Here is a 250,250-nt window from a genome sequence, read left to right as displayed (position 1 = left end):
TCAAGTCAAGTAAATTGGCTCGCAACAACGTTTTTCATGTGTAGCAACGGACTAAAAACTGTCTCTTATACACATCTAGATGTGTATAAGAGACAGTGTGCGTTCCTGTGGATTTAACTGATGATTAATCTGATAGTGTCCTGTGCAACAGGATTTATTTTCTTTTCTTTAGTATTAAGTTCTCTTATGCGTAATTTTTTCTTCATGCACCTAGTGGCAACACTCTAGGAACCATTCATTAGCCGCTACGTCTCGCACGTCAGTTGTTCCTTATCTACACACACGCGACGACTAGGTTATTTGGTGTTATGTCATTTCTAAATATTTGAATTATACTTCTATGAAATATTACTTGAGAAATATCATGACTTGATTATATGTACATTTATGTTCCTTTATTTCTGTCATTCGTTTAGCACGCAGATATCATTCAATGTGTTAGTAAAACTTTCCCGCGTAGATCGTATTAGGAACTGGAAATTCAATATTATTGTGGAAAATCTTCTATTCAGGATTCAGCCAATAGGGCCAAGCACATACGTAAGTCAATTTCGTGATGAATATTTAAGTTCTTCCTTAATGCCATATATGTCATTATGATCATATTTGGTATATTATTTAATTTTCAATCAGATTTAGCTAGTTTTGATTCCTTTGTATTATCATTATTTTCAGATCCACTGCATTTTGAGGTGCGATTAAAGCATAAAACCAAATGCGTCTTAATCCCTCCGCTGGCTAAGCCAAATAAAGTTTGTGCCAGCGTTAGATAGTGATGATTAATTTGATACTGGTGATTAATTTGATACTGGTGATTAATTTGATACTGGTGATTAATTTGATACTGGTGATTAATTTGATACTGGTGAATAATCTGTTACTGGCGATTAATTTAATACTAGTGATTAATTATTAACTGGTGATTATCTGATATTCATTCGAGGTATGCATGCCAGTTTTTCCTGTTTGAATTTATTGTTCTGTGTTATTGTGCAGATTTTCTCAATAATCGCAACTTGTTCCTTCACTCATAAACCTGATGATGCGAGCCCAGTGTTAAATTATTGAAAAACTTCATCCACTTAAAGCTCAGCATGCTGGGAGGTTGGGAATTATGCTGAATTGTTCTGAGCGAAGAGCTATCTGAGGCAGCCGCTACAGAGATCATATAGAAGCTGTTACATTTTATGCATGCTAACAAAACAGAAGCAATAAGGAGTTGTATGCTCTATTTTCATTTGTACCATTCGACCAAAATAATTTTCTCCAAACTCGTTCCTCTTAAACAACATTCTCGTTAGTAAGTAAATCTGTGCAGCGTCCGATGTCATGTTGGAGCGTAAGGCTGCTTCTTTATCACGACGTTGATTAATAATCCGAGGAATTTTCTTATCGAAGTCTTAAACGACGTTTACTTCGTAGATATAATAATTTCTGTCTAATAGATAATGAAAGACGGATATCGATGGTCAATGAAAATTCCTTTGATGACTTTCAAACCAAAATCTACCGATAATTCCGAGTAGGCAATAACAATACACAGATGCGCTTTGCAAGTACATCGTTTGCCTATATTCAGCTTCACAATTTTACTGCAACGCAAGAACCGCTCGTTAAATGTTATTGACAGCCACTGCCTTGTGTCACGCAGCGGCCAAAATAAAATGACCGTGAAAAACTTCGAGTCTTTGATTAGGCCGAAACTCGTGCAGAAAAGGATCAGCAATCTACAGGGAACGATGGCGTGGACTTTGCCATGCGTATTTTCCAGCCTATAATGACACTACGACAGCGCCGATCATAACTCAGAGTTGTACAAGAGTAGCACAAGACGTGCAGCGATTATGTATTTGCTTTAGTAGACCGCATTTTCATTCAAATAAAGATCATAGCAAATTGCAGCAGCGGGGCACCGCGCCGAAAGCAGCATCATAAAAAAGTGTTTGATTTCTTATATTTTCAGTATATTTTTATTGATTTTCTGTATTTATTATCATAGTGAGAAAAACTCAACCAGGCCGAAGAAAAATTATAAAAAAATTGGGACTCCTGAACAGTTTCCGTATTTTGACATCTATATGCCACTATCTATCTTTCATAATTCGATCCAATCCCTCAAATTGGATTGAATTTACGAGAAGACACAATGAGATGCCGTAGTATATGTTATGTGATATGAATATTTATCCAAGTGATGGGGATACTATTGTTTATTCCGTTCCACTCCTTCCTATTTTCCATTCGAACAACAATAATAAAAACCGTAGTGTGATACGGTTGTCGAGTATAGCGACCGTATACCTATTCTAATTATGACCGCCCTTATAGGATACTATTACTATTAAATGCTACCGTATACCTATTTTAATTATGGCCGCTCTTATAGAATACTATTACTATTAGATGCGACCGTATACCTATCCTAATTATGGCCGCCCTTATAGGATACTATTACTATTAGATGCGCCCGTATACCTGTCCTAATTGTGGCAGTCCTTATATTATAGGATACTATTACTATTAAATACGCCCGTATACCTATCCTAATTATGGCAGTCCTTATAGGATACTATTACTATTAGATGCGACCGTATACCTGTCCTAATTGTGGCAGTCCTTATAGGCAGAGCTGGGCAGCGCTACTTGAAAATGTAGCGGTGCTACCGCTACCGCTACATGCTCTAAATGTAGCGGGCGCTACCGCTACCGCTACACCCACTAGATTGTAACGGGCGCTACCGCTACCGCTACAGTAAAATGTAGCGCGCTACATTAGCCGCTACAATGACCAAACTTATTGGAAATCTCTAAATATTTATTGTTCTGCTATTGGGATTTATTCATTAACATTTAATGATAATAAAACATTTTTAAAACATATCAATGCAACTTTATTGCAATTACCTCCCTGCTGCCAGAAACTGCATGATGTTGCTCCAGGTTTGGCACCTCCCTGCTGCCAGAAACTGCATGATGTAGCTGTAGGTTCGGTACCTCCCTATAGCTGCTGTTGTACCCTGTAAATATGGTGTAAATGATGTATCTTCCATAACCGCCGTATGTCTTATCGCTTGTCGGCGGTCTCACGACTGGGTCTAATAACATTTATATATAATCTGTGTTGTAATTATTATTTTTCAAATAAAGATTTTGTTTCTAAAATATTTTTAAAGCTCTAGGGTATAACATGTACTAGTCTGAGCCATTGCGTACCTAACCTTAGGATTGTTTTATTTCAATCTGTACAAATAGAACGAAATGTTCATCAGCATCCTAATTTGAGTTTTAAAATAGACAACATTTGAAAACGATAACAGTGCAATTATACAACCCTACATAAATATTGATAAGTCCATGCCATTTTTCCTCATAGACTCTTACGTTTTGTTCAGGATTCGCAGCTTCATCAGAGACTCGAAGTTTCTCGCGTGGAGATGATAGTGAGAATAAATTATGTTGGAAAAGCTACGTCAATTGACTTTGATGCTGCAACAGTCCACGATATGTAGAATGAATAATTCATCGCCAAAACTTATATCGTAATGGAAATGAGGTTACTTGTCCATTTAAAAGTAATCTATACAGTTTACGGTTGAAAATTTTAATTATATAACTATTAGGTTTGTTAGTTATATTTTTCACTGCAGCTAAATTTGATTACTATACTTATATTATTATCATGTTAATTGATTGGGGCTAACGCTTCAGTTGGTAGGATTTGAAGAAAATAAATAAAAAACAAGTTATGGAATAGAGCGATACCTAGCCAATCCATCTGCATCACAATTTCCTTCTTATCGTTTCCATTTACTGTGGGGGGCGACACGATTTTATAACTCTGGGACATATACGTAATTTTTGCCTCATCAATTTATAGTTAAAGCTGTTGATGCTTTCTTCTTAAGCAAGGTGAGAAATTCTCTGCTCTCTGCGCCGCAGATGTTCCAATAAGTATAACACCCTGATGGTGTCATGGCCGAATCGGTCATTGTCGGACGAGTTTGTTCTAATGGAAGGCAAGTTTTTGGTTTCATTGATTGCAAAAAACTTCGTTGTTTCATCATTTTAATTCATGGTGAAATATGAATAAGGTTTGGTTTTAATTTTGCTTAGCAGGGATGAATTCCCTCCAGAATTTACACAAAGATGTTTCAAATTACTGCATGCGAGCACTCTTCGATCATTAAGCTAAAGTTTAATGTAGCACATTACATTAAAGAATTTCGTGTTGAAATAATGCCAGGAGAACGCCATGAAATATTTGGCTATGAAACTAAGAGATGATTCTGATTGGTGTATATTTTTGCGGTTGCTATTGTTTGATTGCTACTAGATTATTCCAGTTAAAGATTTGACTAGACTGAACAGCTAAATGGGATGCACGGACGTCTTTTAACCCACAGGCTGATTGATAATGACGTGACATCTTGGTAGTCATTGGGAGTTGCTGCATGGTGAGAATATCGGATGAAAACGTAGTACTGGAGCTGGTAAAGTGGGAGGGTTGCGTGCAGTGCATTTTGCGGAAGTCTCTCAGAGTATTTTTCAGGTTTCACTGAGTTTTTGCTTTGTTTTCATTCACTTCGAGCCAAGACGTGCGAGAAGTTTTTTGTCAAGCCAAGAAACTAAAGACGAACAATAAGTCAACAGCCGCGTTTGGCTCAGGCGCGAGTTTTAGAGTGGATGCCATTCGGTTATTATTTTTGAACAGAAATAACAGAATTGTGAAGAACAAATTACGCTACTCTGCGACCGTGACCATGGTTGCCAGCTGGCCTAAAAACGGCAAGTCCGAGGACAAAAAAGGCCAATAAAGTCCATTTACTCAAGATATACTGAAATATTTGTAAGTTCCGGTGTAAAAATTACACTGTTATTTCACACTTTAATAAAGTAAGTAAAATATTATTTTATACTTTATTTTTATACTGTATATTATACTATATAAAGTATATATATTATGCTATATTTTTAATAAAGTAAAATTTAATAAGGAAGTACTGCCATCATAAGTTTTAGACGGCCAACGCAGTTAAAAAAATTAAATCGCGGAATTTTCCAGGAAAAAAATGACCATCTGGCGACCCTGGGCGTGACACCTGAGGACAGAAAATCAGCTATCATTAGCAAAATTTTTAATTGGTCTCAAACTCATTAGGAAAAAACGTTAATTAACAACCTGGATATTTTATCATAGTGATAAAATCAATCATGATCATAAAATCAGTCTTAGTGATAAAATCAACCATGGTCATAAAATCAATCATAGTGAAAAATCTATTAATTTATCATTTTATCGTAGTGATAAAATCTATAATTGATGATCTTGATATTCAAATGATAATTCATTCGATCTGATTCAATTGGCTGCAGCTGAAATTTAAGCGTGAAATACTCGTAAGCCATGAAAATACACGTAAAATGGAGAATGATTTTAATGCGAACAAATGGCATGATAAAAGACACCAAAGTCATGAGAATTTGATTTTTTGGACGGCCAAAAATTCCCAAGAAGTGTTAAATCGTTTACACATTAGAAGAAACTGAGAGAAAATATTTAAAGTTAGTTGTATGTGAGGTTTTAGCAATACAAATCCGTTCAGTAACCGTAATTCTAGCTAACCAAAAATGCCCACAACTGTTAATAACGTGCCGAAGTAAATACTGGTAATTACTACCAAAATCATGACGTTTCCACGCACTCATGAGGCAAAAATGACACGACTCAGCACCTCCGGACGTTTTCTCGCATACATAACAAGGACTCGCCGCACAGCAGCACAAGCGTTTACATCCACTGCGGATTCAATCTTGGTCTGGGGATTGAGTGTGAAGCTGGTCATGATTATTTGGTCCTGTACAACGGATTGGTTAAGTATCAAGATGGGTGAATTATGAATTATTTTATAGTCTATATATCTTGAAACATGTCAATTGTTAAATTCAGCCACAGCTATATAAATTCAGACACTTTATGAGTCATTTGGCAATTGTGAATTATAACCTTACAATAATTAGTGTATACGAGCATGTTAACTGTCGTGGTAGTTTCTATAACTGCAGTGTACTGTATCGATCTTGAGAGTATAGGTTTAAAATCGAAACAACTGATGACTTTTGAATTGAAAATAAAATAAAACTTTGATATATATCGAAGTTTCGAAGTACATCAACATATTTGTGTTCTTAGAATGAAATGAGGTTTCGTATTATTGTTCAGTAAAAATTGTACATTTTGTTTATTGTTTCAGGGATGGGCTTTTATGATTGTTTAGAGTCCCCAAATTTTTAATAATGAACTTTCGGATAACTTTTACACAAATACTGGACATTATATATAGCGTCCGAGACTTTTTTTATAATAACGGAATGTTTCGTCAGAGCGCATTCTCAGGTGCTCGTCAATAGACTCCTGTGTCTCGGAATAATTTTCTCGAAATAAACCGGGACAACCGGGACGAGACGAAAAATTTCCGGGAAAAAATAACGGAATAGAAGCAAAAAGTGGCCCAGAATAAAGGTATAAAACGGGACAATACATGTGTCCCAGTAATTATGAAACGATACAAGACAGATACGTAAACATAAAACGAGACGCAACGTAACGAGACGCAACGTAACGAGACGCGACTAGTCTTGAATATTCTATAAGAAACAAGATATTCCTTACTTTTCTCAAACAAAACGAAACATTCCGAACGCGTGGCCTCGGAATATCGAGCTTACTCTGTGTGTTCATGGCTAATTGCCAGTCATGGGCGGATTCGGCGACATTTAGCTGCTAAAGTAATTTAGCAGTTAAATTAGTGGGCAGACTTGGCGATGTATGGCTGAATATTCAGTGAATGATGTTGCTAATAAGCTTTTAATCGCACCTGACGAGAACCGTGCGAGTTCAGTACCCGCAATTGCGTCATCGTGAACTTCGAGTCGGTTACGCTGTGTCGTTCGGTCAGCCGCTTACCTGGGCGTGGAAAGACTTTTTCAGACCCTACAAGATGATCCAAATCAAAAGGGATATCTGGGAACTTTCTAAGGAGCAATGAACCGACGAGAACCATGATGACCGAGGTATGAACGAGGGCAATAGCCGTGGGCATAACATAAAGCCGCGACCAAACAAAGAATCTGATGTGGAATATCGAACTTGAGAACATCTGCAATGAAGATGAACCTTCACAGAATTTTTATAGCCGAGATCCACATGAAAATGGTAGATATATACGTCGTAAGTTATGATGTTGGTTAACCAAAGTTTACACCCCAGTGAAGCATTGAAGTCTCTTGTGTCATCACCTCATTAGATCTGGCTTGCCACACATGAGAGTGATTGGTCCTAACCGAGTATAGCGAACGCAGCACCTTCTGCTCTCTGAACTTTTTCGTTTGACCTCTCGGTAATCCAGTTTTAAACCAAAGATTGCTTAAAAAATATGTACAATTGTTTCCCTGGCAGATGTCTGTTTCGTAAAAACGTGTTGGCTGGAAGTAGACTATAGCTACTGGCTGCTACTCGTTAACCCGTTAACAGACAAAATGTTGATCAGAGAATATCCAAAGCAATTTATTATTTAAATTCAATATCAAGGATTAACTAGTACGTCTCGTTAAAAAAGATGAAAATTTCGGGAAATTTTAGAACTCATATTTTAATCGGAACCTCTTGTCTCGATATTTTTCCGGAATTCCCACAGAGAGCTGAAAATTGTCCCGGATTTTATCGCTAGACGGAACAAACCCTGTTGTCTCGCCTCATCTCTAATGGAAAAAATAACCAAACGCAGTCTACCCGCCTATCCGAATCTCGATTGCTTCAGGCGTTGCTTCTTGATCTGTGCGGACTTGCATGAAATGTTTACGTCAGTGCCTGCAATTTTAATGGATGAGTGTGACGTCCTAAATATTCAAAATTACATATTTCTATCTGCTATAAATTACTTTATGTCAGTGTCTTTACCGTGTATCATAAATATTCGACGAGACTATTTTTTTATACTTTTTAGACTTGAGGTGATTTTAGACGATTTAGACTTTTACGGTGCAAGCGCATAGGAGATAACACTGAATTAAATGTTTTACAAATACAAAATTTACTGTGGTAAAGAGAGGGCATAGAAAAGCGTCTACATTACAGCCTTTTGTTTATAATATGATTAAAAATTTCTGAAAAAAATATTTCCCGATTAAATGCAAAAAAACAGTGAATAACCGTGAAACATTTACGGAATTCGATAGCTTAACTTGACGATTTAGATATTTACATAAAAATTGCTACGATAATACACGTAATAGATAGCTCAATGATAAAATTTTCAAATAACACATTTATTTTCGTATAGCAATCATAAGATTCAGGGAAAAACAAATCCGATATTCGTAATTTACGAATAAAAAAACTGGTGAGTTTTCCCTCACAGAAATAAGTATTTCAGGTGGACGAGAGCCTGAGACCAAGAAGGTGCGCGAACGTTCGCCATCAATTTTTTCTCTCCTATATATATATATAGTAGCGTGGCGTTAGTTTCTCCGCGGGTAGCGATTATTAATTTCTGATTGCTTTTCGATTAGAATACGAGTTTCCGAACGATTTCCCGTTTACTACACGGCCACTGTAACGCTTGTCGGACCCTTATTTTTACATCGGTTTTCAACAGGGCATTTGTTATTAAGTCCTTATTTTGCGGGTTATAAACGAAGATATGTAAAGAAAAGTATACTATTAGGAAATGTATCGATAAAATTTTTCTCGTTAGGAGCGTAATTTCATGTAAGAAAGACAATAAAAATGTTTAGGGATAAAAATTCATAATTTCATCATTTACCCTACACATAATGATTTTTTCCAGAGAGATTAAATCATATTATCTTGTTCAATTACTACACTAAGCTCTGAATGTCCGTAATGAATTCGATACACTGTCTAAACATTCATACATGTTCTTTAATGGAATTGCTGGCAGCTCTCAGCTGACCGAATCTTCTCGACGCTTATATTCCTGAAGGTTCCGATGGCATTTCTGATGTGTAATTGAAGACATCGCTGAATTAATAGACCAGGCACATATCCTACTTATAAAAGTACATGGGATTATGCGGATTAGGCGTACAAAAATATGAAGGCAGTATTCCTAAGAAGACGTAAAATAGTGCAATTGTTCACATGTACGAATTCCGTATTATAGATTGCGCAAATTTCTAATCCTCTCTAAACGCGTTCGCGAAGATTGTTTAAGTGCAGGTAACCGCACCGAGATTATCCTGGTTATAGTCCATTGTGATTCGAGGTGTTTTAGCCAATAACGTGATTTTAATAGTTTGAAATAATAAGGATTGCAATCATTGAAATAAATTTGTTGCTTATTTGGTTTCGGCAAATATTTATTGGAGAAAATTTTTTTAATATTCCGTTTACTATAAGAAGGATGGATCTAAAATAACAGTAATAAATATGGTACGAAAAATCAATGGTTCTTGTGACTAACCACTTATTCTGAAAATCAATTCAATAAAATCTAGTTTGCACATATAATGGAATAAATAGTCCATTAGATATTTACTCAAAAAGGGAAAATAAAAACAAGTGAGAGTACAAAATTTATTTTTTGATTCCATTAAATCAAGTTGCTACGCCGTGTCATTCAACTCATTTCAACAATATGTCTGATGTTTATTCTGGTGGAATAGGTTCAAACTAACAAAACAATCGGCTAAAAAATTCGTCTTTCGATGACTAGGAATAAGAGATTCGGTTGAATAGTTCTAGCACCATAGCAATGATTTTACAAAGATACGATTGTGTGCTATTAAAAGTTTCACGCAGTTTCGAAAACGGCGCGAAACTGGGCGAAAGCATGAATTGTGAACCTGAACCGTCCTGCATGGTTAGCTAAGACTGGTCATGAGAACCAACAGACAATAATAGAATAGTAATTGAAGTCGCTTATGGAAGCTAATTTAATCATGTATAAGTGAGCTACATCCTCCCGAAGCGAATCATGAGCACACATTAAAAAAAATAATGCATATATATTTTTTCCAGACAAGTGCGCAGTCGTTATTAACACGTGCGCAGGTCGATTAATCAATCAGAGCGTGACGCAGATAGAAAAATCGGATGGTCCGATTTTAATTCCACGTGTATTTCAAGCGGGCTTCCGATTTTATCTGACTAATGAAAAGTAATTAATGATAAAATAATATTATATCAATTTAAATTGACAGGGAGCATCTGTTCTGGCAGCGTTATAAATTGAAAATAATTAAAGTGCAATGAAAAATAGAGCAGTCAAAAACTCATTTTTTCTTGCTGACCTCAATTTGGCTGATTTATCTGATTTTATGACGCTGGTGAGAAGTGATTAATCATGAAATAATATTCATATTAATTTAAATTGACCGGGAGCAGCTGTTCTGTCAACGTAATAAATTGAAATTAGTCGAATTGCGATGAAAAATAGAGCAGTAAAAATCTCATTAATTTTTGACTTCATTTACTAGCATAGCTATTAAAGTCATTTGAAAAATTTTACAGAAAAATTTTCCTAACTAATGAACACATACTGACGAACACTATTTGCAATAAAACTCAAGCAATACGCACGCATTACAAGTGGCTTCGAAAATAAATAGAACTCAAGCAATACGCACGCATTACAAGTGGCTTCGAAAAATAAATAGAACTCAAGCAATACGCACGCATTACAAGTGGCTTCGAAAATAAATAGAACTCAAGCAATACGCACGCATTTAAAGTGGCTTCGAATTTCACACAACCCTCGCAACAGCCAACGACAGCCTGACTGCCGAATCGAACTCTTTTTCAAAACACTCCGTGCTAGATTTGGCCAAACAGTTACTGCCTATAAGACGTTTTCTCGCGGAAATTTTTAGTAGAAAACGCTCATCTGTAGCGTAATCAATTTAATCAGCACATTTTACCAGCAGTTCTTCATACTTGTAGCTAGAAACTTATACCACGCGTCCGTTGCTTACAAATATGAACATTCGATCAACTTGACTTAACTGCTTCCGTCGGGCGGCGTCCAAGCCGCACGATGAGACACCTGCATTTCAGCACATCACGCGGTATTATTAGGTTCACTATTAAAGAAGCCTACGTAAAAAGATCGCCCCGACTGGCGTTATAATGGTCGGGTACTGAACGGAAATTAGGACTGAAAAACTAAATTTCACTCGGACTGCAATCAGCAGAAGCTAGCTGCATTAGCGGATAACGGACAGCCTACGCTCAGAGGACATGTATATTGTATAATAAGCTTCTTTTTAAAACCTGGACAATCCTCTGGCGGCCTTGGGGATGTCGTGAGGCGCGCGAATAAGACATCTGATGACTTCCACGGAGGGCGCGGCCGAGCCTGAGGAACGGTTAAGAACGTCCTGCCACCCCCCATATAGGGAGTGAGTGAAGATAAGATTGGTAAAGGGCATCAATGATACAAAATAGAGTAGGGAGTAAATAAAAGAAAAAGCAAGCCACTGCACGATTATATACTTGGCGATGAAACGAACAAAGCACCGTATACTTCTCTAACTCGACAAGAATTTACACCTGCGATATTTGTGGTAGCTTTAATTTTCTTTAGCATATTTCTTCCATCTATTTGCTTCATAATCAACTGCATTATACGTGTAAGGTTACTAATGTACCAGTTCAACACTACGCGATACTCTCTCATATCCTCAATACATGTCATGTCGTTCTCCCACGTCGCCATTACTAAGCATTCTTCCAAAACAATACTACTAAACATTCTCGCACGTCAATGGTACTAAACATTTTCTCGCGTCACCAGTATTAGTCGTTTCCCATGCTACCAGCATTAGACATTAGCCCTCCTCTCATAAGCCACATCCTCATTGATGCCACCTTCTTTTCTGTCCGCACAAAATATCGTGGAACCGCACAACGAAATATCGAACCGCACAACGAAATATCGTGGCAACTGCAGCTCATCTCCGACGGTGTAAAGAAGTGACCAATGATCAGCTTTTTAATTTTTAAAAAATTCTTTATTTTAAAATTATATATTCTGTTAATTGAGTCATGCATGCATTGTCTTCAACTTAATGCAAGTGTGAAAGTGTAAAATTTTAGATCAGTTGGACAGGTAGAAGTGTGTTAAATATTGATTTTAAGATTTGTAGCAGACAGACAAACAAACAGACAAGAAGTGAAGTTAAAGAGAAGTGTTGTAATAGAAATGCTAAATTAGGGAAGACCAGATATATTAAACATTTGATTCGAGTTTGGACTAAAACACGTTTCCATTACTGTGTTTATTTGAAATCAACAGCGCTTGGAACTGCTTAGAACTATCACAGTAGGCAACGATTTTTCGCTTGCTGCAAATGTTAATACGAACAGGTAAAAAAATGTCAATTTTTGGACAAAATCGTTGACTCAAGGTAGAAATAAGTATCACAATCGTACACTTCACACTGCACAAAAACCTTAAAAATATCAGCGACAAAATTATCTTTGCTACAAACCCCTGTACAACATAATTCATCAATCGGGAAAAATTATTACTGACAACAAGCATCAGCCTTTTGACCGACAATGACGCATCGAATTCAACCGACTCAGACTCACAGTTAATTAATGAGGTCCTGCCATTATCCTTAAACTTGACTATTTGGGAGAAACCAAGTGCTTGATGGTGCTTCACTTACCGCAGATCTCGAAACCAATCGTTACAAAACATGACCAATTGAGCATGCCGGTCATATGCTCTCTCTATAGACACATTTCATCTCTTATGTGTTCTAAGCCCATGTAGATCAGCAGCACCTTTTTTTCAGGCATTCTTCCACGAATGGGTTAGCAGGTTGTTTTCCTCTTTACGGCCATCAAAGTTCTGATCTTTACCTCTTTGTAGTCTAAAGATACTTGAAGATGTTTTTTATCCCTCCCACTGATGTGCACTGCCTGTATTTCCACGGTACGAGGAATATCGAACCCGGTGGAAGTCTAGTAGCTACTTGAAACTATCGTCAGTCATGAAAAGATCCGGTCAAATGAAACGATATTAGATCTTCTGTGAACAAGGCACGAAAAGGAAAAGAATCTGCGACAGGCCACATCAGGCCTACACATGCAGCGCCGAGTTCAATATGTTATGTTATGTTATATCATTATAAAGTTCATTCGCCTTTTCCGCAAAATTTTTCATTTAAACGATCAGGATTCCTAATTGTCTCAACTTTTCCCCAGCAGTGGTCACAAAGGAAGAGTCGATGATTGATTGGACAAAATTCCTTTGCAGGCTTAAAATTTACAATAGATTCTTGCACAGCACAATCGAGTAGTTCTACCAAGGGCAACATCAATGGGTCCGCAAAGTTCACCTCGCATCCACTAGGGACACTTGGATCATTCCTGAAGGCAGCACAACATCGCCCGTTTTTGGATCCCCAAGGTAAAAGGACGCCACAAACGTCACGTCGGAGATCCCGAGCGCACTGCCTCCGCAGCTCGTTCAATGTAACATCTATAAGGTCTGCTGTTCAGCCCACAGAGCTGGGCAGCGCTACTTGGAAATGTAGCGGCGCTACCGCTACCGCTACATGCTCTAAATGTAGCGGGCGCTACCGCTACCGCTACACCTATATAGATCATTACTCTCGTTAATTACAAAGTGTTTGCACTCGTTTGAAAGCTACAAACGAGACGCGTTCAACAAAGCAACTACCATAGATGTACATGCAATACTTTTTTGTGTAATGCAGTCTTAAACTTTTATAAAATGATCATTTTATATAATTAATTACAAATAAATGGTATTTATATGTCATTATTTAGATTAATTGCAAAGTGTTTGCACTCGTTTGAAAGCTACAAACAAGACGCGTTTAACAAAGCTCCTACCATGGATGTTCATGCAATAGTTTTTGCGTAATGCAGTTGTAAAGTTATGTAAAATGACTATTTTATATATATATTTATATATAAAAAGTCCCATTTATAGCCTATTATTCACGTTGAATTGAACATAAATAAGTCTAAAGACGCGTGCTGGTACCTTGAATGCAAATAATTGGCAATGGGAAAGCTTGGGCTGCAATATCAAGGCTTTTTGGGCATATTCTTCTGTTTTCATTGAATTTTACTTCATTTGGCTCCCCTGAACAATTTAAAAATCCAAAAACGCCATCTTAAAAAAATTATAACTCCAACAGTTTTCAAGCTACGGCAATGAGAGACATACCATTCGATTTGTAAAAACAATACCTAGCGACTCTAGAAGCTTTTTTTTTAATATGAGCATGGTTTGACTTATATATGGGAGGGGGAGGAAGGTGGGGGAGTAAAAATGTGAAAAAATGGGAAGAACGCGAAAAAAAAGATGAGGAAAATCAAAAATCGGGGCTCTACGGTCGCTAGATATTGTTGTTACAAATCGAATGATATGTGCCTCGCCATTGTAGCATAAGATTTGCAAAAGTTATAAACTTTTTTAGAGTACCCCTTATTTGCCGTTTTCTATTAATTCCACGTTTTCTTTCATTTTTTTAAATTTACATGAACAAAAAGGTCTTAGATTTCTATTTTACATATGTGTACCAAGTTTCAAAACGATCCGTCTGTAAACAAAAAAGTTTTGTTGGAGGGTAGCCGGTCCCCTTAAGGAAAATCTAAAGGCTTTATCTATAAATGTAGCGGTAGCGCTGTAGCGGCAAAAACCTCGTATCGCTACTTAAATATGTAGCGGGCGCTACCGCTACCGCTACATTGCCTTAAATGTAGAGCCGCTACCGCTACCGAAAATGTAGCGGCCGCTACATGTAGCGCGCTACTGCCCACGTCTGTCAACCCACTCGTCGAAGTCGTACGTTACTTTCGATTTCATAGATATAAAATTTCAAGTTTGTGCAGCATTGACATTATTAGAGTGTATAGCAAATATTATTTTAATTATCCTGTCAAGATTCTGTGTATTGGCCGCGACCCCGTTTGACGACTTTGTCATTCTACCAACGCCCGGAGATAATATAACTTTCCGTGTCGCTTGTCATCACTGTGAGCTATATGGAAGCAGGTGATCAGTCTTCCACCAGATTGCATGAGCGAATTTTTTTTACAGTGGACTCACGCAAATGATGAGTATGCAGTGTGATGTTGCCACATGCCATTTCCTGCATTTATAGAAAAGCTCATGCTTGTTCCGGGCGTTCAGGTCCGGTAGAAAACAAATTAGAGCGCATTAAACTGTGACTTAGTCAACACAAACCAAGACGAAGGCAAAATGGAGTGTGGAGCAGTAAACACTTAAAACTAAAAATTACATAGGTATAAAAAAATTGATTAGATATTCCCGGCCTCCATAGGCAATGATAGACAATCTTTACATATTTCCTGAGACAATCCTCAGTAGTTCCTCAGTCAAAATTCTGATAACATTTTTGGATAACAGTCTTGGAAAAAGTTCATCAGATTGCTCTGAAAATTTCTGGAGCTTGTTTGTAGCTCCAGCACTCTGAAGGAGTTTTTTTCGATAGCCGAGGGCTCCTGCACTTTTGCCTCGGTTTACTTCAGTCGAAAGCAAGAGAACTTCTTAGGAACAGTCATTTCTTAAATAGAAATGATAGGAACGGTTATTTCTGGCCTTTGGAACGAATATTCATGGAACTCGCACATGTCTGCAATGCCAACAACATCTAAAGGCAGTTAAGGAAAAAAAGTTATATAATGAAACGCTTCTTGGTAATAGTTTATTCGAATGTAAAAATTGGGTAGAAATAATCTTAAAGCTATTGAGATCCATGAGTAAGCCGTGTTGAATGACCTCGAGAAAATGAATGCTTTTCTACCAATTCCCCAGGTGACTGTGTAATGTTATCAAACAATATCTGACGAAAAAAAGTTATGCTTGATAAAATAATTCTTCAAAATATTATTATAATCCTTTGTCTAATTCCATCATGAAGTGTTTTATGCAAATATCTCATTATTAAATAATATAGATGAGAACATAAAGCTGCTTTGCAACAAGGATTCTCGGCGAAGCGACGATCGCGGTCTCTCCTCCATGGAAGGAAGGAAGGCGAGACCTGACTTGTCGGCGACGGGGTTGTGCGTGGGTGAAAGGAGGCCCAATTTATCGAAGACAAGAGGCTCTGCCCGATTTATCGGATAAAAAGGACTCATCCGGACTTGTCGGCGATGGGGTTGGCGTGGATGGTGACGGAGTTGAGGCGGGTGGGGCGCGTAGGGCGGTAGGTCTTAGCATCCACAGGCAGCTTCTCGAGTTCATCCAGAGTATCGAAGCCGTCTATGACTCTGCAACAAACAATACTTGAATCTACGCTCATGTTTTTAACATTTTTCAAATTATTTACAGATGATAGAAATTTATAATTAGAATTCTGTATAATGGTTAAATCGTCAATTGGAATTAGCTCAAGTTGATAGTTACAGCCCAGTAAGTGCGAGCATTAGAGGATTCGACCGGGGGGGGGGGGCTAATCTCAAGTGTATACAAAAATAAGATCGAAAATTAAACAGCAAAATGGAGAAGAAACACAAATTGAAATCCTGTCACCCATGATTTTCTCGATCAGATTTAAAACAAAGAAATACAGCAGAGACGCCCGTGGATCGCTCCGACCAGCGCGAGCGCCCCTCCAACTGCCATGCATTTTTGCACATACAAATTTACGTCCACGTTCTGCGGCACAATTACGCAACGTCTTCACAAGTAACTATCTTTATTTTACAAGTATCACTAATTTCAGAAATCATGATAAAAGTTCCACAGCAGACAATGCATCAACCTCGAAAGCAGAAAACTGAACTTCCATGCGGCAAAAAGCATCTGGATGGCCCGCAGTTAGCGACCTCAAGTTTTTTATGCTATCCTGAATGTTGTTCTCTGGCGGTTGGAAGAATATTCCGAATGAGAATTCGGATCTTTGAATGCGCATATCTCTAAGAAGTTATGAATTGACTGCTTGTCATGCATCAATTATTCTCTCGACCTATTCATGTCATCACAGTTCCAAGCTACGGTGTTCCTAGTGTTGTTCATGGCTCACTGCATAAAATCATTCCCACTGAGTAATATCAACACAAAATGGCGAAAAAGCTACTCGAAGTAACGGGAAGCAACCTTCAATGATGTTAAGCAGCCTGCGATAATCTGCAAGTTGTTCTCGGTCCATGGCAAATAATCACAGATTTATAATTCTTCTTCTATGAAGAATCAGAGTTTGGGGCTTACGATCTCGAAGTTAAGAGTTAATTTATTAGGAGAAATAATGGAAAAAGTTGACTGAAGTTATAATAGATGTTCATAATCAATGCTATTAGGAGAGAAAAGAAATACGTTTCTTAATGGAACTTTCGATTGTCAGATTTGTCCTTCAATGGTCTGGACTCAGCTGCAACACCATGAATAACGTTCTCTGCATTGAAATTCTACTTTCATACTACGATATATTTTGAACTTAGAGAGATATAGCTGATAAATATAAGAGAACTTGATAAAAACCATAAGACAGAAAGACAAACTGATTCGGGTCACATCACACGGAGAAGAAGAGAAGTGGGTCCAGTGTTGACTAAAAGTCATGAGATCTAAGGCATCCAAGTCATTATTAATGGTACTTAAGAATAAATAATTCAGAAACATATCAATTTTTACAACTGACTTGCCGAAGACAGTGTACTTGAGGTCGAGATGAGGCTGCATGCTGTACGTGATGAAGAACTGCGATCCGTTGGTGTCAGGACCGTTGCTGGCCATGCTTACCTGCACAACACTCGGTCAAGTCAATTTCAAGCTATGAATACATATGAATAGCTTCGGGAATATTACAACTATTGCAATACACGTAAACAATGTGCGGGAGGAGCGTTGAAACGAGTCTTACTTTTGCAACAACCAAGTGAGGAAATATTAGATAATTGATTAATACTACCGCACGTTGTTCATAATTACTTTAAAATTATAATCTATTTGTATATTCAAACGAATTGATATCTGGAAAATCTCATAAATTAATACAAAAATATGTATTTCGGTAACACATACACTTGTTTTCTAGCTTCTGAAAACCTTTTCAGAAGTACGTTAAAAGTTTAACCCTCAGACTGTAACGCTAATTAACAGGCCATGAAACTCGCAAACCATTACCGATGGCTACTGCATTCGTAGAGAAACGGTCAAATGTGGAATTTAAAGCAGAGCTTATAATGTAGTCATAGTAAGGAGCTCACAATGCCTCTGGAGTTGTGTTTGAGGTCGTCTCGGACTTCGTCTTCAAACTTGCTGCCCCAAATAGAAGAGCCTCCTTTGCCGGTGCCGGTTGGGTCCCCGGTCTGGACCATGAAGCCCTGGAATACGGTCACACATCACCACCACAACTCAATTATATCAATCCCTAACATAATTATATTGTTTGGAGCGAAAAATAATATTAAATAGGCCTGAGCATATAAGGACCTATTTGTTAAATCCTGTACAACACTTCTCGCCAGATGATGCCTCGATCAGTGCATTTTCTTACATTCTTGATGGTTGTAAAAAAGCCCACGATTACCTATTACTCTAACACATAATTACGCTCTTTTATAGACGCACGCCCGCGAAACCGGAATCTCATTATTTTTCCATGCACTTGCGATTCTCTCAAATTCATCGTCAAGGTAAACAACGCGCGACATTTTTATTAGAAATGCATGCCTCATTTCTCTTGACTCCAAGCTGGAATGGCGTATCTAAGTTTCTCCCACACCTCACATAAATAGAAGAAGACGTACTTTGCTAATTCAGCGTGACGTGGGAACCGACATAACCCATCTAAAATATCTTGTGTGCAGTAAACACTTTGGTATGGGGCTTTCATGAGGCTACGACACACCTATCAGTCCTGGTCTCCTGCCATTAAAATGACTGTCCAAACATGTCCTCATGCACTGATTGCCGTCGAATATTAATTGTGTCAACAGGTACGTAATAAAAATTTAGATTTGGCACAACATAAATACGACTCTATTACTCGTACAAACATTGACAAGAAAATTCATCCTAGGCTTTTTCCACCCTTTTCGCGCTCAATTCGTGAGAAGATAAATCGTATTCACGCAAAGTGAACACGGTTCAGCACGCGAAGAGCCTGGAAGGAAACGTATTGTGACACCCATTCATCTTCATTAGAGTTGGCGGCCAAAATGAAGATCGAGATGCCAACAACGCAATAAATGTAGAGGATCGTTCCTTGTACGAGGGTATCCATATAAAAAAATTTATAAACTTAATTGATAGTATGTATGAGCGCTAGTGTTTGTTGAGATGGTAAACAATGTATGATTGGGATCAACGACATACTGTGAGAGCAAGTTTTTATAGCGGCCATTTAAGGGAAGCGTATTTCAAGCTGTTGCAAAGGGCGAGGTGTCTTCTATGCTGGCTTGAGTGTGCGGCGTCGTTGGGCTTAAAGGCAATTAAATTCTACTGAAGGCTCTGTAGCACAAACACAGTTTGCAGGTTTGCAGACGGAGCTGATGTCAGGGCCAAGTAACGGACGCAAGAAACTGATACTTACAACTCAGTAATTCATTTTTCTCAGGGACTCCCATAATATCTATCAAAGATGGCGAAAATTTACAAGAAAGCCGTGAACTCGAGAAACAGCAAACATAAGGCAGTTATGGAATCGACTATCAAGTCATTCAAAAAACGAGCACTGTGCAAAAACTGTTGTCCATGAGTACGGTCACAGCCCTCGGCAGCAATGACACGGGCCCAAGCTAGAAACAACGTCATCCAATGGCAAATACGGCACCAACGTTACGAACCCTGACCGCCAATAACTGGACACACCCTGCAGTCGTGGGGTACATTAAGAAGCGGGACGAGACGACTGCGAGACTTGCAGTGTCACGGGGATAACGCAGTTCGACCACTTGGGCCAACACCGCTGTCATTATTTCAGAGGATGTATAGAATGCATATGTTCGCGGTAAGGCAATCGTAACACTTAGCGTGATCGCACTTCGGATCGAATATTCTGGATCACAAGTAATATTGATGAAAAATTTTATTGGACACCTCTGATTGTGAAGAAATATTAAGCATTATTTGTTTTATGAGGAAAATAGTAAAATTTTATGTATTTTTAACACAGAATCTACTTGGACGCTCATGGTCTCCTCAAATACCTAATTTGGATCATATTAAAAAGTGCATTTTTCTCATGCACAAATTTATACGTAAGTAATGGTTCATGGCAACCCTGTCTTTATAGGTACTATTTTTTGCACAGTCTTATGACTGGTCATAAGAATACTTTAACAAAGAAAGCCTCTGACGTTACAAAACCACAGTACCTTGCCAATCAAGACATCAATCCCAATAATATAAATCAAAAAGTTATTCTTGAACATTTTATTCAGGATCAGCATTCAAATTTCTAGCTGATGATTGGCATCAAATATATTGAATATGCAATGTCCAAAATTTAAATGATCTATTTTTCACTAGGTAGGTATATCAATTAAATGACGCAATTCAGTCAAAACACCTACAGACAAATCATTCAGCTTCTATCAATGATGCCTGTAAAATTGTTTTAATATTTAATGAAAGTTTAAACTTTCATTTTTTACCATCTTGATTCCTGAATCATATCTCGTGTAACCAAGTGTCAACAGCCATGATTTAACATCAAAACTTTCTCAAATTAGATATTTTCTAACTTATATCAACTGTGAAAAGAAGTAATCAATGAGTGACAAGCAACTACCACTGTGATATTAAACTCCTCTAATACTCTGACAATTATTACACTTCAAGTAAAGTCAACCCATAGAATGGTAAACAAAATACTCAACGAAGCATCAGAGATATTCTCAGAATTAGCTAAAGTTCTAGCAAAATTTAACACAAAAAAAATTTCAACATTGGATAAATATTCACTAAGTTGATATAATGATACTCATATTCTGCTTAGGGATAGAAATGTCTAACCTTGATGTTCCTGTGGAATAAGCAGCCATCATAATAGCCAGAGGCACATAAGGCTAGGAAATTGTGGCAGGCCTTTGGACAGGGATCAATGAACAGCTCTATCTTCAGGTCTCCAACATCCGTGTGGAGTGTGACACTCTGCAAGCAGAACTATCGTAATAGCTTCCGCTATATTCATATACCTATGCACAGTAGCACAGCAAAGCATAACACTTTATAATCAAATAAAACTATATATATAATATGTTTTAGTGAAAAATCTATCTGCCAAGATGCTGACAAATATTGCTGATAGCATATAAAGAATAAAAATTTTACACATTTTGTGAAATCTTGGTCACAAATTGCTATGCAATAACTTAATGTTAGAGCTGTACTGTACACTAGAATAGTTAGAAGGATTCTGAGAATAAATATGATTACATGCATTTATTTCAGTTTAAATAAGTGAAACTTAGTAAAAAATATTAAAAAACTTGATAAGTAAAAATTAAATCAGGTAGGTGATCTGAGATTTGGCAAAGTCATACACACTTTTGTTCTTGACCATTAAGTAAATTCTTATAAATTATGAATAATAGCTGTAAATTCAAAGGGGCTGCATAGCAATTAAATAATTTGTTTCTATATTTACATATAAGTTATAGTTATACCAGTCTGTTTTAGTATTTTCTGTTGGTACACTTAGTCACTTACCATTATATTTTCTTGTGTGATTTGAATAATTCAATTTTTTCTTTAGGGAGATGAAATTTGAATATTTTAGAAATATCTACTCAACTAAAATTAATATATACACAAACTAAAACACTAATACCTTGAAATTATTCAAGAAATTATAAATAATAGGCCATATTGATATTTGATAAATGATCATTAGCTAAATAAATTGGATTTGGATTTGGGGCATGGTGACTCTGAAGGGAAGAATGACATTTCAGAGTCAGGCCTTTGCAACGGCCATCAGCCACGCATCACATTTTCATTTGTTAGTAGAAAGGAGGAAGAAAGGGAAACTATAAACAGCAAGGAGGGCGTGAGGGTTCGTGCTAGGGGTAAGATGAGAGCTAGGTGAAAGGGAATCATGAGGAAATTCATATGGTTTATTATTGCTATATCTCAGTTTTTGCCCTATGTAACTTTACATTTACATTAGTTATGTGGCCTCTAACGCCCTAAGTGACTATCTGTGTTATATTGAATTATTATGGTTTGGTTATTCTATCTTTATTATACTGCTGCTCTCTACTGTCCCCCGGCCTCCACTCTTGCCAGCCTCCTCCTTTCCCTCACTCTTCATGCACTCTCCAGAAAACGCTTTCCACTCTCAGTCATAGCGGCTGTCACCCCAGTTGACAAGCCCACTATCATTGCCATCCATTCGTCTCGTGTTCTCTCATATACCACTCCGTCACCCTCACCTCTTTCATCCAGTATCACTCTCATCATTTCCAGACTCTCCCGCTCATATGCATCACACTCCATCATCAGGTGCTCCACAGTTTCCCTCTCACCTCTGTCACACATGAAACAAATATCCTCTCTTCTCTCATTCCACCAGTACGTCCCAGCATTCACACTCAAAGCATTTGCTCTCACACAGTACATTAGATCTCTACCTCTACTTCTATCATATATGTACTCATACCTTGGCACCTCTTTTATCCTGTACAACTTCAGGCTGTCCTTTCTTTCTTATTGAAATTGTTGTAGGACTATTTTTATCCTTCTACCAGCCACGTTTTGGGCCTGAGGGTGTTTGCTGCAAGGGTGTCAAGAAAACAAGGAATTGGTGATGGTCTCCACCTCCCCTACAACCATCCCAAACCACCTTTTCATTAGAATTTTCCTTGTGTTTATTTAACAATTTATTGAACAATACAACAAGAAGAACCAGGTATATACAGTGAACAGAGAAGAAAAGAACAAGGGCAAAACCGAGGCACAGGGGTCTATAACCTCAAATAATGGCATTTTCAAGTTTGCCTGCTTTAACCAGTTTAAAAAAAAATTAACATGATAAACCTAAGGAGTGCACTAATCCATAAAAAATATGAGTTACTTTAACTTTACATGATTAAGTTAGTGATGCATATCAAATAGTGAGCAAGCGTCTACTAAGATGTCAACACTGAAATTGATACATACTTTGCTTTAATTTTATACTTTAATTTCACATTATATTGCATCTCACTGGAGAGGGGGGTATGCAGGACCCCTACTCCCCTAGTAGGGGAAATCCTACTTCCTTGCAGCATCACTGAAATAAGCTTCCCACAACAAAATTATTGAACAAAAATTTCCAGAAAATGTTTTGATTAGTCAGTCTAGTCATAAAAAAGGAATACCATTAACATAAGAGTCATAAAACTAACTGACTAAATACAATGTAATGTTACCATCTGGCTTAATCTGTAGCCAAATAAAAACCATATCTTCTGTTAGTTAGACTGTTACAGTAGAACACTAAATATCAGTTCTGATATTCACAGTTAGATAGCCATAGCCTACCTACAATTATGATGAATTAGGGTAAACGCGGTATATTCCGACATCGTAGGTAATTCCGTCACTTCTCTAGTTTTTCCTTTATATTAAGCTTTGTTTTAGTTCCATGCGTTCATTGATGGTTGAAATGATGACGTCATACATTTGCGTGTCGAAATACTTTTCAATATTTGTTAGTGTTCTAATTCAAAGCCGTGTTGTATCCCAATACAGCTCACACAGCGAACGGAATTCGAATACGTTGATGTCGGCATTACGTATCAGTTAAATTTGAAGCGCTGACGCAATACGACTCACCATGTGTCGAATATTGCCACACACAGTGACGGAATATAGGGATTTGGTAGGTTTCCATTCTAAAGGCTTTTTAATAAATATGGCAACATTTTTGTGACGTTTCATTGTTGCTGACGCGTAGTGAAGTGTTTTGAGAGTCACATGAAGGCAACAGAACTTACATAACGCATACGGTTTTTTTATAGTTTTTTATTTCTCGATGCGTCCTTAATGTGTCGGAATATACCGCGTTTACCCCATCTTACTGAGAACACCACATGAGTGACATGACTGATGACACCGCAATCATCATTAAGTGAAGTTAGTGAACACCAAGCAATTTACACCCAGTTGCTCACAATGCTCAGTTTTACATTGCCATTTCAATGAAAAAAGGCTATCAGTATCAATGTACTCTAAAATTTAACCCATGCAGTATGCAACTCAATAAATCACGCTGTCTGCACTCTGCACAGCAGACAGCAGCACAAATCGTAATGCGTAACCTCAGAACCTGCCTTCCCAATGCCCTAATTTTCAATTCAAGATAGCTTCAGCATTCTTGAGCATTGCAAAATGCACCTCATTTTATCTTTATTATTATAAGAAGCTGTAAATTTATCGATAATCGAGGTGCAACTAGATCCGAAAACTGTCGTGTTTCTTCTTCTTCTTCTTCTTCTTGTTTGATGATTACTGGAGCTTTGGAGACCCGTCCATGTAGCTCCACGTCTGCAGGGGGATTCAGTTGTTACATAGGGAGTTATATGTCAATATCATGTTCAGGGAAATATTTTGCAGCAGGTAGATCAAGGGACATGTTTCAAAATAAAACATCATTCAATATTATCAGGAGATGTTAGTGACTAGTTCATACTAAACAGAAGATGCCATTAAATTACCGTAGCTAGGCCAAATTACCCAAGTTAGTAACTAGAGGATGCCCTACCTTGTGCCACATACGAGAAACCAGACTCTAGGTGAGGGTCCAGCCTGGGTGGCACAACCTGGAGCCTCTTTCAGCCAAATGTGGCTAGTGCAAACCAGGGATGGCAATGATTAAATCAAAATGATTAAATCATGTGATTAAATCACTTGATTTTTTTATAAAAAAATCATGATTTTTTTTATTTTTTTTTATTTTTTTGATTTATTTGATTTTTTCATATATTTAAATATATTGAGTGGCAATCTTTAATTTATATTGAGGTATTGTTATTTATGGTTTAGCATAAATGTACTATGAATGACACCATGGTATATAAACTTGTTGCCTTTAGTGTGTATTAGGTTCAAATAAATTGAATGTTTTTGGTATGGAGGCATCATGTGTGCAGTACATTGTACGTAGCTAGCAGCTTAGCTAATTCTTATAAGGCTATAAGTAGTCTTTAACTATTTGACTATTTGTTATATATTGATTACAATATACAATTTAAATGAGTTAGCTAGCTTATACAGGGTGGGGCAGAACTGATTGAACAGTTTTGGGGTGCAAAATAAAAGAGTAATGGAGATACATAAAGAAAAAAGTTTATTTTCCTCAACATTAGCATAACATACCATTCAAAATACTTATGTTTTGAAAACAATATCAGGAAAATGGCGTTTGTTAGCTGCATCACACAGTTGGAGTCGTTTTCGGGAGTTTTCTACAGCGCGTTCACACATATGGCGAGGTATGGCCATTAAATTAGCATTAGTGCGTTAACAATGTGTGCATTTGGGGCGGTCCATTCTAGCTTTCTAACGCTGTTTGGATTACAGTGGCAGTGACGTTGCACACGTTCTGATGGTAATTGGATTCTTACGACTGGCGTTGCACACGTTCTAGCAATGATTGGATTCATTTGACTGTGACGTTGGACGCGTTCAAGCATTGATTGGATTCTTTTGAGTGTTACGTTGGACGCGTTCCATGGTCAGGAAGATGTGCCAGGTGTGCGGGAATTTATTTTGTCATTTTAACGACCTGCGTGGTGCGCCGTACTACGTTGGTAAAAAAATGCGCCGTGCGCCGTACTTTAGAAAGCTAAAATCTAAGTTAATTGGACCTACAAAACAAACTAAGAGATATTATATCAAAATTTCTATTTCAAGAGAGCCTTCAGATAGGTTACTCACCGATTTTCAAAGTGTCACAGCTCTTACCAACGTCCGTCGTCGACCGCAGCTCGAACCGGAATCCCGTGGAGACACTTCGCTATCAACGACTCCGAATCGTCCGTCCTCCCGCGTGTTGACAAAATTCTTCAACTGTCGTGTTTCGAATCGCAAAACAGTACATCGGATTGTCGATGTCGGTCCGCAAAAACTGAAAACATGATAATGAATTTCGGTAAATGCTTATTTTGCTGGATAACTGAACAAGTTGTCTCCATAAGTTGTCTCCATAGACAACTGAACTAGTTGTCTCATAAGTGCATGAGACAATTACGGGGAGAAACTTATTCATTGCGTTGATAACTTTGCCTTGAATGCACTAATTTTTTGTTTATTTTCAGCTCGGGCATTTACTTTGAAATGGACTGGTTATATGCAGTCCTAAATGTCTAAATTTGTACTTGAAGTTCTACGAAGTGAAAATACTGACGTATATGTTAATCTAGCGCATGGGTGATACAACGGCATGCAATGTTACATAATACAACATCGCTTTGATGATTTCGGTAAGAAAAATCTGTGTAGAAAAACACCGGCTGGAATAAATACTACAATAGTTCAGATTGAGTGATGCGACAGAAATATACCAAGAAAAACTGCAAAATGAAGTTTAAATAATATTCGCTTTGTATGATATACCGCAAGCCGATCCTGGCATTGCCTGTATGATTGTGATAGCAGAATCCATGCTCAGGTGATTCGTATGTTAGGGTTTTAGAATCACTGAATACTTTCAAACTGAAACAGTTTCTCAGTCTCTCTTTAAACCGAAACCGTTTATTACTTACGTTACAAACTTTATCGAGTTTTTTTTTTTCATTTAACTGCTGACTGTACTTGAATTTTCTTCAAGCGCACATTGGGAATCTTGTTTGAGAATGTATCGAACATGAAAACATTACATTAGGTCACAACTGACATCCAAGCTCTACACAAGACACGTGAAGGTGCTTTGGATTCACCGTGAACTAAAAAGAACTTTCATTAAAGAGATTTTTCAAAATGTATTAGGCAATAGTTTTGTTGATCGTGCGCATAAAATTTGACTCATCCCGAGGTTAACACTGCAAGCAAATTAAGGTAAAAGGCCGTAGTTGAAAACTACGTTGTTAAGTGTTTAAGTTGGCACATACTGGAGTCTTTGTCAACAATGTCCGATTGACTGACATGTCAAGATGAGAAACGTCTAAAAATTAAATAAAGGAAGCTCTACACGTAAAATTAGAAAAGCTCGTGGATAAGTCTCTTGACATTGCAGAAAATGTAATAGGTTCTGAGCTAAGCTTAATATACCATATATCTAAGCTTAAACAACACACTAGCGTTGTCAAAAACCACTCAAGAAATCGTCCGGAGATTTTCTATTCTATATGAATATGAATACCGTAACAAAACCCTTGCAGAATTCCTAGAAACAAAAGTAACTCTAATTCTTTGGCGAAATAAATCGTTGAAGAACCCAGCAGTACAAATGAAACAATGAAAAAAACAAATATTATGTGACATTAGCTTACAAATCCAAAAATGGCGAACATTTGAACTCGTAATAAATTTAATTGTTCCCGAAGTTGCTTGATCTTCAGTTCTTTGACGCTGACGTCGGTGAACTGCCAGAGCAAACTTGGAAATCTACTTTCACTCACAGAAAAACTATGCAGGAATAAATGAAAATTTGATGTACAAACAACTTTCCGGCTATTGGTGTGAGGCGCTTAATAAAAGCAGTGGTGCAAGAAAAATGTATTCATCAAATAAGTATCCATCAAAATAGGTGATATGGTACATGTTTAAAAAAAAATCTCTGTCAATACAGGCATGACAAACTGGGCATTGATGAACAAGAGGAATTTTTACCGAACAGTAAAAAATATACAAGCGCGCAAAATGTGCTCAAGTCTGTAATGTAAAAGTTGACAATTATTTCGTTTCCTTTAATAAATCTTATATAATAAAACCTCAAGTAACAAAAAGAGGAATACTAAAAGCCTTCTCAACGATCACTGGTGAATGATGAACTCCTTTGACCAACGATATTTCTCAGCGTTTGCTGCTCGCTATCATTAATACTGATAATAATAGCCAGGCTACTGCACGGTCAGAAGCCCGTTCACGGTTAACAGTAATTAAGTGTTATTATTTATGAGGGCATTTGTTAACAGCCTTTTTAAATTCGGAAGCGAGCTACCCAACACGCCTGTGTAGATTATCAAACATTTTTTAATGTGGCAAGAAACGGATATTAAGGTTTAGCGTTATAAAACAAGAACAGTATCATTCAATCCTTTCAATTAAACAACGAACAGGATGTACACGAGTAAAAACGTACATTCCTCTGCATGAAACTAAAAATCACAAGGATATGACGCAGGCGCGTGAAACGTTAGCAAATTTTTCCAGTTATGCCATCTATTAATAACGTTAATAATGCAGTTGTAATTCAATCGTCATGATGCAGCATTTAAAGGCAGACCTAAGTCCTAACAATGAACAAATTCACCATAGTTTTTTTTAGTTGCCCACGCATGTCTAGCGCAAGCAGTTCGGCATACGGCGACGGCTGCGGCCAGTCGTCTGCTGCCGCACTCCACTTGTTCCAGTTAGGCCGTTTCAGCTGATGAGGTATTAAATTAAGCCCCACTCGTGATGAAACATTATTTCCGTAAGAAACAGCAATGCTTTGGTAGTTGAAGGTTGTAGGAAAAAAAACGTTCATTGAACGGGTACAAAAATTCTCACAACGATCAAAAAAATTCCATATTTCTATTGACGAAAGTGTCGAGATATTTTCCTCTCGAAGCCGAATCTTCAGCAAAAAAAATCCGCTGCAGCCCCCAAAATATAGCATTCCGCTAGAGCATTAAAAGTGAAAGTGGTGATAATAATCGTGCCCAATTGCGACATCGAATGCTCATGCTTATTAAAGATAAGAATCTAAACGTCATTAGAACTGAATACAGCGTAGAAAATTACCAACAAACATAACATCAAATCTATTTGACTGCAATGAAGTAATCGGACCAACTCCCTGAGTGCACGAGTTTTGCACAAGAGAGAACTAAGCCTAAGAAAATGGGAACATTAAAAAAAACGATCACAGGTTAGGTTTCATAGCGCAGACAAAAAAAAAGTAATCCACCATATCACTGACGACGAACTATAAATTAAACTCATCATAAAAACCAAGACTACCGCACTACCTAACTGTAGGCACAGCATTTCGAAAAGATGAGTAACATACCATAAATTGAAAGGAAACCTAAAGTGACACCTGTTTAAGGACAGTACAACATTATATTTTCTGCATCAACTTTTTCTGATTGGGTGAATAGCGCTGGTGTATGCTTTTATTAGCCAATAAAATGAGCGTGAAATGAGCTTATTTGCATATTATACGAAATTTAATCAAACACAGATTATTGAACGAGCTGCTTTTGTCCGCACCAATTAAGGCAAAAGCTGACTGGTCTTGTTTCCAACGGGTCAGAAATTCGAAGGTGTAAAAACAATGATTTATGGTAATAAACAATGATTTTTATGGTAATTAAGAAATTATGTAAGCAATTATTTATTCTGGTCTTTTCTTATCATCTATTCTATCGATGGATAGACTATATATTTTGCTCCAAAAAATGAGGGATCGATTGAATATTTTACTGAGAATTGAAGGTTTGGTAATTTTTCTTTTGAAGCGAATCTTCTGCTAACAATAAACACGGTTTTGGGTGCAACTGGACATTAAGAGCAATATTTATATTTTTTGGGTTCCCGTGCACTCATTCCGCGACTGGCCTTAGCGCTAGCAAGCCTGAATAAACATTAAATATGACAGGAATTCGATCCACTATTGGACACCAGCTGAGGCCAGCGTCGCGATGTCTACACGAAGGCGACGTGGTGTGGATACTTGGAGCGCAGAGCATCAAGCCGGTGCTTGGCAGCCTTCAGGAGCTCGTTGATGTCCACAGCAGGGCTCTGCTTCAGGAAGTTCTTGGCTTTGATGACCAGCAAGCCCCACTCAGCAGCTCGGTCGCTGAAATACTCCTGCAGCAGCACGACCACCAGCGCCGTCATTAGGTTGGCCGGCTGAAAAAAAAAAAATGTGACCTTCGATTTCGAAAATGGAATCAGAATCGAGGAATTTACTTGCCAATAATTTATGAAGAAATAACAGATATCGCCGATTTTATGACTAAATTTGAATTAAAATGGCACAAGCCATGACTACTCATGACGAAGTTAAAATTGAGAGCAGAACCTAGCCTCGAAAAAGACTTCCTGGATTCCGCTAGATCTATTTCACTTCCGGATAACGGGGGGTAACACTTGCATCATTCCTCGTAAAAAAGACTCACTTGAGCGTCACCTTGCAGCAGATCTCCTGCAGCAGTCTGGAGAATAGACGCAATGTCATCGGCCAGCCAGGACCCATCAAACTTTTGTTGAGCAATTATTTGACAATATATGTTCTCCTTCGGCGTTCCAGAGGGACAAAATTTGTCTACTTCGTTCGTTGCATCATCAACCAGCACTTTTTCACACATCTCCATTTCAATTGCCCGCTGTGATTCAAAGCGACTTGGTGACGATGACCGGGGCGGCCCTCCTCCAACCATTGGAAACCGTACTGGTACACAGGCGACGAGACGCGCTTTCATGTAGCCCTCGCCGTGCATACCGCCGCAGGGCTGCGCTTCCTTCGGATGCGCGGCTCGCTGCTCGTCGGTCTCGCCGACCTGCTGGTCCACAGCCACGAAGGCCGTGTGGCGAGAGAGAACTCCTGAGGCGCAGCTCAGCTCTACCACAGTCTTACGTGCGTCTGCTGAATTGAAAAGTGAAAAAATCTATTCAAAAACAGAAAGAAATATCCCTAATATTTAGTGCACATGAAAATATTTGAAAATCTAATTTAAATTTACTTGTAACATTTATGTCGTTCTACAATTTAAATTTGATTTTAATCCTCATATGAAATTCCAGATGGTTTTTTGTCAATAGACGAAGTTGCGCTTAAGTGGAAGATACCAGGAACTAGAGGAGTCTGAGTCAAAAGTGCCTATCCGAACACTTCAATTGATGGTTGAATGAAATTTTCGGTATCATGATTCTCGTACATTTTTCCCAATTTTAGTGCAGTTCCTGACAGGTTACCAAAGAACGACGACGAGCCAGAAAATTGGTTAATAGGCTCCTGACTGATTGTCAGCGAGCGACGATGACCAAAAAAATTATTGTTGAGCTTCTGCCTGGTATCCAAGAGCGATGATGTCCTATAAGACAGCGATCGAGTTGCAGTATGTGAACTAGGAAGCGACGAAGATACAAAGCAATAAACGAATATTTTCATTATTTTGTGTTGTGTAATTCAACAACAGAACGACTCTAATAAATATTTGAATGAGTTCCGAATTATGAACGTCTCTTAACGTCTAGATCCATGGCAACGAGGTCAGTGAAGCGAGATAGAACACCAGAGGCAATGCTAAGTCGAACAATATCTGCAAGGTAAAGATATCAAATACTCGTCGTAAGCTGGCTAAAAAACTTCTTTCACAGAAAAATTTTATGCAATTGACATCCAATCAGAGAAATAACGCTTATCGCTATAACACCAACTAATTTCGTTAGAGCACAAAGTATCTTACAAAAATCAAAAGCGGAGAGATTCGCGTAAATCCGATTAGCAAATATTAGGACAACGAGATAGTGACTGCAAGCGTAACGGATGGCAGCTTGACGAGATTTTATCGACATCGACCATGGACTTGGACATGACAAGCCAATAATAATAATAATGGCAAGATGAAATGGTTCGAATGCGAGGTATTAATATACTCCGTATCACCGTATGGTTCAATGATGAGGTATCACTCTACATTGTAAGTTATCCGATACGTAGCGTAATCACTTGAAAAGAAAGCGAGGCCAAAAAATTCGGCCCAGTAGTGCCAAGCCATGAGGAAGTTCCTTTCACATTCAAGATTCCTTAATAACAAAACGTAGACAACAAGAAGCCAGAAACGGGAGATGCATACAGTAGCAATAAACAAAAAATATAACTCAGTACTCACTGCAGTGAGTGACAGAGAGCGCATTTTCTCATCGACGAAAACGTGTAGTCACGGACGGACAGACGGACATGGCGAGCACAATAGTGCATTTTTTTCATAAATGAGAAAATGAGATAAAAAGAAGTGCAGGCACTAGGCATGCCTAAGCTTCATCTCTCACCCTTGTTCTTCAGGCACAGGTCCAGGATTGAAGCGCGGGCGGCGAGACGATGAAGGGTGAGACGTTCGTCGTGCACAGTGACCATCTGGCGTTCCGTCACGCTGCACTGCCACTCGTCACCGTCCACCGTCCCCTTCAGCGTGATGCTCTTCAGCTGCGCACGTCACTATCATTAGCACAAGCCACATTATTCGCCCTCATGCTGCAGTGCCACTCAGCGGTGCGTTACCAACACTTCCAAATGAAGCTCCTCAGCAAAAAATAATATCCTCGGCAATAAATCCAATATGAGCTCATCAATAAATCCAGAATAAGCTCCTCGGCAATGCATCTAAAATTCTAAATGAAGCTCCTCAGCAATAAATCCAAAATATCAAAGCCAGATTAAGACAAAAGTCTGACGCTCCTCTCCCATCCTCTGACCTGGGCACCAGGAGGCATCCTAGCGTAGGTGACGAGGTGCTGACCGCCGAAGATGACGGGCGGTTCAGAGGGCACAAGTGAGAGCCTCGAGGGCGCATCGAACTCGCAGGAGACGGTCACGCCCCGCACGCTCGCCTGCAGCATGCTGGCCACCAGACCCATCACCTGCACCCGCAAACGCCACGTGGAAAATTACCACAGAACAGAAATAACCTGAACTAGAATTGGTTTTGAAATGGAGACGTTTTTGGTGATGAAAATCTAAGAACTTCTATCAAGCATGGCCAATTGCTATAGATTAATAGAGCACAAACAAGTTATGATTATAAGAGACATTTCGGCACGCACGAGTGTCCGTCAATTTCATATCAGTTTACCAATGACAATCAATAAATGTACTTATCAAGCATAATTTCATGATGAAAGTGTAACGAAAATCCGTGAATGATCACTAAGCCCATTTTATTTGCAACTTTAAATGAGACGAATTTGAGGTGATGGCAATGAACCTTAGTCTGCATGCGGTCCGTCGCAGTGACGAGCTCAGCGCGCCCTCGTCCTGCCCTGGCGAGGCCCTTGACGAGCGCCGTCGAGGCGCCCTCGCCGATGCCGACGGTGAAGACGCGCGTGGACGACGCGTGGCGAGCGGCAAGCTCCGTCACCTCGTCGGTGTTCCACACGTCACCGTCGGTAAGCAGCAACACCTGCAGGGGTCAGGTGTGGAGTGGGGGTCAATGGGTGAGGTAGGAATAATTTCAGGAATATCTACCGAGAAAAGCCCGTAACTGGAGCTCAAATTATACGCACCGCCGTGAGAAATCGTCAACTGGATAGTGTGCCTTTCTGGAGATCACAGGGACAACAGAATGGCTAGGTACTGTACGTGTCTAGAGAACGAAGGGTCCACCGGCTGGCTGTAGATCGCCTTCAGGGGCGCCAGCACCTCCGTGCCGCCCATGTTGGCCTTCATGGAGGCGTGCAGCTCACACGCCATCGCTAGCGTCGCCTCCGAGTACGTGCGGCTTCCTCTGCGCTCATTACAAAAAATAATGCACATGAAGCCTAATGCATCCGTATATAAATATATAATTAAACTTTCAATGAAATAAAAACTCAGAATCTAACATGATATTATACCCGGTTAATGATTTTAATATTACACATAGAGATATGAGTGGGACTTCGTTCAAATAGCGATGGCCTTGCGTCATCCCGACCCAGTTTGGCACTACAAAAGGGCGTATCAGTACCACGTACAAAAAGTGTACAAGTATTTAGACAATATGCCCGGTTCATTTTTCTGATTGTATAACAGAAATGGTAGTAGCGACGCACTCCTTGAAGAGGAAGGAATGCGTTGATCCGAAGGAGACGATATTGAAGCGACAGCCCGGCGGGAGACTCTTGAGGAAGAGCAGCAGCACGGCGCGGGCGCTCTGCATGTTGTGGCCATGCATGCTTCCTGTCAGCAGTTAATAAACTAAATTATTAAACATAAAATAGAACAGTGATCAGTTTAGATCTATGTGAAATCCTTCAATTGAGGTAAAAATCGTCTTGGATGTGCATCAAACTAACGCTCTGGCAACACCATGTCATTGCTCCCGTGTTAATCTCAAATTAAACCATATTCAGCGTACGAAAGTGTTTTGCAGATAAATACTTTAGTCCCACACAGCTGTTCTATTGAAAAAAGCAATTGGGGAGGCCGATTGTAAGAAATTGTCGTAATTACGGCTGCCATTTGGAGGTAGGGTTACTGGTGGTTGAAATTCTAATCGAAATCGGCAAGGGTGAATAAGAATCGGCTTAGTCCAACATAACCTTATTAAAGCTGACACTAGCATAAAATTATCTATTTTAAATGTATAATCGAACGACACTGGGGAATATTCTCAAGGTCACTAAAAAGAACAGAAACTTCTCACGATCCAACGCCTGACAGCGCCTGTCGCTCTAACCTGAACGGTCGACGACGAAGATGATCTCGTTGAAGCGGGAATATGAAGCCTCGGGGAGCTGCGGGAACATGTTGATCATGAGCACCTGGTCCATCATGAGGCCCGTGGCCGTCACGTCCCCGGTCTCGATGATGGCCTGCGGCTGGTACGGGTTGTTGTAGTGCACCACGAAGCCCCACTCGTGGTCGCTCGTGTAGCCGCCATCTTGCTTGATCTGCTACACAAGTAGAATAGAATAGAAGTGTTGGCACTGAAGAAATAGGCCCATGGCCTGTTGCCGATTCTTGAATTTTTCGTGACTTGATTCACAAGGGATCCTTGTGAAAGTAGAAATATGAAGCTTGACATTACATGGATGAATACAGGTATTAAGATCACTGTATTGCTTACATCGCAAGTTTATCAAGATTCATGTTCCCTCGAAGTTGTAAATAGATAGATTTGTCTGTGCAAATATTTACTTCATTCTTATTTGTTTTCATTTGACGATTTATGTTTAAGGTTAAAGATCTTCAATGTAAATTTAGTTTACTAATTGTTTATACATGTGTTTTAGGTTTGACGATGGAGCTGGACTCCGAAACGTTTTCATTGACATGAAATGATGAATTTTTTGTCCGTTTTATTTGATTTTAAATTCTTGACATTGAGGTATATGCTGACCAATGAACAACACAAATTTCAAGCCACAACAGAAACAACATCTTACCCGGCAGGAACTTCTATATACTGCTGCTCTTACTCCTACTCTACTAGTATTTATACTTCCTATCCTATTTTTACTTCCTATCCTATTTTTACTTCCTATCCTATTTATACTTCCTCCTATTTCTGATTATACTATCAACACTGCAACTCATGCCAATACTCGTTTGTTTTATTTTGGCAGATCGTCAAATCTTTTAAGAGTTTGCATTACGATAGAAAACTCAAAAATAATCGAAAGAAAATGCATTTTTCACACAAAAAACATTTGATGAAATCGTTCTTATAGGAACTCTTCTCTTCAGGGTCACGACTCGTCACACTTCCATGAACATTGTAATCAACCATAAATTTTGTTAGGGAACATAGGTATATACTTTGATAAGGCAGTACGATGGATATATCATGATGACAACCGTCACGTATCAGCCTTTGAAAAACCGTAAAACCAGCCTTTGTAATACCGAGCTATGTCGTCACAAGACACAATCATGACGAGCTCCAATGATCGCGAACGCATTTAGAGCGACGAATCGTATAGTAGAAAATTCGATAATGATAATCAATATAAGAAGGCTTTTAACGGTAGCTTAATTATCATTGGTATTTACGCAAGGAACCGTACGTAATGCCTAAAGTTTTAGTCTATATACAATATTAAATGAATTGAAATATTACCAGTTCGTACATCAATAGTTTGCTTAAAACGAAGGTTAACCAAAATGTAAAGACAACCAAAACGCAAAGTAAATAAAACATATATGAATCGAAAACGTTCTCGATGAGGATACGATGAATTTACTTGGCGTTTCCTTGCTTTTTAAATATTATAATGAATACTAGATTAAATTATACGGGCAAGAATTAGACATATCCTAAGCAGAATTAACTAAATATGAAAGCCTCGACGTTAAACATTGAAAGTTTTTTCACAAAAGGATTATGAAGTCTAGGGAAGATTATGAAGTCTAGGGATGATTATGAAGTCTAATTATGATTATGAAGTCAAGGGATGATTATGACAAGGTCCCTGAAGGGTTACTAGAATTTGAAACAAGAACCAACACCAGGGGCCACGGCTATAAGCTAAAAAAATTGCGCTGCAACTTCTCCACGCGACAAAATTTCTTCTCGCTTCGAATCACCGACATGTGGAACAGCCTCCCCGTTGATTATGAAGTATAAGGATGATTATGAAGTCTAGGAATGATTATGAAGTCTAAGGATGATTATGAAGTCTAAGGATGATTATGAAGTCTAGGGAAGATTATGAAGTCCAAAGATAATTACGAAGTCTAGATAAAGAAACGAGTGACTGGATACGAAACTGACCGAGGCTTTCTTGTAGTCGTCGTGGATGGTGACGCTGATGGCGTCTGAGTGGCGATGATGTGATAGGATGCAGGCGATGTCCAGGGCACCGCTCACCGTCGCCCTCACGTCCATAGTGTACGGCGTCTGGGCCACCGCCACGGCGCTCAGGTCTCCAGTACACAAAGGTTAGGAGGATAGTTAATGCCATGGGTAAACCATTGGTGAATCCATCAAGAGGGACGGTCAAGACAAAGGTTAGGAGGATAGTTAATGCCATGGGTAAAACATTGGTGAATCCATCAAGAGGGACGGTCAAAGATGTGGGAAAACCGTTCATGAAAGTATATATGGGGATGGTTAAACCGTGTGAATCCATCAAGAGGGACGGTCAAGACAAAGGTTAGGAGGATAGTTAATGCCATGGGTAAAACATTGGTGAATCCATCAAGAGGGACGGTCAAAGATGTGGGAAAACCGTTCATGAAAGTATATATGGGGATGGTTAAACCGTGGGTAAACAATTGTTTGTTACGACCAGCCATGCTGAGGGATGGTAAGTGGCATGGATAAACCATTGGTGAATCCATCAAGAGGGACGGTCAAAGATGTGGGAAAACCGTTGATAAAATTATACATGGGGATAGTTAAAGCGTGGCATGACTTCATAAATAATTGTTTGTTAAGACCAGCCATGCTGAGGTATGGTAAGTGCCATGGTTAAACCATAAGTAAAACAATTCAATAGATGAACAACTGGGTTGGTAAAGCATTGGTGTCCCTAGCCATATCATGTGACTGGTTAGTGGTATGGATGAACTTGGGTGAATAAAAAATCGAAGAAACAGATATAGTTTTTGAAAACAAAAAACACTTGCTAGGAATTTAATTGATCAGTAAACAATAAAAGAATGAATAGACCGTTGATACGGCATGCTATGCATTGAATAAAACATTCACACTCCCTGCACCTACGGCATGATCTGCTTCATTTGAATGACGCACGAAGAAGTGTAGCCTAGCAATCCATATTCAGAACCTCGAAAATAATTCAAAGATAGTCGCATGAACAACTCTCCAAAGGACCCAGAACAAACTTTATACTGTATATGATATATTCTATATGGTATATGAATGCAGTTATAAGGTTGTCTTTAATTTATTGGTCTAATCATGCTGGTAAAACTTGGCGACCCTAAATCATGACGTAAGCGGCAGTTTTTAATGTCCTGGAAGAACAGTGAGTTTTTAATGTCTTTTTCAAGATGATACTCTCCTAACCACCATCTGACCCAGTCAGATGTTGCGAGAGACGCTCAGAGAATCTCGACTGTAGCTGGCAGAGCACCACAGAAATATTCTAATGCAACGCCTACACGAAGATAAGTTAAAACTGACATGAAATTTGATGCTCAAGCTGTGGCTTATGGAAAATGACATCTAAGCTGATGGCTAATTAGGGAATAAGTGACTCAAAGTTAGAAACATTCATGAGAATTCGGCATATATAATCAACGAATGAGTGATACCTGCGAGCAGTTTTGAATCAAAAAGACCAATGAAAATGCGAATCAAGTATTCTGAAATAATGAGTATGAGTGAAATAATAGAACGAGTCTTGATGTGTTTCCTACCCAACCCGACGGGGGCAACAGGTCCGGCGCAGGACGCAGGCTGGTAGCGCGGGTTGAGCACTGTAGGCAGACGGAACTCCACGCCCCCGTCTGTAGCAACCCTCAGCTCGCATACCAGCGACAGCGTCACCTCGCACGAGCTCTCTGTACATAAACGTCCTCAATGTGCTCTCAGCACAACCAACAAACGTCCTCAACGTACGTGCTCTCAGCACAACCAACAAACGTCCTCAACGTACGTGCTCTCAGCACAACCAACAAACGTCCTCAACGTACGTAATGGACGCCCGTCTGAGACATCTTGGCCAAGCCATTAATAGACCTTGCTAGAATAAAACATAAATGTTTAAATATTCTATTTTCTATTACAAGTTCTATTACAATTATTCGATAATTTTAGGCTAAGTATATGAACAAAAAACTCGATGAAATTATAAAATCTTCCAAAGATAAGAGTCTTAAAATAAGTTAGACGACACAACTCTATATATAATGAGCCACCTAAGAATATGCAAATTTTAGCAAGTTCCATTGCTATTAAGAGATGGTTTCTCTCGAATCGCAAGCGACAAGGAAAATCGCCAGCAAAAGAAATTGAATACATTATCCAACAATACTTGATAATTTTCGCTTTTATGAAGGATTAGGATTATGTACATATGCACGTATGATGTATGGTAGTAGTGACATAGTAGTTATGTGCGTGCACCCAAGCCTGGCCGCGCCGGTGAGCAAGCTAGCTAGCTGTTCGGCAGTTTGTTTACGCGGGAAACGCTGACACGGCGCGCTCGAGAGGCCCGCTGAGTCAGCGATCTCGACATAAACCTGCCACGGTGCATCGAGATTCCTATGGGGGGTCTGGGGACTCGAGGCATCAGTCAAGTGTTAATTATGATAGTTTATAGAACCAGAAGTCAGTCAAGTTATAAGAACTAAATAATCCGTGAGGGACAAACAGCATGGAATCCGAACGCTTTCGTGTGGTTATTTTGCCATATCTACCTTCCCGATTTTATGGTTATGATATAAAAATGATTAAACTATTGATTCGGTGCAAATTTATGTCATTTGATTTAGAAAATGATGAAACTATTGAGTCGATATAAAATTATATAATTTTATCTACGACAATTTTTAGACCTGGAGGGAGGTTGCCAAGGGCCAGGTTGAAGATGTCAGTCACTTTTGGCTCCTCGCGCACCAGCAGCGCAGTCTTTCCAGCCCTTAGGGCGTCTTCGTAGATCTTCGCCGCCTGAAGCCCAAATTAAATAAAAATTTCAGCGTAAATAAATGTCATTGCATGCACGAAAATAAGGTAACGTATCAAGCAATCAAGCGGTCTTTCAGCAAGCGGCTTTAGTGTAATTTTCTCAGCTCAGGTCAACAGAACCATCTTTTCACGTGTCCGGTGTCAGAAACTCTCCGAGCACGGATATAGAAAATTTACAGCGGAGACTCTAGTAACCAATATTATATAAAATATCCAGCAATCGCTCACCTTCTTAACCTCGAGGCACTTGGCGACGATGTTGCGATCCTGTATCTTCGCCTCGACGTGATACAGAGCGCTGCTCTCGTCCTTGGGCGTCCTGAAATACACCTACGCAACAACACCTTCGTCAGGGAAGATTGTACTCAACCAACTCCGCCTTATAAATCATTCGATTATGTTACATAATGGTCCTTTAGACCAAGATTTGATAAATTAGTGCTACAAGCATGAGCGACGCTCAACAACGGCATAGGAGTCCTACCATTGAAGGCATGTATATAAAAACGTAATGATCCCATTCTGGTATATAAAACCAACTGGTATAGAAAACCTGCTTTTAGTACATAAAGTTTGGCTGTGTTTACCTGGACTGCTTGATGGTCACACAAATTTGTCATGGATTGGCAGATCAGATTTAATTTAGAATGAGCTCAAATGGAGCTTAGACGTGGCACCATGTAAAGGGAGATCACCTGGAGGGGCTGGTTCCTAGGGTTGCGGTAGCGGAGTGTGGATTTTACATGAGCCACGTAGCCATGCACACTCACGCTAGAGCTCACGCTCTCAAGAGGCACGTTGAAGGAATCGTAATATCCTGGTATAGGCAAGAGTTTTAGGATCAAGCAGGAAATGAAAACAAGGAAAAAAAATTCAAATCAAGCAGGAAATGAAAAAATAATATGAAAACATTAGTTGCGTCTTGTTTGAAGAACATACTGACTCCAGTACATCTAGGCACGGTCGTTTCGAATTGGAATTTTAAGCATGGCTCCGCACGAAAGTAAAGTTGGATGCAAAACTGGGCAAATGTCAATTGTCACGAGGAACTCGAGTGTTTGTCGGGATTTGAAGTATGGCAAGTTAAGCAGCGAAATGATAGTGTAGCAGTTCACAATATAATAGCGGTTTCAGAGTTCATTAGGCCGTAGCCCTGTCGCCGATTCTTAACATCGTAGAATAGTCGCAGCTTGTTGCGGTCTCGAACGCGCAACTAACTGCTTCAATTTTGCTTTGCTGAACTTTAAATAGGAGTGAAATGAAAACGAAATCGAAATATGGCTCAAATTACGTCATATTTTGTTTGGAGATTTGTAAGATATCCAAAAAGTTCAGCCTAGGACTGATCCGTTGTTCTGAAAAGTTTAGGCCGGCTTTGGAAGAATTATCTTAAAATTTTTGTCCGTAGCCATTGATCACTCACCATACTCAACATAGCCGATGAGGCCGTAGATGCACCAATCAGACCGCATGGCTGTTGCAGTGTTGCAGGTAAATTATCTTTGGATTTTTAACCTGCAAAAGTTTCGCTCACAAACGGCAACGCCGAATGCTCCGTAAATAGTTTGTATACGTGATACCTGTTTAAAAGAATTACATTATGTATTTATGTGCAGAAAAATCACTTAAGATAGTCAAGACCGATAAAGGCTTCTATAATCTCCGACGGCGCTTAATTAACCAAATTATTACAAAAATAAGAGGTCATTTCTTAAGTATATCACAATTGATTGGCTAATTTTCATCAAACTGTGAGTTAATCAAGATTAAATCACTGCTCAGGAGCAGTTAGAGTGGAGCTAAGTCCCGCAGTATCGTTGGCGCGAGCCAAAAGTTTAAACTTTAAAGAGTCAAAATCCTACAAACATGTCGTCGGCGTTCCGAAAATTACCTTACTACGTCGAAAATAATCCTTAATAATTTTTTTAATCCATTCAATGCTCACTGTTCAGTACTGAAACAGCCAATAAATTCACGAGTTTATTCCCCTGCCCCGTAGAATTGCGTTCAAGCAGAGAAAATCCTTGAAACATACTGGCTGTTCCAACAGACGATTGCAAAATCTGGTACGGTATGTGACCGTATGTCCTCAGAATGCTTTTACTAGATAAATATCGGATTTTTAACATAATGCATGTTATGGAGAGTATTCAGTCGAATGACGTTATTTAAAAAAAATAAGTGCTCTCACTTGCAGCTCAACGAACCTAAGTTAGAGTTTGGGAATCATTTTATGCATGGGTCGCTATTTGTTTCTCTTGGATTATTTGAGAACACAGACCACTTGATCTAAGCACATATTTTCCTTCGCTGACTACCAGTTTTTAATGAAAGACGCCAGCAAACCACAAGCAGTCTTGCACCAACAAAGCCTTTCAGCCAGATTCAAATATCTTTATTCGTGATCGTCATCATTGTAGGTTATCGGTAAAAAATCATGAGCTCAGCCGTAAACCCCATCACCCATCCCTCAAGAACGTAACACCGTAACACCCAATCACCCATCAGCCGTGATAGTAACGCGTAACGCCTAACATCTTCTCGAAAGACCGCCATTCATTTAAATAATGTGAGCTTCACACCACCAAATACGGAGCGAATATCCTGGCGTGTACGAGTCCACATATAAACGTTTAGCCTAGTCCACAAGTCAAATTTATCGTCAATCTTGCATGTCATGCCAAAGTTTAACATACAAGATGGAAAACTGACAGGCGTCCACACTGTTCAAACTTTGGTTCAGTTTTGTGACAGTGGAGAAATTAGTATTGCTCGCTGCAGTGATCGTATTTTATGCAAGCAAGATTAGATTGAAGAGATGCAGACGTAACCAGTAGTTCGGACAATGGTTATTGAGGAGACGAAAATTCTCTCATGTGAATTTTGTGAATGTCTAATGCTAACTACTATGTGAACACTCAGATTGGCGTAACTACTTACGTACGGACACTGGAATCTTTGGTGAATTGCTGGATCTTATAATACCACACATCCAAAAAACTAGGTAGGTACACGGTACACCAAATTGAGGACTTCGATCAGTCCAAGCGAACGACTCTCGGATAGCCTACTCTTAGATTTTTAGAGGGAAAATGTCTTGCATGTCAAACTTTGGTATGACATGCTAATGATGCTAGACTGGGAATAAGTTTGATTGACTGTGTTGACAGTGGACGGGGATTTCCATAATCCTACCAGCGCTCGAACTGCAACAAGCGCACGACGTGAAGCGGCTTATCAGCTTAGTTCTAATATCATATAATCATAGTCTTGGATTTGTATTGAAAGGTTGCGCAATATATTGTGATTTGTGGGAACAGCCGCTTGCTAGAATTTCAAGCAATCTATTTTTTAGCAAAAATGAACCATGTTCGGTAATAAAAGTTAAGATAAATAAGCACATAGTATGATAGTGAGAAATGATCCTAGCATTGGTTCTAGCAGGGAAATGTTTACTCACGAAAAATTATAAAAATAAACTAAGAGTAGGTACTTCTTGATCAGTAATTAGTACTGCTCCACCTTTTCCAACGATTAGTATAATCTTCAATTTAATTAACCCTGTATTACAATTTAACACTACATAAAGCTGGGTGTCGTTTCCACGATAAAGCTCAATGAAGGCCAGAAGTTGCCGCCATGATGATAGGTGACGTGACCGACACTACCACTCCTAACCACCGCTAGCGCTAGGGACTTACTGAGGAGGCAGGCTGTCAGCGTCAGGCTGAGCGGGCCGAGCCTCACTGACCTGACGCTCTGAGCCACTAAAATCAAAACAGCAAACACTGATGCCACTGAAACTGAACGAGTATTCATTATTGCAGTGCGCAGAGGCCTCTAAACGGCACAATATCTTCCCAATTGCGGATATTTTCTTAAGATTTTGATATCACTCAATATGATGTGCAAACCGCCAATTTGGGTCATAGACGCTCAATGATATTGCGCAATAATATTAACATCCTAGGAGCGGCATGAAACCTGTCAAGCACCACCAGACCGCGGACTGAATATGACTTCCGTAGCATCGTTAAATTTACAGGCGACTGAGTGAACTAAGCCATGGTTGAATTAATACAGTATTAATTCAACCATGAACTAAGCAACGTCTAATGTGATGCATTGCCGTTGCCGACAGCCATGTGGCGTACTTAAGTAAGTCTAGTTTATGAAGTTGCTAGGGGTAAAGCGCAATCGAGTAGAGAATTATTTATGAAAATCACAATTTAATTGTTTGAAGTTGTAAGCAAGTCCTCTATTCCGTCATAAGTGGAAAGAGCCGTGGTGCAGGTATGCAGCTGACAGCAGCCTGAGCCCGATGTCAGCGGGAGCCTTTCGTGTAATTCGCTTCGGGATTGAGAAGTACGATATATATACGAATCTGATCTTGACCGTATTAACAGTGAATTAATTTAATTCCAATAAGTATGCGAGTGATTTCAGTTTTTTCCGCTTCGTTTTTATTTAGAGCGCGGTTAACTTTCAGCACCCGTCACACACACACACCTAACTTGGCTTTTAGCGCACTACAATGACTACATGAAAACAGAGCGGACAAAAGTACATCTGATGACGCTCGCAGGAGTGCATAGCGGATAAATAGCTTTGTTCTTAATAATGCCAGGATCGGTTTCAATTTGGAAAATAAGGCCTGGAAGATTGCAAAAACTTATAACGTTCAGTGTTTTTTTTTTTAATACAATCGTTTAATTCCAAAAATACAATCGTTCCCAAGATGAATCTTACAAAAATACAAAAATATTTGTGGTGGATTTTAGATGTGAACGGATAATGTCCTAGAATGGCCAAATAATCAGTTGAATTATCAATGAAAGGTCCAAGAATTTCATTGACAAACTTAACTTTATAGATTTGCTTTAAATTGTAACGATGAATTTAAGCGTACATTTTCTTTCATTTTATAACGTGCAACAAATGTATTATCCAACCCTCGGGAAATTGTTTCTGTTACAATTTAAGAAAATTGGTTAGTTAGGTATTTGTTACAAAGGAAAGAAGTTTTAGTTTCACTGCAAACACCTCTCACTGAGCACAATTATCACGTATTGGCCATAGCAAATACGAGCATATAAATAGCGGCAAGCTAAGAAGCGTTTTATGAATAACATGAGCTTCGAGCTACGGCCCGTCATTCACGCACTAAATTAGCTGTTTATCGGTAAGCAAAGATGTTTTAGAGAAATTCTTATTTTTCCAAAATAGTAAAGCAAAAGACGCCAAAGAGTTTAATTATTCATTATTTTCATTGATCATTTAGCACGGGTATAACAACAATATGAATTTAAAGCAAATGAAAACTGAAAATACGCAGCTTTTACAATAATAGAACAACAAATACAACTTCTTCAATACCGAACGCATTCTGCGTCGGTCAGATGCTTTATGAATTTCTTAACAGACAGGAAATAAACTGAAATCAATTATGATCTATCCTGCCTAAGTAATCTTGCTCGGTGTATCATTACACGCGAATAAAATATTCTGAATGTGCAAGTAAATCTCACAGTTTTAAATTTAAAATTTCGTGAAAAAAGTCGATACGCACTGTGAATGTTTTTTCTGTTTCAATCATCATAGGAAGATAATGCAACACTTGAGCATTGCCCAGATTCCGGAACAGAATTTATCCGTCCGCAAAGCGCGAATAATAGCGCAAATTACTCTGCATTCTCATTTCACATATAGTCGAAATGTTCCGCGCTGTTAAAGAATGAAAAAAAGCCTTAATTGTCCCATGAATAATATAGTGGTTATCAATCTTAACATTCAGATAGCATCCTCAGTAAGTCATGATTACACTGTATTAAAAAATATTTGCAACCTGCCCGGGATGCGCGAAAATTTACGGGCTAAGGAACGATTCAGGCAGTTATTCTTTACTTCATGAAAATGTTTACTTGCTAACACAGAATATATCTGGCAACGATTTACAACTGTTTCCACAGACCGCCCACCATGTTTCGGCAGCCGACCGTTGAAATGAAACTTTAAATTTACTCAGTATATTAACGCATTGATTAACGTAAACGTAAAGTACCTTTAACGCTACACGTTAGCGAATAATATACTGGATTGTGGAACGCGGAAGGCAACTATTGGTTCACGGGACTGTACAGAACCGCCAAGATGTATCATTCACACAAAGTTCGGTTCAGGAAATAACGCATATGAATGAATGATGATCAATGATCAACATCACAACTAACTAAGCAGCTCATGTTTTTGCAATGTAGTAATTCTCGAAGAACGACGAATCTCGATTTCAAAGTGGTTATGTAATCACAGTTACCTCATAAGCTAGTTGAGAGTGAGGATTTGTTCAATTGTTACAAATAGTGAAATTACACAATCGAAATACACTTCTCATGAATTCCAGGCAGTATGTTATCACAAGTTCACTCAATTGAACTGCGCTTAAGTTCATGTTGAACCTCCGTGAATGTTGGGAGGGTCAATTCTTCAGTTCAAATTCTGGCTTGCCGAAGCCTGCTTCCTCGATGAGCTGCGCGGTCCACTTGCCGAAGTCGACGACGTACGACTGGAGGCACCACAGGATGAACTTGTCCCCCTTAGAGCACTCCTTCAGCACCACCTTCATGTCCCGTTTGTTTTCGCTACGTCGAGTGATGAGGGCATCCAAGCGACCAGGCCTGGAGAAATTTATCGTGTATTGCAAGCATACGAACAACAACCTATGAGCAAAAGTAGCTCCTGAAATTAGTTGCTTGCTTTTAAAAATACTGGACAATGTGTAGTAGTAAAAATAAACCAGGGAACACTGTGGCTACTGTTGAGCATTTCGCTGCAGGTCACTTGTGGCAATAATCTGCGTTCATGATTTAGAACCGGAGACTTGAAAATACGAAACTAAATAATTAAAAAAATCACATGTTGTAAGTATTTTTACCGTTTGACGACCAATTAAGGAAATAGAAACGAGTAATTAACCGATGCAGTTCGAACTTCGACAGTGCAGACCGAGGCATGCAGGAAAGCGATTTCGTAGTACATGGTTAAAAAAGCGGCCAGCAGGAGGCGGCTTCATGCAGGCAATAAGTCCAGCAGCTACGTATATCTCAAACAATCGTCTGTAATGGAAAGATCGGGTTCCAATGGCCGGATCCCTTGTGAATTAAGTCACGAAAAGTACAAGAATCGTCAACAGGCAATGGGATTATTTCTTAGTACCGACACTTCTATTCTATTCTATGAAATTTTGCTCATCGGCTAACACTCACACGAGGAGGAGGAAGAAGTGATAGAGGAGGGCGGCGCACGTGAAGGCGCACAGCAAGATATACGTCAGCCACAGCACCACGTAGGTTTTCTCGTTGACTATGTTCAGAGGTAGCACACAAATGGCATCCATGCTGACGATGCTGCCAGATGGACCATATTTATACCACGTGCATTTGCCAATCTGCAGAAGAGAAATTTATGATCAATCGCAAGGAAGTGGGGTTTCACTTTGTCGAACCTAACCTATTAGTAAAAAGTTACCACTGACCGAAATGGTACTGACTCGACTGGTACTGCGTATAGTTCACAGCCATGAAGATTCAATTAGTGTGATTAAATTAGATTCCTATGAAATCTTACTTATTATTGTTTTTTTTTTTTTGCGAAAAGGTCTAACGGGCTGATTTCTGCGAAATAAAAAAAATGCGCAAAAAATTTAAAGCTTGCACTAGGTACTTGAAGTGAAAATTTAACTAGCTGAACTTTATATGCATTTTTGACTTATTTAAACAAGGTAGGAAAAACAAATTTTGGGGTTTTTGGGATTGAATTACTTCTACCAGCAAGCTAAGAGCTAAAACTGTAGAAGTTATATTTACCCAAGCATTTCACTGACCTTAGGGAAGACAATGTTGAGTGGGTTATTGGGATCAGTGACACTCCCTGTAAGGTAGCTCAACGCCCCCTTCCCGAAATCGAAGAACTGTCCCCCGAGGAAGGCGTCCGTCAAAAAAAGGTTCCCGATTGTGAAACCACAGCCCAAGATTTCACACATGATGAACCACGCCAGGTATTTTCCGTTACTAAAATTCCGTGAGTGATTGAATACGTTGACACTTTGGCTCCTCTGAAGGAGTCAAAACAAAGGCCGATGTCACGTTTGCTCATAATTCAGAATTCATATATACATATATATAATTCAACTTCTCACCCCCTAGAGGGGGTGAGAAGTTGAATTATTTCCTAGAGGTTTCCAACTTTCATCTAAAGCAAAAAGAAAAATTATTTTATTGATCAGTGTTTATCGAACTGTTTTTGTCGAACTGTTAAATTGTTCAATTTGATTAAAGGAAAGGAGAATAATTTATCAAAAAAATTATGCACACCTTTGCATGAGCTAGTTCTTTATTGACATGGACTTTGTGCGTGTCGCAGAGAAGATATTCTAGGTGGCCATCCTCTTTACTCTGCCATATCTTGGTAGGCAGGAAGAGCAGAACACTCTGCAGCGCAATCATGAAAGGAACCCATTGATAATACGCGTGGAACGTCACGCCTTCATCTTCCTCCACCACAGAATCAACCCCGATGCCTGGTGGGAAGACTTCTCTGTGGGGCACCGGGCCCAGTCCGGGGTGCGGAGACTGTACACAAAAAAATGGTTTTAAATATTTACTCATTATTGATATAAAGAATTATGGAGCTTTTGGTTTATTCAAAATTCTACTTTCAAATTCTAAAGCATTACCTGGCGTCATTTTTTTTAAAACCCTAATAGGTGCTTCATGTTTAATAAATGTAATCATTCTAGTTCATGATTTGCATTAAAAATCTCAGCTTCTTACAGCGGCCGGAAGTGTGAAGTTGGACAATGTGAAAGTAGAAGTAATGAAGCAATAGCTGGTGATGGCTTTGGTCTCCTCTTCTTTTACAGCAGCACCAGCCGTGCAGTCGATGTTGTCACCTATAATAAGGAAGGATATCGTGAAAACTTCGACTCCCGTGAAACGTTGTGACAAGGACAATGACGTTGTAGATATGGCGATCTTCTCTGAAGGACATGCGTCTATTGACGTAGCAATCGTCTTGCTTCCATGCAATAAAGATTCGGCAAACTGTTAGCGGGAACATTAATAAACTATTTAGAGTACAATCACTACTAAGGGGATACTCGAATTGGTTGTAAGAGGCTTGGACGGTGTTCTGGGATTTGATTCCGCCCTGACCGCGATTTGGATTTCAGCGTTTCAGATTCTGATTATGACAATAAGACTACTCAGCCAAACCTCCCTAGCTTTGATCAGATTTAGTCATGCCGATCTTTCAACGTCTGTAACACTTGATCTTTGTCTGTTGTCGAAGATAGGATCAAGAAGCGCCCTTCCATCAACTCGTGCATCAATGAAAACGCCAATAAATAATTGTCCCTTGGAATAAATTCACTCATAGATCTGGGAATGAGAGAATCTTGTACTCCTTGCGAGCAGATACGTCCTTACACATCGATCTCATACGGACACGCTGGTCCCTATATAGGTCATCGTCCTAACGGAGACAAAATTTTTTGTCCTGTTTTTCATTTTCGTTTTCCTCTTTAATGGTCACAAGTGTTGCGGCGACTGACTTCCAAGGTTAAGATGCCATATTTTACTTCATCTAAATTGTACTGTGCCTTTTAGCTCGGTTATAAAACTTAACAATGCATCTGGAAAAGTGCCATGGTATATTAAAACTCGATGTGAAAACATCAATGAAAGCATAAAAAATATGAGTTTAAATTAATGTGCTTCGAGAGCATCTTTCGAAGCTTGGTACATTCAAGTACATCGCGAGGAAATGAAATTATTAGTTATGTACAATATAATCAGATCATACAATTCCCAGGAAGAACTTGAACCTGCTAATTCAATTAAATTCGAATTCCAATTCCGTTAAAATCTATGGCCCCATTTTATATTTCCCATTTCTGTTTTGCAATACTGTAATACTGTTTTGCAATACTGTACTGTTTCCATTAATCCTTTCGTCCAATTTTTTACTACTCCTAATTAAAAATGATTCCTCTGAATAAAATTCTTAAAATGGAACTTGTGTGCCTAAAGAGTTTAATATGTTATGCTCTAATTAAACAATCCCGTGACAACATTAGATGTACCGCAGGCGTTGCATTGGAATATTAGCATGTAGTACGTGAGATTTTCGAGCCCACTGACGCTAAATCCAAATTACGATGTAGTAACGTATATAATATACATTTGTAAGTGGCCTAGTGCTGCACATAAGTGAAGTTATCAACACTTTACGTGCCTTTAAATCAAGCTGTTAAATCTTACCAATAAAGAAGTCGGGCACTCACGTTACCTGTGAGTACTAAGAAAAACATTGTTATCATGAAAAAATTTAGTTACTAAATCATTTCGTAGTAAACCTAATCATTCCATGAGTCATAGTTTCAGGCAGAATATACTTTATTTATCGCAAGAGACTCGATTAAATCAATCGTTTGAACCCGCAGCGTTATCTTTATAAAAGACTGAACGAACGGCAGATAAGCACGACACAGTCTGCGAGTCTCAGCTCTCGCTCACGGCAATTACACTAGCGGCGGTGTGTGTCCTCCTTGGGTATACCTGTCGTATCGACATCCTCATGTTCTTTAATGCTCCAGCGACTGCCATGTTTAAGTCTAGACCTTAATTTATTTCTTATTTTCTCATATAATAAAGTTAAAACGAGAAAATTATATTTTATAATACAATTTAGTAATATACATATAAAAGTATCAAGGTGCAAGACAAACTAAGAACAGGACCAGAGAGTAAACATATGTAGGACGCGTCACGTTGCGCGTAAAGTATACTGCGATTTGCGTATTTTAAGTATTCACGTAAGTATTTATTTAAATCCTTAAGATTTCAGGGTATTTCTTGCACTGATGGCAGTGATGGTTGAATTTCATGCCCATAATGTCAACAGAGTGCAAAGAGACACAATATAGCCTGCATATATAGGACACAATCACGCACTGAGATTCGATATCGTCTACACGATACACAGAGATATTGCATTCTAAAAATTTTTCAATTTCGATAGCCTTACCCATTAATATCTCACTGCTCATTTAAATAGAAATTTTTTTTCAATCCAATACGATATTTTTACAGTGTAATCTAAAATTATGCAATTAGATTTTAAACAATAAATTAATATCATAAATAATATTTTGAATAAAAATATTTGATATTTTTTGATAATTGATGCATTCACAGTAAGCAGCTCATGTTCCGCACGCATTCAAGCAATTAATCATGTTGAAGCGAACGAATTTCTTTTTGCGTGCGCAAAATGAAGCAAATGGTTTGATTTTGAATTTAAAATTTCAATTTAAATGCTCTAGCAGTTACATATAGGCTACTTAATTGGAGATGAATAAACAGCCTTACCGGTTACATATATACAATTAGCCGCTCTATGAATATCATTGAGAGTTATGTAAACAAAATGATCAGATAATGAGCAGTTTTATGAACGGAATAACAGTTACTTTAGTATCAAATTTTACTTTACTAACATCAAATTTTAATAAATAATATAAGAATAATACCTTCAACAATTATATTATTTCTATAAAATTTCGTGCTGTCACAACAAAAAACCTGAATTCATTGAATTCACGTCTTTTGAATTTCACACACCCAATGAATTCATTTCATTACACACGCAACATACGCACGTGACGAATTCATTGCACGCGTTATGGCACGTTGCTAATTCATTCCTTTAAATATTTAGATTTTTTATATTTTCTAAGTCTAAAATTGCACTGCTCGTGCCTAATTAAGCCAGTAAAATTATTAAGTATCTAAAACTTAATTTCTGAAACGAACAATTTATCATTTGTTTAACGATTAGACATAACCATAAAAAATTATCCTGAAATATCTTCGATTAGTACTTAAATCACATTCAGAAGTTCGCCTAAATTGTGGAAACTAAAATTTAACAGCGATTAAAAGACAGCATATTACATTGCGGTAACATTTAAGTTACGGTACCGACAATTCTCCCATCAAATAGTGACACCGAATATTTTAATTGATTTATTTATGAAGCATGGTTTATGTCGTCGTATTCAGCGGAAAAGTAAAGCGTTCGTGATGCCAGCCATGTTAAAATTAGTATTTAGAATTTTAGATTAATGTCAACCCTGCAGTCAAAATGCCATGTAATAATAACCCTAGCGAGTTGTTAATGTTTGTTTTGCGATTGAAGCTAATTTTTATTAAATGTTTTGATAAATTTCTTTATTAATTTATTATGATAGCAAAGCTTAAATTGCCTAAGGAGTGAGTTCTAAAATTTATTAAAAACAATACTGGTTTGAATACTCTACTCTAAAATTTAACTCTAATACTCTAAAATTTAACATCACTTTTGCAGAAAAGTGATTTTTTATCATCATAGGTTCCAAAATTATGGATTCAAAATTGGTTTTACATTATAATTAGGGAAGAAGCTTACGAACTTCCTCGAGTTTGAATGCAAGTTCTCACCTATGTAGGTTCGGGCCGTGACCAAGACGAACGCCATGCCCGTGAAGGCCGCCGCCAGCTTCATAGACTTGAAAAGCGCGGAGTCCACATTTGGCTTCACATTTCTGCCAAAAGATAAAGTCTTTACGCTTACTGTAAATTCAGAGTAAAGTGTTAAGAAATTCCACCCTTACATTGCAGTTGGACTTCTGAATTATACGGAATTCTTTGCCGATTAACACAATAAGCATGCCCACATCTGTACATGAAACAAACAAATGTTCTCTAATTCACGACTATTATCGCGTATCACTCCCTAAATATATATGCTGAAGAACGTCACTTACGCTGTGAGTTGTTTACCAACAGCTGATTTTATTCCGTCAAACAAATTCAGAATCATCTCGCCGATATCGATTGCAAATATACAAAATTTATGGAATCCCCCTTGATCCTGTTGTATAACAAGCAGTACGGGCGTCGAAGTTTATTCACACTGAATCATCGAAGCTTCGTATATGAGATGCGACATCAGATAAGATAACACAGACCGTAACATGTGCCCCCAATGAAGACTCTCAACTCTGAGCAAACTAATGTCTTAGAGGTACAACTGAAAGATAAATCTATAACTTCTGTTTGTTGAATCAGAAAGAAGCATCCAATTTTAAAAATTATTCACAATTAGACCACCCATCGAAGCCTTGAAATGAAGCCATACGCTCTTAATCGCGAGTTTCATCCCTTTAATTATAGCAGGAACACAGAATGGTGCCGTTTTCTTTCATTATGAGTTAGGGTTGTAACATTTAAACTACATCAAGGAAACTTGTTTCAATAATTGTGGCATTGCGACCCTCTGCATAAAATAAGTTTTAACTATAACAAGTTCATGCTCGGCTCGGCTAAGAATATTTATTAATTCATAATCAAACAAATGGATGATTTTTACATGAACTTTGTTACCTGTGTTAAAAAAATTCTACGCATCCAATACACCGTTTCTTTGTGACAATGAGTGACGTCATAGAGGTAATGCCAGTGATCGGGGATAATTTGTAGATCATCGAGAATGATCTACGAAATTATGCAGAAAGCAAGGCGTGACCGTGACATCACATGATGTCCTAAATAATACAAGAAGCTATGTGCATCAGCGATGTGATGAAGCGCACTGTTGGCCGATAAGCTAAAAATGATATGATGCCTTTAAAGGTGTTATGTCAGCACTAACGTAATTCATCATTTTCGAATTTATCCAAGCCATTATAGCTAATCGCGAAAATTGAATTTGATTGCCCGACGTTTAGATGTACACGATGGCAAAATAGCTCACTCACCCAGGGCCAAGTAGAGGCAGAGAGCGGAGACCCAGCAGTAGAAGGATGCTTGACACGAAACTGATGTGGTCACTCCCGGCCTCCGCCAACTGCTTACAGGCTTTGCATTTACAGCTGGAAGAAGCGTGGTCAGATTATTGGTTTATGTAGTCTGATCCTATCTTTGAAGTGTGCCAAATTACGAGTTTACATCTTATTATTTTTAGCGCATTTTCTCATTTATGGAAAAAAATTCACTATTGTGCTCGCCATGTCCGTCTGTCTGTCTGTCTGTCCATCTGTCTGTCCGTCTGTCGTCAAGTTTTCGTCGACGAGAAAATGCGCTCTCTGTCACTCACTGCAGTGAGTACTGAGTTATATTTTTTAGTTTTGTATTCTATTTAGGCTGAGCCTGACTAGAGGTTGCCGTTCTCTAGTTGCCAATATTATTTGTTCATTAATTATACTTTATAATATCAGAATTTTGAGAATGTTGCAATTATTCTTCAATAAAATTTATCTGATACAGTCTATCTAATTTGATCAATCTTTAAACATAGGAGATAAGCTTGGGATTCACATGATACCTCATCCTACGGCAAGCATGGACTGGCACCCTCTCCTGCACTCACGCGTGCCATGTTAAACTCTGATCCTACCCTCTCCTGCACTCACGCGTGCCATGTTAAACTCTTATCCTACCCTCTCCTGCACTCACGCGTGCCATGTTAAACTCTGATCCTACCCTCTCCTGCACTCACGCGTGCCATGTTGTACTCTGATCCTACCCTCTCCTGCACTCACGCGTGCCATGTTGTACTCTGATCCTACCCTCTCCTGCACTCACGCGTGCCATGTTGTACTCTGATCCTACCCTCTCCTGCACTCACGCGTGCCATGTTGTACTCTGATCCTACCCTCTCCTGCACTCACGCGTGCCATGTTGTTCTCTTATCAAGATCATCACAGTAAATAATACTAAAAATAATACTAAAACAACTACTAACAATATTGCCAATTAATTACTGACGACACCGTGTCTGCTTGAAATATTAGACTGAATATTCTCTTCCTTTACGCTGGGCCATACCACGGTTCTGGAACAATATTTGTATATATGTCATTGTTCCAAAAAAATTCGGAACAATGATTTATATTATATAGAAATTTGCTCTATATGCTGAGAAATAATATTTCGTTTACATGTTCATAGCCTATGACATTGTCTCTGTTGATGTCTTTACTTACTTGGTCTTGACGTGCACCATGATTACCGGTCCACTTGCTTATATATCTTTCCGCACGCTACTCTCAGATTTAAATGTTTAGTCTGGGTACAAGAATTGAAATGAATGAAAATTCATCGGCTTTTATAATTTATTATAAATGCGCAAATGAATTTTGTAAATGGTATAGGTACATTTATTCAAGTTATTCAATGCGAAAAATTTTTTCTTGTCCAAACAATCTTGATGCTTAAAAGCCTTATTCATAAACAGTCAAATCGCCCTTTACTATTGACTTTTTCTTTACTATCATTTTCGACGTTTTTTAGTGTTTTATATGAGGTCCAAATTAATTCACACGGATTATATTGTTAAAACGCTTTCGTTTCTCCTCAGAAACGATATGTTTACTTCAAAAAACGTCACTGACAGCCTAGATGGAACATGTTTGTTGCTGTGCTGTATTCAGCATATTCTTAAATACTTTGATAACCTTTCCCCAGTTTGCACAGTCATACAAACGTTATTATTGGATTTGAGTTCATTCGAGAACGTTTATTCATTGCACTTTACAACGTTATCTCTGAGCTAGTACGTATTTCATCCGCTTCAGGCTAAGTAACTAACTTCTCGGGCATTATTTCTATTTGGACTTCACTCGATGAAACTGTGCACACTGTGGATTGATTGATAGAACAATAATAAACCTGCTTGTAATCGATTAAACTTATTATTGTGTTTGATTTGAACCTTTCCGACAGCACCCGCGGAGCTGAAGTGAACGCTTCACCCTGTTACGTGATGGCACCAAATGAAGCGTTTATAGAGTTTAGACAGATACGGTAGAGCCAAACTCTAATCTATGGACTCCTAATCTTTCTTGCTGTGAATTTCAGAGAATTTTACAATCGTAGATTACTGCACAAGATTGATTAAAACGGGGATTAACAAAATGTGTTAAATGATATTATGTCGCTGATATGAGCGTGTTCGATAATACCTGCGAAAGCTACGGCGTCATCGACAGAGGTTAACCATGTGGATAGTGTCTTGTTGGTGGCTGGTGTGATCGAGCGTTGTGCTTTCGTTGTTGATTCTTCCCACTGTCATCAAGATGAGAATTGATCTTTCGCCATCCAATTTCTTTTCCTTCACGATTTATTTTTCATGGAGTTGCTTAATTTGGTCACGTTAATTTATCGTCGAGCAATAATTACTCTTCTCCATCTTTTTATTGACTTGAATGAACTGAACCTCAAATGATGAATTTAGTTTCGTCACATGGTGCAACAACTCTGTCTCCATAAATCCGTGACTTGTTGATCGTTATTTATCCCCAGCGCTCATTTGGTTTCACTGAATGTTTTCAAGAAGTCTACTATTTTCTTTATTGCAAAGAAAATGACATTGGTTTCTGCATGGTAGGAGTCCGGTTCCTACATAGATTATTAGCTCTTGATTTTATTTTTATTTTAGTAGATCAATAGTTTGATTCGGTCACTTGATTCGGCGTGCTTCTGGCGTAATTTTGCACGACTGAAAGGGATCGTTAATTTGGTTTTAGTAGAAGATGATCATTAGGCTTCCGTTTGGTGCTGATTCGATCATTATCAGCTCTGTTTTGGAGCGCTCAATAATTTAACTCATTGTTTCTACTCATTGTTTACCGAAATTTGTTTGCAGTTCGGTTTTTAAGTCACTAGCGGTTGCACAGATAACCCAGGTTGAATGAGGAATCGTACATTTGGTGCTCGAAAGAATTTCATTAACATACCCTAGCTCATAATACGGTATTTACATCTCTATAAAAAATACTGCATGTAAATACTGTATCTCTATCAAAAGCTTACTACTCTGTCAATATCAAAAACTTGATATTTATACATTAAACTTATTACTGTACCCATATTTAAAAGGTAATACTACTATTATGAACTCAACCTGCAGTTCCTGCATGGCTTGTCTGGTGCCGCTTGACATATTCGCCATCCGAAGCTCGCCGCTTATATTCCTGTGGGTACAGCCGCCACAAAAATTATGGGTTTAACCCTTTCGTGACGGCTATGTCTTTTACAACTTTTTATTTGATTTTTTCTGTAGAATCACATTAAATTAGGACTAAATAATGCATTTCTGTAAAAAAATTATTAAAAATATGTTAATTGTAAAAATTCTATAAGCGGGACTAGAGAGTCCCGGTAGTATATGGTTGCAACTGTAGTGACAGATATTGCGACATTGGGCTGCAGCACTGTAGCGACCTTTCTTTAGCTGTTATTTGTTGAAATGTATCTTACATTCAATGCTTGGCCCTACAGGCAAATTTGGAGTTAGGGATCATAGAAATGCATCGTTATCACCAATACATTTATTGTGAAAAATTATTATTTTGCGAAAAAAATATTAACCTAGTATATATACGTTAGTATTTGGATATTACAAAATTCCTTTGGCAAACGTGTGTACTATCATGTAATGACATACCCTATCACAATAAACAGATGAAAATAATTAACCTATCATAATAACCAGGTACCGTATAAACAAATTCCTTTGGAGTTGAAATAGATAGCAATTACTTAAGTAGCAGTTTCTTCACTACAATTTATGGTCCCTTTATCGATGTACTACAAGCAAGCAAAAATGCAATCAGTCATTATTATCAATGGAGAAAGTTTATCGCTGATGAAACTCTCTGAAGCAGTTTCTTGCGGAGTTGCAGCAGAGATGCACTTTGCAGTGTTCACATTCTACGGCAGGTCTTGCTTCTTCTCCCTTCTTTGAGCACACTTGGCACCTGCCCCTGGACACATTGAACTGAGGCCAATGTACTCCTACATTGGACAATCTCACTGAAGCTGGAGTCGAGAAGTCACTCTTTCTACGTCTCTTGCAGCTTGCTGTTGGCTTTGTTGAAAATGTCAGGANACGCAGTTCTTCGTATTGGCAGAGAAATCCAATGAGCAAAAAACAAACGTAGCATATCCCACAGTCACTCGATGCTCAATGCTGTTTGTTGCGGTGCGAACCACGAAAGATGCCAGATGTCGCTATATTTTGGTGAAAAATGTTTCTTATATGTCCCTGTAGTTAGCTGCGCCTCAAATATTGCGCTGTATGCAAGTTATGTGGTAAAATATTGAGCGGGACACCACAGTCCCGTCAGTCACGAAAGGGTTAAATATTTAATCTAGCAATCCTTTTCAATAAAAACTATATTTCACGCCATTTTTATTCCTCGCCATACTTAATCGAAGCCCGTTCTGATTTTGGTTATCATATGTCCCTGTAATGTAGACATCGTAAACTTGGTTGCCAGTATCATCACTTGCAGCACGAGTGCTACAGTTATAATGGGCCGGCACCTTAGTTCTGTTTTATCATTATACAATGTGCCATTTGAAAAGTACGCCTATATCATATTTTCAGATAGTTTATACTGTATATCAGTTTTGGTATTGTAATCTTGTACAGTAGTTTGCTTATTCTTTGAAGAGCTATAACAAGAAAAATACATACTATCAATGTCTATTGGATGAAATACATTTGCATGTAAATATTTAAATATAATTAAAAACGATGTGAAATAATTTTGAAAAGTTTATTAACAATCATTTGATATCACCTACCAAAACTGTGTTACTGAATCTGGCTGACAACCACTGGTCCCCAGATTACATTACCCAAATAATAACCGCATGACACTCAATGCAATTCCAAAAGTAGAAAAATAAATTAAAACTGACTCTTTTTAAAATAACACAATATGAAAATGTCTAATAATACCAATGTAATAACCACATTTATCGTTGAGGTCCCTCAGTCGTCTCCAAACACTATCTCTCTGTTCAATATTAAGGTCGTCAATGAACTTATTCTTTCGGTTATTTGGCGCTCATGCAAAACATACGGTTTCGTTGGGTTTTTTAGGGTTATAATTTTTTCACTCATGTTTGTTGCTGTTTTTTTAGCTGTGATCGTACCTCCATTGTATGTTGTTGATCCTGTATATGGTCCATTTGATTGCCATCATCATTAACAGACTAGACAATGCTATGCGGGAGCATATGTTCAGTCATGAACTGCCCAGCACCTTACGGGCTAGCTCGAACAAACGTCTGTTTTGCAAAGATCACTCAACCTGACACTCTCCGACGCATATCCTATGCTCTTCAATCTCTGAGTGGCGATTAAATTGTATCGTGGATATACTGAAACATTTCGTGAAAGGTAATTGCATTGCAATGCATGGTCTTGGTGGTCTCGACCCCGTTTGATTTTATGCTCCTTATATTCGCTCGCAGTGGAAGAGGCCTGCTCGCGTAAGCATATCTATACCGTCAACAGTCATGCAGCAGTTGGCAAAACTTTACCTGGAGTTAATTGCTAGTTGGCGTGGTACAACACCCACAACTATATACCTTCTCTCATCTATATACCATGCTACTAAACGTTACCTCTCCCTAGATATACGATCTATACAAAATCTTTAATAGAGGCAAAAATGGGAAAAACCACAATGGACCGAGCTGCTGAAGCTACATTATCAGACTCTATAGGTGCTTAGCCGTGGTTAATTAATATGTGCAACATTGCCCAGTTTTAAGAAAAGAACGTTCATAGTATAGCCAGATACTGGAAAAGTCCCGTCAACATTATAGAGACATGAGAGCAATAAGCTTTTACAATGAAAGATGATCGCGGCAGTGAGAAAAAAGGCCCAACGGAAAACAGTGACAACAGTGACTGCTCAGCATTCATCAATCAACATTCATCGTTGTTGCTCTGAGATACAGGGGCGGGCTACAGCGCTACCCCTCAGGGGGGACTTCTGACGGGTGTCTGTGCTCGTCAGAAGTCCTATGCGATTTCGCGCTCCGATCGAGGGGGATTGTTCCTGAGCGCCCCACCGCTGAGCTCGCGGTGTCTGACTGTAGGTCTCAGTTGTGGGGTTAAGTTATTATGTAGGCAGGATTCCTTACATTTCCCTTCTCTGTCTCTCTCGTGCGGGCGGCCGACGTCCCGTGTAAGCGACCTCTTGTTCGAGTGTCTTCGTTTCTGTTGCTTTTCACCTGTCCCTCAGGATTTAGGAGTTAACATCGACAATGAGTTGAAATTTTCTAAGCATATTGAAGGTCAAGTTAATAAAGCCAATAAACGACTTGGACTGATCAGACGCTCTTTCGAGTTCCTAGATGCAGGAACGAAGAAGCAGTTGTTTGTTGCTGTCGTGCGCCCGAACCTAGAGTTTGGAAACGTCGTATGGTCACCGAAATTTGAAAAGGACAGAAATTTAGTAGAGAGTGTTCAAAGACGCGCAACAAGAATAGTTCCGGGCTTGAAAGGCAAGTCCTATGAGGAAAGATTAAAGATTATGAAGCTTCCAAGCCTCAGTTATCGACGTCTGCGTGGGGACCTCATTGAAGTATACAAGTATACTCATGACTTATACAAGGTCCCAGAAGGATTACTAGAATTTGAAACAAGAACCAACACCAGGGGCCACGGCTATAAACTAAAAAAAACAGCGTTGGAACACATCCATGCGACAACATTTCTTCTCGCTTCGAGTCACCGACATGTGGAACAGCCTACCTGATAGCATCGTTGACGCTCCGAGTATGAACATCTTCAAAAACAGACTAGACGAAGCTATGCAGGAGCATATGTTCAGTCTTAAAATGCCTAGCAAATTACGGACCAGGCAATAAGTCAAGCAGCTATCTCAATCAATCGTCAGCTATGGAAAGATCGGGTTCCAAAGGCCGGATCCCTTGTGAATCAAGTCACGAAAAGTTCAAGAATCGGCAACAGGCCATGGGCCTATTTCTTCAGCGCCGACACTTCTATTCTATTCTATTCTTGTCACTTCGTCTCTTTTGAGATGCTAACGCTGCTTCTTTCGAGCCAGCTTCAGCGGGCTGGACATCTGAGACCTTCCGCCCCTTGTGGGTGATGAATAATTGAGACCTTCCACCTCTATGGTGATGTTCATCTTGACTTTCGGTGCGAGATAGCTAAATAGCTGAAGCGCTAGTAAACATTTGGCCACTAAACTAAACTAAACTGCAGCGCTAGGCTTGTGGTTCCATTTCTACGAAATATTGCCACAGTAATAAGATACCTTACACCAGACTGTCAGTGGACGTCAATAACATTTTATTTGCGGTTACTTGACAAAGTGCATCGCAAACTTATTTTTGTTACCGTTCGTAATTATTTTTGTTACCGTTCGTTTTTGTTACCGTTCGTAATGTTCAGAGAGCAGAGGTTGCAGCCATTCGCTGCTGTATGGGGTTAGGCGCGTGATGTTCGATAAAATGAGCAGTTCGCCTCCGACAATAATATGATTCATTTGCTTCTGCCCCCGAAACGTTCTCGATCTCCGTCTTGAGTGTCGGCTTTATAAGAGGATGTTAGTGCATCAGAATATCGGCATAGGTGTTATCATATTTGCGGAAAAAATACTAGCTGTCCCTACTGATGACTTTAAAGTCCGGCATAGATGTCATGATAACGTTATTTCATAAAAATCTCAATGCCCTCCTTGCACTAGCGAAGTGATTTTACTACCATAGTAACAAGAATTTAAGAGACATAAGGAACAATTCTGAAATGTAAAAGTTGATATTCTATATTTATTCTCCAGGTTTAGTCTCTGAAGGAAACTTTATAATTTTTACATAATCAAGTATCTGAATCAAACATGAATAGACACGAAACTGAGGTGAAGTAGTGCGCTTTTAGGTTAGGATTCGTCAGGTATATCACTGGATTAATTAAGTTAAAAACTTATTACGAAAACGTATTTGCCAGCTGGACTATCAACAATTGACAGGACCAATAATTTCAACTCAATGGTAAAAAGGCGTACAATACAATTTTGTTGAATCCATTCCCACTAATCAAGATCCAATGAAAGTTTTACACCCGTTTCCGCCGAAAAGCGATGGTCACTGGAAAATATAAGTGATTAGTTTTGGACAGATTCTGTGTTCTATTGAGCTCTTAACGAGTCATTATCAGTTCCTTGTGCTGGCATAGTTTATGTAGTTAGAAGTTTTCTATCATTCACTCTCGTTTTCTAATTCAATTCGTTAGTTTTCTACAGCATTTTCTAGTACATTGCCTTGTCCAAAATCTTGGAGCAAGCCACTATTCATTGTTTCCCATAGTTTTACTGCACGCTTCTGTTTTCAATTCATCACTCCGTCGTTTTATAACATTTTTTTATCGATTCTCCTACATAAAATCTGTTAAGAACATAATTTCAAATCTAGGCACTCGATTGTTCCTTAAACTATTGCTTCATCTTGTACTATAAATTCATTTTTTATACTTTTTTTAAGCAGGGTTGCCAGACGGTCATTTTTCCGGACAAATTCCGTGATTTAGTTTTTCTCAATCGAGTTGGCCGGCTAAAATTTATGATAGGGGTACCTCCTAATTAAATTCTAAATACTGTAAATAGAAAATAAATGGAATTTTTATAGCGGAACCCACAAATAAACTAGTATACATTGAATTATCGGCTTTTTTTGCCTTTTTTTCTCGGATTTGGCCGATTTAAAGCAACCTGAAATATGTACCACTACCTCCTGGAGAAATATGTACATTTCGTGGTACGCATATGTACCAATACGTAGTCAACTTGTTAATTTGTTGCTGCGTGTCCTATATGTTAACGTTCGATTGTTTCTCAGTCCTGCATTATCCTACCAGACAACTAAGTTAAATAGATGAAAACAAAGTTGCAACATCAAAATGAAGTTTTATTTCATGCGATGCCAAGTAAACGTATTAATAATTCGCGTACTCTGTTTTAACTCCATCTGAAGCTGCATGAAACGCACTGTAAATGCTACGGTTTAACTAAGGTGTAGCAGCCGTTTTTCATGTTCACTGGAATTTGCTGCAATAGAATTAGCCTACTAAGCGCAGTTATTTGCAAATGCGCCACAGCATCTATTGCTTGACCCTAGATGCCTGTATAGTACTTGATGAACCAAGCTATTCGGTTAGTTAGATTTATTGTTGTATTACTATAAATGATATTTCGTGTAATTGTTATTGATTTATAACTAAAATGGAAGCAAGATCGTCGCCTATAGTTCACCGCTATCATAGTATGTTCATTCATAACCTATTTGTTTTAAAAGTTTCCATATAAATTTTTATCTATGCTCGTTAGTGGATGCTTTCAGCCAATATAAAATGAAAGCCCAGTTGTGCCATTGAATGTAATTCTGGGCAACTATGAGATTTTAATAGCAACGTTAAAATTCTTTAAAAATCTGGAATTGGTTTGACATGGAACATTGTGTGAGAATCTCAAAATGTGATCGTATCGAAAAATTAATTAAGACATTGAAGACACTTGTGTCTCGGATGATTTCGATCGTAAACCCTAATGCCTCTTAATTAATTTAGGATCCTCTTAAAAACTATAAATTATTAGGTTATACTGTGAATTGGAGGAGCAGCTCCTATATATTATTCAATTGGCATTTAAACTAATTTTATCGGCTGTACACTAGCGTAATTTTTGCATGTTTGAAGAAAGGTATTTCATAGTTTCGAGAACCTGTTTGAATTTTCGTTTGATTCTATATACATAAATTTAGTGCATTTACAACGCATTTACGAACGTATTCTTTCCTGTGAACTTCTCCAAGATTTAATCTAGATTCGTTTGAATTTATTAATTTTGTATAAAAAACCGAAAAAGTATAAAAAAGTGAAAAGTATAAGTGAATTTGAATCAGAGGCCTGCTGAACGAGATGAAGAACTAGTTTTTTCTGACACTCAGGGACGACACCGACGCGCGACCGCCATTGGCTGTTGTATGTGGGGGGTGCACGTGACGGCTCGTGACGTCACGCGGCACCGGTATCTGCAGCTCGTTTCAAGGCTACAGAAACAGCAGCTACACTTCCGAGCTTAGCACCAAATGCACTCCATTACGCCGACGACGGGAATTTTATTCATGCTTTCTTGATCACGCAATAAAGTTACTTGAGTGAGACATTCCCTCAATCCGTGTTAAACGTTGTTTATAGATCCCCTCAGTGTTGAAGAAAATGTGGTGATGGAACGAAGATTTTCCTGTAATTTATAAAGGCACCGATCTAGTCCAGCATCTGCTGCTGCATGCAAGTGTGCATACTGTTGACATTGACAGCTACAATACCTCGTTGTGCGTTGCGACGATTTATTTGGTTAAAACTGCATCATATATATTTCACATGGATAGGAAACCTTCTTGAAGACACATGTTCAGTGTATGTCATTACAATATACATGTGAACTTTTCAACAAAAGAAAAAAGTGCGAGTTGATTGTCGGACCACAGTCAAAATTTTCCTAATAACAGTTTCCTACATTTTGTTATAGGAAGTGCAACTTGCCGGAGTAGAAGACAACTCTCCAAAATCCTGCCCAAACTATTCGATGTACACTCAATAAATGTATTCCTCAATTCCTTCCATCTCATGACCAGCCGAAAGAACAAGTCACTTAGGCCTAACACCAAAGAGTTTTCTGGTGAAACCATGAACCTGGGAAAAACTTGGGCTCGTGACGCACATGTATTGCCGCACCAACATGGAATATTGGTAGCCCTGACATGAATATTAAAATATTGGTGGCCCTGACATGAATATTAAAATATTGGTGGCCCTGACATGAATATTAGAATTTTGGTAGCCCTGACATGAATATTAAAATATTGGTAGCCCTAACTTATAGCGGTTTCAGCGTTTAGTAGGCCGTAGGCCTGTCGCCGATTCTTAGCATCACAGAATATTCACAGCATTTTGCGGTCTCGAACTTGCAACTCACTGCTACAATTCTGCTCTCGCCGATTCTGACCAGAAACTTGCGCACAAAGCTGGGATCTAACCCGCGCCTCTCTGCACCAATCCTGGTATTACTTTAACCACTGGGCTATATTTTAGACCTCAGCTCTGGCGACATCACGGGGCAGGTCAGGGGTGCTGAGTTGAGAAAACTCCGACGTGTTCCGAATATCTCCGCATCCAATTGAAGACCCAAGACTCTTTGGTCTTCAAGAGTTGAATTTATTAACAATTCGTGCGTCTGTTGTTGTAATTTCATTCAAGAACGACTTGCATTCAGAACTAAAAATATATTTGTATTCAGTTATCGAATAGTGAAAGTGAATTTAGCTAACTTGATGGCCCACTCTAATCTCTGTGTGATTGTGCTATGTAATTGTACACATGCTGGGCCGATATATGTATAATAGATTATATAGTAAATAATGTATAGAGAGATGCATTTTCCGTTAGAAACGATCAGAAACGCCGTTCATTTGCTCTCTGAAAACTACGATCGAATTCCAGGAAATTTGATTTAAATTGCAGTGACAAAGAAAGGCTTGTTGAATTTATTCATTTATTTATATTTATTATAAATTTATCTGTGATAAAATAAGCAATTTTATCGTGAACAATATCTATCTTCTGTGATGTGAAACGAAGCCATCGTCGAAGTGATTTAACGTGAGAATTTCGTAATGTTTTGTTCGAATAATACAGGATATTTTTTTAAACGAATTTACCAGAAAATTTCGTCACGAAAAATTTATATCTACGTTTCGAACAATACCCATAGACGTTATCGAACTATGCTTATATATGTTGCGAATTAGGCATAGCCATAATATAAAAAATACATAACTATACTTACTGAATAATGATATTCACGGTCCAAACAATACATATTCACGGTGCAAACAATACATATCCACGGTCCAAACAATACATATCCATGGTCCAAACAATGCATATCCACGGTCCAAACAATACATATCCACGGTCCAAACAATACATATCCACGGTCCAAACAATACATATCCACGGTCCAAACAATACATATTCACGGTCCAAACAATACGTATCCATGGCACAAACAATACGTATTCACGGTCCAAACAATACGCATTCACGGTCCAAATAATACGTATTCATGATCCAAAAAATACATATCCACGGTCCAAACAATACGTATTAACTTTCCAAACAATACATATTCATGGTCCAAACAATGCATATCCACGGTCCAAACAATACATATCCACAGTCCAAACGATACACATTCACGTTCGTAATTCATATCAATTGTACGAAAAATACATATTCACGCATCGAATGCACATTCACTCGCCGAAAATTCAAATCCACGTTCAAAGCAACGTGTATTTTTATATGCTCATTACTTGTTGCTCTGTATTTCCTATATGCGTATACGCCCTTGACACATAACATACCGTAACTAATATAGAAATTAACGCATGTGCAGGCTAACAATTTCATGAGATAGGATGGGGCCTTGTGATTAGATTGTCTTTAAGAATGGCGTCACATTTAGCCTAATGGCACCGCCATGAGCCAGAGTTACGATGATTTAACATTTCGGTGCAAACTACCGGTAGCTGTTATAATTTGTTATGAGTGATTAAACATGAATGTATCTCAGTATCTGCATAAACCAGCGTAAATTAATATTATCATTCGTTAACTGTGGTATAAATAAAATCAATAAACGAACAAGGGGAAAAATGCAGACTTCTGAATGCGAAGTTGAATTGGGCACAATCAGTAGAGACTAACGTAGAAGAAACTCTACCTATTTACATTAGTAATGGACGATGTGTGAGGACGCATTATGAGTTCGAGTACCCAATCTGAAACTCGTGCTCCCTGCTCAGCATTATCAAGCCAACACGCGCTGCCAACTCTAGGCCGGCCAAGGTCTTGCCAAGCTATGGTCTAATATTAGTCTTGAACTTCTGCTATTCCGTCAATTTAAACGATTTAAAGTACCTATACCACGTTGAAAGCTACATATACAGACCCAAATCAACTGAATGTGAAAGTTCTCTTGTGCAGAAAAAGGAAAATTTGACATTCAAGACATAACAAAATCCAGGCAATGTCCCGAAGCTACAGATACGGAATGGCTCATCATATGACCGAATCCTCGAATGCTGTAAGTCATTTAGACAAATTTGATTCATTCTATAATGATTTCGAAAGGGATTGTTTTGCTTAAAAATACTTCACCAGATGTTACATAGGTCATATTTCACATTTCAGGTTAAGGTTCTATCATTATGATAAATCGTCGAAATATATTCTAAGAAATAAATTCAAGAATTCTAGTAAATGCATTTCTTGGAAACCTGTCTATAATATGCCAGAGCTTCAAATAAATCAAGTTTCCTTGACCCAGATCTCGCCGGCAAATCACTTGTCTGCTGACATAAAAAACTTAACTGCAGATACATGGTTTCCTACTCGATTCTAGTAATTTATCTGTCTGTTATTTGCTTCAATCTTGATTAAATATTAAAATTCATTCGCCTCTGGAAATAGTAAATGGCATAGACTGGTCTGTGGCATAATATTTTCATTTAATGACATCAGAGAAACATTCTTTTACCATTGGCTAGAAGGATGACGACTTTACACATGATTGGTTAAAATATACGTCACGGTTTTCCCCCCTCCTGATTGGTAGCTGGGCCACGGACGAGATCGTAGTAGCCGGCGACTGCGCCTTCGCCTCTTTCTCTTCGCAGTGATCAGTTGGACGTACACGCGTGTTCCTCCCTCCATTCAAGATGTCCAAAGCATTCGATCCCGTGTCCTTCGCCAAGGATTTCTTGGCCGGCGGTATTGCCGCTGCCATCTCTAAAACAGCTGTGGCCCCTATTGAGCGTGTTAAATTGTTGTTGCAAGTCCAACATACCAGCAAACAGATCGCCAAGGACCAACAGTACAAGGGTAAGTCGAGTTGACACTGTAAGGAAGGGGTATCTTCTATCAAATTATCATGCATTTGTGTTTTTTAACGCAAGTTACCTACACGTATGAAATAATTTTAGAGATCATTTCATCATTTAGACTAGTTCTTGAAGGATTTTTGTCGCCAAAAATCCGTTTGTGAGCCAATTTCTTTCTGATAGCCGGTTTGCGATCAGCTGTAATCAGCCGGCTACGGCCGCCATCTTGGATTATTCTTAGAAGTTCAATTGAAAATAAATTCCCTCCATTGTCAATTATAATAAAATCCCTCGCATTATGGTAGCCCTGTAAATATACTTCAAAGTAACCGAATCGTATTTGTTGTATACCTTTTTTCAAAATCGTCTTTCAATCCGACAATTTTCTTCGCTGCTCCAGCATGCATTCAGTTGTGCATGACCTTAAAAGTTGAAGGCTTAACGTTAACATGTCTCATCAGATACGCTATCAGGAACTCTTATCTGAATCTTATCTATACTGGTTTATTTCTGAAGAAACATACTATGATGTGAAAGAAAGTAGCTATTTTCATGATGATTATAATTTTTTAAACACAATTAAAGTTCTGATTTTATCTATATAAAAAATGGAAATATCCTCAAGACTGAAATTTCATGGCTTCATAGTGAAATTAGTGCTAACTTTGAAATAGTACCTATTATTGAATCTTGATTATGCATTTCAGTCAACATTTTATTAGGGTAAACGCGGTATATTCCGACACATTAAGGAAGCATCGAGAAATGAAAAACTATAAAAAATAACCGTATGCGTTACTCGAGTTCTGTTTGCTTTACGTGACTTTCAAAACACCGTACTACGCGCCAGCAACAATGAAACGTCACAAAATGTTGCCATATTTATTTAATAGCCTTTAGAATGCAAACCTACCAAATCCCTATATTCCAATACTGTGTGTCATAGTGACAAAGCAGAGAATTTTTTAGACTCTCCCTCAAGTTCATTTTTGAGTCCTATAAGTAGACCAGTAAAGTATCATGGATACCAGCATTATCATACTTAAGAAATTGGTTTAAATCTTGAGTTTTTGAGGAAATTAAAAATGAACTGATTCCAAAAAAGCTCTGGTTTGCCAATTGCCACTATGCTGTGTGTGACTATATTCGGTATGTGGTGAGACGTTTTCCGACCGCGCTTCAAATTGTACTAATACGTTATTCCGACATCCTCGTGTTTGAATTCCGATTGCTGTGTGAGCTGTATTGGAATACGACACGGCTTTGAATTAGAACACTATTGAATATTGAGCACTACTTAATTAGGCTTTTAATTAACAGTTAAGCTTTTAATTAAGAAAATTTTAATTTTTGTACTCAGCTTGGAACGAGCTGTGTGTGTCCAATTCAAGTTGTGTCAGAATTAGTTTTTATGTCTAAATCTGTTTCTCAACTTAATCATCTATTAATTTATTTACCACTTGAAATCAGCAAATACAAGTATACTTAAAGGATTCCTAATATATTCGCAGACGTATTTAAAAGTCTCAAACCATGATATTCTTTCTACACACAGTTTATCACTATTTGGTAGAGCAAGGTCAACTGTCAACTTTGACACATTTTTCGATGATCTCATTGGGTGGCATGCACCGTCTCTCTTTGGATCTCAACATTTCCCCGCTAGATGGCCCAAACCTAGTGTTTTGGCAGTAGTTTGACGTGCAAATGTATGACGTCACTATTTCAACCGTCAACAAACGCATGGAACTAAAAAAAAGCTTAATATGAAGGAAAAACTAGAGAGGTGTTGGAATTACCCATGATGTTGGAATATACCACGTTTACCCTAACAATTCAATAGAATGAATAGATTTTAATATCTACAAGAAATCTAATTCTCAAGGCTTCTAAAAATGGTGAGAAGGCTTCAATTGTGGCTTGAGAAGCAAACCTTTTCATTGTCTGAAATATTGAAAACTTATATTTGTCATCTAATATTGAAATAGAATGGATAATTTAGTTGCTATTATAGCTAATGGTAATAAAATTTTTGTATTGCATAAATTTGAATGGATGTGAGTCATGTGACAACAGCAGTGATATGACTGGCTAGTTACACAGGGTGCATACCAGTTGTAGAAAACCTGGAAAGTCATGGAATTGGATTTTTTATTTTCCTGGCCTGGAAAGTCATGGGATTTTATTTCAGGTTATGGGAAGTCATGGAATTTGCAAATAAATGAACAAAAATGAAGTGTTTTCTGTGCTGCATGTGTTAACCCATTAATGCTGAGTGGTTTCATTTGGAATCAGCGGAGAAAAATGGATTCATAATAAAATTGTAAGATCAAATAAATATACAAGTGGATATGTAAGTTTGATACACATTTTGTACATCTTCTGGCAAAGTTTGGTTCTACTGCGCCAACTAATCTCTTTTCAGCCAACATTCAAAGATTGCTAGAACCAGGTCATGGAAAAATTTATGGAATTTTTTTTTTCTAAATACCGGTATTCACCCTGGTTACAACACTTCTCTTTAACTTCACTTCTTGTTGTTTGTTTGCTACAAATCTTATAATCAATATTTAACACACTTCTACTTGTCCAATCAATCTGAAATTCCGAACACTTGCGTAAAGTTGGAGACCATGAATGAATCAATTGACAGAAAAAATAATGTTGATAATTTAGATTATATAAAAGAATTATTTAAAATCAATTTTTAATATTTGAATATGAAATTAGAAATTTGTGTGTTGAATTAGAAATTAGAAATCCACTTCTGAAGAACTGAATTCTTTAGAAGTGTTATCTTTAAAAAGTGATTTTTGAGTGCATTTTATTTTATCTTCAAGTGCTCACAAGTGGTGCTGTGGGCCTAGGAGTTTCTCAAGGAATATCTCCAATATTGTATCAAAAAATATTTTCTAATGTCAATGTATAGTAATTTTTTTACCAAAATTTGCATGTCATGTGCTTCAAAAGCAAATAAAAATATTGAGTATATTCTTTTTTGCCTATGTGTTCCCCAAATGGGATGGATGCACATGTCTGGAGAGTGGAGCCTAGTGAGGAAAATATCTACTCTCTGAACCGCAACTGAAATTTTTGAGCCGTATTTTTATGGATTTGCTAGCAATTATTCCATTTCTCAACTCCATGAATTCCATATCTTGGCCATAGTTATTTACGAGCCACAAACTCATTTACAAAGTCCTCTGCACGTGTAACCCCAAATCTCTAATTTTATCCTAGAATCAGCAACCCTAAATCTCTAGTTTTACTCTAGAAACAGCAAAACTTGCATTTGGCTTTATGTTAGTGGCAACTGATCACGTGATAATGCAGTCTGATTGCTCTGACATGGCTGCAACTATGCAATCTTCAACAAAACATTTTGGGTTAACTCGCTATCATGATGTTTAGTAGGATATTTTGGCAGGAGCACTGAAGTACTGCAGAAGTAGAAAATTTTATGCTATGACATGTTTGCAAAGTGCAAACTGTGATTTTTTTCAATCAAATAAAATACATGACATTAGAGCCGTGTGATTTCTTACTTACTGAAATTGTATGATATTAGAGCTGCAATATATCAGAAGAAAAGAAGCACTTTTCCCAACTAGTATGGAGCTTGGGCTGGCAATCATTTTTACCTTTCAAACCTGCCTTTCATACTTGTATTAATATTTAATAACATCCTGCATGCACAAATCCTTAGTCAGAAAAATATTGAACTATTATTAATGTTCTTATGGTTAAAAGCAGAAAAAAATTTGGAAAATACAATAAAATGTATGTTTTATATACTCTTCAATGTTTGAAGATGGCTATTCAGAGAATGAGGCAGTTTTTGATAATAGTTGTTATGAGTAATATACAATAAAACGTATGTTTTATATACTCTTCAATGTTTGAAGATGGCTATTGAGAGAATGAGGCAGTTTTTAATAATAGTTGTTATGAGTAATAAGTATAAAATCTAATATTTATGATATTAATAATGAAATTTCTGGAAAAAAAGCATCTGATCATGAATATCTAAAACCAACATTGCTAGAATTCCTCCTTGTTTGGCCTCCCTTGAATTTTGTATTCAGTTGTATACAAGGAAGTGCACTTTATTTGCCAATTTCTGGTTCTGTTGGTACAAAAAAATTGTTTGATAAGTGTGCTACTTGACAAGATAAGAGCCAACTTATATTATTGTCACTACAACAGAATTATTATTGCTATGTTTATCTTGTGTGCAATGCTTTGATTAAGAGTGAAATGTGACACTCGAAGAAAGTGTCAATAATGGCCCACCCTCTAAGACACTAGTCACTACTTGAGGGGACCAGCTACCCTCCAGAAAAATTTCTACATTTATCATCCGATCTTGCTGAAATTTTATACACATATGTAAATTGTAGGATAAAAAACAATTTGCTCGTATAAATTTTTTGAAAAAAGTGAAAGAAAATGTGAAATTGATAGAATCTCCTCCTACAAATATTGTGCTACAACATCGAGACGCATATCATTTGATTTCTAAAGACAATATCTAGCGCTCAGTGAGCCATTTTTTCATTTTTTTTTGGTTCTCTTGTTATGATGATTTTCCTGAAATTTCTAATTTTCGAAATCCCCCGCCCTCCCATTTTGCAATATATAATCCCAACTAAAATGAAATCGAAAAAAAAATGCTACGCTCATCGCTAGATCTTTCCTTTTCAAATCGAATGGTATTTGTCTCATTGCTGTAGCTTCAAAACTCCAAGAGGAGACAGGTTTGCCCTGAGGGAGGTTTTCAGGTTTCACAACTTCTCAGTAGAGGCGATAAACTGATGCGCGCTATGTGAAGGCATGTAACGTAGCTTAGATACTGAAGGGAAGCGTTATCTTGCTTGAAAGTCAGTCAGCAATGCATAGAACGGCTGCATGAACACCTTTCCACAAGATAGCTGGGAGGCAACTGAGCTGCAGGTCCACTGAGAGCACATTTATAATGCCAGGCCGGAATTAATTCCCATAGTTTTGTTGAGGGACTCCACCTCCCTCCTCCCTTTCAGAATCTGTCAAGAACGCATAAATCAAAATACAGAGATGGTTCTAGTACCGTTCGATGCAGCAGAAAGTAAGCTGTAAAATGAGCATAAAAAGCGGAAAAGCCAAAAATTTCGATTTTTAGGGTAGCTGGTCCCCTTAACATTTGCATTTGATTAGGTGTTTTGATAAGTCTGGTAATACTAGCCCAAGTAGTTTTGTGGGATTGGGCAAAGAAACATGACTGCACTGTTGCAGTCTTAACTGCAAGGGCATTGACTTATAATCCTCTTGAATTTTGCAGTGGAAGCTGAAGTAGTCCAATAATGGTGTTAGTGAAAGGTTAAACTAAAAATTGAGGTTTATTATGATTTTAAATAGAACTGATGAGCCAATAAATGCTAGTAGATAAACAATATTTAATACAGTGTTCTGGGACTCTTGTGGTTTACACATGTTTAGTAACTAGTGAGAGGGAGTAGGGAGCACATGACAGACAATGGCTCACAAGGTTCTTACACAGCTGAAAGATGTCAATAAATAAAACAAATATAAAACTTTTAAAAACCCCGTTTTCTTAACAGACGAAAAAGATAAACATACTCTCACAAAACATTACAGTTTTGTAGAATGTTATGCAATGTTATGTAAGAGTTAATGTATTTCTTTTTTGTTCATTAAGAAAAAATAGTTTTTAAAAGTTTTTTGTTTCATTTCATTGTTTTTAGTTTTGTAACTACCAGAAAAACGTGGCTAAACTTGGTTTTTAAAAATGTTTTTTATATTTTTTTCTACTTTTTAGTTTAGCAATTTTAGCAATTCAAATTATTTTCCAGGGTTGGCAACTCTGTATGTTAGACAAAAAAAAACTTGATTTCCAACTGTGAATTTTTATGGTTTTTTAATAAAAAAAATTGTTTAATTATTACTCCTGATGATCAAATCTTGAATTGCTAGGCAGCATAAGCCTGCATGCCAAATTTCAAGTTTCTAGGATCATCAGAAGTGCTCTGAATTAAGGTTTGAATTTTTGATGACAGACAGAGACGAAACGAAACTAAGAAAAACGTGGTAAAATGTTAAGGAAAACTACATTGGGCAATGGCAATGACCTTGATGCCAAGCTTGGATCATAATAAATTGTTCTAAAACTTCTAAAGGTAGCTTGAAACATTCATGTTGAAGAATAAACAATATTCCTCAACATGATTCAAAGTTGTCAAATTAATAAATAACAGTTAAAAAGCTTAAGAATTTTAGAAAATTAGCAACAGGTGAGCACATAAAGAACAACATTGATGGTGAAATTGGAATAATATTCATAACCCTATAACTGCAAAAACGAAAAGAACAAACTCTCGGCAAAGTAAACTTGTACAAACGATATAGAGTGTAATTATATAATACAAACCAGTAATGCAAATGGAAAATAGAGCTGGTGATGGTAATGAAATTAACTAGTATCTCCTCTCCATAAAATGGCAGGAAGAGCTTCATTCAGCTAACGGTGTTGCAGAGGGGAACTTGGATAGGTACTGGTTGCTTCATCTTGGTAGTACTGTAATAATTGACTTGGCTTGAATGGAATTTTACTTTTAAATCTGTTAGAGAATGATATGGAACATGATGCATTAAGTATGAAAATTGAATTAATACACCAATGGTTTGAGTGGCAAAACAGCAAAAATGCCTTCCAGTAATGGCACCTTGTCGAAACTTGGCAAGTTCCATGAACTGATCGGATTATTAAATAATGAGCGAATAGGAAATTACTACATAATGATACACGAATTCCATTACACTATGAATCTCAAATTCTGCAGTGAAATGGATGATGAATCATTGCTGCTGAAAATTGTAAAGGGTTCTATATATATAGCTTCCTTTCAGAATGTATAAGTGGGGAAAATGAGTCATGGTTGCTGTTCTGGACAAGTTTTGTTAGCAGGAATGGTTGACTTTTTGTCATTTCCTGTAGTTTGCTTGCACCCTCAAAGTATGATGAAAATCAGAATACCATCATAAATATGCTGTCAGGTTTAAAGTATTCATATTTTATTTGAATAATTGAGAAATTTAGACTACCAGATGAAATTATCTGAAATGGCTGAGGTATCAGTGGAGGAGATTGAAATGTGATTTCATAATTTACTTGTAAAATCTAAATGTTGGTTGTTGAATAAATAATATTCATGCAGGCTGCCAATGCAGAATGTATATAATACAACACGTTGAGCAAGGCTTGAGGCATTCTGGTATACGGTATTGCTCTGGCTGTCTATTTCTACTGTTATCAGCACTAATCAGATAACAATTTTATTGATAGCTACATGCTGTGCAAAGCCCAGAACGTGTTGAGGAATTTCCAAAGCATATTTTTATCTATTTTAGAAAATCATCATGACAGTAACCAATCTGTTTTAATGCTGAGTGTCTATCATGATTAGAGATAATTATAGTAAGAATAGAATTACCTTTTTTTTAATATTCCTGTAATATATTTTTAGAGCACATGAGCAAGTAAGCTAAAGCTGGCAGTGAAAGACATGAATGGCTGCTCAAGTTAACTGAAATTTAGTTCTAGTTGTCTAAATGTGTATATTTAAGTTCAATTCATGTTTCTCAACAATAACGGGCAGCTTTGAATTTTCGGACGTCATCTCGTCATTATTTCTTGCTCTTAGGGAAACTGTGAAATGATACGAAGGATTTGATATATGAATTATTTTTGCAGGTATGGTGGATTGCTTTGTTCGCATCCCCCGTGAGCAAGGCTTCCTGGCGTTCTGGCGTGGCAACTTGGCCAACGTCATCCGTTACTTCCCCACACAGGCCCTCAACTTTGCCTTCAAGGACAAGTACAAGCAGGTGAGATATTATTATAGTCACTCTCACTAATGCAGGTACAGTCTGCTCTTATGGCTACAGGTACAAGCAGATGCGCTATTATTGCAGTTACTAATGCAGGTACAGTCTACTCTTATGGCTACAGGTACAAGCAGGTGCGCTATTATTGCAGTTACTAATGCAGGTACAGTCTGCTCTTATGGCTACAGGTACAAGCAGGTGCGCTATTATTGCAGTTACTAATGCAGGTACAGTCTGCTCTTATGGCTACAGGTATAAGCAGATGCGCTATTATTGCAGTTACTAATGCAGGTAGTCTGCTTGTATGGCTTCAGGTACAAGCAGGTGCGCTATTATTGCAGTTACTAATGCAGATAAATTTTGCTCTAAATCGTCCATGATATACATAGGTTGAGATTTTTCTGTAATGTTCATTGACTGACACTCCTTCCTAGAGTCGCGAATTGCCTCTTGGGACTAACGTCGATGGTTGAGTCCATTAAAATGCATGCTTTACACTTGACTGCGATCAAAAGTTTACCTGCACAGAATTTGTTGAATTTTGAGTATAATGAATACTTTTTAATCATTATAAAACTAATTTATACGACTGATTAGTCCTGCTCCACCAGGCAAGTATATTACTAATTGATTTCACCGAAGTGATATTTAATCGACTTTGATTCCACGTTGAAGCCCTGGATGATGAAAGCATTGCTCTTGGTTAACTAGTCATTGTGTCGCCTGTTTCTTGTTAATTACTCTACTTGCTGACCTCGGAATATTTTTGTATATAGAAACAGCCATAGAATGTTTTTGATTTGTTTTAGATGGTTATTTTTGTAAACCTTCCTATTGTGATTCTGATGATTTTTCTTGCCAGATCTTCTTGGGTGGCGTTGACAAGAACAAGCAGTTCTGGAGATTCTTCGCTGGCAACTTGGCGTCTGGTGGTGCTGCTGGTGCCACTTCGCTCTGCTTCGTCTACCCTCTTGACTTCGCCCGAACAAGGTATATAGTGGCCAACACACTCGGCACCTGTGAATTTGGTTAATTTGTGATTTTAGCCTTGAAATGGTCCTGAATAAAAGTTTGATTTAAGTAGTTCCTGAGAATATGCATGCATAAAAACGCTGTGTTGTGCGACCGACTGTTGCGGAATGGTGTGTGACAGCCGTTATTGCCCTCTATTTTCTAACTGGCTGCGTGGTATCTTGTCTCTTGCAATGTTATTAATTTTCTATTGCGTTTATTTCCTAAGCGGTTTTTGCGCCGTGCGACATTTTTAATTGTTGTTGAATAAGATGCTCGTATAATTTTTAGTGTAGCTGTTTTGCTCGCTTCTCAGTCTCATCCTCTTTTTGCCTCTCCTGTCAATCATTAATGATAATTGTGCCACGTGTTCCTCTAATAATCGCATTATGAAAATATTTCAAATTTCAATGCTATTTCTTGATTCCCCTCTGACTTTTCTATCTACACGCAAAGTATGAAGTCACCTAGCGTCAATAGTCAGTGGTTTTTGTGTAAAATACTCTCGCTAATCGATTACTTGGATGCTTTTTAGCTACTTTTCTTGAAGTCCTATATCAAGTTAGAATGCGTAACTCTAACCTGCTCTGGAGTTGGTGTGAATACATTTCTCGAGTAATTCTCGGAGCAGTTGTAACTGCCTGGTACTGGTTGGTAGAAAAACGCTTAGGTTATGTTAGGAATAAACAGAGCCCTTACTGTTTAATTAAAAAGTTTAAATTCGGTTTACCTACGGTTTAATTAAATTGAATTTTCATCATTCAGTTAACGTTCATTGTAGTTTCAATTGTCACTACGTGCTGCAGTGCAATGTTCCTGCTGCTGCGCTGAGTTCTGGCATCAAGATGCCTGTTCGTTCTGCCGCAGCTCTCTTTGGTTGCTACTCTTTGTTGTGAGGCAGAGTAGTTACATGGGAAGTACAAGTGCAGAGAAAAAACCTGCCGTCCGACTGTAATGACGGAACCTTTCCTCCCGATAGGCTGGCCGCTGATGTCGGTAAGGGACCCGAAGCCCGTGAATTCAAGGGTCTTGGCGACTGCTTGGTGAAGATCTTCAAGGCCGATGGCTTGGGTGGCCTGTACCGTGGCTTCTTCGTGTCCGTGCAGGGCATCATCATCTACCGCGCTGCCTTCTTCGGTCTCTACGATACCGCTAAGGGCATGACTGGCAAGACCAACATCCTGATCTCCTGGGCGATTGCTCAGTGCGTCACAACCGTGTCCGGCATCATCAGTTATCCCTTCGACACTGTCAGGTGAGAGATATTCACTTATATTATCGCTCCGATACTTCAGTTATTGCTTTACTTTATTTGAATAACAGGGAACCATTATTGCTAGATTACGTTGTCTACTGTAAAGGGATTAATTTGGGAGACGCTTAGAATCTTATTTTCAGTAAGATGTCTAAATTCTTGCATCACACTCCAGAATTATATCTTGTGAATCGGGCAACGTCAAATTATGAATGTGCTGTTGGTTTTGCTTCAGGCGATTCACCGATGCCATCGAGAGCCGAGTTGTAGTTTTTCTAATAATTCAAGGTTTTGTTGTCGTTTCTCTGATTTATTTTGGTTCAAGAAATAGAAACCATATATATAAATATTCAGGATATCGAACTGAAATAAATGACAAGTTGATACTTGGCTCAAAAAGGAAGATCGTTTGTATAGAAACGGGCATTGGCGCAAATGGGTTGAAAATGAGGACCCAAGGCAACTGTTCATGCGAATTAAGTCAAACCATGCTTGTCAAGATGTTAGGTCACGACGGTCTCGTTCCCAGGAGCCTCGCGTGACTGTAATGGTTGTTTTACAGGCGACGCATGATGATGCAGTCTGGCCGTAAGGGTGGCGACATCATGTACAAGAGCACCGTCGACTGCTGGAGGAAAGTTGCGAGCCAGGAGGGCGCATCTGCCTTCTTCAAGGGAGCCTTCTCGAACATCCTTCGTGGCACAGGTAAGCTGATAGTTACAGGCTCGTATTGTTGACTCAAAATTGTAATGCGGATGCTTCAATGAATTTTGGTCGACTCTCCAAAGAAAATATTTATTAGTCATTTCGTCCAGTTCCTGGCGTTTTACTAAAAAAAATAATCCTATTATGTAAACATCTTGATTTCTCTTGCATGGTAAATTTTTATATAAAATTCAACAGATAAGAACAAATAATTCTGCGGCACGGATGTTGCAGCACATTATTATTTTGTGCTTTCATTCGTGCCAGAAGAACTTGTCCTCACGACTGCTTGTCCATCCAGGTGTTCAAGCTTTAGGAGTACATACAGAACTTTAGCTTATATGAGATTGAAGCTTAAGCGATCTATACTTAGGCTGATGTGTTTTGCGGGTTTAAAATTTATATGAATACTACTTCATGCTAGAGTACATTAGGCTTTCGAAGTATCGAATCAGGAGGTTCAGCAACCAATAATGTGATTATTTGTTAGAGCCTGTAAATTCAGTGATCAAGTCTCTTTCATCTCCATGTTCTTTAGGGTGTGACAAGTCCTTGCAGTTGATTGCAACTTTATTTTCATTCGGCTTATTGTTGGATCTTTCCCGGCAAGTATAATTGCAAGGAACTTTTCTTGCAGGCGGCGCTCTGGTGCTGGTCATGTACGACGAGATTCAGATCCTCTTGTTCGGTGCCAAGATCGGCGGTATGGGCGGCGAATAAACGAGACATTATCTCTCGTGCTCCGTGTCTCAATGAGTATTTCACTTTATAAAAAGAATAAAAACTTATTTAATCTTCCAACCCCGTGAAAGTTATTTATTAGCGTGTACAGGGATTCGCTATCTTTCTTAGTTTGGATGTTTGCATGCAATAATGACGGGATGAGTCGATGGAGGGATGCCTCACGACTCATTCCTCCCGCTGCTCGTCTTGCCGCCCAACAAAGAAACCTTAGGGAGGATGTAGGGTTGTACAGTGCTATGAAAGCGTCATTACTTGTTTCATCTTTTCAATGGCAAACCATTCCCATAAATTATAATCGAATAAACAGTGGAAAAAATTTGCCTGTTTATTCACCTCTTACGAATAAAAAACGCGAACGGGTAGTTATTAGAATGAAGAGTTAGACTTTGGATAAATAGCATGAAATATCCTTTCGGTTGTCTTTGATTCAACCGACTGAGGGTTATTCACTACATTTGTTCATTCAGATTTTAGTCAGCTACAGTGAATAGTTATTCTGACATTACAGGGTAAATTAAACTCTGAACTGGAAGATAGTTTACTTGGAACATCGCCACAGTGAAAGTTTTCTTGATCAACCTCCGTTGCTTACTTAGATGCCGAGTCTTGCCACAAAGACAAACTTCCAGTGGCATTTAGGTCTCCAGGCAAGTTGCGTAAACAGATACGGAGCGGCAATAGCACATGTGATATGGCATCATATACACTGATATGAAGGAGCGATAACGTCTTCGCTCATGGCATGAACAATCTAATGTAAAGTACCATCTTCATTGGCCCGGCAGGAACAATGACTTCCTGACGTAGCTCCTAGCATAGGATAACAGTTTGAAGCGGTAGCTCCTGGCATAGACCAACACTGGCGAGCAAAATGAACACTTCATCGCTGAACGAGTTCAATTTTTTACTTAGAGCAGGTTTAATTCTCGACAGATAATGCGAGAGTCGCACGTAATGTTTGGGATGGAAATGTAAACAAAAATTCGTCAGCGAGGGCAAACGCATTTCTTTGCGGCTGAAGTTGTGTGAAGTATTCTTGTCTATGCTTATTTAACAACACTGTATATTGGAGAGCAGGGGAGATGCAGGTTCATGCAGGACAGGTCGCATGCATGTTCACGTTCAGTCCGTTGATGAACTGATTCTACTGTGAGAATGTACGCTTCAGACTGCCCATGTGAGTGTTGACAGCATTCGTTCTTAAAACCTGTTCCGATGAATGCAGGTCTCGTAATGCGAACTTTCTGTCAATAAATTCAACAATAACAAGAGACTATTCCCGACATTACCCGAAGGAGTGAGGATTTCGATTCGTAAGATACGTTTTGTGGAAGAGCAAAGTCGCCGAAGATTGCCGATTACAACAACGTCTCATGTGACCGTGCAGACGTTAAGCCGGTATCTTGCTCAGTCGCAAGCGACTCGCAACTTGATTATACTCTAACGACGACGAACGTCATAGCCGAGTCCACAGTAAGCGACATCTCACTTCGTGTCTCTCGAGGTTCAATCGCTGTTTAGCCCGAAGCTGAAATTAACGAGCTCATGGATAACGTTAAAAGAGAGAGCAACTAGTAGAATTATGAGCGGAGTGAAGACGCCATACCAACTAATAGGCGGGGATGCAGGGCTGTTGAGGTTCACACACAACATGACGCAGAAGGCTGTCTTGAGAAGCGTCATAGTCAGCAGGTAGAGGCGGAATATTATCATGGACACGATCCTCTTGATGGAGTAGGAACCCAAGTCGGCATAGCGGCAGTCACCGATGCTCTTCAAGACGATGAAGGCGACCAAGAAGAGGTCGTAGAGCCACATGGGCACGAAGACGAGGAAGAAATTCCAGTGAGTGCGGCCATCGATGCGCAGACCTACGAATATTAGGAATACTAGCACCAAAAACCAAGCCAGGAGCGATCTGTGGATCATCGCCATTTTAGGGGGGTTAATCTGAACTGATCGCTAGAGATAAATAAATTGTCAATTCAAATTGGCCTCTGCAAAATAAAGGTTAAAAAAGCTGAATTACGAAATATAGGAACAACGATTGTAATAAATAATTGAATTCTCACATTCATTTTTGTTTTCAATTAATATGATATCTATCACAATAGTGCCTTCTCATAATGCGAGAGTAAAGGATAAATAATATGCGTATAAAAATTACTTTTTAAAGACAACACTTCTGAACAATCCAGTGTCTTGGATGTTACACATGTATAATGAATTTCTAATTTTATTTTTAAATATTTAAAAGGAAAATTATTTTTCAAATTTTTTTTAAGATATCAAAAATTTGTAAATTTTCACAATTATTTATTCTGTCAATTGATTCATGCATTGTCTCTGACTTTATGCAATTGTGCAAAATTTCAGATCAATTGGACAGGTCAAATTGTGTCATATATGGATTATAAGATTTGTAGCAGACGAAATTATTTTTTAATTTTTTTTAATAATGAAAAAAAATTATAATTTATAAAATTATTTATTCTGTAAATTGATTCATGCATTGTCTTCAACTTTACGCAAGTGTGCAAAATTTCAGATCGATTGGACATGTAGAAGTGTGTTAAATATCGATTATAAGATTTTTAGCAGACAGACAGACAGACAGACAAACAAGAAGTGAAGTTAAAGAGAAGTCTTGTAAAAAAGTAGCGATTTAATTGTAAAAATTACGAATCAAATTCTACAACAAGCTCTAGCAATTGATTCTTCACGAACAATTCTGAGCATAACACAGCACTGAATGCGTGTATGCTCTGAAATTCTGAAACTAAAAATGTACGAGTAAATAACTAACTTATTAATATCGTTGATGACCTAATAAGTTTAGTTTACGATTCATTAAATGTATGTAACTTTCCAAGCTTGACACGAAGAACTCTGGTGGGCCTTTAGCCCTGCGTAAAAAAAATTGCAAAATTAATTTAACCATTCACGTGAATAATAAATAATGCAACTATGACTACCATCAATAGAAAAACGGTCGATACCATAACTGTAGGGATAAATTCATCGTAAGAACCGGGCTGTGGGTGCACTAGGGATCGGGGGGATGTGCATTCCCCCAAGCCGGACCACAAGTCTGGCCCCCTGCGAGGACGAGGATCATTGACAAGATATCATCAGATTCAGAGAAGAGATGCTCACGCTCCAGGTAAGAGCAATGGGCAGTCATAAGCAAATTTGCCTGGGTCAAGTTAATAATTTGAATGTAATATTCAACCCACAGTTCTACATATTAGTTCATAAAATTAATTTTAAAACGAGTCTAACTGAACGATCAAGACGTAAGCATTTCCAAATTTTGTTAGGAAAGAATAAATTTGTTTATCCGGTTAGAACAGTTTATTCTTCGGCACCAGCACAGGCACCCTTCGAGTGACAAAACGTGCTTCAATACGTCACTCTGAAGAGAATGGTTCCATCCGTTACAAGAATGATTGCTTATACTTTCTAAGCGGCCCGGGCAGGTGCTCGAGAAACTCATCTTTCTTGAGCTGCACCGCGACCAGCTGGTGGGACGACACGAGCTTAGCAGCCAGTAACACGTCGTCAGGACGAGTGATCGTTGACGTCAAGTTCTGCCACGTCTGCAATCTCATTTCATCCTGAATAATTTCTAGCTTTTCTAATCTTCGCTCCAGCATGACCTCCTGCTTCCTGTAATCACTGGCCGAGAGGTTCACATTTTTCTCTAATCTACTTTTAAGCTCATGATATTCCTGATATCCAGGCATATTTGAAAGTTGTAGGGAACTCCAATCATACTCCAATAACACCTTCCGATTAATGAAAATAATTTTAGAGCAATCGCCGAGGCATAACATTTCTCGAGCTGGGCACCAGCTTATGTTAGTCACAGGCAAATCGCTCTGTATGTTGGTCAGGACGGAGGACAGCTTCTCCCCGAAGGTAGTGATGGTCCCGTCGTGGAGGTTGTACTCCGCGAGCGACAAATCTGCGTACGCGACCACCACACGACCGCTCGCCGCGCGGCGGTGCTTCGCGGGCGCCTCTGTCGCCACACATATCGAGGAAATTGCCGCGCGGTGTGGCGGCATCTCAGTGATGGAGCCCTGTTGAGATGGAGATAAATTAGTACGATATAAACTCGACTTGAACAATATGTAAGATATACGCCAATTTGAATGAAACTTGGAGCTACTCATACGATTTTAACAACACGAAAATAATGCAGAGCATGATAAACTCGTTTGTGCGTTGACCAATGAAAAGCAGCATCATGAAGTTGAAGGACTCTCGACATGAGAGAAGATGTATCAACAAAATAAAGCGTTGTCTACTGACAGTAACTCCAGTGACCAGGCTCTTAGAAGCTCGAATCGTTGCCGGCTTAATGCACTTGTTGACATAATGTTAAACCTTCGTCTTCAGACGGTGAGTTACCAGTCAGCCAAATGTTAATAGCATTGAAGAAGATTAGTGTGCATATATAGGCGTTGATGGACAGACCGACTGGACGTGGAGGACGAAACAGCGGTGGACGGTGGCCAGGGCCAGCCAATTGCCGTCGTCCGCAGCGCTGAGGTGCAGCACGCTGCCTTCGCAGCCCTCGTCACCCTCGCGCTGCGACGTCGCGTGGCGTGGCAGACGCACGCAGCAGCGCAGGTTCACGGCCGCTTCTGTCACGTCCCAAATCTGAAGCAGATATATACGATGTCATATTTACATCTTGAAAGTTATATCCTAATACAACACTTAAGGTCGCATCAGTCGTACAAAGTACAGAGGTTTACAAGAACGCGTGTCCAGCACTCGCCTGTACAGAGTCGTCGAGTGCAACGGTCGCCAGCGCCGTGTCCCCCAGCCATGCCACCTTCAGCACCGCGGGGGCGGCGCCCTTTGTCTCCACGCGCAGCCGCTGCAGCGACGCTTGCTGTGCGCCCTGCACGGTGACACCATACATGGATATTATGCGTACTGCTCACTACATCACCCAACACTGCTCACTGCATCACCCAACACTGCTCACTACATCACACAACACTGCTCACTGCATCACCAACATTGCTCACTACATCACTCACTGCTCACTACATCACCCAACACTGCTCACTACATCACCCAACACTGCTCACTACATCACCCAACACTGCTCACTACATCACACAACACTGCTGCTTTTCAGAGTATTTTAGAGGGAATTTGGAGGTGTTTTTATTGTTGTATTATAGTGTGATTTAAGGGCGTTTTAAAGATTATTAATAGAGTAATTGTAGGATGATTAAAAGGGTAATTTAAGTGCTTCACCTGCGGCGCTATGAGGCGCCAGACGGCGACACGGTGGGCGCTGGTGATGCAGGCGGCGCAGGTCGCTGTGGGGCTGAGAGCGCAGCTCACAGCGTCGCCACGCGTCTCGATGCGCGCCACCAACACGCGGTCCTGAAACATGCGAGTTACAGATAACGGGCCACTCCTATTCTCTCATTAAAAATACCATAATTTCGAGATAGTACGTAAGAAATCGGCGCTGAAAATTTTTCACTTGGGTGGATAGTTGAACGTTAGTTTCCTGCTCCGCTACTGCGTGTAGCAGTGAGAACGTGGGACTGAGGGGAGAGGGAGCGCATGGCAGGAGGAGATTGTTCTTCATCACACAGAGCGCGAGAACAATTAACAGAAAAATTAAAAAATATATAATAATAATAATAGATAAAGGAACCTTGGCAGGCACTAGTAAAAATTAGTACATTAACCTAGTCAACAGGGCTACATAAGCTGACAAGACAACTAAGAACCTAACTACATGCAATTGTAAACTCGGGAAAGTGGAGCTTGGCAAGTGTGAATAAATCATGAGAAGCAAATAAAGATAAATAAAAGTATTGTTTAACAGGCGGCCGCAACCCTAACAATACAGACACTTGAGAAGGGAATTAATCAATTCAAAAGAAGAACCTGTTTGAGGGGCTGCACGCCCGTTGTGTTGGTGGGTGAGGCGGCGCCCAGGCGCCACCAATTGACGCCCTCGCCCGGCGACACCAGCAGGACGGAGTCGCCGGCGACGCTGACGTGGTCGTCGGGAGGGCGGCTGCTGAGCTGGAACACCGTCTTGGGAGGGTACCATGACACCCCCAGCTGCGTGTCCACTCCTGTAGGGGAGAAGGGGGTTAGTAAACAGCAGCACAGGTCGTGGCGATGAAGAGAGAGGGGGAGGCAGAAGTTGATATAGCAGCTTACGTGAGACGCGTACGAACCAAGTGTTCACTCAACATCGGCATGTTCAAGTAAATCAAAAAATAGGATCTTTAATAGAATTATCTAAAAGAAGCCGGTGCGACCGTAGTATAATGTAGTCTCTGTAGCCGCTCACCAATGCCAATACGAGGATGTGTTCGCAGAGTTATTCATATACTGAACATCAATGCAATCAACTGCGTAGATCCTATGCTATTTTGGGAGTGACAGAAGTATCTGACCGCTCCGTATAACCATTGTTGTGTCTTACAGTGTCTCCTCATTCCGTATAATCATTGTTGTTGTACCAAGTAATGAATAGACACTGTGAGGAGGTCTATAAATTAGCTAGCGGAGAAGTCCGCATCACACGACGCCATAAGATTTCTTAATGCAGATTAACATTTGCTGAATACAATAACCAATGTATTGATCGTGTAAACAGTTTACTATGAATAAAATTCAGGTATATGACGAATTTGGCTTGCGAACTGCCAATCTTTCGAAAAAAGTACATCTTGGCATTGATTACATGACATAAGTAATAACTAGATGATTTTAAGATAGAAATCGAATTTATAAAATAGCTACAAGTGAAGTGAATTCTACGCACCGCCGGAGTAGATGCGGCCGTTGGGGCCGACGACGAGAGAAGCGACGTCGTGCGTGTGGTTCTCGAGCAGGTGGGAGGCGTGCCATTGCTGCGCGCTGCTCTTGTACGCGTAGCTCTGGATCTTGGGGTCCACACCTGCAGGATGAGAAGTGGGTCAGTGGGACCTGCATGGTGAGAAGTGGGTCAGTGGGACCTGCATGGTGAGAAGTGGGTCAGTGGGACCTGCATGACGAGAAGTGGGTCAATGTGACCTGCATGGCGAGAAGTGGGTCAATGTGACCTGCATGGTGAGAAGTGGGTCAATGTGACCTGCATGGCGAGAAGTGGGTCAGTGGGACCTGCATGGCGAGAAGTAGGTCAGTGTGACCTGCATGGCGAGAAGTAGGTCAAAGTGACCTGAATGGCGAGAAGTGGGTCAATGGGACCTGCATGGCGAGAAGTGGGTCAATGGGACCTACAGGATGAGAAGTGGGTCACAACGGGACCTGCATGGCGAGAAGTGGGTCAATGTGACCTGCATGGCGAGAAGTGGGTCAGTGTGACCTGCATGGCGAGAAGTAGGTCAATGGCATGAGACCTGTGCGGTTTGAATTGGGTCAAAGGCTTGTATTGAGGGAGAGAAGTTTAGTCATTTTTACACGTGATGAACTTGATGGCAAAGCGGTTGCGGTTTGTTGGAAGGTAGTTGGCTATTTTGTTGTTGTTTGTTGGCAGGATAGTTGCTGTTGAGTGTGCCGGCGCCCACGCAGGATGTGGCAGGACGGAAGTAAGAAGGATAAGGTGGAGGCAAAAACGAAGGAAAAGGAAGGAAAAATCTTCAATGGAAGAAGTGCTACTGGCCTCTATCTAGCAAAAAGAGGGAAAAATGCTGTGAGAAATCACAATGTTTCTGAGCAACTGCATAAACATCGAGACGTTCCATAGAAGGTCAGACGTGAAACCTAATAAAAAAGCTTGTAAAATAATCTCAGTGTAAAATACCCCCAAGAAAAGAGGAAAAAATGAAACTAATTGCACAGAGAATAAGTTTAAGTGTCTTGCTATAGACTAACTGGTATGCACTGCCTCTGAAATACAATTGATAAAACACATACGACGTACGGAGTGCAGCTAAAAGGGACTCGATGAAAGCTATAGAGTACCTATAGAGAAAAGCTTTTCTTTAGCTATAAATTATTAGATTGGTTCCTGAAACACAAGCGCTACTATTTGCTGGCTGGAAGTTAAAAAGTTGCTGGGGAGAGAACGATCAGCATGAAGTTACACCAATCATTTTCAATGCTTGATTTGAGAACAAATGAAGCTAACTTGATCACGTGCATCGGGAGAGTTAATTGTGTCAAACGAGGGAGTGGAGGTAAATGAAGCGGTATCGTTATCCTGATAGTTCAAAAATTCTAATCCATCGTTAACAGTGTGAGCGTTTCAAGTAATGATGTATGCCATAACAAAAATATATATACTCTAATTCTAAATTAATTTACTTAACCCAGCAGTCTTTATCGTATCCGATTACTGTGCATACACAAAAAACATTGCTCCAGAGCTACGAGGGCATCAGAGGACAGAATTTACTATGCACATGGTGTTACATCAACGCAGACGAAGCCTTTACACGTTGAATTTACGTCAATTAAACGCTGAATTTACGTCGATTGACCGTCATTTGCCTGGAAGGTCGAGACAAAGAGAGGCTGGCCTGCGTCAGGACAAAGAGAGGCTGGCCTGCGTCAGGACAAAGAGAGGCTGACCTGCGCCAGGACAAAGGGAGGCTGACCTGCGTCAGGACAAAGAGAGGCTGACCTGCGTCAGGACAAAGAGAGGCTGACCTGCACCAGGACAAAGGGAGGGTGACCTGCGTCAGGACAAAGAGAGGCTGACCTGCACCAGGACAAAGGGAGGCTGACCTGCGTCAGGACAAAGAGAGGCTGACCTGCGTCAGGACAAAGAGAGGCTGACCTGCGTCAGGACAAAGGGAGGCTGACCTGCGTCAGGACAAAGAGAGGCTGACCTGCGTCAGGACAAAGAGAGGGTGACCTGCACCAGGACAAAGAGAGGCTGACCTGCAGGTCAGGACAAAGGGAGGCTGACCTGCACCAGGACAAAGAGAGGCTGACCTGCAGGTCAGGACAAAGAGAGGCTGACCTGCAGGTCAGGACAAAGGGAGGCTGACCTGCACCAGGACAAAGAGAGGCTGACCTGCAGGTCAGGACAAAGGGAGGCTGACCTGCAGCGTAGACGATGGTGGAGGCAGGGTTGACGGCCAAGGCGAGCACGGGGCCCTCGTGGGAGCGCACGCTACTGATCTGCGTGCACGTCCGCCCGCACCAGAAGCTCACCGCGCCCCTGAACAACAAAATCATACAAGATAATTAAAACTGCACAAATATGGGCGGCATGACACTGTCCTGAACCAACAAATTGGTCTGCCTAACAATTTGTTGCGAGTTCAAGCCCACAACAAGCTGCGTATGTTCTGCGATGTTAAGAATTGGCGACAGGCCTCCGGCCTAATAAGCGCTGAAACCGCTATATATTTTGTAATGCACCAATAAATAAGGCTGCTTAAACCTCTTTCCTGCACCAACACATTAGGCTGCCTTACTCCTTGACCTTTCAATACGACCGTTAATACATCTGCAAGAAAAGAGTTAAAGCAAGAACACAGCCATATGGAACTAATTCAGCTTGGGTATATCAAGAGAATTTATAAGTTAGAGTAAAAGAGTATTCATAGGAGCTAAAGATTTAGTATCGAGTCAATGTCAATTATACCTCAAAGTGAGGACGATTGGCAAAGTGTTGCACTGAGTAGTGCAGGGAATATATAGAATCCCATCGATGGAACCTCGTGATTTAATTAATTTTGGTCATGAGATACGATCTCTAGTTTTTAGATCATCACGACCGCTGCTTCAGCATGGGAAGTTCTAATCAAGTACCGTGCGCTGCGTTGCAGGCTGACGTTCTCAAATGGATTCCTTAACAGCATTTGAATTCGGCCTAACATGCAGTTGGTGAAGCAGTTCACGCTTGTATTAACAACATTTGCATTTAACAAGTAAATACATGCCGAGGGTAGCAATCAGAAAACCAAGCTTTCGCTATGAAACGCACGCCTTTCTTTGGATACGATAAATTCCACAAAGATAAATAATGGAAACAAATGACCAAGAAAATGCTGCACTGAATGTTAAAATTGAATTCAATGTCATCACGTTGCACTCACGTAGAGTCGCCGGCGACGATGGTGAGGTCTGGCAGGACAGTGACGCACCACACCTGCGCTGGCACCACCTGCGTGTCTGGCAGCACAATGATCCTGCGCAACTGTTATACAAGGATATGTTAGTGTATGTAAAATGTTTAGTATAGAAGTTATGTTACCAAGTGTTATCCTGCACAGCTGTTATACAACGATACGTTATTGTACGTAAAATGTTTAGTATAAAAGTGATGTTACCAAGTGCTATCATGCGCAGCTGTTATATGACGATACGTTATTGTACGTAAAATGTTTAGTATAAAAGTGATGTTACCAAGTGCTATCATGCGCAGCTGTTATATGACGATACGTTATTGTACGTAAAATGTTTAGTATAGAAGTGATGTTACCAAGTGTTATCCTGCGCAGCTGTTATACAAGGATACGTTATTGTACAAAAAATGTTAAGCATAGAAGTTAAGTTACCAAGAGTTATTGAGTGCAGCTGTTATATGAGGATATGTTAGTGTACGTAAAATGTTTAGTATAAAACTGATGTTACTAAGTGCTATCCTGCACAGCTGTTATATGACGATACATTATTGTACGTAAAATGTTTGTATAAAAGTGATGTTACCAGGTGTTTAGGGTACAAATATCACTGATGATGGCTAATGCGCCAGTAGAGTGAGGGTGTCATGCAGGGTTTATCAGTAGAGTGAGAGCTCTATAAGCACTTCAATCCGCCATATGAGCGTGACAACCAACCTTCTTGGGCTGCAAGGAGCGGATGTAGACAGCATTGCCGCACGCTGCAGCAATGTAGTTACCGTCCTCATGCCAGGCGAGGCTCACCACGCGACCTGCCGCAGCAAACACCAGCATCAATAATCTATCCTTGTCCCTTCTAAAGCTAAATCAACATTATATTCATTTTTAATTAAGATACCAAGTATCTGCTGCCACATTCTGGCCCTATCTTAGATCGCATGTAACATGCACCAATTATAGCACAACGATGTTTTTTCGAATCACACTGAAAAAAAACCCTGTGTCATGAAATTGATTTCAAGTGAGATTAATATTAAATGAAAATGCTGATATTGATTGCCAAAAATTTCCTTCAAAAAGATGACATGGAGAAATTTCAACAGACAAATTCCAGGAAAAAAGCCACAGGAAAGCATTTGAGCTATCACATTAGCTAACTTTTTGTGCTGAATGCACAAGTGATCAAATTTATGCTGAGCATGACCAGTGCGGCTATGATTTTGGAATTTAGGCAACTGCCATAGAGCATCAAATGTATGGTAATAATAATAGTGATTCAACGATATTGAGGTTTTCTTTGACAGCAAAATAGGACAGAAATAGGATTGATATACACAGACTTTTGTAGAAACTGATGAGCTAACAAGACCTAATATTAGCTTGGCACGTACATACCTTCTTAGATACTATGCCATAGAAGAACCATATTTAATTTTATAATTCAAGGTACCAGAGTATAACTTTTGAAACATAAAAATTTTATATCTAAATGAAAACATCTTAAAAATCACCAAAAATATGGAATAATGCAGTTAGATTACCAGTTCTTCTTATTGACTTACTGGGAAGTTTTTCAATGATGGATTCAAATTGCAAGTCATCCTCCAGCACAGCAAAGAGAGAAATGTGTCCTCCGTCACTGCTGGCCTGCACATGATTAGTTGATGAGTAACCTGGTCATAACCTTACTGTACAATCAAGTCAAATGACTGCCTGACAACCTTATACAAACAAGAGAAATGACTAAATTTGTCAATTTATCAGACTTCTTATAGGACTTGGTGCATATATGATCAAGTTTCCCTGTATATATATATATAAAAAATGAAAATTTGTTTTACTCAAAGGAGCAGTCAGTTCAGCCCATTTCATTGCATGCATGCATGTGCATGCAATTTTGTCAAGAATTCTATATAATGCAGAGTAAAAAAATATCAATGAAAGATATCAATCCTTATTGATATCTTTTCCCCTTATATTGGAAACATATGAAATACAAAAACTTGCAAATGAACACATAAATAGGATGAGTTAAATACTCAATAAATCTAGATGCAAAACCAGCCAATACTGAACAAGTCTGGATTACTTGTAGCAATAATGAAGAAGCAGATATTTTTCAAAATAGCAATGCACTCCTTGCTTTCGAGTGGGTCATTCTGACCCGGTTTAGCCTGGGGGTAAAGTGTGTCACTATTTGGATAATAGGACCCAGGTTATTTCCCAGTCTAGAAAAGCCACTAGTGGCGGTAACCTGAAGCTGAAGTGACATGGGCTTGACCAGCCCAGGCATTGGTCTGCCTGCTTGTCAAGGCTTTACTCAGCTGACTCCACAGCAATCTAACTTCATTTAATTTAAGAGAGAGTGGAAACACTGAGAAAATTTCTTGGTGCTGGTCTAATGGCTCCTATCTAACTTTGCAAAAATGAATAAAATGTCTTCAATTGTGAATAACAGATTTACATACCTAATTTAAAACTCAAGAAAGAGGAAGTGACAAAAAATTTGGAGCATACATTGGAGATAGAAAAGTCAAATTAAGCATAACAACAATTGTAATGAATTATCACATTTTCTCAACAATTCTCATTTTCTCAGGGTGCATTAATAACACTCAAATGAAGTCTTACAGCAATAATGGTCTGCTCCTTGTTGACAGCAAGGCTCCAGCAGGCTCCTCCTGGGACAGAGATGGGCTTTCTCCTCCAGGGGCTGGTGGGGGGGCAGGAGACGGGGAGCTCCTTGATGCTGCCGTCTAGGTTGCCGGCAAACAGACGACCCTGGCACCACACCACGCACTCCACACGACCTGTCTTGATGTCTGCAACCAACACATGAACCTTGATGTCTGCAACCAACACATGAACCTTGATGTCTGCAACCAACACATGAACCTTGGTGTCTGCAACCAACACATGAACCTTGATGTCTGCAACCAACACATTAACCTTGGTGTCTGCAACCAACACATGAACCTTGATGTCTGCAACCAACACATTAACCTTGGTGTCTGCAACCAACACATGAACTTGGTATTTTTATAAGGTTGTACTAGATGGGCCTAGAGTTTGGCTGTGAGCAATTAGGGTTACCTCCAAATGTGCCTTGCTTATACAGTACAAATTCTCTTCACTGCCCCTCAAATATCAATAATTGCCACAGCAATATCTTTTTGATAACCTATGACATTGCCAACATATCACTAACAAATGGTGTAGTTCAATAAAACTTTCTAAACAAAGTAAAGAATCAAAGCACAAACTACCGTCAAGGACTGGCGGGGCAACTCGGGACGCACCTCTGACACGTTGTAAAACAGTCATAGTAGCGAAACTAATTGGAATATTGCTAAACTAAATATAGTGGCCTAAACAACAACATTTTTCCTATCTATGTAGTATAAAGGAAGTTGAAAAATACGACATTTACTAGCTTTGAAAAATTCCTGAAAAAAATGGTGAAAAACGCTATTTTGATGTACTGTTAGTAATGGATGAGTACGCTCTGCATGCTTCAAATATTTTAAAATGAAGTTTTATTCCCAGTGTCCCGAGTAGCCCCGTTCGACGGGGCTACTCGGGACACTCTTTTTTTGCTTCTGGCACCTTAGGAATAGCATATGGAATTTTTTTGAAGATGCCATTCGATAGCCCTCGCAAAGAGCTATAAAATGAGCCTAAACTTGTTTATGAAATGTTTCATCGTAAGAAGTTATTAACAAAAAACGCTCAAAACCGTCCCGAGTAGCCCCGGTTGACAGTATCAATAATATTCTTCCAAAACTAACACAGAATAATGACAAAATATGTTCCTCATGATTCACTTCTAACATGTGTGATGTACGTATAAATTGTATATACCATACATAAAGTCCAGTAAAATTCAAGTAGATATGTAAGTGAACTGTCCAACAGAAAAGATACTCTCAGGAAATATACATACCTTTTAAGATCTTCAGTAGAACAGGGCGGTGATTGCAGTTCCATATCTCAACGCTGTTGTCAGCCCTACAATATTGAATAGAAATAATAAATGAAGCCTGATTCAGTACTTTAGAAAGAGTTACAACACAATACAAGAAGTTTCATAAGCATTGATACACACAATATAAATACACCATTAACTGTCTACAAAATCCTGCTAGAGCAACTCTAATAATAATAAATAAGAACTAAGCTGAAGGCTTGAAAAAGTGTGCAAAACTTGAATTTTGATCATTCCCAGCCATTTAGAACATGAATGAATTAGCATGAAAAAACACTTTATTTATATGGATTTGTTGACAGAGCTGCATCTGATGGTGACCATGACATAAAATTGCATTGATGTGAATAAGACTTGATAAAATCACACTAAGAATAATTGATAAAATATCACTTGATTACCTAGCACTTGGATCAAATTTTGTTTGTGTAGGTATAAATGATGAAATTTTTCAACATGACAAAAAATTATATTTAATAAATCCAGTTGCTAAATCTAAGTGAAATTATCATAAAGAAAAAACAATTTAGATCTGTAGGCAATAAGTCCTTTTGATGCAAAAAGTAAAGTTCATCAATCAACTCACAATCATTGAGAACAAATCATAGAATTGAACTTTACCAACCACAGCCAACTCACACAAAAACTATCACCTGCAATCTGATTTATTAATAATTCTGGCAGTAATCAACCATCTTTGTGGATTATTTTGTGACATTTAAAGATAATTTACAAACCACATTTTTAAGTCATACAAAACATTATACTGAAATTACTTGAATATCAAGAGTAAAATTAGCTAATATTTTACATATCCATTTTCCACCACAATTATACAGATCCAAAGCAAACTATCTTGGGGCACTTCTTCTATATAATAGAACTATTATATAATGACATAGACCAATTATGTAAATAAATTTGATTGAAATGTATAGGTACGGTATGCATGAGCTACACATGAGCCACAAATGATTTCCTTATGATATGGAATACTATACATAGTATAACAATTTTTTTCCACACACAACTTTTGATAATAGAGATGAACTACTTATAAAAACATACAAAACCATGAGCATTTTGAAGTACTTATTGTGAAGGCAGTATACTGACACACATGTGTTCCAGTTGACCCACTTCTGATAGATCTGGGTCCTACAGTCTTTTCTAATTTATAATAACCAAGTTATCTTTTCCAGAGTAGAGTACCAATGAAACAAAAAATAGAAACAAGATCAGCTTGATTTAAATTGAAAATATATATTTTTTTGTTTGGCACATTCATTTTGCCAACAGTCAAAAGGTAATTACATGTAAGTATATTTGACAAAACCAGTGCATATGCTGAAGAAAAATATGATGCCAAGGCCAAAAGAATACAAAATTCTACTTCTATTCAGTGTCATGCAACCAGTGTTGCTGATTAGCAAACAATAATCTAACAATAACTAGAGGTACCAACAAAAGTGTCAAAACTCTCAAGATTTCTGAAGCTTTCACAAAATCAAGATTTTGCCAAATCAAAATCAAAGTAAAATAATAAACATACTGATCTGTACAAGCCTTAAGTCCCCACAACGTGCCTACCTATTTTAAGTTTTGTTGAACAGCACAGGTGCAGTTAGGCACAACTACATGTGAAGACTTGGTATAACTAAAATGTCAAACTATGCAGACTGATAGGTTTTGCATGGAAAGGTAAACAAGACAATTTAATTTAATACTCTTACCTGACAACAGCCAGAGTGCTTGTTTTGGCATCAATTCCTAATTTTGTAATTTCTGATGGGCAGTAATTGACAAAATTTACATGATGAATGTCAGTACTATGTTCAATCATTATTAAATATTTAACTGATATCAAAACAACAAACTAAATTTATTATCTGAAAAAATGCAAATATTATTGGTGCACAGAAGGCTGCAATTATATGTATATATATTAGCGGTTAGGTTCAACATCTAACATTTTAAAAATCCTAGTTTAAAAGATAGATCAAAGTTACAATTTAAAGTGTCACAATTAAACTTAGTTATTCCTAAGATATATAACATTTAATTCCTGCCCCTGCAATCTAACCTATACGTTGAAGGAGGAGCAAGTTGCTCCTCTTAAGTTTTACTGTTTAATTTCCAGTTACTTGTATACCTTTCATTGCTGGGCCTATGATTTATCCTGATATTTTAGATCATGCTAACTAATATTGCATTCTCTTTTGGAAGGAGTGGTTTGGTTTACTTTGACTTTTTGTTTTTTAGAATGTGCGCGTTTTTACCATGTTACCACGTTTTTCTTGACTTCGTTTCGTGTCCGTCTGTCATAAAAAATTCAAACCCTAATTTAGAGTACTTCTAAACATCCTAGTAAGTTGAAATTTGGCATGCATGTTTATGCTGCCTAACAATTCAAGATTTGATCATCAGAAATAATAATTTAAAATTTTTTTCATGAAAAATTTTTTAAAAAAGTAAAAAAACATGAAAAATTCACGGTTTGGAATTGAGTTTTTTCTCGAACATCCACACTTTCCAACCCTAGAAATTGATTTGTATTGTGCCACGAACCAGAAAAACCACGTCTTTCTGGTTTTTACAAAACTAAAAATAGTGAAATAAAACATATAAAAAAAAGTTTTAAAAACCACATTTTCTTAATGGACAAAAAAGAAAAACATTTACTCTTACATAACATTACATGACATTTTACATAGGGTAAACGCGGTATATTCCGACACATTAAGGACGCATCGAGAAATGAAAAACTATAAAAAAATAACCGTATGCGTTAGTCGAGTTCTGTTTGCTTTATTTGACTTGCAAAACACCGTACTATGCGCCAGCAACGATGAAACGTCACAAAATGTTGCCATATTTATTTAAAAGCCTTTAGAATGCAAACCTACCAAATCCCTATATTCCGACACTGTGTGTGGCAATATTCGGCACGTGGTGAGTCGTATTGCGTCAGCACTTCGAATTTAACTGATACATAATGCCGACATCCACGTGTTCGAATTCCGTTCGCTGTGTGAGCTGTATTGGGATACAACATGGCTTTGAATTAGAACACTAACGAATATTGAACACTACTTAATTACGTTTTAATTAACAGCTATTAGGCTTTTAATTAAGCAAATTTCAATTTTTGTACAAAGCTTAGAACGATCTGTGTGTGTCCAATTCAAGTTGTGTTGGAATTAGTTTTCATGTGTCAGTTGTGTCTAAATCCATTTTTCAACTTAATCATCTATTTATTTACGACTTGAAATCAGCGAATACAAGTATACTTAAAGGATTCCTAATATATTCACAGACGTATTTAAAAGTCTCAAACCATAATATTCTTCCTATAAAAACAGTTATTCACTATTTGGTAGAGCAAGGTCAACCGTCAAATTTGACAAATTTTTCAATGATCTCACCAGGTGGCATGCATTTATTGCATTGTCTCTCTTTGGATCTCAATATTTTCCCACTAGATGGCCAAGACCTAGTGTTTTGGCAGTATTTTGATGCGCAAATGTATGACGTCACCATTTCAACCATCAACAAACGCATGGAACTAAAACAAAGCTTAATATAAAGGAAAAGCTGGAGAGGTGACGGAATTACCCACGATGTCGGAATATACCGCGTTTACCCTAACTTAAATGTTATGTATGAGTGAATGTTTTTCTTTTTTGTCTGTTAAGAAAACATGGTTTTTAAAAGTTTTTTTTATTTGTTTTATTTTTATTAGTTTTGCTTTGTGTCTGTGTGTATGTCTGTCATCAGAAATTCAAACCTTAAATTAGAGCACTTCTGAAGATCCTAGAAACTTGGAATTTGGCATGCATGCTTAAAAATAATTGCTTATGCTGCCTAACAATTCAAGATTTGGTCATCAGAAGTAGGAAATAATAAAAATGTTTTTTAATTAAAAAATGTAAAAATCCTAAAAATTCATGGTTGGGAATTGAGTTTGTTTGTGGAACATCCAGACTTACCAACCCTGGAAATTGATTTGAATTGCTAAACTAGGTAAATGGTACAAAATAAATAAAAATAAAAGACCATTTTTAAAACCACATTTTTAATGTGTTTACAAAACTAAATACAATGAAAAAAAAAGTTTAAAAACCACATTTTCCTAACAGACAAAAAAGAAAAACATTTACAGTGATTTACTCTTACATAACATTACACAACATTTTACGTAACTTTAATGTTATGTAGGTAAGAGTTGATGTTTTTCTTTTTTTTTTTCGTTAAGAAAACATGATTTTCAAAAGTTTTTTTGTTTATTTTATTATTACACATGGAATTCCTCCTCCTCCTCCACTCTGGCGCTGGATGATGTGGAGGACGAGTTGCCTGGGTCCATGGCAGAAGCCATGGAATGGCCTCGCTACCTTGCCAATCGCAATGACCTTTAAAATGAGCCTAAACTCAATTATAAAAAGTTTCATGGTGATTTATGAATCTTTAGAAAGTTGCTTCGAAGTGTGAAAAACTGGTAATAATTCTCAACAAATTCAATTTTTCAAAAGGAGTTTCAAATTCATCCTTTTCTGCATCTATTACTCGACTACACCCTAAAATTCATAGTGGCAAAGCAGAGAGTTTTTAGACTCTCCTCAAGTTCATTTTTGAGTCCTATAAGTAGACAAGTAAAGTATCCTGGATACCAGCATTATTATACATAAGAAATTGGTATAAATCTGAAGTAAATGAGGAAATTAAAAATGAACTGATTCTGAAAAATCTGTGCTTTGTCACTATGACCCTAATAACAGAGGGGTCGCCTGCCGAAGACCACCACTGCCCTGGATGTAATGGACCATCATGATTCCTGCCTTCCGGAACGTAGCGTCGTAGCCTTCAACAATCAACACGTCAAGCCGTCCGTATCTAGGCCGTGGGTCGAACCAGCCCTCGGTCGAACGGCCACTTTTCGAAGGACGATAAATTTTGGAACAGAACTATGCTATCTGAAACCTAACCTCAGATGCGATGAACGTAAAATTGCGCAATTTAACGATGCCTGGAAGCATAGTGACAAACTAGAAATTTTTTAGAATCAGTTCATTTTTAATTCCCTCATTTACCCAAGATTTAAACCAATTTCTTATGTATGATGATGCTGGTATCCATGATACTTTACTGGTCTACTTATAGGACTCAAAAATGAACTTGAGGGAGAGTCTAAACTCTAAAAAATTAAAAAAGTCTCTGCTTTGCCACTATGCCTGGAAGTCATATTTGATGCGCGGCCTGGTGGTGCACGGCAGGTGGTGCCGTGGTGGTCAAGGCCGGAAGAGGACAAAGCCGAGTGGTGCACGGCTGATTGGTGTAGGTCCGGAGAGATCCAAGGCGTTCGATTCAGGGCTTATTGGTGCACAAAATTGGTGGTGCACGGCTGCGCTCCCATAACAGAGCGAACGGAACCTCGTGCAACACTAACGGAATGAACTCTTCCATCCGACTGAGCGGAAAATTAATTCTTTCGCTTTTTCTCAGCGTCCATTTCAAACTTTGTGAGCTGTTTTGGCTGAGCAATTTTTCTTCGAAGTAAACAAGTAAACCATTTTCTATAGTAATCCGTAAGCTTTATATTTATCAGTCATATGATAATTTTTAAAATATTTAAAAATTGATTTCATCCAATTCCGATATATTCAGACAGATTCAGAAGTATATGAATTTATTCATTGGCTTTGAAAGGTAGTTCGTGTTAATCTGACTGTCAAAAGTTTTGATACTATTTGTTGAAACTTTCTGAAGCTCAGCGATTGTGTCAGGATATTAATTTTTTAATCCAAATTTGGATATAATCAATGTTGGATGTGAGAATATTTTAATTTGAATAACATAAATTAATGATTTAATGGTCATTGGCCAATATCATCTAGGCCCTCAAATAATTCAATTACGTTGGTCACTGTCAACTGGGCGCGATTGGGGTTGGACTACATTAATAAATTTTCTGTGTTTCAATTTGATAACTTTGATTTGAAATTCGATCGATCCTTGGATCATGAAAAGCTTAGAATGTTCCTCCACGTACAATTTGTTAACGATTAAATATTCTTTTTATTATACTTTCCTTGATGTAGCAATGTTCGTTTATAGTGATGCCTCAACAATAACGCGCAGTGAGTTCTTATGACATGGTCATTTTCCTCCTCAGAGTTTTTGGTCACCGACAAGATCTAAGATTCATGTGAACTGAAATGAATGAATTAACTGATACATTTTTAAATTCATATCAGATTACAAGCTTTAGAAACATCAATACTTTACTTCCAAGTTGCTGCATCAACGAACGTTTTATTTTCTCCTTGGATATTTTCGTACTGTACGCTTCTTATTTGTTAAAAATACAGTAAATATGTTTGTTTATGTTTGTTTTAATATGTTTAATATGTTAATATGTGTTTTAATATGTTATGTTTGTTTTAATATGTTTGTTTTGTAGAAAATATCTACAAAATTCTTATTTGTTTCCTGAGTGACATGATGAATTTGTCTAAGCTGACAATTTTTCATAATAATACAAATTTTGTATCATTTCAAAATCCCATACAAGCAAATAATGCGAGGTTTTCTGTGTCATCAAAAATTAGTTGTTTCACAGTATTTTTCCAAAATTATTTTGTTGAATATCATATATTGCTAATTACGTATGTTGAATATCATTGCTAGGATGCTAGCCTTCTAAATTTTAGTTAATAGAAACAAATAGTAACTGTGAATTAACCTGTAAAATATCATTACATATATGAATACGCCACAGAGGAATAATAAGCTCACCAATAATAAAATGCACATTTACTCGTACAGGAGACATGTCGAGTTGATCGTAGAACTTCGCAGTCATTTTATTATGCGTCGGTTTTTAAATCGCAGTCGAAACAATGCAATGTGAAACAAACTGGCTGGTCGGGGTACGTAGTATGAACATAGTTTAATAATCATCGATGGTTGCGAACACATTACGATGTTGTATCTTTAGTGAATAATTCTTCTTTACTGGAAGAGCAGTACGAAGCCTCAAAGACCACGTTGAGTCATGACGCAGAAAGGATCTTGGATGGCAACCGAGATGCAACCGCTGGCAGAACAATGATTCAGAGCGCTACAAAACATAAGCAGCAAAAATATTTACGATTAAAAACATGAATTCTCAACAGCAAAACACAAATCAATAAAAACATAGGTTCATGAATTAATTAAACGTCGAGGCTAACTCTTTATACATTGCAAGTTATAAGAGACGTTCACTCTACGATGTGATATGACACACAAGCACACGACACGCATGATTGTAGCCTTAACCTGATCGTAACTTCATTTAGGCGTTGTTTACAATGATAATGAGCGATTAGGGCCCTGGTCGGCCTTCTAAAAAGTAATTCTCTAATTTAAGGACGTTTCAAATAGCAGAAATAACATCAGACAACCGACCGCACAAAATTTCGGGATGCAGAACACAAACAATCTAAGTTAATAGAGCCAATTAATAGGGTTGGGTCTGCGACCCAGCCGCGAAGCATACACTTAGAACACAAGCCCGGGCTTTTTTAGGGCTACTGCGACCCAGCCGTGAAGCATACACTTAAAGCACAAGCCCGGGCTTCTTTAGGGTTACTGCGACCCAGACGTGAAGCATGCACTTAAAACACAAGCCCGGGCTTCGTTACGGTTTCTCTATGGCCCAGCCGCGAAGCATACATTAACAACTCAAGCCCGAGCTTCCTTCCTTCCCACAAACGGACGCTGCGGTGAAGTCGAGGAAGCAAAACATCCTCGGCAGCGGAGAGATGAGTTCAGAAGCTAATTGTTCAGCTGACGCGGTAAACTTTCTGAAAAAAATTGACAAGACAGCATGTCAACGTGTTGTTGACTTGTAAGAGACAATATATGTAAAATATCAACATATATGAATAAAATATAGAATTCAGTTACGGGATATAATATCAAAAATTCATATAAAAGAATTATAAGCTTAGAGCGCTACTGTCATTAGATTGCCTAACCGCGTTCTTTGACTCACCAGAATTAAGTGGGATGACGAAATAAACAGGAAGTCACTATAGGTGAAATGAAAAACTATTTCTCTTCCGGTAGGAGATTGAGCGCGAAGGTGGCTGCGGTTTCTCCCTTTTTACTGGCGGCTTTGACGGTGTACTGGCCAACATCCGTCGGTAAGCAGTTCAGGATCTCGAGGCAGAAGTCCTTCTTGGATCCCGTCACTTTGTAGCGCGAGGAGCCTGCGTCTATGGGCTTGCCGTCCTTGAGCCACGTCACTCCAGTGGCCTCCTTCTCCAGGGCGACGGGGAAGCTGGCGGGTTCTCCTTCCTTCACCGTCTGGGAGCTTGGGAAGGTTTTGAAGGCAGGCTGGGGCTTCTCTTCCCCGGGAACTGAAACAAATGAAACACTTGAGTTGTAGGAAAAAAACATATTTCATTTATTAGTAATATAAGAATGATCATTAGTTGCAACAGTCACGGGTAACGTGTCACAAATGTATAATACGGACACTTGCTTGTTTGCATCAACGTTTAAGCGCTATTCTCGCTCCAACACAGCAATGATAGTTTTTCAAAAATGAAGCCTTAGATTTTTGTTGTTTCTCGTGAATATTATTCTATACAAATTACGATGGATGTTAGTTGTGAATATACAACATGTGTCGCAAAATATAGGAGTTTATGCGGTACATTGTGAATCAATCTTGTATGATATGTATTCAGTATAAAACGAATTATGAAGGCTATTTTTCTCATCACGCAACGATGAAACTTTGGAGCTAATCACTGTCTTAAGCGCAGAGAAAAAATTTATTCTTTTCCCGGCTTGAGATTATCCACGCTGGATGGTTAGTAAGCTGAAAGAAATATCGCATACTACACCTCTTAAATTAATTATGATCAATAAATTCATTCAGGCAATTCATGTCAACAAGTGAAGTGATTCTAGCAGACGGAGCCTCACTGACCTATGACCACGACGGTGCAGGAGCTGAACGTCTCGCCGACGTCGTTGAAGGCTTCGCACGTGTAGGTGCCGGCGTCCTCAGGGAAGATTTCAGCAATTTTCAGTGTGTATTTGTTGCCCTCACTTAGGTACTCAAAATCTTTCGATGGTTTAATCTCCTTCTCATTATGTAACCAAACAACGTCAAACTTGGTTGCTCCTCCGACCTTGCAGGATAGCGTTACTGGAGTGCCGTCCTGGACTTCCTTTGATTTGATATGTTCAAGTATTTTTGGGACTTTGTCTCCTCCCTTAGCTCCCTTCTTCTTGGTTTGTTCCATGGGAAGAACTGTCAGTTTGCAGACTGTATCGACGCTGCCGAGAGAGTTGCTGGCCCTGCAAGTGTAGGAACCTTCGTCTTCAGGGAAGACTTCGTTGATGGTGAGAGTGGCCATGCCCTGTTTGTAACGCAGGTCTATAATGTCGGAGGAACTGAGCAGTTCTCCGTTCCTGTACCACGACACTTGCGGCTCAGGATCTCCGCTCACTGTGCATTTCAGTGCTAGTATGTCGCCATCTTTGATCTCCAGCTTTGGAGGAAGAGGACCCGTGAATTTTGGTGTGTGCATCAAAGAGTCGTCCGGCGGCACTGTATAAGGCGCATCATATTAGCATTTCCAATGAGATTAACAAGAAAGCACAAAAAAATAATAATATTGCTCGAAAAATAAATTGGTGGGATACTTCAAGAGAATGTCATCAAAATTTCTATGCGGTTGATTTTATTTTCGATTTTTAGCGCATTTTCTCATTTATGGAAAAAATGCACTATTGTGCTCGCCATGTCCGTCCGTCCGTCTGTCCGTCCGTCTTGTCCGTCCGTCTGTCCGTGACCTCAAATTTTCGTCGACGAGAAAATGCGCTCTCTGTCACTCACTGCAGTGAGTACTGAGTTATATTTTTTTGACTCACGCTCAAGCTCCTTCGTGGCAGATCGAGATCTGGAGAGGCCGCCCGAGTCCTGCCGCTTGCCGTAGGGCTTCACTTGCCGCTTGCCATCCTTCGCCTCCTTTTCTTTGGCCGCCTCCTTCTTGACGCTCTCAACCGCTCTCGTCGCAGCCGACTGAACAAATCAAATGTTACAATGTGCATTCATTTTATTATAAGGAGATATTATAAACTCCCTGTTTTATTTGATGCTTTAAAATTTTTTACAAACTAAATCAACTGAACGACAATTTAAGACCCAGAGTAAACAGAGCGAGTGTAACCCAACCATTTTCGTGATAAGTAATAAAATTGTCAAAGCCTCTGATAATTTGGAGTTTGTTTGATTAAGAACATCATTCGCGAGCTAGCCGATACAACTCACCTTGGTGGACGGCGTTGTTTCATACTTAGGTGCAGCGGAGACCGGCTTCGATGGCAGATCCTTTATTGTGGTCTCGATGTAACGGCGGTCTGTAAACCAGAGACACGTTCAACCTTTCATGAACAGCAGAAATTAAAAAGTAAATCACAGCAATTTCCATCGCATTTGAAAAATGATTTATCAAGTAACATCCTTGCAAAGTTCGCGTCGATGATTCGTACTGTGACACATTTGTTTTCATAACCTTATTACCTCGTACGGCTAACTAGGATATATTCGACATCCAACAAAAAGTTTCAAATAAATTCAAAAGTATTCAAAATACTTTAATATTGGAACTATTAAGCCTCAGAATGAGCTTTAGACGCCTCAGTAAACAAAACTGTGGCAAAATACGATCTTAACAATAATAATATGTTGTTCCTCTTTAATTTGATGAAATGAAAACTTGTTGATTTGATATAATTGTTAGGAAACTAACATGCAAGCGACAGCGACGTGCAATAACCACACTTTAACAGCATGAATGAGGAAAACTATAAAATTTACACTTTATAATAAAATTTCATAATGCTGTCGTCTTTACGCATAGATGCGCAAATTAGACAGAGTATATAGGAAAGTACATATATTCCTATACCATTGTTTTTCGGGATTTGTTCAATAACCGTATTACTTTCCTGTCAATTGATGAGAGACAATCGTAAATTATTTATTCGATTGCGACTTGACAGCTATAAATTCACGGACGGGGCATACATCTGTTTTGCTTAGATTACGCGTGAACACGAAGTCAGTACGGTCAATTGAATATATGTTAAAACTGGGATCAAGGCCTGGCATGTCGATGGCGATTAAAGATTCTTCCATTCCAAAAACTGGAAGGTTTATGTGACCAGTATAACTGTAATATAACTATAAAGGGTATGTCTACTCACTCTAGTTATGCGACCAGTGTTGCTATAACAAGAATAAAGGGTATGTCTACTCACGCTAGTTATGCGACCAGTGTTGCTATAACAAGAATAAAGGGTATGTCTACTCACGCTAGTTATGCGACCAGTTTTGCTAGAACATAACTATAAAGGTATATATGTACGTATGTCTAATCACGCCACTAATACTGAACCCGAATTTTAAACTCGTAACAGTACGCTAGAGATTTAATTTCACACAAAATTTCTATGGCGTAACTAGTTACATAATTTTTACCCTCCACTTTAAATTCCACTTGACATTTATTATTTTTCCCACACAAGACGACTGTATGAAAAAGAGGTGCGTAACTTTCCTCCTCATAAGTAGACATTAGCATACATGTATTAATAAGAAGGTCCAACTTCTTACGTTTAATATGTATAAGCTAATAAATAATGATAGATTAACTGTTCATTTTTGTCACTAACATAATTTTTGCGACATAAATTATCGGCATAGATTGTACAATATAGCAACAGACATCCAGTGCATAGATTTGGCGTTTTTTCAGAACAAGTTTACAGAAGATTTAGTAGAGTTTATTCTAGAACAGAAAGATTTAATAGTGCATTCTGGATTTTTAATTTAACATCTATTTGAGGAACTCAAGTTGGTAAGCATTTAATTAAGAAAAGTTTACAGATGATGTAGCGAGAATTTTTCTACTTCTGAAAAGAACGCTTCATGAATGATCTTTGGATATTTAAATTACTATTTATACAAGCAATACAAGTTACAAAACATTTAGGGGAAGTTTACATATGATATAGGATAATTTACCCTATTATAGAACAGAAAGCTTTTAGAGAGATTTTGGAAATGTAATTTAGCATTTATACAAGTAATATTTAAATATGGATTCACGACGGGCGTAAAATGGCGTGAAATAAAATTTTGTTACTTGCTACAAAATAGAACAAGAAAAGGCCGGGCTATCAATTAATCGCACAAAAGTCGAATAAAAACGCGAAGAAACCACCACTTTGTCTCATTGGCAGTAGAAGGAGAGGAAGAAGGGAAGTGAAAAAGCTATCATACATCTGATAAAAAATTTGAAAAATTTTACCTTCAGAAGAAAGAGTCTTTAGGAACTGTGTTTGTTCTTCTGTTGCCTGGAGAGCTTCAGAGGACGACAGAGAGAAAAATTAGAGAAGATCGAATCGAAAAGAATTTGCTAAGGCATTCAAAATTACCTCAGGGAGGAGATAGAATAAAATAAATTTAAAAATCGCCCTGATTGTGGTATTTTTCAGTCGATATCCACTGCTCGACCAAGTTGCTGCGAAAAATGTTCGGGACGACTGCATTGCGGGCATAAAAAGACTTTAGAATTATGAAAAAAAATTTGCAATAATGTAACAAGCCTTTTTCTTCGGGAAACTAATTCTCCGGCGCTCAGGAAAGTTTTTGAAGCCGAGGGTAAAGTGCCGAGGGTACGGACGCTGGTAGCATACCCTCTCTTACCTCCAGACCTGCCCTAACATTGGTGGGGATACTAGATAATCATCACCGACTTCTGTGAATATTTGAATTTCTTTGAAACCAGAATATTCTACAGAGTGGTCGCCACAGTAAACACGAGATGTCTAACCGACTGGTTGAGATACCGAGGAAATGGTGATTTAAAGAGTTACTCGTCGGAAATGAATAACTCTGAATAGTTACCAGCTTCTCAGCGAGGATGCTCGACCAAACAAGTGTCATTTCACAAAATAATTAAACTTAAATCTGTTTTTTTTTCCGAAATTTACGCAATTAAAGCCAACGTTCCTGAAGAGAAAAGTGTAAATAAATAAAATAGATCGGGGAGCAGTTACGTGTTAAGTTAGAATTACGCGTTCAATAAATGGACCACATGAGTCCACACTGGCGTGCATCCGCGCAGTGAGTGAGTGTCGGTAGTTCAAGTCTCGCAATTTACAAAAGAAATTATCGAATTATCTCTAAAACCAATCCATGCGATGCGAAATTCAAATGACGTGAACTGAATGAAAGGAAACTGTGTCAATTAAATTTTGAAATAAAAAATCAAATTGGGCAGAAATGAGTGGCAATCCTCGGTTGAGAAGCATAGAAAGAGGATAAATGTTTATATAAGACAATTTTTTAATTGAAATAATGAGGTGATCAAGAAATTCGAAAAGAAGTCTCGGCATGCAAAAAAAGTAGAGACCTTCGTTCGCTTCAAGCACAGTATAGGCGTCTGAGTTAAACTGAAAGTTATTATCTCGATTAATTCTACGTATGCGTAGGTATAGGCCATCAACCGAAGGTTGGCGCAGCCGTGCAGCCGTTGTAGTTGCTTGAAGCCTTCAATTACCTGCAGGATTCATGCTCGTGATGAGCGCTGTTTGGTCCTGAGTAAACTCCCCAGGTCCTATGACAACAGAGCACAACCAATTGAAATTGAGTTACACTTCGGTGGCCAAGTGATTAAAATCACCAAGATTGGAGCAGTCATTTTGGGGTCTAAAAGCCGCAACTATATAAATAGCTGAGAAAGTTCTGATAGAAATCGGCAAAGTTTCGGCCAACATTGCCAAACCAACACTGCTACCGCATTATTATTTTTGCACAATACGCATAAACCGTTTAAAATGATTCAAGCGACTTTTGCCGCCTGGAAAGATAAACGACTTTTCTTCTGTTCGGCATCAAGCCTTCAAGCCTAAAGGAACTGCCAACAGCAAACACGCTATTCAAAAGGATAGGATCTTTACGTCAAATTTTCATTCATGTTTGAAGGCTTCGAGTTGTATTTCAAGTTAAATTCGTAGTGACGAAGCCTGGAAGGAATTCACAATAAAAAATAACGAAAATTCCTGATTGTTGTTGAAACTTAATATGGCAAGACTGTTCGGACTTTAAATTTTGTATGTATTTTAGGCCTATGAAAATCTGAAGCGAGTTTACCATTATCACACGATGCAGACTGAGCGGCTGAATATTTCTTACGCTCAAACCTTGACTCCTGTTCCCGAGATGAGCCTTGCTAACTGCCAGCTCTTGATAAGGTAGCATTTAGTTTGTCGTATATATATACACGTACATCATTATTAACCATATCGTCAGAGATTAAATTGCTTCCACGCTCTCATGTCAATGATAGATTAGAGGGAGCAAATTCTGGTAATTCGACAGGCCTACATGGCGTACTGACTTGCTGGATACACACACACAAGTTGTAATTCATCATGCTTTGCATCCTATATCCCTTAAATATTTCCATCATGGAAGTTCTGATATTAAATGTTTTATTGTTATGCAATGAATTCATGTACCTTCCTCTTCAATAAAACACAATGCAGTCGTCCAGTCAAAGTTAACGCACCACGTTTCAGGTTCTTGCTAAATTGAGCAATTGCCATTAGGCATTACCACATGAGACACCCATAGTGCTGCGACACAAGACTCGTGAGGAAAAATTCACGATTAAGGTAATACAAATCGATATTAATTTATATCATACAATATTATCTGAAAATAATTTCACCGAAACATACTACTTAACTACTTAATTACTTTTCTTTCGAATTAAGTAGAAGAACTATCGCTAACACGGTAATGTATTCATAGTGGGTCACGGTAACTCACCTTCAACGATGACCACGCACTGCGTCTCGTCAATGCCATGTTCGTTTTGCGCCACGCATCTGTATTTGCCGGAGTCCTTTGGCTGGCAGTCAACGATCTCGATGGTCACGACACCATCTCCCTGCTGGGCGTTGTACTCGTATTTGTTGAGCTCCTTGGTGCCCTTGTACCACTTGACAGTGGGCGTTGGCTTGCCAGAGAGACAGCAGAGCAGCTTGCAGGTCTGGTGGAGCTGGATAACGCGGGGACGAAGCAAGAATGTGAAGACTGGGGCAGAGTCCGACTCCTCCTGCCACAGTTTGTAGGCGATGGGGGCGCGTGTCCTGATGCGCTGCTCAACGGGTTTGTACGCTGGCGCCTCGGGTGGCAAGGCTGGAGACATAGAGTGGAGTTAAGGGTTAACTTGTATAATCTAATAACGTGCCAGCCCGAGACAATTTAATGAAGTTGCTCATGACTGAAAAGATTAAGAAAACTCCCAAAATTTTAATTACCATATTATAATTGCATTATCATAATATCATTATTGATAATTTTTTATGACTGAATTGTGATATAAAATTAAAACGTAGACTTTTTATAAAATATCTTTTACGTAATGTACATTGAAAACACGGTGACACTTACGAATGACATTGATAAAGACAGGTTCCTCCTTGACGCCGTAGCTGTTCTCGGCCCTGATGATGTACTCGCCGCGATCATCAAGCTTCACGCGGTTGATCACGAATGTATAGTCCTCGCCAGTGTATCTGAAACAATTAAATACAATCTCACTTTATAACCTCACTGCAATGTGACTGGGCTTGTATTATTGAAGGGGCCACCTCTGATACTTCTTCCCAACCTCCATACTAATTGCACGAAGAGCTTGCAGCGGACGACATAACACTTAACTACATACTCATGATTTATATTGAAGTAATTGAAATTATTAATATCTTATTAATGCAGGTTTTTTTTAATTTTTAAATTAATTAAGTCACATAAATTAACCACCTAGTAATCAATTGAAACGAATAAACAAATTAATTTTTAATTACTTGGAAAACCCCAGGGCCATTTAAGGTAAAGTCTAATTGCTACAACAAACAACCAGTAAAAGCAACAATTCTCAGTTTGCAGGCTTTTCTTAAATAAAACAAGACTAATTTCAGTTGCACACAAGAAATATTTTGATTGAGCCAACAATGATTAAGCAATAACTTACAGCACTCTTTGCGATTCTTTCACATTTACTTTCGACTACATATTTGTTTAGTTGTTCATTGTATTATTACGAGCATAGTTCATTTTCGACATCAATCAAGTACAATTTCCGAACTACAATTTTTAATCAATCAACTACAATCAACTACAATTTAAAAAATTTTAAACACATTTTTTCTTCTATTACGATTTTACAGTTAGGCTTGAAAGTGTAATAAATTGATTCCGAGTAAATTATATATTTTGCTGTGTGAAATACGACTGAAATTAACTTGGAGCACCTTTACTCAAAAATTTCCAACAGATAAAAGTTGTGTTAACTCAAAAATTTGCCTAACATTAAAAATGTTGAAGTTTATGTTTTACTAATTTTAAAGCTTGTCAGCGGAGACAATTTTCTCTGCGGGGACCAGAGCAAATACTTTTCATTATATAATTTGTAGAGATTAATTTTTTATTTGAATTTAATCATAATTTGATTGTTCATTGAACTGACCTCTTCATATAGTTGACGGACTGGCGAAGGTCAAGTTATTATATAACTGACCTCTTCATATACTTAACGGACTGGCGAAGGGCAAGTTATTATATAACTGACCTCTTCATATACTTGACGGACTGGCGAAGGTCAAGTTATTATATAACTGACCTCTTCATGTACTTGACGGACTGGCGAAGGGCAAGGTTATTATATAACTGACCTCTTCATGTACTTGACGGACTGGCGAAGGCCAAGGTCATTATATAACTGACCTCTTCATGTACTTGACGGACTGGCGAAGGTCAAGGTTGTTGTGGTACCAGGTGACCGTGGGCGCGGAGAGCGCGACGATGCGGCAGCTGAACTTGACGCTCTGTCCCTCGTACGTCATTTGGTTCTGAGGGCGGATGACGAAGCGAGGTGCGCACTGGCGGCGATCTGCGACCAAGGAAAAGTTAGAAAGCTTACTAAGTTTTTATGATGCATCTTAATAACATGGAGGCGAAAGTATGGAAGACGTGCATATATTTTTTAGAAAATGATTTGCATAGGTTTGGGCATCTGTCTCAATATTTTAGCCTTAGTGCAGTCCTTACCCTCTATACTATCATACAACTTGTTATAATATCATATTACTCGTTATATTATGACACTAGTGAAGACTCTCGCAGTGTAGCATCTGATTGAAATAAAAGTTAAATGCATTCAATGTTCTATTATATAGCGCCTCGTGCCTTTCACAATGAAAGGCTACATCTCACTGAGGAAAAAGTCGTGCCAGTTTCTCAAACATAAACCTCATGCATTGAGTTACTCTTACCTTGGGATTCAATGAATCATTCACAAATGCATTAGTACGTGCCGAAACTAGTCGACTCACCGAACTGAGTGTCATGTATTCTGTATTTTTCCCGCTGCATCTTCCTGAGGGAGGAGTACTCGGCAATCCTGCCGATGGGTACGAGGAACTTCTCCCACTCCCTGTACTTGGCACGTATCTTATCCCTGATGGGCACGTAGCGCAGCATGTCGATGGGCTCGAGACGGGGTGCGTGGTCGCCGCGCAGCCATGGGTGCACCAGACACTCGTGCGCCGTCATGCGCTTCCTGCACGCACGCAAAATTTATGCACTAATTACCATGGCTTTAGATTATGTCGTCATTAAATTTTGTATAATAATTACGCAAAATTTCGGCACTAATTACCAAGGCTTTCGATATTATCGTCATTAAATTTTGTATAATAATTACGCAAAATTTATGCACTAATTACCAAGGCTTTCGATATTATCGTCATTAAATTTTGTATAATAATTACGCAAAATTTATGCACTAATTACCAAGGCTTTATATTATGTCGTCAATAAATTTTGTATAGTAATTACGCAAAATTTAGGCACTAATTACCAAGGCTTTCGATATTATCGTACTTAAATGTTGTATAATAATTTAACAACTCATTTTGCATTAAATGAAAGTAGCACAACTAGCAGAGAATATAAGTAGTTCAAACCCCGTTGAACGTTAGACGAAGAGTGTACAGTTTCGATGTCTTATCAGAACTCCCAATCCTAACGCGAGTAAATAAGATTGACATTTTCATTTCTTCTCATTCTTAAGGTTAAAAGCATTTAGAATGAGCTAGCTAAACATGAAACATAAAAATACATGCTCGGTGAGATTTATTTCCGAGGGATATTCAAACAGTCCAGTGAGATAAGAAAAGTTTGATAATCAATGCCAAGTTTTCATGCAATTCAAGCTTTCGGCGGGAGTAGGACACCAATAAACGATATATTCATTTCCTTGGTGTTCATTAACACTAAGAAAAAGTATATTGACTCAAATGGGAAATTCAAGTCCAAGATCATATCATAGCAATGAGACAAAATTTCCCCGTTAAAGTGTTTAATTCGATCTAAATGGAAATAAAATTTGAGACAGCTTAAAACTAATAATGAATAAATTGAGATATGCTTCCGAAATTGTGGATTTTATTAACCTCAACAAATAAAAACTAAATTCATGTGAATATGATCTTTTGCAAAACTCACTCCTTGTTCTTGATCAGCAGTCTTCGGATGAAGTCTTTAGCTTCGCTCGACACCGTCGAGAAGGTCTCTTCATCGAAGTCCCAGTCGCATGCCTTCACGTTCTTGAGAGTTTCAATGTCATTTTCACCAGCAAAAGGTGACAGTCCGCTCAACAAGACGTAAGCCAACACGCCAATCGCCCACATGTCCGTATAAAAACCAACAGGCTCCCGCTCAACGATTTCTGGAGCAGCGAACTCGGCTGTACCCGTCGAGATCTTGACGACTTCGTTGGGATCCAACTTCGTGGCGAGACCGAAGTCGATGAGCTTGACGTTCGTTGAGTTCTTGGTCTGGCACATAATGTTTTCTGGCTTGATGTCTGCAAAGACGGAGACGCTCTACGTGAATACCAGTAAGAAATATATGGGGAAACGGCATGAACAATGTGCAATTGTGAGATGACAGTAGAAGGAACGCCCAACACCGCAAACCACCATCTCATCGAATGGAATCAGTTTGAGAGGAGCTGGCCCTGGAAGCATATTGTCTTAGAGTGGGATTCGGGTAGAAAAAAAAAGATGGTTCGGGAGTGGTCTGTCTCATGGTCTGTAAGGAGAAACACATATTCAGCAGTATGAAAGCATCAGGAAAGAAATCAAATAAAATAAATATTCTGTATTGATTTAATGATGCAGTAAGATTTATTCCAATGGGCGGACGTTCCAATGAGGAAATGTCAACAATATTCAAGCCCGTTCACGCCAGGCAATATTTTTTCAAGCATGTGGCAGCGTTGCCTGATAAATATGCTACGAAATAAAACACAGCAGATAGTTGTGCACACTGAAATCTAATCTAGGTTACGTACTACGTACTTCCAAAATGTTCTATTTGCTTGAATACCCATCTAATTTCTTACATATCTGTTAAGCTCTTTCGTGAAGTAACGGGAAAGACTTTCATCATATGTTGCCCAGTTCAAAGATTACCAAAAGTTGCGAGCGCTATAGTTAGAACTATGAAAGCTTCCAAATGAATTTGTGGGGACCAGGAATTCCAGGAATAAGAGAAATCCCAACAACATCAGTACAAGCACAGAAACATTACTGGGGGAAGGATTTGATTAAAAATACACCTTATTCAAAATATTGGCAGAGATAAATTGCTTCCACGTTCTCATGTCAATGATAGATTTAAGGGAGCAAATTGTGGTAATTCGACAGGCCGACCTGGCGTGTCGAAACCTAATTACACCAGCAACTTAATCGCAAGAGAAACATAAGCTCTAATAATTTCGGCCATTACAGCAAAATTGCAAAATAGGAATACATGGAAGAAAGCAAAATAATTTAAAAGGAGGACAAGAAGCACACAACGATCGCCTGCTACGAACCTTCAACATTAAGCTCATCACACTCGGAAAGGTTACACAACAAGATTTTCTCCGGTCTGATGCCTGATGGAAGGAGAATGATGCAGGCCCTTAGCAGCAGCATACACAACACAGATCATAGTTTCATCATCACAGTTATCATGAGGGCCCTTCGAATCAAAGTCCTTGAAAAATATCAATTCAGGTATTGAGTCAACTTAAATTAAAATCTTAACACTAATTTTCCGTGAATTATGAAGCTTCCAAGTGATTTTATATATAATAAACAAAAGAAGCAGTAACAATAATAACAGGACTTAATTTGTGTCATGACAAGCATGTTGCACTTTTAATTTCCGGGACGAGCGCACTTGCGAATAATTACATTGGTAAAATAATCAGACAGTCACGCAACTAGCATCATTATTCTTCCAAATTATGGAGGTGGTTTGCAGAAATTATTTGTTTTAATAACTAACAGGCCGATCAGTTGCTTTTTCGGCGTTGTATAACATCGGGAAGGATGATTTGCTTAGCATAAAATTTCATGATTAAATCAAGAGTTTTGAACCTTAATTCCGTTTTCAGAACAATTGTTTCGCTGAACGTTTGCTTGCAAGTAAAATAACACAAATAAGGAAAAGGGCGTTGGAAAGAGCGATTGGCAGCAGGCGCTTGTGAATGCAAATGATAATAATTCCTTGTAACTTTCACGACATTATAATCGACCAGACTCCTTTGGCGTCGCCGTCCATATGATTAGCTCGTGTTTTTCCCGAGACTTAAGAAATTATCGGGTGTATGTTTGACTAAATTTGAATAGGAAGTAATAATCGGTAGTTAATAATTAATTAAGATACAATTTTCATTTACAAAAATAAATCCTTGTAATCCATTTTAGTAATGCAGGGAAAGTTACTTGACACCGAATACAAACAAGATCCCCTGAGTAACCTCGATAGCAAAGGGTATTAAGCAACGCAGACGACGACTCACCAAGATGGATGATGTTCTTCTCGTGCATCTGCTTGACGCCTTCACACACTTGCCGCATGTAGTTGATGACTTCAGCTTCTGACATGACGTAGCCTTCGGCCGTGATGCGCTCGAACAGCTCTCCGCCCGACAAACTGGCGCAAGACAACCGTTCAATTAATAATGAAATACCGTCCTAGTTTACCGTAAACTTTCTTACATAGCCGCCAACCAAAACTTTTAACGGGCTATAATTACTTTATCTATCTGCCAGCAAATGCAAAACGACAGTTACACTTACACCGGTGCATTAAAGCGAGTGAAAATATATCCATATTTACTGCGAGTGAGTGAAAATTATGTTTGGGCTTCGAAAATTGAAAGATTTTGCTCAACATGAATATTGAGATGAGAAAATCACTCGCTGATTGATATTTTCATTAAATTATTGCGGGCAATAATTTTATGGACTAAAATTACAAGTGTATCTTATTCACTCATGCTGTACCGAAAATTGAATTGAACTCAACCACAAACCATTAACAAATGTTATTCCTATCGTGAGAATTTAATAGGCAAGACAGAAAAATAAATAATCGAACATGACTGTGAAATGCAACACCATAGTTGGAAGAACTCACAATTCGAAGATGAGCACCATTTCATCCTCATCCTCGAATGCATCGTGGAGGTTGATGAGCTTGGGATGGTGCAGGTGGTTCATTATGTCTATTTCCTTGCGGATGAGATCTCTCTCTATTGCTGATGAAACTGGAATGAATTTGGCCGCGAAAATATTGCCAGTCTTAATTTCTCTACATCTGTGCACCACGCCGAAAGCGCCGGTGCCGATTTCTTCCAAAATCTCGTAGTGATCGTAAACAGAAGTGTGCTTGATGTCCACTGGTTGAGGCACGTACTTTGCGTATATGTCGAATACAAACTTATCGTAATTGTCAACATCTTCTTTTTGGCCACGGATTTTCTTGCCAGTTTCATCGACTTCAACCTTTCTTCCGCGTCCCTTTTTGATGGGAGCGGCAGGGAGCTCGGCAGTGCTCGTAGGGATTGAAGGGTCGGAGCGGCCATAAACGTTCTCAGCAGAGATCCGGAACTGGTATTTGTGACCGGGACTGAGGCCTGTAATCTGTGCGGTGGTGAGGCGTGTAGTGCAACATTTAATCCAAGACTCCATGGGCAGTTCACGCTTCTCGACGATATAGCTATTGATGTTGGCACCACCGTCCCATGACGGGGGCTGCCACGAAACCACACACTCATTTTTGAGCACTTTCTCGACCTTCGGCAGCCTTGGAGGCTCTGGTCGGTCTGTTTATGGGAAAAATACAAAGTTTTTATGCTTGTGTCAAAAAAATGTAGGTCAAAATTTAGATGGTTAAGTGTATAATTAAAGAGAAATCGAAATAAAATCAAATGCAGATATGGTTGGTGAAAAATAATGGTCATTCGCAAATAACATGATTATACAATGGAATACCATACCCAAATTGAAAAAATCAATCTGATGTAAAAATTACCTGATATTTGGATATTGATAACTGCAGAATCAGAGCCAAGCTCGTTCTCGGCAGTGAGCCTGTATCTGCCGTTGTCGAGATGGCTGACGTCTCTGATGGTGAGAATCGCGTGTCTTTGCTGCTGCTCCACGGAGTAATGACCACCAGACTCGATAGTTTCGCCTTCTTTAGTCCACGTGATCTTCGGCCTTGGGTTTCCAATGAAGGGAATTTTCATGACAGCATTCTCACCCTTGTCGAAGAAGGCCGTGTCACGGAATCGAGGAGGTACGTTTATCTTCGGGGCCACTGAAAAATTCAAATATTTGATGCAACAAATTGGGAAAGAAGCTATAACTTACACAATATTACAGGAAACATATTCTTTCATTAATTTTCATCAAATTAAAACTTACGCTTGATGGAAATGTCGGCTTTGCTGGTCCTTGAGCCCGCAGCGTTGAAGGCTCTGCACATGTACTCAGCCTCGTCTTCTCCGAAAACATTATTTACTGTGAGTGAGTAGGTGTCTCCATCGCGGTTAAAAACGTACTTGGCTCCCTGGGTAAGTTCCCGCATGCCCTTATACCAAGCAACTTTGACGTTAGGCTTGCCTTCAACTCTGCATGTGAGAGTGCAGCTCTTATGTTGGAGAGCCATTGCATTCCGTAATGGCTGGATAAATATGGGTGGTGTTGCCGCATTAGGATCCTTGATTTTAACTGATGTAGAACAGGTCGAAGGCTCAGAAAGACCAGCCTCATTTTCAGCAAATACACGGAATTCGTACTGTCTGTCTTCAATTAAGTTTGATACGTTAATCTGAGTTGTGAGTGTGGCGTATGCATTGACCATAGTCCACACATTGGAACCAACTTCTCTCTTTTCCACCCAGTATCCCTTGATTCGTGACCCACCATCACTAACAGGCTTCTCCCATTCAAGATGGACAAAATCACCTCCGATTTCGGTAACATTAGGTGTCCCTGGAGGAGAAGGAGGATCGTACGGGGATCTGGCTTTGATGGGGTTTGTGCCATCAAGGGGTGGTCCCATGCCATTATCATTGACAGCTCTGATTCTGAACTCGTACTCTTGATTCTCTGTCAAACCTTGAACAATGAATGTACAATCCTTGCAAAAAGTAGAGATTGTGATCCAACTGGCGTAAGTGATGTCCTTGCGCTCGACAACGTAGTGAGTTATGGGCATGCCACCGTCGTACATTGGGGGTCTCCATGACAGTGTGCACGTGTGCTTGCTGATATCTGTGACCTCCAGTGGACCAGTCGGCGCACCTGGGATTCCAGTGACGTAAACCGTGAAGTTGCCTGAAACACTGCCACAGTCGTTCTTAACTGTAAGAATGTATTTTCCAGCATCCCCCTTGACCACTTCTTTGATAAATAAAATAATAAATTCGTCGAACACAGTGAACTTTAATCTTGTCGAAGCTTCGAGCGGCTGTCCATTGAGTGATAAAGATACGTCCAACGGCAGATCACCAGTAAAGTAAATTTTGATTTTGGTGTTGTCACCCTCAGGCAGGAAGAGTACGTCCTGCATCTGTGTGATCCTTGGCGGGTTTCCAATTCTCACCCGAGCGACGCTGGTCGCCTGGCCAGCATCATTGGCGGCTACGCAGGCAAAATCACCTTCATCCACCTCCCACATGTCTGAGATTGTGAGCTTGAAGACGCCATCTCTAGCTTCAGCAACCATCCTTCCGCCAAGGGCAACTTCTCTTCCGTTACGTAACCATCTGGCAGTTGGGAGAGGTTTGCCTTCCGCTTGGCATTCGAGAGTGACTGATTTATGAAGAGGCACAGCAACGTTGTTGAGGTTTCGAATAAAGTAGGGCTTCTCCCCATCCGCAGCAACGCGGACCTTAACAGGTGACGTGCTTTGAGAGGGTTCTGACTTTCCTGCAGCATTCACTGCCAATACGCGGAATTCAACATCACTTCCTTCTTTGAGCTTGGATACGGTGTAGTCACAAGTAGTAACGTTGTAGTCATTACATTTGGTCCAGATGCTGCCGAGAACTCTCTTTTCAACAATGTAACCAGTGATCCTGGAACCACCATCGCTTTCCGGCTTAGTCCATTTAAGATCGACGTAATTCCTGCCCACCTTTTCTACTACAGGAGTGCCAGGGGGCGACGGTACACTGAACTTTCCTTTAAGTGTGATTCTCTTGCTAGGTGGCGAATACTTGCTGTAACCTGCGGCGTTCTTTGCCTTCACACGGAACTCGTATTCATGGTTTATCAGTAATGAATGAACAACGTAATTTGTCTCCTTCACCAAAAAGTCATTAGCTGTAACCCAATTTGTTTCAGTGACGTCTCTGTATTCAATCTTGTACCCTTGAATGACTGATCCACCGTCTGAAGCGGGTCGATCCCAATTCAAGCTTGCTGTGTTGATATCGAAATCACGAATATTCGGCTTACCCGGAGGATCTGGAATAGTGAAGGGGAACTTGGCTACAATCGCATCAATAGCATCCAGAGGCTCTGAGACCCCGTACTGGTTTTCGGCTCGGATTCTAAATTTGTAACTCTTGTTGAGTTCAAGTCCGCAAACTTCGTAATGGCAGCCTCGTACAAATGCGCATATTTTAAGCCACATTCCCGAGGCGACATCCAGGCGCTCTACTTGGTAGTTAGTAACCGGAGACCCTCCGTCATCGGCAGGAGGCCGCCATGCCAACGAGCACGTCTCTGGTGTGATGTCGCTGATGTCAAGCGGGCCTTGAGGAGGTGAAGGCTTGTCTACAACCAACACCTTGCAGGAGCCGGAATCAGCTCCTTCGCTGTTGGTGAGTTTTATGGTGTATTTACCACTATCTGTCCGCTTAGCCTTTTTGTTAACAAACGTAGATGTCGAAGCTCCGGAATCCAGTAAGAACTGGATTCTATCATCAGGGAAGATCTCATTGGGACCAACCCACCACTGAGTCTTGGGTTGAGGAGACGCAATGTATGGTACGGTGATGGTGAATTCTTCACCAGCCATGACAGTCATGTCACGAATGCTGAGATCTGAAGTGATCTTTGGAGCACCTGCAGGAAAATTTACAATTCAAAATGAAATTCATCAGACACACCATCATTTTACAGAAATGCTATCCCTGAATACCGATGTATTGAGATTAAGGTAATTATCGTCATAGCCACTATTTCTTTCGGACCATGGAATATGTTAAGCAATTACAAAGATAATTTCAATTTTTAACTGAAATTAAACATTTTAAACCCAAATATTGAAACCAAATTGATACTCACGGAAGCTAATGCACTTGATGTTCTCGCTGGGATCGCTCCATGGTCCTTGGCCAGCCAGGTTGACGGCAGCGGCTCTGAACTCATAGACTTGGTGTTCGATGAGGTTGATGACGCGATATGTTGTGTCGCGGATGTTACCGTGGTTAGCTCTTGACCACTGGCTTTCTCCGACAACACGCTTTTCAACATTGTATCCTTGGATTGGTGAACCTCCGTCATGTCGTGGCTTAGACCATTGGATGGTGATGGAATCTTCAGTAGACTCGAGGCCTCGTGGAGCTCCAGGTGCACTCGGAGGGTCTGAAAGGAATAGATGTTCGAAAGTTTAGAAAATAAAACAAAATTACACTGTTATCGCGATGAATTTGTAACGGTGGAAAAAAATTTCAATCCTGTTTTATAGATACCAATAAAGCGTCGAAACTTGAAATGAAAATTACGTGAAACACTTGATAATTTACAAACAGTTGCTGAATTCAAACGAGCATGAACAAATATTTCAATTTCAAGATGTGCTTCTACATCAAAGAGAAGTAGAAAACTTACTGAATGGATGCCGCGCCTTGATGGGCTCAGCATTCTGGCAGGGATCAGAGGTACCATACTGGTTCTCAGCCATAACCCTGAAGTCATATTCTTTGTTAACCGTCAAGTTTCGAATACGGAAGTTCGTGCCGGTTACGTAACTACTCAGTTTCTGCCAACTTCCACCTTTCTCGCGTTTCTCAACCACATAGTTTGTGATTTCAGCTCCACCATTGTCCCTGGGTGGATTCCAGAAGATTGTCAAGGAGTCGCCATTGAATTCGTCAGCACGAAGATGCTCAGGAGGTGATGGTCTGTCAAGCACCTTAACATTAACCGTGACCGTATCGAAACCGGAAGGATTTTGCAAGCGAAGCTTGTAAGGTCCTGTATCGGAACGCTTAGAATCCTTCAGAATAAATGAGCAGTAATCATCAGCGAGTTGTTGATGGATTCGGACATCAGCCTCAATGCATATTTCCTGGTCATCCCTGTACCAGGTGGAAGTGGGCTTGGGGAAGGCTGTAAACGGCACATGGATACTGAAGTCTTCGCCCGCCTTTACTGTGATGTCGCGGATGCCACTCAAGTCGATGTGAGGTTTGTCAGCCTCCTCTTCTATCTTGATGAGAGACGAAGGCTTCGATGGCTGGGACGTGCCGACATCGTTGACGGCATACACTCGGAAGGAGTACTCTTCCTTCTCAGTCAAATTGAGTACAGTGAAGGTATTATCGGGATGTGGCAAGTTATTGCAAGGCACCCATTCATCGGTATCTTTCTTTTTCATCTCAAGCAGGTATCCTTTAATTTTGGATCCACCATCTGTGCTTGGAGGCCTCCAAGAGAGCGTCACCCAGTTTCTGCCGATCCTGTCCGCGCGCGGCGCTTCAGGAGCTGCAGGCAAGTCTGTGAACAAAGTTAACGAACGTTGAATAATATTGTTACCGTTATTCTTTAAATATGCTGTGTCCTCATAATGCAATGAGCCAGTCTATTTCTTAAACTAAACACAAATTTGAATCAGGTTCATCATCTCCAAATGTTTGTTTATATGGCAATTGTTAACTTACATTTCTGGACTTTCGCGACAATGGCATTTGATGGCTTGCTTGGTTTGCCAGGTCCGGCCTCGTTGACGGCAATGACGCGGAACTCGTATCTGTTGCCCTCCGTCAGCCCGGGCACCGTGTACTCGGTGTTGGGTGTTGGATATGCGTTGACCTGCTCATTACATCAGCAAATTATTCAAAGAATGTAACCTTATTGACCACAATACAAGTCCAGATCATTCAAACCTTTCAATCATCTGTCCAGATCATGCACAACCCGTAAATCGTGTGCTAAGCAGGTATGCAGACTTTTCACAGTAAGAGTTTTCATTTTAGTATGAGCTTTTCTTTTTAAAGTATGTACATAGCAATGTTTCAACCAAGTTAGACACATCAGCAATCGAAATGATTGATGGACAGTCTGATGTGTTCTATCGATCAGATACCGATGATTGCGTTACGTTTACTCGAGATATAATTCACGAATATATGAGATAATTTATATAATGCACGCTCTATTTGTGATGGTGACAGAAGGGATGATTGGGCATGTTTACAAATTGATTGATATAAAATATCATCGACAATGCCAAGGGCTATAGCTTTTACATAAACATATAAGCTTGTGTAACATTGTTGACGTTGTTACATCAGAAATTATAAAATCTTTTCCAACGAGAGCAAGTTTACTTTACTGGCAGCCTTAGTATTAACATTACATTACTGGCAACCTTAGCATTTAAAATGAGCAGCTTAAGCACTCCTCACCTTGACCCACTCCTCACCTTGACCCACTCCTCACCTTGACCCACTCCTCACCTTGACCCACTCGCCGCCCTTCTCCCTCTTCTCGACGATGTAGCCCGTGACGGGACGGCCTCCTGTAACCGTGGGAGGCTTCCACGCCAGCGAGCAGGAGTTGGGGCTGTAACACATCCCCATTAAACTCATTGATCAAATTACGCCAAATATTAAACAAAATAAATAGTTTCTCTCCTTTAATACGAATAAATATATTTCCCGGCCAGTATGAAACCCGATTATTACGCCAAATATTAAACGAAATCGCTTTTATTTTTTATTTCGAATATATTTACTTCCCAGTCAGCATTGAAGCCGATGAAATTACGTGCTCAAATTTAACCAGATATAAAATAAATATTTAAAGTAAATAAAGATATAGAAATATTGCATTAGATAAGTAAGCATCATTTGAAAATAAATTTACTTCCATAAAAACCGTGAAAGATCCGGACAATAAAAACTCTATTACGGATTGATATGTGACGAGCTTTATCGCAAAATTTGAGTCTATTCTTAGTCCAAGCGGTGCGGGCATCTAAAGAACAACGAATACAAGTCGCAATAGTTTTAATGGATGAGTTTTTCTCATTTCAACAAAATAACTTTCTTTTTATAATGTGGAGATGTCAAAATACAACCTAGCAGAAAACATTACTTGCGAAAACATTCCTTTGTTCCAGAAAACATTCCAAACAGTCACAAAATATTTGATATATGACAATTTTCTTACATAAATTATCAAGTAATTATCGAAGAGAGTATTTTATCTGACCTGTAGGCAGTGATGTCTGGTCTGTACAGTCACAAAATATTTGATATATGACAATTTTCTTACATAAATTATCTAGTAATTATCGTAGAGAGTATTTTATCTGACCTGTAGGCAGTGATGTCTGGTCTGTCCGGCGCATCGGGAGGATCGAAAGGATTCTTCGCCTCGACAGGCTTGCCCTCGAGAGGGTCGGAGGTGCCATACATGTTCTCCGCGCGCACGCGGAACCTGTACTGCTTGCCCTCGTCCAGACCCTAGCAACGGAATATCAGTCAAAAATATTTGGAAAATAACATGAAAAACATAATATATGAATATGGAAAAAATCTTACAAATGGAAGTGAGGGTAGTCTTATACTGGCCCGCAATAATATATGAATATGGAAAAAAAATCTTACATGTGAAAGTGAAGGGAATCTTATACTGGCCCACAACCATGCCTCGAGACATTATTTTTTTTGGATTATTGAGTAATTACGTTCATATAACCTATGTTTTTCCCGATAATAACCCCTCATATTTTCTGAATAATATTTATCCAAGTGATTTTATAGCGATATTTAATAGCGATTAACTTAAAATAGAGCGTCAAACACACAGGAAATAAAGTTGTCTGAATATGCAACTAGGATCTGAAAAATGATTTCCATGTATAAAGTTAGAGAATTAATATTATATGATAGCACCTGCTCTAAAATACGGATATTAATTTTCAACCATATTTTGTATGTAGTGAATGTGAAGCAAGTTCGCCATAATCAACAATACGCTACATTATAAATTTTTTCGACGCAGTCATGGGAGTGGATTTGCCTAACATTTGCTTGCACGAAAACAACGATTGTTTATTTACTTTAATTCTACAACAGCGTTCCATCTAACTATGAATGCAAGGTTTACTATTTAAGAGTATATAATATAACTGTTTTTTGAGATAAATTATCAAAAAACCTGTATTATAGAGTAAAAATATATAAATGGCTTTATTGCCATTTTCTCAATTAACAAGTCATTTATTAAACGAACCGAACAAATTGCAACGAATTTTCTAATTTAAAAAATATAACACATCCATGCGACAACATTTCTTCTCGCTTTGAGTCACCGACATGTGGAACAGCCTCCCTGATAGCATCGTTGACGCTCCGAGTATGAACGCCTTCAAGAACAGACTAGACGAAGCTATGCAGGAGCATATGTTCAGTCTTAAAATGCCTAGCAAATTACGAACCAGGCAATACGTCCAGCAGCTATCTCAATCAATCGTCAGTTATGAAAAGATAAGGTTCCAAAGGCCGGATCCCTTGTGAATCAAGTCACGAAAAGTTCAAGAATCGGCAACAGGCCATGGGCCTATTTCTTCAACGCCGACACTTCTATTCTATTCTAGTCTAATCTATAAAGCATACCGAACAAATTGCAACGAATTTTTTAAATATAAGATAATTAAGTCTTATATGAAACATACCGAACAAATTGCAACAAATTTACTAAATGTAAGATAATAAAGTTTTATATTAAACGAACCGAACAAATCTAAGTTTGTAAATGTAAGCCTCACCTTGACAGTGAACTCGCACTTGGGGCAGTAGCCGGGCACCACCTTCCACATGTTGTAGTTAGCCTCGGTCTTCTCGACGACGTAGCCGGTGACAGGTGAGCCGCCGTCGTCGATGGGAGGCTTCCAGGAGAGGCTGATGGTGTTGGCCGTGATCTCTGTAGGCTGTAGGGGGCCTACGGGGGGCCCGGGCCGGTCCACTACAATCACCTGCTCACATGCAGTCCATTGATACATAATAAAAACTATAAAATTACATATTTAAAATTTATAGTAACATTTATATTATTCATATGTTATACTATTTATAATAATTTATATATTATTTATAATAAAATATATATATTTTAAATAATATATAGATTTCTGTAGGCTGTAAAGGCCCTACGGGGGGACCGGGCCGGTCCACCACGATCACCTGCTCACACGCAGCGCATTGAAAAATAATAAAAACTTTTAAATTATATATTTAAATAAATAAATAAACTGTAATAAATAATTCAAAACTTTGTTATCCTAAACATACGTGTTAATTATGGACGGTGCGTGGAAGTTGGATTACAATTCATATTCACACAATAATTATCATTATGTACCTTCGTACGGTTATTGTTATTTAAACTCAAGTCAGGTTCCCAAGGCCTCACTTCGAAACAAACATTTACAGAAATAAGTTATGTTTGCGCATATTATAAGCGGGGCTATTTCTGATTTTGGTGGCGACCTATAGAAATAAACCCACGTATGTAGGGGCGACTTATAAGTTATATCACTCACGTCTATAGTGACAGCCTAATATATCGCTCACGTCGATAGTAGCGGAGTCCTTGCCGTAAGCGTTCTCAGCCGTGATGGTGTAGGGGCCGGAATCTTCACGTCGCGACTTCTCCACCAGCAGCTTGCAGTGGTCTGGAGTGCTCTCCATCTGAGTTGGGAATAATGAATAATCCATGAATGGTAATATAATGCATGTTTATGATACCTGTCGGTGCGAATTTTCTAAAATCATAAAAGTTTTTGTATACAGACAACCGTCTAAAGCAGTTTAAAACCTATCTCTCAATGTCATGCATGTTTGTATAAAAACCATGTTTGGAAATCGAAGGATAGTTACATAAAAAATAATATACGTTTAAAAATTACTTTTTAAAGACAACACTTCTAAAAAAATCCAGTGTCTCCAATGTACAACATGTACAATGAATGTCTAATTTTAATTTCGAATATTAAAAAAATTACTTTTTAATTATTTTAATACATAAAAGAAATTAAAATTTCAAATTATGTATTCTGTCAATTGATTCATGCATTGTCTTCGACTTTACGCAAGTCTGCAAATTTTCAGATAGTTTGGACAGCTGGAAGTGTGTTAAAAATCGATTATAAGATTTGTAGCAGACATACAGACAGACAAACAAGTGAAGTTAAAGAGAAGTGTTCTAAATGACCAGTTCCTTCTCCATTTCGAACATAAAAAGTGGAGAAACTCACTGAAGTTCTCTTGCTGGACTCGATTTTCTTGCCACTCTTGCTCCAGGTGCAGGTGGGCTGAGGAGCCCCAGACATGGGGATCTTGATCTCGATGGGCTCCCCGGCGCGGACCTTCAGCTTCTTGCCCGCCAGACCGTCCAGGTACAGCTTGGGTGGATCTGCCCAACAGCGGCACACGCGTTATGCGTTTTCCGCCAATTTTTCACGCACGGTAATATTTGAAGATAAAATTCATTGCTGACAACACATTGGAAGCTGACATGAATAACGAAGAATATTTTTCAGCCGTTTTTGTATAACGGAGAATATTTTTTAGCCGTTTTTGTATAATATCATTCATATAATTTGATTCCTCATTCGACTTTGGACTCATTGAGCATGCCTAAATGAATAACACAGTTTTACCTCATTTGTATCGCAATGATACCAATATTAAAGCAAATCATCAAATATTCAAAGCAAAATATCAAAGCAAAATCTCACCTTTCATTGGCTTGGCGCTGAACGGATGCGAAGGATCAGAAGGCAGCGAGGGGCCGACCTTGTTGTTGGCCACCACCCTGTACTGATATTGCTGGCCCTCCTGCACAGTCTCGTCGGTGAACTCCGTCATCCTCACAGGATTTCTCGTGATCTTCTTCCACCTGCCGGAATGCACACCGCAGCGCTCCACGTCGTAGCCCGTGATGGGCGCGCCGCCGGTGTTGCGGGGAGCAGACCACCGAATTTTGATGAAGTCTTTGTCCGAGTCAACGCATTCTGGTCGGCCAGGGCTACCCGGGCAGTCTATGGAGAACAAAAATATTGTAAATTTAACAGGTGATAAAAGTTGTTACTTCTACCCCTGCGACGAATATCCCCACACATAAAATTCTAAACGAACTTAAGTGGTAGAATTGAAAGGTATTATGTGACCATTTTATACACAGAATCGGAGTTCAAACAACGATAAACATTCGAATTATGCTATATTATATTCTCATTAACAACAATTGGTCCTACCCAATTATAAGCACTCGCTTATTACAAAATGTTTTCTTTCATTGTACCATCGACTCAATAGCAAAATGGAAAGCTCACGCACTAAAGTATAAATTCGTACCTGCTGATGGCTTAGGAGTGACAGGCTTGTCCGACTCGAGAGGCTCTCCCCTGCCCTGCACGTTCTCAGCCATGACTCTGAATTCGTACTTGTTCCCCTCCATGAGGCGTGAGACAGTCGCCGACGTCTCCTTCGGGTCCACCCATGTCACTGCAGGTACCCAGCCGCCACCGTGAGAGATGTCCCTCTTCTCGATGGTGTAACCACTGTGAATATAAATATTTAATTGAATGAAAGTGATATGACAACAATAATCTAGCTAAGAATTTCAAATTTCGGCTATTGTACAGTAATATCATAGCCAAAACCTTCATCTAACGCACCCGAAATTGTCTAATGTAATTCACGTTGCCAGTAAACCAAGAAACATCTGACAAAATTTGCTTACGTTATAGGACTGCCTCCGTCGTCCTTAGGAGGCTTCCAGGACATGAGCACAGAGTTGGCCATGATCTCGTCGTAGCTGAGCGGTCCCTCAGGAGGACCGGGTGTGTCGAGCACCACCACACGTAAAGTAGCCTCGTCTTGACCATTCTCGTTGCGAGCTCTGATCTTGTATTCCCCTGAGTCGGCCCGGACTGCGTTGACAGTGTGTATGATGGTGTGGTGGTTGATGGCGTCGATTGTGGTCCTGGTGGTAGGAGCGATTTCGACGTCATCGTTGAACCAGAAGATGTCGGGGTCAGGTTCTCCGATGTAGTCAACGTTGATATGAATGACTTGACCAGCCTTTATTTTCACGTCGTAAAGCGGGCCAAGAATTTTTGGTGCAACTGTCAGAGTAAAAGAGTTTAATGAGTTTAGGAGGACCATATTCGGTAAAATATGCTAACTATTTAACATTTTGCTAATGTGAGGAATCAATCAGCGATTAAGTGTGAAAACAAAGTGAGAAATTGTTGTAAGATATTAGCGCTTATAATAAATAATGATAATATGTTAAACATTTTAATTTTTGGAAATGATATTAAGTCATGTTATTTATTAAGCGTCTCTCACAGATACTGTGCATTTCTTTATTCAACACAATTTCATGTAATTTATTGATACGCTAGCGCACGAATGTCGGTCTCAATACGGATTCTCATTTAATAAAATTCAATTCTATAACCCACGGACCTACGACAATTATCTGTATAACATTTTGCTAAATTTGAGCAGGGACATTTGTTCATGAGGTAAATTCGAAAATCTCTTCTAAATGAAAATTCTAAATTAATAACAACAATGTCTGAAAAAAACGCTGTATCTTCAAGGAAATCACTCGATTCCGTTCTACGTCAGTTATGACGCTATTCTTCATTCAACAAAAATACTTACGGTTTCTTGGACGACATGTGACAGCGTCCGATGGCTCGGAAGGCTCAGAGTTGCCGGCCTTGTTGACAGCCACAATACGGAACTCGTACTCTTGTCCTTCTGTTAGGTTAGGTACTGTACAGGATGTCTCTGGTCCTATCCTGCAGGCGTTCTGCCAGTACGGGGAGCCACGTTCTTTCTTCTGCACAATATAGCCAGTAATGGGAGCGCCGCCATCCTTGGTCGGTGGAGTCCACTTCAGGTCTACGTGATCGCTGTCCCAGTCAACTACTTGTGGACGCCCAGGCTGTGAAGGTTCATCTGGCATAGGAAAATTCCGGATTATAAGCTTCTAATTCGAAATAAAAACATGTTCAATGAAGAGGCATTGTTGGAAAACTTAGATAAACACGAAATAAAAAGTAATATTTGAATATTGTTTCAGACAGAAATCCACACTCACCAACAGCATTTTTGGCAATGATACTCTTGTCAGTGCAAAGAGGATCGGATTCTCCGATGGCGTTGACAGCCTTGATCCTAAAGTGATATTCCTTCATGTAGACCAGGTTCAGAATCTCGGCCGTGAGGCCAGCCACTTCACCCGCTTCTGTCCATGTACCACGAGATACATCCATTTTCTCAACAAGGTAATGGAGGATAGGTGAGCCACCGTCATCCAAGGGAGGGCCATACGACACTCTGCAGCTGTCTCGAGTAATGTCGGAAACACGCAAAGGTCCTTCAGGCTTCGAAGGCCTGTCCAAAACAATCACGTTACCCGAGGCAGACGCCTTGCCAAGCTCGTTTTCCAGTGTCAGCGTGTAACGACCAGAATCACTACGACGAGCAAACGGAATCTCGAGTATGGTCTGTTTTCCGTAAGTCTGCATTTCCACCCTGTCGGACTCAACGATCTGAGTACCGTCAACAGACCATTTAACACTTGGTCGGGGTGCGCCGCGAATAGGAACATTGTACTCCAATCTTGTATTGGCTTTAATGACGAGATCCTCCAAATTCACCACATCAATGCCAGGCTTCTCAAATCGTGGCTTGCACACCACAGACTGTGATGGATCAGAAGGATCAGAATTACCACCCTTGTTGACTGCAATAATTCTGAACTGGTATTCTTCCCCTTCAGTGAGATCAGGCACTGATGCTTTACACCCTTGTTTGGCAGGAACTTCCACGGCTTTTTCCCAGTTGCCAAACCTGGGCTTCTTTTCGATTATGTAGGAGGTAATTGGAGCTCCACCGTCATTGCGAGGCTCTGTCCATTCAAGATCCACTCGGTCCTTGTCCCAGTCAACCACTTCAGGCTTGCCAGGCTTAGAAGATTTACTGAAAGGATCTTTGGCTTCAACCGTGTCAACACTCGTAAGCGGCTGACTTTCTCCTTGACGGTTGACGGCTACTACACGGAACTTATACTCGTGACCTTCGATTAGACCTGTAACAGGAAGCTGAGTGCTCTTGGTTTCACCCACGGGCACCCACCTCAAGCTATCAATATCCATTTTCTCAACAGCATAATGAATAATTTCCGATCCGCCGTCGTCCTTAGGTGGTTGCCATGCGACAGTACAGCCTTTACGCGACACGTTGGAGTACTTGAGAGGTCCTTGAGGAGCTCCGGGAACATCCAACACAGTGATGCTCACCGTGCATTTGTCCTCACCATTCCTGTTCTTTGCTTCCAAAGTGAATTCGCCTGAGTCTGATCGTTTACACTCAGAGATTTTGATGGTTGTCATGTAATCCTCCTGAACAATACGAAGTCGATCCGTAGGATACAGCTTCTCTCCCTTCAGCATCCAATTCTTTGAAGCTGGCGGTTCACCAGCGACAGGAACTTTAAGTAGGAGATTTTCCCCGGCCCTGATCTTCACATCGACCATTGCGTTGCGATCAATGCGAGGAGGAACTGTAAAGAGTGAAATACAATCTGAAATTTGTCTTATGCGAGATCCTCAATCAACATAGGAATTTGCAATTATTTACCCACTACAAATCTTCAAATACTCGTAAAATCAAATGTAATGAAATTGTATTCCTAATAACTTGTGCGCAGTGATAGAAGTATATCTAGGCCCACATTTCAAAATTTATATCGGAAAAACTTACGATTCTTAGCCCTTGCGAGGTGAGGCGCAGTGGGTGCAGAAGGCTTGCCAGGCCCAGCTTTGTTGACTGGGATGACGCGGAACTCGTACGTGTTGCCTTCGACCAGATCAGGTACATGCGCCTTGCAGTTGCTGCCGTCCGTCGTTGCGCATTTCTCCCACGTAGGGCTGGACGTTGTAGTAGCAGTTGTAGTTATGCTTAATTATGGTCGTAGATTCTAACATCAAACACTCTCACTCCATAATTAGATCAATTAATTGAATATTTGTGTTAAAAGCTAGGTACAGTCGGAAGTTTGTGACGAATTTGTGACATGGAAATTTTGCACGTTAAAGGTGTGTGGCCGCTCGTGACGTAAAGCGTGTGCAAACAAACATGTGGAGACAAACAATCATATTTTGACGAGGCCAAATCTAATTGTAGCCTCAAGAAAGTTTTCAGCTGATTTTAAATGACTGATGTTCAATGCATGTGTGAATTATTATCTGAATCGAATACACTTCCATCATATCATATTAAAGTGACATTTTCTGTTAAATGAAGTTCAATATGAAATAAATTCATCTAATGAAGCAAAACCTGGTAGTGTCTGTCTTGAATTTTTCATTTAGGCCTATAGCCGATTCTTAACCTTCCATCTACCTTGTCAGAATTTCCTCATCAACAAATGGATCTCAAACTCTCAATTCGCTGTTCCAATCTTGCTGATCTAAACCTAAACCACTCGGCTAGTCCTGTGCACTTGTTGACAAAGTTTTAAACAAGAGTGAGTAAGTAGAGCAGCAAGTAAACGCTTACTTGTACTTGTCGCGCTTCTCGATGATGTAGCCGATGATGGGAGATCCGCCATCGTCTTCAGGTGCCTTCCATCCAAGATCAACATAGTCAGCATCGAAGTCCTCGACCTTCACATCAGTAGGCGCAGAGGGCAAATCTGGTGAGATTAGGAACGCTATGAACCCAAAGACTCGTAAATTTAAGTGGCATTGAATATTAAATGCGTCATATGTTCCAAATAATTATCTACTTTATTACCCGCAACTCAAGCAGAGTGCGGACGTAGCACTGATACGCACATATGCCGGGTCAAACTGGGGCAGGATGATCCAATAAAAGACAAAAAAATCATCGTTATTTGAAAAATATCCCACTTAATTCGATGAGCGAGCAGTCAAGAATATTTTTAAGGAAACTGCAAACAAAAACCTTTAATAAAATTAAGCAACAAATTTGACATTAATAAATCAAATAAAATTGCATCAGTAAAATTCTAGAGAATTGCCTCGTTAATTTCGATTTACCGAATGGATTCTTGGCCTCGATTGCTTGTTGCGTGGTGAGAGGATCAGACGTGCCCAGGCGGTTGACGGCCTTCACCCTGAACTTGTACTTGTGGCCCGGCGTGAGGCCAAGCACTTCAGCGGTGGTCTCTCTGCCGCTCGTCTCGCCCGCCGGCACCCAGCGGCCTGTGGCCTCGTCGAGCTTCTCGATGGTGTAGTGGTCGATAGGGCAGCCACCATCGTCGGCGGGAGGCTTCCAGTCCAGCTTGCACCCTTCTGCGTACACCTCCGAGACTTCGAGAGGACCCGCAGGCGTGCCTGGCTTGTCTTGGGTGGTAGAAAAATGCAAATCATCAATGAATATCATTTCCCTTTTCAGTATCGAATTGGATACTCCATAGGCCAAAAAATATTTCAAGTGCTTAAATTAGGCAAACAAATAAACAATCGGGAATAATCAACGATGGAAATTTTAGATTTCATTTAAAAGAAAAATATCAAGAAACATTATAAAATATTGAGTTACCAAGAATTATGACTTCGACATCAGCAGAGTCCTTTCCGTTGCAGTTTTCGGCTGTGATGGTGTAGGTGCCACTCTCGGCGCGCGTCGCTCCGGTCACACGAATCTTGGTGTGATGGTCCTGCATCTTGATGGTAGTAACTCCGCCAGACTTGATTTCCTTCCTCTTGCAGAACCACTTCTTCTCTGGCACGGGCTCACCACTGACATTCACGTCGAATGTAAAGCTTTGACCAGCCTTGATTCTGACAGGTACGAGGTTCGTGCGGTCGATCTTAGGAGCAGAATTGCGCGGCTTTACAGTAACGGGATGAGTGGCATCTGAAGGCAGGCCGGGACCAGCGGCGTTCACGGCTCGCACGCGGAACTCGTACGTCTCGCCTTCGATGAGGTCAGGGACGGAGCACTTGGTCTGGTCAGCAGGTACTTCGCAAGCCTTATCCCACCCTCCATATTTGTCCTTTTTCTCAACGATGTACTTGACAATGGGTGAACCACCATCGTTCTTAGGAGGCTCCCATTTAAGATCAACTTTGTTTTCGTCATAATCAGCAACCTCAAGGTTTTGAGGCTTACCAGGCTCATCTGAATACAGGAAAAATAGATTGGATGATACTAGAATATAATTCAAATTGTATAAAAGCACATTATTTTTTCTCTGCACATTTTTTAATTTCAAACCAACAATTTTCAAATAATTATATCATTAAATGCGTATAAACATAAATTACTTACCGTAAGGATCTTTAGCCAGTACTTTCTCATCAGCTTTGAGAGGATCAGATTCTCCCTCGGCATTGACAGCTTTCACGCGGAACTCATACTCCTGACCAGGCGTCAGGTTATTCAGCTCAATGGAAGGCTCGGCGCCCGTCGTCTTGCCGCACGGCACCCACAGTCCAGTGTTAGGATCGAGCTTTTCAACGACATAATTCTCAATAGGGACTCCGCCATCATCTTTGGGTCGTTTCCATTTGAGTTTGCATCCAGTGCCTCTAATGTCAGAAATCTTGAGTGGGCCTTCAGGAGGCTGAGGTCTGTCGGTAATGTTGACATAGACAGTGACAGAGTCTTTGCCGGAGCTGTTGACGGCAGTGATGACATACTCGCCAGAATCAGCCCGTACAGTGTCACGGATCACCAGCTTGGAATTGTAGTCAATGTTATTGATGTTGACATGTTTGTTCGAATCCAACGATCGGCCTTCGAATGTCCAAGTTACCTTTGGAGGAGGCTCACCACTAATATCCACATCATATTTGAGCATCGAGTTGTTGGAGATGGTAATGTCGCGCAAATTTTTACGATCAATCCTCGGCGGCACTGAAATAAAAGAGAAGTAATTGTGAAACGGACAATATTTCACCACTAAACACCTTAAAAACTAAAGGGTAAAAGACGGCAGTCAATCTTAGTGCCATGGTTCAAACGCAAAGTAAATGAGAATGCTCTGTCCTGAGGAGCACTTTTGTACTGACAGAATCTGGCCTTGGGGATCATAGTCTTGCTGGCATCGCTAGGCTCGCCGGGGCCAGCCCTATTGACGGCGGTCACGCGGAACTGGTACTCAAGGCCCTCGGTGAGGCCCGTCACGGACCCGATGCACTCGGGGGTGTTGGTCGTCAGCGCCTTCTCCCAAATATTCCTGAGTGGAATGACCGAGATATCGATTAAAATGAAAACACAATACTTGGAAGTGATAATTTAATTCACGAATACTCATGAAATATGGTAGTTCTTTTTTTATATAATTCAGATATTATACATATTCTAATTCTTCAATTCTATTTAAAGGTCAAATTTTCACTCACGTGTACTTATCACGCTTCTCAATAATGTAGTGCGAGATGGCAGCGCCACCGTCATCAATAGGCATGGTCCACTTGAGGTCAATTCTGGTGGCATCCCAGTCAGCCTTTTCGGGCACGCCAGGTTGGCCTGGTGGGCCGAAGGGGTCCTTGGCCACGATCGGTGACAAGGTAACCAGCGGCTCGGACTCGCCCTCCTTGTTGACAGCCTTCACTCGGAACTCGTATTCGTGTCCAGGAGTCAGATCGTTCACCTCCATGGTAGGCTCCGTGGTTCGGCCAACAGGCAGCCAAATACCCATGTCTGGGTCGAACTTTTCCACAATATATCCTTCCACCGGAACACCCCCGTCATCTTTAGGTGGCTTCCAGTTGAGCTTGCATCCTTCTTTGTGCACATCTGATACCTCCAATGGTCCTTCGGGTTTACCGGGTTTGGAAATGACGGTGATTTCAATTTCAGCTTCATCTTTGCCGTACTTGTTGGTAGCAACTATCTTGTATTTACCAGACTGCTTCCTCGTAGGGTCATCATTCATGAACCTGGTATTGTGAGGAACGTTCTCGATGCGCAAGGTCGAGGACTCTTGTACGGGCTTCTTGTTGAAGTACCACTCAATTTCAGGGACGGGCTCGCCAATGACTTTGACGTCGAGCAGGATTGGGTCGCCTTCTCGTACCGTCAAATCACGCAAATTCTTGCGGTCAATCTTAGGAGCAACTGTAAAAAACAAGTGCACACATCTGGAACTGATATTGTTTGCATGCGGCGAAAACCAAAGAACGAGTCAAGTGGCGTATAAGATATTGTAAAAAATATGAACAATGAAAAAGTGCAACAATTACCTTCATTGTGAACACGTACAGCTATGGGATCAACTATTGACAAAGGCTAGTTTCCATCATCAGTATAAATTCAAATAATAGGGTTAAATTAAAGCGTTTATGGAGAAAAATGTGAACACATTTATCTGAATTTGAAACTAAGGGAATGTAAAACACAAGCACCGCAAGCTATGAATTTAAAATGGAATAAACTCAAGTTTACATAGTCACTCTGAAATATAAACTTTAAGTATCAACAGCTGAAAAAATTGCACGCAAAAATAAATTTCCCGTTAAGAATTTTAAACATATTCACTGAAACAAAATGACTTCTTTAAAATTTTAATTGAAAAGTTATCTGTCATAAGGGAATATTTTAAATTATATTCCGTCATTTATGACTAAAAATGTACGGGTATTTAAAAGGCACAATTTATTCTACAATAGGATTGCGAAATAAACTACCGGAATGTTTATTATCGATTTTAGGAGAAAATATTCGGAATATGATTTATAAGTATTATTTACCATACCATTTACGAAATGAGCTTTAAAAATTGTCTACTCTTCAATTTAAAGGAATGTGGGGAGCTGAAGCCGAATAGTTTGAAGAAAACTTACGCTTCCTGGGCTTGCAGGTGACGGGTTTGCTGTTCTTGGAGGGCTCGGACGGACCGGCCTGGTTGACGGCGCGCACGCGGAACTCGTACGTCTCCCCCTCATCAAGGTTCGGCACACGGCCCTTGGGCTCCTGTCCCTTAATTTCTGCAGCCTTAACCCACTTGCCGGAAATTTCGTCTCTCTTCTCAATGATGTAGCCAGTGATGGGCGCACCGTTGTCTTTGGCAGGTTTCTCCCACTTGAGATCCACGAAATCTTTGTCCCAATCAGTGGCCTCGGGAGCGCCAGGAGCATCAGGAGGATCGAACGCATTTTTGGCCACAATCTTGTCTAGGCCAACAAGAGGTTCAGATTCTCCCTCGCTGTTCACTGCTGATACACGGAATTGATATTCGTGCATTGGTTCCAAATTATCCAAAACTATTGTTGGGTCCTTGGAACGCCCAGCAGGCACCCACTTTCCAGTTTCAGTGTCGAGTTTCTCGACCAGGTAATGCTCAACAGGAGAGCCTCCATCATCCAGAGGAGGATTCCACTTGAGTGTGCAGCCTTCCTTGTGGATGTCGGACACCTTCAAGGGCCCTTCAGGCTTTCCTGGCACGTCTGTGGGGTGAATTAAATAATTATTAATGAGTTCCGAAAAAAACACGCTTCGTATTTGCTGAAAGATTCACGGAGCTAAATAATATTGTTATTAAGAATATTTGTGTTTTTCTCAATTATAAATGACTTGGTTGTTAACTGCAAAACTCATTAGGAAAATGTAGCTTCAAACACATTGTAAATGCCATCTGAATAGGACCGACCAGAATCAAATCTAGCAAATATTATTCATACAGTCAAGTAGAAATATGGAGAATAAAGTAAGGATTAATAAGAACTAATGACTCACCCAGCACAGTGACCTCGAGGGTGACCTCATCACTGCCAGCCGAGTTGCTCGCCTTGATTTGGTATTGTCCGTTGTGGCTGCGGTTGGCACAAGCTATGACCAGCTTAAGCCTGTGATCCTCTTCGTCGAGTTTTACGCCATCCTTGCCGTCTTCAAGACGCTTCTTGTTTATGAACCAAGACTTGCTGGGCTTTGGCTCGCCAGTAACGCGAGCATCGTACTTGATCATGGAGCCCGCGTGCACCTTGATGTGGTCCAAGTTGGACCGGTCGATCTCGGGAGCCTCTGCAATCGCACCCAAACCACATTAGACTCAAAACTATAAAATCATTGTGTACTTATGACAGAATTCAAACAAGTTTCTATCTTTCATCACACAACAAAATCCTCGTTTGGCAAACCCAGCCTATAGAAATGGTCTTACGGTTCTTGGCCTTGGCGGTGAAGGTGTCGGACGCGTCTGATGGGGCGCTGGCTCCTCCCTTGTTCACTGCTTTTACCCTGAAGTTGTACTGCTGCCCCTCGACGAGATCTTGCACTTTGGCTTCGCACTTGGGGCTCTTGGTCTCCATGTGCTTCACCCACTTGCTCGAGTACTTGTCTTTCTTCTCGATGATGTAGTGAGTGATGGGCTCTCCACCATCGGATTCTGGTGCCTTCCATACGAGCTGACACCAGTTCTTGTCGTAGTCTTTCACTTCTGGCTTGCCGGGTTTGCTCGGTGGATCTGGAAAAACACAAGAATGGAAAAAATGGGACATTTTTAATGTTCTGAGCTGTTTAACTCAATAGTGAAAATTTGTAAATTTGGCAGTTATTCGTAAGTAATTTTCAATAAAACTTACAATTAAATTATCGATAAATTCAAGTTAACCACTCTTTGTTATCTTCGCCAACATAAAATTTTCCTTCCACGTAATAATACAAGAACATTGAGCAAGGTCTATAAAATTCCTCTAATCACACATCTCATTCATTTCATATTATCATACAACGTCTACCTATTTATTCTGAGAATATTAGATGCGTAGCAAGGAATTTAAGTGATTTATTGAGCAGATAAATATTGAAGTCTCGACGCAAGCCTCTCACCGAAGGGATTCTTAGCGAGGGTCGCTGAGTCGGTCTCGAGGGGCTCGCTCTCCCCCTCAGGGTTGACGGCCTTCACGCGGAACATGTACTCCTTGCCCTCAGTCAGGCCAGGCACCTCTGCCTCCGTGCCCTGAGGGTAATGGGTAATAACTTTATTTATATTTACTTTAGTAGCACTGAGTATCAGCACTGACTAGCCAGGTACCTCCGCCTCCGTGCCCTGAGGGTAATGGGTTATAACTTTATTTATTTTCGCTTTAGTAGCACTGAGTGTAGGCACTCACTAGGAATCTGACGTTGGAATAACGTTGCTGTTGTTGAAATGAAATCAAGGGCCTGGAGGGCAGTGAAATTTCGTTAAGTTCGGTAATCAATAGAAGTATTTCAATAATTTCTTTATAGATATTTGAAACTTAGCCGGAACATGTCAACGAAGACAAATATATAAAACACGTCTTATTTCAGCTTCATATGCTTACGATAGAGGAAAAAAATCAGAAATATAATTAGCCAGGCTATGATTGACTCTCGCTTCAGAGGTCATTTAGAAACGTATAAACGATATCTAAAATAAGATAAACTCAACTATTACAAAATATTAACAAATTATTTCATAAGAATAAGTACGAGTTATATAATAGTGTTTCTCACCTTGACAGTCTGTACGGGCACCCAGCGTCCCGTGTCGGTGTCCATCTTCTCGACGACGTAGCTCTCGACGGGCTCGCCGCCATCGTCCTCAGGAGGCTCCCATTTGAGCTTCACAGACTCGGCGGTCACGTCAGACACCTTCAGCGGGCCCTTGGGCTTCGAAGGCTTGCCTGATGCCAACAAAAATAGTATAATAAAGGCTCATCATGATTCATTTGTACGAGGATTTCGTAACATCGGTTTTCTTGTGCAATTTCTGCAAGAATTGATAAGTTCTTCGTAAGAATAGAGAGACCCTTATAGTAATTTAAAAATGGGTGTCTGATTAAATGTGTTGTCTTATCACTTGTTTAACATTAAATAACAGATAAAAGAGCTTTACGCTATCCATCTTTCTAGCAATTCCATGCAGATCAAAAGTTCATTTGTACATAACATCTCACATTGAAGAACGGTTCACCTTCGAGGCATTGAGTTTAATATCGAACACGAAACATTGCGTGGAAGACTAGTTATATAAATGGTATTCTCTGTTTGATAATGAGCAAAGCAGTTTCAAAATCGCAATTAGGTTTTAAAAAATAACAAAAAATCCTCGATTAGTCCTGCAATCATTTTAAAATGATTATTAACATTTTGAGAAGAATCAATCATCGAACGTCGGTGAAAGTAAAGTAAAGTAAATTTTAACTTTTGGTCTAAAACAATAACTCGTTAAAAAATTGCTGCCTGCTATTAATGAGATGCTAACGCATCACACATTCTTAGGCCTTATTTACCTAGGTGGGTAAGCATATTTTCAGCTTCAGCTAATAAATAAAACGTGACTCCTTATCTTACGAGCGACTAACATCTCAGGAGTTGAAAAAATTACTCAACAGATACATAGCTTTGTATTTAATCAGTATTTAAATAATGTATTTTCCCCACTCACCCACAACGACGAGGTCCAACTCGGCGACATCAGTCCCGTTCTTGTTCTTGGCGGTGATTTTATAAATGCCGGTGTCGGCACGCTCAGACTTCTTCAGGAGGAAAGTGGTGAGGTAGTCCTCGGACTCGATGGTGATGCGGCTGTTGGTGACATTTTTGTCTTCGTACGTCCATGTGATGGTGGGTGCAGGCTCTCCCGTCACCTCAACGTCAAACTTGAGCATCAAGCCCGACCTGATGGTTCTCTTACCCAGGTTCTTGCGGTCGATGCGAGGCGCCACTGAAAATTATACCACAGGTACATAAATAGAAACGAAATGGATTTGAAACACACGTTTCAGAAAAACATTCGAGCTTTATATAGATCAAACACACATTCTTCATATGATATTAATTCATGAGACCATCAAGTTAACGATGATACTACAGACTCACAGTTTCTTGGCTTGCACATGACGTCTTCGGACGGGTCCGATGGCTCCGACGGCCCTGCCTTGTTGACTGCCACGATGCGGAAGTTGTACTCGTGGTCCGGCTCGACATCCGTGATGCGGATGGACGTTTTGTCACCAGGGCCTGAACCGCACTGCGTCCAACCCCTGCTGTCCTGTAAACAAAAATTGGTGTCAGCTCTCAGTAGTTGCTGTCAGCTATCATTAGCTGGTGCCAGCTATCAGTAGCTGGTGCCAGCTACCAGTAGCTGGTGTCAGCTATCAGTAGCTAGTGTCAGCTGCCAGGAGCTGTTGTACAAATAATTGTATCAGTTAACGAAATATTGCCCGCATCCCAAATTTTGTCACAGAAGTTCACTGCTAAGCTTTTTCACATATAGATTAAAGTCCATCTACAAGTTTAAGATACGAACAAATTTAACCTCTTCAAGTCAGTCATATCGGCAGTACATACTGTATTTATAAATTAACCCCGGTAAAAATCACGTGGAACTAAGAGGAGTAGCAGTCAACACCAAGCCTAACTAAATCCTGAGCTCACAAGCAGAGGTAGCTCAGTTTCTATGGATCACCCATGAAGTAAATCATTGGAAATAGTAAAAATTACTCAAACAAATGATTAAGTCAACAACTTAAAAATCCCATCTCATTTACAAAAGAAATATCAAAAAATTTTATTCGTGAACGCAGATCGGAAATGACTGCACTCACTTTATCTTTCTTCTCGACGATGTACTTGGTGATGGGCGCTCCGCCGTCGTTGGCAGGCTTCGCCCACTCCAGCTGAACGAAGTCTCGGTCCCAGTCAGTGGCTCGCGGCTTGCCAGGCTTGCCGGGCGCGTCTATTGGGGAGAAACACTAATATTAACACCAAGATATACAATTATATAAACACCAGAAGACAGATACACATATACAGTATACAAGCACTACCAGGAGAAATTTTAATTGGAACCCGCACCCTGGGCTATTGTATTGAAGTATTTTTGGCATCTGCAGAGCAGTTCCTTCCTCGTGTTATTAATAGTAACAAAATTATCATTCCAAAATATTAATGTATAAGTAGTTAGAGTATCATCATTCCACGATTGAAAAATTTTCATAATACCTTTCATTAGTAATTGTATATTTTTCTTTTCTACACCTCTATAAGCAGTCTCTATCAAACATTCCAGCCAACTATCGCAGTGGAAAAATACAGTGGAATATAGGAAAAATATTTAACTCGCTAGTTGTACGGACCATAAGGATTCTTGGCTGTGATGTACTGGTCAGCCTCGAGGGGCTCTGACTCTCCCTCCTTGTTGACGGCCTTCACCCTGAACTTGTACTTCTTGCCCTCCTGCAGGCCCGTCACGTCTGCCTCGGGGGTCTTGGACTGGCCGCACGGCATCCACTGTCCCGTGATCGGGTCCAGCTTCTCCACCTGATGCAAACCGTATCTTGTAGAACCGGACTTATGATACGCTAATCAAATAATTAATCAAAATGACAGTTCCTAAATTCCAACTATTATTTTTAGCAATTATAAATACAAAGTAGAACTACTCCCATTGCTCGGGTAGCACTACTCTCATTATATGAGTAGAACCAATCCGCTGTTCAAGAAGAACTGCTACCATTGTTGGGGTAAAACTATTCGCATTGTTTGAGTAGAACCAATTCCATTGTTCAGGAAGAACTGCTACCATTGTTGGGGTGGAACTATTCCCACGGTTCAGGTAAAACTATTCCCAATATTAAGTTACTTGCATGGACTGTCACCTTTCTAGCGCAAAAAAAGACGCTATTGTGCTATTCATGTCCGTCCGTCCGTGACTTCACATGTGCTCGGCATGTCCGTCCGTCCGTAACTTCACAGACGGACGGACGAGAAAATTCGCTCTCTGTCACTCACTGCAGTGGGTACCGATCTAATTTTTTCAGCTTTCGCCGTCTAGATGACTCATTTTCGTTTCACAATTCATCACCTTGGCAATACCAATTAGCTTGAAGAGTCAAAAATTTACAGCAGAATGTAATAAAACTTACAAATTAAAATGATGGCATAAAAACATAAACATGTCTACGGAAGTGCATACCAATATTTAAATTACTCCCACAGAGGCACACGAAGCTAAAACAAGAGTTTTTTTTGCAGTATTTAAATCATGTATTTTTCATATATATCTCTAATATAAAAATGTGTGTGTATTTTAGAGATTTGTTGAGGCTGAACTGACCTGGTAATAGTCGACAGGTTCACCCCCGTCGTCCTCTGGCTTCTTCCACTTGAGGTGGCAGCCGCTGGCCGTTACATCCGTCACCTCCAGCGGCCCCATCGGCTTACCCGGCACGCCTGCAAAGGGCCAAATTTATTTATTTATTTATTTAGGACCCCATAAGACCACATTTATTTTATTTATTTATTTAGGACCCCATAAGACCACATTTATTTTATTCATTTATTTAGGACCACTGAAGACCATATTTATTTTATTTATTTAATTAGGAGCACAGAAGACCACATTTATTTCATTTATTTATTTAAGACCAAAAAATACCACATTCATTGTATTTGTTCATTTAAGAGCACATGCAGAAGACCACATTTATGCACGGGACATCAATAGGATGAACCCTCGGTTTCAAATTATCGACTCTGATTTTTATTTCTCCATTCATCGCGAAATTTTATTCCTTCAACTATAGCAACATCGAAATAAATTAATTAACTTTCAAAATAAGATGATATGGCTTCTTGTGGGAAACTCCAAGATGAATTTCGAACCCATGCAGAAAATAATCGATAGCATAGAGCAATGATTTCTAGGAGACATTTCCTTCACGAGCGGCAGAAATCCCAATAATTTTTACGGTGAAATTAAACTTCTATCCTATCCATATTATTAGTTACAGAGTAATGCAAATTTTATTCAGACTGACCCAAGACGATGAGTTCGACCTCGGCGTTGTCCTCGCCATGCTCGTTCTTGGAGTTGATGAGGTATTTGCCGGTCATGTTGCGCTGCGCCTTCAGCACCAGGATTTTCATGTTGTCGCCCGTCGTGTCGATTCTGATGTTGTTGTCCGACACCAGCGCCTTTTCGGCAGCAACTTGCATGTTAAACTTTCTGCCCCACTAATGACGTTAATATAGGAAGCCCAATGTACCCCACACACCCCCCGTGAAGCAATGTTTGCAAGTGATGACGTGTTGTTAATGAATGAAGATAATGTAATTATGGAATTATTGGGCACAATGGGATAATGCAACCCGTAATGTAGGTAAATTTCAGTGGAAGTTTTATTTATTCAATTTCGAGTAACCACAAAAAAATTATTTGATTTTCTTCGAAATTGTTTTGAAATTTTACAAATCAACAAACGATTCATTACAACACAAATGATTGATGAACAAAAATTACATTGTTATTGTTCTTAGGTTTAAGTATGAAAGCAATCATAGTGAACAAAAGATTACAACGATGAAAATAATGGCATAAATGGTACATGTGAGTGATATTTGAATGATATAATGAAGCAACGGGGCCGCGACAGCCGTGTTATACGGTGTGCCATACCATGGAGGATGACATCGTCGGTCGTAGTTACCAGAGATGCGAGGCGACGAGAGGAGGAGAAGCATCAGTCCAGCCACCACGTCATATTTATCAAAACCAAACGAGCAAGAAGAAGAAAAGCTCATTAGCATTTAGGCTTATCGAGGAGTACTATTACTTTAGATCATTCGCCAGGCGCTTGTTTTCAATGTCTCGAGCTGAGTGACAATTACTCTTAATTAGTCAAATTTATAGGTAGCGGGGAAATCGAAAAAAGCATGAAGTCACATTGTACTTTCAAAGGAATGCCAATGAATCAGAAGATGAATAGAAACTGCATCAAAAGCAGGTAGTGTGACTGTTTCTTATAATTTAATAAAACATTCTAATCCCGTGATATTTTAATTAATTAAACAAGTTTCGAAAGAATCCTTTACGCAGCAGCAATCGAGATAGACTGAAATCGAGCAACCTTCCAGGCGTTTGCGATCAATAGAGACGGTGTGGTTTATCTTTTAAACATCGAGCAAGGTGCTTCAGGTTTATCATTTAATGGGTATTTTATGTGCTCACGAATTGTACAAGTTCCTGAACTGAATTAAATTTCGAGGTCACAAAAATTTTGAATGCAAAAAAATATTAATTTGAATTCAAGCAAAAAAATTGATGCAACCAATTAGAGGAATTCGTACCTTCCGTGAGCTTAAACACATTGCTTTTTAAAAAATTTATGGCTATTATAAGGAAGCGCCCCAAGACAGCAGTCGTATAAATTTGATTGGAATAATTTACTTTTTCATCAGAATTAATTCAAGCGCAATCTAGGTTAAGATTTTCACTTTAAAAAGAATATAACTTTTAGAGTGCGCGGTGTTTTTTACGGAATAAATGTTGCAGCACCCAAAATCATTGCCTTAATTTCTTAATCTTAGAATCTCATCGAGCGTCTTCAAGATATCGATTATTCTAATTAAGTGTTCATTAAAAATGTCAAAATTTTGATGTCGAAAAATTCCAACATAAATATGAGACTTAAAATCCGGGGGTGCCGTTATCGAAAATGTCTGCATCTCCGCGTAAAATTTTTAAACAAGTTGCACATTTAATACTAATATTTTAGCCGTAATTAATCCGTTGAAACATAATGATAACGATGGCACAGTTGAAGCAAGTTTAGAATTATTTGGTTAATATGCGAAGTAGAACATAATAATTGTTTTTTTTTTCTTTTACAGAGAGCGAATATTTGTACAAAGAAAGGCGACTAGGAATGGGCATGGTTATTTATCAGTCAATGGTGCGCGATTTTTATTAATAACGAATTATTAATTCGCAATCATTAAAAAGTGGTTCTAGAAACAACGTTAAATATCATAGTAATGATATTTATATTTCGCAAAAACTTTGAATGTAGCATTAAATAACGCGACAATCATTGATTGTTCTTCCCATTCCTGGTCCACGATCCCCGTGACCTCCACTGGCAATGAAGGTCATGCGGATCATTAGAGAATATTTATACCACGAGAGAATGTGGTTTAATGTGCAACACTTAAAGCACGAGCAGTTTATCATTTACACGGTAACATTCATTTAAATATATCTACAATACTTAAAACGCTTCTGATCCAACTTCTACTTTTGAATATCGTGTAACATCTGAAGCCGTACAGCAAAAGAAAAACAAGAAGTGAAATTGTTCAAGAATGGCTACAGGCGTTGAAGACGATCAGGATCATAAAAGAAAAGTTAGAATTTGCTAATAATTTTTAAAAGACTTCGATTTATAATTGTGTGCTGAGCGTACAATGAATATTAATAGCATGACGGCCCTATCAACCCAATGATGGAATTGATATTTGGCCTAAAATATGATTGTTAGTGGCCAAGACATGTCTAATAGGGAACTTTCAGGAGATGCCAGTATTATATAGCACGGTAGATTTCTAGAAATTACACATTTATCATTTATTTGGAACTATAATATTAGTTTCGAAAAATATTTGGACCAGCCAGAATGGGCTAAATAAAATTTGAAGGACGATAAACAAAGAGAAATAAGCAAGGCGATTGTACTTAAGATATGCGCAATTAAACGATGTTTAAATTTGACTATCAAATCCAGGCTGACTTCTCAAACCCGAGAAAATTTTTAAGGACGTACATTCAACAGCACTGTTTAAAAAAGCAACCCGATCGTTCAATTTACTTGAGCATTTTTTATGAGATCTAAAATGGCTATTTAAGATGTGAAATAACAGACAGGACTGATACGGAAACATGTTCATGTAGGACGCACTAATAAATTAAGCCTCAATGTCGACGTGTGGTCGTCATAAGATCATTTATGAGGCGTCCGGCGCATGCGCAGGCAGTTTAGGTACTTACCTTAGAGGTGTCAGTGTGACGCTCATGGCTTATAGTGGCTTAGCTACTCATGTCTGATCACGGTGGCTAAATGGCTGCTAAATATGGCTAGATCACCTATGTCTTACAGGCTTGGCTAAATGGTATTCATGCTTGATCTCCGTAGCTAAATGGCTACTAAATATGGCTAGATCACCCATGTCTTACTGGCTTAGCTAAAAGCTATTCATGCTTGATCTCGGTGGCTAAATGGCTACTAAATGTAGCTAGATAACCCATGTCTTATTGGCTTAGCTAAATGGTATTCATGCTTGATCTCGGTGGCTAAATGGCTTCTAAATATGGCTAGATCACCCATGTCTTACTGGCTTAGCTAAAAGCTATTCATGTTTCATCTCGGCGGCTGAGGGGCTACTTAACATGGCTGTAAAGATGTCATGCTTTTGATGAGAGGAAAAATTTGTTAGGATTTTACCCACAGACAACATTCGGCATTGCACCGCCAGAAATGGCTCCAGGATAATGTGGAAATATGGTGATAGATTCGTCGATAGAAATCTAATACAATTCACTAACGAGTGCTATGTTCAGCAAAATATTTTTAACACGATCAGGCTACAGTGCAGGCAGGTAAAACATTTATACCTTCCAATCAAACTATTCCAATTTAACTCGCAAAATGTATACTCATCTGCCTGAACGGTCGATCGTTTGGATATTCGCTATTATTCACAAAAATTCTAATTTTCGATGAGCTAACTTATTGATCCTATTAGTATTCAAAATATGCAATTAGTTCGAGAAAGCGCACCTTATCGTTCAAGACGAGGGTGTTGACAGGCAAGGGGTCACCGGCGATGTTCACGTCGAAGAGGTGATGAGCGCCGACTTTGAGGACCGTCTTGGTCAGGTTCGTACGGTCGATGCGAGGCGCACCTGTAGGAATAAAACCAATATTTTATCAACAGTAATAAGATTGTTAACCAGTAGCAGTAATAAGATTGGTAGCCAGTAACAGTAATAAGATTGGTAACCAGTAACAGTTATAAGATTGGTGGCCAGTAACAGTAATAAGATTGGTTGCCAGTAACAGTAATAAGATTGGTTGCCAGTAGCAGTAATAAGATTGGTTGCCAGTAACAGTAATAAGATTGGTTGCCAGTAACAGTAATAAGATTGGTTGCCTGTAACAGTAATAAGATTGGTTGCCAGTAGCAAGAATGGTTGCCAGTAGCAGTAATAAGATTGGTTACCAGTAGCAGTAATAAGATTGGTAGTCAGTAACAGTAATAAGATTGGTAGTCAGTAACAGTAATAAGATTGGTTGCCAGTAGCAGTAACAAGATTGGTCGCCATACCATCCATGGCAAAAAAGATTACTCATTGCCATAATTATCACTGGTATACCGTATAAGTCGTGTGGAGCTGGAACAGGTCAAGCATCCTTGGTTTACTTAATAATAAAAATGTTTAAGCATTTTCTGTCTGTATTGCCCAGTTATAATTTTATAAAGCATATTACAGATAGTTTCAGATAAAAATTTGCCTCCAAATGTATAATTGATGACTAAAAATTTTCTAACAAAAAGGAGAGAAACTATTATGCCTATTCACTATATATAGTTCACCACCACATTCACAACGAATTCATCGACATTTAACTGCCGAAATGTCGAGGCAACCAATCAAAGCACTGCAATGAGCTGAGTTTGAAATTCTTCCTCCATTATCACGAAGAGAATAGGAAGCTCAAATGCTAGAAGAGTAATCACTTAATGTCTAACTGACATGTTTATGTAACTTAAACTATCCATGACACCAAAAAAATCGCTGCAATAGCGCACTACCGACCACACCAAGCCACCAATACTAACGGAACTTGGCGCGCTCGAGGTGAGGTAGCGTCGCATCGGATTATATTCGAATTTGAATACTATATTCAAATTCGAATTCTAATATAATATTCGAATTGGAACATAATATACGAGTTTGAATTCGAATACAGTATTCGAATACATGAATGTCCCATACTTGCTACCGCAACACAGCACCGCTCACTACAACACCTGTCACAACACAGCGGCATCTGATACATCGCCATCGATAACACCTGCTACAACACCTGCTGCAACACCTGCTGCAACACCTGCTGCAACACCTGCTGCAACACCTGCTGCAACACCTGCTGCAACACCTGCTGCAACACCTGCTGCAACACCTGCTGCAACACCTGCTGCAACACCTGCTGCAACACCTGCTGCAACACCTGCTGCAACACCTGCTGCAACACCTGCTGCAACACCTGCTACAACACCTGCTGCAACACCTGCTGCAACACCTGCTGCAACACCTGCTGCAACACCTGCTGCAACACCTGCTACAACACCTGCTACAACACGTACCACAAGCCCCCAGTACTCACGGAACTTGGCGCGCGCGAGATGTGGTAGCGTCGCGTCGGACGGGTCTCCGACGCCGGCCTTGTTGATGGCCCGGACTCTGAACTCGTATTTCTCTCCCTCTTCCAGGCCCTTCACGGTCCCTTGCGGGGTGTTGCCCTTGATTTCGGCAGCCTTCACAAACTCCTGTTGAATGAGGTAGTCAAAATAATGTCATTAATTGGCATTTTTTCATTTACTATGAATAATTGCGATCTGGGGAAGAAATTGAACGGCGCCAAAACGAAAACAATTTTGTAAAATTCAATAAGTTTAATAAAGAGCAAGTTCAGAAAGGTTAACCAATATCAAGTATCATTTCCAAAAGAACAACGATCAGGTCAACCGCATGCATGCATGTATTTTTTGTTTGAAAAAGCCAGAAATATTAATTCATTTATTCATATTCTATAATCAGAATAACATTTAATTAAAGTAACTAATATTACACCTGTTGAAACATTGCGTAATGTTTGGCCTTCTTTAGATCACGTAATAAAAGTTACATGCGCACGACGAAGAAATTATTTGCAATTAAAAACGAGTTGTGTAGAGATACCTGATCAGGATATTCAAGAGGATAATTCCATTGCCAATTACAATATAAATGGTCTGTAATGACCTAGATCAAACATGATAATAACACTTGAATCGCTTTAAGCGTGATAAACGCTAAGAGAATGATTATCGTTTCATTCTATATCTTCTCTAACTGCAAAAAGAAACTGCTAACTGCTCTGGAGTGCGTACCTTGATTAGCTTGAGATAGTTCTCTAACCTCATATGATTGGCTTGCGATAGTTCTCTTAGAACCTCAAATCGAATGAGTTGCATCTTATTCTTTCGGGAGCAATGGCATCTTAGCCAAACTCCAGATTAGACCAGCCGTTGCAAGCTGCCTCGTCCTGAGGCCTCAACGCCTCACCAGTGAGCGTTCACTCACTATTATTATCCATGTAACACTCAATAATTATCCCACTACGAGGAATGCATGACACCTTCATTAAGAATAGAATATTTAACAAGATTATTTGCCGCTACGATACAGCTTCACTCTAAATTGAAATGCAAACACTATGTATTCACGAATCAGTCATTTAAGGTTAACTGTTGTAGATCAAATTATAGAATAGCATAGAATAGAATAGAAGCGTCGGCGTTGAAGAAATAGGTCCATGGCCTGTTGCCGATTCTTGAACTTTTCGTGACTTGATTCACAAGGGATCCGGCCTTTGGAACCCGATCTTTACATAGCTGACGATTGATTGAGATAGCTGCTGGACTTATTGCCTGGTCCGTAATTTGCTAGGCATTTTAAGACTGAACATATACTCCTGCATAGCTTCGCATAAATTAGCATAAATTAATACATTTAAATTTCGGTTAACTCACGGTGCCACTCTTGGGTTTCATCTCGATGATGTAGCCAGTGATGGGGGCGCCGTTGTCCCTAATTGGTGGATCCCACTTCAGCTTGACGCTGTTTTCGTCAAAGTCCACGATGTCGGGTAGACCAGGAGGACCAGGCTTGTCTGTGAAGTAAATTTTCGAACATTTCGAATGCTGAATATAAAAATTGATGTTGGAGGGAGGGTATAATCAAAAATAGTATATCGCATTTTAAACGTTAGCTTTTGGAGGCTTAAGAGGGATGTGCATGAATTTTCTAAACCAGGCGTAATTTGGAGAAATTAGAACTCACCGAACGGATCCTTGGCGACGATGGCGTTCTCGCCGTCAAGAGGATCAGATTCACCCTCGTCGTTCTTAGCTTTGACGCGGAACTCGTACTTCTTGCCGGGCTCCAAGCCAGTCACGTCCATCTCCGTGGCGTCGCCTGGCACGCGTCCACATGGAACCCACTTGCCTGCACGGAGTTAGCTTTTTTAGTTCAAAATTTCACCCTAGCAGGTAAATTATCTGACAGAAAATAATTACCATACATCGCCACTTATTGTAAAAACATCTGGATGCATGTTTATTTCGTCTTCAATCTCTCTATATATATCACAGTCATAAGCCCTCGATTAATCTGAAAACTTTCAATAAGACACTTTTACTGTACAGTCCAGTACTTCGTTGAAGGTACCGAGAAAACTCATCAGTGGTGACATCCATCTTATTGACGACGTACTCGTCGTCGGCAGATTCATTAAATGGACTAATGAAGTGACTAATTGAATGAATGGCTAATTCATTGAAGGAACTACTAATTCATCGTAAGCACTAGTGTAGCTCACCAGTGGTGACATCCATCTTCTCGACGACATACTCGTCGACGGGAAGACCTCCGTCGTCGCGAGGAGGGTCCCACTTGAGGTGGCAGCCTTCTTTGTGCACGTCTGTGATCTCCAGTGGCCCCTCAGGCTTAGCAGGACGATCTGCAATAGCAAACGCTCATTAATTAAGGTTTACGCAGGTTACTTATTAGAGCTACCGGCCTATCTCGTTGGGGAAACGAGAAAGTCTTCTGTAAACAATATTTTCAAAATACTACTCGTCTCTGAGTTCGGAAATTATGTCCTAAAATTAGGCTGCATGCGTTAATATTCACGGGCTTTAATGAGTCACGAAAATGACTAGGCATTGTATAATTTCTGAATGAGAAACTAGATTTGAATTAAATTTGATCTCATAATCGTAGGTATTTGTACAGTGGATTTTCAAATGTGAGCTGCTGCCTCACATACATAATAATCATTTAATTTATAGATAATAATTGACAGCGGAATTCCTTCAATGGAATCAATTAATTATTTCCCATCAGGGAGTTAATCGTTAATTGATTCGATGGTGCAGCCAGCCCTAGCATTAACATTTTTGTTCAGTGAAAATGGTCACTCTTTGGTGAGTCAACCAATCAAATATCCTTAGTACAAAATTTAATATCTCTAATGTTATTCCATGCACCAGTTTTCTGTTTTGAGTTAATAATTCAATGCTTGACATCATCTAAAGAGCTCTCCGACTAAGATTTTATTATTATTTAAAATTTCTTGCATCCTAAGTAGAGTGAATCACATTTTAATTTGAACTAGTATGAATAATATCTACCATAGTAAGTGGTGTGAACAATATCCAGCAATGTGTGAAAACTCACCCAGGATGCAGATTTCTACTTCGGCTTCATCGGTTCCTGAGCTGTTCTCAGCATGGATGGTATAAATGCCAGAGTGCATGCGCTCAGAGTCACTGATAAGAAGCTTCGTGAGGTAGTCTTCATTCTGCACTGAGCGGTGCGCATCTGTCTCCACCTTCTTTCCCTTGAAGGTCCACCAAGTTTCTGGAGGTGGTTCACCCTTAACGTCGACTTCTAAGAACACTCGCTGCGAGGCACGGACGGTGACCTTTTTCAGTTTGTCTCTGTTGATGTAAGGCTTCAGGAACCTAGCTTTAGCAAGATGTGGCTTAGTTGGGTCCGAAGGTTCACCTGGTCCAGCCTTGTTGACAGCAACGACACGGAATTGATAAGTGTTGCCCTCAACCAAACCCGGGGCACGGCACTCCGTTGCGGGGCCTTCGGATTCGTAAAGTGTCTCCCAGGACGATCCGTAGCGCTCCTTCTTTTCAATTATGTACTTACTGATGGGAGCTCCGCCGGTGTCTTTAGGAGCCTGCCACTTCAAGTCTACGCGGTCCACGTCCCAGTCGAAAATATCAGGCACGCCTGGCTTACCAGGTGGACCATAAGGATCCTTAGCAATAATGGAGTGGTCAGCCTCGAGCGGCTCAGACTCTCCCTCTTCATTTACTGCTTTCACACGGAAAAGGTATTCCTTGCCCTCAGAAAGGCCGGGCACGTCCATGTCTGTATCTTTGGTCCTGCCTACAGGCATCCAACGGCCAGTGCCAACGTCCATCTTTTCGACCAAGTATTCCTTGATAGGCATGCCACCATCATCGTCAGGTTTCTCCCACTTGAGTTTGCAGCTCTTTTTCGTCACGTCGGTGACTTTAAGCGGTCCCTTGGGCTTAGAAGGAGCAGCTAGCACGATAATCTCAACTTCAGCTTCGTCTTTGCCATGGATGTTCTCAGCAACTATTTTGTATGTGCCACCTTCCTTTCGTAGCGCAGAAATCATGGCGAATTTAGTGTTGTAGTCAACATTCTCAATTGTGATGTTTTCATCCTTGACTTCCTCACCATCGCGGTACCACTTGACTGTAGGTGCGGGCTCACCTTCTATGTTGATGTCAAACTTCACATTGCGTCCAGCTTTTGTAGTGGTTTGCTTCAGGTTAGTGCGATCGATCCTTGGTTTCAAAGCACGATGCTTCACGAGATGATAGTCTGTTGGCTCAGACTCAGGTCCAGGGCCAGCTTTGTTAACGGCAACCACACGGAACATGTACTCAGCGCGATGCTTCAGACCGCCTACAGTTGCTTCGATGGGTTCACCAGGCTTGAGAGGCGTGTATAGGTCACACTTGATTTCTGATGCGGTCTCCCACTCAGGCATGAATCTGATGGGGATAAAATATTTCTGTTAAACTTCTCATAGAATGAAGGTTCTAACAATATTAAAAATTACTCAACTTAAACGAGGCTGAAAGTATTTCATGATAACTCAAATTATGCACATCCTATTTTGCATCGTGACTCGGTCATTCGGTGCGAATACCTCAATCAGGGAAGATTAGTATAAAACAAATAAATCTTTCCAGTAAAATAAATTTATCAGCAGTAAATAACAAACACGTGAGATTTTCTTACTTATCCTTCTTCTGGATGATATATTTGATGAGCGGAGCACCGCCATCAGACATGGGGGCGGTAAACTTGAGATCAACCGACTTGTTGTCGTAGTCCGTAATCTCAGGACGGCCAGGTGCACCAGGCACGTCTGGTAGGATGAGAATTTAATCCGTCTTAGGATACGAAAAGTAACATTCTGACCCTAGACACATTGACCAATGTTTTTACATTTCACTAATCGTTTGAAGTTGTTGCCATTTTAAAACAACTTCAAAGGCCATTTTGAAGTTGTTGATTTCCTTTCTCATTAGGTCATTTTAGCAACAGTAATTTTTGTGATTAAATTCAAAATTTTAATTAGGCTCATCTCCTTTGCAATTTTTAGATAAAAACGCCAGTTTGGTAGATAAAATAAATATCAGAAATCGATTTAGATAACTTTTAGCACCAAAAAAAAAATTCTCAGAACTATTACCAAGTCTCCCATGAGAGAATGGGATCTCGAGCGGAAGTAGACAGCCATTTGGTTGGGAGATGAACTTGATTAGCCTCAATTTGGTTTAGCAAACCTCTACAAATTTCATCCCTACTTTTAAATGAATGCATTATACGGAACCAACGTGGTAGAAAATGATGCTCACCGTAAGGATTCTTCGCCAAGATAGCCTGGTCCGCCTCTAGAGGCTCAGACTCTCCTTCGTTGTTCACGGCCGAGACGCGGAACTTATACTGGTGGCCGGGTTCGAGACCCTCGACTTCAAAGAAGGGAGGTACCACATTGCCAGGACACTGGGTAAATAGAACGTGTTATTTTTATCGTTGAGATTACTCTTTGCCATTATTTTGTTGCAGAAATAGATCTTTCCTGTAATCACATTAATGCAGTCAGTAATTATTAGGAAAATATTCAAATAACCATCTTCAAGTAATTGGGGGGAGGGGCTTAATTTAAGAAATTTACCTTTCCAGCCCGGACCCATTTTCCAGTCGCGAGATCCATCTTCTCGATCTCATACTCCTTTATCGGCATTCCACCATCGTCTTCGGGCTCCTTCCACTTGAGTTTACATCCTGTGTCGTGTACATCCGTCACGTCCAGGGGACCTTTAGGTTTGGACGGTTTGCCTGCGGGACACAACGGAAACAATTTATTTATAACGAAGTACAATTATTTCAGTAATATTATTGTGCAACATACAAAATCTCAACAAACGCCTTGGCAACTATCCCTAAACGGGAATTTTTTCTAGCAAATTTAATTAAATTTTAAGCTGCTTCATTACAGTCCATTCGCTCATCTTAATTTAAGGTTCCCAACAAATTCACCCAACAACAAATCCACCCAGCGCATCGATGAATCAAAGAATCTTCCCGCCAAAAAAGCTCGTGGCACAAATTTAAACCAGCCACCCAATTTACTAGCAAAAGAGCAAAATACTCGTTAATCTCGAGTACTCCTCGCGCCTCACTCGACTCAAACTTTGGGCATACACATCAAGAATTATTTTAGCAACCGTGATCACAGTCCTTGAGGTTCGGTTTTTAATCTTGACTCATAAGAACCGAAATTTTTTTTGACTCCAATGCTCACCTAAACGCTGCTATGAGCCAGCAAACGTAGTCGTTATCGAGTACTGGAGTTGATCAGAACCACTCACCTAGGACGACGAGCTCCACGGTTTCTTGGTCAGAACCATTCCTGTTCTCAACTTTGAGAGTGTAGAGGCCAGCATCTTTCCTCTTGGCATTAGTAACTGAAAACTCAGTGTGGTGATCAGTGTTCTCGATGTTAATTCGATCGGAATTTTCCAGCACAGTCTCCTTGAATATCCACGAAACTTCGGGATCTGGCTCGCCGATGTAGTCAACAGCCCACTTGTGGCTGCGTCCGACCTTGATGGTTACGGTCTTGAAGGTTTCTCGCATGATTCGAGGCTTCACTGAACACACGTACAAAGTAAATTGTGAAAAAATTATCGTCAGTAGTCGTAATCCTGAAACAATTCCAAAAACTAACCCATCGAATGAAAGACTTTTATATTTTTCATACGTTCAATAACAATGATAAATGAATTTATTTTGAGCATAATGCAATAATTTTGATATGTACAAGTTTACTTCCTAATTATTCATCTAATTATATCTGAAAATAAGTGACTCTAGAACTTACGGTTCTTGTGCTTGCAGAGATGGTTGTCCGAAGGCTCGGACGCCTCACCACAGCCCGCCTTGTTGTGGGCGCGTACACGGAAAGTGTAGTTGTTGCCCTCCCTCAAGTTGGGCACCTGCATCTCGCATCTGGTGTCTGGCGTGTCGATCGCCTTCACCCACTCAACGGAGAGCTTCTCCTTCATCTCAATGGTGTAGTGGGTGATCGGGCGACCGCCGTCCGTCTCGGGAGGAGTCCACTGCAGCACCACCATCGTGTTGTCGTAGTCTTGCACCACGGGCTTCCCGGGCCTTCCGGGTTCATCTGCGTATTCAAATTTAGTTATTTCAATGAACTTCTTAAAAAAAATACCATAACTACAAATCTCAATATTAATATTCAATCGTTTTTGTTAGCGATCCAAATCTAATTAAGCATAGAGAATTATTGCAAAACAAAATTTGACAATAATCAGAGAAAGTGAAGAACAATTTTAGGTTAGGTACTATCATCACTATCAATTAGTCGGCGATAGCCTCTGACCGTATGGGTTGCGTGCTTTGATTGGCTCGTCATTCTCCAATGGCTCAGATTCTCCCTCCTTGTTGTAGGCCTTCACACGGAACTTGTAGTTCTTCTTGGGCGTTAGACCGTCTACGGTGAACTCTTCCTTGAGCGGAGCTGTGACCTGTGTAGCCAAAAAGCCGGAGTGTGAATCATGGTCTAGGAGCAGTAATCATTCTCTAACTCTGTTTTCCAAGGACAATAGACAAGTAAATATTCTTACAAAAATCATTTTTGGCTTTAAAAAAAGAAGCTAATAGGTCTCACGTGACCTGCTTATTATCCAAGATTTTCGAAATCTTAAGACAAACCTCATGTTTTATAAAATTATCTACACCTCTTCTAATAATCGTAACCACCATGTCGAAAGATTTGCAATAAAAATGTAAACTCATTCGAAGTAATTTTCTCCCATCTATTGAAGCAGTGCGCACCAGTTTTACATACAGTCTTTTCTTAAAATAAATAGAGATTTAATCAGCATATACTAAATTGTTTCAACGAGCAACTTTGAACGGGCAAGAACTAGACCACCAAAATTTGCGTCTACGTGTGATAAAACTGCGTATTTGACGTCACCCCGCTATTATTTGTGGGCCCGGCACCACCGCTGATATACTTAAACCTTGACCGATCATATTCAGATATGTGAGTTTAAGTAAGATTAGGTTATTTTTATTCTGGTAGGACAAATCTTGGGCAGAAAAATTAATTCTGATTTTCCAGAATAATCAGAAACTGTCAGGATATCAAAGAAGACCTGCATGAGCTGTGGTCTCACCTCTCCTGCAGGCTCCCAGATGCCCGTGTCCAGGTCCATCTTCTCGATGATGTAGCCCTGGATGGGCATGCCGCCATCATCCTTGGGCTTCTTCCAGCGCAGCTTGACGTGCTTGTCGCGGATCTCCTCAGGGAACAGCGGACCTTCCGGCCTTTCAGGTTTAGCTGGAAATGAATGAACACTGAATGAAACGAATGGGTCATTTGCCTGAATAGCGGACATGCTATTTTATTCACAGCACGAGCTGAGAACGGACGTAGCACTGATACGCCTCGCACAATGACGAACTTGGTCAGGATGAGAAGCTAAAAAACTGAGCCCCTGAGTCCCACGCAGAGGCTAAAGGTGCACAATATTTGATCACTCTTATCTTATCACTCTCATTTTTCCGAGTGTACAGTTGAATAAAAATTTGTTTCTTATTTATTCATGGTGAATTATGGGTAAAGGCATTGAAAGGCACTACGGATATGATTGCACTGAAAGGCACTGCAGACAAATTTTATGAATAATTGGTTGCAGGCAGACTTACCGAGCACAACGACGTCTGCTACCTCCTCGCACTGCCCCACGGAGTTGACGAGCACAAGCTTATACTTGCCAGTGTCTTTCCTGACGCCCTTACGAAGCGTGAACACCGTATTCCTTTCGTACTGGTCAATGGTAATCCTGGAAAGCGAGTATTCAGCGTCAGGCATTTTTTTCTGATACGATCTCATTGGCAGTTTCCTTTTTACAGGGAAATTAGAAAAGAATGGACTTTAAACCGGAATACACATCTAAATAAGAATCGAACAATGGAAGTCGTGAACGGGACGTCATATGAATAAGTGTTATGGTTATCAAGTTTGATTTGCATTGCAAACAAGCGGTATTGGATTAGTTATTTGAAAATAGTAACCGGTGAAAAATGTTTAGGACCTTAAACTCGCGAACAGCTTTATTTCTAAGGAAAATACACTACGGCATGTGAATGGCAAATGGCGCCAGTCATTTGGATTAAATAAATTCTTTAAAAATTAAATTTGCTTGTATTTATTCTGTCCATTGGCTCCTGATAAGCTTTTTCTCGACCAGAAACCCGCAAGCAAATTTCAATTGAAACTCTCTTTCGGCGCCCATGAAGGAAGCACCGCACCAGAGTGCTGGTAAATAAACATGTATTCCGGGTATTCCGAAATGACATCTAAACCCTGATTTATAAATATGAATGGTCAAAGGGGACGTTGGTTGTAACAGCCGATCGAAGAACATGAACATAGATTCAATGAAGCAATCTTACGTCATGAATATGAATATATATTTTCTGTAGAATTTTCGTCAGTGTCGGTATTTTCCAACCTGAATATCGATACGAGCGCCCATCTTCCACAGTTCCTGGAGCTGTCGACTCCGAAGAAGAATCAATTTTATTCAGAAGATCAGAGGAAAAATTAATTATTGCTAATAATATTGAAAATTGTATAAAATCTCTTGAAATATCTCATAATTATAAAAAACTATCGAAACTCCGTTTGATAGTTTGAGACATTCAGCAGAAGTATGCACGGTTGTGTCCTCTGCTCCATATATAAGATGAACCTTCGTACACGCACGCTATGCGACCAGCCGCTGCCGTGCGCTGAGAGAAATGGTTATCTCTCTTTTTTACCCTATTTTATATTATCTCCCATATAACTCGGTTTGTGATGTTATTACCCATAATATCTATTCGCAATGTTTTTATTATCTAAGCTGTGAAACTTGTCACGCGGTAATGGACGTGCCAAGAGGCCGGTAGCGAGGACGAACCTCATGACGGTATTTATACGGTATGCACACATTTACAATTTAAGAAAAAATCAAGGTAGTTATTTTAACAAAAACACAAGTTTTACGTACCTGCGCAGTCATTACCAGATAAATTTTATAATAATAAAAAATTAAGCCGGGAGGTAATTTTCGGAGTACATGCAAAATAATAAAATTTATTAATGGCTTAAACTGCACGGAAATTTATGTGACTTAATTAAGCTGAGCAAACCGAATACACCTCAACTCATTTAAAAGTCGGGACACGGTTGTGAAGAGGAAAAACAATATAAGATATTTATTTTACGAAAATGAAATGCACTAACGAATAGCAATGGAGTTTTTGATCACACTAGAATTTTGAAACATGCGTCAGAATGTTTTCGATTTATTGACTTTTCGATTCTAGTGACTTTTTCTATGCGAGCTAGAAGCCGGGGTAACACATCGTGAGATATAGAGATTTGTTTCAAAATATTGCGACGGACTGCAATATATTTGAATTTATAGCAACATATCTCAATATATCGCAACATATATCGACGGATCGCACGATATTGCGATTGACCGCAACATTTCGCAAAATTTTAGGCATATCGCAACATACCGCATTGAGCCCACCAGTCTTATCTTGTTTGGTAAAAATCTAAAATAGATATAAGCGAGAATTACTAACATATTTACATTTTATTCAGTGCTTATCGAAATTCGCAAGTAGTACTTTGAACCCACCAACTTAGATCGTTGTGTAAGAAGTCTGTTGTTGAACCTACGTGGGCTATGAAACGCGTTGAAATCTCTAGTTATTTTCTGTAGAATAAATATAAAAGAGACTCGGAAAATTCGAAATTCACCATCTATCTCCGAAGTAAATGCAAACTAAATTTTTTTCAAGTCTCACCATTAAAATAATAATCAATATAAGCGAAAGTTGGAGACATTTCCAAGCCGCGAACTTATTGAAATTTATAGATAAAGAAAATGCATGCATTTCTCCTTCAAAAATATCTCTTGTATTAGAGTGGTTCTCAGTAAAGTACGGCTTTTAGAATAATTTTTAAGAACTTTAAATAAAGTTGATTTATAGAGTTAACATTCGGAACCAAAGTACGTGGTGCAGCTAGTAAGCGAATGAGCGTGCACTCTCAGAAAAATTAATGGGGAATTGTCATAATAGCAACACACAATTTTTTCAGCTCGTAGCACAGATACGCTCATTATTCGGGACAAACTGGGTCATAATGACCCACACAATAACAGAAGTGCGTCGCTATTTAGACAAAACCTCACTGATTTATCTGAGTGTTTGTTTATATCAGAATCATACTTACACAGTAACCGAATAAATGTTCAGATCTTATCTACCAAGCAAGAATACGAGTCCATGAACTCAGCGTTGGTTGCATACAGCGACAATGTTAAGCGTTAGGCAGAAAACATAGCATTTATGTGATTAGATAATGTAGAGTCCAATTTAACTATGCCTTTCATCCCTTAACTTGCCATTTCCATTGAGTTTCCATTGCTATTCAACATGTGATCTCATACAGTTGTAGTTCGTTAAATATTAGTTTGAATTGAGATAACTTTTGAGGATGAATACTAGCAACATATCGCTTATAAAGCGAGGAATAAATATGAATTAAAATTGCACATTTCAATGGAATATGGCAAATATATGAAAAGAAAGGCACAGTCTACTTTGAAGACGCCGGTCACCTGGTGCAGTTGAAGGGAGACCCCAACCTGTAAAAATAGGCACCGGCGAATTACTTTTGATCTTTTGACGCCTTTCGCTGAGCTGCCGACTTACTTTCAGGTTGGTCATGTTGATCAAGAACAAATCAATTTTTGTTTAGTTATACAGGAAAGTACACGTAGACACTGACTGTACATGAAACATTTATGCTTAAAAAAAGAGAACAATCCACAAAATGAGAAGTATACAAAGGTCTTCAGTAACCGTATCCGTGTCATGAAGAACTTTGAGAGATCGAACAATAACCGAAGCTTATTGTCTTTGGTGACAATACATGCAAAAAGCTCAGAGTAAAATAGTTTGTAAAAGTTTATAATATACATAATCAAAGAAACTAACCTTCATTGAATAACATTTATATATGACTAAACACCAAATGAAACGTTTAGGCTTATAAAATAATAATAAATTATAATAATTTATCTATAGAATAATAATGATTATAATAACAATAACTATAATAACGCTGAAAGAGAAATAATAATAAAGATGTACGCGGGAATATCAACATTGGACATATTTTTATCGTAACAAAAATGAAAATTTTATTTAATTGTAACTTTCAAAAAAGTGAACGACAAACAGTTGTTAATAATTCAGAAAATCTTTCAGCCCCGATATAGTGGCGGTGTTCAAAATTGAATCGTAACTTAGCTTAAAGATCATTATCACAAGAAACTTTCTAGAAGCTTGCATTTTTCTCATCGGGTGTGAGCAGTCGTGGCAATCTGAGTGTGATCCACTAGAGAACTTCGCTATGTTTGAAAGTGTGTTGCGCTCATTGCATTGAAAGTGTATTGCGCTCATTGCATTGAAAGTGTATTGCGCTCATTGCATTGAAAGTGTGTTGCGCTCATTGCATTGAAAGTGNGAGCACAATGCGGGTTGTGAGTTTCAGCCTATGAGCACAATGTGGGTTGTGAGTTTCAGCCTATGAGCACAATGCGGGTTGTGAGTTTCAGCCTATGAGCACAATGTGGGTTGTGCATTGCAACCTATTAGAACAATGCGGGTTGTGAGTTTCAGCCTATGAGCACAATGTGGGTTGTGAGTTTCAGCCTATGAGCACAATGCGGGTTGTGAGTTTCAGCCTATGAGCACAATGTGGTTTGTGCATTGCAGCCTATGAGCACAATGTGGGTTGTGCATTGCAACCTATGAGCACAATGTGGGTTGTGCTCTCTGATATTCGTTGGACCTGCTGAACACCGTCTAGAGCACCAGAATTAATCCACAAATTTATTATTTAGCAAGACTTACGAAGTTAAAGCTTTTCCTTGATACCGGTATTTGCAGTCTAACATCCTTAAAGTTGCAAGAGGAAATAATGAATCTGTAGTAATAATTACAGATCAAAATGAATAATCACGGGAAATCTTTTCAACTCACTTCTCCGTGTCGTCAGCGATGATTTCTTTATCATCAAACTTCCAGATGACCGTGGGCTCAGGCTCGCCGCCATACTTGATGTCGAGCACGAACTGCTTGTCCTTCTTGATGACGATGTTCCTGAACTCATCAGGGTTCTTGATGAAAGGCCGCACTGTGGGGTGACCACAATAAAAATATAACTCAGTACTCACTGCAGTGAGTGACAGAGAGCGTATTTTCTCGTCGACGAAAACGTGAAGTCACGGACAGACGGACGGACGGACATGACGAGCACAATAGGGCATTTTTTACATAAATGAGAAAATGCGCCAAAAATATCTGAATCGCAGGCCAATTACACGGAATTTGCATAATTATTATCTCAATTATCCAAATGAATTGTTTCAGAACAGAGAGAAACCGCACTACGGGGTGGCTAAAATAAAATATCTCAACCGCAGGTCGATTAGACGGAATTGTCACGGAAATATTATGTCAGTTACACAGAGGAATCAGCTCAGAAGAGAGAATAGTGATAGTGTTGACACTGTATTTTTTCAAGTGGGAAGGAGAAATTTCTATTCTCTTTCTACTTCTTCGCTTAAAAACTTCAATGATAACGTAACTAAAATGAGTTTATTTGAATTTCCAACAAGAAAGACGAGTTTTCCGATTCAGTGTTTTTAGTTCAATTTGTTCAAGTGTCAAGAAATATCATCATTTTTGAGGACACTTCACTATTGTCACTCACAGAAGCGGTGCTTGGCGCAAATGGGGTCGGTGGGGTCAGAGGGTTCGCCGGGACCGGCCTTGTTGACAGCCAGGATGCGGAACTCGTACTGGTTGCCCTCGATGAGGTCGTTCATGGTCCCCTCCAGAACATCGCCCTGGATCTCGGTGCCTTTCTTCCAGTCACCAAAGCGCTCCTGAACCAAGTATTTCATGAAATAACATTTAAAATAGATACCTTGTCAAGATATGGCAATGCAGTAAGCATCCTCTAAGCCCTTGAAATACAAGTCCCTGAAGTAAACAGAGGGCTCGCCTTAAGAAAGCAATTACAGTGAAGATTGTTGAGATCAGGATTTAAAAAACGCGACTGGAAGACTCTTTGATCAAGAATTAGAAGACTCGGGACTTAGAAGGCTCTAATTCTTAACTACTGAGAATGCTGTAGTAGATAATCATGAGAAAGAAAAATTTAAACGCCTGAACAAATTGTAAGATGAGCTTCGATAAGTCGAAATTTCACGCACTAGATTTGACCACAACGTATAGAAAAATTACTTAGAAGGTGACTGCATCAAATTCTGTGGATCTTTCCACAATTATGTATTGCTGTTATGAGAAACTATTTATTGGGACAAAAGATTTATTGTGTTATTATAATATTAGTGAAATATAAATGAAAAGGAAGAAACAAACGTAACTCATATGCATTGTCATTGCAATTACGTTTTTTCTTCTATTCACATTTGTAGTACAACACTAAAATTGTTACGGACGTGCCTTACATACATCGCAAAACAACAATAGGTTATTCTACTAATATTTTAGCGTGAATTATTCTTTCTGTGTTTATTTCTGCTGCCTGAACCAAAATCAAGAAGCATTGATGACCTTACTTTCATACAGATGATCTGACCTGCTTGTTGATACTCAGGTCTAATGGACGATTTGTTTTACTTATTAATTATTATTACTGTATAAAAAAGGTGCAAGATTACCTCATACTATCCAGTGATAAGAATGCTTACGGAGAGAATGACATAGTTATTGATCATTGACTAGAATATGTTTTTAAATTAGATGAATAATCAGATTTGTATAAACATTATTAGTTTATCATGAGCAGCAAACATTTTTCAGAAACAAAAAATAATTTAAATATCATTTGTTTGAAGCTCCGTCTTCTGATCACAATCTGAGAACTATGAGAGAAGAGCCAACGACAACGTTGCTCCTCCACTAATTAGACTCAAGAGAATCAACTAAAAAAAACGGTGTAAAAATGAAAACTCAATATGAAATAATATGCTTCATTACATGTTATTTTCAAAACAACTTAAATAATTGGCGATTATCTTACGCAGTAGAATAAATGAATAATACAGCTTAGGCTACGTTATGATGAACCAAGCATACCGCACCAAAATCCAAAGGCAACTTAGCATCAAATGCATAATATCGTCTGTGATTCAACAGAGAAGACAACGTTAGGCGTGCGAAAATGTAAGCAAAATAATACGGCACAGTGACGGCGTCCAACCAACAGCGACATAACAGCTGTGCAACTCGAGCAAAACTTCCAGTCTACGTTTTTGCTGCAATGCTTTCGACTTGGGGTAAAATTAGAAAATTCAATTTAAATCTTATTGCAGAATCACAACTAAATCTTTTTGCAGAATCAAAAGTAAATCATATTATTCTCTTTTTACTCGATTGTAAAATCACGGCAGATTTTTAATTTATGGAATCAGTCAAATTAAACAAAGTTGTCATTTAATGTTGTACGATTCTAGTATCATAAGGGACCATGTCTGAAGACTTGCAGCAGAAAGCAAGAAGGTTTGTTTTGCTGGAGAGTACAACGACAGCGATCGCTGATCTTACCATTCCACCAGATTCAGCTTTGGGCATGGGACGGGTCTGTTGAGACGGTACAAGGGAGTGAGGGATGAGTCAATAAGGTGTGTACTCCATTTCAAATTAATGCTCGGTCAGATTGTTTGCAGCTAGAACTAAGAGAACTTATCATTTGTTCTCGGGATCTATGAAGGGAATCAATAAAATCCGAAGAAATTCATCACACTTGGAAATTCCCTATAGCACGAGGTAGGTAAATTAGAATCACATATTTGTAAATTTTAAAAGCTACGAATGAAAAATGTTAAAAACTCAGAAGAATTCGGAGGGTAACGGGCTTTGGACTGGGTGGCTGCTCGATGATATTCGAGATTTTTCGTCTGCAATTTTCGGTGAGAAATACGCGAAGAAACAAGGACAACAATTATCAATAACAGAAGGATAACTTAATTAAGGAAATAACATCAGGAAAATTTCAGGTAGGAAGGCTAAAGGGTTGACTATTGTTGCCTTAACACCGAAGGTAAGGAGGAAAAATGAAATGCCGTACATCAGAAAAAAAGACTAATTTGATATTAAAATTGTTGGGGGAAAAAATGAAGAAAACATTTAAAAAGGTATAATCAACATATATATCCTCGAAGCCATTAATGACCTAATTTCCACGATCAACCATTGAAAGCTAACAAATTTCCGGCCCTTGAGCATCCTTATTTTCAGCCTTAATATACATGGCAGAATACCTGATCGAATCAATTAATCTCTCATGAAAGAACTTTGGCTGCGAACAAGCAGGAGCCTAATATTACACGAGTTAAAGCCCTAATATTGCAGAAATTATAGCCCTAATACTGCAAGAATTAAGGCCCTAATAATGCATGAATTTAATCCTAACATTGCAGGATTTAGAGCCTAACATTACGAGAATAAAAGCCCTAATATTGCCGAATTTAAAGTCCTAATACTGTATAAATTAACGCCCTAAAAGTGCAAAAATTATATCCTAACATTGCAGAAACTAAAGCCTAATATTGCAATAATTAAATCCTATTAATATTCGAGTGTTCACTCACCCTGTACTCGATGATGTAGCCCGTGATGGGCGCGCCGCCGTCGGTCTCAGGACGCGACCAGCGCAGGTCGGCGTGGTTGGGGCCCCAGTCTGTGACCTCGACGTGCTTCACCTTTCCGGGCTCGTCTGGAAACGAACAGTAAATTTGAGAATGAAGATACTGTGACATAGAAACGTTCATGTGACCTTAAATTGCATCGAAATTACTGTTACAATGAGAATATAGGACTACAGGTCGATGAGAATGTAGATACTAAAACTTTCAGGTGAACTTGAATTACACCGAAATTAATGTTACGATGGGAATAAAGGTCGATGAGAAAGAAAATAATAAAACGTTCATGTGACCTTGAATTAGAACGAAATTCATGTTACGATGGTAATAGAGGTCGATGAGATTCACAGTGACGCTACCAAGTCTAGGAAAGAAAGATTGACTGTATGAAGACAGAAGGAAATTTCGTATCCTCTCAGGAAAAACACCTTAAAGATGCTAAAATATTCAGTTTTTAAAATTCAATTTGTCCTATATGGGTTCAATGAATTCTAAAATCTTTGAAATTTTGGAACCTATTTACGAACATAAAACGATTTTAATAAAGCAGGTTATTCAAGGCAGACACATATGGTATAAACTGGACCAGACTAACCCCAAGGATCCTTGGCGAGAATGACTTTAGGCAGCGTGGCAGGTTCTCCCGTTCCCATTTTGTTAGCGGCAGACACGCGGAACTTGTATTGTTTCTTGTTTTCCAGACCCTCCACCTTAATCTTGAGGGTCTCGTCTGCAGGCACTTCAGCGATCTGTGACCAACCGCCTGAAGGAGCCAGAGAGCTGTTAGTATCAGGGTTGGGAGAAGTGCCAGGGACGTTCTGGTATTGGTAGTGGTGGTGCCAGAAAAGAGTTCCTGGTGATGGTACCAGAAGTGTCAGAGAAGAGGTAGTGGTGGTGGCGAAGAGCTAATTGTGGTGGTGTCAGCAAAGAGCTAGTGGTTGCGGGGACAGAGAAGAGCTATTGGTGGTGGTGTCTGAGAAGGGCTATTGGTGGTGGGGTCAGAGAAGAACTATTGTTGCTGTTGTTTGTTGAGCTAGAGAAGAGCTACTGCATGGTGGTGGTGTCTGAGAAGGGTTGTGTTGGCGGTGCCAAAGGTGACAGAGAAGAGGTAGTAGTTGTATGAGCGATGTGAGAGCTGCAGCTCGATAAGGTGTGCAGGAACAGCGTCATCACCGTTGATGATACAGAACATATCATACGAAGATAAATGTAATTATTGAAGGTTTTAGAAGAGATAGTTACACATTACAGAGGAAAATTATATTTCAATGACAAACTTAGAATTTTGAGGACCATGGGCTACACAAAAGGACACTATCTGTGAGGGGAGACGAAAAGAAAAGTGGCTCACTATAAGAAAAAACACGTCCGTTCTTAGTTCGCGAGTCGCGTGAGTTCCGATACAAGTTCAATCACTTGTAGGATCTAGTCTAAGGTTAACCAGGATGAATAATTGAGTCTTAGAAAACCACCTCATATTTTTGTTCTTCTATGAGGAATAAAATCCGAAATTAAGGATGGTAAGTCATAGTACACCTTGAGTTACTTATGTATTTCGAATAGCTGAAAAGCTTGCCGGACTCATGCTCAGTTTGGTACTAAAAGTGAAATAAATACTCAAAAAATATCTGCATTGCCTCATTAATTTGTCTGCACCAAGCTTCAGGCTTGTTTATCTTTTATGAACGCATCTAGTTCATAAACCATGGGTGCTAAACATATACATTTGAAATATCTTTTAGAATTGTCATGCCATGCACTGAAAAATCGTGGCAAATGAAAGATCCCTAGGAGGAAACAATATGAAGTGAAATATAAATGTTAACAAACGTGTGACTGACATAGACATTCAGCTCCAGACTCGCTTCCGTTGGTTGTACAGACCTTTCAGTATAGTGTGCGTGTTAAAAAATCAAATCTACGCATAGCACCATGAACATGACTTTCTGCATTGACAAAACCAATTTTTGTTCACGCTGTTGAAAGATTAATAGGATGTGAGGATGAAAACTTGATTATATACATGTACGGTCAATAATATAATGACTTACATATGTTAACTACTAAACTTCGAGATCTCTAAATGCGACAAGAAACATGTTTATATGTATGGAATGGGTACAACATAAAAATTTAAAGGACGAATAATCGTATCATTCAAATTTAAATCGTATCAGATAAGAAAGTTTATGGGGATATATGGTAGAGAATTTTCTTCATTAATTAGCCAAATAAAAATGGTTTTTATCGCCCGCAATGCGTTGTTGAAAATAGGTTTTCAATTATCAATAAGGAGGAAATGCTTGAGGAGGAAATTATTATTATTATAGGAGGAAATGCTTGAATCAAAGGAGAATTTAATGTAAAATTATCATTCAAATAGTCTGAAGGGTACCTGTGGAGAGTCAGTGCCACTTCAATAGAAACTCACATAATTAAATATAAGGTAATGATTAGAAGAGATAACATAAAAACACAAAGATTTATAATCGGTACGCTATTTACCGGGAACATAAATGACGACTGCGTCCACCTGCGGATTTCATAACTAAATAAGGCTCGAATGAGTCACGGAACAGCTGCCCCAGGCTCATTATTTTGAGACACGAGTTCCTAAAGATTCGATTATGTAAGGCTGATATGTAAGCAGGTATTTTGAGACTCGATACACGAGTTCATAAAGATTCGATTATGTAAGGCTGATATGTAAGCAGGTATTTTGAGACTCGATACACGAGTTCATAAAGATTCGATTATGTAAGGCTGATATGTAAGCAGGTATGACCAAATTTAAGGGAGGAGCTCAAGTGAACCCTGACCCAATCAAGTGAGTGTCACAGCCTCATGGATTGCACTCTAATGAACTTAAATGAATACAAAAATATTGATTACACGCTCTCAAGCTTGACCCAAGGCTACGAGACCACGACGAAATTTGGGCTGCATGAAAGAGGTTGGGACAGACGTCATTTCCTAAATATGAATCCCCTTATTAATTGGAACAATTCTAATTAAAAATTAATTATAATTCCTCAAATTAGCTCATAAAACGCATGACCAATCAGGATTTTGAATACTTTTTTAAAATTTTGTTGTGAAAATTTCAAAAGATACGCATATTTTAACGAGAGTCTCGAGGCAAGTGTTCCGAGAGACCGACATGCATTTTAACAGAAAGAGGATTCATTGATGATACAGGACATCCATTTTATAGGCACGTCCTGCAAACTTTATTTATCACACGAATTTACGAGAATGCATTTATTGAACGCGTCATGCCACCATACAATGGTGTTTAGATCTATTATCTAGTTTTATTTATTTATAATTATAATATCGGGGTTGGATGTATACCTGATTTCTCCCAGACACGTGGGTGGCTATCTGTAGAATTAATGAACATGTTAAAACAGAAGCATTTAAATGAAGACAGGAAGCTTTGTTCGGCTTGGTGATTGCATGTTGCGGCCAAATACACAAATGTAATTCCACACAGAAGCTGAACGTCAAACAATCACTGTTTACAGCAAATTGAAACCCTCTGAATTCAAAAGATATCAGACCCTCTTATTGAATTATTTAATTTTTAAGACCCAAAATTGGTCAACTTTATTTCGACGAATTTGTGCAATGCACTGCAAAAAGATATTTCAGTGCGTAAAAAACCCTACACTGCCGAATAAATTTGTTTAGTAAATCTATAGGAATTATTACTGTGAAATGAAGTCTAAAAACAAAGATATTGCACGTATAATTTTTGCTTCAAGAGTCAATACAGAAGACAGATTTGAGAGCATCAAACTGATGTATTAAATAGCTAAAGATGCCTTAATTGATGATGCATTCAAGGTAGTTTTGAAAAATTATCTACTAAAAGACAAATGAACTTTGAATAAATTGCAAACAAAACCTTTACCGGAAACAGACTCAACGGATGGGAAATATTAACTACACTCAGCAGCAAATATCCACAGGCTATATAAAATATTACATCAAGTTGAAGTGCAGAACATTTGCACTAAAAAAATCAGCATTCAAAATGACGAAAAATTCCCCTTCAAAATATTCCTATCAATCTAATCAATCCCAGCTACAATGAAACAAGAGGTTAGAATAAGCAAGAAAAAAAACAATGTACATTATGCAGTGAAATGCATGTCAAGACGCTACTTTAAAAGCGAGAGCCAAATGCTTCTGGCTCGAGAAATTCATTTCGCTGCAGGTAAGCGCTCATGCATAGACTCTGTGATGAGTCTAAATATTCACCAGGTGAGTCAATAAGCCAAAGTGTATTTGAGTTTAAGTTGAAACAAGCGTAAAGTGTTTATTGTCATCCAACTATGAGTATTATAGAATATTTGTTATTCAGTGTTAAACTACAGGCTCGTGAGTAGTAAAATGGACGCATCAAGTGTCGCAGCAAGCAGTGCTTGGCATGCGCATCAAGTGTCGCAGCGAGCAGTGCTTGGCATGCGCATCAAGTGTCGCAGCAAGCAGTGCTTGGCATGCGCATCAAGTGTCGCAGCAAGCAGTGCTTGGCATGCGCATCAAGTGTCGCAGCAAGCAGTGCTTGGCATGCGCATCAAGTGTCGCAGCAAGCAGTGCTTGACTCTCAAGCGCCGTTTTGAAGCTCAAGAGGAAACCAACAGATAAGACAAGGCAAGAAACTGCAAGATCCTGAAGGCAACGTACTTGTTTCTTATGTACATTCCTGCGTTGGGTACAGACGGAACATTCGATTTATCTGATAACTTTTCGAAGTGGTGGAACTGAAATTCGCATAACCCTTCATTCAAATACAATCTTAGGTTACATGTCGCCAATGATATTATTGAATTGTCTTTATTATAGAATTATAATTATGAACATGCTCGTAGGATGGCTTAACTTACTATTTTGAACTGTGAAAACATTCTGATATTTAAATGTGGGCATTATTTCTCCTAACGGTTCAATAATCTGTCATGACTGGTATGTAATGAAAAGCAATACAATTTCTAGGCACTTTGTGACGTAAAATGTAAGTAAATTTCTAGGCACTTTGTGACGAGAATTGTGAGCCTATGGGCCCGCGCAAGTTTATGCAACTTGAATCTGGCATGCAGGTAGCTCTCTTTCCGTGCTGGAGCGAGAAATTGTGGTCCGCGACCACTTTTCACTAGCAAATGAATTCTCGTAGGCAGGTTAGTGACCTGAAAATATTAGGTTCAACTTGCCTTTCAACGACACGTCTTGACGTTCGACGGAGTAGAAGGTGAGCGGCATGCCACCGTCGTCTCTCGGTGGCTGGAAGCTGAAGTAGCACGAGGTACTGAAGATGTCTGTCACCTGCAACAAGATAACAGGTATCATTGCTATGGGTTAGATGTAATTGTATAAAACTCTGTTTAAAATGAGAGTATTGCTCAAGAAAAGTTTTAATACAGAACTTTTACATTGTGTTTGGGGCCGGTCATATTCAATATTTATTTATGTTAAGAAATCGTGAATGCAATCAAGTTGCATTGAAGCTACGACCAAAAATATTTCCGAGAACTACCGAAAATTTTCGGAGCAATGCGACGGCATTAGGAAGCCAAAGTTGCTCAAAGTAAGCAAGTCAAGAAGTCATGGATTATTTTTACTCACAACTTAATTGCGTAATGCCGATATTCTTTGAAATTTTGGTTGGTCACTGAAGGATTAACGACGACTTATTAGAGCCGTGCTAAGAAATGCACTGCAAAGAAGGACTCACTTCGAGGTTGGTGGGAGGTCCAGGCTTGTCCTGCATGTTGATGTGGACATCCTTGGTGCTGGCGCCCGCTGCGTTGCTCATCTTGATGGTGTACTTGCCGGTCTGGTCACGCGACGGCTTCTTGATGGTGAACACAACCTGCTTGTCCTGCACGCTCACCTCCACGTCCTTCATGGGCTTGCCATCCTTCAGGAGCTTCGCGTCCACTTTGGACAACCTTGGCCCAGGCACTGAACAAACACAGCGATAGTTGTTCAAAAGAGGACAAGTTGTTCACGCATCTCGAGCAAGTTTTATTCTTAATAGATTTATTTAACGTTGGCTAATGCAGCTGTAAAAGCAAGAAAATAGAAAAATGTTACCTAAGTTTCAACCTAGGTAATATTAAATTAAAAATTAAAATGATAAATTAATTACAATTAAATAAAAGTGTTAAATTGTGACACTAACCCATAACCTAAAAACTTCACTCACCCGTGTAGGGCACTTCACTCACCCGTGTAGGGCACTTCACTCACCCGTGTAGGGCACTTCACTCACCCGTGTAGGGCACCTCGAAGGTGATGGGGCGGCTGCAGGGCCCCTCGATGGGCTCCTTGGGCTTGATGCTGGGGGGCTTCTCCCCCTCACCCACGCTCAGCTGACACGCGCACTCGATCGTCCCGGACACCGCCTGATGGGACCGAGAGTAAATTTAATCATCGCAAAAAGCTTCAGAAATTGAAACTCAGATTGACTTTGGACAGATACGAGAATCATCATGACATTGATATTTAATCAAGAATTTTTCTGCAGAGATAGGCTTCAATATTTAATTAAACTTATTGATAATAACTTACTTTGACCTCTCCTTCATCGGCTTCGATGGTACAGTTCTTGAACGTGAGTCGGTACTGTCCCTTGCCGATCTGTTCAACTTGCGTGGTCTCGCTAGGCGTGACTTCCTTGCCGCGGTGGAAGAACGTCACCGGCGCGTTCACATCAGTGACTTCGACCTCGAAAACAGCGTCGGTGCGTTCGTATACAGTCGTGTCCTGGAGCTTCTTCTTGAACATGTTCTCACCTGCAACAGATTCTTGTTAGTCACGGGATAGGTCTTAAGGTCTTAAGGGATAAAACAAAAAAAAAAATCCGTTCATTTGATGAGAAGGATTTGAAGAATCGAGTGTCAGTTGCATTATTTTTTTCTGATGTTTTGCAATTCAAGTTTCGCATTGATTTTACCGTCAGAACCTGCATAATATCGTCTGAATTCCATGATTGATTATAAGATGGTGAACAGGTTGTGCACAAACAAAAAGGCACATTTTTAAAATAATTAACTAGTATATGAGATGATTCTGTTTTGTGTGTGATAATGAAACCTTTTCACAACAGACGTACATGAATAATTCCATTAGAACTCAATGGTGTTAACGGAAAATATAACGCTTGAGAGATGAAAGAATTCATACGACTTATAAGGAACTGGATGGTAAAATATCGAACGATTCATAAGCTTGCTGATAGTATGAATAATTGATTCTCAGCATGCAATTGGTCATTAAAAATTGACTAGCACGAAATAGGGAGTTAATATAATGTTGATACTAGATATGATAAGAAACATGTTATATACGAGTCCATATAATATTGGATAGTAAGTGGTCACATATATGATATGATGAAGTCGGTGCAAATAATGAAATATTTTTCTCATAGCGGTTATTGTCATTAATCTAAAACAATAAACTTCTACTCATTGATAACATGTAAAATTCGATTTTAGGTTGCAGATAACAAAACAAAAAACTAAATTTCAACAAGAATTCAACTCGTTTTGCCATTAAACTCACTGCCTATTACGTTATGTGTAGTCACGTCAACTTTGGGAAAATCGGTTTGTTAGTTTCTAATTAGGCGCTTTACCTATAACAGGTGGAGGAGCGGAAGATATTTTCGATGAAATATTCGAAAGCTTTTTAAGCAATAAAGCCTTATGAGCTTCAACTGAGATTTTGTACATTGTTTTTCAAGTCTTGCATAAAATCGTGATAGTTGCATAAAATCAAGTTTCTGCCCATGCTTCCCAGTCACACAAAAACGCTAGTAGCGAAATGTCTATGATAAAAATAGCTGTATCGACGTCTAATTTGTGTAAACATTGCCAATGGCGAAGAGCTGCCTACATGCTGGATGAGGTGCACTTTTTACGTTTACTTACAATCGACAATGAGTTCACATGTTGTCTCGTCAGCGTTAGTCTTGCACGTGTAGTGGTTGGCATCGCCCATCTTGATGCTCTTGAAGACGAGTTGACGCTTGCGGCCATCGGTGAGCATCTTCACGCTGTCGTCACACAAACCATGGTTAGGTCATCAGTGGAATATCGATTAAAATGTTTCGAAGTAATCGTGCTTGCTCTGTGTCATGGTTTCTTATCAGACATACATTTATTTTTATCATTTTGGAAATGGAAGCCATGATTGTGCTTGGAAAAAAGCTGGCTTCACGCAAAAGATTAAGGATTTTAAATTCGATGAACATTGATCGGTATTCAGAGCGCGCTTGATTTCTTTGCTCTCACTTCTTCGAGGCTTGCGCTGTACGCTTGTGAGGGCATCGGAAATCTTGCAACGCAATTCCACGTACGATCATAGTTCATTAAATTGTATTGGCATTACATGGTGTAATTATAAAGCCGTATTAGTGAGAGCGGAGACCCATTTGAAGTTGATGCGCGTGCAAGAAGTCTTAGAAGCCATTGATTGTAAGGAAAGATCATTGATGAGACAGAAATAGAAACGGAGGGAGCTAATAATCCTATTTCAAGAGCATATAATAAATAAATAGTAACTAGCGGGAATTATCAGGTAAGGAATAAAGAGCTAAATACGTTAGACAAATAGATATGGGGAGTTGTTATAGAAATGTAAATTCGAGAAAAATCGACGTAGAACATCCAACTTATCAGCCAAGACGCAGGGGTAACTGGCGTGGCGCGTATTGCAAGCCAATCCCAAGTTAGCAATGTACTTCTTATGTAACACCCAACAAAGTGGACTATGAATTATCCTATGAAAAAATGAGGGAAGTAACCTATGAACGGTCATATGAAACATCCAATAAACCATCCTATGATACATCCAGTCCAATGAAATTTCTATGAACTATCCTATGAAATGTCTAATGAACTATGCAATCAATATTCAATGAAACGTCCAACGAAGGGATTTATGAACTACCCTATGAAACGTCTACTTAATTATCCTATGAACTACTCTATGAAATATCCAATGAACTATCACATACAAACTTTCATGAAGTATCTAATGAACCATCCTGTGTAGCATCCAATGAACTATCGTATGAACCATATTATGAACTTAAATATGAAGCATAATATGAACAATCCTACAAAACATCATATTTTCTGAGCATGTTTTCCTGAAGCCACTGCAACCTAAGCTGAGAACCTCACTTCGCCAGGGCTAAGCGAGGTTCTCCAAGGCAACCAAGGCAAATAAGGATTGATGATCGACGCGTGATCGTCCCTCCAAAAATTGTATTTTCTAATAAAATTTGTACGAACTGCGACTTTCTGTTGCCGCTCCGTGTGATCTAAATTTAAGACTAAAAAAATTTAAGCTACATCCATGCTTACTAACGCAGCACTCGGTGTAAACAAAACATCATCATAAACTTGATGACTAATATCTAGTAGCTTGCATTTGGCATTCACCAACATAGGGGAAACTTCATAAAGAATTCTTCATATTTTATGCACCAAAAAGGCTACATGAATCATTATTACTCGTAGAGGAATATTAGATTATCAAATATGGAAATAAGGAAAGAAATAACTATATGATTTCAGTACTGCGTTATGAAACATTTTACGGATTCAGTAAACGAACTTTTCGACTTAAACGCACCAAGACAGGGTAATGACTAGGGGAAGAGTACCTCGATAACAGGAGAGGAAGATTGAGTTATTAAAGCTACATTTTAAACCAAGGAAATAATACCCAGTGATGCTCCACTGTTCTGAGAAGGGTAAAAAATAGTGTGCATTATTACAATAATGGAAATAATAGCACTTTTAACGATGCAAAAACTATCATTCCTCAATTAAAAGAATATCTACCACACATCGCCAACGAACGAAGCATTGCTCGTAATCATTAAATGTGAATGGTTTGTAAAATTCACATTTCTGATGTTATATTAAATTTTGGAATATTCACAATTAATTAGGAAATTGTATCCAGTTTTAAATTAATATAGCTGATGGAATAAGATTCGCTTTACTAAAAAAACGAATGACCAAGATGAACTTATTTTCACGGTCACATCAATTGTGCAATGATATTTCTTCAAATAACAAAAACCATATAGGTGCAAAATGTGCATGGTTCGAGCTGCTACGTAAGTGGCGTGCGTATGAAATATTTTAAGAGAGGGATGTACAGGGAAAGAAATGTAAGAGCGTGCGAGAGTTGCACCCTCAACACAGCTCGCTCGTCCAACACCACTTGGGTAACGACGTCTCTCTCTCAGCCTCGCCGTGCAGACAAAGAGTTTGCCATGAATTTTTGGGCGAATGCATATCTTCGAGTTGCAATCTGAAGGAAATTTGGCAAGTAGTATTGTACTGATTTATGATGGGGATATTTTATTTATAACTGTTGGCATATTGCAATAGGTAATATGTCTCCAAAAGTGATTCGATTGACAAATGCCAGAGAGGCCGTTGGGACAGAAAATTAATTTACCGATTTTTAAACCTGGCACCAATAATTCGAATTTTAAATAGGCCAGAATTATCAATACGATATTTCGAATAATAATTATGATTAAATAGTTTTGATAAACTATTGGTTGGTAGTTTAGACATAGAGAACGAGGAGGCGTTTGCCCGTGGTGTTGGCGCCAACATGACACCCGTTACCTCTTGTCCTCAAACAAGTGCGTGATATCTCCCCTGTGAGAAGTACAACGTGTTATTGGGAATCTTCAGTAAACACCAAATTTTATAAATCTATTATAATCGTCCTAATTCTTCTATTATTATCATCGTAATTATTTCTTCTGGCGCGTAATTGAGTTAAATTACAGACACCACAATATCAGGGACTCGTAACTGAGGCATGTATATTATAGACAACACAACATTGTAATCAAGAAAATTTTACACGTTTCAACACACTTTGAATCATGCACAAAAAAATACCTAACAAATTAGAATCAAGTTGGGAATGACACACTTTTGCTTCTTTTTTTAGCTGTAATATGTCTTAGATATTAATAATATTTTACCAAAGTATAACTGCAGAGCCCACAAATTACATTATTTTTCACTGGTATACTCGAAGGAAGTTTCCAGCATTTATTACAACAGGTAAGCGAGAGACAACATCTCTGTCTCATTTGATATCTCTAAGCTTTACAGAAAATTTTCTGCTTCATAAATTCTTAACACTGAAAGTATCGGTAGTCTAGCAGTGGTCACGCCACAGTTGCAGCAACTCCGCTCTCAAGAGCTTATCCATCGTTGCCTCGAACTGATTTTGCATCATTGAACAACACAAATTAAATGCAACGAACTGTAATAGAATGGTAATCGAACTTTAAAATGCAGATTTATTCATCATTTCTATGAGGAATGTCACCATCCTACACTGCTCTCATTGCTAGGTAATAATAATATTTATCATTCTTCACTATATTCCCGCAGTAACTACTTGTAAATTATATTATATATTGTTAATTACATTGTAGTTTTTAATGGCTTTTTTTGTGCATTTTTAAAGTTACGCTAGGCATTAACACCTGAGTAAACTCAACCTACATTAGCCATTTGAATTTTTCCGCGGTTAAAACTCGTCTAATGAACGAAAAGATCATAAGAGTAATACGTGTCAAAAGACTTACGACTTGTCGGCTTCGATCTTCTGGTCTCCGAGATACCAGGTGACGGGAGCCTCGGCCTCGTCCACCTCGCACTCTAGGATCACCTTGTGGTTCTCGATGACGGTCTTCGACTTGAGCTGCTTCGTGAACTTGAACGGTTGGTCTGAACAATAGCAATAGAATTACAACAATTTACAATTAATAATATCTGATTTAAATCAATATCGTGAATCAGTATTAGTTTATTTCAATTATATGATGAACTTCGCGATAATTTGTCCACGTCAACATGACCAGCCAAAGAAAAGGTATACAATATAGCAAATGAAAGCCACGTACGATGGATGCATACGTCCTAATGATAAATTTCAACCATCCATATAAAAGGAAATACACTGCACTACTTCCGTACAGTCTCGTTGAATTATCTAAAAAAACACAATTTTGAAACATGAATACAGCTTTCATAGCACCTAAATTTCCGAGTCTTTTGATTTACGAACCTTCAACTTTTAGCGTCGTCTCGCACACCTCCTTGGGACACTTGAAAATCTTGGCCGAGTATTTGCCTTTGTCTTCTTTTGTGGCGTTGCAGACGGTGAGGCGAACTGTGCCCGTCATGTCTTTGTACATCTTGTACTTTTCGTTCTCCTGCAACAAATATGGATGGTTTTTATACATTAATATTTTGTTAATTTATTTTGTAACAACTATATCACGAAAAGCTTTAAAATTCCCACAGATGACAATCGTCTAGGTAGTAATTTTTATTGGAAAATTCACTGAATTTCCGCAGCAGGAAAAAGAAATTTTTACGTTGAATTAACACTTTACCGCCATAAATTAACATGATATGCCCGGATCTGAAAGTTTATAATATTTGGCTCTAGAGCCATCAGAAACAGAGGGAAATAAATCTTCATTCCCCCTGCTCGAGGTAGAACAAGCTTGATTATCCAGGTCGTCGTAAGCATCGATGTCTCCTTGTCTCCCGCGACAGTATTTACACTGTATAACCATCGTAATAATATAATATATATATTATTATATATATATAGATAATATATAAAAACAAATAAATAATTTCGACGCTTTTTCTGCTAACAGTTAATTTTTGGTGAATGTCAAGTTAATACAATAAAAGCTACTTATTACAATACATTAAAGCATACAGAGTCGTAAATAGAAAAACTAAGCAGCGCACAAACATGACGCTTCATGCATTGCAGCGCCAATTGTTTTCATGAGAAATATTTCTGAATGTATCTAATGAATTTCTAATGAAGAGAACAACTTGATTTCCATCCAAATAATCATGCTAAGAATTTATTACGATAATTCTGTAAAATCTTGGGATTAGTATCCTCTAAATCGAAGAGCTCACCTCAAGCTTCTCCTCTCCTCTGAACCAGTGCACGATGGCCTTGTGAGAGTTCGTCTGAGCTTCCATTTCGATGTCCTTCGTGGTGTAACCGGCGGTTTTCTTTGGCAACGGACGAACGAATTTGAAGTCTGGATCCGGTTCTGAAGAATTTTTTAGTCGTCAGAGAAATTCGAAAACAGATTTATAAATCGACGTTCCTACACGAAAATATTTTAATATGACATAAAACGTAAACCAAATAATGAAAAATGGCTCAAAACATGTATAATTTAGAAATTTTATACTGTGAATAAACTGTATTTTGTAAGGGAAAACAAAACTGTATACTGTACGTTTTATTAACCAATAAATTTCTAACAACAGATAAATATAAATACCTTCAACGGTGAGCACAGCGTTGCAGGAGATGCCCATGCACTCGACCGAGTATCGGCCCATGTCCTGTTGCTCTGGCTTGGTGATCACGAGGGTGTGTGTGGTGCCAACCATCGTGATCTTGTGGCGTGAGTCGTTGAAGATTTCCTACAAAAAATCTTCGTATCAGCTTTCTGAGCTCTATTGTAATTATAAACAATCTTTTTTGCCGTTATTTAAGTTGAATAGAGCTGGAGCACTTCTAAAATAGAGCTGGAAAGCTCGCGTTGAAAAGCATTACATCGGAATTCATCTAAAAAGAAAATAATTTTGATCTAGCGAAAACTCAAAGCAGATAATATCTGCAAGGATATTTGCAGCTTCACTTCCATTTGATGTTCAATTCGCAAATAATTAACCCAAAACTTGAGTCAGTCTCTGTATATATATTCATGAATTCTGAACTACAAATAATATAACAGATTGCTTGCTTCAGGTTTAGATGAATTAATAATTTCAACTTATAGGAAATTAAACAAATCATCTAGACTGCAACATAAAACACCAGGTCTTACATCTTTCTTGAGGAACCACTTAGCCTTGGAATCCTTGCGGGAAAACTCGGCTTCGAACTTGGCCACTTTGTCCTTGCCTTCCTTCACTGTTTGATCAATAAGAGGCTTCGTCCATGACTCTTGTTTCTGTGAATAATGCATAGCAATAAGTTATTACATTAATGGATAATTACAATAAGTTATTAACGTTGTTAATCAAGTTACACTTCAGGCGAGAAGTTATCAAAAATCGTTGATGTGATGGACATAACAATTTTGTGGCATAAATAAATTGGATTAATATCTATTAACGAAATCGACTCGCTCCTTAGAATTAAGAGCTGTAAATACATGAATAAATACCAACCTTGTTGTTCCAGCTGCAGGAAAAATACATCAAGAAAATAATATTATTACCAAGTGTGTTCTTGCAATGAGTTAAGCGATAGGTGAAGGTGCTGGTAATACATTTAGGACATAAATGAAAATCCTTGAATTCCTTCTGGTGAATTAACAATTAGTTTGCATATGCATTCCAACAGGTTGTGAATGCATTCCATCGAATTAAGAATTAATTTGCGTATGCATGTCAACAGATTGTGAATGCATTCCATTTGATTGAGAATTAATTTGCGTGTGCATGCCAACAGGTTGTGTTTCAACGCAACAGTATAGAAAATATTTACACAGCTTTGCTGCACATGTTAACACAGAAGAAAGTTAAAATATCTTACAGAATTCTAGAATTTCGGTCACCCACAAGGTCGATTCGCAATTTAGCAGCGTTCAGTCAGTCACGTATGAAGCTCAACGATGAATGACCTCGAAACAGGTGAATAGTGAAGGCTAGTCCACGTGGGCAGAAAGAATATAAAAGAACATATAGATAAATTTTTTAATCAAGGAACATCGTCCCGGTGTGTACTTTTTACACTTTGCAAGGATCATATAACAACTAAAATACATTCAAATGAGAATATACGATTTGTCTTATTAGAAATAAGAGTTAACTGCTACATGTTCATCTCAGAATGTTTTGCGATTCATTTAACATAGAATAAATGAGACAGTAAAAATATATTTTAAAATGTTACGATACACCTGACGATACACAAACATGCGAAGTACAACAAACTATAAATTAATTTGCTAAATACATCGATCGTCATGTTAAGAGCCCGGGTCAAATATATTTTCATCTTAGTTATGACCCAACTAACAATGACGCATTTTTGTCCTGTGAGCGCAAGCGAGATGATCAAAAATAAAACCTTATTCTTTTTGACATTGAGTAGCGTGGGCCAGTCAGGAATGATTTCAGCAAGAGAAGGTTTGCGTTCTTTGGTGCGATCGGGGGGGCGGTAGTCCCAACTGCAGAGATCCTAAACGAGAGCAGCTTAATGACTCCAGGAAACATCGTTGGTCTCGTGACTGTGTAGTATGTACTCACAAATTGAGATCGATGCGTAGACAAGAATGAAGCCTCCACCATATAGTACAAAAACATGAGTTTGTTTGGGCTCTTGAAAACGATAATAGACGGTCTTCGACTAATCCTAAAGCTTAAAATTGTCCTACGGTTAGTGAAAAATATTTCATATGCCAAAAGTTTGGTCTAATATGATAGACAAAATAACAAAATATATAAAATTATTCTCATCACAAAAGCGTTCAAATTAGCTATGAACGAGAAAATTGTTCAGCTTAAAATAATGTTTTAAATCAAAACTTACGATATTAGAATATTATTTATTGAAAAATTTGCTAAAATTTGCTTCCAAGGTTTCCACTTCTGTTGCCGTGGGACTACTAATGTTATTCCCTAACACTGTTTACTAATAGTTTAGCAATCAAGCAGCCTCAGATATCACGATTTGATAGACAAAATAGACTGTTTACCCGAATATTTCGAGGGGACTGGGCAATTAGTTAGTTTGGGTAATGCGAGGCCACCTTTTGACTCGTGAATTTTTTATGACCTGCTATAAGCTAAACACTTTTTTATCCGTATTACACCAATCAATGACGCTAGTGCGGACGTTCGGTGAAAATCTTTCATAAATTCGATCAGGAGATCTTCTTAAATAAGCTTGAATTAAATTTAATAATTGGAAAAGGCCTGCACCTGAAAAATAAGTGTGGTTCAGAACACCTGAATGAGGCGAATTCCATTCATCCAACGCAGTCCACTGAAGTAAAGTCGTTCACTGTTTGATCCGAAAATGAAGTTTAAGCAAAGTACGTATTAAAATGTATACAAGGTTAAGGAAAAAAATGTGAATTCAAAGACCAGTATGTGATATTTATGTTATTAAAAATTACCACTAAAATAGCAGGATTTTACTTAAATAATTTAATAACACTCACCCTTTCAACTTTTTTGAGCGCTGGCTTAGGATCTTTATCCACCTCTTTGAGGTCGACCTCTTCCTTTTCTTGCTGTTGCTTCCACTTTGCGTACTTCTTTTTCTTAAGCATACTACGGAAATCCATGCCACTTGAATCTGCATGAATAATATAATACTCACATTATAATTAGCATAGATTACAACTGCTACATTGCAACAAGTCACAGTGTAACCGGATCAAATATATCAATTATCCATACAAGTGAGCACTCACCGCAGAGACGTAGAGACCGGATCAAATATATCAATTCATACAAGTGAGCACTCACCAGAGACGTAGAGACCGGATCAAATATATCAATTCATACAAGTGAGCACTCACCAGAGACGTAGAGACCGGATCAAATATATCATTTCACACAGGTGAGCACTCACCAGAGACGTAGAGCTCCATCTCAGCGGAGTCTTCGCCATGTTCATTGCTGACGATGACCTTGTATACGCCTTCGTCGTTGGCCTTCGTCTTGCGGATGCAGAGCGTGACGGTGTTGGTCGCGCCGTCGGTGTGAATTTTATACCTGCCACTTTCCACGATTTCCATGATTCCCTTGAAGAACTTGACTTTGGGCACCGAGTTGCCCTCCACGATGAGATCGATGTAGCCATTAGACCCTGCAACCGCGATGGTTCACAATCATTTTCTTTTTCACAAAAGATTTTATTTGATTTCAATTTTCACAATTCATTCCTTCTGACTTTCACCAAAAATCACGCGAAAAGAAAATCGTTGAGTAAGCTCATTTTATTAAATCGAAAATGTAAAGCGAATTGATAACTTATAAAATTTAACTGAGCGATTCTTTTACTAAGATCATGATGGTCTCATTTTTAATGGTAAATGCTATCATAAAAAATATTAATTGACCGGGTAAGCGGATGCGAATTGGTGCAGACTCAGACACTCCATATAATTGAACCTAAATGTAATTGTTATCACATGATTAATAATGGAACGCACCTTCCACAGCGTTGTACTTGAGCTGCACATCAACGATGGCTGGAGGGCCCGGGTTGCCGACGGGCGTCAGCGGGCTGGAGGGCTTGTCAATGCGGTTCTCATCTTCTGCAGTGGGCGCCTCGGAGCCTCGTCTGTCGGTGCTGGCACGCCGGCGGCCCTATTGTGTTTCATGACGAATCGAGCCGTAGGTTATTTGTATCGAAGAAATGTGAGTAAACCTCAAGCAGAATTTAAGATTGAGTTCTCAATGATTGGTAGCCATTAAAGTTTCATATGATGGATGCCAAGACGAAGCCGTAGCACGACGCGCGGTCGAGGACGAGTTCGGCCAGGAGGTTCAGGATGCAGTGTCCATGGAATTCGGTGCAGGTCAGGAAGAAGGTTCGAAGGGGGATGAAATAAATAAATTAGAAACATTACATTGGAATGAAATTTTATTTTGACAAAATATTAAAATTGTTCTAAGGTTAGTAAAAAATATTTCATGTGCCAAAAGTTTGGTCTAATATGATAGATAAAATATATAAAATTATTCTCATCACAGTAGCGTTAAAATTAGCCATATAAGAGAAAATTGTTCAGCTTAAAATAATGTTTTGAATCAAAATTTACGATTTTAAAATATTATTTCTTGAAAAATTTGCTAAAATTTGCTTCCAAGGTTTCCACTCACCTCAGTAGAAGCGTCATTGCACATCAAAAAGGCGATGATTGTTAACAAAACTGATAAAAGACATGCACGCAAAAATTAAATGAATAAGTACCAGGAAAAACTGTAGCATGGGTATGGATGAGATACGAATATAAATGTATATGTAGTGAATCATGATTAAAAGGCATGGAGATTTAGCGGATGAAGGTTAAATGAACATGTATTAAGTATTCGAATAGCGGTGCATTGTCAGAAACAGGAAGAGCAGGAAGGGTTATTGGCCATGATTTTCCGATCACAAATACCTGAACTTCAGAGCATGACAAATAAAAGTACTTTCATAAAATGTATTGCTTGGCAGACTTTTTTTTACAGCTTTTATTAATGTAAATGGTACAAAAAGACTAACGGCAACAACAGAGACTAACGTTTTTGCGAATATACTTTCATTTATTAATTAACGAGAGAAATTTCTTCACAAACTAAAATCAAGTCAAGGAGCTTTTCTGCACTTGCACTTAAAATGTATGTACTGGAAACTTCCGTTAACCTGGTTTATTGAGCAAAATTGATTTTTTTCACAGTTGGGTAACGAAAACTACAAATTATAACATCTGTAAATGAGTCTTAACATATATAAGGTTGAATTTGTTAATGTTCGTCAATCAAGACTTCAACAAGATTACAAATTTCCGTACATCTGTCGATAAATTTTGTATCAAGAAGGGAGTTACAGTTGAAAACTCAAGCACCGCAACTTTTTCTTAAAAATCGGCGAATATTTTCATTCAAGACAAGTTTTATTGTCCCAATTCAATATGAACGGATCAGATGGTGCAATAATTGAAGAAATGTCGGATAATTTTGAAGTATATGGAGGGTTCAAGCCTTCAAACATCATGGCTGAGTATAATCAAACCGCCGCCTTAGACTTGTTAAGCTTGCATATGTGATGAAGCAAAAATGAGCATCAGTAAAAGGGAATCAGCGTGAAAAATTTGAGTAAGCGAGGCAAATTCAGAAAATAATAAACCTATGAAGAACGGAGAGCAGGTCTACTTCCAAAATTTCCTTCTGACCTGGATCTCATCGTCATGAATTTCTCCCGGTCGCAAATGTTTCTGGTAAGGAATGAAAAAAAGACATTGGGGTAAAAAAGTACCCTCCAAAATAGTGCAAAACATGAATCACTGTAGCTTGATCTGCAGAAAATGTGGCATCGAAACACAAGGATGGATTGCTTAGTGTAGGAATTTTCCGTGATTTAGGCACAGAAGTTAAAAAAAATTCATGTTTTTTCGCCGGAGATGGAGGAAAAACTTGAAGCTTAAATGCCAGTGGAGGATTTTAAATGATGTTAATGAGTGAAGGTAAGGCATGTATACGAAAATTGTGTGAAATCACTGGCCCGACCATATGTAAGTTCAGACTTTACGCGGATCAGAGTTGCACAAAATTGAAAATTCAAAGTCGTGGCAATGAATGATTCTGGGAAAAGGACTAATAGAAGCGTGGATTTCCTTAGATAATATGGTCATTGTTAAGAGAATCGCATAAAAACGATGGGGAATTGGTTATTGTGATTGGCTTATTTGCTGTTGCCACGAACGTAATCCGTCATAGCGTCATTGTTTTTGGATTAAACAGTGGAATCAAATTTTTTTTTCAGTGTCAACGCGTTATGCAACTTTATTGATCCGCAAGTGTCAGAAATACAGAAAAAATAGAGGAAGCAGAAGTAATCCAGGGGAAGATGAAAAATGACATGAATAAAATGAATGGCTGTGGTGGATATAATGCATGTGGATAAAAATATTGAGAACGTGCAGTGATCTAAAAAAATCTCGGTTAAAATTATTAAAAGGAGAACGTGAATAGTTTGCTGGACTTGATACAGTAGGTGCCTGTCACTGCACAACATTCACGAATCCTGTGACACGGAACACTAAAGACATACTGGTCTTAAAACATACTGGTCTTAACGAGTCACTCTCGAACAACTTCACCCTGGCATGAAATATTGTATTTCAGGAAAACATGCGACAAAATCAGAAAACTTTTGCTTGCACTCCAAGAATCAACCTTAAAATTACGGAAATTGAAACGGACAGTTGTGAAGAGCTAAGACATACACTTTCACTCGCGTGCACACGGCGACAACTATAGATCTGCTAATTAAGTTCGACGATTCACTGATCGGGATCGAGACAACACGTAGACGAGAACCGAACATTCGTTATTTCAAATCCCAAACAGATTTCGTTTAGCTGTCATCGCAAAGCGTGCTGCTATGTATCATTAATGAATAACTCGAAGGGCGATGCGCAGAACGCGAAGTCAAACTGGATGCGATCGGAATAATAACATTTTCATCTCACCTTCACTTCAGTAACGCTTTCGCCAGGCTTAAGTTTGCCCCCCTGATGAACGCATAGAGAACCACGTCAGTTAATGCCTTGGCGTACATGTGCAAACTCTTCCTTAAGGTCATTCGAAATTTTTACTTGATTAAAGAGAAAAACCCTTCGCTCACGATGCCAAGAAATTAGATCGCTATGAATGTCAAATAAATGAAATGAAAAAAGCGAGAGATAAGTGAGCGAGAAAAATAAAATAACACCTTAACCAGAAAATTAACAATTAGAAAATATCAATGAGAGATAATAGTGAACTGTAACAGAAACAACTAAGGAAGACTAAGCGAAGATTAAATTATGATTTAGAGACACTGAAATATATTCGCTCTCTAAGAGCGTGTGGATAAATAATAAATAGAAAATTATTGAAAGTGGAGATACATCAAATAAAATTAGCGACATAGGAAAAATTTAACATGAAAATATTACAAAAAATACCACATTACGAAAAAATAATGGACGGAAACGAAACAGGACAATAAAACGTAAACGACATCGAGACATCTCAAGCGAGGTTTGTGGTGTCACGTACGAATTGCACGATTGATACGACAATGATACTGATGAAGGACGAAGCTTTTCCTTCTATGAGGCTTGGACAGCTGCGCAACACTGAGGGCACGTCACGAGAGCGGTTTTCCATGCAGGAAAAACAGACACATCCACCGAGGCACATGTACGACAAGTCGACGGTCATGTTTAGGACAATTATACGTTTATTGAATTGTTTAATTCATTGACGACATAATAAAAGTTCCAGCTACGTAGACAAGTAGTCCTGTAATGAACAAATAGGCGACGACATCACCAGTACACGACATTGAAGGCAATGGCAATGTCTCCATAAGCCTGGCACAAAACAACCCCCCACCGTATGAAAATCTGATATAAATTCAAATTATACGAGAATGCTGAATCAAAATTGAAAAAGTAACAATTCATTGTAATCAAAATTTAAAATAAAGATTAATCTGACGACTATTCTGCATTTAAATTTTAATTATTTTAATTGCTAACATTTAATTCATGTATGATTCAATTCTTTGGTGCGTAGGATTGCAGTTCCAGGCTTAGGATGTCGCAGTCACAAGGCACTTCGGTTGCGGGCGCTCACCGTACAAATGAGCGCACGTAACAACATCAACTGAGCTAAACTCCCCCGACACCTGTAGCCGATTTACAGTAATAGAGTCGGTGTCTCGACCAGAAAAGACGCCGGATATTGAAAATAATAAAGGAAAAAATTTAATTTTCTGGCACCAAAAATGATTTTCATTTTATAACAATTTTTCTAATATGCAAAGCAAAACTATTATGCAAAAATATTGTTGTTAATTCTTGTGAATTCGAAAGTGACCACGAAGTTGACGAGAATGCAAAGGGTTACCTATTATCCTTTAATTACGCGTAATAACAAAGTAGTCGCTATCAAGATAGAGGAAAAATCAAATTGGATCAAATATATGTTTTTTTAGAATGAAAAGCTCGGCCGTCCCCAGTTAGGTGGTGTCGGAGGAGTCCATCTCAACACGTAGTCACGGCGAGCGACACGAGGGTCTAGGGGCTATCATCGTTACCTTGAGCTCTTCGACCACTTCTCCTGGTCTCAATTTTCGCCCACTCTACAGGTAAAATACACACAAAAATAAGTAAAAATGAGGCAATTTTAAAAAAATTTTCCTAATGTGGGAGAATTATAGTAGTTTATCACGCACCTTCCTTCATAGAGCATCGATGGTGGGGAAATTGAAAGTAAAATAGTGCAAATTGTGGAAAGTAAAATAATGAATCAATTTTAAAAACATGAAGGTACAAGTGATTGCAAGCCGATCTTTTAGAGACTGACAGATGCTAACAAGAAGTAAGGTGCGTCACGTAAGTTTATGACTATTCTAACAGCAGGGAACAGCAAGAATATCGGCATTGTAACTCGTTTACATAATCAAAATAATGTCGTGTACTGAACACAAGGATGGTATTTGTTGAAGATTACGTACTAAGATCTCCATTTTATTGGAACAAACTCCCAGAATTTACAAAAGTTGCTGTTTTCTTATGCAAATGAGTTTTTACCAATGATATTCTCCACTGCTATTTATTCAGGCATTTTACGTTCCACATAAAAATGTGGGGAAAATATCCCACCGAAAATTGAAAAAGAAGGAAAAAGTTTTAAAACTGACTATAACTATGGTATTTTATCTAGAAGGCATCTAAATTGGTTAACGCAAGCGACTAAGAGCACTTGTCTGACGCCGTTCTAAAGCAAGTAAATAAGAATGCCGGGAATTTGTATTTAATCTCACTATTTAAGAGATAAACTACTAGAATCTTGCTATTAAAAACTAAACATTAATCCAGCATAGTCTCGCTGTGTCAAACAACCTCAGTTGAGAAGAATATGCATTGTAATCAGTAAATAAACATGCCGCAGTAAAAAAAATTAATTTAAACATGAATCCTGAAAACTACACTAGATATTTTAGTACGCAGAAACCTGTTTATAAAATCGTAATCCTATGGAACGCTTTTATTCGTTAAGACGCATTTGCCAGGCAAAAAGTATCTATCAAAAATGGCGCACGCTCGGTTCCAAAATCCATTCCTTGGGACTTCTTAACGACGAGTAATTTTGCGAATCCCTTTTCGATATTGTCAGATATTGAAGTCCAATTTTCGGCGCTTAATTATTGACATTGGCGACTGCCCACAAAAGAATTTATTACCCATACTTTATCATGTCACGTCAAGAGCGACAAGTTCATAATGCATGCTACACAATGAGCTTGATAAAGTATAGGTAGAATCCACGCACGCTGGTGAGCGTTTGTTTATTTCGCTACAGAGAGAAGCAAGAATATTTCTATGTACACCAGACTATTTATGTTATTAAGCGATGCCTGCATAGCCGACAGCAGCCGTGTGTTATAAAAGACAACAATTTTAGGCGGAATCTCCCATGGGCTTTATTTGATGACCGGAAAGGCCATCTTTTTCATCTCACCTTCTCCAAAATTTCGCCAGGTTTCAGGGTTTTGCCCTGTCGCGTGGATAAAATAACTTATCATGGGAATTTTTTACATTCATAAGTTGGAGAATGTTGGGTTGTTGTATTTTTATTAAGTGGGATGATCTATGGCGGTCTAAATTTCAGAATCTAACCAGTATTATGTGAGCAAAACTCATGTGTTTAAATAACTGTTGGAGGCAGAAATAGATATTCTGTAACGGATTTATTCAATAAACTCACGTATGGAGCTGAATTAAAAGGGGGCAAAGGATTTCGAGATAGCGAAGAAACGCGTATCGCAGTTTTGGATTCATTTAGAACTCAGCCTGGGTCTCGAACTCTCAAAGGTTCACAGTCGTGATTTTCCACTAAAATTGCTATAGCCCCTATTCTGATAAACAATTTGTGGTTTTTTAGCAAAAGCTTACGTTGTATCTTTGTAACAGTATAATTTTGATCGAACATTCATAAAATCAATCAAGATAACCAAGAGACATGATTTTTTTTAGAAAATGTTAATTACAAAGAAATTATCTTAATTCTGTTACATGACAACGACGCAGTAATGGACAATAACAAGAAATTTTGAGTCTATTTTTTATTTTGAGATATATACTCCCAAATTTTGCACGGAAGAATTAAAAATTGACAATTTTTAATTTGCCAAGATACGCGCAAAGGTGTGTAACTTTTTCAAGATAAAAATTATATGTCCCGCTCTAGGGAAATTCTATTTTCCACGTATCGAACCAATTGAGATGAAATACATTTGGGTTGAACAAAAATTATTATAAATTTTCTACGCACTTTTGAAATTCTTTTGCCCTTCACAGTCTCAACTGTAAATTATCACACCTGTAGAAACCACGACTGTGAACCTTTACCTTAATACTCCATAAATACTGAATCAAAAATTAATTACTTTATTATTTAATACATTTGGTCCGCGCACATCTTCCTATAGGTTATAAAAATATCTGCTTAATTGATTCTAATTATCAGCTTAATTGTGACCATAAAATAAGACATTATTGGAAGACCAGTAGTTTGTTTATGCGCGCGTCATTGCTTTATAGCATTTTAAAATAATCTTGATTAATTAAGGCCGGACGCAGCACTACTTCAAAGTTCGCTCGTGGTAGACACGCGTGGAGACGCCGGAATACGCTGTCGGCGGCGTCACTCAATCATAAGTTAAATGTCGGATTTTATTTAACGGTTTTTCGTATTTCCATTGGATTTAAAAGCGACGCGGCGGCGACGGTCGTGTAAATTAACGCATCTACTTTAATTTCAATTCGGAGCCAAAATTTTATTTATTCACGGATGAACGATCTTATTCAAAATACATTATTTATTTCAAATTTACTGTTTAATTGGGAAGAAACTTTTTAATTATTATAAGAAATTCTAGTGTTGGAAGATATTCCAACGCTGAGTTTATCATCACGCATGCACTGAACATGAAGGCTGAAGGGGACATAAAAGAATATTCGGGGAATGTTTCAATAGGGAATGCACATGTAAAGGGGAGCATCTAACTTGACATTATTCATAGAAAAGATACTGAATAAACATAATAAATAATAAACACACTCAAGAAGATGAGAAAATCTTAGGGTCTGTACACGTACGTAGTAAAATCTATTAAAATTCCGGTAAAATGTTTAGCAAACTGAATTTATGAATATTGTCCTGCATGTATCATAGAAATTTATGAACAGCTTGAGACTATCAACACATTCGCCTCCTAGCGTGAATTTATTGTAAATCTATAAGCTGATTTTAATATTGAACTATTTAGTCAAATGTCCCAATTGATAATGAAGCACAATTAAAGGACAGTACGGGAAGAATCTAAATTTTCTAATCTATTTGAAGATTGAAGTGCAGCATAGATTGAAGGCTTCAAAGAAATACTTTAAATCCCATAACTATATCTACTTCAAAACTTACTTTTCAAGAGCTCGCTCGATGTCAGAAGCTCAGAGCACAGACCAAAATCTAGCTCTCTTATATAATATATTATTGAATTAATACGCTTGTATTCACAGCGAAAGGATGTTACGTATAAAACTACTCATGAAAACCGGAATATAAAATATTACGATTGAATGTGTAATGGTATTTTTCAGTAAAATATAAATTTTTTCCTCGTCACTTCCCGAGCGCGTAAAATTATATAATAACGACTGAAATGAACTACTTGCGCAGATATTTTACCAATCAAATTTCCTATCAAAACAATTTTATCTAATTAAGGGCTTACCTCCTCTTGTATGATGAGCGAGGGTCGACGTCCCCCGGCATCTTCAGGGGGTATGAGGGAACCTCGTCTGCTCGAGGGGCCAGAAACAGGGGCAAGAGAACCTCTCTTGTCCGCTGATATTTCGATTTTCGGGGTCGTATCCTATGACATGGAAATCAATGGAATAATAAATGAGTTTGCTACGGTGAAATGAGTAATTTTAATTCCGGCGGACATATGTCGTTCTCAAACTGAAATCGATCGATATTCACAATATTATATGAAGCAAACCCATTTCCCAGGTCACCGTGTTGAATAATAAGTAGATTTTATAGAGATGCAGAAATGGTTAAGCTTTTATGCATGAACCAAGCGCTGAAGACAATTAGAACCTGTCAGAGAAGAAATATATCGTTCCAGTTATTATTTACAAGCTTTTACTGCAGAAAGGTGTTACGATTTGAAGAAGATAATTTTAAAACAATAATTTTAACACCAAGTAGCATGTAGTACTAGGATAATAAAGGCGAAGGAGTTTAGAAGAATCCATTTCACAGACATTACTCTGGAAAAGAAAAATTTAGTGTTGCACATGGAAAATGTGCATTTATGTTATAATTAAAATTAACTCCACCTTTTCTTGTCTCTCGACTTACTGCATCCACTCACGAAAAGCCGTTTAGAATTAAATACAATACAACCAAGCATCTTTCTGATCGTTAGTTAAGTTAAGTCACTTACATCGACCTCAAAGTTACAGAGACTACCCACATGAGAAGCGAGTGTGTTGTTCACATCGACGAAGCGACAACGGCGAGAACAGACGAGCTCGACTATACCTGAGGATTGAGCTTCCTTTGTAAGAACATACGGAACCCTCTACTGTTATCTCCTTCCTCCAACGTCTCCAGGATATCAGGTAGGATAGTAGGACTGCCTCTAGCATCGTCCTCGGGATGTGCGAGGGCTGTTGTAGCGAGGATGAGTTGTGGAGGGAGTTTATTCATCGTTGGAAGAGACATCGAGCGCGGGTTTTTTGTTTCGTTCTCTTTCAGTGACGCAATCGCAGCGAATTTATTCTCATGTGACTGGTTTGATTTGCGCCTTTCTGACTGGAATGTGCGTGGTCGTGACGAATCTTTAATTTGAGCCTCGGAATCAGTGTCATGAGCTTGTGTGAGTGTGTTTCCAGGATAACGTTGATCTTCTGTTGTATTATTTATTGTATTTAATTCGAGGTTGATAATATTATTTTTTCTTCGATGAGCCATACTTGCCGTGTCCAGTGCAGGTTTCGAGCCAGGCTTCCTATCCACACTCACATGCGTTCCCTAAGAACAGTCCGGTTGGTGTTAGAAAATCTAGGCCAACGAATCTAATGGAAAACACGTTAGTTAAGAAATTCGTCTCCACTCTGCACGCTTTATATCTACCATGAACTATTGTGACAAAAACAATGACAGGATTAACGTGCAGTGCAATCCTTCTTGGAGCTTTGTACCTTGCAGGTTGGTTGAACTAACGAGGCAGTGCACCAACGAATGCGTTGATGGTATCATCAACGTTGATACAATGCAAACTGCAATTTTTGCCTACATCCTATTACTCATCTAACAACTGGTGAGTCCTACAGTCCTGTTGAGGTAAGCTTATTGCAATAATAATTAACAAATTCAGCTTCATAGAAATAAATTTATTACGAAGCACAGACGGGATTGATCAAATTGACTAAAATTAATAATTATTATTATTATAAAGTGATGACCAATTATTATCAAAAATTTGAATTTAATTATGGAGACGATTAAGCTAGCCTAGCTGGTGCTTCGACTAGTCAAGTAACCCAGATCACATTAGTATTCAACAAAAAGTTTATTTCAAGTGCATAGCGAACGAAATAATTTAATAAATGCAATATGTACACGTCAATGGGCCAATTATACGTGAAATGGCGTTGGATGTTTTGCGGTTCCATTATGAGTAATTAGTTTATAATAAATTTGAAAGAGATTGTGAAATTTGGAAATTAATGCCTAGCAACCAGCATTCCACATCCACTTTCCTGTAGAAAAATTATGCAGATTATTTAAAAGTATATCGTGTACTGTGAATAGAAGTGCTCGAAAAAGTCTTGAATCAAACTACACGAAAAAAATGTAAACGAAAATAATTATGCCTCATAGGCTGTGTCATTATTATTATTCCGATGAAGGTTTGCCAATGTAATCTAGTTTTTATGCGCGCAATGCTATTTCCAGGACTGACTGTGAAGAACTTTTGCGTGCGGAAAAGACGACAACGAATACTATCTATAAGTTATCAGAAATTGATGGTATATACTGGCTCAACGAAACCATCTCGAATGAAGCGAACGATTGGCGCCCGTGAAATAAGATGTAATAGGTCAAAGGCACCACAACTTACCAGTAAATTAGACCACTACTCCGTAAAATACTGCGAATGTTTCTGTAACAAAAACACTCAAAATATGGAAGTTATTGCAGTAATTTCTACCGAATTATTTACGATAAAGCGTTACTTTATACAGATGATGATTCATCACGCGCAACACGTTGCCGTACAACGCACTGCAAAGAGGTTTAGAGTGTCGTACATTGCTAACTTCGGTTAGGCTACCGAAATACTTTTACTCCATAGAAAACTTCACGACCTTTATTTTGGAAATGGAGGTTTTATTTAAACGTTTATTAACTCAATCGTTAGATTTATTTATTTATTTATAGTGTAATATGACGTAAAAACCATTTATTCTGAGACCTTTTTAATATCAACATAAGATCAAATAATAGGTTGAAATAATAATATTATGGATTCGGATTGGTTCGTTTAAATATGGCAAGGAATGCGGGGTGAAGCGTTTCGAGTCATACTGATAAGAGTCGACAAAACTTGAGAGCTCAGCGGGGCGTTTATATCGCAGCAAGTGACTCAGGCCGTACGACTCACCGGCTGAGGCTCCGGCTCTACAATGCGTGGTTTCTGGTCACCAGAGGGACGGCGTGGGAGAGAAGAAGAAGGGTTTCTATTAGATGCTACCTTAGCATTCATTATTGCGACCTCAGAGAACCTCTTGGAATGGTATTAGTTATCTCATTAACTGATCAGGCATTAATTTTAATAAGCTTAACATCTTCCACAATAAAGACTGACGAGAAGTTCTGCTGGGTATCAGAATCTGGAAACAAATTCATATACAATATAGTTACAGAAGCTGCTGCTATAGTGAAAATTTACTAGAATAAATATTAATTAGTTTTGATTACTATGAAACTTATTATATATTCTTGATTATTTATACATACAACCGATTGCTCTCCCTGGCAAAACGCGTTTAGTGTAACTATAATTCACCAAATCGTCTTTTTCACTAAGCTATGAATGTAATTTTTATTTCACAAGGCCGGCATATATGAGTCTGTAGCTCTAAGTTTGTAATTTGTTCTGCAATAATGACTTATTTGTAACAGTTAAAATGTAGTAAAAACAAATGGAACCAGCAATCTTGTTATCTACGTTAACTCCAATGAAAGACAGTGGCAATGAAGAGTGTACAGATAATAAATGTTTGTCCCTGCATAAGAATATTGCGTTTTTATTGTGAACCTCGTCACTCAAGTTTATGTATAGTCAGAAGTACAGAGATAAAGAAGTGATGTTTGTATGCCATGCTGAATTGTGGGGTTGGTTCAGTATAGTACCGGAAGGAAGTTCAATTCTATTACGCAGTTTTAGTGGTTATTGTTTATTTGTCGTCGGTTGAGATTTGAATGTCAAGTAAATTGAAGCTTCATGAGCTGAGAATTATTTTGTGCCGTATTCGAAGTAAATAAATTGTAAGATCTGTTAGGTTAGCATGCAGAGATTTGTCTCCAGTATTTCCACTTGCTTATTAGTATGGATTCTGCTGTCAATTTTGTTTCGTAAACATTTACCCAAGAGTTAGTAGAGAGTATGGCTTGCACAAAGTTACCATACTCCACACCATAACCACAGGGTTAAAGTTGAGCCGCTGTTATGTAAGCTTGCCCAGCGTGGGTCCCGCTTGAACAAGAGGGTATAATACAGCAGTGGGCACAAGGCCCGAGGCTAATGAAGCAGTATTTGCTAGCATCCTCTGTCTTACCCAACCCTTCAAGCGAGAAGCGTAAGGGTGAGGAATCTCATCGTCGTCCAAGTCATCGTAGGGATTGACAGGAGGGGCGGTATCAGGTGGACGACAAGTCAACGGTTCTTCCTCCTTGACGTTGACACAGAAAAAGGTTACAGGAGGTTGCACGTGACATTACACAGACGAGATCTCGACGGGTGAAAATTTCACAAGTAAACATGCTGGTGAACGACACAGGTACAATCAAGAAACAGGACTCCACATAGGACTAGACTAAACTATACATATATACAAATGAGTAGAAGGTAATTTTCCACATAATAACACAAACTTATGAAGGCCTGAGGTATTTGAGTCTTTAGAATATTTACGATTCAAACTGAATTTCAAGAATATACTAGAAGAAGACTAAGAAAAATCATCACTCCGAAGGTATTTTTAAAATAAGTAACTGCAGTTTCTGATTCAAACGGAGTCTACGAGGAATGTATCATGAAACTACGGACCAAATTATTGAGGTTTCTTTATATTGAAAGAATTTTAGATTCCATTGGCTGTAAGATAGATAATATTTTAGCACATGCCGTACACGAGGTGTAGATAGGTAGAGGACATGCAAAAACAAATAACATTTATGACTTCATTTGACATGACAACGGAGCACAGACACGTCTCAGTAAAATGCGTCAATTCGTCAATCCTCGCCTACTTTAAAATAGACAACAATCGAACATCGTCCTTAAGGTGTTCGTGAAATAGAAGTTGTGCAGTTCCTAAAGATGGCATGATGGAGTCTAACATCCCTTAAGACGCAGCGGCGCTCATGTAGCCATAAATGTTGAAGTTATTCAAGAGAATTAAAATTGAATCCTCATTTTAGTCTAAGGAAAGTCAACATTTCCGAAAAGTTCAGGTTGAGAATAGAAGGAACATTTTTTAATATTCTAGCACATTTGCAAGGATAGAACGCCAGCGCCGGAGGGAATTCACTCCAAGCCGATGTCACCGGTAGCACGGTTTCATTCCGTCATAAGGCGGAAATTTCTAGTTTCGCAAGGTAAAGTGTTAGTCTAACATTATAGCAACATGCAGCAAGTCATTCCTCCGTATAAGAATATGTCCAAGTCACCGTTCATGATTCAGGAAAGTTGTCAGTTATCTTATTCAGAATTGTGCAATTTTTGCACGGTCTTCACAAGGAAAGTAAGAAAATTAGTCAGATTTTTCAAGGAGTAAAAGTTAGTGAAAAGGCACCATTTCCATTCGTTTCGGCCTCTGCGGTCACCCTTCACGAGTTTCATCTCGACTACTTGCTACGTATGCGTGCGTGGTCGTCAGAGCTCGAACTAAACTTCGTAATTTCATATCGAATGCTTGCTACGCATGCGTTATTTGTGTTCTACCAACCCCAAACTAAAGAGTTCCCGTTAACCACTCGCTTATTTCCATGCAAACCAAATGCTCCTACATTATTTCGACTTACCCGAAGCTGAAAAGTGTGTGTGTAGAACGGGAAATAAACATTCTAACCACTCGACTACTCACTATTAGTTTTAGAACCGACTAAAACGGATGTCCTCCAAGCCTTACCTTACCTCGATGAAAAATAATGTCAAGTTTTCAAACCAATAACCTAAATTTTCTTCACGATTCTTGAACACGCTTCACTGAATTGAACTTCGCAGGTTAGACCCAGACAGCATAACATTCTTTTTAAATAAGTGCCGTTCTTAATGAACAACGTCCATAGAAAACTATAATGGGTAATGTTAGTCAATAATTTGAACCAATTACCTCATCTTCTTGCGGTTGCGGTGCCTCCTCCTACAGTGGTCAATTGCCACCCACCGTAGAATTTTGATAATTCATTTGTGTAAGAATTTGAAGAGAAGTGAAAGGCCAGTGTTGAAATAAGACAATAGATTGTGAAATCATACTTAAAGATAGAGAATAAATTAAATGAAAAATTTCGAAAATTGATTTAAAATGCATAGTAAAGAATAAAAGGAAGAAAATAAGGTTCAAACAAGGAATTTACGTATGAAGGTGTATAGTTAAAAGGCAAGATGGAGATTTAAAAGAGAGAGAATGACGACCCAGGTCATTGAAAGGAGTTTAAAAGAAGTAGTTTAGGAGAGAGAAGGATTGGCGTGTCGATGTCGCCGAGAAGTCCACCAACGATAGTAGAGGGAGCAGAAAAAAGGCGTATTAGTGTTTATAGCAACGATGTCATCCTCACATACACTATTAAAGATAAATTATTGTTTACTTTATGGTGCACTTAATGGAAATTTAGGCGAAAGGTTTCTTCGGAAAAATGCATCTAAATTAGTGGCCACAAAATGTGTCCTCTGCTGAGAATTTGAATTGCCTTGCCATTTTTCACAGATTGCATTTTTTGATAATTTTATTGCATACAGAAGTAATTTTGGCATTCAATATAACATTAAATTTCAGGAAAATGGCAGGGCATTTCGAATCTAGAACCATTTTGAAGTCACCATTTGCTATCGAGGGATTCAAAACATGGTTTATTTTTCTGTGAAACTAATGCGGAATTTAAAATGGAAGCTTCATTTGTTTGGGATTTAATTCACACAGAAGAACGGATCTGGGTGAAGACGTTGGAGTTAAAGTCGCGGAATAATTTGCAATACTTTATTTTTCGTGGATTTCTTGTGACGTAAAGCCTCGCTTATTGTATAAATTTTTTGTTGAATTTGTATTTAGTGTAAAAGATGTGTTGAATACCGTGGTCATTATCATAAGGACAATGGTCTTTAATACGAATTCCGTTAAAGCTGCTGAAAGTAAAAGTCATAATTATCCAATCAAACTTTAAAAAAAATTGCGCAACGAAGAGCAATATATTTTCAAAGTCTGGGGCGCCAACTGTAATAAACCGATTAAACTCGAGCTAAAAATCTCCATTCAAATGCACCCGTACAAAAGTTTAACAACGAATTTTTATAAAAATGATTTATCAATATTCAGCATAAATATGGGCAGAAATATATAGGCAAAATATCTTAAAGCTAAATTTATTCAAACAATATTTATCGAAAAATAGCATGAGAATATCAGAAAAGACATGAAAACATTTGTAATATTTTTGGTCAGATATTTTAATCTAGGAGTTATTATCTATATATTACTGCGAGCATCCAGCAGACAAAAACATAACCGAATCTCTTTTATTACGGAAGCGCTGCCATCGTAATAGAAGAAATCATTCGGTTTTGATAGCATTAGGCCTGGAAAAAAAAGTCTTTAATAAAATATAAATTTTTGCTGTACATTTTTGAGTACTGAATTTACACAACCGTCAACACAAAATAAATGTCACAAATAAATAATAAACGATTTTTTATTGAAGAGAGTTTACGTTAGTAACACACAATAACCAATTAAACAAACACGTGGCTAGTCACACATTTATTGTGGCTTTATAATTTTTTTTAAGTTTTATTTGTTTTGTGATGTCACTCTGAGCACGGCGTTGAGCGGTTGAATTTGGTGCATGGGCGATAGAGAGGAAAGTGGGACGGAAGCAAAAATAAACATAACACAAAATATTTTGTAACAAAGAAAACAAATTAACAAGAAGGAATTATATTTTATCCTAAATAATAAAAGTATAGTTTGCCTTACTCGAGTGACTAATGTAGTACACGTTGTTCACAACACCTAGAACATTACATCTGTATAAGAGTTTCTCCCATACGACAATAATAGCGCACAAGTTCTGACGCTTCACTTGTAAGTCATTCTGAGTACAGTACGCACTCGCTACAACCCCGCAGTTACAATCAGGAAAGATAGTCGAAGAAAGTTTCAAAACACAGAGGCAGAAGAGGGACATTTTGGCATACGTGATTTGAAAATACGATGACACTGCCGTCTCCTCTGACGGCTCGAAAGATACAGCTGGAACTTTCGTAGTTTCACTGGAACAATATAGTACACGATAAAGCATAAATTTCAGATGTCAAAGCACGGATTGTACGCAGAAAGCAGAGACAGACGCAAGGAAGAACAACGAAATCTTTATGTTGAACATTTGCGCGGTAATGATACACCAATGTAAGAGAAAGGACAGTTCATAGAAGTTGTCGCGTCGAATATGGCAGTCGTTGTACTCTGACACTGAGACGATACAAAGATCCTGCTTATGATCTTCACCAACCTGTAGATCAGCGGAAGGTGTGAGAGCTGCAAGTTTTACATCAACACCCCCTGTTTTGACATCAGAGCCAGTGAATTGAAGGTCTGTAGAAACTTCGTCGGTTTTTTCCGTGCTCGCTTCAGCTTTTTTCTTGGGGGTAGGCTTAAGTTGAATTTTCTCTTGTGTTTCTTCTTGTTTTGGCAAAATTGTTCGCCTCTTCTTGAAGACTAAGGGAACAGGTGCGTCCGTGACCGATTCTGGAATTTTCAGAGCACCGGAACTCTTTTTCCTGAGAGTCGTGACGTCAGTAGTTTCTTCAGTCGACTGAGTCACTGCAGTCACCACGCCATTTTCCTTCTCAAGTGTGGTCTCTGACTTGCGCTGTTGTGATTTCTTTAAAGTTTCAATCTGCACCCCACCAGAAGAAACATCTTCTCCTTTAAATTGCAAAGAAGTGGAGACCTCTTCTTCTTCAGTTTTTTCGGTCTTCTGTTTCTTCTTGGGTGTGGGCTTCAACTGAATGGCAGCGAGATTGAGAGATTCTTCTTTTGGTGGTAACTGGCGTCTAAATTTTGGCTTCTTCAAGCCGCCAGTTGTTGGTATGATCTTCTTAGGGTCCATTTCTTGTTCTTCTGAGACTTCTGTCTATTGATATCATAAAGAAAAAGACACTGAACACTCTCTCCTCGTGCAAAACTTGTTATTTGACAGATTTCATCATTGTTAAAAGGACGCGTACCAAAGAGAATCACAGAGAAAGACACACAACAAGACGATAACCGTGCCTATAGTTCTGGTTTTTGGTTATCCCCTAGCCACATTGTATCAGGAAGTTGCACTGTAACATGAAGCAAGATTTAAGGACGAGACCGTGAAATGCTGCAAAGCCAAATTGTGTGATAGTTGGATATTGAGCGCTCTAGGTGTAACCAGACAAGTTTATGGATATTATTATCCTGCTCTGAGAAAAAAATTAAGATAAACATCTTATCCAAGTTCATCACTAGCACTGAAGCCATTGATGAGTGAAAGAGCGCGGATGAATTAACTGAAACATAACTGCAATTTATAAAGAGTTTCAAAAGAGTTGAATCTATGGGACGGATAAATGTTTTAATTGGAAATGAATAGTAACGAAAGCAAAATGTTTCATGTAACTGAGGGTGGACTAGACACTTACTTTCGTATTTATTGCGATAAGCATGAAAGCGCATCACTTTGCTGGCTCTTCAAGTTTATATTCGTTCAACCGGAATGACTCAGATATACCTTACTGGAATTGTAGGCTAAAGAAAAAAAATATTCGAATGTAGGTGCTAATTTATGCAGACCTTCTCTACCTGCATTGGAATGCATCATAAATGTTATACTGTATGTGTTGGCAAATCAAGGTCTTCCTTAGATTAAAAGGTTTCTGCGTTGAAAAGTTTGTATTCGAGACTTTATTATGATTTAAAACCTGAAATATTAATTTAGATTATGTAATGAGTACTAGCGTGACTAAAAAAGGAATATTAAACCGAAATTGACAAGTCGACTTCATAATAAGTGCATCCAAAGCCATAATTTTAGGCGAATCTTGAACGTCTGCTGGCATGGCGATCACGCCCCTCTAAAACGTGACTGCGATCAGTTGAACTTGTGGAAACTGGATTTAATCATTTGACTTGGGTAACAACCATGCTTACTAAAGTATTGATATACCAATGGTAGATTTTTACATAAATTTTATAGTTCTTTAGAATATATACTAGATCATCAAATAATTATCTCTTCATTCACTTCTCAGAAAATATTGTCATTTCAATTCACCAATTTTCTCGTAAATTCATTTACATTCATAACATGTCTTTTGCTTTTAGGGATCGAACTATCAATGTTCTACAGCTCAAAACTCTTTTTCTAATCTGTGTATTTCAAAACTTTTCTCGCCTTGTTTTTGATGGCGTGAGGCCGAAATTGAGAGTTTCGTCGATTTTGGGTTAGCTATGCGTCGTAGCCCAAAACTTTCTAACAAACTTTCGATACTCACAAACATGTTGAAATTATGGGCACAATAAATTCATAATTCTGGAAGATGTGCAGTGAAGCATACCAACATCAGCTTCTTAACAGGAACCAAAATCCAAAAGTTTTTAAAACTCGCATTCTTGTTTCTCCGCCCACTCCAACACAGTCATGTCAAGGGTGAACTTCAAAGATGCGAGTAGACGTAGAAGCAAGCTTTGACGTACATCAATGGAAACACTGAGGAATATTCAATGGGAAATCGAATATTTAATAAACTTGTTCTAAGATATCAAATGTAAACATTTCATGTTGACGAACTTCAATGTTGATCTACATAAAAAGCTCAGATTTTTACGTCGACTTGCATTCATTTGGGGCCACAAGATATACTACATATACGATCTTAACCTTCACACTCCCATGAATTTGCTCATTCTCTTTTTTTCCACCAATAATTCTTCATAGTTAGTAAGTTGAATCAATTAGAAGCCATAGATGATTAGTAATAGATGAATATTCGTGTGCAAGGATTTTCTAATAAATTTTTCATTTCTTGGAAGGGGAGGGGTTGTTGTTTGTCGAAATATATATGAGAAAACTGACATCTTCGACTGGAAGACTTAATTGCCAATTACAGTTCAATTAACAAAGAAGACAAACCATTGCATGCAAATAAGGGTAATTTTCAACCGACAAAAGTAGATTCTAGGGTAATTTCCTGCGATCGGTTGTTATAAACGTACCTGGATCTGCTTTTTCTCCACAGTCTGCAAACAAAAAGAGCAATTTGCACGTTTCAATAGATAATTTAGATAAACTTTCAATAAGATCAGGGAATTTAAAAGAGCATTTTTAAACAACGCGACTGGTCTAAAGACGCTTGAGTAGTTTCTTTATTTTTATATGAGATCTAAACTAAATGCGCTTAGTTAAAAATAAACTTTAACATTTTATGGAATTTATGCAAAAAATATCCATGGATTCGTAGGTAAACAAATAAAAGGAGATAGTTGAAAGGAAGAGAGAGGAGCGACGCACACCAAAGATATTGTTAAATTACAAGCAGGCAGTTGCAAATGTAAAAATACGAATAAGCGAGCATTTTGAGCCACAAACGGAAACGTTGTCCTAAGAAAACTGAGGTGTATAGGTAACATCCCAATCAAAAATATTAAATATTTGAGAAAGATCATTTACTTCCCATTATTCCACGGAAAATTAGTACGAAAAATTTAGTTTGAGCAATAATAATTGATAATTGGTTGCGAGCGAGTCTCGTTCAACCTCACACCTCAGCATTCAATGCGACGTTTAATTATGCAAGATTGCATACACATAAAACCCAGGCCAAGTAGCCATACCCCTTTAGAATGAAAAAGTTCATCTAGATAACGTTGCAATGGAGTCTCTTCATCATCCATGGATCTAGGAACAAACAAGTGCTTATTTTCTTCAGTCGTATCTTCGGAATCTGGAGCTTTTGTTTGAACTGTCAGTGAAACATTTTCTTCGTCTTCTTTAACAGGGGCTAACGACGCAGGTTTTTGCTTGACAGTAGCTTTCTCATCCACGCTGGACGTTGTCTTTGGAATTGGTTTAACTGGGACTTCGAGTGAGACCGCGACATGTTGATTTTCTGGAGGCGATAGAAAATTTGGACTTTTTGCTTTGGCGTTTTCAGAGATTTTATCCTCCGTTTTTGTTACTGTTAATGATGTTGCTTCAGATTTTGGCGGAGTTTTAGGGGTTTTCTGTGGCACTGTTGCTTCGGCTTGCACTTCAGACTTTTTTCTGTCGGGAATTCCTTTTTTGTTTTCGATGCTGACTCCAACGCTCGGTTCTTCAGGCTTTTCATCGGGAGCGATTTTTTCAGTCTTCTCAGGCTGAACTTTGCTTTCTGAAACGCTTTTTTCCCCAGTTTCTTTCACATCGATAGATTTTTTTCGTTTATCCGCTGGAGTTTTGACATCAATTTTCTGATCAACAGACTTTTTACGTTCCTCTTTGGGAGTCTCCTCTCCAACCGTTTTTTTTCGCTGCTGCGCTGTCGTTTCGACATCCACCTTCTGATCAACAGACTTTTTACGATCCTCATTCGGAGTTTCCTCTTCAACCGATTTTTTTCGCTGCTGCGCTGTCGTTTTGACATCCACCTTCTGATCAACAGACTTTTTACGATCCTCATTCGGAGTTTCCTCTTCAACCGATTTTTTTCGCTGCTGCGCTGTAGTTTTGACATCCGCCTTCTGATCAACAGACTTTTTACGATCCTCATTCGGAGTTTCCTCTTGCACAGATTTCTTGCGCTGCTGCGCTGTCGTTTTTACATCCACCTTCTGATCAACAGACTTTTTGCGTTCCTCCTTGGGAGTTTCCTCTTGAACCGATTTCTTGCGCTGCTGCGCTGTCATTTTTACATCCACCTTCTGATCAACAGACTTTTTGCGTTCCTCCTTGGGAGTTTCCTCATCTCGTTGGTCAGATGGCTCTTTTCTCTCTCCTTTTTTTGAATCTGTAGTTTTTTGCGTGTCTTCTTTCTTTTCTTCGTACTTTGAAGTTGGCGGCGCTGCTTGAGGCTTATCTCCGATCTCTGACTTCTTAGAGCTTCTTTTGGATTCCGTTGTCTCCTCCTCGGTTGTCTCTGTGACCGTCGTCTTGCCCTTTTTCCGGTCCACCGTCTCTTCCGTGATCTCCTCTTCCATACGTACCTGGGACGGCTTCTTCTTATCTGTCTTCTCCAATTTTTTTACGGGGCGATTCTCGTTTTCATCCTCATCCGTTTCTTGGACTGAAGTCTTTCTTACATTCTAAAATTAATGGAAGATAAGACGCATTAAAATTCAACAAACAGAGACAGATGGACATTGGATTTACACGGAGAAAAACTGCTATATCTAGACAGGAAATAACTGACAAACATTGAATTCTCCTCAACGAGGAAAATAATTGGACACGAAATTATTCGTAAAAATGCAAGTTAAGAGAGTTTGAGGGGGGGGGGGGGAAATTGACATGCAACAAAGGCTATAAGACGAAAGGACAATTGCACATTGAGACTAGGTCTAATAATGGACAAACAACAGAGAAGAAATTTTCTAAAAACTTTTGACTACATTAATACTTATCCTGGAAGAGACACTCGCAGTACAGAGCGAGTGTCTCAGGGCCTCATGCATAGTTAAGTCAGCAGCAGCTTCCTGTCTCGCTCAAACCTTACCTGTTCCACCGAAAGAAAACATAAAGTACGTTAATTAACTTGGCAGTAATTTTCCCAGTATGAGATGGCCGTTTTTCCGAAACCGTTTGAAGGTATCAAAGCCTTTAAAACAAAGGAATATAAGTAAAATTTTGCGTCAAAGTTGTTGCAATCTATTAAACATCAATTCTGTCAGTAATATATTTTGTAGGGTTTCTAATTTCTGAGAAACATCCTACGCTGACAGCAATCACGCTTTATCACGACTAATTTCCATGTGTTATCAATTACCACGACACAAGTTATTTAATATAAAAGAAGTTCATAGAAGTTCTGATAAAATTATAGATCCAGTACTTTATAGTCATACTATGCAATAGTGAGAGGTGCTAGCAGTAGTTTATGTTGCCTCGAATTTTCTAAATGATCTTTGCCTTCAGCAGATGCAAAAAATTGAAGATGCCTTGTAGTCACCTGAGCAAATATGCTTCGGTTTAGCCGCTCTGACATCAATCAATATTTTGTGCATTGCTGAGACGTTTCAAGTCCAACACTTGGTAAGTGTTAAGAGGGGAGCTTTGTGCATGAACCATTTTAATCAAACAAAGGCCACACAGACTGAGAGACGAGGCTTGAGGCTAAAGTTCCAGCTCGAAGTTTCCTCGCAGTTCATCATTCATAGATTTTGTTGAAAAATTATCCAGATTCGGAACTTGGTTACCTAACGAAAACTTAATCTAATTAAAAGGTTCCTGGCACAAGATCTGTAGTTGTGAATGTTGCTTAGGAGAATAATGTTTGTTAAAAGGACACCATTTTAAAATCAAGTGAAAATTGTGTGGAGGCAAACTTTCAACATTTTAACATTTCTATTAAAATTTGTAGAGTCAATAATTGTTAGGTGGTTCAGCAAGACCTGTTAGTGGTTCAGTGTTAGCAACAAGAAAGCAGACGCACATAAAAGCACGCACAGTTCATTGAAAGCTGAGAATATTATATTTGTTGTTTGAGCTGGTGATTAAGCTTGTTAGGAAGTTAGTTCCCGGCCACCTTGAGCAAACTAAGCCTCGTAATCAACTATTAGTCGCGTTTGCCCCTTCGAAAACCATGTAACAGAGTTTGGCCGCATCTGAATTCTAATCCTTATGATTACTGAAGCAAAAAAAAAACAGCAACACGAAAGTAATTGAAGAGCTGTGACAAGGTTTGCGCGGAACACCAGCGGTCAGTACAGAAGCAAGTTAGTCTGAAGCAAAACGCTTGAAGCAGAGCGCTTCGCAGCAAGCGCGTCAGTGGCAACCATGAAGCTCAGCCCACCTTCGTTTCCAGCTTCTTCTCTACTTTCTCCTCTCTGACCTCCGTCTTCTTCACTTCTACCTTCTTCTCTTCGACTTTTTCTGCCTTCTTCTCCTCGACTTTCTCTACTCTTTTCTCCTCCGTTTTCTTCTCCTTTTTCTCGACTTTCTTTTCCTCTATTTTTTCTGCCTTCTTAATATCCTTCTTCTGTTCAATTTTTGTTTCTTCAACCAATTCTTCTTTTATTTCGACTTTTGCTTCTTTCTTTTCCTCCTTTTTCTTTTCTTCTTTCTTCTCTTCTTTTTCTTTCTTCACCTCTTTCTTTTCCTTTTTCTCCTCCTTAATTTCCTCCTTAACTTCTACTTTCTCTTCTTTCTCCTCTTCGATCGGCTCTTTTTCTTCTTCTACAACCTCTTCCTCTTCCACAATCTCCTCCTGTTCATATTGAAGATCATACACGCAATCATCAATATATGCCCGGGGAAAAAACACACGAGAGCGTCTGCTATCCTGTCTACCGGCCAAAAATAGTGCCGGTAGTTGAACTATATAAGGTTGACCCACGAGGATTTCCGCCTTTCAGTTCAGCTTTCTTGTTACGTCAACCAATCCTTCATTCCCATGACGGATTGGTTGACTGCTTTGATCACATATCGGTGATTGGTTAATGGCCGTGACGTCAATGATCTCAGTGACGTCACAGGCGAACAATAAACTACATCCGCGAAAATGAGCTTCTCATGGGTTAACCCTATTTGTATAATTTGTTTTTTTTTTTCAACCATGCAATAGTGCTCCTGCCTTGCCACATCCAATGCCTGTGCTTGAAGCTTGAGATATCCGAGCCATCCGTCAAGTTGACTACTAGTAACATCGCCACAAGCTCGTCAAGCCAAAAACCACATCTTCTGTCAACTCCACCAACAGTAAATTCATTGACCGCATCTACTCGACCTTCTACATAGAGGACCCCAGCCCCGAAGTGAATGCATCATCTCCGTCAGTAGTGAAGCCCCGTAACAATTTCAGTGAAGTAAATTCGTGCTATTTCCATATTTTTGTTCTATTTTGTGTGGTGGTATGCTTTTAAATTTTAAAATGAGAGCAAACGTCAGATTTTCTTATTTCAAAAATGTCGGGCGTATTTTAATTGTTTCAATTTTGAGCGAGTAGATCGATACTAATTTTGAAAACTATTCATGAATCTCGTGAACTCGTATGAAAAGCAAAAGTTTGAATTAGCTAACAATATTTGTAAGCGTCAACCAGAGCAGCTGATGAACTATTAGAGGTTCTTGACAGGAGTCCATTTATTAAAATTATTATTTTTTTACAAAAATATCGACAAATTCAAGTTAGTATAATGTGGCCTGAATAAGTTGTTAATAATGTAATCATAACGCACTTCCTATGTGTTTTCTACTGCACTAAAGATGTTGTTATCTGTTTGAAAATTGAACGCTCGCTCAATCATGTATTCCATCTCATTTGGGCTTAGCACCTCTGTCCCTATAACCTGGTGACGCGTCCGATTTAACAGTATCAGTTATCTTTTTAACTGTGTTGTAGTACATTGATGTGGTTAAGCTTCTAGAGCTACCTTCAAAAGAAGTCTAGAATCTTACGAAACTCTACATTCACCTCAAACTGTTTTTAAAAGTATTGTCATAAATTTCATTTCATTGACGTAATCAACTAGTAAACGTAAGGATAGCAAGCTCATGCACATCACAATACCAGAACAGATTTTAAAGTTTTCTGGCATGTATCGCTAAAGGAAATTGGTAACCTTTCACAAGCTAAAATCTAATCTTAGTGCATCAATTGCCACCAAAAAGTTTTTTTAATTTGCAAGTTGCTTTACTTTGCTTAACATTGAACTCTCGATTTATTTCGTCTTTCCATTTCAGACCAATGGAATTTAATCACACATTCAAAAGATACGAATGCTTCCCTGCTGACGATTTCGTCGATTACTTCCGTCTTTTCATCTCTAACCAATGAATTTAATCCGGCATTACAAGATACGATTGCTCTCATGCTGATAATAGTACATATGCTCACCTCGAGCATGTCGACGCGCAACTCCACCTCGCTCGACGTTGTCTCTCCCTTCTCGTTCTTGGCTGTGACTTTATAGGAGCCAGCGTCACTCTTGTCAGCCTGGTTAATTTCCAGCTGAACCTGGTAGCACCCTTCAGAAGCCTGCTCATACCGAGATTATTTTATTATATACTGAAAAATTCTAATAAAGCATTATGTGTTTAGTTAAATAATAAAGCCTCAAACGAAATACAATTATTATTTTTCACTTAATGGCAGACGTCTATGTTCCACTGACTGAAAAATACCTCGTATTCACGTTCTAAAAAAATTTTCATGGAACTCGTTGAGCTTTAGTGCAGAAAACCAGAATTATAAGGTGTTAACACGAGGTGATTTGTACTATGAATTTTGGCAACAATTTTCGCAATTACATAATTTAAAATCTGCTTTCAATCAAAACGAATAAATCTGAAATATTTTCCTTCCAGTCTATTGTTTCACGTGACCCTTCTTATAATTTGGATTGACTCAAATCCATTATACCTCAGGTACAGGATAAAAGTCACCTCTCTGACTGAAACGTTGTGGCGGGAACTCTGTTTCACGGACGTAGAATTTCTCCTCCACTCACAGGCAGGCTTCGAGGTTGACACAATAACACACTCGATGATCACCGTTTTGTTTACAATCGAAATGATCTTCGGGGCCTTTTTGATAGTTGGAGCCACTGTACATAGAGAACATTAAAAACAAATTACCATAGAGTACAGGTACCTAAATTTCTTATATTTGTGAAAAATGCACAATGTTTTGCATCTATTTCTCTAAAAGTTAGCAAATCTCTTAAAATGCATTAACTAAATTTTTTCGTTAATAAAATAATGATAATTATTCACACGTCAACAATGTTATATTTGTGCAGGTTCGAATCAGGCGGCCGGATTTTCCACCAAATGAGTTGTTTCTTTACATTATACATTTCAAGTAGAACGGACCTTCGATGTTGAGGTTCAAATTTGCGTTCAGTTCGCCAAATTCGTTCTTGATGTTGCACTTGTAGATGCCACCGTCCGACGGCTGAGGTTTCTGCATAAGAAATATATTTACTAGTACCTAATAATTCTATGCAAGTTCTAAGCATTCTTTTCTCCATGTTCTATGTGCCTATAAGACATGTAATCAACATAATTGGAATCGAATTCATGTTTTAAAAGCTACGAAGGTTGGAACTGTTCACCACACACTCAGCACGCAGTAACTTTGAGTAAGTTTAGAATAAAAACGCCCAAGAGAAATTCGCATAGATGGAATTTCTAATGCCTTTCAGCGAATATTAAAAGGTAAGTATAAGTAATATTTGTCGGTAAACTTTTATTCGCTCAAAAACAGCATCCAATCAAAAAAATACTATAACACTCATAAAACTTGAAAACGGGGCACACCGAAAACAACTAGTAAAAGGTATCGAGTAAAATACGAGAAAGTAGATAATGCACCCGGGACATCCGTGGATCTGTGACATAATGAAAAATTTGTTGCAGAGAAGGTTCCGGGCATGCGCAGTCCCTTCAAGCAATTTGTTGAAAGCAGCCACTCAGTATTACGCTAGCGAGTCGGAGTAGTAAGAAAATTGTAGTAGTGCGCAGCGTGAGAAAATCTGCAAAATGTAGTGTGCAAGAATGCTAGGGCAGATCATTCTGGTTTAGAAGAACACGTTAGCGACGATACACGACATGTTGGTACCCTGAGCTCGAGACAGATCCGGTAGACATCAGGGCGGTCATCCGTCACGGTGATGGTGTAGTGGCCTCCGCTAGAAATGGACACGCCTTCTTTGGACCAAGCGGCGGACGGTTTTGGATCTGCCTTTACTAAAGCAATCATCAAAACTCTCCCTGCTTCTTCCTCCCACTTGATCAAAGGCTTTTCTACAAAGGTTGGAGGTTCTCCTTGAGCTTCTGGCTCACTCTCGATGTTAAGGTTAACATTTGCAGTAGCCTCGCCGAACTGATTCATCGCCACACACTTGTACTTGCCAGCATCCTTACCACAAGGCTCCTGTTTGGTATCACAAATTTTATGTTTGTTTCACTCATGTGAAAATGTGTGTAGCTGTTGATAAATAATGTTGTCTCTAATTAATTTATAGAAGTGGAGGCATGCATGGGTTCAACGCTATAGGCCATAGGGTTACGCTAGGAGTAAACAATATTTAAAGACCTGTCATGGATTTTATTGGTGACGTTGAACCAGGGATACTGCTGGGAGGATGAAATGTTTGAGGGTCAGTCGAAAGAAATACATAAGCCGTTCAAAAATCGTATCTGTACTTCCATCTAAGGAATTTTTCACTTGAAGCCGCATTTAAGAGGCAAAGAATTTGATGCAACTAAAAACTAAAAAACTTATCTCTCATCTTCATCCCATAAATCATTCATAGGATTCACGCAAATCACTCTAGGTGAGAAAACTCGTCTACAAGTTTATGGTTTAACCACCAACCCTGCAATCGATGAATGTCTTTCTGGCAAAAAATTGCAATAACTGAGAGAAGTAAAAGAACGAGAGAAGAGCGGTGAATATGTTTTATAGGATTGTAGTAATTGAAGTAGCATTTAAATTCTGAGTGAGCAATTTTTTTATCTCATTGAAATGCAATGCAGACGGCAAATTGGATATAGAACTTCTCGCAATAAATCAGTTCGCAGTGTCCTTATAAAATGATCTAACACGAATAATTTTAGATATTTTGATATTACAAAGTTTAATAAATAATCTTTGCCAGAAGGGTAGTCAAGAAGCCTTGAGAGACCATCGACTTATTAAGCTTAGGAACATATTTCCTGCCAGAAGCGATCTAACCTCGACACGCTCAAAAGATTGAAACGTGACAAAGAGGACAAGCAGAAGCATGAACGGTAGTACGAAGCTCGTGATGTTGTTTGATACTGTAGAATGGAGATACTCCTTTCCCTAACCTTAATTGAATACAGACTACAAAATTTAAGTCGCAAATACAATTTTTTCTTCTGTTTATGCGTTGAGAAATCATTCATGTTGAACATTTTACGTTTAGACGCTCCTATGAATGGAATGCCGAGATTGAATTCACTGAAAGTGCTTCACTAACGATGCGTTTAATCCTCAGCGAGTTATTCCCTTCACTGAGGCTTGTTTCACGTAGCCTGCATTGCGAAGACCAGGCTGAAGTGTATTGTCAATTATCACACGTGGATCCTCACCTTGACGATGCAAGAATACTCAAACATTTCTTCCGTGACTTTATGCTCTTTAATGACAAGTCGTTTGGCGCTCTCGACCTTCTTGCCGTCCTTGTACCACTCGACTGTTGGCTGTGGCTTGGCTTTGCACCGCACCTAGGGAATGTTTGTATTTTCAGTAGAAATTGAAGCATCCATGTGAATGGGGGCAGAATTGCATCGTTCTGATAATACTAATAAATATTTAATCCAATAAACGAAGCAATCGAAGATGTAGAAACAACTACGTACATTTATTTCTCTCGTAATATCTTATATCTGGGATTATGATTTTACCTTCATGGTGATCATGGTGCCAGTTTCGTTAGGGATGATGGAAGGCTTGTCCAAGAACGTGGGTGCATAGCCTTCAGGAACGGCCAGGCCCTCTGCTCAAACAAATCCTCGAGTCCTCACTCTTACTTAGAGAGAAAAATTGATCATGAAATACTTTTCGCCATGAAAATCAATGATACGCTCCAGTCAGTGTTCCAAAATATTTATATTAGCAACGTATTGTCTGTACATATTAGTTTTTCCAAATAATTTAATAGTGACTCTAAATTTTGTCTCGTTCATGATCTCATTCCAAAAAGAACGAACGACTGTTCAAATTACCAATTGACTCATGAATTCCCTCCAAGAATTTTAGCGAAATTATCAAAAGTAAACTATAAGCCTCACAATATATCGCCTGTAATCACATCTGAGGACTAATACATCTTTTCTACGCTTCAACCTTTGAAGTTGAGGGCAATGTTAGCGTTGGAATCGCCGAAGGGGTTGAAGGCGTTACACCGCCACTGTCCTCCATCGTCTGCTGTTGGTCCCATCACCGTCACCGACACCACGTACTGGTCCTTGCCGCAGATCTTCTTGTACATCGAGATCCGCCCGTGCTCTTGGATGAGCTGAGCGACAAAATACCATGCAGAAACCGTAAAAAATGTAAATTAAGCCTTCATCCCTCGTGACCAGAACTGGCAACCGAATCTTCTCTACAAATTCAAGACTAGTTGTTATTCACAGGGGCAGGTAATCATTCCTTAATTTCAGGCCATGCCCATTCAACCCTATTCTATTAAATTCATTTTCGTTAAATCCATGTCCATTAAATTCATGGCTATTAAATCAATGTCTATTAAATCAATGTCTATTAAATCTATGGCCATTAAATCCATGTCCATTAATTCCATGGCTTACCGATTTATCTCAATATACATTAAATCCATGGCTTACCGATTTATCTCAATATCCATTAAATCCATGGCTTGCCGATTTATCTCAATATCCATTAAATCCATGGCTTGCCGATTTATCTCAGTGCTATCCCAGAGGCTCACCGTGTTGTCTTTGTACCAGGTGACCTCAGGCTCAGGGTTGGCCTCCAGCATGCACTCCATGATGAGCTTGTCGCCCTCTTGCCTGATCTCCGGCTTCTTGGGGAACCGGGGAGCCTTGCCGTCGGGGATTCTGGTGGGCCATAAAGCATCATGATTTATTTGTTTGTTTATCAGATAAAAATAAAATATTTTTAAATCCATGACATGAAACGGTAGTGTAAGTTGATGGCAATTAAAATATTTATTACAGAATTGCGGATCACGGCCGCGCCATATAGCATCATGAAAATCTAGATGTAAATCTTCATATATACAATATCTTACTTCGGTTTATCAGTTGCTACGTCGCCTTCGAATCGTAAATTTACGGTTGCGTGGCCTTCCCCAAGTTTGTTCGAAGCCATAATCTTGTATTCGCCTTCGTCTTTCTTGGATACTTTCTGAATTTCGAGCTTGACGATGTAGTAAACTTTGCCATCAGGCTCTATGCTCAGCTTGTGCCTGAGACCTTCCAATATCTTCATCCCTTGGAAAAACCTGTCGCAACAAGTCGGTTCGGCGCGGTGAAAAAATGAAGGTATGAAACAGAGAGTTTATTCAGTATTTCAGTTAGAGTTTATTTGAGTTTCTTGCGTTATTTCAGCAATAATTTACAGAAATGAAGGGAGTCAACTTATAAATTAAAAAGGATCGCCCAAATTTAGTTACCATCATTTGCAAAATGTAACATCTCGTGAATATACGCCAAGGCGGAATAGAAAACTTCAATAAGTATGCCCACAATAAGACACCTATAAATTACTTCGTATTATTTTTTCGTAAAATATTAATTAAGCATTATGCTTGGCTGGAGCATTGATTAAGATATATCTTTTGATTTCTCAAATTTCACGACCAGACGGTACAAAATGCAGCAGAACAAAACAGCTAAAAAAAGACAATCTCATAAACAACATAATCGCCCCTGAACAACAGCAATACTTTCGAGTTTGACTATTTCCAGTCAATCAACATTCCGAAACTTCCCGCGTCTAAAGCCTCTTTTCCTGCTACAATAAGTCACTGCTTGAAGATGATTAGATAAGAGAATACTACTTTAAACGAAATAAGCATTAATACATCTTACAGCTACGCCACCTTGTCGACCTAAAACCTTTTTCTCCGCTACAATGAAAAAAAATATAATTACTCATGAAAGCAGATGAAACTCACCACGAAATGTTAGGCTGCGGGTTGCCCACGCATCTCGTCGAGAAGATGACGGAGGAACCGTCCTCGGACTGCCGGATGGCCGGTCGTTCGGTGAAGGCAGGCTTGAGGAGGTCCGGTGGGGGAGAATCGTCGCCTGTTTTGAGCATAAAGGAGCCTACAGCGCAGCCCAGGCAGACGAGAGGAGAGCCGTCGAGACGAAGGATCTCAAGCGTAGGATGCCAAAGAGGATGCAACTCAACCGCGGTCAGGCAAAAGTGTTAGATAATTCCAAGAATACAATAAAGTGGATTAAGAGTTTAAAAACGTTAATTTGTAAGTTTAGGACTCGAAGTAAGCAAATAATTTTAATTATGTTGGAAGTAAATAATCCGAAATACGTTTGGGTTGTAAGAGAAATGTTAGTTGATGAAAATAATTGTTTAGGTGTTATTATATTAATTGTGAAATAGGAAAATGAACGAGTGATTACATTTATATTGAAACACGGACAAAACCGATAGTTAAAGTGTATAAAAAATGCATTCAAATAAAAAAATATCCAAAAAATACCGATTCGGTGATCCACGCGGAGAAAAATGGTTGCCGTGCCGAGCATAGCACGTGATCGTTGCAAGGTTAGATGATGTAGAATTGCATCCAAAAGAGAAGATCAGACGAAAAGAATGAGGAAGCAGAGAGAAGGAAGAGAAGAGAAAAAAATACATTAGATATTTCTTAACTCAATTCATCATCCGGCTTGAGAGATTCACAGAAAATCTGACTTTGCTCTTCTCGCTTGATTATTTTTTTCTGTCGCTGAAAAAACTTTTAGTAGAGCACCAGAGCAACAACAAAAATATTGTAAACAATAACAACTAAGACAATAATTGTTATCAGAAGCATTTAATATTCGCTTTACTAAGTGACCGGCAATGCTGGCAGCTCAGGGCTCAACTAGAGCTACTCTATTTCTCTGCGGCATTCCCAGCATGAAATATATTCAACATTTCAATACTTTTTAGCAAATTTGAAAATTTGTTCATTTCAAATTCTAATGTCTGAGTTTACTTATTTGTTATTGATCACTTCTGCCAGTATAGCCGATCAACTTATAACATTTCTCAATCGAACTGATATATTTATTCCTTACTATAACAAATAAAGCTTTAAGTGAACGGAAACACTCTGGCACGTGTCTTGCCACCTATAGGCTGTGCAGTAAATTGAATGTCCACTGATATCGTGATATACGGTGCAAGAAATTGTCTGAATCTCGTATGGAAATGACAAAACGTCTTTTGATTGATGTTTATATTGTTTTTGGTAAATTAATTTTACTATTTGCAAAGGGATTACAAGAAATTAAAGTTGGTATTGCGGTATGTTAAGTCGTGTGAAATTAAGTTTTCAAACGAAACTTTCAGAATTTTAAAATTTTGGAACTTTGTTCTACAGCAACAGTGAGATTCCTGTATTCATTTTTAATTTATTTATCGTATTCCACAGCCATTGACACGACAAACTGAGGAGTTGAATATGATCAAGGTAAATGTATTTATATAGACACATCATTCAAATTTATGGTATTATTGAAAGACACAAAGTTATGAAGCAGTGTTTCGAAGTTGTTGTTCGTCACTGATTTAGACCTAGAGAAGTGATGCAAGTAGCGCGGGGCAGCGAGTTTCCTCGAGACGCTGAACAAGCGTTGCACAAGCCAGTGGCTGAACAACTCTTTACTTTGTACAAGAGATTTTCACTAGATACATAAAATAATACGCCGTTTATGGGTTATGAAATAGTTAATATGTACGATAAGTTTAACTGCAGAGTGGGAAACTTTAATCGCAACTAAAGACATGGCACAGGAAATGAACCCAATAACCATACGAGACAAATACCTCAATAATGATGTTTTAAACAAACATTGCCAAAAATTTGGAGTGTTAAAATAGCTAAAAGTCCTTATTCTTTCTATTTCTCAAGGTCAAATGCAATTTTTGGATCATTTATTTACAGCGCTGGTGATCCGGCATAAAAATTTCACCGCGAACACATAATGGAAAATCTCTGGAAATATGCGGGCCATTTCTTCTTTTGAAGCATCGAAACCGATAATAGTGTACACTCGTTCGACTCTTGCAACAAGGTTTGCTTGACCCTGCCAACTGAGCCGTTTTTATTTCCTGCTTCCCTCATCACAATACCTGAAAAGCAAGTGTCCTGAGAAGCACAATATCCTGTTCTTCATATTTACTCACTGTCGAAATTTAGGCTGATGGTAGCGTTGCTCTCTCCCAGTTCGTTTTTAGCGGTAACCTTGTACTTGCCAGCGTCTTCGACTGTGACGTCAGTGAGCTTCAGTAGAATCACGAACAAGCCGTCTTCTTTTTGAATGCTCAGCTGAGGACGAAAGTAAAATGTTCTTAGCGTGGTCAGGCCTCTTAAGAATCGTCGAGACGTTGTTCTTCTCGGACCTAAGTGGCACCTCGCATATGGAAGTGTTCAATATGGTAAGCCCTAAATATTTCACTAATAATTTCAATTTAAACTTTATAAATCATGTGAATTACAGGAATTGTGCTAAAACTTCATCACTTACCCGTAAATAACCTTTAAATAACTCGAAGCCATCAATGACCTAAAAACATGCAATGGTTTTCTAGCGTAACGATCGTTCTAGCTAAAAACATTAACGAACTTATTTCCTGATATTCATGATCGCTGACGACTGGTGGTGGTGGTGCGGTGCCACTAGGAAAAGTGAGGAAAACACAAGAGGTACCACGGAGTGACCAGAAAGGAGAAGGAGAAATCGAAAGGACAGTAGGGGGCTGAAAGTTGGCGTATAGTGCATAACTAGATTGATTGTAGGCGCATGGACTTAGGTTGGGTCAGGGAGGGACGGCGGTACCGGAGCCCAAAACGGCGACAGAACTTTCCTGTTCGCTGTTGGCACCCACATGCCCCCAATACGCGCCCCCGAAGCTACGGCTACCTGAATTAACGCAAGTTCGTCGATTTTGCCTAAACTTTCGTGTGCTGTATTGGTAAATTTAAATTACCTATCTGCTCAATGCTAAATGAATTCACAAGGCTGCCTCTATTCAATAGCTGTCGGTCTACGGTAACTTGTCTTGCTCTATTGGCTTGTCTGAAGGATGAAGGACGTCCGCAGCGCCTAACTTCCATCTCAGTAAATAATATTTTAGAATTATTAATAATAATTAATAATAATAATGTTTCAATACACGCTGAGTAACATCGGCCCGAGCCTGACCTGACTCCGCCTGGTCTGCTTGACCGGATTGCCATCGCGGAACCAAACGATCTCTGGCTTCGGTGCCGCCTTGATTTTTGCCTCGAAGACGATGATCGATCCGCCGCCCTCCTGCTTGATGATCGGTTTCTGGTGGAAGGATGGAGCCACGCCATCGATTTGCCTGGTGGGACCAAAATTAAAGCTTTCATCAGCCCGTTTAGCTTTTCATTTTAAAGCTTTCATCAGCTTCTACCTCGACCGATGTTTCGTTAGTGAAAACAAATGTTTGTTGTGGATTACGATTTCTATATGCTTCCTCCAAAGAATTGGTCCTAAAAATTTTGGTTTCAATTTAAAAACTGGCTTAATGAATAATGGGAAACCAGACAAAAATTCAATAAATAAATTTATGTGTTTTGGTTTAATATTCACAGCTCCGTCTTCGTTCCAATTGCTGCAACTGAGTTTTAAGTTTGATAGAGATAAATGAACCAGCTTCGTCACTAATATTTAACTTTTTACTACCATTTTGGGTAAAATAAATATCACCAGAGGCAAAATTTGGAAGCGGTTGGTACTCAATAGTCGGTTGTGTGATTGTGGATGTAATGTCAGAAATTGTACAAATCTTTCTTGACTTCAATGCGCACAAGCCTTCCTAAGAAATCGATTAGGACAATTCGAAAAATGAATTTGCTTGTGAGCTAAAATACATTAATTATACAAATAGTGCACCAGAAATGAAACTACGGTCGGAAATTATTTGTCGTGGAGCTTGTAAGGTTTAATTGCGATAACCACTCGTACAGCAGAAGTGGTTGTCGACACAGCTGCCCCATTGAACATATGCATCCTTTCATTGGAATGTTATGGGTAATTTTGCCTGCAAGTTTTTGTATAACTTAAATAAAATAGAAGGGAACGATAGGAAGCTGGCAATGTGAGTGGGAGTGTTGGCAGAGAATATTGGCAAGGCAGCCTTCGGTGACGGTGTGAAACTCGATAGCAGCGCTCGTGGTATTTTCGTCAACGCACACAAACGCCAGAAAAATGATGCTTCCTATCTGTCTTGCCCAACTGATGACCAACGCTTGTACAATACGACAGACTTGGCTGTCTTGTCATGGCTTAAGGCATTAACAAATGAAGTCTACACAGGCGCTGCTGAACAAATGCCATGTCTTGTCATGGCTAATGAAGGGTCAGACAAGGGAAAAAACTGAATATACATTATACAGATCTTCGCCAAGTGTAACGCCTGTGCTGAATTAATTTCTGATGCACCAGTTCAGCTCATGTCTATAATGTGTTTAGAATTATTTACTGAATATGCGTGCCTTTAAAATACTGAATAGGCTTCAAATTTATTTTTTAATGATATGATAGCCTCTGTCAATTATTTGTTGCAGGAATATTGGCAAAAAATTTAAATGCCGCCAATATTAAATAAACAATTATACGATTGTCACAGTACTAGAGATGCCAATTACAGATCTTATTTACATATGCCAATTACATATCATATCTCTATGAATCTTTGAAAATATTTAAAGTTCTTTCCCATTTCATCTAATTGTTATCCTTCTATTTCCGTCAGATATCTATAAATAATATTTTTTTAATTTCTTCAACGGGATACGTTCCTGTAACATTTTCAGAATTTTCACGAGGTAGCTTTATTACAGCATTGAAAATGAGCAAACCTTTCGAACAACAATGGATGAACTAATGGGTTGTATTAATCAATAACAACAAATATTACAGTGCATTCACACCAAAGACGACACGAGGCTTTTTTATTTTTCTTGAATTTACCGTCGAGTTACTTACACCTGAACTCAGTAATTGACTCCTTAAATTAGATGATTTCTCAATTTTTCTATTTATTCGTCAGATTTTGACCAGAAGATTTCGAATCGTAAATTCTGAGTAACTATTGCATGTTCCTGGAACTGTTAAGGCTTATTAGTATGCTTCAGGATTGGGAGGGGCAGTTGGAAATGAGATTAAAGGTAAAAGACTTTGCAATGGGTTCCATGATAGGGAAGTATTTGTAATTTACTTAAATATATTGAAAATCGAAGCAAATGAATGTGCTCGCAAAGGAACCAGCTTTGCAGAAATGTTTACGCATGTGGAATTTTGAAAAGCTCGCTTTGTAGCAGCATGCATACATTTTTCATTTCCTTCGAATATTTTTTCCATTTGGGTAGAATTTTGCTGCAAAATAGATTGTATGCAACTAACCACGTTTACGAATTACGTATCGTAAAATAGCTTATTAAGAGTATATCTAGGAATTGCAAATCAACAAATTATGCAAATTAATGCAAGCGAATTCAATTAATACCAGCCGACATTATAGGTCATACCAATTAGATGAGTTTTCCCCAGTGATTCGCGATGAACATGTCAATAACCAGCGTATGCCGCTAATGTTTACATCAATAGCAGAATACGTTCAACTCATATTGTTATATGGTGCCTTTTACGGTGCCACATTGTCTCTAGAAATGTACACTGATCTGTACGATTGACTTGGATCTAAATGAGAATCCTGACTCATTGCCTTCTCTCATAATGGCGCACTTGAAGTTGTGTCGAATCAATTATGAGTAAACTTCAGGCCTCATGTGTTATTCACAGGGTAGAAAAAACATTTTCCGCGCGTATAAAGATCGGTTTAACGGTATATTAATTTGAGCTGGAAGTAACACCGTGACGACGCGACAAATGACTTCTTGGGATGCAATTAGCAGGTGTCTTTGCTGGCGAAGAGTTCATGGCATTGACAAAGCTAGATAATTTTAGCCCGGAGCGTGTGCCAGTATGACCGCTTCAGCAGCCCGTCTTGTCCTGATAGTTTCATCAGTCATCGCCAGCTAAGTAAAGCAGGTACGCAGTCTTGGCTACACACTTTGGTGGCTCAACTTCCTTTAAATGTCACCTAAAAATTGTGCAGGATACCCTACATATTTTCGGCACTTCGTGAGCACATGATGTGAGTTTTGAAACCCTCAAAAAGAGAAAAATTCTACCCATCGTTTGAAATACCTTTTTGTAAGGTAAGGTAATTTTAGATGTTCGGGTGATGGCGTACATCAGCCATTCTAGGACTTTTTTCTCAGCACAAATTTTAGTTGACAAATTTTCCTAAAAAACATGAGGCAGTCTGATTTAAAAATGAATAGCATACGGACGAATAATGACAACGTCGTTATTTCATCGTGCAGTCTCGGCAAATGGTGACAACGTCGTTTTTTCATTTTGTAGTCATGGCAAATGGTGACGAAGAAGTGGTGGTCACGGCAAAACTTATATCGGCAATGTAATTCTTTGGGTTAAGTCCAGATTCGAAAAGTCCATACATTGAATGATGATTTCCTCAAAGTGAACACACACAATATCAGCATAAAAGTCTTTTTAACTTTTCATGGCAGTCGATGAAAGCTTTGAAATTAATTACATTGTAATCTCATTGCTTTTTCATTCGAGGATCCCAATTTATCGTGTGTTTCTTCATGAAGCTTTCGTAGTAATAGCATGCATTTGCTAGGGGCAAAATACTAATTTCAAGGAAATCTATTTATGAAGATATTGCTCTTATCTCAAATTTTAACAAAAGCAATTCCTTCAGCAATGTAAATATAAAGATATGTGTATATACGAAATAATAAATATATACGTGTTTATCCTAATTAATTAAAATATATGTTAGCTCAATATGCAGGCAAAATTGCCAATTCTTGGGTCAAGAAACTCTTAGTATAGAAGCAAAAAGTTTCTCACCTTGTGTCCGGAGTTGGCTCGGTAGCTGAGGATAGAAACAAACAAGAAGAACTAATCAATAAAGAGAAAACAGTTGAAAATGAATTACTAAGGAGATGACCGTAGAAGAACTGAAACAACATGTACGCGGATGAATGAGTAAATCATGCTGATGCACAAAAAAATGAACTGTAAAGAAATTAATTAAATCGAAGGCCCGAAAATGAAAGCCAAATGTAATAATATAAATAAAATTTTGCAGATTCCCCTGAAAAATAACTGAAATTTAGCAATAATTATACGGAATGAACGGAGTTTATTTTCGAGGATACGGTTAGAAATTAAAGTTAGTTTACTAACTACAAATTTATTTCTTTATCAATTTAGGTCAAAGATTTAAGTTTTGAACGTTTTAGGTGAAGGGAAAGAGTTCATGTGGACACTTTGTGTAGGCCATTCTTCAAGGTTAAAATAATACGATGCGATGTTTATTCGCATCAAAATCAAAGTGTATTACCGTGATAAATGTCGTATCCTACTAAAAATGAAGAAAGATAATGCTTAGGAAAAGAATTATTCATACTGGATTATTGTTTTAAACAAATCAGAAATGAATGTTCATAATTTTCTCATTCTAAGCAGGTGTAAAGCTAAGCTAGGACTGATGATCACTAATTTATAACTCTAAGCTTCGGAAATGATCGCTTTCAACGAAGGTGATTGTCGCATTGATTTGTTAGACGTAGTTTTTTCGAGGGCGTGGCATGTGCAAATTAGATGGTGGAATTTAACATACATACTTTAGTCCATGCAACTGAAAGCAGTTAAGCCTGAAAACCAATCAACAGATGAAGCAGATTTTCGTTTATAGAATATTTACAAAAAGAAGTTTTATCAGAAGAAGATTTACATAAGAAAGGTTTATAGAAGCTAGGAAAATATGCGTTGATTAACAGATGCGCGTTGGTTCGTAAGTGTAACGCAAAAGATGGTGTATTCTTGTAGCCTATACGTTATTGGGTTGAATCATTTTTATTGAGTGAAGAAAAAAATATTACAAATCAATAACGAGCGCAAATGCAGATTATTGCATTTAAGATAATTTAACTATTGTTTCCTAGCTTCGAAAAATATTAATATATTCACATATTTAAACAGACGGTTTTACTTCTTGTCAAGACAATACGATGCGATCATACATTATGCAAATTCCATTTCATGAGTCCGGTTCTGCCATCTGTATGGATTATGAATCTTTTAGAGACGAACAATGTCGGTTTTAGTTTTAGTTATTTGTTCACTTATCTCAGTAGATTGCAGTTGGCCTCTCTTTTACTTTAGTGATGAGTATGATGTTGTTACAGCATCAACCATAAAAATCATCATGCTCGACACTGTAAGGCAGTTAGTTATTTAGTCAACTATTTATGTGTTAGGTCATTCGTTACATGAAAGCAGGCTTCAAGTGTTAGGCAGCAAACCAAAATTTACAAACCGGCATTTGGAGCCGATTTCCGGTTATAAGAAAGTACGAAAAATAAGTATCATATGTTGGTGTGTCAGGTACAACGAGAGTGTACGACAACATTAAACTTGTTGAAAAGTGAACTCTGCACGGTGCTGCCTGGTGCTGGACTTACTTCTCAGGAGGATCGTCAAGTGCTGTAAGAGAGACCGAGGGGAGGACGTATTAGATGGATCATGTATCTAGTGCGTGCAGGTATTTATGACCCAAGTTCACTCTCGCATTGTAGACTATGAAGGATCCTGTTCTCAGGTGTTTACTGATCCAGTTGAGGAGTAAAATAACGAGTGGCGCATTTCGGTTTGAACAAAAATAGAGATAACTCAATGACTGATATCTTGAAATATATTATAACTCACTAAGGTTGGTAAATCAATTTTAATTCGTGATCGTTTTCAAAAATCTTCACGTGAGTTAATGCATTAGAATTCTAACGAGTTGACATAAAGTGTCCTACTAAGAAAACAAAGCGACATATACTAAAAATAGCCACCTAAAAAAATAGTCACCTAAATAGTCAGCCAAAATCCTCGTTTGAAATTCATTACACACTTCCATGCAAATTTTACTCCTCAATTGCATCGCATGTACTTTGCGAGGTTTTCACACTAAACGTATGGACGCACTATAGGAAAAACATTGGTGGGACAAAAAACGGCGTCACAAGGACATTGATATTTATCGGAAGAGCACGCCCGGTAATTTAAGAGGCATAAGAACATGACAAATTTAGAGCAATCAATGGAAGAGGAATTTAGAGACAAGGAATCGACGTATCGCAACCACGGTAAGCTGGCAATTGTTCTGGCACATGTCACTTGGCACCAGCTCCCTGGACTATCAGGAGATAATTGTATATAGAGGAGATAATGATGTAGAAGAGATAATAATATAGAGGAGATAATAATATAGAAGAGATAATGATATAGAGGAGATAATAATATAGAGGAGATAATGATATAGAGGTGATAATGATATAGAAGAGATAATGATATGGACGAGATAATGATATAGAAGAGATAATGATATAGAAGAGATAATGATATAGAGGAAATAATAATATAGAAGAGATAATGATATAGAGGAGATAATGATATAGAAGAGATAATGATATGGATGAGATAATGATATAGAGGAGATAATGATATAGAGGAGATAATGATATAGAAGAGATAATGATATAGAGGAGATAATGATATAGAAGAGATAATTATATAAAATCTGGTGTGAAAGCCTTGTAAAAACATATATAATTCTGGAACAGCTTTGCTACGGGAAATATATTATACTATTAAAACTTGAAGAACCTTGACTGAAAATTTGGTATTAGTAATATTAGGTCTACATCACTGAATATATCTGCCCATTTGTAACCGTGTGATAATAATATGAAGTATAATATCATGAAGCAGTTGAAGTCTTCTTATCTTAGTTAAATGTAAGCAAATTTTAATTAATTTTATGATTCGTCCATAATTTTCACGCGTCCAATGAACTTTTACATCAATTTTTAAACCGGGAACAAGTTTCAATAATTTGGGTTTAGATTTAAACATGAGAGCACTGATCAGCCAATTTAAACATGAAATTTACTATATATTTCACTCGTCTTTTATCCAGAATGTCCATCCACTGCAGAGCTTCAATGATAATAAAAATTTGGTGACATTTACAGCAATCAAGTTGGAAGTAAAACAGTAAATAAGTTATCGTAAAAAAAGTAAATAATAATAGTAAATAATTCATCTGCTGTAGTAAACAAATTCATCGGGTCATGATATTTTTAATGATTTAAATTTGCAATAAAATCAACAAGGCCGCGCCTGTAAAACATCAAAACGAAGAATTTACTCCGCATCCTGCAGTTCTTTCATGCACGACCCTATATATAACTCTTAAAAGTGGAGGGTAAAAGTAGTTATAAGGATTATGATGTTACCAGACGTGAACATAGACATCATTCTTCAGAGGACATCAATCCTAGATGTGGCCTGCTTAGGGATAAATCAAGAAATTAGCAGACTTTTGAAAAGTCCATAAATGTCTGTTGAATAATTAGTGCCTCGACGTTGATCAATACTTGACCCGTAACAATATCCTTCTGTCGCAAAAAGGGAGACATGTGAATAATACATCAAAATAACCGATTACAATTACTTTTCAAGTTATCCAATCCTTCAAACAAAACAATAATTTTATATTTAAATGTGGAAACTACTGTCAAGCTCTGAGGTTGAATGACATGGTTGCAAGTTAAATAAATGGGCTTAAAATTAGTAATCGATTATACGACTCCAATTAAATTGAAATTGAACACTTTTCATTTGCTCAATTACAACTAACTGAACTAAAAATTCCATTTAAAAATCACGAGACTATTCAAAGTCATTCAAGTGTTCATTTTGACTTTTACTGATTTTGAGAGTGTCTAAAAGTTTACGCTACATTTGTTTTTTTGGGAAATAATGTTAATTCATCTTCGAATGAAGCCTAATCTGCAGCATTTGTACACTTTGCGTATCAGCCTTGCTACAAAAATGGTATAGACTTGCAACTTAAAGTGTCTAAAGCTTCTAAAAGCGTATACTACTTACGGCTGAAGTTGAGGTTGATTGAGGCTGAAACTTCACCGTACTTATTCTTGGCCTTGACTTTGTAGAGACCAGCGTCCTCTTCTTCAACATCGTCTAAGATAAGCTGTACATCGTAAAGGTCCTTGCCCCCTGACTTGATGTTTATTGCTACCCTCTTACTCTCCTTGATGTGAGTCTCCCCTCGGTACCAGTTGATTTCGGGCTGAGGGTTCGCGAGGAGCTTGCAGTCGAAGATAAGCTTATTGCCATCGTCTTCTTGTCGCAGTTTGGGCTTCTGTGTGAAGCTCGGTGCGAAACTCTCCCCCGTGGAACCCATTCTGGGTCGGGGCCACTTATTTAAAACAGCACCAGAATGGCAGCGCTCGGCAAGCTTGCAGTCTCAACCTGGGAAGAGAGTAGGAGGAAGAGAAATAAGCATGTGACGATGATAGTGAATTGGCAAGCACGATGGTCTGCTGCATTTTTTATCTGCCAAGTGATGTCAACTATATGTTCTAGGTATAAATAGTTGTCAGCTTGACACAAGCTGGCGATTTGGGAATGTTTACCTATCTGCAGGGTTGAGCACATCCGAAATATGTAATTTTCACGTAATAAAACAATAGAGTAAATACGGTGGTAGGAAAGTTAATGAAGATACCATCACACCGCATGATAGAAGTTCTTTTAACTGCTCTCGCGGGCACCGAGAGTTCTCTGTCTCAGTGTGTAATGAAACGTAAATGAAGCGGCAAGAGAACGTTTCAACAAACCCGTTCTGAATCAAAGAATTAGGAGGCAATTAAGATTACGCTTCTAATCAACGGATCAGTTTAGAAATACTAAGTAGGCAAGAGCACGTTTTTGAGCAATAGATCCGTTCAGCGCGGATATAATTAGAGTTCGCGTTTTTGAATGCTTCAAATATTGAACGTATTTCTAAAAAAACTGCAATAAATTTTCAATTATAGACTAAATCAATTTGATCACGTCGATTTTTAGATGTGCCTACGAAAATCATATCAAAATGCAAACTTATCACTATCTATCCAGACGCGAGAAAGTTTCTTAACAAATCACGTGTCAAAGTAAAAATAATATGTAAAATTGGACAACCAGCGAGCAGTCGATTGCCGTAGCGACCCCCAACTGTCGTTATTTAAGCGCTCGACTTAATTCAAAGTTAATAGTGCGTTTTGTAGGGCAAAAGAAGATCAGAGAGAGAGAGAGCAGTGAGTGCCGTCTGGTCGGGTGCGGGAATTGTATGTGGTTGATGCTTAGAACTTATGACTTTTAACTCATATCGTTTTTATGATTTTTGCTGACGTGTAAAATAGGCAAATGATATGAGAATTTTGTTATTGGTTGTAACTGCAGTGGTGATAGTTTCATGGAGCTATACTTTAGCACAAAATTTTGTAAACTGTTTTATACGGTTAGTGACACTGCGTAAATTTACGAAAAAATTTCACTAAAAATTATTTTCTTAATGTCTTATATTTAAAATTATATTACTCCATGATGAACATCAAGTTGATGCTCCATGATGAACATCATCATCATCATCCATCTATTACTCCATTAAGTAACAGGCTGGGGTTGACAACATTACACCGAAATCTTTCGTACAGTTTCATTCTGTAATTTATATTATGTATGTATCATGCTGGTTTTTAAATATTTATTACTATTAAGTAAAATCTAAAGGCTTTATCTATAAATGTAGCGGTAGCGCTGTAGCGGCAAAACCTCGTATCGCTACTTAAGTATGTAGCGGGCGCTACCACTACTGCTACAATTGCTTAAATGTAGCGTCGCTACCGCTACCGCTACTGAAAATGTAGCGGCCGCTACATGTAGCGCGCTACTGCCCACCTCTGAATTTCGTGATGATTTTGTTCACACCTAAGCAAAGCAAATAAACATGAAACAATGTTAAGTCTTTCTCTCAACCTTGTGGTAGACATATATGTTCCGGCTCATTGTTGCGGATATAAATGTTCCTGATCCTTGTTGCGGATATAAATGTTCCGGCTCCTTGCTGCGGACATAAATGTTCCGGCTCCTTGCTGCGGACATAAATGTTCCGGCTCCTTGTTGCGGATATAAATGTTCCGGCTCCTTGCTGCGGACATAAATGTTCCGGCTCCTTGTTGCGGATATAAATGTTCCGGCTCCTTGTTGCGGACATAAATTTTCCGGCTCCTTGTTGCGGATATAAATATCCCAGCTCCGGGTTGTGGGCATGAATGCTTTAAAACAAACTCTATCACTCACTACCCGAAAAAACTAACTCTCTAATAAAGCGCAATGGATTTTTTGGACAAGTTTTTTTCATTGCAGGACTCGTAATCGCGAAATTTATGGACGTTATGGTTAGAATAACGATCATAAATTATCAGAAAATGTCGACCCACGGCCACCAGTCAATGTTTGACCAATACGAAGCTTTGGTCATCGCACATCCTACAATGGGAGCTCACCAAGTAGAATCTGGCCAGGCTTCATATTATAACACAAAAAATATCTTGCTCTGAGTAAATGGCTATAAAGCTTGGCTGCTCTGGGCACTTATGAACTAGAACAATGCTTCTCTGGGCACGTGTACTGCGAGGCTTGCCGACTCCCGACACGAGTGCTCTGTAGCTTGGCTGTTCTGGGCACGTGTACTGCAAGGCTTGCCGACTCCCGACACGAGTGCTCTGAAGCTTGGCTGCTCTAGCAACGAATGCTCGGCGCAGCTGCCACGCATTCCTGGCCGTCCGTAGTAGAAGTGACTCTGTGGTGACGTCGCGAGAAAGTCGCTTAAATTTTACAGCACCAGATGTTATTCTTTATGATGATCACATTCGAAATTTATTCTCTTCTATTTATTCACTTTTAATTATTTATCAATTTTATTTATTCACTTTAATATGCTGTGGTCTTTATTCATTAAATTTACTAGTGAATTTTGAACTTTTTGGCGCGGCAATTGATTGGCCGCAGAACGTCTGTCCATTCAAACTTGCAGAACTCATCGGCAGAGTTTCAAACATTGACTCTGTTTTAAATTTTTTTCACTCTGATGGATTACTCATGTCATATCTAGGCTCAAATAGTTATAATACTTTTGAATGAAACAGACAAAGAAAAACCTCCGTCCTCTCACACAGATGACTGGCAAAAAGCAAGCATCGCTGGCAGCAATATTTCCGCACACCTTTTACAAGTTATTTTTCTGGTGACTGTAAATTTGCTTTTTGCTTTCGCCTTAGTGTTTTTCAGAGCAAATTAATAGGAAATAAAGCTTTGGTCTTAATTAATTCAATATGTCCGGACGCGCTTGGTGACATCTAAGGCGGCAAACTGTTCATCTCTGATCAATTTATCTCGGTATTGTAAAAATTTCAGAAATTGAATTTAATATTACTATGAGAGATCTGTAACACCTCACAAAGGATCGGCAGAAATGATAATTAAAAGTCGAGGATTTCCTAAGTAAACCTAATCTCTCAAATCAAATATAGACCACGTCATTTTCCGCTTGTTCTAAAATTACGAAGTTGTTTCTTTTATTGTATAAAATTGTGTTGAATTGGGTGTCACAAGCACCTCCCTCTCCAAGCCTGATCTCTATCAAAGTAAGGAAAATTGTTTCATAAATGCGTAAAAATAGATATAATTGAATGACGAAAATTAAATTTCTTTGATTAAATCATTGGTTTACTGGAAAATTTTCTTTGAATATTAATTTCCTAGCAATGATTGAATTCTTAGAAAAAGAAGATGTTGAACGATCATTGATAAGATTTTGGAGGATCACTTTAATCACTCTCTAATGAGTAAGTGATCAAAAATTCATTAAATATTACAATGATTTCATAACCAATCAGGGCAAACTCGTGGTGTTGGCATGAGGTAATGACGCAACTGCACATATAGTAAGTAATTATTTGAATATCATATAACAGCACTTGAATATCTGATATCAGAGTTCTTGGATATTTGATATTACAGTACTCGAATATTTGATATAAGAGTGCTTGAATATTTGATGTAACAGTACCTGAATATCTGATATAAGAGTACTTGAATATCTTATATTACTATACATTTGAGAGCTATAAGGGGAAATGTATTTTTCCGAGTAAATAATCGATGTTTTTTATGCCGCGCCACAAAAATTGCAATTTATCGCCGCTCAAAAAGAGAGAAATTCTGCCAGAAGTTCGATCATGACCTGATACAAAAGCGCATAATTTAAAACGTTCATAATTCCGCCCGTTGAAGTATTTAGCCGACAGTCTACGATAGGTTCACTTGCACGAAATAGATTGAGAATCAAACGAAAAATTTCTTCCCATGAATGTGGATGAGGCATAAAAATCCTCTGCTCTTAAATTGGTCAAGTTCGTATCAATATTAATTGTTAATAAACCAATTTTAAAGAAACTCCTTCGAAAATGTAAATGCTGGAACTCCATCTGTTTTGCCGATTGAACTCAAGCAGCGCCCGTGTATGAGTGGAGTGCAATGAAGTAAAATTCTAAGAACTCTGTCAGGAAGTAAATTGGGTCAAATTAAAAATTTTCTTTGGCATCAAATTGCGTGACAAGCAGCACAAAATTTTGTTCAGCTAGCTCGTCCAGGTCAATTTGGAATTTAATGCAATTAAGAGCATGCAATCTGTCCCATGACCATTATCAGCTTGGATTACTGGAAAAATTTACCTTTAATATCAATTTCCGATCAGTGATTGAAATGATTTTTTGGAAAAAGATGTTGAACAACATCTTCTATTTCTAACAACAATATGGCAAACTCTTTTATGACCAGAATAAGTAACTATGGAAGTGTGTGGGAGCTCAGCGCGAATGTAATGTCCTCGTCAAGGACTGAGTCTCGACGCACCAGGAAGAAGAAGACAGATTAATTCTCTATCAGAAAATTAATTGTCATTTTTAATATATCATTAAATTCGAATACTGAACAATACTCTCACTTTTATATATAACAGTCGAAATTTTTATATGTATAAAGCTCAATATCACTGCATGACGTTGCTTCATTTGACAGTGCACATGATTTATGGAGGTCACTGGTGAAATTTTCAAATTCTTCCCGACTCTATTTCGTTTTTAATACAAGTTGGAATATCAATGGAATGCAGCGTACGTATTTTTAAATCATGTATCTATGTTTTTTTTGTGCAAAGAGCCAATGAGATTAAGCATATCTTTTTTAAGAGGCAGACGAGGGCAGTAGGCCGAGTACTGCCATCGAGGTCGGTAACAACAGTACGGTAAAAATACAAGCTTGCAACACCGTCGCTTGGAGTTACTTTCAAGTCTCAGCAACCAAGTCGAGCTGCTAGCCAAAGTGTACATTCTCCGCTGAACGAAAGCACGAGAAGATTTCGTTGTGTAGACGACACCGCACGTTTCTATGTCGAGTCAAAGATAATCTCGAGCAGCTAGAATGTGTTTTACTCACAACACATGCCTTCGGTTGAGGCGAGGAGACACGGCACGAGAATTAGCGCGGTGAAGCGTTCAGTGAGATAGTGTGTTAAGCATCTGCAAACATCACTGATTGTTGTTACAGGGCTAGAAGTTTAAGAAAGCTTGTAAAATTTATTTTTTATCCGGTAGATAGTGGTCCACGATCTCGTAGACTGATGAAAACATTTTTTTTTCAAGCAGATTTTCGAAGAGTCTAAGTTTGAGAAATAGACAAATTAGTATAAAGTATTAACTTTCGTGGTAACTGAAGAATTTCATACAAACCATTGTGATGCTTCAGCAATATAATAAAACTTTTCTTCGAAAGTGTGATTGGTTAAAATATCTTATAATATAGAACTCTTCCCTACGACAAAAAATATATTGTACGAATTTTTTAGCCCGGCAATGCTTCTACCTTGTCGATGCTCTACGAATTCAGCGGGGAATCAATAAAAAAAATTAAAAAAAAACGAAAATCAGATCGAACCTCCAAAGCTCGGAAGAAAATAAGTTTAACGCAGATGTCACAACATCCCATACGATGTGATAGTCCGAGGACAAATGATCGTCGTCTATAGCTGACAAATGCATCATGGAACAAATTAAGATCAAAACAAAAGAATTACATCTCAGTAACGTAACTGTAACCAGTGCATACAAGCGCAATGAAAGAATCGATCGCAATCAATGCCTGAGTCACTATATTTAACTGAATCCGTGAGGTCGGCAACCACAAGCATGTTTTTTTACTAGTACGATAGAAGCTTAAAAGACGACCGAGAGCTGAAATTGCAAATGAAAATACACCGTTTGACTTCAGAGTTTAGACCTTTGGATCCATCTCCACTTTCTGTTGAAATACCTGAAGCCATGGCTTTTTCAGCACCATGACACATCGTTTGAAGTAATACTAGTTTAAAAGTCTCTACCGTAGCATGTTTAACAACACACTGACAACGAGCCAACATCGATTATTTGTGTACAGAAACTGACTTGGGTACAAACAATTAGCTTCTCTGCAGAGGCAGAAAACAGGCGCAGCAGAGAAGAGCCGCCGCAGAGCAGAAAGCAGGAAAGAGCCGCAACACAGCCGAGCAGCAACAGAAAAGAGCCTCAGTACAAATGAAAAGCAAAAGAAAAGAGCTGCAGTACAAAAGAGCCTAAGTACAAAAAAGCCGCAGTAGTGCAGAGCCGCAGCAGAAAAGAGCCGCAGTTATGCACAGCCGCAACAGAGAAGAGCCGCATCAAAGCAGAGCCACAGCAGAGGCCGCATAACTGGCTCGCCGCAGCGGCAGCTCTTGGCACACATCACGCCGCCTGCCCGACTAAAAATAAGCAATCGTCGGCACTGTCGTGCAGCTTAAATTTGGCTGATATTCGCCCATTATCCGACAGAGAAATGTTGACTTGATAATTTTGATCTGCGCGAAGGTTTTACTTTAACGACATAGGTCGGGTCTATCAAAGCATTGTAGCTGAGTGAGCAGAATAATTGTCTTGGCCACACATTGAACATTCAGCATTTAGCATGCAGAATCGAATAGCGAAGATGACCTTCATCGATAGCAAAAAAAACTCCACGCTACAGGCTGTTTCAAAGCGACCGTCATTTTTACATTTTATAAACTAGTATTTGTTAATTATTTTGTTCTTGGTACGTTGATCCGATATACTTATTTTGTAGGAAATTTATTGAGTGTAGATCTTATGCATTCAAAAATTGCAAGCCATCATGAAGATTGAAGCTCGTAACAATTGTATCAACAGTAAAAGAAATTCCCGCAGTGGCATGCCGTGCCGCCAGCACTGAGCAATAAAACGGCCTCAGGTGGCAGCCGCGCGCTATCGGCGCAGATCTCCCGCGCCACGGGCCTGAAAAAAGCGCGCGGCCACTCGAGCGTCGCGGTGTGGCATCGTCAGGCGTCGCGGGAGCGTGGCCGCGGCGAACGCGCGCCCGACCAGCCACCAATGTCGTATTTTCAGCTGCATTCAAAAACATATTTTGGACAAACCTTGCACCAATTTTAAATATAACTAAAGGTGAACGTCGCCAACTTGAATTTTTACGTTATTTCTATCATTAATTCTGACTTCAGAAAAGGTTCAATGATATTCTTTTGCTGAATTCATATATGGTATAAGTAAAAAGGCGATCTAATATGTTTGCGGATTTTATGTCAGTTTTATAAAGTAACCGTAATATATTCTACCCCAAGAATAAGAGTGGGTATAATTGAGAGCAGTGAAGTATAATGAGGAGGTAGAATGCTGATATAATCTAATGTAATCTTGCAACTAAACAGTGCTGCAATCGTTTATAATTTAACTTTAGAGCGACACAATTGTTCATAACGCATGCTATTCCAAAGAATACAATTATTAGTTCACTTAATATTCCACTTAAGACAAGAATTTGCAATTTTCAGTAAATTTACAATGCCTTTAATAACCCTACAGTAGTCGGGTGGATTACAAATGAAATCCACGGCTATGAAATTCAACCTTGACGAAACCGAACGAAAAGGCTACTAATCTGGGCAGTTTTTACACGCGACCACTGCTGAGTCAAGTTTGTCTCAAAGCTGATTGTTTAAAAAAATTTAAAAATAGAAAAAAAAACATATCGGCGGCTCATTCTTTGCATTTAATAATGTTACGAACAAGGTAAAAGATGCATATATTCATGTCATCCTCCACAACGATAAATTTGGTGGCGACAATCATTTACTGTATTATTATTACACTCGTTATTTCAATTATTTTCAAGTTTACTTAGCAGTTGCCTTTTTTCCCTGTTATAGACTTGTAGTATTTAAGACAACCTGAATGAATAATTTACTTTCTGACGTAGATTGACTTTGTTTTATCAATTATAAACTCCTTAACCCTTTCGTGGGTAAACATAGAAACATGCAGAAGTTTGAATTTTTCATGCCATTACGAGAAACTGTGAACAATAATATTAATAGTCTCGTACAGATTTCTCAAAGTTTTGCATATTGAAGGAGTAAATCGCGATTTAATACTAGGCTAAATAAAATACGGTTACTAGGCTAAATTAGAAATCATTCAAATTCGAACACTCAAACGTAAATAGTTATTATCTAACCTCAATTTAAATAATAACCTCTAACCTCATATAATTGCATAGACATTGCTACTTCCATCTTTTCAAATGATGCGGAAAAAGTGTCAATTTCATTGTCTAGTCAAACTTCAGTTTCAATGCTTTATTTTAATTCTTATGCATGGTAGAGAGTGATGCTATGTGTGAAATAATGTGCCGATGATTAGTAATGATAAAAGCACTTTTTCTTAGCCTCAAACCAAACGGGGTATGTAGTAAATCTTTCTAGAAGTAGATTACAAGTTTCCATGAATGGCAACTTGTCCGCTAAAATTTTAACGGTTCCATTTTTCACATATACCGATAAAATATTGATTTATGCAATTTTCGTTATCAGAAAAAGTAATTTGCTAAATTCCTAACCAATATTCCTTCTATCTACCAATTCAATTTCACTTAGACCCAGATGGAGATGTACGCGGGAGATCCACGGAAACTTCATGTTTCGTATTTCGCGCCAATTAAGCAGCCAGATGTTGTAGAAAAAGAGCAAAAAGTATTTCATATAAAAGGCAAAATCATGAAGTTTTGCGCCCTGCTTTGTCATTTGCCACTATGCAATGAACAAGTGAGCGACGTGCGTTTGCTGTCGAGGCCTACTTTTCTAATGTTCCGTCGTCGCTACTCAACGAGCGTTCCGCACTCGGTTCCGTATTCATCCTTTAGTTCCTGTTCCTGGTCGGTTCCGATCCAGATCTGGTTCCGATTTGGCTGCGCGTGATTTTTTATGGGTTATCTTGAATCAATAATTACAATGACTGTCTAAGGACCCTACTTCATTTGAAGAACAAAATGCGCCAAGCCATCGCCAAATACCCGTCAGTATGCTTCAGCAAATTGAACTGAACTTCAAAAATCGACTAACTGAATGCACTGACAATGGGGGCCGTCACTTGTCCGATGTCATTTTAAATACTAAATGATGCAAAAAATAAGATAAAATCTTTTTCAATAAAATTTATATCGTAATGATATTTTTACTAGTTATTTTTATTGAGCTTCTAAATCAGAAAATTCCCAAGAATCACTCTGTATTAGCCCTATCTTTGTAAAATGCCATAAAATACCAGTAGTACCGATAAAATACCGTACCCCTGTAGTCGACATTGATCCCTTGAAGAACAAGTATCGATAAAAATTATCAATTAAATTGCTTTACACTTTACAAAATCACGCAAATGCACAAAACAAGCAGCCGAGTTTGGGAACGCATTTCATACGTTGAGTAACGTAGAAAATCGTCAACCAGCGCCGATGAGCAAAACAGCTCGGCGTTTGTTTATAAAATTTGTGGGTGTCCCGTCGACTTCCAACCGCTCGTCACTTTTTCAGAAACGATTTTTTTCAAAAATATGGTCAAATTCGAAGGTTCTTTTGTATCGACATAGGCTGCCAAAGAATGACTTTCAGGTAAAATCTCTTTCAAAAAATATCTTGAAATTACACACTGCACACACAATTCTAGTTGCCCCCGAATTGAAAATTTTGACTGAATTAATATTTTAATTTATTGTAAAATTTTCTCTAAAGAGACCATCACTAACTGGAAATTTATTATACGAATATAAGTGACAACTAATTTAGACAGCAAAAGTCTGCACAATCGCTAACGAATTAGTAAAAGTAAAAATGTGTGTGTGTGTAGTATGTGAATCGCAGTTTTCAATCCATCATATATTAAAATTATGTGGGCGTCATCTACCAGTGATTTGTAACTGCACATTCATCTATCGATTTATCTATTACAGCTAAACTTATTGTTTATTATTTATTTTCACGTTATCCAGTAACTATGCAAAGTGATTATCAGTCAAAAACCTAACTACAAATTACGAATTGGCTCAGAACATATCGATCAAATCGAGTATTGCTCGCAATATTATGGGTGATTAAAGCAAATTTGCAGTGAAATCGATAAAAATATCATACGTTGGAAGACCTGTAACTTAACTACCTCCACTGACCAACATCAGTCGGCATTGAAAAAACAGCTTTATTACGCGATAGCTGCGTTTACGCAGGAATTTAGGAGATAAATTGTGTTTTTAACCATATTGAGTCGTCCAGTGTGAAAACTCTCTAACTCGGAAACACTAAGGTCATGTATAGAAGTGTTGGAATAACCTTGTTCACCAAATATTTTTCTTGTAGTTGGAAACACGAGAGAAAAATCTGAAGAAAACTAACCTGAGAATTTTTTTAACTCTACGGAAAACACTCCGAATATTTAAGTTACTAATAACGCAGAATTATTCCTAGAAAACGGAATCGCAGAAGTTCTAAAACACTCATTAGCTGCTGTTTTAATTCGCGGCCAGCATTCGACAGTCTCACGGATCTTAACATTTCGTGTACCTGAGTATTTGTGACAACTGATTCGCCGCCAGCCACTGTCTGTACTGACGCACTACACGCGTGCGTTAGGTGGGACGCAGCTGCAAGTACGCTAGACGCTAAATAAACGGTTACATAAATTTTAGCCGCTGCCCCGTCATCCCAAATTTTGTATTCAAGATTTATTTATTCATTTTTTCAATTCGTTTAAATTGAAATATATTTATTCGTTCGAAAAGTTTTTTATAGAGAATCGAAGCAGATAACCCAAACACCCCGAAGGCAAGTGATGAGGTCGCAAGACGAATTTTACTTCTGAGAAATTGTTTATAAGCAGTCAAAGTTTTCTGTGACGAATAAGGTCTTGGTAAAACGAGTGGACTGCATGGGTAGGTAATTGTCTTAAATAGCAGCGAGGTAAATAAATAGATATGTAATAGATATGTAAGGTAAATAAATAGATATGATTGGCCTGAACAACGTGGGATGGCGGCAAGCTTGTTAGAAACGAACGCACGAAGCATAATTTGGATCAGCGATATCTCAAGTTTATGAGTATGAATAGATATCAAATTGCCTATGGTGAGATGAACCGCTAACGGAAGAGAAAGATTAACAAGTGAATAAACTTAAACTAATTATTTGTAATTTGCAAGCCTAAGCTATATCTGTAATTATTTGTAATTAAACTGTAATTATTTGTAATTTGTAGATTAAAACCAAATTAGATTATTTGTTATAGAAAAAGAATACCAGGTTACCATTTACCAATAACAAAATACTATTCAAAACACTTCCCGGCTCCATAAATGAATGCAAATTTCACTGTCCGTAAGCTTTCAACTCAACTAGTTACTTGCAATATTATTCATGACTGTTACTTTTAAGTATCTTCAATTCATATACAAGAAGGGGGATATTTTTAATAATGGAAGATTGCGTCAGAAGATTGTTTTAATTTAAACATGAATTTGACGATCCATGCTGTCGAATTCAATTTCCAATGTCGCCAATATTCTCAGCAAGATCAGGTAAAGTTTTTTGGACTCTATTCTCTAAAATAAATAATGTATAAAATATATATTAATACCGGGACTTGTGCATGCCATTAAATTCATTTTACATTTATTGAGAAACTTTTAGAGAGTCGCTTCCTCGCCACAAGACAATGATCGCTAACAGCCAGCAAACCCCCGATCTCTGAAATTTGTTTCAATTCTCGTAGGAGTTACACAAATTTGGATATAGTAACATAACAATCAAATAACATGTAGTTAGTTCAACGGCCTGCTAGCTGAGAGATTGATAGTAAAATATTGAAATTTTATTTTGTGACGTGATTTCTAAATGAAAAATCAACGAACAAAAGAGAAATCCAAGCAATCTCTTACTAACTTTTGATCAAATTCCGGACGCCTAATGCTGAGGCTAAGAACCTAGAACGGGATCATAAAATAATAATGTTCAATCTCAGTATCTATTTGATAAAAGAGTCATATTCAAAAACACATTTAATATAGAACTTAAATATTCCCATAATTCGTTTAAATTAGAACACAATTTAAAATTAAAATGAAACATTTAAATTATTAAATTCATCATTTGAAGTACAGTTTAATTTTGTAAGTGAAATTTCAACCAACCAAACCCAACCGACATTCAAATTTTAATCCACCGAGCTACCTTGTTTTAGGATGACTCGGGATTTTGTGGGAAATTTCCCACAGTTACTTAGTTTGTTAATTTCTTTTACTTTGTTTCATTAGAATAAGATTATTGTTGCGTTCAATCTAGGGTAAGTTTATTGTTAGGGAGTTTAATTCAGGGCCGGGATTCCGAAGTCAGAGGTTGGAACTGGGACTCCGCGGCATTAAGACTTTTTTTGTGAACCTACAAACTACCTGTCGTCAGCCGCCGCTACATCATCAGCAATTTTCAACCCTAAGTCTAATCATCTCCCTAGAACTGTGATTTGTCTATTCCTTGGTTTGCGTGCCCGATTTTCTTTCATTTTGTTAAGTTCGCTTAAGTCTATGCTTAATTTTCGTGTGAGATGCTTCAGACTTCAATTATCTTATTTATTCAAATTTAATTGTTAACTTGAGTTGACGAGGCTCTAACTACAGCTCTGTCGTAGAGTTTATGCCAAGTCGCTTTAACTTTAATCTTACTTCAAACCATCCAATCTTCAACTTTACTAACTGTCTTTCCGTCTGAAGCATCCTCCTTCTACTGATTTCTTCTTTTTTCCTTGAATTCAACTCTTCCCTAAGAGTGCGTTAGCACACTGAGCGGCAATATTATCTCAGGTGAAACCAGGTACATTTTATTTGCCACCAACTGATTTGAATTCACTGCTTTTCGCTCCTGCTAATGTTCCGCATTTATTTTTACTGTAATGAAAATTTACGTAAAATCCATTCTTGACAGTATGAACTACAAGCTGGTGTGTAGCTGGTGGTGACTCGGCCGCTTCCATGTCAACTTTTGCAGCAGTTCGTCTCTAGACGCGGTTCCGGCCCTCATATCCAATTGATTTACCAATTTGATGAAGAGATTCCGTTCCTCGGCTGCGAGAATGCAGGCCCTCAAGAACTCTATTCAAGTCAATTCTCTTGCCAATAAAAGTTTCTAAAGTTTATCATGCATCACTGCCTATAATTGAATAACGATTGTATGAAAATAGTCATAATTTCAGCCCTAAAAACTAATTTTAAGTACAATTCATTTCCCAATACCGAATGTATTGTGGATAAGCAGTCGAATAATCCAGATAAGTTGTTGTAAATACTCACAACTTTCATAAATAAGAAATATATTGCAACAATCTCTGCCTTTTGAATCAAAATTTACGGAAAAGATGTATAGTATCAATATAGCTTAGATACAAAAATAACGTTCTTGTCAGCAATATACCAAAGAAGCATCTAAAAACTTTGTATCTCATTCATCTGAACGCCATTTATTCATTCCAAAAATTTACTATAAAAGAAGAGTTGTAAAACTAAGTGAGGACATTCACATTCAGCTTTGCATATTTATGCACATTGTAGAATTTTGAAGACTTCTCAAGATATTAGAAGATAGAAATTTTCCTAAGCTAATTTTAGTGGTAAATTTAAGTATATGAAATTTTCTTACTGACATTGACAAACTCAAAATCTCGTCACGTGACATTATGCATGGTAGCGATGTCATGATCAGGAGCCAATGACAGTACGATAACCAAGATGATCTGATAAAGATGACCGCTCATCTGATAAAAATTATTGTATATTTTTAGCGAAATAAATGATCGCGGCTACTATTTACAGGCGATGTAATGTAATGCAGTAATGATTATTACAGAATATACTATGGCCCTCGTCACATGGAATAGTATAATAAATTAAACGTTTGTCGATTCAGAAATGTAATGAAAAAATAATTTGGTCAGAATAGCTTTGCCAATTTCAAAAATTTATTTCGCGACGTTCACCACAAATGCCAAATATTTACTCGGCATCCCATACATCTTTGATGAATCAAGTGGTTTCAGATTTGTATTCGATTAGAAGAAGAAAATCGAGGTGATAATTTTCCACTGCGCTTAACTATTAACATTAAAGTATCTTTGGTATCATAACCGTCAATTTATTTTGTGTATGCCTGCTTGTATTGATAATAGTCGCTGAGAAATCGGCAAGCATAATCAGGGGGCGAAAAAATTGTAAACAAATGTTGAACTACTTCGGACGTAATAGTCAAATCAATTAGCAATTAAATAAAAAACCTATCAATAAAAGCAGCCTTAACGAGCCCAGCAGGTTTTTCACTTCCTCAAAGTGCGCTGCAGTGGAATTTTACGGCGGTTAATGAAATGAAAATGGCGCTAAGCAACGATTCCCTGGAGTTCGATCGTCATGAATAAAAGTTTGACTCATATCATGAACGAAAAATAAATTTGATATTTTTAATAAAACTGCGCTTTTTGGACCTCAAGAATTTATGAATACAAATTGTATATTCTCCCAAAGAATATAGTATATTAATATCAAGCTAAAATTCGGGGAGACTGCCTTCTCCACCATAAGGTGAGAAAGTACAGTATGCGCGCAAAACTGGCATGCAATAGTTTATCATTTGGATCTTATATTTATCTTGCATTTATATTAAAGGTATAGTCGAGAACAATTATTCAGTCAATAGAGCTAATTTAACTATTTTAATTGAACTGAAAAACCGACAAAGATCTACCGGCATGTAGCGCTTTTATTACATTCTAATGAGCTATTATGTAAGCAGTCTAGAGTATATGGCAGTTCATCCCATCTTTTTCCGACATCATTTGTCAGATAAAAGTTCAGCCATCACACTTGAAACCTGAAACAGGCGCGGGAACAGATCAAATTAAGCCTATCTTGCTAGATTTAATCGTGAATGAGTTGTAATATTGCTATATAGTTTCGTAAGATATTAATTTCGAAGAGAAAAAAGTTTTCAGAGCACAAATTGACGCGTCGGTGGCGATCGGTGGTGGTTGCTGGCAGCGTATCTCAGGTTGGCACCCGCCAGGCGCCTATATTTGGCCGGTGTCTGAAGCAGGGCCACAGCTCCACTTACATTTCTCCTCAAACAATCAATATGCAACTTCATAGAGGAACTGGGAAAATGACTAGCATATTTCGTATGTATGTTTTGACTTTCAGTGTAGTAAAATTTTTACAAGTATTTTGAAATATTTTTTGTACATTTCCTCCTATTGATGGATGTGTGTACTGTATCTATTGCAAAGGATCGAAAATGGAAATCAAATTTGAAAATCAAAAGTTTCGCGTGGTAAACCGCTTCAAGTGTCTTCATGGAGCACGAAAAATTCAAATTATATTGTCATGTTCGACCGCGAGAGAAAAAAAATGTAGCAAAACAGCTTAACTATTTCATTACGAAACGCAATTCTCGTGGTTGAACGCGCGACTGCAGGTTCTTAGTAACCGTCGAGCTCACCACAGCTTCTTTTGTCCACATCACTGGTAATTCTGCAGCCGTTGCTACTTGCAAGAGAATATTCCTCGCAAGGACTCAACGAACATCAGAGAATATTTTATACAAAATACTATTGGGCCATTAGTATTTATGATTAGAGAAAATACAAAGGTGTAACACATTATTCAAATCTTCTATTCAGAAATAGTTATGGTGCAAAGCAGCATGTGTGACAGGTTGTTTCATTGCACAACTCTCTTTCCCTCAGACAGTTTAAATATGTCTTAAGTACTGTCAAGTCCTTGCAAACAAATTAATACTGCCATTTGAAGCAACTTACTGCAGAGAGAGACGATGAAACTTAGCAAATCACAGGACTTGGCACAATAAGCACAGCTCACTACACCAACGAGAGTCGCTACGGTAGGAACAAGAGTGACACACCACTTCTGAATCACTGAGGGCAGGTGCCTCCGGTCAGGCGGAGAGGAGGAGAGCTACTGCTGAATAACAAGGGGCCGAACACAGGGCCTTCCCGTCTCAGGGCATCGTGCCATGGGCCCCCTCAGCCCCCGGGGTGACAGAGGTTCTTTTCCCACTTGCCGTCAGGTTGCAGGCCTCTTCTTATACTCACACGTTTGCAAGCTGAAAATTATGTAGGAAACTGTAGATGTCACTGGTACGTGTAGATTTCTAGGAATCACGATGCGAAACACCTTGCAGAATACCCTGGAATGCTGCTTATATATGACCTATTCACTACCAGCGATGCCGTGTAGAGAGATGTGTAGTGGGATGTGTAGAGGGATGTGTATAGGGATGTGTAGAGGGATGTGTAGAGGGATGTGTAGAGGGATGTGTAGAGGGATGTGTAGAGGGATGTGTAGAGGGATGTGTAGAGGGATGTGTTAGAGGGATGTATAGAGGGATGTGTAGAGGGATGTGTAGAGGGATGTATAGAGGGATGTTCAGTGCCATGTTGGTCACAAGGCACATTCCTGGGCCCTCGCCCCACGCACTCTGTGGTATGAAGACGATGAACTAAATTCCGATTCAGAATCAATATAATTAGACTCGGTTCATTGCTGCCCTCCGTTGTTAAACGTGAATCCATTTACTGAGTGGCTTAGCGTAAAAGATGAAATTATGCTTGATGATAAATGCTGTTTGGTCTTGATAAAATTTTAGCAATGTTGAGATGCACGACTACGTATTATTAATTTACAAATTTATATCTTTTATTTATGCGTGATGACCTATTTGAACTTGATGAAGAATTATGAAGTAAAGGTGTAGATAAGGAATTTTTATGTGCTGCCGTGACTCTTTTACATAAAGTGTTATTCTTTTTTCACAGTCAGCGGATTTACGAGTTGTCATTTTGATTGTCTTCTTATTCCGTGGCTTCAAAAATTCAAAGACCAAGTACCGAGTGATAAAAAAGTCTGATTCCCGATAATCATTCAATAAAGGAAAAAATATAACATCATTTTCCTTTGAAACCGCTTTTTAGCATTTTTCTACTAATCGACGAGTTACTTGGTGTTGCTCTTACGTAACGTATAGAGTTTATGAGAGCCGAGGTTAGTGTAACTTTTCAGAGAAACTGAAGCATAAATAAAATTTGGAAACGATATTCGTTCTTCACCTTCATCCTGTTTTCCACCAGTAGTTTTGGTGGCCTGGATTTCATATTTTGTCGCCTCTCAGGTGGTCTACATTCTACAACAATTGCGAACCATCGCAATCAATAGGCGTTATCGCAGTAAGTTGTCGTAAATATCGATCACGGTAATTCTATCAGCTTGACAGTAATCTGATTGATATAAGTACCGAGAATCCTTTCACGATAATTTTTCTTCATAACGAGCAAAACCATAAATTTTTCACGAATTAAAATATTTACGAGCCCACGGCCGCCAGTAGCCGAAAAACATGCAAGTCCGCTAGGCTCAGTCACTCTTTAGGTGCCGGGAAGGAGTTGCGGAAACTAGTCAACAATAAAATTTTCAAGACAGCAATTATCATAATTTAACAGCTGACAAGTTGCATGGCCATGTCTGTCGGCCCATTCTGATACAATTGCTGGTGTAAAAAGTAATTAAAATTATTTAAGTTGTTAACAATTTTTATAAGCTTAAGTGAAAGAACAATCGACATCTAATATTTAGTTGCAGTTATTAAAGGCTGCGAGTCGGCTCAGATGAGCATTATATTCTACGACTACTGGGCATAAGGGTTTGGTTTGATGGGGGATGAATTCTTTAATATTTTTAGGGTACGTACACGTACACTTGTGGTTGTCTATGGACACAAAAAATAATATGCGTTTAAAAATTATTTTTTAAAGACAACACTTCTAAAGAATTCACTGTCTGCGATGTTACAAATGTAGAATGAATTTCCAATTTTATTATCATATATTAAAAAAATTAATTTTTGAAGTTTATTAAAAAAATTTCAACATTTTTTATTCTGTCAATTGAATCATGCATTGTCTCCAACTTTAAGCAAGTGCACAAAATTTCAGATCGGTTGGACGAGTAGGAGTGTGTTAAATAGTGATTATAAGATATGTAGCCGACAAAATTATTTTTTCAAATTTTTTTAATAATAAATAAAATTAGTTTAAATTTTTAAAATTATTTATTCTATCAATTGATTTATGCATTGTCTCCAACTTTACGCTAGTGTACCAAATTTCAGATCGATTAGAGAGGTAGAAGCGTGTTAAATATCGATTATAAAATTTATGGCAGACAGACAACAAGAAGTGAAGTTAAAGGGAAGTGTTGTAAAAATAATAAAACCATTACAAATTTTAAATAATAATAATTTTTCGGCAGCAGCAAGGGTATGTATTAGTAAAGACTGTGTCGTGAAGCAGTCTCTCTAAAGGCATGACGTGCAAGTTTGCGTGGGATAGATGAATGTTGCAGCTCTGCGTACAGACAGTGGCTGTTGTTTTGGCATTGTTTGCTTCCTAGAAGGGAATTTGTACCTTTAGTTTCTGGCTGATAATCTCTTATGGTACTAAATGCTCTCTTTCATGCTTGCCCGTGGACTGAAACGTATAAGAATTACACTTGCTGCGCCTCACGGAATTCTCTCTTCAGTTTCGAAGTCATAAAATATGCAATATTTTTCTCTTCAATGGAAAACCTGCTAGTGGTGTTCCAAAATATACTTATTTACGTTTATGTTGTATCCTTTTTTTCAGTTTTTGTGCATTCGCAGTCATATGTCGGTCATAACTTAATAATTATTGTAGTTTTGCAAGTAAGATGCGCCTGTTAAAGGTATTTGCTTGTAACGATTCCACCTTCCAGTGACACTTTACCAGTTTTAGAATCATGAGATTAGAGTAATCTAGAACCTCATAAGTTATGAGCGCCAATAATCGGGGCACACTTTTTCGACGTGTTTGTTTTTAAAGTTATAAAAAAGCAGGTAAATTCACCATATCTTAATCATAACCATTTCTGAGACCTGCTCCAACGGCAATTCAAATACTAAAGGAACGCAAGGACCATTAATCGAGAGAGGTCAAATTTGAAGCGGAATAAATTGAAACGAAAAAAAAGAAACGTAAAATCCTAACGATTCAAAATTACTTCCGAACCAAACGATATAGCGGATTTAATTTACGGTTTTTTCTTTTATATTAATTCCTGGTAATTCAGCAAATAATTAATGATGCAAGTACTTATTATGTAAAGAAACTTACACTTTTTTCTCCCTGAGAAAATTTGTCTCGTTAGTCTTCGATTCCATTTGCTCTCACGAAAATTTTAGAAACTTGAATAAATTTCCATAAATACTGGGGACATTTTCCAGAAAGATAAAGTAAATTTGTTCCAAGGCTATATAATTCGTATGTTCAGCTCTGAAGTGAATTAACGGGACAGCAATTTGTTGCTCCCCAAAGAAAGATAAGTTCGAAGGTTACGTCATGCCTCGTAGGTTGCATCATGCCTCAGTTACGCTGGCACATGACGTGGAATGATCATTCAGTCTTTCGACATATTCAACTAACGATAGAATGTTTCACTGTCATAAAGTGGTAGAAATCTGCACTAGACTATATTCATGGAAGTCGCTATCTCAATCACTCTCTTGTAACAGATCCTGAAGATGAATAAGTAAGATACAGATATACAGATCCGACATCCTCTTAAGTCCTCGAGTACCAGATTGTTCGCGGGTCAAGAAAGATATAATTATCCTTGTCTTTCAATATTCGTATGAAAATGATGCAGACTCTATCACTGTTGCGTTCAAGTAGTAGGATTATGATGCAGGTGCAGTGTCATTAATGTGGCGTCTAAGTTGCATGAACAATAATGCAGAGGAAATGACAATGTTGCGTTCAAGTTGCAGGAATAATGATGCAGAGGCTAAGACTGCTGCGTTCTATTTGTGGAAACTGCATCTTTATCCCAAATCATTCATTGAAATTAATTAAATTTTTTTTTTTCATCAGCTAACTAATTTTTCAAAACTAAATTTCGCTGCCACTTCACGAGCGTAACTTCACGTGACTTATACGATAGAAGTATTTCAAGATTATTATTTACCATTTATCAATTTCTTCTCTTCCGAAATACAGCTTTGTTATCTGCTAATTTATTTATCTACATCATCGGTTACGAAGCATAGAGAACTATGCTGCTTAGCTCTCTGAATACCTTATCAAAATTTTCTTATAAAGTTTGCACTTCCTGCTTCTTCTTTTCCATGCTTTAAGGAACCGTCCTAGCAAATTGGATCAATTAAACTTTACTACAGCAACAGCACTTTAGATGTGATAACAAGTATACAAATTATTTGTAGTGATCTATTGTTTCTCATTAAAATTGCAGAAAGAATAATCATTTACATCATGAAATCTGATATATCAAATTATAACCAATATTTTTGAAGAAGACTTATAGTCGAATGTGTTAATATATTGCCAAAATATTTATGTATAAGGTGAAGCCTAAATATCAAAGTTTTTTTTAATTGTAGCATATAATTTTTCATAAAAAAATTCAATTTTTTTACCAAATATTTTTAACGCTGAAACAGAAAATTCGTGAATAAAGGTAAAGCATTTACAAATTACTAGCATCCCGCATACTGCGCTACTCTGCTATTAACTTCTACCTTCTCCGTGCCATCTAACTCTTCCGATTCTGGTGTTGAAGCAAGGGCCAGAGTAACTTTTATTTCGTATATGAAGCAGCGAGAATCACTCTTCAACCTAAGATAATTTAAAAAGAAATCTCTATTCATAAATCTGAAAAAGTCCACGGATAAGGTACCGAATATTCAAGTACTTATCAGACATTAGGGCTGCAGAAATAGTTGTTAGTGTTATGTGAACGTTGCGATGTACAACGTATACAAACTGCACCTGATTTAGGAATAACTAACTGTGGTTGTAAGTAAACAGCCCATTCCCATTATCCATAGTGAAATGTGCTGCCACTCATCGCAAATAAATAAATCTTTGGCGCCTTGATAAATAATTCATTATGTGATAATTAATACAATTCACTTATTTGTGCCATTTAGTCATTGTGAAATATAACATAAAATTTTCAGCACATTTCCAATACGAGGTTTTACTCCCTGAAAAGACGACAGATGAATAATTTCAGATTCTCATTTATTTCCAAATTTGATGGCCACACGAGGTGAGTGCCTATTTAATTTAATTTCACACGACATCGCCTCGTATTTGCGTGCATTACTCATGCCATTATCCTTCTGTCAAAGTTTCTATTGTGCGCATCGTGACCACGAGTGTCATTTGCTCGCCGTTAAGCTGATAGTTTCGACACAATTGAACGTCACAATACATTACGACGTCTATTTGTCTCTGCGTAGTAATACGTGCTACTTGTCCGAGGTAGTGTCCTTAGAAATGTTTGGATCTTATTTCTTCTGGCCTGACTAGAATAAATTAATATAGTTATATTAAACAAATTAACGATCATTCAACATCTAAAGAAAAATCTTGAAGATATAAAAATATAATTATATGAGGGTAATTATTGAATCAGTAAATAAGAAAGAGTTGAAATATCATTGGAAGTGTCCAAAAAAGTATTTCCTTTCGTGTATACATCGCTATGAACGGCATGGGTGAGGATAGTAGTTTATATTGGACAAGTTTTGATTGAAGAGCACCTGCAAAACTGGAGGCCTATCGTCAAGTGAGGATATTCAAAAATATTTCGCATAAATATATGTTAAAATAAAATAAAAAATCTTTCACAAATCCTCGTTAGGTAACATAAAACACCACATAAAATCAATACATCAGCTACGCACAACATTAAACCATTTCTGATCCTACGTTCTGCATACGTCATACTACCTCTGCATTTGTCCTGCTGCTCTCTGGGCGTCTCAGCGTCTGAGAGGCAGACAATCATCTCATTCAGTGCATGAGTTACCGCTCGTCTCTACTCTCACACATCTTAAAATATCTAATTGAGACACTGCAATTCTACAGTCTTCCCACGCGTCCGTGTGTGATCAACAATAGATTAACTGAGTTACCGCTACACTGCAACATTCAACGTATCTTTATGTCTGCTCAACTGTTCATTAACTGAGTTACCGCTAGTGTTGCGGGCTCCAACGCGCCTTCATATCTAATAAACCTGCTGATTAACTGAGTTACCGCTAGTGTTGCGGGCTCCAACGTGCCTTCATATCTAATAAACCTGCTGATTAACTTCCGCTAGTGCTGCGGGCTCCAACGCGCCTTCATATCTAATAAACCTGCTGATTAATTGAGTTACCGCTAGTGTTGCGGGCTCCAACGTGCCTTCATATCTAATAAGCCTGTTGATTAACTGAGTTACCGCTAGTGCTGCGGGCTCTAACGCGCCTTCATATCTAACAAGCCTGCTGATTAACTGAGTTACCGCTAGTGGTACGGGCTCCAACGCGCCCTCATATCTAATTAACCTGCTGATTAACTTAGTTACCGGTCTTTAATTCTCTTTCATGTTTTATCTACTGCATATTAGCTGAGTAACTGCTTCATTAGTTTTTCCTACGCTTCCATATCAGATAAACAGTGGATTGATCTTACAAAGAGAACATGAAATATTTGTTGTTCTGCAGTGAACACAAAACTATATTAAGAGTCAACAAATAACTATGGACCATACACCGATATTTTCAGGCTTTAATTCTACCCCTATGGTCGGCATAATGCTGAGATTCCCATACTCTACAGATCGTCTCGACCGAACGTTGTTATGTAACAAGCGTGGTCGTTGACTTGGATCACGTCCAAATCTTGTGAAAATTTGCAATATTTCTTATCTACAACTATTTTCCGCTGGTTCATTTTATAGTATCGCAGCCCAATAACTAAAAATGTTTTCTTGGTTTGACAGTACGGGGTAAAGAAACGAATGAGCATTTGATCGCAGTAGTCAGTAAGCATTCGTAAAAAGCTTCTACATCTGCAAAGCGACATTCGAGTTTTACTTCGTGTTCTGACTCTCCACAATCGCGTCCGTACGAGAAGTGAAGCTGCTTCGTATTACGTTCACATCGTTGAACTGCCACGTTGCACTGTCAAGAAGCAAAAAACTTATTTGGCATGTCATGCATAGGCAATCAGAGCTCGAACGATTTCACTCAACTTCATTCGAAAGTTCTTTCTGAGATCAGAATTTCACTACATATCGCATTCTTCCAATTCATCGTATCAAAATAAATAATCGTGTAAACTTTAGTAATGTTAGTAATCAGCCACAAACCAACTAACGTTTGAGCTGCTAGTATCCATACTAGTTGGCAGAAGGTAGACGGAAAAAAGTTAATGCAATAATTTTTTTTGGAATCCAAGGAATGGATCATGAGTAGCACTATAAACACGCAAGCCTCTTTGCACGACAGCGATGCGTGGTTGTAGACACACACGGCCTTCACGCACGACAGCGATGCGTGGTTGTAGACACGCACGGCCTTCACGCACGACAGCGATGCGTGGTTGTAGACACGCACGGCCTTCACGCACGACAGCGATGCGTGGTTGTAGACACGCATTGGTTGCAGACACGCACGGCCTTCACGCACGACAGCGATGCGTGGTTGTAGACACGCACGGCCTTCACGCACGACAGCGAACAGCGTTGGTGAAAATATCTGCCTGACTTCAGAGAGCTCTAGACTGGCGTTCGCAATCACAGTCGAGATCTGCATGAATATCATGTATGCAGTATTAAGGTAATTGCTTTGATCTAATCCTTTAACGAAGAATGAATGAAGCATCAGTTTCTTTCGAAATTCATCCATCATAATTAGAAGGATAGGTGAATTAGTGCAAGCGATCAAAGCGGCCAGAATATCATTAATAGTTAGTAAATATCCAGCCAATCAGACCTATCTTTATTAATTATGAAGCATAGTTTAGTTAGAACCGTTCATTCATTACCAAACCAATTCATAACCCTTCAGGCAAGGTGCGCTATTGGTCCTGCAACAATAGGCGTGTCCTAAACAACAGCTGGCGAATGACTGATTAGCCCCAGAGCTCTAATTGCCTGGTCATGAGCACCGCAAAAAGCAGCATGATTAGAGCTACATTAAATAAATCCGATAATGGCGGCGGTGCAGCAAAAAACAGCGGCTATTCTTGCCACCAGGAAGAGCTCCCCGACCTCCTCTGGTGGTAGTGACGATGGGTCGCGCCGTGATGGTTGATGTAGACATCAGGGAACCATTGGTGTTATAGTGACATGTTGCATATAGACACCAGGGAACTATTGGTGTTCTAGTGACATGGTGCATATAGACACCAGGGAACTATTGGTGTTCTAGTGACATGGTGCATATAGACACCAGGGAACCATTGGTGTTCTAGTGACATGTTCATATAGACACCAGGGAACTATTGGTGTTCTAGTGACATGGTGCATATAGACACCAGGGAACCATTGGTGTTCTAGTGACATGGTTCATATAGACACCAGGGAATCATTGGTGTTCTAGTGACATGGTGCATATATGACACCAGGGAACCATTGGTGTTCTAGTAACACTTCGTAATGCGTTATTTATGTGAAATTACTCAGAGACAAAATATGGTTATTTTCTGTTGCTCGTGCTGTTTTAGTCCATAATAATTGATTGAGAAACTTCTTCTCTGCTCGCCTTGCAAGAAGAGAAACAAAATAAAAGGCACCCTCTAGTATGCGTTCCATTTACAACAAATCGTTAATATACGTCTTGATATTTTATAAGCAAGAGTTAATATGTTAATTGTTGCTTTCTATGCACTCAACTTGTAAAGCAAAGATATTCAATTGGAAATTCAGCGTCGTTTGTCTCTTTGGAAAATCCCCGCTGCTCTCAACAGTCATTGTGAGAGCTAGAGACTTTTGCCTTCCATTTCAGATTAAATATTTTTACACGTGCTGTGAGTGAGCTTGCAAATTTGATGTTATAGTTTCATTTAATTATGTACCTTATTACTATGAAAACTTTTTTGCAAGGAGCGAAGACAGGCACAAACAATTTTTTCCCGCAGTTGATGTCCTTTTTTTGGAATCCTGCCCTCATATTCCTCTCCGCACGCCCTGCACCTTTATAGAAATAAATTGTATTTTTAATGATTTTTTCAGTATTATTGTTACTGAATGTCTCGGGACATCTTACTGATGGTAGCAATCATTTCTTCGAAGCAAATATTGCCCGGGAATTCATTTCAGTTGCTTGTTTCGATGCCGGGATATATGAGTCAAATCAGTAATACAACAACAGCTTTTTTTGATGATCCGCATAAAAGTATTATATACCAAATACATAACGTTTTAGATATTAGTATCCAAAAACTTGACAGTCTTTTATTCTATAATGAGGCATCTTATAATTCATGAATTGTTTGTGATCATTTCTCTCGCCTTTGCTTTGTTATTTCAGAGGAAGACGTGGCATTGAGACATGAGTGGTCCTCCTTTGGGCGCTCGAACTGCCAGAGGTGGCTGAAGTTTGGCTTGTTTCAAAAACGTTCGTTAATGAGATCGTGTTTTATGCTTAAAGTATAACTTTAAAAATGCCAAGGTGTTGAGGAACATTGAATAATGAAAAAAAAACTTCTGCTTTTGATCAACAGCGTGTACGTGTGAATATATAAATATTTGGCGAATTATATTCGTAAACATAAATCACCGAGGATACAATTTATATGAATCATTAAAATTATAAAGGACGCTGGTAGAGTGCATTTGAAGCTTGCAAAAAATTCATAAATTACCATAATGAAGGCCAAGAAATATCGAGACAATGCTTTGATACTTTATTTTAATTTGTGACTATAAAAGATACTTTTCCTATCACCTTCATCAGCATTGTATCCTATTGAGCAAATTTTAAGGAGATCCAACTTCAGAAAACTGTACGAAAGATCAGCATGCATGTTCAATTGTTCATGTTTGTTGCGCTGTACACAAAGTGCTAGACCTACGCGCAGTTCACTTATGTTCATCTCCAAATATTCGAGCTGCCATCATTACAAGTTCTTGTTCCAGTCAACAAAGGAATAGCTTTAAAATACCAAGTAGTCCCTTGTTTAAAGCCCTGTGAGCAAACGTACCGACTGAGAGAGTGGGAGCACGGGTGTGCGTGCTGCTGTAGAGTGCCTGAGATGGCATGGCGCCAGCCAAGCTTGGTTTGTAACCGTCTTTTTATACTTGATTACAACAATACCGATAGCTTCCTTGCAAGGTCGTCGCACAACTGCCCACCGATGCTGCCATTAAAACTAATGAAGAACTTGTGTCGTGAGCACATGTGAGACTTAATGTAATATTGCGCAGCTTCAAGCTGCGAGAAATCGCTTCTTGCCAGAATTCCGACGAAGTAAGAGACATGTGTCAATTCTAATATGGAACTGTGGTTTAACTTATGAGAAATTTCAGCATAATTTTTTGTCGTTAGGACAACCTAGAGAATAATTTGTTTATTATTACGTAACACAGCAAAGTGAGTTAAAAGGAGTTTTTTATGTCTTTTACAATAAAGCACAAGAGCCCCAACAATTCAAAAGTTTGGTATTATAATCATCAATAATCATTTATTTTCAGCAAGCGTGTCCAAAAACGCTTGGAAATTTAAATAGACAAAAATTATTCCTTAAGTATACAATGTTCGAAATATATACCTATAATTTTCATTGCATAATAA

The 250,250-nt window shown here is 38.6% G+C and overlaps 7 protein-coding genes across 9 annotated transcripts; 1 reads left to right on the top strand and 6 right to left on the bottom strand.

Annotated features, from left to right (window-relative positions):
* Window positions 1-15,712: 15,712 nt before the first annotated feature.
* On the bottom strand, window positions 15,713-22,474 carry LOC108679660 (peptidyl-prolyl cis-trans isomerase-like 3). The gene is made up of 5 exons (XM_018168347.2): window positions 21,687-22,474; window positions 20,991-21,128; window positions 18,239-18,355; window positions 17,671-17,771; window positions 15,713-16,300 (listed from the first exon to the last, which is right to left on the bottom strand). The coding sequence occupies exons 1-5, from the start codon at window positions 21,687-21,689 to the stop codon at window positions 16,165-16,167; spliced, it is 495 nt and encodes a 164-aa protein (XP_018023836.1). The 5' UTR covers window positions 21,690-22,474; the 3' UTR covers window positions 15,713-16,164.
* Window positions 22,475-29,055: 6,581 nt separating this feature from the next.
* LOC108679653 (von Willebrand factor A domain-containing protein 5A) lies at window positions 29,056-41,053 on the bottom strand. Of its 3 annotated transcripts, none has more exons than XM_047885348.1 (14): window positions 40,893-41,053; window positions 40,165-40,286; window positions 39,698-39,799; window positions 39,340-39,451; window positions 38,200-38,343; window positions 36,587-36,738; window positions 34,550-34,766; window positions 33,924-34,050; window positions 33,472-33,616; window positions 33,098-33,292; window positions 32,589-32,753; window positions 32,166-32,319; window positions 30,290-30,756; window positions 29,056-30,020 (listed from the first exon to the last, which is right to left on the bottom strand). In XM_047885348.1, exons 1-14 carry the CDS (start codon window positions 40,939-40,941, stop codon window positions 29,814-29,816), a joined length of 2,358 nt encoding a protein of 785 aa, XP_047741304.1. In that variant the 5' UTR covers window positions 40,942-41,053; the 3' UTR covers window positions 29,056-29,813. The 3 variants fall into 3 exon arrangements, with proteins under 3 accessions (XP_047741304.1, XP_047741305.1, XP_018023798.1); XM_047885349.1 differs by having other exon boundaries at window positions 30,290-30,753; XM_018168309.2 differs by having other exon boundaries at window positions 34,550-34,763.
* Window positions 41,054-44,144: 3,091 nt separating this feature from the next.
* LOC108679676 (innexin inx2) lies at window positions 44,145-52,477 on the bottom strand. Its single transcript, XM_018168367.2, has 7 exons — window positions 52,332-52,477; window positions 52,006-52,109; window positions 48,298-48,416; window positions 47,839-48,096; window positions 47,349-47,579; window positions 46,732-46,913; window positions 44,145-46,143 (listed from the first exon to the last, which is right to left on the bottom strand). The coding sequence occupies exons 1-7, from the start codon at window positions 52,385-52,387 to the stop codon at window positions 45,945-45,947; spliced, it is 1,149 nt and encodes a 382-aa protein (XP_018023856.1). The 5' UTR covers window positions 52,388-52,477; the 3' UTR covers window positions 44,145-45,944.
* A 14,629-nt stretch (window positions 52,478-67,106) lies between these two features.
* On the top strand, window positions 67,107-79,204 carry LOC108679672 (ADP/ATP translocase 3). The gene is made up of 6 exons (XM_018168362.2): window positions 67,107-67,339; window positions 75,086-75,219; window positions 76,082-76,209; window positions 77,210-77,485; window positions 78,048-78,190; window positions 78,828-79,204. The coding sequence occupies exons 1-6, from the start codon at window positions 67,177-67,179 to the stop codon at window positions 78,908-78,910; spliced, it is 927 nt and encodes a 308-aa protein (XP_018023851.1). The 5' UTR covers window positions 67,107-67,176; the 3' UTR covers window positions 78,911-79,204.
* Window positions 79,205-79,481: 277 nt separating this feature from the next.
* On the bottom strand, window positions 79,482-81,022 carry LOC108679673 (transmembrane protein 60-like). Its single transcript, XM_018168364.2, has one exon. It carries the CDS (start codon window positions 80,867-80,869, stop codon window positions 80,441-80,443), a length of 429 nt encoding a protein of 142 aa, XP_018023853.1. The 5' UTR covers window positions 80,870-81,022; the 3' UTR covers window positions 79,482-80,440.
* Window positions 81,023-82,275: 1,253 nt separating this feature from the next.
* On the bottom strand, window positions 82,276-94,879 carry LOC108679652 (U3 small nucleolar RNA-associated protein 4 homolog). The gene is made up of 13 exons (XM_018168308.2): window positions 94,729-94,879; window positions 92,954-93,018; window positions 91,642-91,832; window positions 90,573-90,657; window positions 89,728-89,822; window positions 88,984-89,084; window positions 87,982-88,100; window positions 85,755-85,889; window positions 84,863-85,056; window positions 84,215-84,346; window positions 83,724-83,849; window positions 83,417-83,602; window positions 82,276-83,019 (listed from the first exon to the last, which is right to left on the bottom strand). The coding sequence occupies exons 1-13, from the start codon at window positions 94,836-94,838 to the stop codon at window positions 82,372-82,374; spliced, it is 2,187 nt and encodes a 728-aa protein (XP_018023797.1). The 5' UTR covers window positions 94,839-94,879; the 3' UTR covers window positions 82,276-82,371.
* Window positions 94,880-99,793: 4,914 nt separating this feature from the next.
* LOC108679657 (twitchin) lies at window positions 99,794-239,543 on the bottom strand. The gene is made up of 103 exons (XM_047885350.1): window positions 239,392-239,543; window positions 223,161-223,544; window positions 219,063-219,087; window positions 215,292-215,454; window positions 214,273-214,414; window positions 212,033-212,186; window positions 211,145-211,357; window positions 210,821-210,950; window positions 210,217-210,388; window positions 209,775-209,866; window positions 209,460-209,594; window positions 207,961-208,275; window positions 207,213-207,303; window positions 206,784-206,944; window positions 206,236-206,376; window positions 204,193-204,606; window positions 200,423-200,446; window positions 197,691-198,314; window positions 195,299-195,328; window positions 193,520-193,633; window positions 192,343-192,375; window positions 189,397-189,537; window positions 185,695-185,739; window positions 184,079-184,120; window positions 181,049-181,205; window positions 180,466-180,702; window positions 180,050-180,186; window positions 177,704-177,829; window positions 177,152-177,296; window positions 176,775-176,914; window positions 175,894-176,041; window positions 175,412-175,553; window positions 171,702-171,826; window positions 170,338-170,561; window positions 170,039-170,171; window positions 169,499-169,728; window positions 168,978-169,089; window positions 164,357-164,524; window positions 163,708-163,832; window positions 162,662-162,697; window positions 160,800-160,974; window positions 160,067-160,220; window positions 158,638-158,664; window positions 155,660-155,796; window positions 155,128-155,291; window positions 154,326-154,470; window positions 153,804-154,106; window positions 153,292-153,573; window positions 152,595-152,758; window positions 152,275-152,422; window positions 151,652-151,781; window positions 150,038-151,401; window positions 149,178-149,318; window positions 148,640-148,804; window positions 148,330-148,469; window positions 146,922-147,084; window positions 145,311-145,435; window positions 141,516-141,672; window positions 140,813-140,928; window positions 139,833-140,016; window positions 139,302-139,432; window positions 138,574-138,745; window positions 138,140-138,418; window positions 137,206-137,375; window positions 136,555-136,684; window positions 135,887-136,189; window positions 135,463-135,747; window positions 134,571-135,173; window positions 133,128-133,845; window positions 132,795-132,961; window positions 132,052-132,639; window positions 131,320-131,901; window positions 130,815-131,120; window positions 130,312-130,447; window positions 129,514-129,680; window positions 127,847-129,313; window positions 127,405-127,704; window positions 126,473-126,857; window positions 126,085-126,290; window positions 125,466-125,768; window positions 124,983-125,140; window positions 124,300-124,416; window positions 123,495-123,701; window positions 122,039-122,187; window positions 121,177-121,282; window positions 120,379-120,529; window positions 119,327-120,214; window positions 118,781-119,080; window positions 115,907-118,558; window positions 115,512-115,799; window positions 114,615-115,302; window positions 113,995-114,128; window positions 111,645-112,005; window positions 110,471-110,697; window positions 109,863-110,028; window positions 108,528-108,652; window positions 107,901-108,272; window positions 106,627-106,683; window positions 103,329-103,417; window positions 102,929-103,079; window positions 101,979-102,605; window positions 101,034-101,400; window positions 99,794-100,842 (listed from the first exon to the last, which is right to left on the bottom strand). The coding sequence occupies exons 2-102, from the start codon at window positions 223,474-223,476 to the stop codon at window positions 101,090-101,092; spliced, it is 26,208 nt and encodes an 8,735-aa protein (XP_047741306.1). The 5' UTR covers window positions 223,477-223,544; window positions 239,392-239,543; the 3' UTR covers window positions 99,794-100,842; window positions 101,034-101,089.
* Between the last annotated feature and the right edge of the window lie 10,707 nt (window positions 239,544-250,250).

The sequence above is a fragment of the Hyalella azteca genome, unplaced genomic scaffold (assembly GCF_000764305.2).
Source record: "Hyalella azteca isolate HAZT.00-mixed unplaced genomic scaffold, Hazt_2.0.2 contig17671, whole genome shotgun sequence".
In the NCBI taxonomy this organism is placed as follows: Eukaryota; Metazoa; Arthropoda; class Malacostraca; order Amphipoda; family Hyalellidae; genus Hyalella; species Hyalella azteca.
Note: the sequence above shows the minus strand (reverse complement) of the source record. Positions and strands in the feature narration are given on the sequence as shown.

Excerpts from the sequence above, each read along its gene's own strand:
- LOC108679660 (XM_018168347.2), bottom strand. Across the intron at positions 17,772-18,238 it reads AACACAACTCCAGAGGCATT|GTAAGCATGGCCAGCAACGG; the intron begins GTGAGCTCCTTA and ends AGTGTTGTGCAG. Across the intron at positions 16,301-17,670 it reads AAGTACACTGTCTTCGGCAA|AGTCATAGACGGCTTCGATA; the intron begins GTCAGTTGTAAA and ends TGTTTGTTGCAG.
- LOC108679653 (XM_047885348.1), bottom strand. The coding sequence starts at position 40,941 with ATGCGGTCTGATTGGTGCATCTACGGCCTCATCGGCTATGTTGAGTAT. Across the intron at positions 39,452-39,697 it reads AGTGCCTCGAGGTTAAGAAG|GCGGCGAAGATCTACGAAGA; the intron begins GTGAGCGATTGC and ends TTTGGGCTTCAG. Across the intron at positions 38,344-39,339 it reads CCTTGGCAACCTCCCTCCAG|AGAGCTCGTGCGAGGTGACG; the intron begins GTCTAAAAATTG and ends GTTTATGTACAG.
- LOC108679676 (XM_018168367.2), bottom strand. The coding sequence starts at position 52,387 with ATGATTCTGAATTTGTTTGACGGAATAAAATCAGCTGTTGGTAAACAA. Across the intron at positions 48,417-52,005 it reads CACGGCCCGAACCTACATAG|GTGACAACATCGACTGCACG; the intron begins GTGAGAACTTGC and ends TCCTTATTATAG. Across the intron at positions 46,144-46,731 it reads CACTTCTTCCTCCTCCTCGT|GCCTGGTCGCTTGGATGCCC; the intron begins GTGAGTGTTAGC and ends AAATTTCTCCAG.
- LOC108679672 (XM_018168362.2), top strand. The coding sequence starts at position 67,177 with ATGTCCAAAGCATTCGATCCCGTGTCCTTCGCCAAGGATTTCTTGGCC. Across the intron at positions 75,220-76,081 it reads TCAAGGACAAGTACAAGCAG|ATCTTCTTGGGTGGCGTTGA; the intron begins GTGAGATATTAT and ends TTTTCTTGCCAG. Across the intron at positions 78,191-78,827 it reads GAACATCCTTCGTGGCACAG|GCGGCGCTCTGGTGCTGGTC; the intron begins GTAAGCTGATAG and ends CTTTTCTTGCAG.
- LOC108679673 (XM_018168364.2), bottom strand. The coding sequence starts at position 80,869 with ATGGCGATGATCCACAGATCGCTCCTGGCTTGGTTTTTGGTGCTAGTA.
- LOC108679652 (XM_018168308.2), bottom strand. The coding sequence starts at position 94,838 with ATGATTGAACATAGTACTGACATTCATCATGTAAATTTTGTCAATTAC. Across the intron at positions 83,603-83,723 it reads CACTCGACGACTCTGTACAG|ATTTGGGACGTGACAGAAGC; the intron begins GCGAGTGCTGGA and ends TATCTGCTTCAG. Across the intron at positions 83,020-83,416 it reads TCGTCCTCCACGTCCAGTCG|GGCTCCATCACTGAGATGCC; the intron begins GTCTGTCCATCA and ends CCATCTCAACAG.
- LOC108679657 (XM_047885350.1), bottom strand. The coding sequence starts at position 223,476 with ATGGGTTCCACGGGGGAGAGTTTCGCACCGAGCTTCACACAGAAGCCC. Across the intron at positions 103,418-106,626 it reads CACGAGCATGAATCCTGCAG|ACCGCCGTTACATCGAGACC; the intron begins GTAATTGAAGGC and ends TCTGGTTTACAG. Across the intron at positions 103,080-103,328 it reads AAACAACGCCGTCCACCAAG|TCGGCTGCGACGAGAGCGGT; the intron begins GTGAGTTGTATC and ends TGATTTGTTCAG.